We start from the raw sequence: 219,552 nt of genomic DNA, 5'->3' as shown, positions 1-219,552 counted from the left end.
GCTGCAGTGAATGTTGTGGTACATGTCTCTATTTGAATTATGGTTTTCTCAGGGTATATGCCCAGTAGTGGGATTGCTGGGTCATATGGTAGTTCTATTTTTAGTTTTTTAAGGAACCTCCATACTGTTTTCCATAGTGGCTGTAGCAATTTACATTCCCCCCAACAGTGCAGGGGGGTTCCCTTTTCACCACACCCTTTCCAGCATTTATTGTTTCTACATTTTTTGATAATGGCCATTCTGACCGGCATGAGATGATACCTCATTGTAGTTTTGATTTGCATTTCTCTAATAATTAGTGATGTTGAGTATCTTTTCATGTGCCTCTTGGCCATCTGTATGTCTTCCTTGGTGAAATGTCTATTTAGGTCTTCCGCCCATTTTTTAACTGGATTGTTTGGGTTTTTTTGGATACTGAGCTCCATTAGCTGTTTGTATATTTTGGAGAATAATACTTTGTTTCATTTACAAATATTTTCTCCCATTCTTAGGGTTGTCTTTTTGTCTTGTTTATGGTTTCTTTTGCTGTGCAAAAGATTTTAAGTTTAATCAAGTCCCATTTGTTTATTTTTGTTTTTATTTCCGTTACCCTAGGAGGTGGGTCTAAAAAGATCTTGCTGTGGTTTATGTCAAAGAGTGTTTTTCCTATGTTTTCCTCTAAGAGTTTTATAGTGTCTGGACTTACATTTAAGTCTTTAATCCATTTGGAGTTTATTTTTGTGTATGGTGTTAGGTAGTAATTTCATTCTTTTACATGTAGCTCTACAGTTTTCCCAGCACTTATTGAAGAGGCTGTCTTTTCTCCATTGTATATTCTTGCCTCCTTTGTCATAAATTAGGTGCCCACATGTGCGTGGGTTTATCTCTGGGCTTTCTATCCTGTACCATTGATCTATATTTCTGTTTTTGTGCCAGTACCATACTGTCTTGATTACTGTAGCTTTGTGGTATAGTTTGAAGTTGGGGAACCTGATTCCTCCAGCTCCGTTTTTCTTTCGCAAGATTGCTTTGGCTATTCAGGGTCTTTTGTGTTTCCATACGAATTGTAAAATCTTTTGTTCTAATTCTGTGAAGAATGCCATTGGTAGTTTGATGGGGATTGCATTAAATCTGTAGATTGCTTTGGGTCGTATAGTCATTTTCACAATATTGACTCTTCCAATCCAAGAACATGGTATATTTCTCCATCTGTTTATGTCATCTTTGATTTCTTTCATCAGTGTTTTATACTTTTCTGAGTACAAATCTTTCACCTCCTTATGCAGGTTTATTCCTAGGTATTTCATTCTTTTTGTTGCAATGGTAAATGGGAGTGTTTCCTTAATTTCTCTTTCTGATTTTTCATTGTTGGGGTATAGGAATACCAGAGATTCTGTGCATTAATTTTGTATCCTGCAACCTTACCAAATTCATTGATTAGTTCTAGTAGTTTTCTGATGGCATCTTTAGGATTTTCTATGTATAGTATCATGTCATCTGCAAACAGTGACAGTTTTACTTCTTCTTTTCCAATTTGTATTCCTTTTATTTTTTTCTTCTCTGATTGCTGTGGCTAGGACTTCCAAAACTATGTTGAATTAGAGTGGCGAGAGTGGACATCCTTGTCTTGTTCCTGATCTTAGTGGAAATTCTTTCAGTTTTTCCCCATTGAGTATGATGCTTGCTGTGGGTTTGTCATATATGGCCTTTATTATGTTGAGGTAGGTTCCCTCTATGCCCATTTTCTGGAGAGTTTTTATCATAAATAGGTGTTGAATTTTGTCAAAAGCTTTTTCTGCATCTATTGAGATGATCATATGGTTTTTATTCCTTAATTTGTTAATGTGGTGTATCACATTGATTGATTTGCATATATTGAAGAATCCTTGCATCCCTGGGATAAATCCCACTTGATCATGGTGTATGATCCTTTTAATATGTTTTTGGATTCTGTTTGCTAGTATTTTGTTCAGGATTTTTGCATCTATGTTCATCAGTGATATTGGTCTATTAATTTTCTTTTTTTGTGATATCCTTTCCCAGTTTTGGTATCAGGGTGATGGTGGCTTTGTAGAATGAATTTGGGAGTGTTCCTCCCTCTGCAATTTTTTGGAAGAGTTTGAGAAGGATCGGTGTTAGCTCTTTTCTAAATGTTTGAGAAGTCCATCTCGTCCTGGACTTTTGTTTGTTGGAAGATTTTTAATTACAGTTTCAATTTCATTACTTGTGATAGGTCTGTTTATATTTTCTAATTCTTCCTGGTTCAGTCTTGGAAAATTGTACCTTTCCAAGAATTTGTCCATTTCTTCGTGGTTGTCCATTTTATTGGCATATAGTTGTTTGTAGTTGTCTCTTGTAATCCTTTGTATTTCTGCAGTGTCAGTTGTGATTTCTCCTTTTTCATTTCTAATTTTATTGATTTGCATCCTCTCCCTTTTTTTCTTGATGAGTCTGGCTAAGGATTTATCAATTTTGTTTATCTTCCCAAAGAACCAGCTTTTAGTTTTATTGATTTTGCTATTGTTTTCTCCATTTCTATTTCATTTATTTCTGCTCTGATCTTTATGATTTCTTTCCTTCTACTGACTTTGGGTTTTCTTTGTTCTTCTTTCTCTAGTTGTTTTAAGTGTAGGGGTCGGTTGTTTATTTGAGATTTTTCTTGTTTCTTTAGGTGAGACTGTATTGCTATAAACTTCCCTCTTAGAACTGCTTTTGCTGCATCCCATAGGTTTTGGGTCGTCGTGTTTTCATTGTCATTTGTTTCTATGTATTTTTAAATTTCTTCTTTGATTTCTTCAGTGATCTCTTGGTTATTTAGTAGCGCACTGTTTAGCCTCCATGTATTTGTGTTTTTTACAGTCTTTTTCCTGTAATTGAATTCCAATCTCATAGCATTGTGGTCAGAAAAGATGCTTGATTTCAATTTTCTTAAATTTTCCGAGGCTTGATTTGTGACCCAAGATGTGAGCTATCCTGGAGAATGTTCCATGAGCACTTGAGAAGAAAGTGTATTCTGCCACTTTTGGGTGGAATGTTCTATAAATACCAATTATATCTATCTGGTCTATTGTGTCATTTAAAGCTTGTGTTTCCTTATTTATTTTCTGTTTGGATAATCTGTCCATGGGTGTAAGTAGGGTGTTAAAATCCCTTACTATCATTGTGTTACTGTCGATTTTTCCTTTCATGGCTGTTAGCATTTGCCTTATGTATTGAGGTGCTCCTATGTTGGGTGCATAAACATTTTAATTGTTATATCTTCTTCTTGGATTGATCCTTTGATCATTATGGAGTGTCCCTCCTTATCTTTTGTAACAGTCTTTATTTTAAAGTCTATTTTATCTGATACAAGTATTGCTACTCCAGCTTTCTTTTGATTTCCATTTGCATGGAATATCTTTTTCCATCCCTTCACTTTCAGTCTGTATGTGTCCCTAGGTCTGAAATGGGTCTCTTGCAGACAGCATATATATGGGTCTTGTTTTTGTATCCATTCAGCCAGTCTGTGTCTTTTGGTGGGGGCATTTAATCCATTTATATTCAAGGTTATTATCAATATGTATGTTCCTATTACCATTTTCTTAATTGTTTTGGGTTTGTTTTTGTGGGTCTTTTTTTTCTCTTGTGTTTCCCACTTAGAAAAGTTTCTTTAGCATTTGTTGTAAAGCTGGTTTGGTGGTGCTGAATTCTCTTCACTTTTGCTTGTCTGAAAAGCTTCTGACTTCTCCATCTAACCTGAATGAGATCCTTGCTGGGTAGAGTAATCTTGGTTGTAGGTTTTTCCCTTTCATCACTTTAAGTATTTCCTGCCACTCCCTTCTGGCCTGCAGAGTTTCCACTGAAAAATCAGCTGATAACCTTATGAGGATTCCTTTGTATGTTATTTTTTGTTTTTCCCTTGCTGCTTTTAATATTTGTTCTTTGAACTTAATTTTTGTTAGTCTGATTAATATGTGTCTTAGTGTGTTTTTCCTGGGGTTTATCCTGTATGGGACTCTCTATGCTTCCTGGCCTTGGGTGACTATTTCCTTTCCTGTGTTAGAGACGTTTTCAACAATAATCTCTTCAAATATTTTCTCAGACCCTTTCTTTTTCTCTTCTTCTTCTGGGACCCCTATAATTCGAATGATGGTGTGTTTATTGTTGTCCCAGAGGTCTCTGAGATTGTTTTCAATTCTTTTCATTCTTTTCTCTTTATTCTGCTCCTTGGCAGTTATTTCCGCCATTTTGTCTTCCAGCTCACTTATTTGTTCTTCTGCCTCAGTTATCCTGTTATTGATTCCTTCTAGTGTATTTTTCATTTCAGTTATTATGTTGTTCATCTGTGTTTGTTCTTTAGTTCTTCTTGGTCTTTGTTAAACATTTCTTGTATTTTCTCAATCTGTGCCTCCATTCTATTTCTGAGATTCTGGATCATCTTTACTATCATTACTCTGAATTCTTTTTCAGGTAGATTGCCTATTTCCTCTTCATTTATTTGGTCTTGTAGGTTTTTACCTTGCTCCTTCATCTATGACATATCTTTGCCGTCTTTTTTTTTTTTTTTATGAGTGGGATTGTGTTCCAGTCTTACTGGTTGTTTGGCCTGAGGTTTCCAACTCTGGGGTTTGTAGGCTATTGGGTAAAACTGGGTCTTGGTGCTGAGATGAGGAACTCCGTGAGACCTCACTCCGATGATTATTCCTTGTGGTCTTAGGTTCTCTGTTAGTCCAGTGGTTCGGACTCGGAGTTCCCACTGCAGGAGCTTTGGCCCGACCCTGGGCTCATGAACCAAGATCCTGCAAGCTGCCAGGAGTGGCAAACAAACAAACAAAAAATAACAATAACAAAGTAAAAAATAAAATTAGACTAGGAAACTAACATATGTTAGGAAGAATATAAAAATAAAAACATAGATGAACCAATAATCGGAAGGTACAACAGTACCACAATAGTAAAAAAGAGGAGGAGGGAAAAAAAAAAGGGGGGGGGAAGGCTTTGGCTATGGAGGGTGGGGCCTAAGCAAGGGTGGGGTTTGGGCAGTGGGTGGGGCCAATGCTCAGGACTCACAGGGCTGGAAAAGGCCCTGGGGGCTGTGGGGAGTGGGGCTTAGGCTCAAGAAACAGAAGGGGCCCAGGCGTGCCCCCCACCCCTGGTCTCAGAGGGCAGGGGACCTCACCTGGGAGCTCAGCATGCTTCCTGGGCTCGGTGGGCGGGGCAAACGCCCTCCTCTTGTCTCCTGCTCCTCTGGTCTGGGAGGGCCCCTCCTGCCTGCCTCTCCTGATCTCCCCGGCCTCAGGGGCGCCGATCCCGTCTGGCCTCCAGTTCTCCTCCCCCCTCAGTCCCCCTACGTCCTACTGGTTCACTTTGGGGTTCCTTCCGTCTCCTTGGGCATCAGAGTCCCTTACCAGTGGCCAGCAGGCGCCCTAGTTGTGGGGAGATGCTAACTCCACGTCTTTCCACACTGCCATCTTGACTCCGCCTCTTGGCACTGGTTTTAATATATGTAATCAAGATATAAAAACACAGCTGTATGTGAGTATGAATATATACATTAGGATAGGATAGTCTATCTTTCCCCTAATAAGGCCTAGAAACAATAACACTGAAGCAGTATTGAGCACACCCAGCTGCCACATCTTGGTTTCTAAGTACCATTCTGTAAAACAAAACAAACCCAGGACTCCATGGAGAAATAGAGACTCTAGGGCTGGGTCAGGGAAAGTACAATATATACCTGGACATCTTGTGATAGAAAGTAAGGAAGTGCTCATAAAATAACAGGGCATGTCAAAACCACACAGGAGCCAAGTTGACAATGCTCCCAATGGCTAAACCAGGGACAACTTGGGCAAAACAAATAATTATAGTATTTGCTTATAACCCACAGAATAAAATAATTAGCCATGAGCCCATTCTGATATAAAGAACTGAGTAGATAAGTGGAGAAGAGACAGAGTTTCTTTACAGCACACCAATTAATAAACATATAAGGAATAAGAGAAAGAAAAATTCAATATTAGGTAAGCATAACAGTAATCACTGTTGCAGGTGAGAATGGATGATGAAATTAATGGGCGAAAGTATGTTGAGAAACAGGATATTTGCTGCAGTCTCAGAGTACCTCCTCTCAGGATACTTACTAATTACAAGGACTAAAATAATTTTACAATGGAGAAACTTGTCAGACATCACCTCAACCGTGTTATCAAAGTAATAGCCCCCAGCTGACATGGTGTAGTCTGTGATAAGATGCACTTAGGAGGGCACATCACTTCTGTGGTCTTCATTTCCAAACTGAAAACTTCAATATAATCATGAAAAAACATCAACCATACCCAAGTTGAAGGTCATTCTATAAAATAAGTGGCCTAGGATCCTCAAAAAGTTTCAAGGTCTTGAAAGACAAAGAATAACTAAGGCACTGTCATAAAATTGGGGGAAACTAAGAAAACCTGACAATATAATAAATGCAATGTGGATTGGATCCTAAAACAGAAAAAAGTACATGAGTGGGAAAGCTGGTCAAATTAGAAAAAGGCCAGTTGATGAGTTAATAGTATCTTGATTTTTTTAAATTAAAGTATACTTGATTTACAATATCGTGTTAGTTTTGTAATAGCAGTGGGTCAGGCAAGAGCTATAGCAGCCCCGCTCAGCCATTGGTCAGTGCAGCAGTGGGCCCCTCCCCCAAGCAAGCGACTGTTAGCAACTGTCAACCACTGACCTGTTAGTGGTCCTGCTCAGCCATTGGTTGGTGCCACAGTGGGCCCTTCCCCCTCTTCTGTATAAAAGAAGCCCGAATTCGGACTGAGGGAAGATGGGTTTTTTTTGAGGCGCTAGTCTGCTATCTTCTCAGTCTGCTAGCTTTCCGATTAAAATCATTCCCTGTTCTAACAACTCCTCTCCCAATTTATTGGCCTGTCGGGCTGTGAGCAAAACGAAGTTGGGCTCAGTAACAGTTTCAGGTATACAGCACAGTGATTCAGTTTTATTTATATATAAATTTTCAAATTCTTTTCCCTTATAGTTTATTACAAAATATAACTCTTGCTTGACTGCTTTTCCTTTGTTTCTGCATTCCCTCCGTTCTCTAATAAGTAACTGTGCCTGCTCCTTGGGATTCTGGGAAGGCCTAGGAAACTAAAGCCTTTATTTCTACAAACAAGAAATGGGGTACACGGAGGGGCTTTTGTACCAGTTAAGGCCCCACAGGGTCCTGCTGGATTTCAACCTCAGCCAGTGTCTCTGCATCAGGCAGACAAACCTGGTTTGGTAACACCATTTTATACATGAGCAAACTGAAACTCTGAAAAATTAAACGATTAGCAAAAAGTCACACAGCCTTTCTAGAGCTCAGAAAAGTCAACAAAACACTCACAGAGTTGCGTGAGGCAAATCCCATAACCGCAGGGAGAAACAACTTTGCAGGAGAAGTCCACCAGACATATCCGTGATGACACACCGACCCACGTGTCTCCAGCGACCACTCCCACCCGGCACTCTCAGAAGGCCCCTCCCCCTCCACCGCCCGGGAAGCCTTACCAGGTAACGCAAAACGCTTCCGCCCCTCCAGAAATCCCCACCAACGTACTCTATGCGCCTGCGCAGCCTTCCCTCATCCGGCCCCCGCGGGCACAAAGCCACGCCCCCAGGGACGACGGCGCGCATGCATGTCTGTCACTCGCGGATGCCTTCACTCCTCCAGAGACCTAGTGCGCTGAGGCCCGGAAATTCCGCCCCCTAGGGGGCCAGGATCCCACTGCATTCTTGTCTCCTGGAGCACGGAGGTGAGACTGCGCATGCGCACACGAGGCTTCGCCCACTCCCAGGAGCCACCGCGGCGCGCGGGCGGTGTCGGGAGGCGGGCACCTCCGGTCGCTCAGGCATCTGAGGCGCTTCGGTTGCGTTCGTGGAAGCTCCTGCGTTCGTGGAAGCTCCTCCGTTCTTGGACCGTTTTCCTCTTGCTACACAGGCCGGCGGGGCGGTCTCAGGGTAGGGTCGCATGGGGAGGGGCGGCGGCGGCTCGGAACCGCTCCGGGGAGGGGTGGCCCGGGAGCTGGGCGCCGGGAGGACCAGGCGTCCGGGTCTGTGGGTTGGGAGGCCGCCCGAGTGGGAGAGTCGAAAGTAGTGCGGGTGTTATCAGTATGTTGGTGTTTATGAAAAAAACTGTGTGTGTGTGTGTGTGTGTGTGTATATGCATGCGTACGGAGAGTATTATTAAAGTCATTATCGTTATTTGTATTAACTTTTATAATTCCATCCCCGAGTAGGCGACTGAGGCATTATTGAAAAAGGCCCGTTACATACTTGGGAACCAGCACTGCTCGCTAAACAAAGCTGTATTTTGACAGTGAGATCTTTCTTGGAGTTCAAAAATGGGTGGAAGTAGGTTCGATATTCTGGTCTCTTTAAGTTTACTTTCTCCTCAGCTCAGCATTCCCAGTCTTGCGGGAGAGGGAAGGAAATGTCACGTCCTGGGACCCGCAGGAGTTCTTGGTTCTTAGGCCTGACCACCAAGTGAGGATCCTTGGCTTCCTGCAGGAAAGAATAAACAGTGAGCCAAAGAAAAGGGAACGTGAGATTATTCTGAGATTTACACACTGGGAAGGCAGAATGCTTACCATCTCGGAAAGTGAGAGCGGGCCCCAAGGCATGGGGTTGTTGTTTCTTATGGACTGAATAATTTTACATGCTGAGTGGGAGGAATAGTCTTGTTATTTTGGGGAAAAGTGGGGATTTCCCAGGAATTGGGTCACTGCCCACTTTTTGGCCTTTTATGGTCTGCCTTGGAACTGTCATGGCATTAGGGGGAGTGATTTTTCAGTAGTATAACGAAGGTATAATGGGCTAATGGTTAATGACAGGACTGTTGTGGAATCCGCCTTGGTTTCAGCCGGTTCCAGCTGGTTTTTATCTGTCCTAGCAGCTGCACCACTTATTCATTTATCTAGCGGCTGTGTCCTGCCCCTTTCCCTCCTGTCTCACCAGGATTCTGTGCTTCCTCTGAGAGAGACCCACCAACGTGGACATTAGAAGTAAGGTTTTGTTTTATCTCAGTTAACTGCAACATCATGTTTCTTAAGTTCTGGAAACATCTAGCCTCTCCTGTTATAAAACAAAATTCAACCTAGTAGGTTTTTTTTAAACATCTTTATCGGAGTATAATTGCTTTACAATGGTGTGTTAGTTTCTGCTTTATAACAAAGTGAATCAGTTATACATATACATATATCCCCATATCTCTTCCCTCTTGTGTCTCCCTCCCTCCCACCCGACCTAGTAAGTTTTAATTGGCTTTATTCAACAATTCATGAATCGGGCTGCATCCCATCAAACAACTAGAAGGGCACTCTAGGGAGTGGTATAAAATGGAAGACTTTTAAAGAAAGGAGGGTGGGGCAAGGAAGTCGTTAAAGAAAGAGAGAGAGAGAGAAAAACAGAAAGAAGAAAGAAGGATTGATTGATTAATTGTTTGTTTTGGGCCAAGATCTTTTGGTGGGGAAGGAAATGCAAATGTTTTACCATGCAGATTGCCTTTTCTGTCGGGGAGGAACCTGTGTGACATTACCTCATTGTTGATGACCAGAAAATTCCAAACTGGTTGATTAAGATTACGTTTTTGGGGGGACTTCCCTGGCAGTCCGCTGGTTAAGAATCCGCCTTCCAATGCAGGGGATGCGGGTTCAATCCCTGGTCAGGGAACTAAGATTCCACATGCTGCGGGGCAGTTAAGCCCGAGCGCCCGCATGCTGCAATGAAAGATCCCATGTGCCCCAACTAAGACCCGATGCAGCCAAAAAAAAAAAAAGAAAGATTACGTTTTTTTGGGAAAGACTGAAACTAATTAAGTTAGGTATTAGGTCTAGGTTTGGTATTTTGGGCTTTAGCACAAGTGACGCCATTTTGGGCCTGTGGTGTTTCTTTTTAACGGGCCTCGTGAAACTTGCTTGGGCAATAGAGGCTGACAGAGGGGCAAGGTCCAGGCCCTTTCATTCCAGCAGGAGATGAGACTCTAGGTGTCCTCTTTCTCAGTGTCCCTTTCCTCTACTTTAAATGTTCATTTTTAATTCAGTGAATTAGTCTGAATGTCTACTGTGACCAGTCTTCTTCTAAACACCTTTGGGGTCAAAAATATGTTTCCTGGAGACTCTTAGTCTTCTTGAAGTAGAAGTGAATTCCCAGTCGTCTTTGACCTTCTTCTCAGCCTTGGGATTGAGAGGAAGTAAGGTAGAAAATACTTTTGGTTGTTTCAGTCCTGGTAATGGCATAGCCTGCCTTTGGAAAATTTAGGGAATAGGAATGTGATTGGTGTCTTGAGCACGGAGGTCCACTTTTTCAGGATGAGGACATTTACTACGGCACTATAAAAGGTGAAGTGTGGGATCGTGGGATCCTGTTTGAGGTTGATAGCTTAAGCAGGAGACAGGCTTCATCTTACGGAAATACCTCATCAGCTTTGTGTAAATGAGGAGCAAGACAATAAGCCCCAAAGAAGATTGGTGAGCTAGCTCTGTTTCCTGGAGGAGGGCTCTGTGCAAGGTGGTTTCATGTGCTCTGAATTTCTATGTGGTACAAGCAGGTTTGATTCTTTCCCCTCTGAATGTTGATAGCAAGCCATTTTTATTTTGTAAAACAGATTTTTTTCTTCTCAAAGAAGAAACTCCTATTTCCTGTCTTTTAGGAAAAGAAGCAGTATTTTCTCTACATATGCTATTGAGTCATATTATTCATGAAGTTACTAAATTGTATTTAAAGAGAAAACTATAAAAATATTTCAACAGTCTTTTATATATATATATAAATATATATGTATATACATACATATACACACATACCATACAGAAAAAAATTTTTTTTACCATTTTATTCTTGTTTCTTTCTGCATTTTATTTTGATCACATGAAATATTTATGCCTAAGGCTTTTTTAACCAATACACCTTATCCCTTTCATTCCATGCTACTCTTACTCTCTTGATATTTTTGTATGTTATTGTTATAATCGAAATACAACTTACAAATAATAAAACACAGGTATTAACTGTGCAGTTTCACTATTGAGTATATCCCTGTAACCACCACTAAAATCAAGACAGATTTCCATCACTCTTGAAAGTTCCTTCATGCCTGTTTTCCTGCCCTCACTCTCAGAGGAAATCGCTTTCTTGTTTTTATGGCAATAGATTTGTTTGCCCCCTCCCTTTTTTTCTTTCTTTTAACTTCATATAAATGGAACCAAGCAGTGTGTATGTTTGTGTGTGTCTGGCTTCATTCATTCAGCGTATGTTTTTTGAGATTCCTTGATGATGTCTATTAGTTTAGTTTTTACTGAGTAGTATTCTGTTGTGTTAATATACTACAATCTGTTTATGTGTATTCCTGTTGATAAACATTTGGAATGTTTCTGGATTTGGGGGCTATTATGAATAAAACTATGAATATTCTTACACATGCCTTTAGAAAAACTTTTTATTCTTTTCTACTGGGATAATAAGTGCATCCATAGCACACTTTTAATTGTTATTTTTTAAAAAAGTGTTGTGTGGTTATTGTTGAGGGTTAGGAAATAAGTGTCATCTGTAATTATACAACTCAGAACCACTTTTCATATTTCATAAAAAATGAAAATATTTGATGTTTTTATATTCACAATTCTCTTTTACATTGTCTCTGTATGTGTAAGTTTGTGAACTGCTGTTCTTTACATAGATGCATAGATTTTTGATGACAAAGTGGTTTAACAATAATTTAATGGTTGCAAACTCAAAATTTACTAAAAACCATTGATTTATATACTTTAAAATGAGTTTTCTGGTTTTCACAGTATACCCCAGTGAGGCTATTAAAAATAAATAACATTTGGTAAAAGGTAAAAGTGTTAATATATTTCTGCTACCATGGGGGTACCTTGGTGTTCATCAAGTTAACACAACAGAAGAAAGCAGTTTATGTGTTGCAGCTAAACTTTGCTTATCACTGCGGTGCAGAGATCATTCCATGTTCAACAATAACGTTCAATGGCCTTATGTACTGTTGGTACAAACATGGTGCAGACAAGGTGTATCTGGAAAGGACAGACAGACACAGCACAGGGAAATCATAGTGGTTGAAATCACCATGAATCATAGTTGTGTTAGGATTCAGTGAAGTCTCAGGTTATTGGAAAGGGAAACTAGCCATGAGCTAGGCAACCTTAGTCCATCCCCTCACTCATTCCCCATAAGTAGCTAAGATGAAACCTGACTAATTGCACCTGTTGCAAGCCCTGATGGAGGCGGGCAGGGTGAAGTAATAACACATCTGCTGAAGATTTCAGAGGCAGGTTGTCTCTAACTTTTGTTGCTACATAACAAACGACCTAAAAGGCAGTAGCTAGAACAAGAACCATTTTGTTATTTCCCATGATTCTGTGGATGAGGAATTTGAACTCGGTAGGATGGGAATGATTTGTTTCTGTTCCCAGTAGTGCCTGCTGGGGCTGGAACACCTAAGATGGCCTCTTCATTCACATGTGTGATACTTAACCCCAGAATAGCTGGGATCCTTTGTCTCAGGCTCTATTTTTGCTGCCAGCTGGGTTCCTTGGCTTTATTCCATGTGGTCTCAGAACCTGTCCCTCTTCCCTTGGCCTTTTCAGATGGCCTTTCCAGTGTGATGACTGGACTTCTTGCCCTGGCCTTCCACGAGGGCAAAACAGAAGATGCCAAGTCTTCTTACACTTTTGGCCTGGAGCTGGCACAGTGTCACTTCCGTCATATTCTGTTGATTAAAGCCTCCAACCCAGATTCAAGGAAGAGGGACTGTATATCATTTTCGTAAAAAAGTCTATTATCCTGATATTCATCCTGAAGATCCACTAAAAGGAATCTACTTTAGGTTAAAGTAGAGTTGATCATGAGTGACTTCCAACAAAGTCAGGGTGTGCTCATGTGATGCATATGTAGGATTCTAGAAACAACTTGATAAGTATTGGATTCTTTTTATTCATCCTGTTTATCTTGAACTTTCTCCTTATCATTAAATGTTTTTCTACACCAAATTTTTAAGAAACAGGTAGTATTTCACAGTATTGCTTTAGCTAAGCTGCTGTTGAGACACAGAGTCCTGAATTAGTTCCTTGACATGCCTCCCAGCTTCCAATCCATTACCTGGGCTCTTTTAAGAAATTGTCATTTCAGGGATCAGAGACATTCAAAGATGTGGCCATTGGCTTCTCCAAGGAAGAATGGGGATTCCTGAATCCCGCACTGAGAGCTTTGTGCATAACTCTGGTGCTGGGGAATTATCAGAATTTGGTCTGGCTGGGAAGTACATCCAGCCCTTAATTCAGCATGTGATCATGGGTGCGTCTTCTGTTTCTATTGAGAATCTTTGGTGAGGCTCTGAATTTCCATGAATTGTGCAAATTGGAATGAGCAGCTTCCTTTATCCCATCTGCCAAATATTCTTCTAAACTTTTTTTGTTGTTTTATCAGGCCTCTATTCTGATTACAGTGTGGCCATGTCAAAATACTTGAGCAACCACAACGTGGCCACTTCTTTCTGCTTATTTTCACAGGCCTTTCTGTTTCTAAGTCTGATATAATTTCACTATTGGAGCATGGGAAATTGCCCTGGATAATAGGGAAGGAAGAGATAAGACTCCCATTGCCAGGGGGCTAAGAGGAGCCAAGTATGGGTAAGCCATGCATATCGTAGGCCATCTGGTTCTAGAGGGCATAGCACCTTTAAGATGTGAAAGATGCTCCCTTCAAATGTTTCAGACACATGTAGAAATTGAGGCTTCTCTAATTTGACTTCCTGTCGGGACACTGATCATCTGCTGTGATCACCCAGCATTTACATTGACTTGTATAAATGCCTGCAGCCTCAGACACACCTGTAGGTTTGTCTTTCCTCCTTATCTGTGGCAAGGTTCATTGAAATTCTTGATCCTGATTCTCACCAGCACATCCTTCTTTTTATATTTGGTCTTATATAAGGCTCTGTAGTTTTACAAAACACTATTCTTTGATACTGCTGTTTCTTTCTTGTAAAATGACCTATCTATTTGATTGTGTGAATGGATGTATTCGTTGAGCATTTATTCACTAACTTTTTTTTAAAGAAATTTATTTTATTGAAGTATAGTCGATTTACAAAGTTGTGTTAATTTCTGCTGTAGAGCAAAGTGATTCAGTGATATATATATATATTCTTTTTCATATTCCTTTTCATTATGGTTTATCCCAGGATATTGAATATGTTCCCTGTGCTATATGTAGGCTCTTGTAGTTTATCCATTCTCTATATAATAGTTTGCATCTGCTAATCCCAAACTCCCAATCCTTCCCTCCCCAACTCCCCATCAGCAACCACAAGTCTGTTCTCTATGTCTGTGAGTCTGTTTCTGTTTCATAGATAAGTTCATTTGTGTCATATTTTAGATTCCACATATAAGTGATATCATATGGTATTTATCTTTCTCTTTCTGACTTACTTCACTTAGTATGGTCATCTCTAGGTCCATCCATGTTGCTGCAAATGGCATTATTTCATTCTTTTTATGGCTAAGTAGTATTCCATTGTATATATGTACCACATCTTCTTTATCCATTCATCTGTTGATGGACATTTAGGTTGTTTCCATGTCTTGGCTTTTGTAAATAGCTAACTTTTTTTTTTTAAACTGGCCGTGTGTTTTCGGCCCCCAAGATCACCCTGCCTAATGATCCACTAGGCATAGTCACAGGACTTTGCATATAGTTGTATTCATGGCTGTGAAATTAGGGAATAGCCAATAAAAACACCCGCATTTCTGTTACCAGTTGCATATTTAGGGGTCCCCAGGATCACCTTCAGGTTTGATACTTCACTAGAAGGACTCACAGAACTTACTAAAAGCTTTTATACTCATGGTTACAGTTTATTAGAGTGAAAGGATACATATTAAAATCAGCCAAGGGAAGAGACCCATGAGGCAGAGTCCAAGAGGGTTCTAGATGCAGAGCTTCTATTTGTTCTCTGACAGTGCAGTTATGGACAGTGTAAACTTCTCCCAGCAATGATGTATAACAGTATTCTCAGAGTATGGCCAGCCAAGGAAGCCCTCCTAACCCTAGTTGTCCATTCTTTATTGGGGCTCTGTCACACAGTCATGGTGGGTTGCTTATGTGGCCCACCTCACTCTCTAGTCCCTCTGGAGATCACACTGATACTGTGATACAGATCCCCACCATAAGTCACATTGTTTGACTGTCTGGTGTGGTCTGTGTTCCCTACAGTAAATAGATACTTTTATCAGGCAGGACATTCCAAAGTGTCAGAGATTACCTCCCAGGAGCCGAGGGCAAAGGCTAGATCTCTCTTTGGGAAACATTAAATTCCTTACGACACTACAGCTAAGATTTATTTTAGCAAAATGATATAAAGCAAAATCAGCAAAGGGAAAAGGCTCATGGGGCAAAGTCTGGAGGAAACCGTGTGCAGGCTTCCAAGAGTCCTCTCCCAGTGGAGTCACACAGGATGTGCTTAATTCTTCTAGCCAAAATTGGTGACTAGTGTGAGATGTTTTCTCCTGGACAACATTAGAGACTCAGTGTCTAGGGATTTCACTGGAGGCTGGTCGCGAGGTACCCTCTGCGTAGTACATGCTAGAATTCCAGACTTTTGGAAGACGGCGTTCAGCATAAGCTACATTGTTTGCACAAATAATTTGGGCACAGTAAGCCACTTTTATTAGTTCTAAGAATGGCAGGAACCCTCCCAAAATCCAAGTTCCTAGAGACCAGTCAGGGCCCACCTTGCAAGCAGGCCTTTCTAAGGACAGCATTCTCAGGTCTGCCTATGCTAATTCTTTTCTGAGTTTGTTTAAAAGTTTAGAAATTTGGAATTATTTTACATTTGAATTGGTGGAGGGGGGATTAAGACTTGTTTCCATAAACCTTGTGCAAAGTAGGAACTATAATTAGAAGGATCAAAATTGATGTGTGGGAGTGAATTTAGTTTTAGTTTCAAAATTTGGTGATGTTTAAGTTGATAGAAAGTGAGGAAATGGAGCACATTTGTGATGTATTGAGGAATCACTGGGAGTGAAGTATAGCTTGAACTGTAAGTTGGAAATGTATAACTGGGTCTTAGTAGATGAAACTCAAGATCAGAGATGTATGTGTATAAATGCACATCTCTGATCTTCCGTTTCATCTACTAAAGGTCTTTGTTGTGGTGATAGAGCCTTAGGAGTGGAAGAAATGGATTCTCTATGGATAGCAGAGAAGGATTGATTAGTTGTAGAAGAGAAACGAGAAAGTCCTGTGTTATAGTTCCAAGGCCTGCTATGGGAAGAGATGAATTTAGACACCTAGCTCACCTGACACCAGATCTGCTGGCACCTTGATCTTGGACTTCCCAGACTCCAGAACTATGAGAAATAAATGTAAGCCACCCAGTAATGGTATTTTGTTTTAGTGAGTCCAGCTGACTAAGACATCTATCTACAAAAAACCTACAGCAGACATCATATTTATGGATGCTTTTCTTCTAAGATCAAGAAAAAGACAAGGAAGTCTGTTCTCACTGCTTGTATTAAACATTGTCCTGGAGGTTTTAACCAGTGCAATAAGGCAAGAAAAAGAAACAAAAGGCAGACTGGAAAGAAAGCAGTAAAACTGTATTTGTGGGTGACATGATTACATAGAAAGTCCTATGGATTATACAAAAAATTACTTTAAAAATAAATGTTGGGGCTTCCCAGGTGGCGCAGTGGTTGAGAATCTGCCTGCTAATGCAGGGGACACGGGTTCGAGCCCTGGTCTGGGAAGATTCCCACATGCCGCGGAGCAACTGGGCCCGTGAGCCACAACTACTGAGTCTGCACGTCTGGAGCCTGTGCCCCGCAACAGGAGGGGCCGCGATAGTGAAAGGCCCGTGCACCGCGATGAAGAGTGGCCCCCGCTTGCTGCAACTAGAGAAAGCCCTCTCACGAAATGAAGACCCAACACAGCCCCCCCAAAAGAATAAATAAATAAAGTAGCTATTTAAAAAATAATTAAAAAAATAAATGTTTGTCACGGTTGCAGAATATAAGATCAATATATAAAAACCAATTACATTTCTATATACTAGCATTAAAAATCAGAAATTGAAATTAAAATACTTATTAAAATAGCACCAAAAAATGAAATACTTAAAAGACCTGTACACTAAAGACTACAAAACACAGTTGAGAGAAATGTTGAAGAAATACAGAGATATGTTTATGCATTGGAAATGCCAATATTGTTAAAACATCAGTTCTCCCAGAATTCATTTGTAGATTCAACAACATCTCAATCAAAATCCCTGTAGCCTTTTTAATAGAAATCAACAATCTGATTCCACCATTCATATGGAAATGCAAAAGTTGAATAGTCAAAGCAGTTTTTAAGTGTTTTTTTTTAATTTATTTTTTGGCTGCCTTGGGTCTTCATTGCTGCGCGTGGGCTTTCTCTAGTTGCAGCAAGCAGGGGCTACTCTTTGTTGCGGTGCGCGGGCTTCTCATTTTGGTGGCTTTTCTTGTTGTGGCACACGGGCTTCAGTAGTTGGGGTGCGTGGTCTCAGTAATTGTGGCATGCAAGCTCTAGGGTCCACAGGCTTCAGTAGTTGTGGCACACAGGCTTAGTTGCTCTGCGGCATGTGGGATCTTCCCAGATCAGGGATCAAACCTGTGTCCCCTGCATTGGCAGGCAGATTCTTAACCACTGCACCACCAGGGTAGTCCCAAAGCAATTTTGAAAAAGAGTAAAGTTGGAGGGCTTACATTACCTGACTTCAGGACTCATAAAGCTACAGTCATCAAGAGAGTATTGGCATAAAGACAGAAAAAGGTTAATGGAACAAACTAGAGTCCAGAAATAAACCTGTACATATATGGTCAATTGATTTTTTTTGAAAAAGAAGCAAAGGCAATCCAGTGGAGAATGGAAAGTGTTTTATCAATTGATGCTGGAACAACTGGATATCTATATGCAAAAAAAAAACACAACCAACTTTGATCCATCTCTTGCAGCGTATACAAAAATTGACTCAAAAATATGATAGAGCTAAATGTAAAACCTAAAACTACAAAACTTTTAGGAGAAAATATTTGTGGCTTTAGGTTAGGCAAAGGTTTCTTTTGACATGACACCAAAAACACAATTCATAAAAGATAAAAATGATAAATGACCTCATCAAAAATTAAGAATTTCTACTCCTCAGAACATACTCCTAAGATGAGAAGATAACAGCCTAGAAAAAATTGGCATTTCACAAATGTAAAAAGGGATTTGATCTGGAATATATAAAGAGCACTCAAAGCTCAAAAGAAAGCAAACAAACCAACTTTAAATGGGCCACAGATTTGAACAGATATTTCATTAAAGATTAACTGATGGCAAATAAGTACATGAAAACATGTTCAATGTTAGTCATTAGGGAAATGCAGATTAAAACCACAGTGAGATACCACCACGCATATTAGCATACATAAAATAAAAGGAATGTCCATATACCAACATTATGATATGGAATAAATGTTGGAAAGGATTTTGTTTGTAGGCATGTCAAGGTATATGTTAATATAAAAATATACTTGGAAGGAATAATGTCAGTGTATTAGAAATATCTTTCACATAATTATACAAGATTATATATGCAATTGACTAATTTTATTATAGCCACTTAAACATTCTGTTGGTATAGTGAAGAACAGTTGTCACAGATCAAGAATAACTGAAACAGTAATAACATTGCTGTAATGACTTCATTCTGATCTTGTCATTTATCCTAAAACCTAACAAAAGTTGGAAATAGAGAATATTGCTTTCTCTCTGTTTAGAAATTTTCACAGAATATGTATGGTTGGAAGACTAAAGCAAAAAGAATAAAAATTATATTGATGTTGTTCACAATGTAACAGAGGAATTTAAGAAGCATATATTTGAAGGACTATTAACATAATTTCCTATAAAACAAAAACAAAATAATACATTTTAGAACTGCAAGCAGTTCTTTCAAGCTTCATGCTTAAAGATTTCAGAGATGCTTAAATACAAACTTTAAAAATAAAGCAAAACACTGATATTATGAAATTTTCCTGTTTATACTTGACTGAAAGAAACCTCAAAAGTAATGTTGTCGTTTGGATATAGAGGAAGACATAGTTAGAACTGGTCTTCTTGAGACATAGGTTACACTTGCTTAGCTAAAGTTTTGTTCAGTTCTCTTCCAAGGACAGCCTTTACAAACATTTGTATAAGTTATGTAAAAATTCAGAAATGTAGCTTTCTACTCATTTTTTTAAATTTCCATTTTAAAGAAGGCTGAGTAAAAGAAGACATTCCACATTTTCTAAAGAAAATGCATATGTTCAGGTGATTCTAAGTTGTTCTTATTTTTTTGTGGTTAATAATTATTTTTAAGTATCACATTCTGATTCTACCTATGTCATCATACCATTCTTCAATGCAAGGATCAAGTAATTTTTAAATATTTTCCTTTTAGTTAATCTGTGTAAACTGTGGAAGAATAATCAAACTTGGAAATAGATATGTTCTTCTAAATTCCTGAAAAATAATCTTCTAGTTTAAAAAATACTAATGAATATATTACTGGTTTAAAAATATTTCCATTTTAAAATATTTCCATTTTAAAGAAAAAACAAAGATGTATTAATATGCTAGTTCTTATGACTTTTTAAATTTAAATTCACAATTAACATGTAGAAAAGTACCTGGCTCTCACAGGTACTCAACATTTTTCTGTAATTTGGGAGGTTGAGGACATCTGCAAATCTTGGTTTCTGTTTATATATTGAAATTATGCAAGATTCAGAAAAGGAGCTGATGAATCTGCATGTTTTCAAACTTCGAAATTTGTATCATAGATATTTTCTATACATTTATAGTTTGGTAAATCTTTGCTCTTAACAACTGATAATATTACAGTTAAAAAAAAACACTTAAGTGGATTCCCTATAAAATCTGTCCTTTTCTAATATTCAGTCAACTCTGGAAAACTTAGTTTTTTCTTTATAGGAAGTGAAGTATATATAAATTTGAAATTTATTGGTATCAAAAATGTAAAGCATTCAACCTTATTTTTGAATACTCTTTATGTGTGTTATTACATCCTCGTTTTTAACAATACTGTAGCATACTTTTATGAAATTTATAAGTGCTTATATTTTCTTTTTAAAGAAAAGGCTTCAAGGTTAATAAAACCTACTTCTCTGTTTAAATTTCAATTAATTTTTTTTCTTAATTCTGTCTGTTGGTGAGTTATGTTCATTTTCTACCTTTTTGAGGTCTCTGGTTCACTTATTATTTACATTGTTTGTAGTTTTCTTATCTATAAATGCATTTAAAGTAGTAACTTTGAGTATAGATATGGTCACATCCCACGGGTTTTGTTTTATACTGCTCATTCACTTCATCGTGCTCTCATTGTTTCACTGAAGGAGAAAATATTAGGTAGTATGTAACATAAATATTTTGTTAATGTCTAATTTATTACATTTTTACCTGAGCTATAGCCCTATATGATTTGTTACAAACTTCTCCACACCTTCCTCAACTTGATAGTTAAATGTTTAACTGTTGTTTTTAAATGTGTGGTGTTTTATTCACTGTGTATTTTCTGATGCACAATAAATGACGCATGGGGATTTTTTAAAAACTTACATTCTTCAAATATGAATTTTCTGATTAAAAGAGACTTATGGCTAAAGAACTTCCCACATACCTGACATTCACAGGATTACTTTCTCTTTTGCTTTCTTTTATGTAAGTTAGAATTAGCTTAAACTAAAGGGTTTCCAAAATTTCTCTACTTTGATGGTTGCTAGCCAGCATGAATTTTCCAATTACTAATGATTGATAGGTAGTGTTGGGAAGCTTTGCTACATTATCATATTAATATGGTCTTTAATGTTGAATGTGATGGTGATGAATCTGCTGATGAATGTAACATGAATTGAACCAAAAAGCGTTTCCACATTTCACAAGGTTGTACATAATTACCTGATGTTCCTTGAGGGATGAGACCAGTGAAGTCTTTGCTTCACTTATTTATAGGGATTTTCCATAGCATGAATTCCTTAAAGTTGAGGAAGATGAGAGTGCCCGAAGGCCTTCCCACATTTCTTACATACATTAGGAATGAATTTTCTTATGTCGAGTAAGTTGTGAGCACTGACTAAAGGCTTTCCCACATTCCTTGCATTCATAAGGCTTCTCACCAGTGTGAATTATCTGGTGTTGTTTAAGCTGTGAGCCCTGCCTAAAGTCCTTCCCACATTCATTACATTTATAGGGTTTCTCACCAGTATGAATTCTTTGGTGGTGGTTAAGCTGTGAGCCCTGCCTAAAGGCTTTCCCACAAACCTTACATTTGTAAGGTTTCTTACCAGTATGGATCCTCTGATGTTGAGGAAGATATGAACGATGGCCAAAGGCCTTTCCACATTCATTACATTTATATGGCTTCTCACCAGTATGGATTCTTTGATGTTCATTAAGTTGTGTGATACCTCTAAAGGCCTTTCCACATTCCTTACAGACATAGGGCTTTTCTCCAGTATGAATTCTCTGATGTTTAATAATCAGTGATAAGTAACTGAAAGCTTTTCCACATTCAGTACATTGATAGGGTTTTTCACCAGTATGAGTTCTGTGATGCACGTTAAGTTGTGAGAGCCGAACAAAGGTTTTTCCACAATCCTTACATTCATGGGGTTTCTCACCAGTATGAATTCTCTGATGTCTGGTAAAGAGTGAAACAGAACCAAAGGCCTTTCCACATTCTGTACATTCATAGGGTCTTTCCCCACTATGAGTTCTCTGATGTTGAGGAAGATAGGAACGGCGATGGAAAGCCTTCCCACATTGCTGACATTGATAAGATTTCTCACCAGTATGAATTTTCTGATGACTAAGAAGACATTTCTTCTGCCAAAAACCTTTTCTACATTCATTACACACATAGGGTCTACTTCCAGGTGGAACGTTATGAAGCAGGTTATGGGATGTTTGCTGTCTCAAAGCAGGTATTTCTTCATGAGTGATTATGACTTGACTGGAACTTCCTTCCTCATTTCTGTGATATGTTTCAAATGTGCCTTCACATTCCCAGTCATCTTGGAAACTGGGGTTCTCAGGATCTTTGTTTATAAATTTTTCCATTTTCTCCCATTGGGATACCCAATCTGAAAAATAATGAAAAAGCAGAGATGCTTTAGTCCCTGGTGTCAGTTAGAGCTTCTTTAGTAGAAATAGTTTTAAACTGAAAATAATGCTTATGAAAAAGTAAGTGTTCTATACAGCTCCCAAATGTGACTAAGCAGTTCCTGGTCTCCAAAATCCCCAGAGTTCCTGCTTTAGCAGGAAGGATCCAGCCAATCAGCAATGCATGCCTGAAACATTGATGGGATACTAGGTGGGCTCTGACCTGGAAGAGCTGCCCCCATGGCTGCAAGGACCAGATACAACCTCATCAGAGTAGCACGCAGGATGAGGTTGGGTGCCCTTGGCCAAGGAGCAGTGCACAAGCCCAAACCGGGAGCAAGAACAAGAAAACAGCATATATTGAGAGAGAACATAAGTATGGCTTAAAATGCATCAAGAGATCAAGGAAGAAACAAAAATCTTAACTGCTGAAAGGAAAACAAACCAGCAAAGGACACTGACAAAGAACTAAATAGAAATTCTAGCAATTGAAAGTACAGTGACTGTAGTTAGTTTTGTCAACTGGCATTCAGTATCCATTCCCACCTCCTAGTTGGCCTTCCTCTACTTAGGCTGGGGAAGTAATTTTCCAGCTCCTGGCACTGAGGACTCTGAAGGGAACTAAGTTTCCACCCTTTAGGTGCACTTGTGTGAAATTCAGATGATAGAAGCAACATTTTCTGCTGCTTTGGCTATCAAAAGGTGGTTGCTGGCCTCTTCACTCCAGTTTCAAAGTACGTGTGGCAGCAGTGGTGGTGGTTTCATCGCCTTACTTTCTGATCCCAGGTCATAGCTAAGGCAGTGTGCACTTGAAGGTGGTGGTCCTAGTGGCAGCTCCTGCGTCTCTACATCTTGGCTGTGGCTGAGGTAGCACATCTTCCGAAGATTCAGTGTTGCCACGTTCTGGAAGGCATTTCTGGAGAGCCAGCTCCTGTAACCCTTCTAACAGTTTTTAAGCACCCATTTCCCATATTTTATATCTTTAAATACCTTCCTAATTTAAAAAAGACACACACATACAGTCTTAATACTGATCTTAAGAAATTAGGAAAAAAACCAGGATTTCAGGAGAAGATAAGCCAGAGCAACCCTTCCACTAAAAACACATTTAAAAAATAAAACTTACACCAAAAAATCTTTATCAAAGATCTGAAAAAAATAGCCCAGAATTACCAGGCAAAAATCTAAGGAAACTTGAGCTACCAACTCAAAGAGTACTGAAGCTGGTTTGCCCTGAGTATCAATCCTAATTTTAGTTGTCTTGGTCCATTTGGGCAGCTGTAACAAAATACCACAGACTGGGTAAGTTATAAACAACAGAAAATTTTTTCTCACAGTTCTGGAAGCTGGGAAGAATGAGCTCAAGTTGCTGGCACTCAGTGTCTAGGAAATAAATTCTTATGTTGAGCCACCATATTTTGGAGTCAAGCTAAGTTTGCAGCTTAGCTTGAGCCCTAGGACAAAAGTAAAGTCAGTTTAAGATCGCATGTGAAAGGAGCCTCATTTTCTCTGTAAACCTTTGAGAAAAGAGTTTAGAAGGAAAACCTCTGAAAGCCAAACAGGTGAGGTTTGTTTGGTTTTTTTTCCCCCCTACAATGGCTTACCCCTTCTTCACTCAGCTACTAGGCCGCTGTCTCTTCACCACCACCAGCTATTCCCTTGTTCCAACAATCGATCACACTTGGCTTAGAATTGCTAAACTTCCCACGTAGGAAAATGAGTGGGACCTGGTCATGCTATTGCTATCCAAATGCCCAATCCCTTGAGGGGACATGGATACAGCAAAGTAAAGAGAATGGCTTGAAAAATCAGGAAGGTGAAGTTTCAGAAGTAACTCAGACCTATTTCCAGCTTTACAAATCTCAAACTGTTGCTTCCAAAATGCAGTCAAACACTTTAGCACTTCCCTGGAGGGTGAAGATGGAGGAATCATGATGCTCAGGTGATAGTGAATTATGAGAGGACGGTCTTAACCAACAGCTGAGACTCCTGTCGTTCTCCAGTTTGTACACATCCCTCTGGGTGGCTATGTGTGGGAGGAGAGGGAGGGAATTAGCCACCCACACACACTCTGCTCAAGTGGAGTTGATGGCCACATCTTTGTGGCTATCCTGATAAGAAAAACTAACATTTTTAGACTTTGAGAGCTGAGTGACCACATGACCCTGAGGGGAGGGGCACATTTGCCTCGGAAAGGGAAAGAGGGCACTATAAAATATTTTTCTCAGATAGCCTTAATGTATTGAGTCCAATACTAGTTAAATAAATTACCTAACAACCATGGATTTACTCACTTAAACAAGTATTTGAATGTAATCTGCAAATTTCTTTCTGACAATGCAATTTCAATACAATTATTTTTTGAGAACACATACATCATTGTGAATGTTTAACATTACCACAGACATTTTCCCTTGTTCTGAAAAATTCTTCAAACATTTTTATTAACTGTAGAGTAATCCACCACATGAATGGACATGAGATTCACGTGTAAGTCTATGACTTGCCCAGTCATTCTTGATTGTAGGGCACTCCTTTTAGATAAGACCTTAAGGTCTTTCCCAGAATCTGCTTCTAGACCAGTGGTTCCAAATTTCTGAGAGGTGGTATACATATATTGAGTCTAAACAGGGTGAGACTGCTGGGGTTGGAAGGGCAGCTGCACCAGTATCCTTAACTTCTCCATGCCTCAGTTCTCTAGTCTTTAAATGGGATAGGTGACATTATGTACCTCAAAGTGTTGCTGTGAGGATTGAATTATGTGCTTACTATATTATAGTGCTTGCTACATAGTGATTAGCAAATATATATATGTGTATATATAAATCTGTATGTATGTATACACACACATCTATACCTACAGATCTTTCTCAGTTTACTATGGGGTTATGGCCTGATAACCCCATGGTAAGTTGAAAATATTCTAAATCGAAAATGCAATTAATACATCTAACCTACTGAACATCATAGCTTAGCCTCGCCTACCTTAAACGTGCTCAGACCACTTATATGAGCCTACAGTTGGGCAAAATCATCTAACACAAAGCCTATTTTATAATAAAGGGTTGAACATCTCAGGTAACTTATTGACCACTGTACTGAAAGTGAAAAATAGACTGGTTGTAAGTGTATCCGTTGTTTACCCTCAGAACTTCCTGGCTGCCTGGGAGCTGCAACTTGCTGCTGCCCAGCATCATGAGAGCATCATAGAGCATAGCACTAGACCAGGAAAGGGTCAAAATTAAAAATTCAAAGTAGAGTTTCTACTGAATGCATATCGCTTTCACACCATTGCTAAGTGAAAGAATCCTAAACTGAACCATCGTAAGTTGGGGACCATCTTTATATAGAGAGAGATATCTATATCGACATGTATCAGATCTATTTATCAATGGATATCAGTCTCTATCTTTCTCTAAACACACACAGACACTCTCTCTCTCTCTCTCTCTCTCTCCCTCCCTGAACTAACTCTAGTCAGGCTCCTCTAGGCCCCAGTCTTGGGCTCTGTCCTTCACCCATTTAGTCCAGTTTTAGGAAGAATTCCCCTAGGTCAGTTTATCAAGAACACCACCACCCGCCCCCATCCTTAACATCTCATCACTCTCGCCAGCCCTCAGCAAGAATCCTATTAAGTACTTTTAGCCAGATTCTCCCTCTTACCCTTGATGGTTCGTTTTAGTAACCGTATATCCAGTGACACCGCCCCCCTTCACTATAAATCCCCACTTGTTCTTGTATTTGGAATGGAGCCCAGTTATGGACAAAGGTCTCTCACCCTATGGCAATAATTCCTGAATAAAGTTTGCCTTGAGAAGCTTTCGATTCTGTCCGGCTCTGGTATTTTTTGACTATACTGGGGAAGGCTCAGATAACTTTGGGAATCCATACAACTATAGTCCTCTTCCTAAGAGAAAACGCAAAAAAAAAAAAAAAAAGGCAAAACTGCCCAAAACCTTAAGTGGTTTGTGGGGTCTACGAATCCCAGATTAAGAATCTTTAAGAAGGAAAAGACGCTGGGATCCATTTGTGGCTGGACACATTCCCTGCCGCCATGGTCTCTGAGAAACGTAGTCCAGAGGCAGGATAGCCAGAACTTGGTCATCCCATAACCACCCCCGAACCCCCTAAATACCTTCCCTGCCACCCAAAAAGAGCTCGGACCCGGCCCCGGGCGGAGCGGAACGTCGACCCGCTCTAACGCGGAAACAATCGCCCGGAAGCAAAACGCGCGAAGGCGCCGCAGACGAACCCGCTTCTAAACTCCAGGGAGCTTGGGCTCCTCAGCTGGAGAACACGGAGGCATCCGAGAGAGGCCCCACCGCAGTGCCTTCTGGGAAATGTAGTCCAGAGCCGGAGGGCCGGTCGCCCAAAGAATGCTGGGAAGACAAACCCGGACCGTGATTGGGCCCCGGCTGCAGTCGGCTTTTGGGAGTGCAATGCGGCGTGTCGCTCTGGTCAAGCTGGAGCCCGGTCTTCAATCTCCTCAACCTTGGCCTCGTCTGACCGCCCAGAACCGAATCTTCCTCCGTGAGTTCTGCCTGTGGGCCATGACCTGTCCTGCGTACTGCTCCGGGTATGAGCTGTGAGACAGCCTGTGTGTGACAGGGGAGGCTGTGGGTCTGTGACGTGAGACGGTTTGGCCCAAGACCGTGCCAGTGACTGAGGGTGGGGAGAGGCAGGTGAGTGGATACACCTGCCTCTGCGTGGGTGGCGGATAGGATTCTGCGACGTGGAGCGTGACCGTGCGAGGAGGGCTTTGTATGTGACGTGTCTTTCTGTGTGACCGCAGGTCTTAGAATGTGTGGCCTTGGTTATGTGTGAAAAGTTCTGACTCTCAACCTTCCTTCAGTCTATCAATGTGACCGGAGTTGTTCAGAAACTGTGTAGGTTTAAGATAATAACATGAATGTGGGTTTCTGTTTGGTTGCCTGTGGGATTGTGATAACTACTTCCAGGTTTGCTTTCCCCATTTACAACTAGGGTAATAACTCTAAATTTCTTATTACCCTGAAGTTCTGCAGCAAAGCACAAACAACATAAAACATGATAAAAACATGACTTTTACATTAAACTCAAAATTATTATAGAGAAAAATTCAAAATCAGCCTAAAATGTTAAAACATGAGGATGGGTTTCAAAACAATTTCTTATCAATAGTATGGTACGGTCTGTCTTGGCTCTGCCCCAAACACCACAGTTAGTCAGTTCCTTTTGCTGATTGGAATGTACCTGCAGAAATTCAGGAAGCCTTGGCCTGCAGAATTAGCGTTACCCATCCTGAAGCGCTCATCTAGAATATGCATGGCCTGGTCTGCCCACTCTCTGAGGAAGGACGCTTTCCCTCAGAAGGTCTCGAAGCTTGCCCAAGGCAGCAGTTTCTCCCTGAGCCAGACCCAGAACTCAGAGCTTCTATCCCTTAATATAGTTTTGTTTTCATCTGGCCTCATGGCTTCTGTGATGTCATGAAGCAAATGTCTGCTATCTCTGATATTGCTTTCTCTAAGGAGTTTACCACCTTGATTCCACCCATATGGGGCTGGAATAAATAGAGGAACATTTCCCTGTAGGCCTTGTATTTCATGGAAGGAAATTTTAGAGTCACAGAGATCTGACTGTAAATACCAACTCAACCACTCACATTCTACAAGTCACTTGTAGTTTGTGGTTTTCAGCAAGTCACTTTTCTACATCTGTCTTATTTTTTCTCCTACAAAGAAAATCTGACTGCAAGGTTATTTTGAGGAATTACGATTACTGATATTGAAAGTGATAAGTTAGCATAAAGAGGTTGAATCTCACACTTTAGTTGTTACTGCATCCCTTTTACATCTTCAGGTTTTTGAATTATGAGGATATACTGCTTATTCAAAATATTAAAGATTTTTAAGCAGAAATGAAATAGAACAATTGAGACGTACTAAACAATATTTAGAAGAAAATTATCTTGGGCTAAAAAAAAAGACATGAGATATTTAAGCATATCCTGCTAAGTTCCTGAATTCTAAGGATAGAAAGAAACTCTTGCCAAATGCTGGGATGGAAGCAGTTACTGTGGTAGGCAGAATTATGGCCCTCCAAAGATGTCTACGTCCTAATCCCAGGAACCTGTGGGTATGTTTTTACATGGCAAGAGGGAATTAAGTTGCAAATAGAATTAAGGCTGTTAATCAGATGACCTTAGGACAAGATTATCCTGGGTTGTCCAGATGAGCCCAATATAATCACAAGGGTCCTTAAAGTTGAAAAGGAGGCAGAAGAGTCAGTGTCAGAATGATGCAATGTGTGAAAGACTCAGCTGGCTACTGCTGGCTTTGAAGATGGAAAGGGGCCACACCAAGGAAGGTGGGTAGCCTCCAGAAGCTGAAAAGGCTAGGAAATAGATTCTCCCATAGAGCCTCTAGAAGAGAACACAGCCCTGTCAAGACCTTGATTTTGGCCCATTGAGACCTGTTTCAGACTCTGACCTCCAGACAGTAAATGTGTGTTGTTTTAAGCTGCTAAATTTTGATAATTTGTTACAGCAGCAACAGGAAATGAATACATCCCCATAAGCTAAGAGAAACAGACTAGCACTGGGTTCCTCTTCTAGAAGATCAGAAGCCAGAATTCAGTGAAGTGACATCTCTGGATAACTGAGAAAAAAACTATAATCCAAGAACATTCCACTAACCAAAAATATAATTTGTGAAGGTCCAAGAAACTCTTTTGGACATATAAGGATTCAGAGAATACCAACTATATAACATTTATTGAGATAAATATAAATACTCAATAAAATAGTCTAACCAGATTGCATTTGAAATAAATCTGTTACCTCAAGACGGGAAAACAGTAAAAGAAAAACAGTGGCCAGCAATGAATGTTACTCTGAATACTATATTTAAGTTTAAACGGAAATCATGAATGGGTCTGGCAGTAAGTAATATAAGCATCAAATACAGTAAGTCCCCTACATACGAACCTTCAAGTTGCAAACTTTCAAAGATGCAAACATGCATTTGCATATCCAGTCACGTAAGTTAGTTCATGTGTCTGGCGTACATTGTCATGTGTATGCATCCTCTCCAAGTGGTTGTGCTTTTGTGTACTTTACTATGCAGTACTGTGTAGAGTACAGTAGTACAGTATCTTTATTTTAAGCCCAAGATGTCTGGAAGCAAGCGTAAAAGCAGCGGTGATGAAACTGGTAAGAAGCGCCAGCTGTTGTACTGTACTACAATACTTTTCAAGGTACTGAACTGGAAGATTAAAACTGTCTTATTTTTGTGTTTGTTTTTTATGTATTATTTGTGTGAAAAGTATTATAAACCTATTAAAGTACGGTACTGTATAGCCGATTGTGTTAGTTGGGTACCTAGGCTAACTTTGTTGGACTTATGAACAAATTGGACTTACGAACATGCTCTCGGAATGGAACTCGTTCGTATGTAGGGGACTTACTGTAAATAAGAGTAAAACTAAAAGCTTTGGACTATGAGTTTTCATTAGGTTAGTAAAATGGAGGAAATGTTAAAGAACAGGCTGTGAAGGAAGGGAAAGAGAAAGCAAGGGTGGTCTCTTCTCAGAGGAGAGTAGCAAAGAAAACTAATGATGGGTTAGAAAGTATAATAGTGCTCTCATTCTGCCCAATAGTGATTAAGAATGGGGAGATAACCACTACCCTAAGCACAGTGGGAAGTTCCAATTTAGCAAGAGAAAAGGAACATAAGGAAAGGAAAAGACTAAGAAAACATAAATAGTACAAAGTAAAATGAAAGGAATAAGGTGGAGTTATTACACTAAATAAAAATGTGAATTTCCCTACAGAAAATTTGTATTTTGAGTTATTAAAAAATTAGCTATATTTTTTTTATAAGAAATAACTAAAATGACAGGGGTTGAAAATAAATGGATGGGCAAAAACATACCAAGTAAACAAGGATAAATCATTATTATTAGTGTTACACAGTGTGGAAATAAAATACCAAAAGGATTATACTAGGCCAAGGTTGGCAAACTTCTTATCTAGAGGGCCAGATAGGAAATAAATAGGCATTGTGGCCATAGTCCTTGTTGCAACCACTCAGCTCTACTGTTGTAGACAATATGTAAATAAGTGAACATGACTGTGTTCCAATAAAACTTTATTTATAAAACAGGCAGCAGGCCAGATTTGGTTTGTTGACCCCTACACTTGGCAGAGTAGGATATTGTTTAGTGATAAAAGTATGATTCTTAAATAGGGGTTAAGTTATATGTCTTTATAGGTCCAACAACATAAAGTAAAAAATCTCTGGATATTCAAGATTGTGGTTAAAAAATTCAATTTTAGGAAATTCTGATCCAGTATACCAAATTATATAAGAATGTGGAGAATTTTATCATTATAATCTACTGGCTTAAATAGAATCTTGTATCCAAAAAAGAATTTACATTATTTTTCAATGTTATGGAACATATACAAAAATCAATCCTGTACTTAGCCACAAAGAAAAATGTTAAATACAAAGAAATAGATACTTTCAGGCCACATTTACCAATCATAATAAAATAAAATTTGAAGTTACATCATTTAGGATGCTTTCAGCTGCAAGTTTGCAAAATATCCAACTAATAGTAACTTCAGCAATAAAGGTTTATTTTTCTTAGATAACAAGGCATCTAAGAGACAGTTCCAAATTGGCCTTGTAGCTCAGTGTTAGGGTGCTGGGTCAGCTTCTTTGAGGTCCTCTCTTTTCTGCTCTTGGTTCCAAGATGGCTGCAGCAGCTCCAGGCATCAAGTTCTCAGAGAAAAATGTTTAAAAGCAAGAAATGAAAGAGGAGGGAGTCTTCCTAATGTATCTGTCTCTTCTGAATAAGGAAGATCTTTCCCAGAAGGCCCTGTAGATCCCTAGAACATACTGGCCATACACTGGAACATCTGGGCCATCTTGAGCTGCAAAGCGGGCTGAAAATTAGCATGTGACATCTGCAGCTTGTAAGACAAGACACAGATGCTGCCAATAGGAATGGGAATTGGGTATGGCTGCTAGGTAGGCAACCAACCCCTTCTGTCTGTGATAAGTTATAAAAGATAATCTAAAACAACCTGGAAACTAAGAAACAGTCTCCTAAACTTAGTTTACTCTTGGATCAGAGAGAAATAAAAAATGAGATTATTGTAGGATAACCACTTCCTATTTCATCATTTTCTGTTTTTGTTTTCTGTTAATTTATTCATCATCAGGGTGTTTGGTATTCTCTTTTCTGGCTTCTTAAATAGTACATTTAGTATATTTGAGTACTATCTTTCAGGTTTTCATGTTTTGCATATACTTAAAGGCTGTAGAAGTTCCTCTGAGTAACTTCAGCCACATCACACATTTCTTGACATGTAAAAACTCTCGTTGTCATTCTGTTCATTACCACTGATGGTAACTGCATGACTTAGTTTCTTGTTAACCCAAGAGTAATTTAGCTGGTTTTTTTTTTTTTTTTCTTTTTAATTTCCAATAAAATTCACTTGGCTATTGTTAAAATTATTACACTGTGGTGAGAAAATGTGATTCTGGTGTTAGAGACAAAATTTTTTCCAACCTTTTTGTCTTTGACAATCATGGTCTAAAAAATTTGCATCCATATAATTTTTCTTCAATATGAATTTTATTACTCAGGATAAAGGACAACTCTGAATAAAGGAATTCTCACTTGCATTACATTCTTCAAGTCTTTCTCCAAGATATAAAGAGTAAGTTGTGATTAGTCTAAGCTAATGGACTCTTCCCATTATTTCCATTCATATGGTTGCTTGCTAACATAAATTCTCTGATGATTAATAAGGGATAAGTGCTGATGGAAGGTTTTTCTACATTTATTAAATTCACTTGTGTTTCTCTATTATGCATTCTCTGATGTTGAACGGTAGTTGAGTCATGATTTAAAGTCCTCCCACATTCCTTATATTCATAGGGCTTTTCCTCAGTATGAATTACCTGATGTTGAATCAGTTGTGAGCAATGGCTGAAGGCTTTCCCACATTCCTTACATTCATATGGTTTCTCACCTGTATGAATTCTATAATGTACAGTAAGATGTGAGACCCGTTTGAAAGCCCTACCACATACCTTACATTGGTAGGGTTTCTCTCCTGTGTGAATTCTCTGATGTTGCTTAAGTTGTGAGTTCACCCTAAAGGCCTTCCCACATGCCTTACATTCATAGGGTTTTTCACCAGTATGAATTCTCTGATGTCGAATAAGAGTTGAGCCTTGATTAAAGGCCTTCCCACATTCTTTACATTCATAGAGTTTCTTGCCAGTGTGAATAGTGTGATGTTGAATCAACTGAGAACGATGACTAAAGGTCTTCCCACATTCCTTGCATGCATAGGGTTTTTCACCAGTATGAATTCTATAATGTACTTTAAGATGTGAGATCCGATTGAAGGCCTTGCCACATTCCTTACACTGATAGGGTTTCTCACCAGTATGAATTCGTTGATGTTCAATCAACTGTGAGCTTCGACTAAAGGCCTTTGCACAATCCTTACATTCATAAGGTTTCTCACCAGTATGAACTCGCTGATGTTGTATGAAATTTGAACCAGAATTGAAGGCCTTTCCACATTCCTTACATTCATACGGTTTCTTGCCAGAATGAATATTCTCGTGTTGAATTAGTCGTGAGCCATATTTAAAGGCCTTCCCACATTCCTTACATTTGTAGGGTTTCTCATTAGTATGAATCCCTTGATGATTAATAAGGAAGTCCTCTTGCCAGAAGTCTTTTCTACATTCATTATATCCATAGGGTTTTTCTCCAATATGAATTTTCTGATAAAAAGTAAGAGATGCTTGCTGGTCAAAAGTGGACATTTCTTCATTATCGATTATCATTTGACTCAAATGTCCATCTGGATTTCCCTCTTGCCTGTCAAACTGACTTCTGCATTCCCAATCATCTTGGAAACTTGAGCACTCAAAACCATAACTTGTAAGGCTTTCCATTATCTGCCACCGGGGTGACTGTACTTCATAACTGTGCTGCTTTGGAGATAATACCTTAGTGTCATACCTGGACTCCAGTACTGAAAAAGAACAAAACAAGTATGTATTTGTTTTTTCCTTTTCCAGAAAAAGTAACTTCTATAGTAAAAACTGGAAAGTTCAGACTCAGGATAATATCTGTAAGCTCTTGAACGTGACTAAGAAATTAGAAAATGGAGTAGAACAGAGAAAGAGGAAATACCATAAATTGAGATGAATGATTATAAGAGTAGTTCTAAAATATTAGTGTGGATCAGAATCACCACTGAACCATGGTTTTAAAAAATGAATGTTTCTATGAAACCCTAGAAAAGACACATATGAGTAACAGAAAGCAAATCATTTGTTGCCAGGGGCTGGGGGGTATGAGTAATTGTGTGGGAAAGAGCATAAGGGAACTTTTCAGGGTGATAAATATGTTCTCTATCTTGTCTGTGGTGGTGGTCATGTAAGTGTATACATTTGTCAGTAGCCATTAAAATATTGTACTTAAGATGCATGCATTTAATTTAATATAAATTATACCTCAATAAAGTAGATTTTTAAAAATGATGGAGAGGGGTGACTGGATACTCCTCTGGCCAGAGGAACATGACAGTGCATCTGCTTGACAGGGGATGTGGTGGTATAGGAGGGCTATTTTCACATGTCCACTGGAAGGTGTAATAACACAGCTGTGGTCTTCTGCTGTGATGCTTTCTGTCTCTGAAGTTTAGCTGAACACCGTGGCTAGAGCTAATGTCAGCTGGACCAGTCTCTCCTGGACTTTTCCACTGCCTAAAAGTGACCTTGGAAAAAGGAGGGCCTTGTCCCTTGTTTAGAAGATTAGGCCCAAATTTAATGGGGGTGGCCTCTTTCAGAGCAATATTCTTTGCTGGTTATTCAAACTGCAAGGAAAGGCTGAATGGTGTATTTGATCTTGATTCTACCTGGTACCATGATTTCCGTACAGTGGCCCGTTTTACTGCAATCACAGAAATCAGTCCCATTTGGTTAATAAAGAATTGGTTGCAGCTTCATGCAAGGAACTATGGGGAAAAGTGAATGGGTGCTTTTGAATGTGTTCATAAGTTATAGACAGAAGGCCAAAGGGGACTTTATAGGGGCACGTATGCTTCCTGTGGTAGCATATCAGAGACCACTATTGGTTTTTTGGTGAAATTATTAAGCAAAAACTACTGGAATAAAAGATTACTTTGACAATGCAAGATGATGAAAAGTCTGTGAAAGAAGTATCAATTTTCTGGGAATGATGCTGCTGTCACCTCAAAAATTTGCACCACGAGAAGTTGTAAGAACAAAAAGAATGAAAAGAGCAAAAAGTAGAGGTATTGTGTGAAAAGAGCAAAAGTAGAGGTATTTTTTCAGACACCATGTTTGGTTGTTGAAGAGGGAAGCTCTCTTTACAGGTCTCTTTACTGTGCTCTAACAACTGTGCTAAGACAGATTCCAAACACATCCATTATAATGGCCACCTATGAACTGGTGGTCCATCTACTCAATGGTTAGCAACATCTGGCTGCCATCCTATAGAGAAGGGACCAAAAGATTGCAGTGGACCATGGAATATTAAAGCCAGCCTGGTGGACAGAAGAAAATTAGTTTGGGAATGTAACTATGCCCTAGTGGAAATCTGGTTTTAGGAATTAAAGTGATAACACATTACTTGGTCTTTTTGGCAATGTGAAAAAAACTGCTGCCTCTAAGGACATGCCATTAAAAGCACTCCTCTCTCCAAACTGCCATATTTTCTGTCACAGACATCAGACACAGTTGAGTTTTGCTGATTTATGGCGGTCAGAGTACAGTGTTTACTCCATGAGCACTTTGCACTCATCTGAATTAAGCCATCTCTAATCATATATTGTGCTATAACTATACAAAGATAGTACTAATTTTCTAATTTCTGGCTTCTGTTCTACTTCTTGTAAAGTTGCAAAATAGCAACAATAATAATGAGGTCCTCCGTATTATTTTTATATTTTCCTAATAGGATATGGTGCAGTTTTTAGAAGTTGATTATTTAGCATTAGTAATTACTGTTTTTAACAACCAATGAAATAATGTCTAAAAATCTTGTGTATAGTCTTAGCATTAAAATGTTTTGGAAACTCAAAGGATCCCAAATGGCCAAAACAATCTTGAAAAGGAAGAACGAAGTTGGAGACCTCTCTTACTTCCTGATTTCAAAGCATATAAAGAGCTACAGTAATCAAAACAGTGTGGTACTGGCATTAAGGAAAACATAAAGACCAGTGGAACAGAATAGAGAGTGCAGAAGTAAACCCATATACATATTGTCAAATGATCTTCAACAAGGATGCCAAGACCACACAATGAGGAAAGGACAGGCTCTTCAACAAATGGGGCTGAGGAAATTGGATATCCACATGCAAAAGAAAGAAGCAGGACCCTTACTTTATACCACATTTTAAAAAATAACTCAAAATGGATTAAAGACCTAAACCTAAGACCTAAAACTATAAACTAGAAGAAAACATAGGGGAAAAGCTTCATGACACTGTATCTGGCAATGGTTTCTTGGATATGGTACCAAAAGCACAGGCACCAAAAGCAAAAATAGACAAATGGGACTATATCAAACTTAAAAACTTCTCTGTGCATCAAAGGAAAAAAATCAACACAGTGAAAAGGCAACCTACAGAATGGGAGAAAATATCTGCAAACCATATAACTGGTAAGAGGTTAATAGACAATATAAAGAACTCCTAAAACTCAACAAAAAACACAAATAACCTGATTTTAAAATGGGCAAAGGACTTGAATAGACATTTCTCCAAAGACACATAGATGGCCAACAGGCATATGAAAAGATGCTCAACATCACTAATCATTTGAGAAATGCAAATCAAAACTATGAGATACTGCCTCACAGCCATTAGGATGGCCACTATTAAAAAAAAAAAAGTGTTGATAGGGTGTGGAGAAATTGGAGCCCTTGTGCACTGTTGGTGGGAATGGAAAATGGTGCCGTCACTATGGAAAATAGTATAGTGGCTCTTAAAAAAGTTAAAAACAGAATTACCATATGATCCAGAAATTCTGCTTTTGGGTATATATCCAGAAGAATTGAAAGCAGAATCTGAAAGAGATACCTGCACACCCATGTTCACTGCAACTTTATTCACAATAGCCAAGAGGTAGAAGCAACCCAAATGTCCATTGACAGATGAATGGATTAAAAAATTGTGGCATATACATACAGCCTTAAAATGGAAGGAAATCCTGTCACATGCTACATTATGGGTGGACCTTAAGGACATCAAGCCAAGTGAAAGAAACCAGACACAAAAGGCCACATATTGTATGATTTATGCGAAATATCCACAATAAGCAAATCCATAGAGACAGAAAGCAGATTAGTGGTTGCCAAGCACTGGGGGGAAGGGGGAATGAGGAATGACTGCTTAATGGGTATGGGTTTCCTTCTGGGGTATGTCTAGGAAAAACACACTTCTCAACACCATTCTACTCTCCATACTTCACTTCTGACACTTCTGGTCACCAAATGTGTGTGGGTTTTTCGCTTACACCAAGCAGCCCTCCATCTCTCTGGTAGATACTGATTGGGCAACCTACAAATTCAATTCTGACACTATCTTTCTGCAGATCTCACAGATTAAGGGCTCAGTCTCACAAGACTGCCCCTACCAGCGCCCCGCCCCCCATAAATGGAAGTTCCCACAACCCCCTCCATGGGTTTTAATCATTTGCTAGAATGGCTTGCAGAATTTAGGAAAACAGTTTACTTACTATATTACCAGTTTATTACAAAGGATGTAACTTACGACCAGCCAGATAGAAGAGATGCATCGAACAAGATGTGGGGAAAGGCTGTGGAGCTTCCATACCACATCTGGGCACACCACCCTCCCAGCACCTCCATGTGTTCGGCAAACTGGAAGCTCTCTGAACCCCATACTTCAGGGACTTTTATGGAAACCTCACTATGTGGGCATGATTGATCAAATCATTGGCCATCAGTGATTAACTCAACCTCCAGCACCCCCTTCCCTGGGGTTGGGGGTGGAGCTGAGAGTTCCAACCCTTTAATCACATAATTGGTTCCCCTCTCAACCAGCCCCCATCCTGAAGCTATCCAGGAGACCCAAGCCACCAGTCATCTAATTAGCATATAAGAAGACACTTATGACTTCGGAGATTCCAAGGGTTTTAAGACTTGTGTGCCAAAAAACAGGGATGAAGAACAAATATATATTTCTTATTATAAATCACAATATCACAGAGTGATAAAAATATTCTGAAACTAGATAATGGTGAATGTACTAAATGCCAATGAACTATACACTTTAATAAGTTGAATTTTGTTAGGTATATTTTACCATAACTTTAAAAAAATTAAAAAACATTTTCCATAAAAACTATAAATGACCACAACTGGCTCAAGAAATGCAACACTTGAATGTTAGATTCAGTATTCAGTATCAGGAGTTCAGTATTAGGAAACCTGTTCATATAATGCAGATTTTGTAGATGGAAAGAAAAAAAACTTAATAAAATATGAAAAGGTGGATCTTCTTTAACCTAAGAAAATATCCCTATCTCATTCCTATGGCTGATATTATGCTTAATGAAAGACACTAAAAATATTCCTATTAAGGTCAAGAACAAGATTAGTACGTAAAACCCCTCTTAACAGTGTTCTGCGGGTACTACATAATCAGCATCCTAATCAGGCAAGAGAAAAACTGCAAGGTATAAAAATGTAAAAACATTATCACCATTTGCAGATGATATAATCGAATACTTAGAAAGCTCAAGAGAGTTACATAAAAAACTGTCATAAACAATGAGAAAATTCAGTAAGTTGGGTTTGCTACAAAATTCATCTGAGGATGTGAATGGCTTCTGTCATATATAAAAAAATAACCAGTTGGAGTATAAAATGGATGAATGCCATATTAGTCTATATTATAGATTATGCCAGTAACAGCAATAAATATAAACTACCTAGGAATAAATGTAATAAGACACATACAAGATCTATATAAAGAAAATGTTAAAACCTTAATCAGGGATGGACATAAATGAAAGGAAAAGCCTGTCGTGTTCTTCAATAGAAGACTCCGCATAATAAAATCAGTTTTCTCCTAAATTAATCTATAAATTTACAGTGATCGCAGTAAGAAAAATTGCATGATTTTATTTTTTTTTGAAAGCAAATATTCTGATTCTAGGGTTTGGATAGAAAAGTAAATGAGACTAGCCAGGAAAACTCTGAAAAATAAGAATGAAGAGGGACTAATTCTACCAGATATTTAAAACATTTAAACTCTTAATAAATTAAAACCATAATGGTATAGACACATGGTTAGAGAGATGAATGGGCTAGAACAGAAAGTCCAAAAATAGATCCAAATACAGAGGTGATAAAGCAGACGACAAAGGTGGCTTTATACATTAGTGGTGAAGAGATAAATGCTGTTTCAATAAGTGGATAATAATCTGGAAAATAACATGAAATCACATCTTACACTGGGAAAAATTCCATATGGGTCATAAATTTCATCATAAATAAGCTAGAAAATTATCACAGGAGACTCATAACCTCAGAGGGTGAAGTTCTCTTTAAATATGACACAAATCCACATATCTAAGGAGTAAACAAATTGAGCACCTCAAACAAACAAACACATGCTGTCAAAACTCAAACGACAAAAGCAAAAAAATCTGTTCTGTGACATTTCAGGTGTGGTAGGCAGAATAATGGCCTCCCAGAGATGCCCATGTCCTAATTCTCGGAACCACAAATATGTTAGGTTACACGGCAGCACACAGCTTCTCTCCCCATGTTCACTCCACCCCTGATCTCACTCACTCCAAGGGGCCAACTACCACTTCAACGTGGATGAATCTACCGCATCAGTAACGCTTAGTTCTTAGCTTCCCATTTGAAATGCTCTCGAATGCTGCAGAACCTGTTTATGGACATGATTTTGGTCTCGTGTCACACTGTAACTTTGGGTCTAATCAGGGAAGATTTTGCCCCCCCACCCCCAGGGGACACTTGGCAATGTCTGGAGACATTTTTGGCTTCACAAGTAAAGGGAGGCCAGGGAAGCTGCTAAACATCCTGCAATGCATAGAATGACACCCCCTCCACCCTGGCCCCAACAAAGAATTATCCCACTCAAAATGTCAACACGCCCCCATGATGTCTAGCACTGCAATTAGAGAAAGCCCTCGCACAGAGACAAAGACCCAACACAGCCAAAAATAAATAAATAAATAAAATTAAAAAAAAAAAAAAAAATGTCAACACCACTGAGGTTGAGAAATCCCCCATCCAGAACAGGAGCACCCCAGGCAGAAGGGACAGCAAGGGAAGAAGCCTCGAAACAGGAATACGCTTGATGTTTCAAAGCCAGGATGCATATACTTGTATTGTCTGCTTTCGTGCTCCCATGGCAGAGCTGAGTACTTGCGACAGAGACCACAGAGCGGGCAAAGCCTGAAATACTTACTGTCTGGACCTTTAAACAAGACATTTGCCAACCTCTATGTGAATGCAACAGCAAAAAGGCTTGTGTGGCTGTAACCGAGTCAGCAACATGGAGGGTGGTAGGAAATGAAATCAGAGTGGAGGCTGCAGGGCAGATTCTGTAGAGCAACTTAGTCCAACACAAGTTTCTGTGATACTGAAAATGTTCTATTCTGCACTGTCCAGTAGGGCAGCCACTAGCTACACATGGCTACTCAGCATTGGCACTGTGGCTAGGGCAACTGTGAAATGGAATTCTACGTTTCATTTTAGTTAAAATTAAAATTTAAAGAGCGTGTGTGGCTAATGGCTACAGTACAGACACAGAGCCTTCTAGGCCATGGTATGGGTTTTGGGTTTTCTCGAGTGATGGGACGCTGTGGGCAGGTTTTGAGCAGAAATGTGATACACCCTCACTGAAGTTTTGAGACGGTCCGGCTGCTGTGTGGAGAATGCACTGTAGCGGACAACAGTGCAGGCAGAGGCACAGGGAGGAGGCTACTGCAGTAGTCCAAGCGGTGCTGGGGATGTGGGTGGTAGCAGTGTTGTTTGTTGGTGAGAAGTGGTTAAATTCTGGTTATATTTCAAGGCAGAGTGAACAGGATTTCCTGACAGACTGAATACATGTGTGAGACAGAAAAGTCAAGGGTGCTTCAGCAGTTTTTGACTTGAGCAATTAGAATAGAGTCCCCTGTTACTGAAGTGCAGAAGAAAGGGGGAGGAGTATATTTGTTAGGAAGGATCAAGGACTCCCTTTTGGACTTAAGCTCAAAGTGTCTGGTGAACATCCAAGTGGAGTTGATAAGAAGGCTGTAGGATGTAGGTATCTGGAGTTTTAAGGGAGAAGCTGAACGTGAAGGTAGTAATTTGTGTTGTCCAAAAGAACTTTCTCCAGTGATAGAAATATTCTGTATCTGCATTGTCCAATACTGTAGCCACAAGCCACAAAATAGCTACGGAACATTTGAAATGTGGCAAGTGCAACTGAGGTACTGAATTTTAAAGTGTATTTAATTGTAGGGAATTCCCTGGCAGTCCAGTACTTAGGACTCCATGCTTTCACTGCCAAGGGCCCAGGTTTGATCCCTGGTCCGGGAACTAAGATCCCACAAGCCACGCGCCATGCCCCCCCCCCCAAAAGTATTTAATTGTAATGAATTTAAATTTCAATGGCCACATGTGGCCAGTGGCTCCATATTAGACAGCACAGGTGTGAGTGGTATGTATAGCATGGTCATGGAGAAGGTCCTGGGGAATGGAAATAAACAGAAGAGGCCTAAGTCTAAGCCCTGGGGTGCTCCAGCTTTTACAGAAGATGAGAAGATCCACCAAAGGAGGTTGAGGATGGTTAATGAGGTAGGTGAGAACAAGAGGTAGTGATGACCCAGATACACATAAATGTTTCAGAAAGGAAGGAACAACCACTTTTGTCAAATGCTCCTTATAAGCTAAGGAAGATGATGACCGAAACCAGACCTCTGAGTTTGGCAACTTGGAAGGAAAATTTTCTAACTCAAAAGGCCTGCCTCCTCGCCAGCCAGCCGGACAGTTATCTGCAGTGGGTTCTCTCTCCCCACACATGCCTCACTCACCTGGGCACTGGCCTCCTGTCGCTACTTTCTCCACCATACAGGGCTCTCTGCCTTGTTCCAGGAAGGAGATCACATCAGGTTTGGAAATGGCAAAACCTGGATATGAGAAAAAAACATGCCACACAGTTACGGTGCGGGGCCCCAGAATTCAGACCCAGGGCCTGGTTATCGAGGAGGGGCAGTTGCAGGACGGGCCAGGGGAACATGTGAGTCACCTGAAGGCTGGGGAAGATGTAGCTTCAGGCCATAGAACTACCCTTTAACCAATCAAAAGACACCCCAGAATTGACAAGAAGGAACAGATGTGCCCAGGGGTAACCTCCAAACTGACCACATCACCTTACCCAGTGAGACCAGGTTGCTATAGATCTCCAACATCACATCTCTGTACAAATTCCTCTGAGCAGGCGCCAGCTGTTCCCATTCTTCTTGGGAGAAGACTACGGCCACATCCCTGAACAAGTCTGAACCCTGGAACAACAGGCAGGTATGTTATATGTGTATTTCAAGGAAATGTTTTTCGCTGGGATGAGAAGAGATGGAGGAGGTCTCTGCAAGAATGGGGTGTTCTGGTGAAAAAGAAGGCGGGGGCTGGAGGCCTTAGATGTGAACAAGTGACAGGAAAAGATGCGCACAGGTAAAAGAGAGGTTCAAATATTCTTGAACTTCCCTTTTTAATACAAACCAAAGCTCTTGTACTCAGTTCTGGGATGAAAATTAAAATCCAGCCAAATGGAGTTGCTCAGCTGTGACAGTAGAATCAAGCACACTGCCTATTCTGTCCTCGGTATGTGATAAATTCTCAATGGGAAACCTATCATTTGTACTTTTATGGACTAACAACAACAAAACCCAACAATTTTTGGTAGACTTTCCCCAAAATGTTTTATTAAAAAATATTTTCTATCTCAGAAAACACAACTTTCATTTAAGTCAAGAATTGCTTCAAGATGTAGGCTCATTATGTGAAAGCGTATCACAAACATTTTTCCTTATGAGAAAAATCTTCAATGAAGATTACTTTATTAGCTGTACAATTTTCTATCAAGTGAAATAACTGACTCAACCATTCTCTTCCTTTGGATGCAGAGGTCTCCAAGGTCAGATCTCTTAAGGCTGTTCCAAAACTATGACTATCGAGATTCTGAACAATTTATCCATCTATCTGATGGACAAATGGATAGATCTGTCTGAACGTCTATCCATCTATCTTTCAATCCTCAGCTCTGCACTTTGCTTGCTTTTAAGCTCAAGAAGCAGATGGAGAATGACCAAGATTCCAGTGCTCTGTTCAACCCCAAACTGGACCTTAATTCTGGCATCTTAATCTCTCCTAGATTCCCAGCTAAACTTCAGTTACACACCCAGTTGTCAATAGAGGAGATGTCACCCCCCCCACACTGAAATTGAGACCAACCAATACCAGCTTCCCTGCTTTTTTGTGTGTGATCCCTCATCAGTAGCCATCACCATTTCATCAAACCTCAGTTCCTATAAGGGATGCTCTCATTTTGTGTAAGGAAATGGATTTCTTCTCCCTCTGGCCTCCCAGCAAAATACCAAGCCAACAGAAGATGTGGAATGCTACATAGAATGAATCCGTGTGGGCATTGATCAGAGTAGATGGGGCCATGGGAGAGGGTACTAGCTGCCTGGTCTTTTTTTTTTTCTAATTTTTATTTTTTTTTATTTTTGGCTGTGTTGGGTCTTTGTTGCTGTGCGCGGGCTTTCTCTAGTTGTGGCGAGTGGGGGCTACTCTTCATTGTGGTGCGTGGGCTTCTCATTGCAGTGGCTTCTCTGGTTGAGGAGCACAGGCTCTAGGTACGTGGGCTTCAGTAGTCGTGGCACGTGTGCTCAGTAGTTGTGGCTAGCGGGCTCTAGAGTGCGGGCTCAGTAGTTGTGGCGCACGGGCTTAGCTGCTCCATGGCATGTGGGATCTTTCCAGAGACCAGGGCTCAAACCCGTTCCCCTGCATTGGCAGGCGGATTCTTAACCACTGCACCACCAGGGAAGCCCTGCCTGGTCTTTTTATTCCCTAAAATGGGAACCTCTGAGAACCAGATTCTTGGATGGAACCCAGGTGGGAAGCTTCAGGATAAGGAAAGCAAATATTTACATGATTTTAAAACTCACAAGGGACATGACTGTCAAAATTTCATGGGTTGATGGGTCCTCCTCCTGGTTTCTCTCTTGGGGAAGCGCAGAGTCCTGAGATGGCAGAGCTGAGGGAGGAAAGAGCAAACATGAGAGGCTAGGCTTGCTTCACAGCTCCCAGAATGCCACGGTGACAAATGCCCACCTCCTTTACTCCCCACCCCCCAAAATTAGACGGAGCTGGGACAAACTGTGGCCTTTACCCAGCTCCACCCTGTTACTGATGCAAATCTGAGGTGGGGATGCTCAGACCTGGTCCAGTGACTGAGGGTGGTGTCCCAAGGACAAGGAAGGCCGTCCTTAGGCCAGGGAGCAAAGCCTGCCTGATCTGCATCAGCCCAGCCCACAATGAAACCTTCCCAGAACCAAAGCTTTTAACTGTCTCATTCCCACAATGTAACACCTTTGGAAGTCTCCCTGGCTCTTACCCTAACTTCCTAACTAACAAAGAACCTTACAGCCATACGTAAGGCCGGGCAGACACCATTTTGTGGACCTTGCCTGAGTCAACAAATGTTTGCAGTGGGCAAATTAGATGGAGCAGGCCCCGTACTCCATTATCATCACATAAACGTGCCCCTGCACGGAGATATAACAGTGAGCAAAACCGTGTGCACAATATTTGCTGAAAAAACAGAACCAAAGATTAGTACCTAACAGTTCACAAGTAGGCAAGTGGTTGAATCATTTTTGGCACAGCCGTATGATGGATGCCAAGCAACTATCAAAAATCATGTGGAACAACATCAACTGACAAATATATTCACAACTGGACCTTTGTACAACAAGAGAACATTCAGCAAAAGAAGTCAAACCCACGCACCTACTGACACACAGGCTAACCCCCCCCCCCAAAAAAACCCCAAAACTGGAATGGAAAACCACCAAGTGTTAACAATGATGCCATTTAACCACTTCCTGAGTTCATCAGTAAAACCGCAGTATTTTATAAAAGAGCTTAGGACAGTGCCTGGCATGTTACAAATATTTAATTCTAAGTAATGTGTAAATGAAATAATGATAAATGTTCCTTAATATCATGTAGTAGGACTTTTTCCTTATGACCACTTCTTTTTTAAGCATTATTCGTATTATCTATAAATAGTCTATTACAGCGGTGGCCCGTGATTTACTCAGCCATTTCCCCACGGTTGGACAAATTTTCAACAAGATCCTCTAAATTGTCTCCAAGTTGCTCCTTCTAAACTAGTGGTTCCAAATCTTCTGGGGTCTTGCAACTCGGTGACAATCTCATGAAACAAGACTTCGCCCCAGATCTTTTAAAAAGCACGCGTAAGAATAAACGCAAAACATCCGTAAGTATTTTCTGGAGGTGGGGACCCCTCCAACAGACACACCCACCTAAGGGGTCCATGGACCCGGGCTATGAGCCCTGACGCCGACAGAGGGCGCAAGCAAGGCGCGCGCCGCGGGGGACGATGGGAAGTGTAGTCCAGAGCCAGGAAAGCCGCAGACCGACGATGAACCGAGACGTTCGCGTTCTTCCCAGGCCCGCGACCCTTCCGGCCGCTGCGCCCAGTCCTGCGTGGACTCCGGAGCGCTTGGCAAGCTCCGAAGCCCCTCACCTGCCGCCTCCTCGGGTCCAGTTGCCCCCGTGGTCGCGCCCCGCGCAGCCCCAGGTGCGCTTCCCCTCCGTACCGGCGGACTCGGGAGCCGGAAGACAGCGCAGACGCACAAAGCCCCTTGGCTGATGTGTCGCGATTGGGCCAGCGCCGCAGTCTCTTCTGGGAAACGTAGTCTCCAGGCCTAAAGGACGGAACCAAACCTCAAGGCCGCGTCTCGCGATGCTTCGGGTGGGCGGGGTGCTTGCGTGCGTGGGAGACCGTCGGGGTTACGGCAGAGCGTGTTGGGTTCCCTGAGTCGCAGGGTGAGGGTCGGTCCGTTGGGTCCGTTGTCTGCGTGTGACTGTCTCGCTGATTGCAGGTGAGTGTGTGTGAGTGTGACTGGGCGCGCCGTGTTCGGGTCTCACCCGGTCGTTGAGTGTGTGGCTGGGACCGTTAAACGCCAGGTACACGTTTGTGTGTGGCTGTGTAGAAGTGGTATATGACAGAATTTTTCTCGTCTATTGTTAAATCACCGTTGCCGTGGAACAGCTATTTTATTGAAAGATTTGGAGGGAGGAAAAAGCCCGAGAGTTCATTTGGTAACGAATTTTAAAACATTATGTCGAAATACTTGTAGATTATGAAGGAGAATGCAGAATCAGCAAAAATGTTTTAAAGGAGTTGTCAAGGAGTTTCCTGTTATGAGATGACATTTTTCGGCTAAGGCCTCTAGTGCTACAATTTGGTTTGTGAAACCATGAGAAGCTCTGAACTTCACCCATCCCGGGACAGCGTGTTCCAGTATGGTGGGAAGTCCAATGTCCTGGTTGCCGGTCAGGCCCTTTTATACCTGGTCTGTGAATGAGGAAAGCATCCCTATCCAAGGTGGTACATTTGTCCTTGACCCAGGCCCACAGTCCAGAGACCTTGTCTCTTGATTTCTCTTAGAACATGTACTCTTGTGTGTCACTTCTTGAAACATTTTTTTGAGATCTGTGCACATCCATGTTGCTGCATGTCTGAAGGATGTCTTTTTCTCTAAATTAATTTAGAAATGTAATTTAAACCCAGTAAGAATACCAGTACTGTTTTTCCATTGGAAATAGACAAGTTGATGCTAAAGTTCAAATGAAAAAATAAACATGCAAAAATAGCTAGGAATACTCTGAGAAAACAAAGCTAACCTGATCAGATATTAAAGCATTCTAAAAACTTCTATAATTATACCTGCTGTGTGGTATTGGCTCATGAATTGTCAGGTGGAAGAGACTAGAAAGTCCAGAAATATCAAATACAGAGGGAAATCTACTCTGTAGTAAAGGTAGCAAATCATTGGGATAAAAATGAACTTTTTAATAAATAACCTTGTGGAATAATTGGATAGTCAGTTGGAAAAAGATAAAATTGTATTTTATACAACTATTATAATAATTATAATATTTATAAAATATAATTATTATTGTATTATTGTATAACTATTATACAATTACTATACAATTTTATACATACCTCACATCATGCAAAAGAATAAACTCCAAATTGGTCAGAGTTCTAAATTAAACCATGCAAATAGCAGACATGTACAGAGGTGAATTCTATTATAACCTGGATATGTGGAAAGACTTTCTAATTTCGACTTAAAAATCCAGACTTAATAAAAGACTGCTGCACTTGGAACATAAAACTAAAGCACTTATGTAAGGCAAAATACACCACGAACAAAGGCAAAAGACAGATGGCAAAATCTTTACAACTTTATAAATCTCAAATAAGGAGCTAATATTCCTAATATATAAAGACAAAAAGCCAGAAAATGCAAGCAATCTCTGAACTCAACTTAGTAGATTGTTTTTCCTAATAGCTTTGGTGTAGTGATTTTGAAACTGTTTTGTGTGCATCATAGGATTGAGCAAATGAATAAATATATAGATTTGTTGGGAGCCAGTGTTTTACTGTGGGAAAAGAGAGATATAAATAAAGGATAATGGAAGGTAAGGAAGAACCCTGTGATGTTGGGTTGGTGTGAACTCATGATTAAAAGTGTGTCTGTGTACCTCACCCAGATCAGTGTTAACACCCATAGTGAGGGCATGCTGATATCATTACTTTTGTTAAGATGTGGTGGAAATGACAGTTTACCTCTATGGTCTTCCTCCCCAAAACGCATAACCCCAGTTTGATCACAGAACATCAGACAAATGCCAGTTCAGGGACATTAGACAAAATATCTGACCCAAACTCCTCAAAACTGTGAAGGTCATTGAAAACGAGGAAAGTCTGAGAAACGGTCACAACTAAAAGAAGCCTAAGGGGACACAACTACACTAAAAATAATGTATCCTGAATGAGATCCTGGAACAGAAAACGGACATCAGATAAAAACTAAGAAAAAATAAAGTGTGGACTTTAGTTAATAATAACGTATCAATGTTGGTTCATTGTTAAACAAAAAACAGACTAATGATAGGGGAAACTGGGTGCAGAGTGTGTGGGAACCCTCTGTACTATCTTTGCAGTTTTTCTGTAAATCAAAAACTTCTAAAATAAAGTTTATTTAAATTAATTAGTCTTACTATTACTTTAAGAAAAAGTATTTATGTGCTTATGTATTTTCTACTTTTCTATTTGGTGAATGGGCCTGGAAGCAATGATGCCTCAGTAGCAATAAGCAGACCTTGGTCTTTAAATACAATTCTCTAATAAAAGGAACCAAAGCTTCTTGGGGTAATGTCTGATTCCAGGACGATGGCAGGGAAAGTACAAGATGAGTATGGAATATCTTCTTGTGCCAAAAAGTAGGGAGATGCTCAAAAAATATCACAGAGGATTCCCTGCTCACAGCTGTGATGGTGTGATAGTACTAAACTAGGTAACATGTAGGAAACAAGTCTTTTCAGATATTGGACAACTGGTAGTGCAAGACTTTGATCCCCAAGAGAGGGAAGAATAAATGAGTTCCTATAGCTGCAATGGCTTTCTCCCTGGAGGCATATTCCAGACAATGCAGGAAGGAGGAACGCAAGCAGAGCACAACAGATTTGCTAAAGTGAGACAAACAACAGAACTTGGGGAAACTGAAGTAACTGGAATTTGCCGAGCAGAGTGTGGAAGAGGAAGGAAGAGGAAGGAGGGAGATACTCTGAGAAAGAGCTCCAGAAATATGCATAGGAGTCTCCCTGAGTTTTTGGCTGAAAACTAAGCTGCACATAGATCTGTTTAAAGTGAAATTCCAGAACATGCAAAACTGTAGGGACAGAAAGTAGATCAGTGGTTGCTTTGGTCCAGGGGTCCAGGGAAAGTCAGAAAAGGAATAGAAGGGGAATTTGGGGGATGATGGAAACCTTCCATATCTTTATTGAGGTGATGATTACATGGATGTATGTGTTTGTCAAAGCTCTTTGAAGTATATTCTTCAGGATTCAGCTTGAAGGGGGCTTCTGTGGGCAAAACCGGGACAATTTAAGCATCAATATAATTAGAGTAGCAGTATTACTCAAAATATTTCATATGTCCATACTAAAATAAATGATGAATGAATGAGATGAGAAAGAACTTACAGAATTCCAACTGGTAAATGTGGAAGGAATGATAGAGTTAGAAAATATCTTTCAACCATCATGGTAGTAATTGATTCAGGCAGAAATCTCATTGATTATAAATCTGTTGCTAAAGATTGATGGTGAACAGGATATCTTTGTAGTCTCAAATTATCTCCCCACAGATAACTTGCTACAAAAACAAAAATACTTTAGCGTGATCACAGTTAATCAAATGATTTGAATTTGCAACTGTCTTCTGGACTGTAGGTTCTCGAGGTGTGAAATTCAAACTTGCTGTGCTCAGTCACTTCTTGATTTAATATAGTAACCAGATCTTGTCTCTAAGATGTTGATGTTTGGTTTGTCATGAACTTTTTACATTGAGCTTTATTTTAAAAAATATTTCATTGATCTATCATGTTTTTTTATTTCTGGGGGTTTTTTTGGTGCCCCATTAAACGTTGTGCTTGAAGGAGTGCTTCACTCACCTCACTCTAGTTGTGGCCTTGGCTTAAGCATGTTTGGGGGTGGGGGGGTGAGGAAAGGAAGGATGGAAGAACAGATGTGCTGCGGCATCTAAACTCTACCCTATTCTCAGGATCCTGTCCCTTCTGTTCTTCGAGATAAGTTGTTTTCTTCTCACCTCTTTGTAAGACTCCTTGGCCTTTGAAAAGCTGCCTGATTCCAACAGTCCCAAACTAATCATTCTAAAAGCTGCGCTTTGTGCTTCACATATACTGACAGTGTAAAACAGATACTATTTTCCTTATTTTGACTATGAAGTAAATGGAGATGGACAAAGGTTAAATGACTTCCTAAAGGACACAGAGCTGGTGGAGTGGAGGAGTTGGTATTTCCACAAAACCAGACCTTAGTACCTGTGGGTGGAGGAGATGCTGCCTCTGCCTTCTGAGTGATGAGTGAGCCAGTGTGGTGGAACCTTGGAGAAAGCATCTTCAGAGACAGAAGACATTTGCTTCATGATGTCACAGAAGCCATGAGGCCTCTTGGAAACAGAACCAAAGAGACTGGAACCCTGGACTCTGGGCTGGGACCTGAGGGAGACAGAGCGTGAGGGTGCCCAGAGGAGAAAGTCACTGGGCCATTCAGGCTTGTGCTGATTATTCCAAGAAATAACCACAAAGGATAGGTTTCATATCAGGGCTTCTGGTCAGTCCTGTAGGGTAGGTCAGCTGGGATTCCTGTGGCTGTTAGTGTCAGGCAGCTGGATGACCCAACTGGGAACAAATTTGAATGGAACCACAAAGCCATAACAAGGCTGAAGGTGAGGAGCCCTAGGCACCCAAGGGGGGACAGGTTGTGGCCGGCCAGTATAACAGACCAGAGTCTTAACCTCTGTGGAGGTAAGACGGGGCGTTTGGTTTGGAATGTGATAGTTTGAAATGTCTGTTAGGTATATAAGTAGAAATATTGACCATGACTTCAGGAGAGATGTCTGGACTGAAATCTTAAATTGAGAAATATTTTTATCGGGTAGCTATTTTGTGTTCTGTTACATACTGAGGCATATCAGTTTTTCCCTTTCTATTATTTTGCTCAAAAGTTGTTTTCCTACTCCTAAGTTATAAATGTCCATCTTTATTTTTCTGTAGAACTTTATGGGAACATTTACAATGCATTTATTTCCATCTGTTTGGAATTTGTTATGCTGTAAAGTGTAATGAATCAAATGCTATCTGTAAAATCTGTACTTTGAAGATTTATTAAAGTTTTCTTCATGAGTAATTATCAACGATTAATTGTAAATATTACATGGTTATTTTAAAAGAATGACTAAAATTTTTCTTATAGTTCTCCTTCATCTTTTTCTTAATTTTAATACTCCTGTCATATTTTGGGTCATTTGGATTTATTTTTTATTCTCTGATGTGGTTTTTCATAGTTTTAATATATTTGATTTCTGTATTAGTTACCTATTGTTGTATAGCAAATTACCCCAGAACTTAATGGCTTAAACAACAGTCAACATTTATAATCTCCCACAGTGTCTGTGAGTCAGGAATTTGGGAGCAGCTTAGCTGGCTGTAGTCAAGATGTCATTTAGGGCTTCAGTCAACTAAAGGCTGAACTGGGACCAGAATATCTGCTTCCAGGTGTCTCACTCATGTGGCTGGTAAGTTGGTGCTGGCTTTGGGCAAAAGGCCCTAGTTCTGGGAATTGCCTGGCAGTCCAGTGGTTAGGACTCCACACTTTCACTGCCAAGGATGCAGGTTCAATCCCTTGTCAAAAAAAGGCCCCAGTTCTACTCCATGTGGGTCTCTCCATAGCGCTAAGTGTCTTTATGACATGGTGGCTAGATCACCCCTAGAATGAGTGATCCAGGAGCTGCAATGACTTTTATGACCAAGTGTTGATGAAAAAATTAACGGTTGATCTAAGAAAGAAATGGAAAATTTTATTCAAGCCAACCTGAGGATTATAACTGGGGAGACACTCTTTCAGAAAGGTCTGAGGACTGTTCCACCCGTTAGAGGTCAAAGCACAGTTATGTAATTTTTTTGAGACAAAAGGTTATATGTATTATACGTGTCATTTTATCAAATGACATTGACTGCTTACACAATCCAGATCTACACGTACAAAGCAAGTCATCAGTCATGGGTCATCATGCCCCTTATAAGATTGAGAAGGAAGGCTCTCTCCTAAGGAGTTGTGACCCTTTATGAGATAAGAAGGAAGGTTATCTCCTAAGGAGGTCTGGTTAATGCAGATGCACAATTCACAATAAAGGGGAGGGAGGAAACCCAAATGGGCAAAGAAAAATTTTTTTTTTAAATTTTTCTTGGCTTGCCATAAAACGTGAATTTTTATTTCATCGGAAGTCACACACCACCATACTTTGTTGGTCACGTAGACCAGTTCTGACTGAGTCAGTGGGCAGAGACTACACAAGGGTATGAATACCAGGAGGCAAGTATCATTGAGGGCCATTTGGGAGGCTGACTACCACAGTTTCTTTCAAGTGTTGATCTAAAAATGTACAACATGAGAGTTGTGAGTTTAAGTTTTATTCAGTCTTAACTGAAGTGGATAGCCCGAGAGACACTCAGTAGCTCTGAGTGAACTCAGAGCTCCCAAGAGGTGTAGAGGAGGAGCCCCGGTATATGTATGATTTTGAGGGGCTAGGATATACATGCAGTCAAGTATACATCCTGGTAAAAGATTACTGCTAATCACAAAGAACAGATATCTGACGTAAATGATTTCAGTGCTTTTCTATGTATGGGAAGATGCAAGAGTCTGGGGTCGTTGAAATGCTTCCTGAGATATGCATCTTAATTGTCTTAAGGGCCTGTTTTGCCAAAGCACCGAGTGTCTGCTACTGGTTTTTCATCCTCATTTCTCCTCGGGGTGCACTGTTGGTGGGTGACTGCAATGGGTTGAGACTTAACCCTTGTATAACTGGATGATGAGCAATACTCTGTTCCTTTTTTGTTCACACAAGAGTACATGAATGTCTAAATGCCTCTCCATTCTATCAGATCCACAGCTGCCTTGTCAACCACTTCCCAAGAGATCACCCTGTACACTCTCTTGTGCCAAAATACATGCATAGTAACTCTAGCTCTCCTCTTCTATAAACCCTCAGCTACATTCGTGGTTTTGCTATATTCTTTCTCTCCATGATGGGACCTGCCATTATCACATGAATGAAATCAGCTGTGGGGAGGCCATGTCTTGCAGGGAATGTTTCTGGAACAAGGAATGGAAGAAACAACAGAGTGGATTCTAACCCTATCTTAGCTACTCCCTCCCTGTATGACCATGACCATGGACACCTCCCATAACTTTTCTGACATACAATCTCTATAAAGAAGGAAACGAAACTGTGTGGGGTTTTTGGTTTGTATACTTTTGTTGTGTTTTTCTTTTTCATTAATAGCAGTTATTCAGAATTAACCCTGTGTTTTGCTGTTATTACTGACAACACTATATACGGTTCTCAGATTGCATCTCTCTCGCTGGTAGAAAATTCAAACATAGTTTCAGTATTTCAGCATTTTAATATTTTAAATATATATTTATTTGTAAAGAAAGTTTTATGGGTAATACAAATTTGAGTCCTCTAATTATTTGAGAAGGTCTTTAATTTCCCTCAAATTTTCAAGTATTTTACCTAGATCTCTTTTCACTTTTGGCTATTGTCTTCATAGCTTCTGTTGTTATCTTTACATGTAAGTCTATTCAGTCTATGATTATATGACCTTATTTCAGAGGACTGTGTTTGTGTTTAAACCAGACTTATGGAGTTGTGCAACTAAACCACCTGGCACCTCTGTCCACTTATACTAGAAACCTAGGTGGTATCCTTGACTCTTACCTCTCATTACCCTCTCTTCATCCAATCAGGTGCCAAAGCCTACTGAGTCTACCTTCTAGATAAATATAGTGGGTTTTTTTTTCCTAGTGAGTAGATTTTATTTGCTCAGTCCTATAGATTGAATGCCCCCCCCACCCCTGCCCAAATTCAAAAGTTGAAAGCCAGTCCTCAATATTATGGTATTTGGAGGTGGGGCCTTTGGGAGGTGATTAGGTAACGAGGGTGGAACCCTCATGAATGCGATTAGTGCCCTTAAAAAGGAGGCCCCTAAAGCTGCCTCACCCCTTCCATCATGTGAGGTTACTGTGAGAAGATGGCCGTCTATGAACCAGGAAGCTGGCCCTTACCACCTACGCAATGAGCCTCTTCCAGCTGGATGTTCATCTGTACCCTTTATCATACCCTTTTATAATAAATGGGTAAACGGTAAGTAAACTGTTTTCCTGAGTTCTGTGAGCCACTGTAGGAAATTAATCAAACTTGAGGAGGAGAGTCATGGAACCTCCAATTTATAGCTGATTGGTCAGAAACACAGGTGACAACTGGGGTTTGTGATTGGCAGTCTCATGGGACTGAACCCTTAATCTCTGGGGTTTGATGCTATCTCCAGGTAGATAGTGTCGGAATTAAGTTTCTAGGACACCCAGCTGGTGTTGCAGAATTGCTTGGTGTGTGTGTGAGGGGGGGGCACCCTCACACATCTGTTGTCAGAAGTGTAGTGAAGTGTTCTTTGTGAGAAGAGAGGAGACACACAGGAGTGTAGGTTTTCTTTTCAACAACCTAACAAAACATGTAAGATGTATTTAAAGCAGGGCTAAGAGGGAAATTTAGAGCACTAAATGCTTACATTAGAAATAAGGAAAGGTCTTAATTAATATTCTAAGTTCCTACATCAAGAAACTAGAAGGGCAAAAATAAACCCAAACCAAGCAGAAAGAAAGAAATAAAAGAAAGGTTTTTTTTGTAGATACACGATAAACTTTTCCTAAAACTTACATGGAAAGGCACAGGCTCTAAAATAGCTAAACAATCTTGACAAAGAATAGTGGAAGAACTCAACCCAATATCAGTGCTTAACTGTATTGCTACAGTAATCAATACACACATAGGTCAGTGGAACAGAATAGAGAAACCAGAAGTAAACCCTCACTGTACGCTGAACTTATTTTAACAATTTCATTGAAAATATAATTCACATACCATGAAGTTCACCTATTCAAAGTATACAGTTCAGTGGTATTTCAGTATATTCACAGGGTTATGTAACTATCACAATTAAATTTAAAACATTTTCATCACAAAAAAGAAACCCTCTATTAGTGCTCATTCTTCATCTCCTCCCATCAGCCCAAAGCAACCACTAATTTACTTTCTGTCTCTGAAATTTGCCTATTCTGGATATTTCACATAAATAGACTCATACAACATATAGTCTTTTGTGACTGGCTTCTTTCACATAGTGTGATGTTCAAGGTTCATCCATGTAGTGTGTGTATCAGTACTTCATTACTTTTATTACTTTCAATGGCTGAATAATATGGGCATTTGGGTTGTTTCCACTCTGGCTATTATAAATAGTGCTGCTATGAACAATTTGCGTACTAGTTTTTGCATGCATGTATGTTTTCATTTTTCTTAGGTATACACCTAGGACTGAAATTGCTGGTTCATATAGTAACTCTATATCTTTACCTTTTTAAGGAACTTCTGGAATGTTTTTCCAAGGCAGCTGCTTCATTTTAAATTCCCATTAACAATGTATGAGGGATTCAATTTCTCCACATCCTCACCAACACTTGTTATCTGACTTTTTGATTCTAGCTATCTTAATGGGTGTGAAGTGGTAAGTCATTTTGGTTTTGATTTGCATTTCCCCAAGGACTGATGATGCTGAGCATCTTTTTATGTGCTTTTGGACCTTTTGTTTATCTTCTTTGGAGAAATGTCTATTCAAATCCTTTGCCCATTTTTAAATTGTGTTAATTGTATTTTTATTAGTTACTTGTTAAGTATTCTTTACATATTCTGGATGCAAGTCCTTGTCAGAACTGAATTTTTGATAAAGCTGCAAAAGCAATTTAATGGAGGAAGAACAGCATTTTCAACAAATAACGCTGGAGCAATTAGACATCCATAGCCACATAAGAAAAAAGAGAGAACTTTGACCTCACACCTCTTACAAACCTTAAAATACAGACTTAAATTTGCTCCAGTACTAACCCATGAAAAAATAAATGTATCTTCATTGTGACAGTGAGGGAAAAATAAATGGTTCCTTCTGTCTCGGATTCCATATTCTATCTCTAATACTCAAGATTATGTACTTAGATTATTACATTAAATTTAGATATGCTAGGCAGACATCTGCTTGCTGATTATTGACTTGAAAATGATAAAAGTGTTTTTTATGCAAGTCACAGTAGATTTTGATACAAGCTTTGTAGAGGGTTCTGTCAACAGAAGGAGCTTAAAAGGTAATGGTTGAAAACGAAAAATGTTATCACCTATCTTCTTCAGGCTAAAGATGCCCAATTTCTTCATACATTTGTGAAATGTGGAAAAGGCTGCAAAAACCTGGACGTTTACTGATATATCTTAACTTGCATAATGTTTGCACGGTTTCAGAAAGCAAGAGGTAAGGTATCAGTCATAATTTCAACACTAAAACACAAAACCATCTAGTTTTTGTGGATTGTGTTCCTTTTACTTTTTTATACATAGGAACAGTTTTCCAATTTTGCAATCTTAGTGTAATTTTAACAGCTCTGTTCCTCCTCAAAACAAAACTTAACCTAAGAAATATTTCTACAGGTTGCTTCATCATCACACGATTATTTTTATGTTGTATAGTTTAAAACAGATGTAGTTATTTATTTACTTCTCTATTTTTAGCCATATTGTTTATATTCAACATTTTATTACTATGTACAATGTTTCAGTAGCTTTGTGACTATAACATTTGCATTTTTACATTTCCTCAATATAAAAATTACCAGCTTATTTAATGCTTTTTGTCATTGGTTACTTTGGTGAGACAAGTTACATTGAAGCTCTGCATCTTATAACGCAATTTCTAAAGAGGTGAGGCATGAATGTGGGTTAGGACTAGAGATGGGAGTTTATGAAGTATTTTCAGACATAGGTTGAATAGGAACCAGAGGGTGTTACCAAAGAACTAAGAACTGAAAGACTGATCTTTATACTCTGTTTTGCTTTTCTTTATAACGCGTATCAATTCCCAGTAGTATATTAGTACCTTTTTTTTTCCTATTAAATTTCTCCCATAATATAATGTCAGCTCCACGGGTGGGGATTTTTGCACGTTCACAGTTGCGTCCCCAGCATCTACAACAGTGCTTGGCACGCAGTAGGCGCTCAATAAGTGGCGAATGAAAGGATAGGGAGGACAGAAGAAACAGAAAAAGAGGAAAGAAAGAAATCCCGAGCACCTTATCTCTTAACTACGCCCGCATCCTCCCGGGATCCCCCCTCCGGCGGGCCCCAGCCCTCACACCCAGCCTCGCCAGCTACGTTTTTCCAGCACCGGGCCACGAGCCCCACCTGCTGCGCCCGGGCGCGGGCCCAACCACCGCGCATGCGCATCACAGCCGCGTCCGCTACTCCCGGCCGACGCGTGCACCGAGTCTGGAAGCCTCCGCGACGCGAGCAACCTGCACCTGCGCAGTTCGAGCCGGCCGATCAAGGTCCGGGCTGGATTCGGTGGCGGGGGCGGTGGGTCGGACGGCCTGAGAAGGCTGGGCGGATGCGAGTTCTGGGTCGCAAGGTCGGGGGGGTTAAGGAGCGTGGCAGAGACAACGCGAAAGGGACGAGGCAGGAAGCAGCTGTCGGCCCGGCGCCCGCGGCGAGCAGTCCCAGGATGCTCCGCGCCGCACCGCGCCTGGCCCCGGACTCCGTTTCCCAGCAGCCACTGCGGCTGGCGCCGACAGCCTGCCCGAGCGCTTTGGCCCCTTTGTGAGTCCGCCCGTCGGGCCCGAGATCGAGTCCACGCCCCGGCCGTGGGGCGCTCGCCTCCCCGCCTCCGCGAACGGTGCGGAACGAAGTGCCGACTGTCGGGGAGAAGGCGGTGAGGAGCCCGGGGTGGGTGCGCGCGCCTGGGCAGGCCTGCCGGGCGGGAGCGGGCGTGTGAGGGGGCCTGTGATGGTGGGAGCCTGGGTCCGGTGAGCGTGACGGTGTTTGAACAGAGTGAAACTGTGTGTGACAGTGTGTGAGGCTGTGTGGGACCGAGGGAGAATGTGTGACAGTGTTTGAGAATGTGACAGTGAAACCTGTGTGGACAGTGTGACTGTGTATGGGACCGTGTGTGACAGTGTCACTGTGTGTGTGACCTTGTGTATGGGGCGCTGTGCGACGGTGTGTGAACAGAATTTGAGAATGTGTGTGACAATTTCTGTAACAGTGAACGTGCAACTGTGTGTTCACGTGAGACTGCTTGAGATTGTGTGACCCTAGGAGTGTGTGACAGTATATGGCACCATGTGTCATCATGTCAGTGAGTGTGTGACTCACTGCGAGGGGTGGGCAAGCTACAGCTCGGGAGCATGTCCACAGGCTGCCAGGGGAGCTGCCAGCATGAGGGATTGTGTGGTTTGTGTGGTGGCTGGGAGGTTGTGTGGATGCTTTGGGAGGCCAGTGTGCTCCAGGATTTGGGAGACTGTTGTAGCGGGAAGACCGAGATTGAGATGAAGGGGAAGAGATGGAGTTTACGGAGAGGAGAGAGGGAGAGGGGAAGAGAGCTGGAGAGGAGGAGAAAGCCTTGGGCCTGGACAGCAGAAGACTGAGCTGCTGGACCTTAGTCCTCTCTGGCACAGAAGGTCTTTCCGTCCCTCTCCTAGTGAGGAATGGAAGAGAAAAAAGGACGGGGAGACCTACTGTGTGCTACTTATGAAAATAAATGATTTAATGATATTTATTGCACACAGAGGATGTCCAGGTACTGTGCTAAATGCTTGATGTGGATCATCTCATGACCCTCCCAAACGTTGGTGGAGAGTAGGTACCACTCTGCTGATGAGGAAATTGAGGTTTGGAATAGAGGCTGCAGAGCCAGTTGAGTGGTGGATCAGATGTTCGAGCATTCTGATCCAAAAACCTAGTTGTTCTTACCACTAAGTTATGCTGCTTCTGAGATAATTTCTTTACTCTCCAAGGCAGTGAAGTTTAGTGGAAAATAACTAATGTTTAAGGGGTTGCAGTGGCTGTTTCTGCGTATCCCTCCCCCCAACCCCTTCTGAGGAAATTTCTTAGAAAAGTTGAGAGTTTGGTTTTCAGGTGCATTTTGTTATAAGCCAGGACCAGAAGCAGGATGTCCTTTTTGGTCCAGTGTCCTCCAGACCACATGATCCCTCTGATGCCTACTCTGTGTAAAGATGCTTTCTCTGAGGCATTCACTTTGTAGTTTTTTCTCTCATCTTTGTAGAAAGGGTGGGGACACATTTCCTTTCAACGTCATCATCTGGTGGAAAGACTAACGAGTCAGACCTGGATTCCAGTTGGGCTCAATTACTTAATTACCATGAAGCATTGGATAATTTCACTGATGAATAGCCTTCATGTGTGAAGGGGGAAATTATCCTTATTTGGCAGTGCCATTCTGAAGGATAAATACTGTTATTTCTTATAAATATAAACGAGGTATCTTACGCACAGAAAGTTTATGTTGCATATTGAGATCTAAAGCACGTGGGAGATTTAAGTGGAGTATAATCTATAAAAATATTGAATCACTATGTTGAACACCTGAAACTAATACAACACTATAAATCAACTATACTTCAAAAAAATAAAGCACACAGGTGAAAGAATTATAAATTTAAATAGGAATGACCAATGCAGTGACACCTCGTATCTACTTCTGTGGTTGGGGAGAAGGGCACAGAGAAGGAAAGGAGAGTATCTAGGCTGGTGATGCTGGGAGCTGAGGGCAGGCCCAGCATTTCACGTTTTCTTTCTCCCTCTCCAGCTCTGTTTTCTCTGGACACTGCCCTTCTCCCACAGAGAAGCTGGAAGGAGGAGGACAGAAGGGCTGTCCTAAATTCTTAAAGCCATGTCCGAGGTAAGGAAGCTTTTCTTCTCTCTTCTCTGAAATGCCTTGTTTTTCAGATTTTATATGAACATTTTGCTTTTCTTCTGAAATTTCCCATTCTAAAATTCCATTCATTCAGTGACCTGGTCCTCATGTTCTCCAGTCTAGTAGGAGGAGGTCCCCCAAAGCCCACTGAGCTTCCTTTTTTTTTCTCAGCCAGAATTTTCATCTTCATTCAAGAAACAGTTTAGCATTTCCTGTGGGTTAGGTGTTCTGTTGGGAGGTCTCAAGAGGCAAAAATACACTCCATGGTGGAATCTGAAAGTCTTCCCTGTAGGGAAGTGAAGTGATTCACTGAGGTCAAGGTGGGTGTTCAGATGTGACCAACAGTTTAGAGCTTTTCCACAGACCTGGGTTTGAAAAGTAGACAAGGACTACTTGGGGAAGTCTTAGTTGTAGTATTGATACATGACAGGGTCGCTTGCTCAAGGTGATTTTGAGGAGTGGGATTTGTTGGGTCTTGAGTATTAAAGTGTGGGTCAGCTAGGGCAGGAGTGTTTTTCAGGCATTCTGCGGGCACTGAAGAGTAGGATTCCATGGGGGTATTGAGGTCCTGTTCTAGGGATATCCTGAGTTAGTAGCTGGTTACAACTAGAATATTCTAGATCATGCAGTAAAGATTTAATATAAAATAAAAAGAGTTAATATGGAAAAATAGCAGGGAATTTTTTGAAAAAGGAGAATAATAGGAGGGAGTATTGAATCTACATTAAAAAATGGTTGTATACATCTGTAATAACAAATCGTAAATAGTAAATAACAAAAATAGTAAGTAGTATAGAATGAGAGCCAGAAGAAATAAATGAAAAAATCAGCATATAATGTCCAGAAACAAATGCAAATATAAATAAGAATAGAAAATATTTATTCATTCACTGAACATATAGTTATTAAAGACTTACTGTATATTAAGTGCTGGCAATACTGTGGTGAAAAACATACTGTCTTCATGGAATTTAGTGTGTACTAGTTTGTTTATTACATAATAACGTAATGATGTTATTTTAAATCAGTGGAGAAGGGCTGGAGTATTCATTTAGAAAAAAATTTTCTTCCTCATACTTTGAGGTTAAATACATTTTGTAGGTTAAATATAAAAAATAAAACCATACAAACTGCTACATCTTTTTATTTTCTTATATCTTAAGAAGATGACTCAGAAGCAGAAATCACCTAGAGAAGCACTGTGATGACTGATGATAAAAGTGCTCTATGGTTGCACTGCCCAATACAGTAGCAGCTAGCCACATGTGGCTGTGGAGCACTTGTCTGTACTAGTGTGACTGAAGAACTGAATTTTTAAATGTTAATTGATTTAGATTTAAATAACCACATGTGGCTAGTAGCTAGTATATTAGACAGCAAAGATGTAGGTTCATAAAATGATAAAGCCAGGAAGAAAATTATGGGTGATCTTGTCTAAGACACTTGTTTTACAAATGAGGAAAAAGCCAAGGAAGGAAAGTGATGTATACACATCACTAGTTAGTGACTGTCAGATGTAGGAAGTTGTACTATATATTGAGGGTCAGTCACACAGATGATGGTGAGAGATTTAAAGAGGGTGGTAGAAAATAATGAAGGACTCTAGGGAGCAGTGTGCTCAGTGTGATGGAGCACATCATTTCACTCCTTTGCCCAGAAACTTTGTTCGCTTCCCATTTTACTTGGAATGAAATCCAGTTTCCTTACCTGGGCCTATAAGGTCCTACACGATCCAGCTTCTGGCTACCCCAGACCTCATTTTCTACAAGTCTTTACTGCTCTCTGTTCTAGTCACACTGGTCAACTTGCTGTTCCCCAAATGTTCCAAGCTACTTTCTATTTCTGAACCTTTGCATTTGCTCCTCCCTCTTCTGTAATTCTCCCCTAGATGATGACATGGCTGGCTCTCCCACTTTATGTATTGATAGATTTTTGTTCAAAAATCACCTCTTTGTTAAGGTTTACATTACTTTCTTTTTTTTTTTTTTAATAAATTTATTTATTTTTATTTATTTATTTTTGGCTGTGTTGGGTCTTCGTTGCTGCGCGCGGGCTTTCTCTAGTTGTGGCGAGCGGGGGCTACTCTTCATTGCGGTGCACGGGCTTCTCATTGCGGTGGCTTCTCTTGTTGCGGAGCACGGGCTCTAGGCGCGTGGGCTTCAGTAGTTGTAGCATGCAGGCTCAGTAGTTGTGGCGTGCGGGCTCTAGAGTGCAGGCTGAGTAGTTGTGGTACACAGGCTGAGTTGCTCCACGGCATGTGGGATCTCCCCGAACCAGGGCTCGAACCCATGTCCCATGCATTGGCAGGCGGATTCTTAACCACTGCGCCACCAGGGAAGCCCTACATTACTTTATCTTACTTACTTTATCTTACACAAACGCTTCTGTAACTTTCAGTTACCTTACCTTGTTTTTTGTCATAGTATGTAATAGTACATGACACTGCATGGACCATATGGGCTTTTTTTTTTTTAATTGGGGTATAGTTGCTTTACAATGTTGTGTTAGTTTCTCCGATACAGCAAAGTGAATCAGCTATATGTATACATATATCCCCTCTTTTTTGGATTTCCTTCCCATTTAGGTAGCCACAGAGCACTGAGTAGAGGTCCCTGTGCTATACAGCAGGTTCTCATTAGTTATCTATTTTATACATATTAGTGTATATATGTGTATGACCTTATGTTTAGCGTCTTTCTCCTCTGTTAGAATATTAACTCCACAAAGGGAGCGGCTATATTCTGTTCACCTTTGTATTCCCAACTCTTAGAACAAAATAGGTAGTAGGCATTAAGTAAATATTTGCCAAATTAATACATGAATCAACAAAGGAATGAATTTGTGAGACCAGGGCAGCAAGAGCCAGCAGGCAACCTCTTCTCTCCTGCCACTGAATTGGTAATGGAAGAAGGAGAAGGCAGAGGATATGTGTAGAACAGACAAAGCCCATCAGCCCAAATGCTCTTTCTGGGATGCCACCCCAGACCTCCTGAATCACAGTCTCTTGTGGTGCTCTAAAGATTATATTTAAAGTATGCCTCTTATAAACAGTATATAGTCTTTGTTTTTTTTTTTCCTCCCCTGTGCTCACAGCCAGGCACTCGGCCCACTGTGCCTCCCAATCCCGTATGCCTCCCATGATCCCTTGTGCCTCCCCCCAAAAAAGGTTGGCTGGTTTTTTAAAATCCAGTCTGATAATCTTGGTCTTTTTAAATAAGTGTTTAGTACATTTTCGTTTAATGTATTATTAATATATTTGTGTTTAAGTATACCATGCAATTTATTTTCTACTTATCCCATCTGTTCTTTCTTCATTTCTTTTTTGCCTTCTTTTGGATAAATCAGGTTTTTTCCTAGTTATCTTGTTAATTATACATTATTTTTATTATTCTTTTAGTGGCCACTCTAGGATATGTACCATTGCTTGTTATGTAATGATCTTCTTTCTTCTTTCTGTAATCTTCCTTCTATAATTGGTATTCTTGCCACTTTCTGAATAAGGTAAGTCCCCTATTATTAGTAGATATAATAATATCTTGGAACTAAACACACTATGGGGGACTTACCTTATTCAGTTTATAGTTAGTTTTGGGGCTCTTAATTTCTTCCTGTGTTTTGACGCTTCCATTTTCCTTTTATTTCCATTTCCTTCCATTTTCTTTCTATGTGAAGAACTTTTATTAGTATTTCTTTGACTACCAGTCAACACTTTACTCCAGCCTGAATTATTTTTTCATTAGGTCCTATTCTGACTGGGTCAAAATAGTGTAATTTAAACTGTTTTCTGATGTTAAGTAAGTTTGGGAAATCCTAGTCTCAATGGAGAGAAAAACTTTTAGGAATATATTTTGAGAAAATAATTAGAGACCTTTGTAGCATCATAGTGAGAAATTAAGATTCATATAACTCAAAATAAGCAAGGGGATAGTAAATAAGATATGGCATATTTACATCATGTAATATTATCCATCTAACAAGTGATATTATGAGAAAATGAATATGTATAGATAATCATAGACATGTCTGTATAAGGAAACATTTGAACAAATATATACTAACTGAATTTTGATTGCTTCTAGGTCGGGTGCCATGGTAGGTAGGTGCTGAGGGTTGAGGACTTCCAGTTTTTTACCTTAGAAAGGGAAAAAAATTCACTGAGGGTAGAAATACCAGACTTTTCTGTTTTTGTTCTTTCAAGCCATCACCGTATTTTATAAATTTTATTTATTTATTATTTTTTATTGACATTGATTTACAATGTTGTGTTAATTACTGCTGTACAGCAGAGTGATTATACATATATACATTCTTTTTTTATCTTCTTTTCCATTATGGTTTATCATAGGATATTGAATATAATTCTCTGTGCTATACAGTAAGACTTTGTTGTTTATCCATTCTATATACAAACGCTTACATTTGCTAACCCCAACCTCCATCCCTCCCCCAACTGCCTCCCCCTTGGCAACCCTCAGTCTGTTCTCTATGTCTGTGATTCTGTTTCTGTTTCATAGGTAGGTTCATTTGTGTCATATTTTAGATTCTACATATAAGTGATATCATATGGTATTTGTCTTTTTCTGAGTTACTTAGTATGATAATCTCTACTTGCATCCATGTTGCTGCAAATGGCATTATTTCATTCTTTTTTATGGCTGAGTAGTATTTCAGTGTATATATGTACCACATCTTTATCCATTCATCTGTCGATGGACATTTAGGTTGTTTCCATGTCTTGGCTATTGTGAATACTGCTGCTATGAACATAGGGGTGCATGTATCTTTTTGAATAATAGTTTTGTCCAGATATATGCCCAGTAGTGGGACTGCTGGATCATATGGTAATTCTATTTTTAGTTTTCTGAGGAACCTCCACACTGTTCTCCATAGTGGCTGCACCAACTTACATTCCCACCAACAGTGTAGGAGGGTTCCCTTTTCTCCACACCCTCTCCAGCATTTGTTTTGTAGACATTTTAATGATGGCCATTCTGACTGGTGTGAGGTGATACCTCATTGTAGTTTTGATTTGCATTTCTCTAATAATTAGCGATGTTAAGCATCTTTTCATGTGCCTATTAGCCATCTGTATTTCTTCTTTGGAGAAATGTCTAGGTCTTCTGCCCATTTTTCTGTTGGGTTGTTTGTTTTTTTGGGTTGTATGAGCTGTTTGTATAATTTGGAAATCAAGCCCTTATTGGTCACATCATTTGCAAATATTTTCTCCCATTCTGTAGGTTGTCTTTCCGTTTTGTTTATGGTTTCCTTTGCTGTGTAAAAGCATGTAGGTTTGATTAGATCCCATTTGTTTATTTTTGTTTTTATTTCTATTGCCATGGGACACTGACCTAAGAAAACATTGGTACAATTTATGTCAGAGATTGTTTTGCCTGTGTTCTCTTCTAAGAGTTTTATGGTGTCATGTCTTATGTTTAACTCTTTAAGCCATTTTGAGTTTATTTTTGTGTGTGATGGGAGGGTGTGTTCTAACTTCATTGATTTACATGCAGCTGTCCAGATTTCCCAACACCACTTGTTGAAGAGAATGTCTTTTTCCAATTGTATATTCTTGCCTCCTCTGACAAAGATTAATTGACCATAGGTGTGTGGGTTTATTTCTGGGCTCTCTTCCGTTCCATTCATCCATATGTCTGTTTTAGTGCCAGTACCACACTGTTTTGATTACTCTAGCGTTCTAATATTGTCTGAACTCTGGAAGGGTTATGCCTTCTACTTTGTTCTTTTTCTTCAGGATTGCTTTGGCAATTCTGGGTCTTTTATGGTTCCACATGAATTTTAGGGTTATTTTTTCTAGTTCTGTGAAAAATATCATGGGTAATTTGATAGGGATCACATTAAATCTGTAGATTGCTTTGGGTAGTATGACCATTTTAACAACATTAATTCTTCCAATCCAAAAGCATGGGATATCTTTCCATTTCTTTGAATCATGTCAGTTTCCTTTATCAGTGTTTTATAGTTCTCAGTGTATAAGTCTTTCATCTGCTTGGTGAGGTTTATTCCAAAGTAATTTATGTTTTGGGTTGCAATTTTAAAAGATTTTTTTCTTACATTCCCTTTCTCATATTTCACTGTTGGTGTAAAGAAATGCAACCGATTTCTGTATGTTACTGTTGTATCCTGCTACCTTGCCGAATTCGTTTATCTGTTCTAGTAGTTTATGTGTGGACTGTTTAGGGTTTTCTATATGTAGTATCATATCATCTGCATATGACAATTTTACCTCTTCCCTACCAATCTGGATATTTTTTTTTTAATTTTTTTAATTTATTTTTATTTTTGGCTGCACTGGGTCTTCGTTGCTGCGCGCAGGCTTTCTCTAGTTGCGGTGAGCGGTGGCTTCGTTGTGGTGCGCGGGCTTCTCATTGTGGGGAGCACAGGCTCCCCTCTCTTGTTGTGGAGCACAGGCTCTAGGCATGCGGGCTTCAGTATTTGTAGCACACAGGCTCAGTAGTCATGGCTGGCGGGCTCTAGAGTGCAGGCTCAGTAGTTGTGGCGCACAGGCTTAGCTGCTCTACGGCATGTGGGATCTTCCCGGACCAGGGCTCGAACCCACGTCCCCTGCATTGGCAGGCGGATTCTTAACCACTGGGCCACCAGGGAAGCCCTAATCTGGATATCTTTTATCTCTTTTTCTTATCTGATTGCTGCGGCTAGGACTTCCAATACTGTGTTGAATAGAAGAGGTGAGAGTGGGCATCCTTGTCTTGTTCCAGATTTTAGCAGGAATGCTTTCAGCTTTTCACTGTTGAGTATTATATTGGCTGTGGATTTGTCATAAATAGCTTTTATTATCTTGAGGTATGTTCCCTCTATACCCATTTTGGTAAGAGTTTTTATCATGAGTGGATGTTGAATTTGTCAATGCCTTTTCTGCATCTATTCAGAAGATCATGTGGGTTTTGGCTTTTCTAATTGTTCATGGTATTCCCTTATGGTTTTTTGTATTTCTATGGTGTCAGCTGTTATGTTTCCTTTTTCATTTCTTATTTTGTTTAATAAAATAAGTTCTCTTTTCCTCCTTGAAGAGCTTGGCAAGAGGTTTGTCAATGTTGTTTATCCTTTCAGAGAACCAGCTCTTAGTTTTATTGATTTTTTTCTGTTTTTTTAAATGTCTTTTATTTATTTCCTCTCTGATCTTTATTATTTCATTCCTTCTGCTGACTTTAGGTTTTGTTTGTTCTTCTTTTTCTAATTCTTTGTGGTAGGTTAGGTTGTTTGAGATTTTTCTTGTTTTTTGAGGAAAGCCTGTATTGCTATGAACTTCTAAGAACTGCTTTTGTTGCATTTCGTAGATTTTGTATGGTTGTGTTTTCATTGTCATTTGTCTCAAGGTATTTTTAAATCTCCTCTTTGATTTCCTCATTGACCCATTGGATTTTTAGTACCATGTTGTTTAGTCTCCATGTAATCATTTTTTTCTCATTTATTTTCTGTGGTTAATTTCTAGTTTCATGCCGTTGTGGTCAGAAAAGATGCTTGAGATAATTGCTATACTCTTAAATTTGTTGAGGCTTGTTTTATGCCCTGGTATGTGGTCAGTTCTAGAGAATTCCATGTGCACTTGAAAAGAATGTGTATTCTGGTTTTTGTTTTGTTTTGTTTTTTAATAAATTTATTTATTTATTTATTTATTTATTTTTGGCTGTGTTGGGTCTTCGTTTCTGTGCAAGGGCTTTCTCCAGTTGCGGCGAGCGGGGGCCACTCTTCATCGCGGTGCGCGGGCCTCTCATTGTCGCGGCCTCTCCCGTTGCGGAGCACAGGCTCCAGACGCGCAGGCTTAGTAGTTGTGGCTCACGGGCCTAGCCGCTCTGCGGCACGTGGGATCTTCCCAGACTGGGGTACGAACCCGTGTCCCCTGCATTGGCAGGCGGATTCCTAACCACTGCGCCACCAGGGAAGCCCTCTGGTTTTTTTGGATGTAACGTACTGAAAATATCAATTAAGCCTAACTGTTCTGTTGTATCATTTAGTATCTCTGTTGTCTTATTCTCTGTCTGGAAGATCTGTCCATTGATGTGAGCGGGGTGTTAAAATCTCCTATTATTATTGTAGTCTTGTTAATTTCTGCCTTTATTTCTTTTTCTTTTTTATAAATTTATTTATTTATTTATTTATTTATTTATTAGCTTCATTGTCTCTTCATTGCTGCACAAGGGCTTTCTCTAGTTGCGGCGAGTAGGAACAGGGGCTACTCTTTGTTGCTGTGCGTGGGCTTCTCATTTCTCATTGCAGTGGCTTCTCGTTGCGGAGCATGGGCTCTAGGCATGCAGGCTCAGTAGTTGTGGTGCATGGGCTCAGTAGTCATGGCTCTCAGGTTCTAGAGCACAGGCTCAGTAGTTGTGGTGCATGGGCTTAGTTGCTCCACGGCATGTGGGATCTTCCTGGACCAGGGCTCAAACCCATGTCCCCTGCATTGGCAGGTGGATTCTTAACCACTGCACCATCAGGGAAGTCCCTCTCCCTGTATTTCTGTTAGTATTTGTTTTACGTACATGGGTGTTCCTATATTAGGTGCATATATGTTGATGTAAAACCCTCTTGTATTGATCCTTTTTTCACTGTATAATATCCTCCTTTATCTTTCTTTACGGCTTTTGTCTGATATGAGTATTGCAACCCCACTTTCTTGTCATTTCCTTTTGCATGAAATATCTTTTTCCATCCCCTCACTTTCAATCTCTATGTGTCCTTTGCCCTAAAGTGGGTCTCTTGTAGGCAGCATATTGTAGGCTCTTGTTTTTTTATCCAATCTGCCACTCTGTGTCTTTTGATTGGAGGATTTAGTCCATTGACAGTTAAGGTAATTACTGATAGATATGTATTTATTGCCATCTTAAACCTTGTTTTCCTGTTGATTTTATATTTCTTCTTTGTCCCTTATTTTTCCTTTTGTGGTTTCATGATTTTCTTTGGTATTATACTTATGTTCTCTTCTTTTTGGTTTTTGTGACTCTATGTTTTTGACTTGTGGTTACCCTTTTTTTCAAGAATGTTAACCCCTTCCTATATCTACTTGCCTTAGACTGGTAGTCATATAGGCTGAAACACATTCATTCTAGGAAAGAAAAAGAATCTACACTTTTTTACTCTCCTCCCCCACATTTTATGATTTTGTTGTCCTGTTTTACATCTTGTTCATCCTTTTGCTGTTCATTGTGGTTACCATCATTTTCACACAGATTTTTGGATTTTTTTCTTTAGTCTGTGTCCTGGCTTATTTAAGTAATTTACTTTCCAATTGTGATTTTTTTTCCTTTCCTATAGATTCTTACTTCTTTTCTATTTAGAGAAGACCTTTCAATATTTCCTTTAGGATAGACTTAGTATTTTAGTTTTTGCATGTCTGAGAAATTCTTTATCTCTCTTTCTATTCTAAATGATAATCTTGCTAGGTAGAGTATCCTAGGTTGCATAATTTTCCCTTTCAGGACTTTGAATATATCTTGCCACTCCCTTCTGGCCTGCAGCGTTTCTGTAGAGAAATCACCTGATAGCCTTATGGGGGTTTCCTTGTAGTGAACTCTGTTTTCCTCTTGCTGCCTTTAGAATTCTCTCTTTAACTTTTGCTATTTTTATTGTAATAAGTCTTGGTGTAGGTCTGTTTCGGTTTATATTGTTTGGGACCCTCTGTGCTTCCTGTACCTGGATATGTGTTTCCTTCTTTAGGTTTGGGAATTTTTCAGACATAATTTTTTCAAATACATTTTCGATCCCCTTTTCTCTTTCTTCCCCTTCTAGAATCCCTATTATGTGTAGATTGGCATGGTTTATATTATCCCATAGGTCTCTTACATTGCTTTCATTTTTTTTCATTTGGCTTTCTGTCTGCTGTCCTTGTTGGGTGATTTCCATTATTCTGTGTTCCAGGTCACTTATTCATTCTTCTGCATTATTCATTCTGCTATTCATTGCCCTTAGCTTTCATCTCTGCAGATGAGTTTTCTAATTTTTCGTGGTTCCTCTTTATAGTTTCTAGTTCCCTTTTACAGTACTCTGCATTTCTGTTGATAGCTTTTCTTACTCCTCCAGTATTTTCATTATCTCCTTTTTGAAATCAGTGTCTATTAGAATGAAGAGGTCTGTTTCACTGTTTGTTCTTTCAGGGGAATGCTTTTGGTCTTTTAACTGGGAGTGGTTCCTCTGCTGTTTACCAACCAGTGTGGAAGGATTTCAATATTTGACAAGTCAGTTCAGCTGTTTAGGGCATCTGCATATCAGCTCAGCTTTAGAGTAGATTTTGCTCTGTGACATGCCAAACCTGTGTAGCATATACCAAATCAGACAGCAAGCCTTGATAAGTCTGAAGCAGATTTACCACATTAGGAAGAATGCCCATTTTCAATTTCTAGGGAGCAGACTAGGTCATCTTCCATGCTATAAAGATCCTTAATGTAACATACAGTGGTATTTGAGAGCTATGTTTTAACATTTAAAAAACTCTTGCTCATTAGATGTGCACAATTCGGTATGTTCCTCTAGTGAGAGTTGTAGGTATTTTTTGATGCACTTCATTATCACATTTGAAATGTTCACTCTTTAATTAGTAGTGCTTAAAATTACTATTATTTTGTCTTTTAGGTAGCATAAGTTACCAGCTGTCTTTGAAACTTAGTGATGTTGTCAGAGCTGTTATGTAATCTTTTGTTGTCCCTGATTGTTCTCCGTAATGGCATATATTGTTTAAGTTATATTTTTGCAAAATCACCATAAAACTTTACTGTTTTTATTATACTTGTATTTAATTTTCGAAAACCAGTTATAAGCATCAAATATATTTTAATATATACCTTATTGATATAGCTGGAACACTGACCATTCCATTGTAGAATTTGGGAAAATGCTGGTTTAGATCATGTACGTCCTGTAATCATGTACGTCCTGTAAGGCATAACTCATGTTTCTGCCTCCTCTTTGAAGCCTTTTTCACTGCCCCAGTCTATCCTTATTTTCCATATTGAGAAATGCTCTTCTAGCATTTAGTATGAATAACATTTTACACTTGATTGTTTACAGTGTTCTGTTATTGCCAATTTTCATGTGTATCTTTTCTCCATCAGTAGAGACTCTGAAATTGTATACTTTCCATGACAGAATATCAACACTAAGCACAGAGAAGTTGTCTAGCAATTACTTGACATGTGTTGCTCAGAACCCAAGATACTGACAGAAAATTTCACTACCTGTAGTATTTCTCTCCAGAAGTATAGACAATTTAACTTTTTAAACTATGCTCATGCGACGGTACGAACACTAGTTGAGCAAGAATATGTTTATGTCATTTCAGGATTTGGTGACATTTGGGGATGTGGCTGTAGATTTCTCTCAAGAGGAGTGGGAATGGCTGAACCCTGCTCAGAGGAATTTGTACAGGAAAGTGATGTTGCAGAACTATAGGAGCCTGGTATCACTGGGTAAGGAGGTCTCCCTGTAATTCAGAATCTGCACGTAGGGCTGCTTTCCAATGTAATGTTTGGGAAACCTCTGATAAAGTTCGCTAAATTTCTGATTTTTGTGCTCCCCCAAATAAATTTAGTTTTGTAGAATTGGCAGCTTCATTAGACTGTCCATGCAACTTCATCTTCCCCATTCTTCAGAATACTTCACCTCTTCCTCAGCTCCCTTCTATAGTGGCCTCACCTTCCTGATGACCAAGCAACTTGATCTGATTTATGGGCCTGGCTAATTCCCCTTTTATTTCTTGTAAGCAGGAGTTTCAGTTTCTAAGCCAGATGTGATCTCATTACTGGAGCAAGGAAAAGAGCCCTGGATGGTGAAGAAGGAGGGGACAAGAGGAGCATGCCCTGGTGAGTGAGAGAGAACTAGGGAGGCAGAGGCCATTGCAAGGAAAAGCTCAGCTATTCTGGAAAGTTCCAGCTCATAATTGATGTTTCCTGGGTAGCCTGAAAAGGCTCAAGGCCTGGGAAGAAACAATGAGGTGTGTCTAGCGTGAGTTCCCCAACCTAACTCTCCTCACACATTATGTGTGTATATTTTCTCTCACACTTAACTGTCTTCTCTGATAACCTTTTCTTATTCTCTGGATGCAGATGTCACAGTTATCTCCATGTCCTTGCTTTTTAGTTTTACACACGTTGCTCCATACTATGTTTAAAAATCAGACACAGCAGTGCATATTTTTTCCTTTTTGGTCACTCATTCCTTTTAGATTGAAGGATTCATTCATTTACTTATTCACTTAATCTTGATTCACTGAATTTCTACTTTCATAAAATCATTTTGCTCAATTTTTAGGATTACTCAGAGGTTTATAAACCATCAAAGAAAAAATAAAGCATTTCCAGTTGTATTTTCAAGTCTGGGTAACTGGAAAGTGATAGCATTTAATAGAAACAAGTCAGAAGAAAGAACAGGTTGGTACAGGAAAAGATGAATTTGGCTTGGGACAATAAGAGACTTATTTTTAAGAGATGGGGAGATTTCCAAGGGAAGATATGCAACGTATGATTGGAGGGAGATGGAGGCTAAGAAAAACAAGTCTGATTTAGAGATGTTAGTGTGAAGGAATGAGGTCATAGTCTTAGAGTTTGAGAGAAAAATCCCGGTACTGGGGCCTTTGTGAGGAAGTGGACCTTTGACAACTTTCTCAGTGTCTTCTCTGGTAAATAACCTCCCTATAGTTTCTTCCTTGGGTTAAATTATATAAATTTTAATTTTTCTAGTTAGTTACCCTTTTCATTTAGGTTACAGATTTATTTCTATGAACCTGAGCATAATAATCGCTTATAATTTTCTTTTATATCTAGTAATTTCCAATTTTAATTTATTTTACATAGCTGTTCTTTTTAAAAAAATTGTTTGCTACTCATTAATCAATTTTGTTTTTATTTACTTTTAAAATCCAGCTTTTGGACATATTTGTTAAATATAAAATATAGTGTCATCATTCTTCTCTTTTCTAATTCTCTATTTTCTGCTTTTCTCTTTACTAATTCTTTCCTTCTAATTTCCTTAGGTTTATTTTGTTTTCCATTTTGCTGAAAAAAACTTAAACTATTAATTTCATTTTCTCATTCACTAATGAAATTATTAGGAGTTTTAATTTTCCTCTGAATATAGCTTTAGGTGACTTCCATAGATTCTGATATGTAGTTGTTTTTCTTATTTCCATTTCCTAGACAACCTATTTTTTTTTTTTCAATTCCCTTTTACACAAGAGTTGTTTAAAAGAAAATTTTCTGGTTTTATTGTATCTTGATCAAATTGTTTTATCATATTTGATCAGGATAGTAATTAGTACTAATTCTACTCTCTAACAATTTGAGGATTTTATATGTCCTAATATAGCGTTAGTTTTTTTAACCGTTCCATAGGTTCCAAGGTATAGTCTCTATTTTCAGTGTAAAGAGCTTATTACATGAGTTTTACTTTTTTTATTATGTTACGAAAGTCTGTCTTTACTTAATCTTTCTTGATTCCATCTATAATTTTTTCTTTCTTATTTATTTTTGGCTGCATCGGGTCTCAGTTGTGGCACGTGGGATCTTTCGTTATTGCGCACAGGCTCTTCATTGTGGTGCTTGGGTTTCTCTCTAATTGTGGCATGCAGGCTCCAGAGCACACAGGCTCTCTAGTTGTGGCACGTGGGCTCCAGAGTGTGTGAGCTCAGTAGTTGTGGCATGCAGGCTCCAGACTGCATGGGCTCTGTAGTTGTGGCACACAGGCTTAGTTGTGGCACGCAGGCTCAGTAGCCCCGTGGCATGTGGGATCTTAGTTCCCCAACCAGGAACTAAGAAGGCGGATTCTTTACCACTGGACCACCAGGGAAGTCCCTATAATTTTTTTCTTAATAACTAATTATTTTCATACAGTAAATTGCATTCATATAAATTACACAATGTGATGAGTTCTGACAGTTGTATACGTCCATGAAACCATCACCACAATCAAGACATAAAACGTTTCCGTCACCCTGAAAGGTAGCTTGTACCTCTTTGCAGTTCATTCTTCTTCACTCCTGGCTCCAAACACTAATCTGATATTTGTCTTTTTAGATTACTTTGCATTTAAACTAAATGGAATCATACTGTTATGTGTGGCTTATTTTGTCATCAAAATTATTTTGAAAATCATAGTTTCATATATAAATAATTTACTCCTTTTGTTTCTGAGTAGCAGTCTATTGTATAGATGTTCCACACTTTTTCCATTCACCTGTTGATGCACATTTGGGTTGTTTGCAGTTTTGGGCTATATGTAGTGGTCACATACAGGACTTTGTGTGGACATACGTTTTCATTTCTCTTAGGTTAATATCTAAAAGTGGAAAAACTGAGTCACATGACAGGAATATGTTTAACTTTTTAAGAAACTGCCAGATAGTTTTCCAAAGAGATTGTATCATTTTCATTCCCACCAGCACTGTAGAAGAGTTCCAGTTGCTCTACATCCTCACCATATCTTGGTGAGGTGTTTTTCTTTTTTTAAATAATTTTATTGAAGTATAGTTGATTTACAATGTTGTGTTAATTTTTGCTGTGCAGCAAAGTGATTCAGTTACATATATATAGTCTTTTCCATTATGGTTTATCACAGGATATTGAATATAGTTTCCTGTGCTACACAGTAGGACCTTGTTATTTATCCATCCTATATATTGATATAATAGTTTGCATCTGCTAATCCCAAAATCCCAATCCTTCTCTCCCCCACCTCTCCTCCCCCTTGGCAAACACAAGTCTGTTCTCTAGATGAGTCTGTTTCTGTTTTGCAAATATATTCTCATTTGTATTGTATTTTAGATTCCACATATAAGTGATACCATATGGTATTTGTCTTTCTCTTTCTGACTTACTTGGCTTAGTATGATGATCTCTAGGTCCATCCATGTGCTGCAGATGGCATTATTTCATTCTTTTTTATAGATGAGTAATATTCCATTGTGTGTGTATGTACGTATATATGTGTGTGTGTGTGTGTATGTATATGTATATATATATACACACACACATATGTACCACATCTCCTTTATGCATTCATCTGTTGATGGACATTTAGGTTGTTTCCATGTCTTGGCTATTGTACATAGTGCTGCTGTGAACATAGTGGTGCATGTATCTTTTTGAATTATAGTTATGTCTGGATATATGCCCGGGAGTGGGATTTCTGGATCATATGGCAAGTCTAGTGTTTTGAGGAACCTCCATACTGTTTTCCATAGAGGCTGCATCAATTTACATTCCCACCAACAATGTAGGAGGGTTCCCTTTTTGGTGAGCTATTTTTAGTTTTATCCATTCTAATGACTGTGTTATGGTATCTCGTAGTTTTAGTATGCATTTATCTGATGACTAATAATGTTGAGGATCTTTTCATGTGCTTATTGGCCATTCATATATATATTGTGAAGTATTTGTTCAAATCTTTTGCCCATGTTTTATTAGGTTGTTTTATTATTATTGTAAAAGTTCTTAATACTGGCATACTTCATTTTATTGTGCTTCACTTTATTGTACTTCGCAGATATTGCACTTTTTACAAATTGAAGTTTTGTGGTGACCCTGCGTTGTCAGATGATGGTTAGTATTTTTTAGCAATAAAGTGCTTTTTAATTAAGGTATGTAAATTGATTTTTTTTTAAGACTTAATGCTATTGCACACTTAATAGACTGCAGTATAGTGTAAACGTAACTCTTATATGCACTGGGAAACCAAAAAATTCGTGTGACTTGCTTTATTGCAACATTCATTTTATTGGGGTGGTCTCGAACTGAACCCATGATACCTCTGAGGTATGCCTGTATAGTCCTGATACAAATTCTTTGTCATTTATGTGTATTGAGATGAGAGATACGTACCAATTGTGACTTGTATTTTTATTTTCCTACTACTGTCTTTTGAACATCCAAAGTTTTCAATATTTGTGAAATCCAAATTATTGCCTTGGTTTGTCCTTTTTGTGTCATATCTAAGAAAGTCTTGCTACCCGCAGGTCACAGACATTTTCTTGCGTTTTCGCCTACGAATTTTATCATTTTGGCTTTATACGTTCCATTGAGCTAATTTTTGTGTCTTGTGTGAGGTAAAGGTTGAAGCTCTTTTTTTTTTTTTTTTTTCCCAATTTGGATATACAGTTTCTCCAGTACCCTTTCTTTTAAAGACTTTCCCTTCCCCATTATATTGTCTTGTTGGCACCTTCATTGAAAATCATTTGACTGTATATGCATGCATTAAGTTCTAAACTCTGTCCTTTCACCAGTACCACAGTCTTGATTACTGTAGCTTTATAGTAAACTTTGATATCAGTTCAATTTGTAAAATCACTTTGACTATTTTAATAGATCATTTGCATTTCCATATAAATTCTAGGATGAAGTTGAGAATTTCTACCCAAAAATCCTGCTGGGGTTTTGTTTGGGATTGTGTTGAATCCATGTATCAGTTTGGAGAGAACTGACATCCTAATATTTTTTTCAATTCCTGAGTATTGTTTATTTAGCCATTTTTTACAGTCTTAATTTCTCTTAGCAGTGTTTTGTCATATCCAGTGTAGTGGTCTTATATTTATAAGTATTATATTTATATATCTATATATATAAAAATATACTTATATACTTATATCTAAATTTTTTTTCCTGAGAGTCTTTCGTTTTTTTTGGTGCTCTTACATTAAAAAGACCATTTTCCGTTTGCTGCTAGTATGTAAAAATGTAAATTGATTTTTTAAATTTATTTTTTTATTGAAGTATAGTTCATTTACATTGTTGTTAGAGTTTTACATCTTTTGACCTTGCTGGATTGATTTAGCAGTTGTTCTAGTAGTTGTTTTATAGGTTCCTGAGGATTTTCTGCATGAACAGTCATTTTTTCTGCAAATACAGTTTTATTTCTTCCTTTCTGATCTTTATGTGCCTTCTTTTTCTTGACTTATTGTAATAGCTAGGACCTCCTGTAAAATGTTGAATAGAATTGGTAAGAGCATATATACTTGCATTGTTATAAGGGGAAATGTATTCACTCTCACTGTTAAGTTGATGTTTGTTTGTTAGTTACAGATTTTTCATAGATGCCCTTTATCAGCTTGAGGAATTTCCTTTCTGTTCCTGGTTTGCTGAGAATTTTTATAATGAACAGGTGTTGAATTTAGTAAAATACTTTTATATCTATTGAAATGATATGATTTTCCTTTTTTTTAATCTGTTAATGTGGTGAATTACATTGATTTTCATATATTAAACCAACCTTGCATTTGTGGGGCAAACTCCACTTGGTTATGATTATGCTTTCATATTTTCCTGGATTTTATTTGCAATAACATTATATAGGTTTTACATTTATGTTCATGTGCTACATTGCTTTTGTAAATCATAATAGGAATTTTGGTTTTACTATAAATAAGGTGAGAAACCATTGGAAAGTCTTGAACAGAGTAATAGGTGATTTGATTTGGGAATGAAAAGGGTAAGGCAAATTAAGGCCAATGGCAGGTTAATAAAACGAAGAAATTTGATACAAAATTACTTCTATATGAAGGCATCTTAGCTTGAGTATCAATTGAAACTTACATTTGGTTGGAACATATCACATAGAAAATGATACTCAGGAAGACCGTTTTCAGGCTGCAAAAGTTTAACCATAGAGTTTTATGTACAGCCTATGGCAATTAATGGTACTAGGAGTTTTTTTAGCCACACTGACATGAAATTGGTTTTTTAAAGGTAATGAACTTAACTTGAATGCAGGATAACGAGCAGCAAGAGAGGAAGGGTGTTTGCAGACTGTTATATTAATATATATTTAAAAGGATTATTATGATTTTGATAGTTACCTTAATAGTTATGCATGATACTTATTTTCTTAATAAATTTTCCTTCATTCTCATTCTCTATAATCTCATTATTAGACTGCATTTAACAGCTGTTAAATCCTTGAACTTCTTATGTAGTTCATTCACCAATTTGTGCTTTAGAAGTTCTTCTTTTTCTAATGCATAAATACAAAAGACATTTGTTTTCTTGGTATCTTTTAGATTGGGAGTATGCATTTAAAAACAATGAATTTTCATCAAAGCAAGTTATTTATGAGGAATCATCCAAAGTAAGGACAATGGGAAGAAGCCATCTTAGTTATAACCTTGACTGCTCCAGTTTGAGAGAAGACTCTAAAAATGAGGACTGGTTTAAGAACCACTTGGGAAGTCAGGAGATACATTCTAGTCAATTGATCATCACTCATAAAGAAATCCTGACTAAAGATCAAAGTAATGAATATACTAAATCTTGGCAAACTTTCCATCAGGATGCAATCTTTGACATAAAGCAGAGTTTTCCCACCAAAGAAAGAATACATAAGCATGAGCCAAGAAAGAGAAGCTACCGGAAAAAATCTGTTGAAATGAAACGTAAGAAAGTCTATGTAGAAAAGAAACTTTTGAAATGTAATGAATGTGAGAAGGTTTTCAACCAGAGCTCATCTCTTACTCTTCATCAGAGAATTCACACTGGAGAGAAACCGTATGCATGTGTTGAATGTGGGAAAACCTTCAGCCAGAGTGCAAACCTAGCTCAACATAAGAGAATACATACTGGAGAGAAACCCTATGAATGTAAAGAATGTAGGAAAGCCTTCAGCCAGAATGCCCATCTTGCTCAACATCAGAGAGTTCATACCGGAGAGAAACCTTATCAGTGTAAAGAATGTAAAAAAGCCTTCAGCCAGATTGCACACCTGACTCAACATCAGAGGGTTCATACTGGGGAAAGACCTTTTGAATGTATTGAATGTGGAAAAGCCTTTAGTAATGGCTCATTTCTTGCTCAGCATCAGAGAATTCACACAGGAGAGAAGCCTTATGTATGTAACGTGTGTGGGAAAGCCTTTAGCCATCGGGGATACCTAATTGTACATCAGAGAATTCATACTGGAGAGAGACCCTATGAATGTAAGGAATGTAGGAAAACCTTCAGCCAGTATGCACACCTGGCTCAACATCAGAGAGTTCATACTGGAGAGAAACCTTATGAGTGTAAAGTATGTAGGAAAGCCTTCAGCCAGATTGCATACCTTGATCAACATCAGAGGGTTCATACTGGAGAGAAACCCTATGAATGTATCGAATGTGGGAAGGCCTTTAGCAATAGTTCGTCACTTGCACAACATCAGAGAAGTCATACCGGAGAGAAACCTTACATGTGTAAGGAATGCAGGAAAACATTTAGCCAGAATGCAGGCCTTGCTCAACATCAGCGAATTCACACTGGAGAGAAACCTTACGAATGTAACATTTGTGGGAAAGCCTTTAGCTATAGTGGATCTCTTACTCTACATCAAAGAATTCATACTGGGGAAAGACCCTATGAATGTAAAGATTGCAGGAAATCTTTCAGGCAGCGAGCACACCTTGCTCATCATGAGAGAATTCATACGATGGAGTCATTCTTGACTCTTTCCTCTTCCTCACCCTCCGTGTCCAGTCAGTTGCCAAGACCTGTAGGTTCTATCTCCTAAATATGCCTTGAATCTGACTAATTAATTTCCATTCTGTCATCTTTGTCCAGTACACTACAATCTATTTGACATGGACTATGGAAATAACTTTCTAATTGATCTCCCTGTGTTTACCATTTCCTGCTAGTAGTGCATATTGCAGTCAAACTTGTGTTTAAAAAGTTTAATCATATCACTTCTTCATTAAAACCCTTCATTGGCATCCCATAGGTCTTAGGGCAAGGCACACATTACTCAAAATAGCCTAAAAGACCCCCAACACCCAATACCTTGTTCCAGTCTACATTTCAGAGTCCCATCTCATGTCAATATCCATCTCATTCTTTGGCTACTTATCAACATTAAGAATTTATAGTGCAGCATCAAATAGATCTGGGTTCCAATTCTTACTCTTCCATTTTCTAGCTCTCTAGTTTTGGAGAAACATTTTGTCCCTTTAAGCTTCAGTCTTTTTATTTATATTATGGAAATAATAATGGTACTACCTCAAGTTAATGGGAGGATTAAATGAGATAATGCATGTGAACTGCTCAGCAGAGTGCCTAGCATACAGTAATCAGTAAACACTAATGTAAAATAAAAAAGTACTATGATAAAAAGAAGATCATCTCAGCAATGATTATCTGCAAAATAAAGCAACCCAAAAGACTAAAGGTTTTTGATTAGGAACAGCAGTCATTGTTCTAAAGGTGGGTGATAGTATCCAGCACAGCAGAGTTAATGTTGGAGTCCATGATGACAGAGTAAGATGGGGGCTTCTGTTTCAACATGAATACACAGAGATATGATTTTGTTGATAAGAAAAACTAACTTCATTATATAGTCAACAGTTTTAAGAAGCCAGGTGTTAAAAATCACTTGTAATAAGTAAAATTTACTGAGATGTATTCATCATTTGCATTTAAACAAAGGCAATATAGTTTTTAAAAGAGAGAAAACTTTAAAAGATCAATAACCAAAGAAGAATAGAAAGTAAAATTTAAGTTTAACTCACCTCTCCTAATTCCAGGTAGATGAATTGTATTAAACCCATGTCGTTTAAATAGAAAAGTTGTTAAGCTTCTAAGCTGTAACTCCAAAACTAGAGGGAAAAGAAACCAAAACTATAGGTCAAAACTCATCAACATGGATATGCATCAAGTTTCAAATGAATATGAATACCTTTAGATGGGCATGTGTTTTCCAGTTCTCCACAGTTCAAACCACTACCTGTTCCCTTACATCTGACTTGTTTTACACTTTATATTACTTCCTGAATCCTGAAGGCTTTGAGTATGCAATCAATGCAGTAACCAGTTCTCTTGTGAACATAAGTACAAAGAAAATGACCAAAGTTTAATGGAGGATTAAAAGAATAGACATTTTATCCTTCTGTAGGGGAAGACTCAGTATTCTACAGATGTTAGTAGGCCCCAAATTAATCTATAGATTTGTCAGTAGGCCCCAAATTAATCTATAGATTCTTTGTACCTGACAAAATAAGACTTTTCTAAGGCTTGAAACATTGTGTTTGTCAACATACACACATACACATTGACAACATACACACATAAAGGAAATATATAATAAAGGTGATATTTCATGTCAGTGGCTTAACAGTATTGGTAAATGAGATTCTGCTCAAAAAAATTATTTCTGTACAAAACAATCGCCTCATTCTTTTATCCAGATGCAAAACAGAGTCATTAGAGGACACCGTAACATGCTTTATAATCATGGAGAACAATCTTCTTAAATACGACATGAGAGCCAGAAGCCACACACACAAAGATTCTAGGTGTGACTATATAAGAACTTTAATAAGCTTTTATATAGTCAAAGATAGTACAAACGAAAGGTTTTTAAACATTAGAATTGGAAAAAATCATTAATATGTTTAACCTATGAAGTTCGTATCCTTAACATAAAAGTGCTCCTACAAGTCATTTAGAAAAATGACACCTCCTCCCCTCATGGGCAAAAGGGTATAAAGGCAACAGGTGACTGATGAAAGTGGTAAGTACTGAATCTCACAAGGATCAGAACACAAGTTAAACAAATGAACTACCATCTTTCAATATCAGATTGATAAAATTTGCATTGCAAAAGCATAGGAGAGGAGGTACTTCTGTGTACTGATGTAAGGGTGTATGAATTTGTACAGTATTTCTGAAAGGTAACTTGTCAGCATCAAAATTTTCATTGGGAAAATCAAGGTTTTCTTTTGCAGTTAAAACACAAGTTTATCTTTCCTCCATATCCTATTAAACAGATAAAACAATTTAAAAGGTATCAAAAAAGAGCAGATGTCATCAGTGGATGAAAGAATCAAATTTTATAAAAGACAAAAGGGAAAAGAGTGCTTATTCATGAAATGTTGCAGAAGAAGCTGTTACCTGAAATGTTGGCATGACAGGGATTTCAGTAATGGGAGTCAGTCTGTCCAAAGGGTCCCTAGAGAAGTTCATGCTTTGAGTTGGCTTGTGTAGAGGCTGGGTAATAAGGAGACACGATGACAAGACAGTTAATGATTTTTTATGTGAAAGTTATGTTAGTACCCCTGCCAACAGCTTTCCCACTCTACCCTCTCTTCTATAAGTAAATTGAAATGGATCCTTCCTTCACACCATTCACAAAAATTAGTTCCAGTTAAATAAAATCCTGAATGTTAAAGTAAATAGTAAAGTATTAGAAGAAAGTATAGTACCATATGCTTATGACTTTGCTGTTGGACACATCTTCCTAAATTAGACAAAAATGAAAGCCATAATGAAATTCATTATATCAACAGAATGCTTTTAAAAAGACAAAGATAAGAAACAGAATGGGAAAAAATTGTAATATAATACAAAGGGAAAGATGTAAGAGTACCTGTAAATAGGTAAAGGACGACCAAGCAAGAATAAAAATGAACAAAGGATTAAGAATGCGCAAGTCAGAAGAAATACACATGGACCATAAATATGAGTCCCTGCTTAACCTTGCTAGTATTGAGAGATGCAAATTTACATAATCTACAATAATAAAAAAAACTTGGTAGTTGTGTAGAGAAATAAATACTCTCATCAGTGCTAATTTGCAGGCACTGAAGTTTTAAAAATGCTCACTATAACCCCTTTGGAGGGCAGCACAGTACACGAAACTGGGAACAATCTAAATTTCCATCAATAGAGGCATGACTAGAAATACTAGCACCAGTTTAAAAGAATGGACTGGTAATATTGGTATGGATTTGACTAAAAGACACTGATTGAAAATGGAAAATTTTCAGAATAATAGAGTATTATATATTTAAAATATATTTCTAATACATTTATATAAGTATGCAAATACTTAGAAAAAGTCCTGAACAGACACATCCAACTGATAAAGTGTTTCTTTGGGGGAGGGAACTAGAATTGGACATTCTGGTCAAGAGGGTAGATTTACCATGATCTGTAATGTTTGAAGTTTTAAATAAGAATGTTAAAATTTAAAAAACTTAAACTATGAAAAAATTCAACAAACTCACGGAGAACTAGAGCAGCTAGAGTGAGAGTTGGCAACCTAAGTTGAAACCTTTTTTGGAATTTGGAGAATTTCTCATCAACTCACCAGCGCTTCCCATGCAGGCAGAGATCCCAGTAAACCTTTTCATTCAGGGAAACATCTACAATGAGAATAACCAAAGAACCTCCTGCTATCTACCTAAGATAATCAAACCGTATCATTCTTAAATGTGAACAGACAGCTAAGGATCATCACAGATGAAGAAAAGTATCAGCATAAGGACCAAGAGAGAGACTAAACCAGAGTAGGGAAAGTTATATAATGAGAAGAAAACTAAAAATTTATGTTAGTCTGATATTTGAATAGATGTTGCACTTTTAAAGCAAATATGGGAAGCTACCAAAAAGAATAAGAACTCCTAAGGATGAAAAAACATTATTGCTGTAATAATAGAAGGTTTGAAAGAAAATTGTGGAAACTCTTCAAGTTCATAAATTGAAAAGTTAAATGAGAAACAAAAGAGACTTGGAAGTTTAGAAGGTCCAACATCTAATTAATATGAGTTCCAGAAAAAAAATTAATAGAGAAAATATAATTGGAATGTATCAAATAAATGATTAAGAATCTTTCTAAACTGAAGAAAATTATGAACACTCAGCTAGGAATAGCTCACTCAACGTTGGGCGGGCTGAAGTGGCAAAAAGCACAATTACAATAGAAAAAAATGACACCCAGAAATACGCTTGTGAAATTTCATAATACTAAAGATGAGGCATCCTAAAAGCTTTAAAAAATGGAAATTTCTCCTGATAAAGAATAATGATCAAGGGCTTCCCTGGTGGTGCAGTGGTTGAGAGTCTGCCTGCCAATGCAGGGGACACGGGTTCGAGCCCTGGTCTGGGAGGATCCCACATGCCGCGGAGCAACTAGGCCCGTGCGCCACAACTACTGAGCCTGCGCGTCTGGAGCCTGTGCTCCGCGGCAGGAGAGGCCGCGATGGTGAGAGGCCCGCGCACCGCGATGAAGAGTGGCCCCCACTTGCCACAACTAGAGAGAGCCCTCGCACAGAAACGAAGACACAACACAGCCAAAAATAAATACATAAATAAAATAAATTAAAAAAAAAAAAAAAAAAAAAAAAAGAATAATGATCAAGATAGTATTAGCCTTCCCTCTGATGAGCAATATTAGATTATAGAATACAGAACAGCACCTTCCAACTTATGAGTTAAAACTGCTTTGAATCTAGAACTTTATACCCAAACAGTAATTAAACATGAGGCCAAGTACTGATATTTTGTATTACCAGTTTACTTCAGTTTACTCCCACTGTCTTTTAATAGGGTATTGAATGATTAGCTTCAGCAAAATTTGGATGGAAAAGGAAAAAAACAGGAAAGGCTTTAAACAGTGGATCTAACCTAGTAAAGTGGTGTTGAGGATGAACAGGATGATCACCCTGCAAGAATCAGACCAAATTACTGGTAGGTTAGATATCCAGGGAGTCAGTGAAGAGGAACTTAAGGAAGAATGAAAGGGGTGGGTTACATTAAATAGAATTAATACAAAGTTTGAGGATTTTAGTAATATGGTGAAGACAAAAGTTCGTCAGAAGGAAAGAAAATTACTGGCTCTGGAAAAAAAAAAAAAGAAGCCATATCAGATATTATGGTCCTAATATAAAGCAAGCCCCCATAAAATGTGACATGACTTTGGAAAATAACTAGAATATGAAAAAAGAAATCCATATGACTGATACAAGGAATAGATTCCTTTAAGTGGGTACTGGGATCATAACATTGGACTTGCAGAGCAGAAAATGTAATCGTCACACGTTGCTTGGCTCTGACTCTTCAGAGAATAATATTTACGTGGTGATAACGATCTAATGCTATTTTATTTCCAACTTTAAAATAGACAAATCACTGAAGTCTCTGTGTATATATATCTGTCTACATATCTAATATCTACTTAATAATGTAAAGGCAAAATATAGCTGATATAGACTGGATGGTGGGAGGTTGACAGGGAAATAAGCTTGAAGCAAGGATAAGGGGAAATATGCTCATTGTATATAGAGGGGATTCAGGAGATGTCTAAAGTCGATAGAATAAGAAATGTAGGTTAGCTGTATTTCAAGTTAAAACACATCAGAGGAGCTAATATAACTCACTTAGTGGGATGAAGTAAATCCTTACCTTTCATAAGAAAGGCTCAGTGTATAAAGTTGATAAATTTACAAATAAAATTACAACAACTGTAATCAGGATTATGACAGAAACCCAATTCAAATCAGCTTAGGAAAAAGGTATTTATTAGTTCCTATAACTCAAAGATGTAGAGCATGTATGTTACAGTCTCAAGTAGGCTGCATGTAAGTGCTCAGACTCATCAGAGATTAGTAGCTCACAGCTCTGTGTTCAGTTGTTTCATTCTCTGGCAGGTTCTGTCTCTTGGTAGGAAGAAAATGGCATCTGATGATATTATACTTAAAAAATTCTTAGAGCTTTTAATCTCAAAAGCAAGGTGATCTTCTCTTTCTGAGCCTCCATGTCAATCCCTGGGAGGAAAATATAATTTGTTCCAGTTTATGCTATGTGCCCACTCTGGACCAATCACCAGATCCAGGGTAGGGGGTACTCTGGCCAAGCTGGGTCAGGTTCGCATGCCAGGGGAATTGGATCATTGGATGGCCAGTTAACAAAATTCCCATGGGATGGGGGTAGGGTGGAGGGCACTTGAGAATCAGTTCCCATAAAGAAAACAACAGACCTGAACTGACAGGTTCAGGTGCCCTGATACAAGGGCATCACTGATTCACTAAGTGTGTAGATATACCTATCTTTTGCTGCAGAAATACTGTGTGTAATTACAGGGAGCTCCCTCAGCCCCTGTAGCAAGGGTAAGTTAAATTTCCAGGGGTCAACTGGACTCAGTAACACAGTTGCTAGTAATTAAGCTATCTTGCCAGACTCCTGAGATGGCTGCACGTTGGACAAGGTAACTCTAACAGCAAAAGACTAGGGCTTGGGTGACAAGTGGCTGAGCCTCACCTGCACCATTCATGCCAGGAGACATCAGGGGAGCTCCCTTTAAAGACCTCCAAAGAAGGCTTTCTGCACAGAGGATGTCAGAGACAGCCAACAAAAAGTGAAGCTGTTTACAGAAAGGATAGCAGATCTGCTCTACAAAGGGGATTGCCTTCCAGTTTAGAAAAACTCCATTTTCCCCCTCCCTTTTCATGGTCTCTATGGAAGAGTAGCAGACTGGTGCATTCCCATAAGGAGGCAAATTCAAATGTATGTATGAGGAGCTTTTAAAAATACTAACTTTGAATTTAAAATGGTGGGACCAAGATATCTCTATCCATTTCTCCTTTCTGAAACCAAGTGAAAGCAACAAGAAGAATAAGAAACAGAAGGAAACTCCATCTTCGATGAAGTAAAGAAACATCTATAATTCTGAGTCTCAAAATCCACAAGGAAATCCTGCTAAATGTGGTGAGAATCCTGGGAGAGGAAACTGATGATGCATTGATGAGCACAAAATACCTCCAAAGCAGTGGCATATCTGGAAGGGCAAAAGAAAAGGCACCTCAACTGAAGCCACAGTATTACTCTGAAAAGTCTGGCTTTAGAAGTCTCCATAAATTCTGTTTACAATTGCAAAAGAGTGGCAGGGGTGAGGAGCTGGAGTGTTCAAGGAGGAAACACATGGGTTTTGAAGAGGTGATTTATCATCTGACACAGGAGAGGGAAGCTGCGAATGATGTGCAGGACTGCAAGGTAAATGCTAAATCCTTGCTACTCAACATGTGGGGCATGGATGAGCAGCATCAGCCTCACCTCGTAATTTCTTAGGATTCCAGAATCTTGGGCCTTAATCCAGAGCTAGTAATTCAGAATCTGCATCTTACAAGATGCCCAGGTGATCTGAATACACAGTCATAAATGAGAATCACTAGGCTAAAACAAATTTCCTACTAGTCTAGAACACAGGCCTTTGATCAACAGCCAGATCAGGAAGAGCTCTACTCATTCAAAAATGTAGTCTAGTCTTTCAGAGACCCTATGGACTGATAGTAGACTCAGATTTAGAAATTCCTCTTACTAAAATTGAACAAAGTGAGGGAAAAAAAACAATATACTAGCATCGTTGAAAGAGGAAAGTGATACCACCTTATATCACACACTATGAAAAGTAGAATACAGAATTAACAGAGCCACATTAAAAGAACATGCCAATATCTTTGGCACTGTCTGCCCTCTGGAAAAGTGGCATAATGGAGAAAAAGCAGGCAGAAGAAATTCTGAAAAACTTTACTAATATATCTCAAGATGGGAAAGATGTAGGCAGCACTGGACAAAGGTACATAACATTCCTCTAAGTAACCTTCATTCTAGATAAATACTAGTTTGAATAGGAAAGGCAAGTTGGCAGTATCTATCAAAATATGCCTATCTCTTGATGCAGCAATTTAATTCTCCAAAAATATTGGTAAAAAATTGCAAAAGCATATATGAAAGACTGTTAATTGCAACCCTGTTTTTAAAAATAAATCCTAGTTCCACAGTGAGGCCTACCCTAACTAAATGCTTATTTGAGATCTGCACTGCTGGTGAAGATGGAATTATAGAGAATTGTTTACCCTCCCATCTGAAACAATAAAACACTGGACAAAACATGAAACCTTGGCATTCAAGACATTGGAATAACAGGCAATGAAACAGAGATCCCTGAAAAATGGGAAACAAATGAGATGAGTACTATGATTTCCCCAGATAACTGCATGGAAACTTTCCAGGCTGTGGCCTCCCAAAGTTGAGGAAATTAAGCTAAAAGTCACGGAGACTGAGGTGACTGGAGTTCACAGGATGAACTGCCTGAAAGCTCTTAGAGGAAAAAACCCTAGACATCTGCAGAATTTTTAGCTGAATTTTACCTGAATACTCATCAGAACATGCATGTGAAGAAATTACCTGAAGCTGGGGGAAAAAACTGATAGAACTACAAAAATAAATAGACAAATCCAAATCTTTAAAGACTGTTACAAGAAACAAAGAAGGACACTACATAATGATCAAGGGATCAATCCAAGAAGATATAACAATTGTAAATACATATGTACCCAACATAGGAGCACCTCAATATATAAGGCAAGTATTAACAGATATAAAAAGAGAAATCCACAGTAATACAATAATAGTAGGGGACTTTTAACACTCCACTTACATCAATGGATATAAATAACACACACTTAAATAACACAGTAGAGCAAATGGACTTAATTGATACCTATAGAGCAGCAGTCCCCAACCTTTTTGGCACCAGGGACTGGTTTCATGGAAGACAATTTTTCCACGGACTGGGGTTGGCAAGACAGATGGTTTCGGGATGATTCAAGCACATTTCATTTGTTGTGCACTTTACTTCTATTATTATTACATTGTAATATATAATGAAATAATTATACAACTCACCATAATGCTGACAGGAGGCGGAGTTCAGGTGGTAATGCGACCGATGGGGAGTGGCTGTAAATACAGATGAAGCTTCGCTCGCTCACCTGCCGCTCACCTCCTGCCACGTGGCCTGGTTCCTAACAGGCCACGGACCGGTTGGGGATCCCTGCTATAGAGCATACTATCCAAAAGCAGCGGAATACACATTCTTTTCAAGTGCACATGGAACATTCTCCAGGATAGATCACATGCTAGGTGGCAAAACAAGCCTCAGTAAATTTAAGAAAATTGAAATCATATCTTTTCTGACCACAATGCTATAAGGCTAGAAGTCAACTACGAGAAAAACTGCAAAAAACAGACACGTGTAGGCTGAATAAAATGCTGCTGAACAACAAATGGATCACTGAAGAAATCAAAGAGGAAATCAAAAAATACCTAGAGATGAAAACATGACAATCCCAAACCTATGGGACACCACAAAAGCAGTTCTAAGAGGGAAGTCTACAGTGATATAATCTTGACTCAGAAAACAAGGAAGAGCTCAAATAAACAACCTAACCTTACATGTAAAGGAACTAGAGAAAGAAGAACAAACAAAACCTAAAGTTAGTAGAAGGAAAAAAATCATAAAGATTCAGAGCAGAAACAAATGAAAGAGACTAAAAAAATAGAAAAGATCAATGGAACTAAAAGCTGGTTCTTTGAAGAGATAAATAAAATTGATAAACCTTTAGCCAGATTCATCAAAAAAAAAAGGGAGAGGGCCCATTGCAATAAAATCAGAAATGAAAAAGGAGAAGTTACAACCGAAAACAGAAATAAAAAGGATCATAAGAGACTACTATGAGCAATTATAGGCCAATAAAATGGACAACCTAGAAGAAATGGACAAATTCTTACAAAGGTACAATCACCCAAGACTGAGCCAGGAAGAAATAGAAAATATGAACAGACCAATTACTAGTACTGAAATTGAATCAGTAATTTAAAAACTCCCAACAAACAAAAGTCCAGGACAAGACGGCTTCACAGGTGAATTCTACCAAACATTTAGAGAAGTTAACAACTATCCTTCTGAAATGATTCCAAAAAACTGCAGAGGAAGGAACACTTCCAAACTCATTCTGTGCAGCCACCATCACCCTGATACCAAAATCTGACAGAGAATTCCCTGGTGGTCCAGTGGTTAGGACTCCGTGCTTCCACTGCAGGGGGGCCCAGGATCAATCCATGGTCAGGGAGCTAAGACCCCACAAGCCATGTGGCGTGGCCAAAAACAAAAAAACAAACAAAAAACTCAGACAAAGATATCACAAAAAAAAGAACAATTACAGGTCAATATCACTGGTGAACATAGATGCAAAAATCCTCAACAAAATACTAGCAAACCAAATAATACATTAAAAGGATCACACAACCAATATCAAGTGGGATTTATCCCAGGGAGGCAAGGATTTTTCAATATCTACAAATCAATGTGATGATACACCACATTAAAAAACCAGAAAATGAAAACCATATGATCATTTCCAAAGATGCAGAAAAAGCTTTTGATAATATTCAACATCCATTTATAAAAACTCTCCAGAAAGTGGGCATAGAGGGAACATACCTCAACATAATGAAGACCATATATGATAAAGCTAACATCATAATCAATGGTTGAAAAGCTGAATGCATTCTCTCTAGGAACAAGACAAGGATGCTCACTCTCGCCACTTTTATTCAACATACTTTTGGAAGTCCTAGCCACAGCAATCCGAGAAGAAAAACAAGAAAAGAAATCCAAATTGGAAAAGAAGAAGTACAACTGTCACTGTTTGCAGATGACATGATACTATACATAGAAAATCATAAAGGCACTACCAGAATACTAGAGTTCATCAATAAATTCAGTAAAGTTGCAGGATATAAAATTAATATACAGAAATCTGTTGAATTTCTATACACTAACTACAAAATATCAGAAAGAAAAATTAAGGAAACAATTCCATTTACCACTGCATTAAAAAGAATAAAATTCTGAGGAATAAACCTATCCAAGAGGGCAAAAGACCTGTATAAGACTGATAAAAGAAACTGAAGACAATACAAACAGATGGAAAGATATGCAGTGTTCTGGGATTGGAAGAATCAATATTGTTAGAATGACCATACTACTGAAGGCAATCTACAGATTCACTGCAATTCCTATCAAATTACCAATGGCATTTTTCACAGAACTAGAATAAAAAAACTTTTAATTTGTAAGGAAACACAAAAGACTCCTAGTAGCAAAAGCAATCTTAAGAAAGAATGGAGCTGGAGGAATCACACTCCCTGACTTCAGACTATAATACAAAGCAACAGTAATCAAAACCAGTACAGTACTGGCACAAAAACAGATCAATGGAACAGGACAGAAAGCCCAGAAATAAACCCACACACTTATGGTCAATTAATCTACGACAAAGGAGGCAAGAATATAAAATGGAGGGCTTCCCTGGTGGCACAGTGGTTAAGAATCCGCCTGCCAATGCAGGGGACATGGGTTCAAGCCCTGGTCCGGGAAGATCCCACATGCTGCGGAGCAACTAAGCCCGTGCGCCACAACTACTGAGCCTACACTCTAGAGCCCACGAGCCACAACTACTGAGCCCACGTGCCACAACTACTGAAGCCTGCGTGCCTAGAGCCCTGCTCCGCAACAAGACAAGCCACCACAGTGAGAAGCCTGTGTACTACAACAAAGAGTAGGCCCCGCTCGTCACGACTAGAGAAAACCCGTGCGTAGCAACAAAGACCCAAAAAATAAATAAAATAAATTAAAAAAAAAAAAAGAATATAAAATGGAGAAAAGACAGTATCTTCAATAATAAGTGCTGGGAAAACTGGACAGCTACATGTAAAAGAATGAAATTAGAACATCTATAACACCATATACAAAAATCAACTCAAAATGGATTAAATACCTAAATGTAAGACTGGATACTATAAAGCTCCTAGAGGAAAACATAAGCAGAACGCTCTTTGACATAAACTGTAGCAATATTTTTTTGGATCCTTCTCCTAAAGTAACGGAAATAAAAGCAAAAATAAACAAACGGGACCTAATTAAGCTTAAAAGTTTCTGAACAGCAAAAGAAACCATGAACAAAACAAAAGACAACCTAGGGAATGGGAGAAAATATTTGCAAATGATGCAACCACAAGGGATTAATTTCCAAAATATACAAACAGCTCATACAGCTCAGAATCAAAAAACAAACAACCCAATCAATAAAAAAGACAGAAGACCTAAACAGACATTTCTCCAAAAAAGACATACGGATAGCCAACAGGCACATGAAAAGATGCTTCACATTGCTAATCAGTAGAGAAATGCAAATCAAAACTACAATGAGGTATCACCTCACACCAGTCAGAATGGCCATCATCAAAAAGTCCACAAATAATAAATGCTGGAGAGGGTGTGGGAAAAAGGGAACCCTCCTACACTGTTGGTGGGAATGTAAATTGGTACAGCCACTATGGAGAACAGTAAGGAGGTTCCTTAAAAAACTAAACATAGAGTTATCATATGATCCTGCAATCCAACTCCTGGGCATATATCCAGAGAAAACTATAATTTGAAATGATACATGCACCACAATGTTCACTGCAGCACTATTTACAATAGCTAAGACATGGAAACAACCTAAATGTCCATCAACAGATGAATGGATAAAAAAGATGTGGTATATATGTACAATGGAATACTACTCGGCCATAAAAAAAAGAATAAAATAATACCATTTGCAGCAACATGGATGGACCCAGAGATTATCATATTAAGTGAAGTCAGACAGAGAAAGACAAATATCATATGATATCACTTATATGTGGAATCTAAAAAAAATGATACAAATGAACTTATTTACAAAACAGCAATAGACTTACAGATACAGAAAACAAACTATGGTTACAAAAGGGGAAAGGTGGAGGGAGGGAATAAATTAGGAGTTTGGGATTAAGAGATACACACTATTATATATAAAATAGATAAACAACAATGACCTACTGTATAGCACAGAGAATTATATTCAATATCTTGTAATAACCTATAATGGAAAAGAATCTGAAAAACATATATATATAAAACTAAATCACTCCGCTGTACATCTGAAACTAACACAACATTGTAAATCAACTATACTTCAATTTAAAAAAAGAAATAGACAAATCCACAATTATAATAGATTTTGACATGCATCTCCCAAAGAACAAGTTGACTGAAATTCAGTAAGGGCACTGAAGACTTGAACAACACTATCAGCCAACTTGACCTAATTGACATTTAAAAAACACTCCACCCAAGAACAGTAGAATATGCATTCTTTTTAAATGCACCCAGAACATTTACCAAGATAGACAATATTCCAGGCCTTAAAACACATCTCAATAAATTTAAAAGGATTCAATTCATACAAAATGTTTTCTAATAACTAGAATGGATTAAGTTAGAAATCAATAATAGAAAGATAATTGGAAAATCCCCCAAATATTTGGATCTAAATAGCACAATTTTTAGTAACCCATGGGTTAAAAGAGAAATCAAAAGGCAAAACAGAAAGTATTTTTAATTGAATGAAACTTATAACAGCATATCAAAATATGTGGAATGCAGCTAACACATTACTTAAAAGGAAACATAATATTACTGTCTAAGTTGTAAAATAAAACTCTCAAATCAATGACTTCAATTTCCACCTTAACAAATTAGAAAATGAAGAGCAATGAAACCCAAAGTTACCATAAGAATGGAAATAAAGAAATCAGTAGGAAACAGAAAAGACAAAAGCAGGTCAATAAAACCAATAAATCTTCACTCAGACAATATGAAAAAAAAGAGATAACATACAAGTTACCAATATCTGGAATGGCAGAGATGACATCACTACAGTTATTAAACGGATAAGGGAATATTGGGAACTTTATGTAAATAAATTTAACCACTTAGATAAAATGGAAAAATTTTCTAGAAAGAACAAAACTGCCAACCTTACTCAAGAATAAATAGATAATTCTTCAACTTATTCCTGGTTTATCCTTTGTCAGGTGCTTTTTATAAAGGAATAAATGTTTGACTTCTTGATATATCTGCCACAATTAGTAACAGACCCAGTTTCCCACAGCAAATTTTATAACCTTCATGAAATAAACACAAAGTTAAACTCACCTTTTGGGATCTTAAATAATGAAGCAGGCAAGGTAGATGAGCTTTCGTCTGTCAACAAAAAGAAGATCATTAACTTTAAATTCATAGTCAAGAAATGTCAAAAGCAGAATTAATGACCATGGAACATAAACTGAAAAACTGGTATCTTGCAAACGAATTTGAGGAAATATAGGATTGGTTAATTAACAAAATAGGATTGAGTGTACAGTCTACCTTGGCTTTTTCCAAATAGCTCCTTGTTCTCTTCTAAATGACTCAAAGTTCATTCCATTTTTCGGCAACGTGGCAGGAGTACTGGGAATCAAACATACTGGGGCAGAAAGAAATGACCGAGGCAAACTCAGCACAAGGTCATCAAGCAGATGCCCACAGGATGTAGGTTCTGTGTCATGTGGTGCCAGCGGTGGAGGAAAAGGTGGGCTTGCTCCTCGAGGTGGCGGGGCCCGAGGGGGGTGGCCCGAGATGCAGCCAGAGCAGTGGAGGGGTCTGCACTTTAAGAAGTTAAATTACATGTCAAGTTCTTGACTTTAAAATCAGGTGGGAAATTGGGGTCTTTCTCATTTCTAACCTGTTACATCTGCCTGAATTGCCTGAATTTCTGCATATGTATCTGAGAAAGAAGAAACTGCTGAAGAAAAACCCACACGTTTGAAGATTAAATTACTTGATGCTTATTAGCCAATTTCTGAATTCTTATGTATTTCCAGGAGTATGTGACATATCAGAAAATGGCACAGAAAGTATCACATAATGGTTCTTTCCCATCATGATTTAAATCCCAGCATTTTCAGTTACTTCCGTGATTCCTCTGTACTCATTACAGTTGACCCCGAATCACTTGGGTCTGAACTGCATGGGTCCACTTATTCAATAGTAAATTTAATTCTGTATCTATTAAAAAAGTGGAATTTGTAATTTAAACCTTCCAAATATTTTCAGATACCATGCTGTTATTGCCAGTTTAGTTCTGTATGAACAGGGAATATACTTTATATAACTAAATTTTTAAAATTTATTAAGATTTGTTTTACAGTCTCTCTTGGTGAAATGTTCCATGTGTACTTGGAAAGAAAGTGTATTCTACTCTTGTGGAGTGGAATATTTTATAAATGTCAACTCATTAATTTGGTTGATCATGTTGTTCAGTTCTATATTCTTACAGATTTTCTACTTGTTCTATCAATGACTGAGAGAGAAGTGGTGAAGTTTCTAATGATTATTGTAGACTATTTACACTTTCTTTTTTCCTTTGTGAAATTTGCACCTCTGTAGTTTGATGCATATACGTTTAGGATTGTTATGTTTACCTGGAAAACTTATTGTTACGTAGTGTTTGTCTTCTTCCCTGATTATATTCCTTACTCTGAAGTCTACTTCATCTGATATTAAAAGTGAATTCAGCTTCCTTTTTACCAATGCTTGCATGATCTCTCTCCCCCCACTACTTAACTTTTACCTATGCCTTTAAAGTGACTTTCTGCTAGACAGCATATAGCTGTGTCCTGCTTTTTCATTCAATCTTATAATCTTTTAACTGATGTGTTTTGACCATTTATATTTGATGCAAATTTTTATATATTTGGATTAAAACCCATCCATCCTCTTAACTATTTTCTAATTGTTCGGCCTATTCTTTGGTTTTTGTTCTCTTTCTGCCTTCTATTGGGTTAACTGAGGATTTTTAATTATTCCATTTTATTCTATTAACTGCTTACATCTCTTTAAAATGTTTTAGAGGTTACTGTAAGGTTACAATATGTCTTTAATTAACCAGAATATATCTCAAGTAATGTAACATTAACAAGTAAAGATATTACACAATGTATTTCTTAATTTCTCCCTCACATCCTTTGTGCTTCTGTCATCTATTTACACTGATATGTGCTATAGCATACTGTTTTAGACAGCTTTTAGGTATTTAGATGTTAAAAAAAAAAAACTATCTTACCTTCATTTATTCCATTTCCAGATCTCTTTCTTTGTGCATCTTCTGTTTAAAGAACTTCATTTAACAGTTCTTTTAGAGTAGGGTCTTCTGGCAATGTATTTTCTGTTTTTTCCTTCTCTGAGAAAGTCTTCATTTCTCTATCCATTCTGAAAGACATTTTCATGAAAAATTTCATAAAGACAGTTTTTTCCCCCTTTGTTCCTATGTAACGTCTTTTTAAAAAAAATCTTTCCCTGTACTCTTTGAGCTTTATAGATTTTTGTTCTGGTGTCATTATCCATTGTTTATTCAAATATTTCTTCTCACCCAATTTCTCTATTCCTTCCAGGAATCCAATTCTGCATGTGTTGGACCAACAGATCTTTTCCCACAGCTCTTGGACGATCTGTTCTTTTCTGTCACCCCTGCCCTCCTCTGTGTTTCAGTTTGGCTATTCTTATTGACTTACCTTCAAGTTCACTTATTCTTTCCTTGGCTATGTCAAGTATACCTATGAGCCTGTTGAAGGTATTGTTCCCATCTTTTTACTGTGTTCATTTCAGTATTTCCGTTTGATTCTCATAGTTCCATCTCTGATCAAATGACCCATCTGATTTGCCTGTTGTACACTCTTTTCATTAGAGCCTTTAACATATTATTTAAAATTCTGTGTGAGGTAGTCTGGGTCTAGTTCTTGACTGCTTTTTCTTTTGGTGGGTGGTGATTTTTCTTGTCTTGTAAATGTTTATTTTTTGACCCAAACCCAGGTATCTTGTGTAGGACAGTAGAAACAGAGGTAAACAGATTTAAGCCCTAGAAACGGTCATGTCATTTCTTCTGTTATGCCTTTCATGTAGGAGGTTTTCATTAATATAGTTAAAAATTGGACTAGGTTTAAGGTTGCTCCTTGCTGTGGTTACCCTAAGTTCATCACAGCCTTCAAAATTCACTAGTGATTCCTTAGAGTGAGGGCATGTTTTCCATGGGTTAATCTCAATGTCTGGGTGACCTTCAAATTTCAGTGTTCTCTTTAGATTATGCCTTAGAGACAGGCCAGCTAAACTAAGATATTTTCATTCATTCATTCAATATCATTGAGTGCTTACCGCTTCCTATGTGCCAGTCACTGTACTAAATGCTGGAACTTGTAACTCCCCTAATACTCCACAACCCTCTGCCTTTAGTTTATACCTCTGTACTTTCTCTCGCCTTCAATAGCCTCCCAACTTTTGTGTGCCTAGTAAATATCTATTCTCCCTTTAATACTATCGCTGTCTCCAAAAGTGATCCATCACCATGGAGTTCATCATCCTCTATACTACCTATGTACCTTATATGCTTCCATATTTAAATATCCTGTATTCCCTAAACTGTAAATGCCTGCAGATAAGAACAGTGTCTTATTAGTACATATTAGGTTTGTGACCATTGATTTGGAACCAACCTCTATGGCAGATTGACAGAGGACTTAACAAAGTAGAGGGGTGTGTATATAGAAGGATAGGGAGAAAAGACATGCCCCTCCATGAGCCTTCTCTATGCTGTTTGCTCATCCATTTGCTTGAAGTGTTGATTTTTTATGCTCATCTTGCAGACTGATATGACAAGTTTAAATGGAAAATTGTTCTATTATCCTACATGCATGCTCCCTTCACAAATCCAGTTGTTGTCTTCTCAGCTGTGGTCAAAGTTAGAGGGACCTAATCCATGTGGTCAAACATTTCACAAAGTTGTCTTAGATATAGGTGCTTTCAAAAGTAACTTTTGCAATAGAAAATCGCACACAGAAGAGTCCAACTGTATATAACCCAATTCCAAAAAAGAATTCTGATTTTATTTCTTACACATTTTGCACAAACTGGAAAGAAGCACTGAAAACTATTATATATATGGTGAACAGCTGACATGAAAGAACCTGGCACATAAATGCAGGGTTTTTCCCAAGTATTAGTCAGTTTAGGTTGCCATAACAAAATACCATAGACTGGGTGATGTAAACAAAATTTATTTCTCACAGTTTTGGAGGCTGAAAGTCTGAGATCAGGATGCCACAAGGTTGGATACTGGTGAGGGCTAGTTTCTCGGCTTGCAGATAGCCACCTTCTTGCTGTGTCCTCACATGGCAGAGGTCTCTGGTGTTTCTTCTTTAAAAACACTAATCCTATTATGAGGGCCCCACCCTCATGACCTCATCTAACCCTTATTATCTCCCAAAGGCCTCAATTCCAAATACAATCACATTGGGGGTTAGGGTTTTAACAAATGAAATTTTGGGAGGACACATTCAGTCCATGACATCCCATTCTCCACCAATCACTTGTTGCACACCAGTGTTTTCACATGAAAATACCAATGTTTATTCATATAAATATAAATTCATTTTCAAACAAAACAGTAACAAATGATTTCTTCTTGTTCTGCAGCTCCTCATTCTTCAGTACATCCTGGTTTTTTTTTCCCCCCATTAGCTTGTCCCAGGCTTGTTAGATTTTTCACACCATTAAGATCATATATCTTCACATCCATAGAGACAGTATGGTAATGACTCTATTGCTCCACACAATTATGAGTGCTATCTTTACTCAATCTTCTTTATTCTCAACCAGAAGTTTCTGTCAGCTGAAAATCGCACCCTGGTTTGTGAGGAAATCCCTTCTGTGTGATACTTCTGGTTCTAAGGGACAAACTCAAACTCTTTCTTCACATGACCTTAAATCAGGCTCACAGCTCCATCCAGAAAAATGGATTTACAATTCACCTTGTTGTACATAACCAATGAAATAGCTTTAAAATTACATTGGAAATAAAGTACCAGTTATTTTTATCAAATGAAGAATGCTCTTCATTAAAAATGACTGATCCAATCATCTGAGCTTGCTATTTTGAAACAAAGAACTATGATAAAGTCACTGCCTCAGTTGATTTCAAATCCTCAGGTCAAAATCACCAATGACTTTTGCTCTTTGGCTTTCAAAGTGGGACACATCATCAAACTGTCTCATTTTTACACAATTTATGTTATAGACAAATGCATTTTCCCATGCCTCTGACTCTGCTACTTTGCTAGCCTCCCTCTTAGCTTTTACATATTTAAAACAATCTTAAGCCTTTTCCTCAGAATGTGTATTCTGATGTCGAATCAAGGATGAGCTCCGACTATATGCCTTCCCACATTTACTACACTCATAGGGTTTCTCTGAAGAATGACTTCTCTGATGCCGAATAAGATCTGAGCCACTGCTAAATGCCTTCCCACATTCATTACATTCATAGGGTTTCTCTCCAGTATGACTTCTTTCATGTAGAATAAGGGATGTGCGTTGGCTAAAGGCCTTCCCACACGTTTTGCATGTATATGGTTTCTCTCCAGTGTGAATTCTTTCATGTTGGGCTAGGTGTGCACTCTGACTGAAGGCCTTCCCACACCGATCACATTCATAGGGTCTATCTTCAGTATGAATTCTCTTATGTCGAGTAAGAGATATTCGGTGACTGAATGCTTTCCCACATTCCTCACACTGATAGGGTTTTTCTCCAGTATGGATTCTCTGATGTTCAATAAGAAATGATTGGCGGCCAAAAACTTTACTACATTTATTGCATTTGAAAGGTTTCTCTTCAGAATGAATGTTTTGATGTATTTTAAGGTTGGCAGTTCCAGAAAACATCTTCCCACATTCCTTACATTCAAACAGTTTCTTTTTCTTTGTATGAACTTTCTGATGTTGAATAAGGGACGAATGCCGGTTGCAGACCTTCTCACATTTATTACATCTGTATAGTTTCTCTCTATTATGAATTCTTAGATGTAGAGTAAGGGTTGAAAGCCGCGTGAAGATCTTCTCACATTTATTACATTTGTAGGGTTTCTTTGAAGCGTGAATTCTCTGATGAAGCATAATGGATGAAATCCTATTAAAGGATTTCCCACATTTTCTGCATTTATAAGGATTCTCTATACGGTGACTTCTCTGCTGTAAACTCTGACTTAAGGCCTTCTCACTTTCATGAGTCTTCTCTCCAGTATGAATTCTTTTATGTATAACAAGGACTGATTTCTTACCGAAGCCTCTCCCACATTTATTGCATTTATGTATTTTCTTTCCATTGTGAATTTTCTTATGAAGTAAAAAAGATGACATTCGAATGAAGGCTTTCTCACATTTTCTGCAATGGTAGACATTTTGGACAAGGTGGATTTTCTGATGCATAGTGAGAGATTGGCATTGACTCAAGGCCTTCCCACAGTCAAAGATTTCCTTTTCATCATGACTTTTCCCATGTAAAATAAGGGTTGTTCTTTGAATGAAGCTTTCCCCACATTTATCACATTCATAGCTTTTCCTTCCATTGTGAATTTTTTGATGAAGAATAAGGGATGAGATCTGTCTGAAAGCTTTTCTACAATTACTGCATTCATAAGGCTTCTCTCCAGTATGAGAGTTCTGATGAAGTTTAAGAGATAAGCTTTGACTAAAGAATTTCCCACAGTCGTTACATTTTAGAGATTTCTTCTTTGAATGCACTTTCTTGGGTTTTATTAGGACTGAATTTTTCTTGCAGCCTCTCTTTCCTGTGGGAACTTTTTGTGGTGCAGAAACTGGTTTCTGATAGATGCTTTGCCCAGATTTGTTGCACTGATATGGAGATAACTTCTTGGTCTCACATTTAGACCCTAAGTCTGAAAGACATCAAGAAATTCAATTTGTTTTCCTGTGCTAGAAAAATAAAGCTATTTGCAATCATTATCATAATAACGATGATAATCAGCATAACTTTTTAGTGTCTTATTATGGTTTTAACACAGTAAGGGCTTTATAGAAACATTTAATAACTGAAATTCAGGGAAGCACAATTGGAAATGAATAAATAAACATTTTATTTAGAGAATAAATGTATACCATATACCACATTAAACTCCATAAATTGTTCAGTAGATGAATGTAGTTTTATTATAGGAAATGTCCAGAAAAGGCAGAAGGTAAAATACAGACAGAAGGTAAATTACTGGTTGACTGTGGCTGAAGGTGGGAATGGGGATTATCTGTAAATGGGCATGAGGGATCTTACTGAGGTGACAAAACTGTTCTAAAACTGGTTTATGGCGATGGTGGCACAACTTGGTAAATTTAGCAAAAACTACCGAATTATACACTTAATATGGATGAATTTTACAGTATGTGGCTCAATAAAGTTGTAAATTTTTAAAATGTATTCTTAAAATCGAATCTTAAAAAAAACCAAACTTGACTTCTGGTTTCTGGCTCCTCATGTAAAAGTCTGGAAGTCACCATTTTGTCCTACAACTCTTCTTAAATCCATTATAGAGGGGAGGGCACAGGGCGAACCACTTCCTCCAAGACTGGAGAGACAAACTGAAGCTTACTGGAGCAGAGACTCACAAGCACAACCACCACGGGAACCTGTGCTGGGGCAGGAAAACCTGAACTATAATTAATGAATTGTTGGAGACAATTCAATTCTCAACAACTCTGAGAGTTAAAAACTCCAGGGGTACCTAGTCAAAGCAGCCCACACAATATGGCGAGATTTATCTTTACGAGTTTGATCAGATTCTCACCTTAAATATAGGAGAAAAATTCTCTTGAGCTGCCTCCAGGGGGTGAGGAAAAGGAATCATTTTGAAATATGCCAGATCAGTCTGTTCCTCTTAACAAGGCCTGCCCTCAGGGGACACTAGGTAGGTAACCAGAGCCTACCAGGCTGAGGTATTATCAGAGCTTAATTGACCTGGGGAAGGAAAATATCCAACTCCACCTGGCTCTAGCCAGCTTGTCCCACCTAATGTGGGAGGGAAAAACAGAATCACTTGTGATGTTCACAATCCAGAGAAGTCTCACTAAAAGACTGAAAACCTAATCATAAGACTAAAGACTTCTCCCCTCCCCCACCTCACCATCACATCACTAAAGGCCTATTTAGAGCAGTTCCTTTTAAATGGTATATCATGGCTGGCTATCAAGAAATAATTAGAAGACATACCAAAAGGCAAAAAACACAACTTGAAGAGACAAAGCAAGCATCAAAACCAGATTCAAATATGGCAGGGATGTTTGACTTATCAGGTCAGAAATTTTAAACAAGTATGTTTAATATGCTAAGGGCTCTAGTGGATAAAGTATACAGCATATTAGAAGAGATGGGCAATGTAAGCAGAAAGATGGAAATCCTAAGGAAGAACCAAAATGAAATGTTAAGAGATCAAAAACACTGTAGCAGAAATGAAGAATGTCTTTGATGGGCTTTTTGGTAGAACTGACACAGCTGAGGGAAGATTCTGCGAGTTAAAGAATTTATCAATAAAATCCTCAAAACCTGGAAAGCAAAGAGAAGACTGAAACAACAGAACAAAATATCCAAAGACTGGAACAATTACAAAAGAAATAACATATCTGTAATAGAAATACCAGAGGAGAAGAAAGAGAAAAAAGAACAATGACTGAAAACTTCCCCAAATTAATGTCAGACACTAAATTACATATCTAAGCTGTTCAAAGAACACAAAACAGGATAAATGTTAGGAAACCTATACCTAGGCATACCATTTTTAAACTGCAGAGTATCAAAGAAAAATTCCTGAAAGAAGCCAGAGGGAAAAAAGATCCCACCTACAGAGGAACAAAGATTAGATTTACATTCAACCTCTCAGAAACCATGCAAGCAAGAAGAGAGTGGCATGAAATATTTAAATTGCTGAGGAAAAACCCCACCAATCTAGTAGTCTGTACCTTGTGAAAATTTCCTGCAAAAGTGAAAGAGAAAGACTTTCTCATATAAACAAATATTGTGAGAACTTGTTGCCAGTACACGTGCCTTGCAAGAAATGTTAAAGAGGTCCTTTGGAGAGAAGGAAAATAATGTAAGTCAGAAACTCAGATCTACATAGAGAAAGGAAGAGCACTGAAGAAGGAATAAATGAAGGCAAAAAAAACCCCTTTTATTATTTTTGATTAGTCTAACAGATAACAGTTTATTCAAAATAATGATAGCAACAATGTATTTGATTACATATCCTTATGTATTTATCTTATGTGTGTGTGTATACTAATGTATACTTATACATAAGTGAAGTAAATGACAACAATGATAGACGGGATGGGAGGAAGGAGTTAGCATTATTTTAAGGTACTCATGCTATCCACAAAGTGGTACAGTGTTATTTAGAAGTGGACATGGATTAACTGTAAATGTGTATTGTAAGCTCTAAGGCAACCACTAAAAAGAGTTTAAAAAGTAAAAAAAAAAAGTATAAAAAAAGAAAGTATGCTAAGGATAGAAAATGGAATCATATGAAATGTTCATTTAAAATCACAAAAGGCAGAAAAGAGTGGAAGACAAAAACAGAACAAAAAATAAAGGTAACAAATAGAATACAGTAACAAAATGGTAGATATAAATTCAACTACATCAATAATCACTTTAAATGTCAATGGTCTAAATGCATCAATTAAAAGAGATTTTTCAGAGTGCATAAAAAACATGACCCACCTGTATGCTGTCTATAAGAAACCCACTTTAGATATGGAGACACATATGGATTAAGAGTAAATGAATGGAGAAAAGTAGACCATGCTGACACTAATCAAAAGACAACAGGAGTAGCTATATTAATTCTAGACAGAGCAGGCTTAAAAACATGGAAAGTTATCATGGATAAAGAGGGGTATTACATAATGATAAAGGGGTCAATTCTTCAGGAAGACATAATAATTCTTAACATGTATGTACCTAACAACAGAGCATCAAACTACATGAGACAAAAACTGATAGAACCACAAGGAGAAATAGATGAATCCACTATCAGAGTTGGAGACTTCAACACCCTCCTCTCATAAATGGACATATCCAGCAGGCAGAAAATCAGTAAGGACATAATGGAACTCAACCACACCATCATTCAACTGGATATAATTGACACCTATAGAGTATTTCATCCAACAGCAGAATTAACATTATTCTCAAGCTCACATGGAACATGCACCAAGACAGACCATATTCTGGGCCATAAAACACACCTTAACAAGTTTAAAAGAATAGAAATCATACAGTGTCTGCTCTCAAACCACAATGGAATTAAATTGGAAATCACTAACAAAAAGATGACTCAAAAATCCCCAAATACGTGGAGATTATAGAACACACTTCTAAATAACACATGGATCAAAGAAGAAATCTCAAGAGAAATTTTAAAATACTTTGAACTAAATGAAAATGGAAACACAACTTATCAAAATGTGTGGGATGCACGGAAAGTAGTGCTTAGAGGGAAACTTATAGCACTGGATGCATATAATAGAAAAGAACAAAAACCTAAAGTCAAAAATCTAAGTTTCCCCCTTAGGAAACTAGAAAAAGAGCAAATTAAATCCAAAGTAAGCTGAAAAAAAAGAATTAGAGCAAATCATTGAAAATGAAAACAGGAAATCAATAGAGAAATACAATGAAATAAAAAGATGGTTCTTTGAAAACCAGTAAAATTGTTAAGTCTCTAGCTAGACTAACGAAGAAAGAGAGAAGACACAAATTAATATCAGAAATCAAAGAGGGGACATCACTACATATTTCATGGAAATTAAAAGTATAATAAAAGAAAACTGAACAATTCTATACCCACAAATCTGATAATCTAGATGAAATTGATCAATTCCTTAAAAGACATAATTTGCCAAAACTCACACAAGAAAAAGATGATGTGAACAGGCATATATCTATTTAAAAAACTGAATCAGTAATTAATAAACTTCAAAAACAGAAAGTACCAGGCCCATTATGTGTTCACTAGTGAATCCTACCAAACATTTAAGAAAGAAATCATTCTGATTCTCCATAATCTCTTTCAGAGGACAGAAGCAGAGGCAATACTTACTAACTCATTGTATAAGCCCATCATTACCTTAACGCCAAGACCAGAGACATCACAACAAAGTAAAACTACAGACCAATATCCCTGGATAAATACTGATGCAAAAATCCTAAACAAAATACTAGCAAACCAGATTCAACAGCACATTAAAAGGATCATACACATGAGCCAGTGGGATTTATACCTGGAATGCAAGGATAGTTCAATATGGGAAAATAAATGTAGTCTATCACATTAACAAATTAAAGGACAAAAACCACATGATCATCTCAAGTGATGCAGAAAAAGCTTTTGACAAAATTTAACATGATAAAAACACTCAAAAAAATAGGAATAGAAGGAACTACCTCAATTCCACACCAAAAACTGTTTGAACCAATCAATGAATTCAGTAAAGTGGCAGGATACAAAATCGACACCCGAAAATCAGTTGTGTTTCTATACACTAACCATGACCACTCCGTAAAGGAAACTGAGAAAACAATCCTATTTATTATAGCATCAAAAAGGATAAAATATTTAGGAACAAGTTTAACTAAAGAGATGAAAGACTTGTACACTGAAAGCTACAAACATTGCTAAAAGAAATCAAAAGATACAAATAAATGGAAAGACATCCTGTGCTTGTGGATTGGAAGACTTAATATTGTAAAACTGTCCATACCAAAGTTATCTACAGATTCAATGCAATCCCTATCAAAATCTCAATAACATTTTTTGCAGAAATAGAAAAAAGTCCTAAAATTCATATGGAATCTCAAGGGACCCTGAACAGCCAAAACAATCTTGCAAGAGAGGAATGAAGTAGGAGGGCTCAGACTTCCTGATAATTAAGATGGTGTGGTACATAAGGATAGATATGTAGACCAATGGAAGAGAATAGAGAGCCCAGAAATAAACTCTTGCAAATCTGGTCAAATGATTTTCAACAAGGGTGCCAAGACCATACAATGGGGAAAGAACAGTTTCTTCCACAAATGGTGTTGGGAAAACTGGGTATCTACATGCAAAAGAATGAACTTGGACCCCTACCATACACCATATACAAAAATTAACTCAAAATAGATTAAAGACCTAAGTGTAAGACCTAAAACTATTAAACTCCTAGAAGAAAACATAGGGGAAAAGCTTCAGGACATTGGATTTGGCAATGATTTCTTAGATATGGCATCAAAAGCACATGCTACAAAATGAAAAAACAGACAAATGAGACTACATCAAACTTACTTTTGCATGTCAAAGAAAACAACAGGGAAAAGGCAACCTATGGATATTGTAAATCATATATCTGATAAGGGATTAACATGCAAAATATATAAAGAACTCCTACAACTTAAAAACAAAGGACAAATAACCCTGTTAAAAAATGGGCAAAGGACTTGAACAGACATTTCTCCAAGACAGACAAATGGCCAATAAACACATAAAAAGATCCTCAACATCACTAATCATTAGGGAAGTGCAAATTGAACCCACAATATCACCTCACACCATAAGGATAGCCACTATCAAAAAAAACCAGAGGACTTCCCTGGTAGTCCAGTGGTTAAGACACCATGCTCCCAGTGCAGGGGGGCCCGATTCAATCCCTGGTCAGGGAACTAGATCCCACATGCCTTAACTAAGAGCCTGCATGCTGCAACTGAAGAACCCACATGCTGCAACTAAAAAGAACCCACATGCCACAAATAAGACCCGCGTGCTGCTACGAAGATCCCACAAACGGCAACGAAGATCCCGTGTGCCACAACTAAGACCTGGCGCAGCCAAATAAATAAATAAATAAATGTTTAAAAAAAAAAAAAAGGAGGGATTAACCAAGATGGCGGAGTAGAAGGACGTGCTCTCACTCCCTCTTGCGAGAGCACCAGAATCACAACTGGCTGCTGGACAATCATCGACAGGAAGACACTGGACTTCACCAAGGAGGATACCCCACGTCCAAGGACAGAGGAGAAGCCACAGTGAGACGGTAGGAGGGGCGCAATCAGAGTAAAATCAAATCCCATAACTGCTGGGTGGGTGACTCACAGACTGGCGAGCACTTATACCACAGAAGTCCACCCACTGGAGTGAACGTTCTGAGCCCCACGTCAGGCTTCCCAACCTGGGGGTCCGGCAACGGGAGGAGGAATTCATAGAGAATCAGACTTTGAAGGCTAGTGGGAATTGATTGCAGGACTTCGACAGGACTGGGGGAAACAGAGACCCCACTCTTGGAGGGCACACACAAAATAGTTTGTGCATCGGGACCCAGGGGAAGGAGCAGTGACCCTGGGGGAGACTGAACCAGACATAACTGCTGGTGTTGGGGGGTCTCCTGCAGAGGCGGGGGCTGGCTCTGTTTCACCGTGGGGACAAGGACACTGGCAGCGGAGGTTCTGGGAAGTACTCCTTGGCGTGAGCCCTCCCAGAGTCTGCCATTAGCCCCACCAAAGAGCCCGGGTAGGCTCCAGTGTTGGGTTGCCTCAGGCAAAACAACCAACAGGGAGGGAACCCAGCCCCACCCATCAACAGTCAAGTGGATTAAAGTTTTACGGAGCTCTGACCGCCACAGCAACAGTCAGCTCTACCCACCTCCAGAGCCTCCCATCAAGCCTCTTAGATAGCCTCAACCACCAGAGGGCAGACAGCAGAAGCAAGAAAAACTACAGTCCTGCAGCCTGTGGAACAGAAACCACATTTACAGAAAGAAAGACAAGATGAAAAGGCAGAGGGCTATATACCAGATGAAGGAACAAGAAAAAACCCCAGAAAAACAACTAAATGAAGTGGAGATAGGCAACCTTCCAGAAAAAGAGTTCAGAATAATGATAGTGAAGATGATCCAGGACCTTGGAATAAGAATGGAGGCAAAGATTGAGAAGATGCAAGAAATGATTAACAAAGACCTAGAAGAATTAAAGAACAAACAAACAGAAATGACCAATACAATAACTGAAATGAAAACTACACTAGAAGGAATCAATAGTAGAATAACTGAGGCAGAAGAACGGATAAGTGACCTGGAAGACAGAATGGTGGAATTCACTGCTGCGGAACAGACTAAAGAAAAAAAAATGAAAAGAAATGAAGACAGCCTAAGAGACCTCTGGGACAACATTAAACGCAACAACATTCGCATTATAGGGGTCCCAGAAGGAGAAGAGAGAGATAAAGGACCAGAGAAAATATTTGAAGAGGTTATAGTCGAAAACTTCCCTAACATGGGAAAGGAAATAGCCACCCAAGTCCAGGAAGCGCAGAGAGTCCCATACAGGATAAACCCAAGGAGAAGCACGCCAAGACACATAATAATCAAAGTGGCAAAAATTAAAGACAAAGAAAAATTATTGAAAGCAGCAAGGGAAAAACGACAAATAACATACAAGGGAACTCCCATAAGGTTAACAGCTGATTTCTCAGCAGAAACTCTACAAGCCAGAAGGGAGTGGCATGATATACTTAAAGTGATGAAAGGGAAGAACCTACAACCAAGATTACTCTACCCAGCAAGGATCTCATTTAGATTTGATGGAGAAATCAAAAGCTTTACAGACAAGCAAAAGCTAAGAGAATTCAGCACCACCAAACCAGCTCTACAACAAATGTTAAAGGAACTTCTCTAAGTGGGAAACACAAGAGAAGAAAAGGACCTACAAAAACAAACCCAAAACAATTAAGAAAATGGTCATAGGAACATACATATCGATAATTACCTTAAATGTGAATGGATTAAATGCTCCAGCCAAAAGACACAGGCTTGCTGAATGGATACAAAAACAAGACCCATATATATGTTGTCTACAAGAGACCCACTTTAGACCTAGGGACACATACAGACTGAAAGTGAGGGGATAGAAAAAGATATTCCATGCAAATGGAAATCAAAAGAAAGCTGGAGTAGCTATACTCATATCAGATAAAATAGACTTTAAAATAAAGAATGTTACAAGAGACAAGGAAGGACACTACATAATGATCAAGGGATCAATCCAAGAAGAAGATATAACAATTATAAATATATACGCACCCAACACAGGAGCATCTCATTACATAAGGCAACTGCTAACAGCTATAAAAGAGGAAATTGACAGTAACACAATAATAGTGGGGGACTTTAACACCTCACTTACACCAATGGACAGATCATCCAAAATGAAAATAAATAAGGAAACAGAAGCTTTAAATGACACAATAGACCAGATAGATTTAATTGATATTTATAGGACATTCCATCCAAAAACAGCAGATTACACGTTCTTCTCAAGTGCGCACGGAACATTCTCCAGGATAGATCACATCTTGGGTCACAAATCAAGCCTCAGTAAATTTAAGAAAATTGAAATCATATCAAGCATCTTTTCTGACCACAACGCTATGAGATTAGAAATGAATTACAGGGGAAAAAACGTAAAAAACACAAACACATGGAGGCTAAACAATACGTTACTAAATAACCAAGAGATCACTGAAGAAATCAAAGAGGAAATCAAAAAATACCTAGAGACAAATGACAATGAAAACACGACAACCCAAAACCTATGGGATGCAGCAAAAGCAGTTCTAAGAGGGAAGTTTATAGCTATACAAGCCTACCTAAAGAAACAAGAAAAATCTCAAGTAAACAATCTAACCTTACACCTAAAGAAACTAGAGAAAGAAGAACAAACAAAACCCAAAGTTAGCAGAAGGAAAGAAATCATAAAGATCAGAGCAGAAATAAATGAAATAGAAACAAAGAAAACAATAGCAAAGATCAATAAAACTAAAAGCTGGTTCTTTGAGAAGATAAACAAAATTGATAAGCCATTAGCCAGACTCATCAAGAAAAAGAGGGAGAGGACTCAAATCAATAAAATCAGAAATGAAAAAGGAGAAGTTACAACAGACACCGCAGAAATACAAAGCATCCTAAGAGACTACTACAAGCAACTTTATGCCAATAAAATGGACAACCTGGAAGAAATGGACAAATTCTTAGAAAGGTATAACCTTCCAAGACTGAACCAGGAAGAAGCAGAAAATATGAACAGACCAATCACAAGTAATGAAATTGAAACTGTGATTAAAAATCTTCCAAAAAATAAAAGTCCAGGACCAGATGGCTTCACAGGTGAATTCTATCAAACATTTAGAGAAGAGCTAACACCTATCCTTCTCAAACTCTTCCAAAAAATTGCAGAGGAAGGAACACTCCCAAACTCATTCTATGAGGCCACCATCACCCTGATACCAAAACCAGACAAAGACACTACAAAAAAAGAAAATTACAGACCAATATCACTGATGAATATAGATGCAAAAATCCTCAACAAAATACTAGCAAACAGAATCCAACAACACATTAAAAGGATCATACACCACGATCAAGTGGGATTTATCCCAGGGATGCAAGGATTCTTCAATATACGCAAATCAATCAATGTGATACACCATATCAACAAATTGAAGAATAAAAACCATATGATCATCTCAATAGATACAGAAAAAGCTTTTGACAAAATTCAACACCCATTTATGATAAAAACTCTCCAGAAAGTGGGGACAGAGGGAACCTACCTCAACATAGTAAAGGCCATATATGACAAACCCACAGCAAACATCATTCTCAACGGTGAAAAACTGAAAGCATTTCCTCTAAGATCAGGAACGAGACAAGGATGTCCACTGTCACCACTATTATTCAACATAGTTTTGGAAGTCCTAGCCACGGCAATCAGAGAAGAAAAAGAAATAAAAGGAATACAAATTGGAAAAGAAAAAGTAAAACTGTCACTGTTTGCAGATGACATGATACTATACATAGAGAATCCTAAAACTGCCACCAGAAAACTGCTAGAGCTAATTAATGAATATGGTAAAGTTGCAGGATACAAAATTAATGCACAGAAATCTCTGGCATTCCTATACACTAATGATGAAAAATCTGAAAGAGAAATTATGGAAACACTCCCATTTACCATTGCAACAAAAAGAATAAAATACCTAGGAATAAACCTACCTAGGGAGACAAAAGACCTGTATGCAGAAAACTATAAGACACAGATGAAAGAAATTAAAGATGATACCAACAGATGGAGAGATATACCATGTTCTTGGATTGGAAGAATCAACATTGTGAAAATGACTATACTACCCAAAGCAATCTACAGATTCAATGCAATCCCTATCAAATTACCAATGGCATTTTTTACAGAGCTAGAACAAATCATCTTAAAATTTGTATGGAGACACAAAAGACCCCGAATAGCCAAAGCAATCTTGAGGGGAAAAAACGGAGCTGGAGGAATCAGACTCCCTGACTTCAGACTATACTACAAAGCTACAGTAATCAAGACAATATGGTACTGGCACAAAAACAGAAACATAGATCAATGGAACAAGATAGAAAGCCCAGAGATAAACCCACGCACCTATGGTCAACTAATCTATGACAAAGGAGGCAAAGATATACAATGGAGAAAAGACAGTCTCTTCAATAAGTGGTGCTGGGAAAACTGGACAGCTACATGTAAAAGAATAAAATTAGAATACTCCCTAACACCATACACAAAAACAAACTCAAAATGGATTAGAGACCTAAATGTGAGACTGGACACTATAAAACTCTTAGAGGAAAACATAGGAAGAACACTCTTTGACATAAATCACAGCAAGATCTTTTTTGATCCACCTCCTAGAGTAATGGAAATCAAAACAAAAATAAACAAATGGGACCTAATGAAACTTCAAAGCTTTTGCACAGCAAAGGAAACCATAAACAAGACGAAAAGACAACCCTCAGAATGGGAGAAAATATTTGCAAACCAATCAACGGACAAAGGATTAATCTCCAAAATATATAAACAGCTCATTCAGCTCAATATTAAAGAAACAAACATCCCAATCCAAAAATGGGCAGAAGACCTAAATAGACATTTCTCCAAAGAAGACATACAGACGGCCACAAAGCACATGAAAAGATGCTCAACATCACTAATTATTAGAGAAATGCAAATCAAAACTACAATGAGGTATCACCTCACACCAGTTAGAATGGGCATCATCAGAAAATCTACAAACAACAAATGCTGGAGAGGGTGTGGAGAAAACGGAACCCTCTTGCACTGTTGGTGGGAATGTAAATTGATACAGCCACTATGAAGAACAATATGGAGGTTCCTTAAAAAACTAAAAATAGAATTACCATATGACCCAGCAATCCCACTACTGGGCATATACCCAGAGAAAACCATAATTCAAAAAGACACATGCACCCGAATGTTCATTGCAGCACTATTTACAATAGCCAGGTCATGGAAGCAACCTAAATGCCCATCCACAGACGAATGGATAAAGAAGTTGTGGTACATATATACAATGGAATATTACTCAGCCATAAAAAGGAACGAAATTGAGTCATTTGTTGAGACGTGAATGGATCTAGAGACTGTCATACAGAGTGAAGTAAGTCAGAAAGAGAAAAACAAATATCGTATATTAACGCATGTATGTGGAACCTAGAAAAATGGTACAGATGAGCCGGTTTGCAGGGCAGAAGTTGAGACACAGATGTAGAGAACAGACATATGGACACCAAGGGGGGAAAACTGCGGTGGGGTGGGGATGGTGGTGTGCTGAATTGGGCGATTGGGATTGACATGTATACACTGATGTGTATAAAATTGATGACTAATAAGAACCTGCAGTATAAACAAACAAACAAAACAACTAATACTAAACTTTCATTGGGTTATTTGTATGGAAATATGTTAATATAAATGTTTCAGACATTACATGAAATTTCTAAAAATCTTTAAAAAAAATAAATAAATAACAAGTGCTAGTGAGGATGAGCAGAAGTTGGAATCCTTGTGTACTATTGGTGGAAATGAAAAATCGTGCAGCCACTGTGGAAAATGGTATGGAGGTTACTCAGAAAATTAAAAACATAACTACCATATGATCCAGCAATCCTACCTCTGGGTACATACCCAAAGGAATTGAAATCAGGATCTTGAAGAGATATCTGTACTCCCATGTTCATTGCAGCATGATTCACAATAGCTAAGAGGGGAAGCAACCCAAATGTCTATTGACAGATGAATGGATAAAGAAAATGTGGTATATACATACAATGGAATATTATATAGCCTTAAAAAAGAAGAAAATCCTGTCACATACTACAACATGGATGAAACCCTGATGACATTATGCTAAGCAGAAAAAAGCCAGTCACAAAAAGTCAAATACTGCATGATTCCATTCATATGAAGTATCCATAGTAGTCAAAATCATACCAAGGGCTGAATGGAGAGGTGGGAAGAACTAGTATTTAGTGGGTACAGAGTTTCAGTACTGCAAATTAAAGTTCTAGATAACTCTTGGTCAACAATGTGAATATACTTAACAGAACATTTAAAAATGGTTAAGATGGTAAATTTAATGTTATGTGCTTTTTACCACAAAAAATAAACTCATAAATCTGTAAAAACAAAACAAAAAAAAAACCACAAAAAAATTTTAAAGACCCATAACTTGACCAACCAAAGAGGAATCTATGAGAAAAGGGAATGAGTTCTTGAAAAGCAGTCAAAATAAACAGTTATGGAAAAGATTTTTAATTTTTTTTTTTAAGGATTGAAGAAAATGATGCAAGTTTGATCATTTGAAATGCTATCATTAGAGAAATCAGAACACACTTTCTCTGAAGGGAAATATGAAAGCCGAGGCAGGGGACTGGATAGGTGGGGATGAGGCTATTAAAAGCTGAGCTTCTGGAACCGGAAGCTGGGGTTCAAACTCCAACTCTGCTGCCACTTCCTAGCTGGGTGACCCTGGGCAAGTCACCGAACCTCTCTGGCCCTCAGTTTCCTCATCTATAAAATAGGAATAATAATACTACCTACCTTATAGGGTTGTTGGGAGGAACCTGTACTTAAAAGAGTACCTAATAAGGAGCTTGTTAAATGTTGGTTATTCTCCCTCTTGGGGCTCATACTGAAGAGACTTGTGTTTTCTGCACAAGCCTGGGGCCTCTGAGGTGGAGAAAGTGTCTCTCAGCTATTATCTTAAAGATGCTGCCCTCTCATGATGGAGGGCACCCTTACAGAGAATGCCAGCTTCTAAGCCTTGGTTCTCTGTCACTCACCCAAGCCTCCGCGTCTTTTCACTGGCTCCACCATCCAGGGTGCTTTCCCTTTTTCCAATAAGGTGATCACATTTGGCCTCCGAAAGGAAAGTCCTGCACACAGGAAAAACACTGGAACTGAGCATGATGTGGGCACCACAGCTGTTAGAGCCAAGCTTTGTGTCAACAAAAATGGGGTTTATTAGTGCAAGAGGAGCACAGAGGATGTAAAGGATAGGCGGAGAAGAAGAAGGATGAAAGTTCAGTCATAGCCAGCAGAGTTATACATTTCTAACTCTACAAAGCCAACTATTTTCATGAAAAGTTGGACCAGAAACTCCTGAGGCTGGTTATTCAGCTACTGCCTTTCTGCTCCCAAGCCCACCGTTCTCTGATCTGCTGTAACCACACTTCTGTGCCAGTTGCTCCGTGTCAGCATCCACCAATAGGGGTACTGGTGGTTTCAATTTATGCTTTTCTTTTTTTCCCTGCACTTCCAGAACTAGCCTCATCTTGCACCCTCAGGAGGATAAACCAGGCAGTGCACCCCTCTCCTTCAGAAGGCTGAGTCCCTTCCTCAAAGTCCTAAAAACCCTAAACTCTTCCCTCTGTCCTTCCAGCCCTAGGATGGTGGCTGTGTCCTGCAGTTACCATCTGTGTCTAATATTCACCTTTTAATAGTACCTGTTAAGTCAATACTTTAAATTTTTTCTCTTAAAAACAACCCAGGTGTCCTCAAAAGGTTACATATATAGTTACCATATGACCAGCATATACCACTCCTAGGTATATACCCAAGAGAAATGAAAATATGCATCCACACAAAAATTTGTATGTGAACATTCATAGCAGCAGATTCATAACAGCCATACAGTGGATGAACAAGCCAAATGCCCACCAACTGGTGAATGGATAAACAAAATGTGGAATATTATTTCGCCATAAAAAGGAATGAGGTATTGATACACGCTACCATGTAGATGAACATCAAAAATATTACCTTAAGTGAATGAAGCCAGACACAAAGGACAACATATTTGATTTCATGTTTATGGAATGCCAAGAATAGGCAAATTCATAGAGACAGAAAGTGGATTAGTGTTTGCCTAATCTGGGGGGATTAGTGGGCAGAGGGAAATAAAAAGTGACTGATGATGGGTATAGGCTTTCCTTTGGGGATAATGAAAATGTTCGAAAATTGACTAGGGTAATGGATGCACAACTCTGTAAATACATTAAAATAATCACTGAATTGCATACTGCATATGGGTGAATTGTATAATATGTAAATTATACCTAAATAAAGCCATTAAAACAACAACAAAAAAAAACTGGAGTGGCTTCTGTTTTCTTGACTAGACTGATTGATTCATGTCCCACGATGGGCCAGCTGTGGATTATGGGAGCAGGAGAGCCTTACCGAGAGAAACCAGGTTCTGGTAGTTTTCCAACATGACATCTTCATACAGATCCTTCTGAATGGGGCTCAGCCGTTCCCACTCCTCCTGGGAGAAGTAGATGGCCAAATCCCCAAATGTGACTGGTGCCTGAAAGGGAAAATCACATGTCCTTTCACTGTGGGCTTGTGCTTCCACATGGCTGTAGAAAACGTTGGACTTCCAAACATGGGAGATACATGGTGCCAGGATTCTATTAAGGAAATATTTGCGGTTCTGAGATCAAAAGGGGCAGGTGTATTAAATAAAACACAATGCAACATGATAAAGATTTTGTTGCATAAAAAGCATGTCAACTTGGATTTACGGGGCACTGACAAAGACAAGGCATTTTTCTAAGTACTCTGCATGTACTGGCTCATGTTAGCCAGTGACTGGGGACCACAGCAACGTTACAGATGAGGAAACTGAGGCCCAGAGACGTGAGGTGACTTACAGAAGATCTAATAGCTTGTAAATGAAGGAGCTGGGGTTCAATTTGGGCAGTCTGGCTTCTGATTCATGTCCCTAACCACATGTGACTGCGTTATACATGGCAAAAGTTTATTTGCAGATGTAATCAAGGTTACTAATCAGTTGACCTTAAAATAGGGAGAGCAGCCTGGATTATCCAGGTGGACCCCATGTCATCACAGGAGCCCCTAAGAGCGAAGAATTTTCTCCAGCTGGTGGAAGAGGAGAGCAGAAAGGGAAGTCTGGGAGATGTGAAGGATGAATGGGATGTGACCTGTTGTTGCTGGTTTGAAGATGGGATGAAGGGAGCCACATGAAAAGCAGGAGGGGGAACTAATTTTGCCAATAACCGATGAGTTCAGAAGAGGACCCTGAGCTTCAGATGAGACCACAGCTGCTGACACCTTGATTTCACCCTTGTGAGACCCAAAGCAGAGGATCCAGCTAAGCCAAGCTGTGTCTGAACTCCAACCCACAAACTGTGTGATAATAAATGTGTGCTGTTTTGAATGGCCAAGTTTGTGGCAATAGGGAATGAATACACATAACTTAGAGGGCAAAAGTGTCTATTATGAGAAACTGCACTGAAGAGGCTTATTGTAGAAAATCACTTGATCATCTAAAGTCTTGAAACATGCTTATTTCAGGAGGCTGACTCACTGGCCTGGCTCCAACTAACTCAACCTGAACACAGGGTTATGAGGAGTCTCTTAGAGAGATGTCCTCCTTGTAAAAATGGGGTGTACATGTAAAAACAAAGCAACATCAAGAGATTAACTCTGGAGCACAGCATCCAATCCTCCTCTGCCCCAGCAGGTCCCACCTGGGCACTCATGTGCACCTCGAGATATCATGGTGGCTCTGGTCTTCTCTCTGGGGAGAGTATTCCTCCCAGCACAGGCAGAGACCCTGGAGATGCTGAATGAATAGGTGAACGGTCATGTGCACACTGAGAAAAAAGGAGAGGGGGCCGCTGAGTGGCTACCTGGGTCACTGGAGCCCTTCTCACGCTCCCACGCCCGGTGGTGGTGATGGAAGGAAACCAGGGACTATGTCTTGGTTGGGTCTCTGTGGGGTAGGATGTTCCCATGGAAGGAAAGCAAATGGTTTCTTACAAGATGGAACTTTCCCAAAGGACGAGGAACCACTACTTACCTTGGACTTGGACTTCCCGCGTGCAGCAGGCATCCTTTCCTCCCCCTTGAGGGTTTCAATTTGGAGAGGGGCAGAGTGCTGAGAAGGCGGGGCTGGGAGAGAAGAGAAGTCATGAGTCGACTGGGCCTTCTGGGTGGTCCCAGGGTCTCTAGGATAAGAATCCCCTGGCCCCACACCCTGATCACACACACGTGCACAGACATGCACATTGCGGGAGGTCAGAACATCTTCTGAAGCATTCCTGCCCCTTCTCAGGATCAGGGAGGGACCACAGCCAACACTATCTGTTCTTAAGATCGCAGGAGGCTCCAGATCAGGAGGCAAATGAGACAGGCAGACACCTGTTCTTCCATTTGACAAGGAATTGTGGAGTGCTCACCAGGTGCCAGGCACTGTCCCCGGTGCTGGGGAGAGAGCAGAGTTAGAGCAGAGAGGTACCGGCTCCCAAGTACCTTACATTCCAGCAGGGAAGACAAGTCCATATAGAACACAGTGTTTAAAAAAAAAAAAAAAAAAAAAAAAAAGAACACAGTGTTAGCTGAGATCACTGCTCTGCATGGAAGAAAGGACCCGAGCAGGGGATGGAGTGACGGGGTGGCAGGGAAAGGCCTCTCAGAGGAGGCAACATTGAGCCGAGGTGTGAATGCAGCGTGAGCCACCTGGGCGCTGGGAGAAGGGCATTCTGGGTAGAGGTACAGCAGGTGCAAGGGCCCTGCGGCAGGCACATGCTTGGCACGTGGAGGGAAGTGAGAAGGCGGGTGAGCTGAAGCAGAGTGAGCGAGCCGGGCGGTGGTGGACTCGGTGTCTGAGGTCAGGAGGGGCCGGATCACGAAGGGGTGAGCAGCAGCTTGGAATTCATCCTAAGCGTGAAAAGGCATCATGGGGGGCTGGTGGCTGAGCAGAGGAATGATGTGGCTGACCTAACGTTTCACACAGTTTTTCTCGGCGGCTATGCGGCCAATGAACTGGGTGTGTGTGGTGGGGGAGGGGCGAGGGGGACGCAACAGCTGGGGAAGGGACTCATTAGACAGCTATGCAGAACTCTAGAAGGGTAATCTCAATGGTGTGCATCAGTGGGAGAGGAAGAGGTGAGACGTCAAGTATCACCTCCACAGGAGGCCCTCTATCACCCTGAGTCACTCTATACCTGTGCTGCCCAACACATGCCAGCAGCCACTTGAGACATGGAGTTCTGGAAATAAGAAACTGTTTAATTTTGTTTCAATTTGTTTATTATTAAAATCCTAATAAATGATAAATAATAAAATCACTGAAGTAAAATTTATTATTAATCTAAAATTAAGAATTGATCCTTAATTCAGTTACTGGAAAACTTTTAAGTATGTTTGGAACAACTTGGGTGTGTGAATCTACTTTTCCAATGGTAAATTTTATGAAATTTAAATACAGATCAATTAAGTGTCTGGACTGAGGTGCACCATACATGTAGAAGACACACCTGACTTTTAAGACTCAGTTAAAAAAGAAAAAAAGAATGTAAAAAAATCTCACTGGTAATTGTTTATATTGATTACGAACTAAAATGGTAATATTTCAGATATACTGTATTGAGTTAAACAAAATGTATTATTAAAATTAACTTTAATAATTAATTTGTTTACTTTTTTCAATATGGCTTCTGGAAAATTTTAAATTCTGCCTGCATTATGTTTCTACAGGACAGCACTGCTTCATACTGTAGAGTCTACGCCATTCTACTGCTCCATTTTCTGAGCAGTACCCCCGGCTTCCTGAAAATGGCTTGTTTACATCTCCCCCATGTGACTTGGGCTCCATGAGAGCAGACACCTTAACTGTTTTGTTCACTCTCTCCTCCCGTGTCTGAGACCATGCCCTGTGCAGAGCGGTGCTCAGTAAAAATTACTGACTGACTTAGTAACCAGTCCAGAATGCTTCCTGGCATGCTGAAAGTGGGGTGGAGTGCAACCATTTTATGTTGAAACCACAGCACAGAGAACAGTTCTGACAGCAGTCATTCCAAGCCCTCTTGTCTTTGGAAAAGGGCAGGGTCTAAAAAAGACCAAAATGGGGACTTCGCAGATATGATGAAATGAAGGATGCTGAGGTGGGGAGATGATCCTGGATTATCCAGGTGGGCTCAATGTGGTCACAAGGCCCTTACGAGAGGGAGGCAGGAGGTCAGAGACAGAGAAGATGATAGAAGCAGAGTCAGAGAGAAAAAGGTCTGGATACACTGTGCCACCAGTTTTGAAGATGCAGGAAGGGAATGCAGGTGGCATCTAGAAGCTGTAAAGGGCAAGGTCACACATTCTCCCCAGAGCCTCCAGAAGGAACATGGCCCTGCCTAGACCATTTCAGACATCTGACCTTCAGAACTGTAGTAGAATGAACGTGTGTTGTTGTAAGCCACTAAGTTGGTGGTAATCTGTCACCAAAGCAATGGGAAACAAATACAGTGACCCTTCCATTTGTTCCTTCCCATTCATGTGCCCTATAAGTGGGCTTTTCTTCTCTTCTGTCAATGACCTGGTGCTTAAAAAAAATGCATAATTCAGAGGAATCTCAGGGATGCGCTAAGGCCAGATGAAAAGGGCTGGTTGGAGATCACTGAGGTTAGCCTATGAGGTCACTCCAACAGGGCAGAAAGGAGCTGTGGGACACCAGCCCTGCCTAACTCAGACTCACAGGTCCAGAAGGAGCTTGGAGCCCTGCCCTGTCTTCACCTGGGTTACAGGAAAGGGCTGGGTGGCCTGGTGTGTGTTAAACGCCTCACTCTGAAGTTGGACCACCTGGGCTTGACGACTATTTTTATTGGCTGTGTTACCTTGGGCAAATTACTTAGCCTCTCTGTGCCAGTTTCCTCCCCTGTTAAACGGGGACAACACAGAACTACTTCTGGAGTTGTTGTGAGGATTAGGTAAGAGTCTACATGTAATATCTGGCCTTATTTTCCCTCCCATGAGCTATGAATTCAGGTCTTACAATTCTCCCCTTCCTCACACTGGCCTCCTTGCCAATCCCTGAACGAGCTGCCACAGTCCTGCCTCAGGACCCCGCCTGCAATGCTCTTTCCCCTGTCTCAGTTCCTCATTCCCTTCAATCTTTGTTCTAACCTCACCTTCTCTGTGAGGCTCACCCTAACCATTCTATTTATTACTGCAACCTACCTCCGACCCTCCCATCCATCACCCCCCACCTCGCCCTTTCCCAGCTCTGACTTCTCTTTTCTCCACAGTTCTCCTCGCTAACGCACTATGCGATTTGCTTCTGGTGCTTACAGTCTGTCCCAGCCACGTGAGCATAAGCCCCATGTGCCCCGGACCAGGACCTGGCACGTGGAAGGGGCTGGCTAACTATTCGCTACCTGAATGACTAAATTGGCCCAGTAGTAAATACTTCCTTTACCATCACTTCTTCAAAGAGCCCTCCCTGGCCCCCTTAGCTGGGGTAGGGGCCTCTTGGACATGCAGTAGGTGCCACTTCATTACGTGAGAAACTAATTCTATTGTTACTACATCCGTCTTTGCCTTCACCTCCTGTTCTCCACTGCACGCCGTGAGTTGACCAACATTCCTGTGTGTAGCTGTGTGACCTTGGGCAAGACACTGAACCTTACTGGGTCTTTACCTTGATCCTTTATGTCTGCGAAAGGAAGGTGAAGGGCTGCTGCTGTGAGGAGCAGACAAGACAGTTATCATGGTAGCTGTATTTATCATTATTGTTGTTATCAGTGTGGCATGTGGCCAGTGCTGTGGGCTGTGAGTCTTCTGTTCTGAACAGTCTACTGTCCCTCTGTTCACATGCTCTGGGGAAGCCCTCAGGTGTGTGCATGTTAAATGTGCTCAACCCCTGGTGACAACGATGCCTCCCAGTTAATAATAAGTATGAGATAATAAGGACTTACTGTATAGCACAGGGAACTCCACTCAATACTCTGTAATGACCTATATGGGAAAAGAATCTGAAAAAGAGTGGATACATGTATACGTATAACTGATTCACTTTGCTGTACACCTGAAACTATCACAACATTGTAAATCAACTATCCCCCAATAAAAATTTAAAAATTAAAAAAAATAGTAAGTATGAGACTGAGAGCTGTACTGGATATTTATATGCATTATATGATTTCACCTTTAGAGCAAACTGACCACATGGGTTCCAGTTTCCATCTTGAGGATGAAAGAGGGAAGAAGACCTGCCCAATATCTCAGAGCTTTAAGTGATGAAGCCTGGGTTTAAGCCCCATCCACATGCAGCACAGTCTGCCCTCCTGGAGCAGGATAAGGGTCTACACGGCAAATACTCCCACTGTCTTCTCTGGCAGGGTTCGGGAGGTGTCAATGTGGCACCACAGTTACGAGGTATTCACCTTTGTTATATCAGAGTGCCACAGCACTTGGGGAGCTTTGGAGCAGACCCCATTAAGGTTGAGGAGTTGTTGCTCAGTGACAAACCGAGTGGCCTGGCCTTCAATTCTCTGTGCTGAGCAAGGCTTCCCTTGTGTAGAAAATGGTGACAAAGAATCCTGGATGCCTGAATTCTCTCTGTATTCAACCTTGGGACAGTGATGTGCTGGGTAATTTGCAGTGTCTGCCTATTTCCATGGTGTACATACTCCCACCAGGGCCCACTGTAATATAGCAAACTGATGTCACTGAACATGGAACTGGGGAGAGGTGTGCACAGCGGGTTCACGTGAGGCGGGGCAAGCCAGCTCCAGCACTTCACTGACACGTGGCCTCTGAGAACTTTTGACTAATGTCCCTGCACAGTAGAAGAGGGTTAATGGCTAGCTCTGTGGCCTGAGAACACCCCAATGCAGCTGCCCCATAACATAAAACTCTTGAAATCTTCTGTTTTGTTCTGAAACATCCATATAACTTTTGCATCCTACATCATGATAAATCTGAGTCTGTGTTAATATAAAATCATGTTTTAAATCCTTTACCAGAGTCTTCCCTTCTGATTCCTCAAGTAAAATGGATTGCTCCAGGAAGTGGCAACGCATCCATCCTCTGGTTTCTCATGGCGGTTTGCCCTTGGCGCGCACCCCAAGGTGAAGGAGCACGATTCTTGTCCACAAAATAATTTTCTCCAAGGAACTCAGCACTGCTGGGGAGAAAAGAACAGCAGTTTGATATTAGATAATCCTGGATTCAAAGCTTGCTTCTGCCAATTATTGGCTGTGGGAGAGCTACACAAAGCCTGTTTGCTCACCTGTGCAATGGGGTAAACAAAACCTGCTTCACCCTTAGCTGTTAAAAGTTTACATGAGATATCTTCAGCAACAGGCACACGGTTATTTCTTGCCTTCCTTTTCCTTTTTAATTCAGTATATACCACGCATCACGAAGGAAGCCTGACACTAAGGGGGCTGAAGTAAGAATTCTCACACAGTGTTGGTTGGAGAGAAATTAACAATATCTTTAAGACTGAAGGTGCACATACCCTTTAACCCAGTAACCTCATTTCTGGTATTTGTCTTCAGACGTCCCCGTATGTGTGTAAAATGGCAGGGTCTGTAGGAAGAGGCAGTACAGTCCTACAGTGAAGGGCATCCATCTGGAGCCCGGCTGTCTGGGTTCAGCTTCCAACTCTGCCACCCCCTACCTGTGTGACCTCAGACATGCTCCCTGTCTTCTTTGGGCCTGAGCTTCCTCAACAGTCAAATGAGGCAAATAACAATGATGACTCCACAGGGCTGTTGTGAAAATTAAATGAATGAAAACATGTAACACACTTAGAGCAGTGCCAGTGCTAAACAAATGTTAGTTTTTTTATTATCATTATGTTACTGAGTCCAATCTCATAGTGCTCGTCCTACGACAGGCCAGTAAATCGAGAGACGAGTTGTTGGGGCAAGGACCAGTGACTTTATTTGGAAAGCCAGCAGACGGAGATGATGATGACTCACGTCCCAAAGAATCATCTTTCCTGAGTTAGAATTCAAGATTTTTTTATACTAAAAGGGAGGGAAAAAAGTCAAACATTTCAGAGGGGATGTGTTAATTTCTTCCTTCCTGCAGTCATTCACAGGTGGGTTTGGTCAGGATGTTTCCTATGGGCTAAACAAAGGTATTTTAGCTTAATGCTCATTACCTGGGAGGCAGGGTTTCCCAGAGAACCCCATTATGTGTAATACAAGCTTATAGCTAACAGCCCTTTAGTGATTAACTTATAATAGAATACAAAGGTTCTGGGACTTCCCTGGCAGTCCAGTGGTTAGGACTCTGCACTTCCACTGCGAGGGGCACAGGTTCGACCCCTGGTCGGGGGAACTAAGATCCCACATGCCTCGCAGTGCAGCCAAAAAAAAAAAAAAAAAAAAAGAATACAAAGGTTCTTCCCTATTACAATTACTACTCCTATCAAGAGATTGGAAACAACTGCCCACCAATAAGAAAATCAGCGAATGTTACACGCACATATGGGATACCGTGTAGTCCTTAAAAGGAACAAGGCAGCACTACCTCAGAGGTTCTTTATTGGGGGTAATTTTGCCCCCGGGGGACACTTGCAATGTCTGGGACATCTGTGGTTGTCCCAACTTGGGGGTGGGGGGTGCTCCTGGGATCTAATGGGTGGAGGCCAGGGATACTTCTAAACATTCTATAATGCACAGGACAGCACCCAGAGCAAAGGACAATCTGGCCCAAAATGTCAACTGTGCTGAGGTTGAGAAATCTGCTTTACATGTACTGTGTGAAATGATCTCCAAGATATGGTGTAATGAGGAGAATAAAGGTATAGAGAAAATGCTTAGAAAAAACAAAATACAGGATACGAATACATGAGTTTAAAAAGGAACAGACAAGTTCTGGAAGGGAAATAAAGAAGTTCGTAGCAGTGATTGTCCCTGAAGAAGGGAACTGGGTCACTAGGCTTGGAAACTCAAAACTCACTTTTCCCTATCTACGCTTTGGCGTTCTGTATCATATATGTAATTACCTTTTCAAAACACCATCACCACCACAAATAAAGAGGCTGGATCCCACACCACCTCAGGGCAGCGCTGTAAACCTGGCCTCTCTTCCGAGCCCCAGACCTTAGGGTGGGAAGGGGCTTTGCAATTTAGCACAAAGCTAAATTCCTGCTCCTAAGGTAAGGATGGCTAGAACCTGGATGAGAACAAGCTTAAAGAGTTACTGGAGGGACTCCCCTGGTGGCACAATGGTTAGGAATCCGCCTGCCAGTGCAGAGGACACGGGTTCGAGCCCTGGTCCGGGAGGATCCCACATGCCGTGGAGCAACGGGGCCCGTGCGCCACAACTGCTGAGCCTGCGCTCTAGAGCCCGCTGCTACAGCTGCTGAGGTCCTCACGTCTGGAGCCCGGTGCTCCGCAACAGGAGAGGCCACAGCGATGAGGGGCCCGTGCACCACAATGAAGAGTGGCCCCTGATCGCCGCAGCTAGAGAAAGCCCGCATGCAGCAACGAAGACCCAATGCAGCCAAAAAATAATAATACTAATAAATAAATTAAAATAAAAAGAGTTACTGGACAGTGGCCATGCCTCCCCTCGGGGCACAGCACCCCTGTGATCCTGGGGGCCTGTGCTGGGTGTTGAGTTGGGGGTGGGTCCTGACATACCTGAAAGCCAGCCATTAATGCACCCACACATTGCTTCCATTCAGCCAGAGTTTGTTTTTGCTATACCACCTATCTAGTATTTTAAGATCACCTCTATCCTGAACCTGCCAGCCCCAGAGGCCGGGGATATAGAAAGGTACTTTCTCCAAAGACCCAAGCCCAGCTATAGCAGAAAACATAGGCTTTGCATCTGAATGTCAGGTCTGCCCTTTCTCTGCTGGCACGGGAACAGATCTGATTTCCTCACTTGTAGGATGGGGCTAGGAATGTCCCTATTGCAGGGAAGTGCAGCTGTCGGGACTGCCTTTGATAAGATATTGAAAGCACTCAGAATTAATTTCTTTCATTCTGAGAAGCCCCAGAGGAGCCCACAAGCTCTCACAGCTGTAGCTCTCAACCCTGTTTGTACACAGGAATCTCTTGGGAGCTTTTTAATAAATACTGATAGCTGGGCCCCATGCCAGAAGCATTAAGTCAGAATCTCTGGGGATGGAGTCCAGGCATGTCTTATTTTTATCTTTTAAGATTTCTAAATTATATGCAAGGCCATAGTTTAGAACTACTGCCCCAGTCTCCAAGACTCAGTCGTGGGCTGGAGATCTGACCTCTCCCTGTTAAGAGTCCAGACCTCAGCACGGGGGAGAAGAAAAGTCTTTGATAAGCTCAAAGCCAAACCCTTACAGATTCCCTGATCAAAGGATTCCAAGGAGTCACTGATGGTGGCCATTCTTGGCTTTGGAGTTGACTGAGATGCCCATGGGAAGCCTGGGTGTCGACACTGAAAACAGCACCCACTGTCACCCTGTAATCCCTTCACCCTGCTTTCCTTTTCAAAATAATTACTGCCACCTGTTATAAATTTAAGTTCATCTCTCTACTAAATGCAAGCTCCAATGAGTAGAAACCTAGTCCATCCTGACTAGCAAGGTGCTTGGCCCATGGCAGGCATCTGACTGCTGAATGAATGAGTGCCTCTCAGAGCCTACCCAGGTTGCAGGCCTTGGACACCCTTTTTTCTCATCTCAGAAACATTATCCCTTTATCACCTCTCTCATCCAACCCCCTTGCTCTCCTCCCCACCCTCACGCCCTGAAAATGTTCATGGTGTGCCCTCATCATGGTCCTGTACACCAGTGGTTCTCAACTGGGGTGATTTTGTTCTCCAGGGGATACCAGGCTGTGTCTGGAGACACTTCTGCTTGTTAAAATCGGGGCAGCAGGGGTATGCTACTGGCATCTGGGGGGTAGAGAACAGGAATAATTCTAAACATCCGACAATATATAGGACAGCTCTCCCCCGTCTCTCAATTATCTGCCCCAAAGCATCCAAAGTGCCAAGGCTGGGGCTTCCCTGGTGGCGCAGTGGTTAAGAATCCACCTGCCAATGCAGGCGACACGGGTTCGAGCCCTGATCCGGGAAGGTCCCACACGCCGCGGAGCAACTAAGCCCGTGCACCACAACTACTGAGCCTGCGCTCTAGAGCCCGCGAGCCACAACTACTGAAGCCCGTGAGCCACAACTACTGAAAGCCCGCGCACCTAGAGCCCGTGCTCCGCAACAAGAAGCCACTGCAATGAGAAAAGCCCGCGCACCGCAACAAACAGAAGCCCCAGCTCGCCGCAACTAGAGAAAGTCCACGCACAGCAACGAAGACCCAACGCAGCCCAAAATAATTAATAAATAAATAATAAATAAATTTATTAAAAAAAAAAGTGCCAAGGCTGAGAAACCCTGGTCTAGACACGGAGATGTCTCCAGATCGCTGTGTTATCAGGAGATACTCCTCCTCAGTCCCTGCCACTGGGTCTTGACCAGTGGGCTTCTCAGAATGAAAGAAATTAACTCTGAGTGCTTGGGTCTTGACCCCACAGGCTCCCTAGGGCTATCTCCATCTAGGAAGACCCTCTGTTCGTGCCCTCCTAGGACCCCGACTAGAAAATTCTGAACCTAAGCTCAATTTAGCCTTTAGGATTACTTTATCTCTTAACCTGCAACTTTTTCTCTGAGGCTCCACTTCTTGCTTTTCTTCCTGTGGATTTTATTCTCTGGGTGTGGAATCCTTGGGGTTATTAGGTTACTAATAAAGCAATTAGCATTTATTCGTTGCTTACTTGTGTCAGGCACTGTTCTACTTAACGCTCACCACAGGCCTAAGATTGGTACTATTATTATCCCCATTTTGCAGGGGAAACTGAGGGTCAGCAATTTAAGTGACCTCTCCCAAAGTCACACAACAACTGAGTGATGGAACCAGAAGTCCCAGAGTCCCCCAAGCTACACCGGTTAGGAAGCAGACACACAACCATACGCAGCCTCAGGTCCCAGAGACCAGGGCAGACACTGCCCTCCCTTCAAATGCACGAACGCAATAACAGACAACAAGGCGCAGCTGGGCTACTGGGGCACCGCTTCGCAGCTGGAAGAGGTCAGATCCCCAGCTCTGAGGAGGACTGCTCAATCTCAAGTTCAGAGATGCAAATTTCTCCAGCGTTCACCACCGCGCTCCTACCTCTGCACGGGGACAACGAAAAACGACCACCAGCACTCCAACAAACACCCAGCACCTACACAGGGCTTGGGGGGTGCCAAGCTCGGTACGGGGTATTTCACTACGTTACCCCATTTATATAACTTTCCCAAAACTGACGCCGGTGTTATCCTGTTTCACCGAAAAGGAAAGCCTCCCACAACCGCACACATACTTCCTTGCCAGGCGCCTGTACGCCCGTAAAGCCGCTCAGAATCCTCCTCACAGGGGTCCTCCTTCCACGCTTACAGGGAGAGAGACACCTCGACAGCGCAGTCGCACACCGCCACACACTCACAACCGCAAAGCCACTGCAGCTCAGTCATACAGCCACCCGGTCAAACCACGCAGCCACTCCAGACGGCGAAAAACGGCCACCTACATCAGTCGGTCACACACACACACACACACACACACACACACACACGAACGCGCTTCAACAACACAAATTCTCACAGCCACACTCACATACCCACTCCCGGCCCCCCTCCCACAGGCGCAGTCACCTCTTCCTCACATAAACACCACAGACCTTGCGGTGAAATACGAACATGGTCCTGAGGCACGTCCCCGTCACCACACGGCTGGCTCCGCCACAGACACACGCAGAAACGCCACAACCCGCTCTCCTCTCACAACACAGCGACGCCACCACACGCTTCAAACACAGTCCCTCACCTCACACTCCGTCACCACACAACCAGACAAAACCCCACAGGCGGTCACGGGCGGAAAATTCCAGGCAGCCGTGGGCGCACACCCACAGCCACACTCACCCTGTCCTCCAGGGTCGCGTCCCGGCGGCGCCCACACCGGCAGCTGCGCAGGCACAGCGCGCTCCCCGCGCTCCCGGCGCCTGCGCACTCCCCTCCGCGGCCCTCGGTCGGCACTGGCTGGCCCCGCCCCTTCACGCTCGAGACACGTCGGCGAGCCGCGGCCCCGCCCCCAGGCGTCCACGAGAGCGCGAGGCCCCGCCCCTAAATAAAGCCACGCGGTGCGCAGGCGCTTACTCACCTCTCCCGGGACCTTCCCACAGGCACAGACCTGAGGCCCCGGCCCCCCCACACGTCGGCGTACGCAGGCGCGCTCGCGCACTCGGAGCCGCTCTTGGGGGTCATCGCCGCTCGCTTGCCCGCCCGAGGCCCCGCCCCTGCACCAGCCCTCGGAACACGCTGCGCCGCGCGCACGCGCAAGGGCCGCCTAGCGCTTCCCAGGGCCTCACTTGTTGCTGTCCTTATAAAATCACGTAGATGTTTTCAGGTGCTGAGGCCCTTCCTTGATCCCTTCAACCACACCCAGCCTCCCCAGCATCCACACCTACACGTTCCCGTCCGGGGGCTTCTAGCCCCAACACCCTCCCCTTTGCCCCTGGAGCTCAGGGGGGGTTTGGAGCCAGGCTCACCCGCGGACGGTAACGCACGCGCTCGCGCGTGCGCACTGCGAGCTCAGGCTGCACTTCCCAGAAGCCTCCGGGACGTGGCGCCGTTCAGGACGGCCACGCCCGGATCGTGAGGTTGAGGGATCCCGGCCCGCGCTGGCTCCGATCTGTCCGACCCGGACACGAATGGACCCAGGAGAGGGGCGAAGGGATGTTGCTCCAGGCCAGGGGTGGGATATCGCTTGCGCCTTCTCTGAACGAACAGCCCCAGAGTCCTTTGCGCGGCGCCTTTCCAGGCCCCAGACTACATCTCCCAGGAGCCCCTGCGGCCCGTTTCCGCCTCGTGTAGTGACGCGGCTGCGCGTCGGCCGGGCGGGGACGCGAGCGACCTCCTGTGGCGGTGTGTGAGGTGACCGCGAGTCTGTGAGAGAAGACGGGAGGTGTGAGCCCGCCCCTGAGGTCTGGGCGTGCGGGTCCCGGGTGGTCGTTGTGCATTTATGTGTGTGAGGCCCAGGTTGTGTTAGTGTGTGTATGTGTGAGGATGAACCTTTGTGAACGCGTGTGACCGGATTTTTGTGGTTGTGTACCCTTGTGTTTTGCGTGTGTGAGAAACCCAGTTTTTGTGGTTGTGTACGTGTGTGTGTAAATTCATTTTGAATGTGTGTGCTCGTGCACCTCGATGTGTCATGTATGGCTGTTTTTGCGCAATGCAGAGCTGAGCAGTTGCCACAGAAATTGGCCCGCAAAGCTTAAAATACCGACTCTGTAGATCCCATTTTTTGTGGTTGCGTAGTTGTCTGTGGACCCGCAGATAGTGAATGTGTGTAGAAGCTACCATTTCTGGAAGTGTGCGTTTGTACAAGTATGCGTGTGACCCACTTTTTGTGATTGTGTATGGGAAACCAGTGTGTCTGTGTGTGTGTGTGTGTGTGTGTAGTGATCCAATTTTGCGTTTTTAGAGGTGTGTGTGTATGTATAATTCTGATTTCAATTCCGGTGTGTGGATTTTTTTCCCCCCACCATCAAGCAATTTTCTGAAAGCAGCTGGGAGTCCCAACAATTCAACTCAACTCTGACACTGTCTAGCTGGTGATAGAGGCAGATTCCCATAGGTTAATTAAAGGCTGGGTCCCCAAGATGCCCCCATCCCCCACAGGTGCCAGTCACAAGTCCAGGTATCACCTGTGCTCTGACTGACCCTCTATAGATCGGAGGTTCCAATGACTGCCGCCCCCCCTCCTTGGGTTTGATTAGTTTGCTAGAGCAGCTCACAGAACTCAGAGAAGTGTTCACTTACTTTACTTACTAGATCACCCACCAATTTTTATAAAAGGATATAACTCGGGAATGGAAAGATGGGAGAGATACATAGGGCAAGATATGTGTGGGAAGGGGCACGGGGCTTCCACGCTTACCACTCTTCCAGTGTGTCCATGTGTTCGCCAACCTGGAAGCTCTCTGAACTCCATCCTTTTGAGTTTTTGTGGAGGCTTCATTACTTAGGCATGATTGCTTAAATCATTGGCCGTTAGTGATTGAACTCAGTCTCTAGCCCCTCTTCCCTCCCTGGAGGTCTAGGGGTGGAACTGAAAGTTCTAACTGCTGAGTAATTGGGTTGGTTCCCGTGGCAACCAACCCCCTACTAGTCATTCATTAACATAACAAAAGACACCTTGATCTGGCTCCTCACAAAGGAAATTCCAAGAGTTTGGGGAGCTCTGTGCCAGGAACTGGTGATGAACGTGATTTCTTATTATAAATCAGAATATCAGGGTATGTGTAGGGGGAACCCAGGGCTTGTGGTTGTGTGTATGACCCTGTAAGTGTGTGAGTTTCTGGGAGCAGGTATCAAGAGTGAATGTGTGAAGAACTAGTTTTGGTGTCCCAATTCTGTGACTAGGTAGTGATAATCAAAATAGCAGCTAACCGTACTATTATTAGGACTTTTACTATTTCTACCACCACCACTACTACTAGCAGTTAGCACTTCAGTGATTGCTGTCCCTGGTCAAAAGTATATTGTCAACTGAAAAAACCTAAAAGTTGAGAACTATGGTTTATTTGGCAGACTGATATGGCAAGCAGCATTTTTCATTCACAATGGCATATTGATTATTTTGAAGGAAAGTTACATAAGAAATAGCTGGTGAAAGAGGGATGCTTTGACCCACCTCTGTTTCCCTGAAAGCAGGAAATCTCCTGTGTGAAAGGCGCTTTTCCTGTACCAGAAGGTAGCAAGACATCCTTATCACCAGAGATGGAATTTAGGGCCAAGAGACCTGTATAAACAAAACTTACTACTTCTTTAATTTACCAGCCAAACCTAATTCTGTTTAGATTCTTCACTAACTGAACACCCAAAACCTAAAATTCTTTGTCCTGTCATTTCCTCACAAATTTATTGTTTCTTTGTCTAAAAAGTATAAACGCTGCCTGCTTTGGCCACTTCTTAGGTCTCATTTCTTTGAATTAAAGTTAGTTTCTTTTTCTCCTGTTACTCTGTCTTGAGTCAATTGTATTATTAGTCCAGCCACAAGAACTCAAGAGGGGGAGGGGAGAAATTTCCCTCCCCTCCCCCCCCCACAGTCTCCAGAGTCATGGAGGTCACTGTCAAATAAATGACCCTTACAGTAAACAAGCAAATAGAAATACAGTACAACATTCATAAAATATAACACACCGTGATATAAGAATATTCTGATCATTCGTCCACCACATCACAAAAGATGGGTTGAGACAGAGTTTTGTGCAATTTAGATAATGGGTTTTGTATCACATGATTTAAACTAGAAGAAGAGTACAGATCCACATTTATATCTCTAGGGATATTCAAAGTTAGAACCTTCCTTTGGAGCTCCTGAAATTATGCATCACAGGAGTGTGGAGCAGTTGATTGGGAAAGACACGCCCTACATAGATGTCATGATTAGAGGAGTCCCCACTGGGTTTCCAATGTAAACACCAAACCCATATTTCCTCTGAACTGGAAGTGATGATTTGTAACTGAGCTGCTTTCCACGTGGGCAACTCAATGTTGGGCACTACACTAGGGGGCCACAGAGATTTATTACTTAGCTAAGGAAGACAAAGTGTTCTCTGGAGCAATACCAAGGAAATTATCTAATATACAAACATGCCACTTTGAACAGTGTTTTCTGATATGCTCACGTTGAATCAAGTTTTAATCTGTCCCACAAACAGAGTACAACCAGAGACGTGATCCAAACTGACCTTGCATTATTAGCTCACCTTGGCCTTGGAATTGAAGAATGACTTGGGTAAGAGTTGAATGGGGAGGGGAGGTTTAGAAACATGGTTATTTCTCATTCTTTACTTGTCCTTGACTAGATTTATTTCCTGTCTATGGCGATTGATCCCAGTTGATGATAGACTTGTTCCCTTCTTGCTGACGTTGATCCAAACTTTTCATTTTAAAAAATCTGCTGTTTTCCTAACATGCTTTTGAGATGCAATTGTTTCTATATTGTTCACCTTATGGTTGTAACAGATCGTTTTTGTACTAATTTTAAATGTCAAAACTAATCTCTGCTTTTTCAAGTTAAGCTTTATAATTGTGGACCTTAAAGTTGAATAGAAAATTAATCTTCAATAAACAAAATTGTAAAGGAAAAAAAAATCTGCTGTTTTCCTGATTCCGTTTTATTGCCTATCTCTGTGTTCTCCTGTAGCTCACGGAGCTTCTTTAAGACGATGACTTTGAATTCTCCAGCAGGCTGTTGGTAGATCTCCATTTCTCTGGGATCGGTCACTAGGGCTTATTTCCTTCATTCGATGATGTCCTGTTTCCCTGATTCCTCATGATCTTTGTAGCCTTGCGCTGATGTCTGCACTTTGAGAAGCAGTCGCCTCTTCCAGTCTTTATGGACTGGCTTCAGGAGGGAAGGACCTCCAGCAGACAGCCCGGCTGGAGATTCTGGGGGTCCCTCCCGGAGGGGATGTTTAGGATTGTGTGTCTTCCCTCTATGCCACAGTGATCTCGGGTGGCCTCAGCCTGCAGCAGCTTCAAGCAGGATTTCGGTTCCCGGCCAGAGGCTGAAGTCAGGCCATGGCAGAGAGAGCACGGAATCCTAGCCACTAGACCAGTGGCCAGTGACAGGCCCTGGCCCATATGGCTTTGGAGAAAATGAATTTCCACACAGAAACGGAAAGTAGTGAAGCAAGTAAAGTGTTTCTTAGGAGGAAAAAGAGTACATGTGAATAGGCACACACGGGTGGGCTCACAGAGAGAGTCGCGCCCTTGTGGTAGTTTGAATCACTTATATGGGGAATTTCTTCCGAGTTTCCTCTGGCCAGTCATCTTGCTTTGCCTGGTTCTGAGTCCGTACTTGGTTTACCTCAGGGTCCTCCCATGTGTGCATGTGCATCTCTCAGCCAAGGTGGAGTCTTGCGAAGAGCCCTCTGGGTAGGCTGACATCACTCCCTTTTTGACCTCGAAGGAGCCTTTCTGTGCATGTGTAGTCGGGAAGGTCTCCTTGACCTCGAGAATGAGAAACATGTGGTGTCTTATCTGGGCAGGGCTCAGCTCCTCGTCCTCTTCATCTTGGAGGATCTGCCCACAGGGTACAGAGTCCAGCTGCGCAGCCTGGGGCCCATCTACCTCCTGCCTCAACAGGGCTGTGTCAGGTGTGGAGCGCTGCCAGCCTTTCCCCAGGGCACTGCCCCAAAGTGCTGGGGCGATGGGTACCCGCTTCACCTCTTTCCCTCCTCCTGGCGGACCAGCCTCAGGACCGGGTGTCTCCCTCGGTTCTGCAGGGTCAAGCCAGTCCGTGAGGTCTGTGCCATCCGTGGGGGCGCCCAGGTGGTCCTTGAGACCCTCGAGCGGGTTGCTGCCATCCTTACCCCATTTCTTTGATCTTCGCTGCCCCCAGGCCACAGCCACGTGGGTTTCCTCACATTCCGTGTGTGAGGAGACAGAAGCAGGTCTGTCGGAGCAGCGGGTCTCAAAGGCTGGAGAAGCCAGCCCCTCACTTTGCTTTCTCTTTCCCCACTGGGTGAGAAGGGCTGGGGGTAGGGGGCTCAGCACTGAGATGCGGCAGCTTTGGAAGCGGTGATGCGGGCAGGGTGAGGCTGTTCTCGTCCTGTCCGACGTGGCTGAGCTTGGATTCCGTGGTCCATGTGGCGACTGGAACTACTCTCCTGGCTTCCGGAGCCCTCACATTATTATCATCCGGGGACAGGGCCTCCTGTCTCACCATCTTGCTGACGTCACTCCCACACTGTCCTTTATGCTGTAGCAGAAGCTAGTTGAAGCACCCCCGTTACGTCAGCCCTTATTCAGCCCTTATTCTTGCCACCCATCCAACTGGTCTCCTGTAGACATTTTTTTTTTAATAAATTTATTTATTTTAGGCTGCGTTGGGTCTTCGTTGCTGTGCGCGGGCTTTCTCTAGTTGCGGCGAGTAGGAACGGGGTGGGGGGCTGCTCTTCGTTGTGGTGTGCGGGCTTCTCATTGCGGTGGCTTCTCATTGTAGAGCGTGGGCTCTAGGGGCGCAGGCTTCAGTAGTTGTGGCACGCGGGCTCAGTAGTTGTGGCTCGTGGGCTCTAGGGTGCAGGCTCAGTAGTTGTGGCGCTCGGGCTTCTCACTGCGGTGGCTTATCTTGTTGCGGAGCACAGGCTCTAGGCACGCAGGGTTCAGTAGTTGTGGCACGCGGGCTTAGCTGCTCCACGGTGTGTGGGATCTTCCCGGACCAGGGCTTGATGTCCAGCCAGGGAAGCCCCTGTAGACGTTTTTTATTTTTCCCTTCTCTTTCTTGCTTAACTGCACTCTGATAGTGACTGCCCTCTAGCTAAAGTTGTACTATGTACCTGATGTTTACTCCTCCAAGACAGTACTCCCTAGCACTCCTTTCCTTTGTGAGCATTCTTCATTCCAGAAAGAACGTCATGGAACGATAACTTCGAGGACCACCAGAACCCGTTCCGGAACCACCTGACGCCAGCCTTAATAATCCCAGTGTCTCCAGGAGGAAAGAAGAATGCAAGACTACATCAGCCCCGATCCTCATCTACAGCCCTGTTTTCCACCCTGAAACTATAAGGCCCCTTCCTATTGCCCAGGAATCAAGGCACAGTTTTGAGGGCGTTAGCCTGCTGCGGCCCCCTTTGCCTGGCAAAGTAATAAAGCTACTCTTTTCTCCTCCTCCAGGTTCTGTCTCTGTGTTTCTATTCGGCACCAGTGAACAGAGGCCGGGTTTTTGGTGACATTTACAACCCTGATGAAACCATCTGAGGTCATTGTCTCCACTGCTTTTTGCATTAGTGGCACTTTTCAAAAGGCACCTAATTCCACAGTCCTGAGAGTTACTGTTCCCCCTGTAACCATCACATTCCAGAGATACTGCACATGACAGGTCAGCCCTTTCCACCTGTATCCCAACACAGTAGTGAAAGCCTTAGCAGGGGGCTTGCCTGGCGGTCCGGTGGTTAGGACTCCGCGCTTCCACTGCAGGGGGCACGGGTTCGATCCCTGGTCAGGGAAGTAAGATCCTGCATGCCGCGTGGTGCGCCAAAAAACACAAACAAACAAAAAAACCCTTAGGATTTGCCCTGGGATGATATGCCAGGGTCTGTCTGTATGTTCCCCTCTGCTAGTATTGGGGTCCTCATTGTTGTCTGGCTGGTAAGTGATCAATTCCAGAATCCCATCCTCACAGTTTAATTTATTCCTAGGATGGCTTCTGGGGTTAAGTTTTTTGAGTTGGGTTTCCTAGAAACAGAGCTTGAAATGGGTGCTTTTGTATAAATGATTCAATGAATGAGTGTGCTCTGAAAAGGCGTGAGGCCAGCACAACACGGCGGGGGTGAGTGGTGGGTCTTGGGGAAGAAGCCAAACACAGATGTGGTTTGTTCTCGTCCCCCAGAGAGCTTGACAACAAAGCACACCACGAATCTGCTCCTTTCCTAGCGCAAGGTGTTAGTCGTTAGTATTTATCTCTGCAAGTCACTTGCTGGGTGCCGTTTGTTTTTCGGGAAGCCTAATCTTCCAGGAAAGATGTCTCTCGTTTTGCTCAAAGCAATGTTGCAGATAAGGGGGCACCTGCAAGCCCTCAGCAGGCTCCCTCACAGCGGCTAAGTGCGTCGGTGCGGTGATCTGAACAAGGCATCCCCTACCGAAACGTACACACTAAATTCTGAGTAGTTATTAATTATGAGATGCCAAAGATACAGAGGGAAAATATGATTGGGGAATGGCTACAGAAGAAGAGGTAAGTATATTAATATATGTAATGTTCTGTGGCGGACTTTCATATACTCACAAATATGGGAAAGTATTAACTTTTATTTTTTAACAGGTTAGAATTCATATGAGGTTTAAAATATTGTTTTCTTTCTTATTCTGTGTGTTTGAAATATTATATAACTTTTTGAAGCTGGCATGGCTTACAGTTAATAAGGAACATGATTCTTTTGTGTGTGTGCATGTATGTGTGTTCCATTAAAACTTTATTTATGGCACTGAAACTTAAATTTTATTATGACTTCCACTTATTATGAAATAGTATTCTTAGAACATGGTTATTTTCAATGAAGCATATAATTGAGTTGTAGGATTAAAATTTGCTTCCTATGAGCGTGCTCGAACACAAGAACATCAGGAAATTCAGCATTTACATCTGATCCAGGAATATAAGGCCATTATTCCCATGGGAATAGGTCTTGAGCGAGCCCAGCCATCTTCTCCTGGTAAATTTTATCAAAGGCTTCACTCTGGGCCACTGTAAAGTGACTTTTCCAGTCCCCAATGATTCCTGTCAAATATACAAAAAAATAAGTCCAGATCAGGTTTATAAATAAGGTCTCAAGACTTCACCTGAGCGTCTTCTGTGTCTGTCGCCACTGCCAATCTGTCACGAACACTGAACTGGAAATTGCAGGCAACATAACTGAGTGGTTAAAATTTTCTTGTCCAGAGTCCGACGGCCACTGGTTTGGTAGTATATTTGAGTCTCCAGTTTGCAATCTGTTTATATTGTGAGGCTTGAATAATCACAAAAGGCAACCACAACAGTAATAACACCTAACCTACATGAAGTAATTTCTCATATGCCAGGCATTGTGTTAGGATATTACACGTGTACCTCATTTAACCAGCAACACATTTCTTTAGGACAGTGGAGGTTCTTTTCTCCCACGCTGCTCTTACCCTGGGTCATGTAGGTAGATATGGTGTACTTGTGATTGATTGCTACTCCCAAATCATGCCTTCTCTTTCCTTTCCTTTTATTTTATTTTTTATTTTTAGACGTGGACCATTTTTTAAAAGTCTTTATTGAATTTGTTACAATATTGCTTCTGTTTTATGTTTTGGTTTTTTGGCCACGAGGCATGTGGGTGGGATCTTAGATCCCCAGCCAGGGATCGACCCCGCACCCCCTGCATTGGAAGGTGAAGTCTTACCCACTGGACCGCCAGGGAAGTCCCTTTCCTTTTATTTTTAACTCTCCACCCTTGAATATCACCGCAAACAGCACTACCCAGTGTTTTGTACCTTGCAGTTTTTTCTACCTAGAATGCTCTTCCCTTGGGTAACCGAGCAAACAGTCACATGTCACCTTTTCCTTGAGGTCTCCCCAGCCCCCTTCTTGTAAACTTCAGGTTGAAAATGGAAACTACCCACTACATGCCGTCAACACCCTCATTCCTTCTGTGTAGTGAACATCTTTGGTCTTTAGTATAGGGTCTCAACGGAAGGTTTGGCCTGGAGCTAAGTCACATGTCTTTCCCCTCATTTTTCTTTTCCCAGGGTTTCTATTTGCCAGCTCCTTTTGGTGGAATAGATATTCCCATTGTCAATACTTGTAAAGGGAGGGTCACTCCATGGGGCAAGGGACCACACCAGTGCTGTGAGCGGGAACTCTCTAACCAGAAAATGTGAGGGTGCTCTACACAACGACCAACACCGAGGACATGAGTGGGGCCAGGTAGATACATCATTCATAGGCAGTGCTTCATCTTCACAAGTTTTCTTTATGACCTTATAAATATCCCAAATCATTCCTTAAACTCTCCAAGTCAGGCGCCACTTTTGTGATTTTATAGACTCAAATATTTTCCTCACCCCATATCTTAGTGTATCCACAGAAGCAGGGGAATTCTCTGTCCATTTCTTCCAGGTCTTAAAATTGGAAATGCTCAAGCATAAAAAAAGAATGAAATTCTGCCACTTGCAACAACATGGATGGACTTGGAGGTATTATGCTCAGTGAAATAAGTCAGACAGAGAAAGACAAACACTATATTTTATCACTTATGTGTGGAATCTAAAAAATAATACAAATGAATGGATATAACAAAACAGAAACAGACTCACAGATATAGAGAACTAGTGGTTACCAGTGGGGTGAGGAAAGGGGGGAGGGGCAAGATAAGAGTAGGGGATTAAGAGGTACAAACTACCATGTATAAAATAAATAAGCAACAAGGATATATTGTACAGCACAGGGAATGTAGCCATTGTTTTGTAATAATGTTAAATGCAGTATAATCTATAAAAATACTGAATCACTATGCTGCACCTGCAACTAATCACCTGCAACTAATATAATACTGTAAATCAAATATACTTCAGTTTTAAAAAATGCTCTCTTACCTTTTCTCATGAAACCTTTGATTTGATCCATAAAGATATCAGGTGATAGGGAACAATTGCTCATTTTATTATCTTTCATGGTCTTGAAGGATACATTCTTGAGGACTGCATTCAGTTCTTCTGGGCTTAGCTTCTTGCCCAAGAAGTGGCTGAGTGTCTCTACACTGGCTTGTATGTCCTAGGATGAGAACCACAGAGAGTGGAAAGAAAATGACAAGCGGGAAAAAGAGAGCAAACAGAGACAGCAGAAAGTGATGACCAGGAGGAGACAGAAAATAAGCCAAAGCAAGAAGAGGATGAGCTCATCATGCTCGTCTGGAAATGTGCAGTCCAAGTAAGGGACAGAGGAGTGTTTATAAGAGACAGTCTATTTATTTTTTATTTTTTATTTTACTTTTAAAAATTTATTTATTTATTTATTTATTTATTTATTTATTTTTGGCTGCATTAGGTCTTCGTTGCTGCGTGCAGGCTTCTCATTGCAGTGGCTTCTCTTTGTTGTGGAGAACGGGCTCTAGGCGCATGGGCTTCAGTAGTTGTGGCTCAGGGAAGTCCTGAGACAGTCTATTTAAATTTACCTTGGCCACGGGCTTCCCTGGTGGCGCAGTGGTTAAGAATCCGCCTGCCAATGCAGGGGACCCGGTTCGAGCCCTGGTCCCGGAAGATCCCACGTGCCGCGGAGCAATTCAGCCCGTGAGCCACAGCTACTGAGCCTGCGCTCTAGAGCCCATGAGCCACGACTACTGAGCCCATGTGCCGCAGGTACTGAAGCCCGCGTGCCTAGAGCCCGTGCTCCACAACAGGAGAAGCCACTGCAGTGAGACGCACATGCACCGCAATGCAGAGTAGCCCCTACTCACCGCAACTAGAGAAAGCCCACGCGCAGCAACGAAGACCCAACGCAGCCAAAAATAAATTAATTAAAAAAAAATTTACGTCGGCCACTTTCTCTGGAGGTCAGCGAATGCTTCCTATGAATACTGACATATTCAATTCCTATCAGTCAGTCTGGGAATATGTAAATACTTTTGCCTCTATCCTGACCCTGCCAAGCCCCATCTGCCTTCCATACCCACCGGACACTGCCCCTGGGTTCCCAGATTGCTTCAGATTTTTGCCATGAAATCGTTGATAGCCCTCAGTATGTGCTAAACTTACTAAACAAAATATGTTGCTAAACTCTTCGTCAGTGCCTGCATTAAATGTTGTAAAAAGAAATAAATGAGAAAATTGAAGAAAGAATGTGTACAACCTAAGGAGGCCAAAGAAGAAATGACCCTACTTGATTTCCTCCCAGGGATAAGATCCGATTGAAAGGGTAGAATAGAAATATTAAAGAATGGATGAGTGAGAGAGTGGCATGGACTTATATATACGACCAAATGTAAAATAGATAGCTAGTGGGAAGCAGCCGCATAGCACAGGCAGATCAGCTTGTTGCTTTGTGACCACCTAGAGGGGTGGGATAGGGAGGGTGGGAGGGAGACGCAAGAGGGAGGAGATATGGGGATATATGTATATGAATAGCTGATTCACTTTGTTATACAGCAGAAACTAACACACCATTGTAAAGCAATTATACTCTAATAAAGATGTTAAAAAATAAATTAATTAAATTAAAAAAAAAGAATGGATGGAAGATAGACAGCCATGAGATGGAGCTAGAGAGAATGGTTACCTGTTGCAGCTCCTCGTACGATATCACCAGGAAATTCTCTTTTCCTTTCATCTGCAGCCAGTTGTGAACATGGTCAAACCACAATCCATAGAGCACTGCAAGAGAAGCGGGGAGAGAAGTACCTGGTTCACTCTTGTGGACCCCACCGCCCCGGGAATGCTGCCTGCTTGATGCACACCCTATGTGTTTAATGAGCAAGTGAGCAAAGTGGGGGGAATCCTTGTCCTTTCTTCTTCATTGACATGAGGAATAGAATTTCTGCCTTTACTGCCTGGATGGCCACCAGGTGGGTGCCATATACAATGCAGTATATAAGATGGGCATCTGTTTAAAATGGATAACCAACAAGGACCTAGTATAGCACAGAGAATGCTGCTCAATATTATGTAACAACCTAAATGGAAAAAGAATTTGAAAAAGAATAGATACATGTATATGTATTACTGAATCACTTTCCTGTATACCGGAAACTATCACAACATTGTTAATCAACTGTACTCCAACATAAAATAAAAAGTTAAAAAAAATAATGTGTCACATCTACCTGTGATGAGATTTCTGAACTGTAAAGAGAATTCAGTTAGCAAATGAAAGAGCTAAATTTAAACTCCTTCTAATTTGGAGTCCGTGTCTTTGTTCTTTCTGCTATGAATACAGTTTCTTTCCCCTATACCAGAAACACATGTCTTTTGTATGTCCTTCACCCATTCCAAACCTTTGGAACAGCACATTGTGTGGAAATTTTTTTTTTTTTCCTTTCACAATGTGCATTTGAGGAGTCGTAGGTCAAGGGATCCTGTCACTTAGACATTGTTGAATAAGGCATTAGACACATGCAAACCTGTGTCTCTTCCCCTGAGATTTTTGGTCTTCATATCAAGAGTAAACTTTCCGGAGGAAAAAAAAAAGAGGAAACTTTCTGTCTCTCCTTGTATAACTGCACAATACTATATAAGTTCCCCAATTCAGGAATGGTCAGCTCTCTTTCATATCATGTGAACCAAAATAGCAGAAACCTATGCTGAGACAAAGAAAATGAAAAAATTTTTGTCATATTCTTTTCCATTGTGGTTTTTTACAAAATATTAAATATAATTCCCTGTGCTATACAGTAGGACCTTGTTGTTTATTTATTTTATACGTAGTAGTTGTATCTGCTAATCCCAAACTCCTAATTTATCCCCCCAACTTTCCTCTTTGGTAACCGTAAGTTTGTTTTCTATGTCTGTGAGTCTATTTTTGTTTTGTAAATAAGTTCATTTGTGTCATATTTTAGATTCTACATATAAGTGATATCATATGGTATTTGTCTTTCTCTGTCTGGCTTACTTCACTTAGTATGATCATCTCTAGGTCCACCCATGTTGCTGCAAATGGCATTATTTCATTCTTTTTTATGGTTGAGTAGTATTTCATCGTGTGTGTGTGTGTGTGTGTGTATCACATCTTTTTTTTTGTTCAGAAAATGAAAATTTCAAGCAGAAAAGTGCAGAGATGTAAGATCTTCTGTTTAATCCCATGGTTCCAGCTATTCCTTCAGGAATATAGCTTGTTGAATTCTTATGTTGGATTCACTGAGACGTGCTTGAATTATTTATCCTGTTTAATTATAATTGCTTGGACTTCCCTGGTGGTCCAGTGGCTAAGACTCCACGCTCCCAGTGGAGGGGACCTGGGTTCCATCCCTGGTCAGGGAGCTAGATCCCACATGCCGCAACTAAGAGTTCCAGTGCCGCAAATAAAAAGAACCCGCATGCGGCAACTAAGACCCGGCGCAGCCAAATAAATAAATAAATAAATATTTAATTACAATTGCTTGATCTGTTTTTTATGTTTAAGGTTGTTTGCAACTAAGGGTTTGGTATAATTAAATAGGAGAGATAGTTGTGTTTGACATAATTAGATGATAAACTCCAAGAAGTTAAAAGACCAAAAGGCAAGATTTTTTTCTACCTTGCAATAAAGACACCTAATTCTTTCTCTTACAAGCGTGGAGCAGGTTTCAGCACAGTCTCAATTATTACACTCCCAAATCCAATAGGGAAACTGAAGCTTCTAGAAGTTAGGTCCTCCTTCTGCTGAAAAAACAGCTAGTAAAATGTTGAACATTCACTGTCTGAACACGGACACTGGGAACTCTTTTTTTTTTTTTTTTTTTGGCCGTGCAGCTTGTGGGATCTTAGTTCCCCGACCAAGGATCGAACCCATACGCCCTGCAGTGGAAGCACAGAGTCCTAACCACTGGACCACCAGGGAAGTCCCCACTGGAAACTCTTTTTTTTTAAATATAATTTATTTATTTATTTTGGCTGCATTGGGTCTCCGTTGCTGCGTGCGGGCTCTCTCTAGTTGCAGCGAGCAGGAGCCACTCTTTGTTGGGGTGCGTGGGCTTCTCATTGGGGTGGCTTCTCCTGTTGTGGAGCACGGGCTCTAGGCGCACAGGCCCCAGTAGTTGTGGCTCGCGGGCTCTAGAGTGCAGGCTCGTAGTTGTGGCACACAGGCCTAGCTGCTCCGCGGCACGTGGGATCTTCCGGACCAGGGCTCGAACCCGTGTCCCCTGCATTGGCAGGCGGATTCTTAACCACTGTGCCACCAGGGAAGCCCCCTGGAAACTCTTAAAGGAGAGCATTTCATCCAGGAACAGCCAAGATTATGGCCAGGAGGAGCATGTGTGTGATAGGAAAAATTGTAACAATTGTTAAAAATATGTTTCCTCTGTGGCTCTACAAGGGGCTCAAATAGGATTCCAGAGCATTGGACAAGCTGACACAACTAAAACAGGTGTTTACATTTTTTTGGCATTATAGCCCTTTAAAAATATCTTTTATGGAAATCCAGATCCAAAATTTTAGAGTTTTCTTCAGAAATAGTATTTTTTTATTATTTTTTTTAAATTTAATTTATTTATTTATTTATTTTTGGCTGTGTTGGGTCTTCGTTTCTGTGCGAGGGCTTTCTCTAGTTGCGGCGAGCGGGGGCCACTCTTCATCCCGGTGCGCGGGCCTCTCACTATCGTGGCCTCTCTTGTTGCGGAACACAGGCTCCAGACGCGCAGGCTCAGTAGTTGTGGCTCACGGGCCCAGTTGCTCCGCGGCATGTGGGATCTTCCCAGACCAGGGCTCGAACCCGTGTCCCCTGCATTAGCAGACAGATTCTCAACCACTGCGCCACCAGGGAAGCCCAGAAATAATATATTTTTTTAATCAAAATATTGCATAAGTTAAATTCCAAGCTCTTGGGAATTCCCTGGCGGTCCAGTGGTTAGGCCTCCACACTTTCACTGCTGAGAGCGTGGGGTCGATCCCTGGTCGGGGAACTAAGATCCCACAAGCTATGTGGAGCAGCCAAAAAAAAAAAAACCAAGCTCTTTAATACAATATTTAAGGTTGTCTCTGATGGTGACCAGGCAGATATTAGTTGCTTCTTTTTTTATATATATGTATCTTTATTAGAGTATAATTGCTTTACAATGTTGCATTATAGTTTCTGATATACAACAAATTGAATCAGCTATATGTATACATACATCCCCATAACCCTTCCCTCTTGGCCTCCCTCCCACCCTTCCTATCCCACCCCTCTAGGTGGTCACAAAGCATCAAGCTGATCTCCCTGTGCTATGTGGCTGCTTCCCACTAGCTATCTATTTTACATTTGGTAGTGTATATATGTCAATCGTACTCTCTCACTTCATCCCAGCTTCCCCTTCCCCCCGCTGTGTCCTCAGGTCCGTTCTCTATGTCAGCATCTTTATTCCTGCCCTGCCACTAGGTTCATCAGTACGGTTTTTTTAGATTCCGTATATGTGCGTTAGCATACGGTATTTGTTTTTCTCTTTCTGACTTACTTCACTCTGTATGACAGACTCTAGGTCCATCCACCTCATTTAGTTGCTTCTTTCTTATCACACCCAACTCTCCAAATTTTACCAAACTCTTCTCTCCTCATGCCCTTTCCTGTACTTGTCCTCCGTCGTTGTTCATTGGTAGCCTACGCTACAAACTTTTCTCCACATCTCAATTTTTAGAATAGTTAGCAGTGGATTCTAGAGGTCACTCTGTAATAGAATAGCAACATTCCATCTTTTTTTTTTTTTTAAGTTGAGTAGCATTTCATTATATATTTGGTGGCAACTTTATTTTTTGCTATTACAAATAAGGATCATTTGAATAGTCTAGTAAATCTATCTTCTCCTTCTTCCCGCCACAACTTTTTTTTTTTTGGTATTTTTGCTAGTGTATTTTTTTCCACTGGAGAAAGGGGAGTTAAACATGAAAGTGTAAATGCTAGAATGCTAGAATTTGCAAGATGACCCTACATGGGTTAGTACTGTTATCCATGCCACCAGCAATACATGAGCGTGTTGGTCTACCCAGAGTCTCACCGCCACAGCGTGAGTCAAATGTTTTGAATGCTAGCTGTACTAGAGCAGAATGATGGCCACACAAAGGTGTCCACAGCCTGATCCCCAAGTCTCTGAATACGTTACTTTTCATGACAAAATGCACTTTGAAGATGCAATTAAATTCAGGATCTTCAAAGGGAGAGATTATCTTGGATTATCGAGGTAGAAACAACGTAATCACAGGTCCTTATATGAGAGCGGAAGGAGTGTCAGAATCAGAGAAGGAGATGTGATGACAGCAGGGTGTGGAAGGATGTGGTCCACGTGCCAAGAAACGTGGGCAGCCTCTAAAAGCTGGAAAAGGCAAGAAGTGAATTCTCTCCTTGAGCCTCAAGAACAGAATGTAGCCACGCCCACACATTAATTTTAGCCCATACGGCATATTTTGGATTTCTGAACTCCAGAATGTAAGCTACTTTTTTGTTTTATTTATTTATTTTATTTTAGGCCACGTCAGGCGGCTTGTGGGATCCTAGTTCCCTGACCGGGGATTGAACCCGGGCCCTCAGCAGTGAAAGTCCTAACCACTGGACCGCCAGGGAATTCCCAATTTTTTGTTGTTTTAATGCATTAAATTTGTGGTAATTTGTTACAGCAATGAGAGGAAAGGCATACACTTTCCACTACGACAGATGAGAAACTGTGTATCATTGTAGTTTGAATTCATACTTCTCTTATTTTGAGTGTGGTGAATTATCTTTTTATATGTTTATCATATTTAGAAAAAATTGGGGGGAACACAAAGCACATTGGCTAAGATTTCTGTTGCTAACAGGAGGGACTACAGATTTAGCGACATCTAGGTTTCGATTACAATGTGGTTGTTTAAATCATGGGACAGTAAGACCTGGGGATGAGACGCAGAAACTTTCCCATTCCACCTGGAGTCCACATTTTGAGTCAAACTCACCATTTCCTTGAAGGAACCATTCCGAATATTCTTCAAATGATTCCGGCTCTCTGATAATCTTTACCATTTTCCAGAAATGATAACTGGAAGTAATAACATCTCTGGGGTTTCTCATTATATAAATACACTTAAATTAAAAAAAGAGAGAAAATGAGAATAAATGTATCCATTTCCCTTGCTCCAGGCTTTTCACAAATGGAGAAAATGCCAATGCCCATTAAAGCGTTTGGCTACAATTTAGTCTTTAATTCATTTATTTAACAAAATATATTTAGAACCCACAATGTGCCAGACATTTAGTTAGATTCTATAGAAGGACAGTGTATAAGATATGGATTGTTTCTGCCCTTAAGAACCTTATGATACATGGAATGATGGTCTTTAAAGTTTTGAGAGGCAGATGATGTTATTACATTTTGAAGAAGTCTGAGTTTTAGTGGGACTCTGCCCTATTCATTGCTATTCCTGGAATTTCATGTTCCAGGCCTCACTATCTTTTCCTAGGAATTTCTACGATATCAGTATTTCCCAGGTACTAATCAGACAGATGTGAATGGCCAACTGTAACTAAGGGTTCGTTTATAAAATTCAAAACGATGGCATGAATAAACTCATGCTGCTGTAGATGGTGAAACCTCAAGAGGAAACAAACTTTCAGGGTTCTCAAAACAAACTTCTAAAAAAAAAAAGGAACTAGTTTTATGTCAGTAAACCTGGGCTAGGACATGCTGGATCAAGTGTTTTATCAGGTCATTTCCAATTCTGATCATTGCTTTACTCCACTGCAGTCATAATCTGAGCTGGGTATCACTTATATGTGGAATCTAAAATATGACACAAATGAACTTATTTACAGAACAGAAACAGACCCACAGACATAGAAAACAAATTTACGGTTACCAAAGAGGAAGGCAAGGAGGGATAAATTAGGGGTATGGGATTAGCAAAGACAAACTACTATATATAAAATAGATAAACAACAATAAGCGGATTCTTAATCTACTTATTATATTTCTTAAAATAGATATTATTCATTGAGTATGCATTAGGCTCTGATCTAAGCTAGGCTGTCAGTAAAAAATGTGGTCGCTACAGAAACTAACAAATTTTGTCTGTTATTGGTCTTTTTTCAAATGATCTATACATTCCTTTCGGATGTGGCTTGAGGTCATCTTAATCATCACATTCCTCCCAGTCCTTAGCACAGATGAATAAATCCTGCTGGTTTAAGCACACAAAAATGGAGCTTCAACGACATTGCACTATTTGTTCACAGACAAAATCTGGAGAACTGAGGTTCAAACCAGAATTTTCTCGCGTAAAGTCATAATCATTTTACAGAGTGTGGTCTTGGGCTATTTTTTTATTTTTTTGGTTTGTTTTCCTGTTTCATGTATTCTTTCATTCATTCAATATTTTCTTTCTCATTTTATTTTACTTAGGTATAATGGACATACAACATTATATTCGTTTCAGGTGTAAAGCATAATGATTCCAAATGATGACCACAATAAGTCTAGTTAACACTGGTCACCAGACATAGTTACAGAATTATTTTTTTCTGGTGATGAGAATGCTTAAGATTTACTCTTTCAGCAACTTTCAAATATGCAGCGTAGCATTATTAACTATTGTCACCAGGCTGTACATCACATCCCCATAATTTATTTATTTTATAACTAGAAGGTTGTACCTTTTGACCTCCTTTACCCATTTTGCCCACCACCCACCCTGGCAACTACCCACCCACCTCTGGCAACTACCAATCTGTTCTCTGTATCTATGAGCTTTTTTTTTTTTTAATTTTGGATTCCACATATAAATGAGATCAAGTGGTATTTATCTTTCTCTATCTGACTTATTTCACTAAGCATGAATGCCCTCAAGGTCTATCCATGTTGTCACAAATGGCTTGATTTCATTCTTTTTCATGGCTGAGTAATACCCCATTGTGCAGTTGACCCTTGAACAACGAACTTTTCCCCACACTTAGTTAATTTAAAAAGCAATAAAATGGGGCTTCCCTGGTGGTGCAGTGGTTGAGAATCCGCCTGTCAATGCAGGGGACACGGGTTTGATCCCTGGTCCGGGAAGATCCCACGTGCCGCAGAGCAACTAAGCCTGTGTGCCACAACTACTGAGCTTGCGCTCTAGAGCCCATGAGCCACAACTACTGAGCCCGCGTGTCACAACTACTGAAGCCCATGCTCCTACAGCCCATGCTCCTAGAGCCCATGCTCAGCAACAAGAGAAGCCACCACAGTGAGAAGCCCGCGCACAGCAACGAAGAGTAGCCTCTGCTCACCGCAACTAGAGAACGCCCGTGCACAGCAACGAAGACCCAACGCAGCCAAAAATAAATAAATAAAATACATTTATTAAAAAATAAAAAATAGGGCTTCCCTGGTGGCGCAGTGGTTGAGAATCTGCCTGCTAATGCGGGGGACACGGGTTCGAGCCCTGGTCTGGGAAGATCCCACATGCCGCGGAGCAACTGGGCCTGTGAGCCACAACTACTGAGCCTGCGCGTCTGGAGCCTGTGCTCCGCAACAAGAGAGGCCACGATAGTGAGAGGCCCGGGAACCGCGATGAAGAGTGGCCCCCGCTTGCCGCAACTAGAGAAAGCCCTTGCACAGAAACGAAGACCCAACACAGCCAAAAATAAATAAATTAATTAATTAATTAAAATATTTTTAAAAAAATAAAAATAAAAAGCAATAAAATGAAAATACAGTACTATATTTATTGAAAAAAATCTTTGTATAAATGAAACTCACAGTTCAAATTCATGTTCAAAGGTCAACTGTATGTATGTATGTAAATATACATTTATATATATATATATCTCACATCTTCTTTATCCATTCATCCATCAATAGATACTTATGTTGCTTCCATATCTTGGTAATCGTAAATAAGGCTGCACTGAACATGGGGGTGCATCTATCTTTTCAAATTAGTGTTTTCGTTTTCTTTAGATAGATACCCAGAAGTGGAATTGCTGGATCAAATGGTAGTTCTATTTTTAATTTTTTGAGGAACCTCCATGCTGTTTTCCATACTGGTTGCACCAATTTACATGCCCACCATCCAATATTTTCTTAAATCTCTATATTGTTTTAAGCATTCTGGTAGGTTGGTGTAAAATGGTAAAAAAAAAAAAAGTTACAAAATAAACCTGGTCTTCATAATCATGGTGATCACAGTAAGATAAATATACCTGACAATAAACAAGCAAACAAATAGAAACATAGCACAATATTAATATTATGAAAGACACTGTGATGTTAGAATATTTTGATCATACTTCCACTACCATGTCACATACGATTGTTTGAGGGAGTTTCATACATTTTTTCTTTCTTCCGTTTATGTATTTATTCATTTTTGGTTACACTGCAAAGTGATTCATATATATATATATACATATATATATATATATATATGTATATATATATATACTTTTTCAGATTCTTTGCCATTATAGGTTATTACAAGATATTGAGTATAGTTCCCTGTGCTATACAGTAGGGCCTTGTTGTTTATCTATTTTACATACAGTCGTGTGTATCTGTTAATCCCAAATTCCTCATTCATCCTCCCCTTTCCCCTTTGGTAACCACAAGTTTGTTTTCTATGTCTGAGAGTGTATTTCTGTTTTGTAAATAAGTTCAGTTTCACACAGTTTTGATAATACCTTCGGTGTCACGTTTTAAACTATAATCTAAGATGAGTGAAGATGCACGTTTACAGCACAGGGTCACTCAATGTTAGGGTCCTCCTTTAGAGGTCCTGAGATTATGCCTCAGAAGTCTGTGGATCTATTAAGTGGGAAAGACATGCCCTAAATGATTTCACGATTAGAAAAACCCAGTGGGATTTCAAACATGTGTGCCAATCCTACATTTCTTCTGAAATATAGATGCTGATTTACAGTTGAGACACCTCCCATATGGTCATATCAATGTTGGGTACCTAGGGGTTGGGGGTGCAGCCAGGATTTATTTAATTAAGGACCGAGTATTCTCTGGAGCAGCACCAGGGAGATTGTCTGGTACGTGCCACAGTAGCTTGGAACAAGCTTTTCTAATATGCTCACTTCACTGAATCACATTTTTTAAATTTTATTTTTTTAATTGAAGTATAGTTAATTTACAATGCTGTGTTACTTTCAACTGTATAGCAAAGTGATTCAGTTATACATACACGTATATCTATTTTTTTCAGCTTCTTTTCCCTTATAGGTTATTACAAAATATTGAGTATCGTTCCCTGTGCTATACTTGTTGTTTACTTATTTTATATATAGTAGTGGGTAACTGTTAATCCCAAACTCCTAATTTATCTCCCCCACCCCCACCCCTTTGGTAACCATAAGTTGGTTTTCTATGTCTGTGAGTCTATTTCTGTTTTGTAAGTAAGTTCATTTCATTTGTGTCATTTTTAAGATTCTACATATAAGTGATATCATATGACGTCTGTCTTTGTCTGACTTAACTTCACTTAGGATGATCATCTCTAGGTCCATCCATGTTGCTGCAAATGGCATGATTTCATTCTTCTTTTTTTTTTTTGGCTGAGTAATATTCCATTGTATATATGTATCACATCTTCTTTATCCATTCACCTGTCGATGGACCTGAGTGACATTTTAACTCTGTCCCTAAAACACAGGCCTTCAGGATAACCAAAGAAGTGACCCAAACTGACCTTGCATCATTAACTCACCTTGGCCTTGGAATTGAAGAATGACCTGGGGAACAACTGAATGAGGAGATGGGAGACGTAGAATCCGTGGGTCTTTCTGATCCTTTATACGTTGAAGCCCAGCTTTAGTTTCTAACCACATCGAAGGCTCACTGCTGACAACGGATTGGACCCAGGCAGGATCCGCCTTGTTGCAGATCAGGTTGACGATCTCTGTCATCCACAAGGTTCCTGCACAAGGAAAAAGAGAGTGTTACCCACTTCAGCCTGACGATTAACTGCACCACCACATCTTACAGACACTGTGTTATTTCAGCCATGAAGCCCCTGCCCATAACTCCAACGGACGCTTTCATTTCTCACCTTACTGTTTCCCTTTCTTAAAAAAATATTTATTGACAGAGCTTATTTTAAATTTTTCATTATTTTGAAAAGGAGTTAACTATAATAAAATTACTACAGCTCAGAAAATAAAGTTTTAATTTTTGTATGCAGAATTTCTCAAAACGTAGAATGCAAAATAGTTTCTATGGGAATAATCTAGGAATCTTATATTATGTATCTATATATCATCTTACTGTTTCCCTTAAATGCATCTCACTGATTCTTGATTCTTTTTTATTTTTGAGCAGAGTTAGCTCTTTATTGTATTTTTGTTTTTATTAACAAAAGACAACAGATTGATCATAAGGGGATCAGTTCTTTATAGATACGCATTTTTTTTGTTATTTTGCAAATGGTTTAAATCAGGGCTCAGCAGCCTTTTCCTATATTGGAGTATAGTTGATTTACAATGTTGTGTTAGTTTCAGGTGTACAGCAAAGTGAATCAGTTATACATACACATATATCCACTTTTTTTTTTAGGTTCTTTCCCCATATAGGCCATTAGAGTATTGAGTAGAGTTCCCTGTGCTATACATTAGGTCCTTATTAGTTATCTATTTTATATATAGTATCATATATATGTCAATAGGTAAGCATTTTAAAGCTTCAAGCAGTAGATGTCCAAATTTGGGCTAACTGTTAAATCTTTGAGGGAGAAGACAAAGTAAAAGATTACTTTTTATCCATTTGGAGGTATTGGAGTAATTTTTTTAAAAATCAGAAGAATGAAGCAGCATCTAGCAGCTGAGTGGGAAAGAAGGCTCCCAGTTGCTAAGGAGTGTAAGAGAAGACCTTGCCATCATTTCCCCTTTCCCTGTGCTCACCATACTCTTTTTGGCAACCACTAAGCTCACCAAAAAGAGAAGCTCCCTTTTCACTGCTCTCCAGGCTACTGGGTGTTGAGGTCACTCACGCTCCAGGCTCACCCTGAAAGTCATGCTTGCTCTTCCCCATATGTCCCCCACCGGCCTTCCCCCACCTCCAATATTATCTGTCTCCTTCCACTTGATAGAATTGTGAGTCTTCATTCTTCAAAGACTCTGCTAATGAGAAGCTGCTATATAGCACAGGGAACTCTACTCAATGGTCTGTGGTGACCTAAATGGGAAAGAAATCCAAAAAAGAGGGGATATATGTATACGCATAGCTGATTGACTTTGCTGTACCGCAGAAACTGACACAACATTGTAAAGCAACTATACTCCAATAAAAATTAATTTAAAAAAAAAGAAAGAAAGACTCTGTTCCTTGGGCTCCCCTGAGACCATCTCCACCTTTTCCCTACTACTCTTTTTTTAAGTTTTTAAAAACATTTTTAATAGTGGTAAAATACACATCACTTACAATCTATTGTCTTAATCAATTGTATGTGATCCGTTCCGTAATGTCAAGTGCATTCCCATGGTCGTTAAGTGCATTCAAATCTCCAGCACTCTTTTCATTTTGCAAAACTGAAACTCTGTCCCCATGAAGCAACAGTTTGCCATTCCTCCCCCTCCCCCGGCCCCTGGCAATGACCATTCTACTTTCTGTCTCTATGACTTGAACGACTCTAGGTACTTTATATAGGTGGAATCCTACAGTATTTGTCCTTTTGTGTCTGGCTCGTTTCACTTTGCATACTCTCCTCAGGGTTCATCCATGTTGTGGCACGTGTCAGAATGTCCTTCTTTTGAGGGCTGAATCATATTCCATGGTATGTGTAGACCACTTATCATCTCTCTATTAGTCCATTAATGGACATTTAGGTAAATTCCATCTTTTGGCTATTGTGACTCATGCTGCTATGAACCAAAGTGCACAAATATCTCTTTTTAGTTCCTGCTTTCAATTCTTCTGGGTATAGATCCAGAAGTGGCTGGGGCCCATTTACTCTGCTTTCTACTGCTCAATCTCCTGTGCCCCCTCCTCATCAAATGTACAACATTGGACGCCCCCCACCCCAAGAACGATTTATTCCATCCCATACATATAGCTTGACTCACATAGGTACCAGTCGGCAAGGCAGAGGGAAAAAATTAAGACAGAAACCTTTGACAGACATCCAAAACTCCACTAAAAGAGGGACTTCCCTGGTGGCGCAGTGGTTAAGAATCTGCCTTCCAATGCAGGGGACATGGGTTCGATCCCTGGTCAGGGAACTAGATCCCACATGCATGCCACAACTAAGGAGCCCGTGAGCCGCAACTAAGGAGCCCATCTGCCGCAACTAAGACCCGGCGCAACCAAAATAAATAAATAAAATTTAAAAAATAAAATTTAAAAAATGATTGAGTCTTTAAAAAACAAACAAAACTCCACTTAAAGAGTGAGCTCTTCCATCTTCCAAGCTGGGGACGCTCCACCGGAGCAGGGCCCATAGACAATGCTAGTACAGAAAAGTAGACACCCAGACTCTCAGTGAAGCAGACATTATTTCCGACTTGACAATAGCCAAATGCTAATTTTTCCCTACTCAAATGAAGCGAGGGCTCCCCATGTGACTGGACAGCTAGAAACACCACCTAAGAGAGAGTTTTCTGGGCAGTTTCAAAAGACGAAGCATGTGTCTTGCTCTGATAGAAGAAAGACCTACAGAGGGAAAGACTCAGCCATCTGTAACCATCTGCTTTCTGCTTCTGAATGAGCCGATAGGACTTACTTCCCACAACTAACGCCACCCTCTTGCAGCCAAGAGGGTGCAAATTCGTCTTGTCCCAAATATTGTTAGGCAACAGACTGATTGTACCGTTGACCACCCTGCACAAACGCACTTTCTTAGTATTTATGTACATTTTCCAGTGATATTCCCTCATCTCTCATTTCCACTGGTCCAAACTGTAATGTCTCCACACCCTAAAAATTCTCGTGTCCAGCCCCAAAATGTCAGTAGTGCAGTATTTCAGAAACGCTGCCTAATCCAAACAATTACCAAATCACTTTGAACCCACAACCTAAATATTGCTTGGTTCCCATTTCCTCTGTCACATCCAAGTCCTAATCAAAGCCGTCAACTGCCTAACCAACTCAGGCAGCCTTTTCCGATCTGATATTGATCTCTGTTCTCTACTTATCCAGTGCTCTTAAAATTCCTTTAATGTAGAGAGGCCCCTCGTGATCTTTAAACATATGCTCCTTTCACTTTGCCATTTAAATGCTTTCCATGGATTTACATAGCTTTTGGATCATTTCCAAATTCCTTAGCATGATTTTTAGGTTCCATATTAATTTCCCATTTAAAACACATCCTGGAGATTATCATACTAAGTGAAATAAGTCAGACAGAGAAAGACAAATATCATATGGGGAATCTAAAAAAAAAATGATATAGATCAACTTATTTACAAAACAGAAACAGACTCACAGACTTAGAGAACAAACTTATGGTTACCGGGGGGAAGGGTTGGTGGGGGGGATAGATTGGGATTTGGGGATTGACATGTACACACTACTATATTTAAAATGGATAACCAGCAAGGACCTGCTGTATAGCACAGGGAACTCTGCTCAATATTCTGTAATAACCTAAATGGGAAAAGAATTTGAAAAAGAATAGATACATGTCTATGTATAACTGAATCACTTTGCTGTACACCTGAAACTAACACAACATTGTTAATCAGCTATACTCCAATATAAAATAAAAATTTAAAAAAAAACACATGTATCATCCATATGATACAACTCAGGGAATATAGCCCATATTTTACAATAACTATAAATGGAGTATAACCTTTAAAAATTGTGAATCACTATATTGCACACCTGTAACTTATATAATATTGTACAGCAACTATACTTCAATAAAAACACACATCCAGCCTCACCTCCTGCTCCTGCCCTGTTCCCACTCTCCACGATGATTTTTCAGGTTCTGGAATATCCCTCAGTGTCTTTCAAATCTGGACCATTCCATATGCAACCCGCCCTGCTCTGCTCTCTCTTCACCTCTGACAAAGACTCTCTCCTTGGCCAAATTTAGTGAGGCTCTTCGAGACCTCTTCTCTATGAGGCTACAACCTTGACCCTCTGTGCCCCATCCTTGCTGAGCCAAGTTTTAACAAGAATCCCGCAAAGTCAGTTACTGAGAATCCTCCCACACTTGATACTTGGTCAAGGTTCCCATCCCTTACCCTTGACTTCTAAGTCCTTTTCCCGTCTTCAGCACAGATTCTATTAGGCTAGTTTAGCAAAAATCTCCCTACCCTTGATGTCTAATCAGGTTCTTCTTAGTAATTTTCCCTGATGTCTAATCAAACCCTCTTAGTAATTTTCCATCCACTGACCCCCTCACTCTGCTTGTCCCCAGCTCACTGCTGTATTAGGAGTTGAACTCAGTCTCTTTTCCATACACACTGTCTTGAATAAAAGCTTTCTTGCCATTTTAACAAGTGTCAGAATAATTTTTCTTTCACAGCTAACAACCTCACATTTGCTCTTGACTTCTCAGGATAGATGTTTCTCTTTCTTCCCAGAAATTCTTCAGTAACCTCTCCCCTTTCACCACCCCACACAATTCCCTAAATCTGCCTCAGTGTTCCCTCATGTAAGTCTCTCTCTATACCTCTACAATGCCCTGGCAGTCACATCCTTTTGAATTATAATTCCTGTATGAATCCCTCTCTCTGAGTATAATCTCCTTTGAGACACCACACTAGTCACCAAAGTCACCAATGCAGGTAACCCCCTCAATTTCTGATCCCACCTTCTTACCTGACTTTGGGTAAGAAAGTATAATGACATCTTCATCCCTCACCACAAATTCATCTCTCAAAGAGCTCAAGTTTTCAATAATGAATCTGTGGAAAGGAATCTCCTCAATCCACAAATAATCTCCAGCCATCTTGAAAAACAAAAACAAAAACAAAAACAAAAACAAAACAAAACAAAAAAACCCAGCCTTCCAAGCCTGGTCTGGTTGCTCTGGTCTTAGCAATCTTAGATTCCTGATTCTGAACCAGGTCCTGTTATAAAGGGCAGAGAGACAGACAGAGCTATCCAATTTGCCTGCATGACAGCTATAAAAATGGGGAGTGTCACGGTCAGCCTGAGTGATCATTAGCTGACTCAGAATACTTCTGAGGTTTCAGCCGTTGAATCCACAGGAGAAGGTTGGTAAACAAGAGCAGATCCAAGAAATGTGAATGACTTTTTCATGGAAGGAAAACAAAATTTTCAGGGAAAGTAAACCTGATGCTCTTTTTCTGCTGTATCATTATTCTCATTCTCTGGACACTTTTTTCCCAGGTTACATAGCTAATAATCGACTACATGGAAAAACACCTCCCATTAAAATGGTGTATCAACAGCCCATAAAAATGGCCACTCTACTAATAGAAGTAGGTTAGCTTCATATAATATTTGGTCTGGAAAAAAACATGTAAGCCATGTTAACACATGACTTGCAGTATTTCTAAATGTCCACGAATTGGTGAAATTGGTAGAATTTTTAACATCCAACTAACATGACATGAGCTGATATTTATTTACTTGCACATTTTTTTTTCCTGTCAAGAGTGTCTATGTTTGTGAACACTGAGATTCAGATGGGTCAGCTAAGTCTCCATAAGCCCAAATGACTTTGCCAGTTGCATATACAATAGCTTTCATCCTCTGTATACCAGAAGGACTTAAAATTTTGGAGGGGCTAATAACTCCAGAAAATGAATTTTGTGTCCTTTTTAAAATTTCTCTATGTTTTAAGAATTATTTTGTGTTTGTGTGAATATTTAACATTGACATATACAGAGTAAAAAGTCTATATAGATAGGAAAAATAAACCTTTTTTAAAATAATTAATTAATTAATTAATTTATGGATGTGTTGGGTCTTCGTTTCTGTGTGAGGGCTTTCTCTAGTTGTGGCAATCGGGGCCCACTCTTCATCGCGGTGCGCGGGCCTCTCACTATCGCGGCCTCTCTTGTTGTGGAGCACAGGCTCCAGATGCACAGGCTCAGTAATTGTGGCTCACGGGCCCAGCTGCTCCGCGGCATGTGGGATCTTCCCAGACCAGGGCTCGAACCCGTGTCCCCTGCATTGGCAGGCAGATTCTCAACCACTGCGCCACCAGGGAAGCCCCAACCTTCACTTTTGTAATTACATATTTATTTATTGAGGGTGTGTTACGCCTGCAGCATATAGTTTGAAATCTGTGAGGCTCTTGTAGGCAGCATATAGATGGGTCTTATTTTTGTATCCATTCAGCCATTTTATGCCTTTTGATTGGAGAAATTAGTCCCTTTACATTTACAGTAATTATTGGTAGGTACGGACTTATTATTGCCATTTTATTCATTGTTTTCTAGCTGTTTTATAATTCCTTCATTGCTTTCTCCTTCTCTTGCTCTCTTCCTTTGTGATTTGATTATTTTATTTAGTGAAATGCTTAGATTCCTTTCTCTTTATCTTGTGTGTATCTACTGTAGGTTTTTGCCTGTTGGTTACCATGAGGCTCACATAAAGCATCTTATGACACAGTCTACTTTAAGCTGATAACTCACCTTCCAAAGCATACTAATGTAATGGAAAGTGGGGTCCAGCTTCTCGCTGCTCAAAAGCGAATAAAGAGGCAAAATTGGTAGAAAAGAAAGTTTGCTTTATTTTGGATGCTGGCAACTGGGGGAGGAGGGGGGCCTTCTGTCCAAAGGCCGACTCCCCCCCACCCCACTGACAATCCAGTGGGCATGAGCTTTTATAGACGGAGGGAGGGGGCTACATGCAGAAGCAGCGTAGTCAGCTCTGACAGTCATCTTGAACTTGGTCATCAGTGGTCTGACCAGTGTCATCTGGATCGTTTTGAGTACATTTAGTCTTCAGTTCCAGGGTTGGTTTGTTTCCATTTCCTTGAGGCCAATTCTCAGAATTGTGGCAGCTTATGTCATGGCTACAGTCTGGTCATCATGTAGTTAACTTCTTCCACCTGGTGGAGTTTTCAGTAACTATACGACAGCTCACAGGATATGGCTCAGAATATTATCTATAGGCCTTGAGAAGGAACTAAAGGTCCTTGACTCTGCTTAATGACTAAACTATTATTATTTAGTCTTGTTGGACAGTTTTCCTTTGTTTCTGCATTTTCTCATTTCTCTGATTAAACTTATTCTTTGGATAAAGTTTTTCCACAGACAAAAGGCAGGCTAAGGACATGGGGGGGCAAGGACCATAGGATCCTGCTCTGTTTCACTAAAACTCTACATTTTACTCTTCTCCTCCACATTTTATGTTTTTGATGTCACAATTTACATCTTTTAACCTTGTGTATTGGGACTTCCCTGGTGGCGCAGTGATTAAGAATCCACCTGCCAATGCAGGGGACATGGGTTCGAGCCCTGGGCTGGAAAGATCCCACATGCCATGGAGCAACTAAGCCCATGCGCCATAACTACTGAGCCTGCGCTCTAGAGCCCACAAGCCACAACTACTGAAGCCCGTGTGCCACAACTACTGAAGCCCGTGTGCCTAGAGCCCATGCTCCACAACAAGAGAAGCCACCGCAATGAGAAGCCTGTGCACCGCAACGAAGAGTAGCCCCCGCTCGCCGCAACTAGAGAAAGCCCGTGTGCAGCAACAAAGACCCAACGCGCCAAAAATAAATAAAAAACAAAACAAACAAAAAACCTTGTGTATTCATCAACTAATTGTAGTCATAGTGATTTTTAATACTTTTGTCTTTTAACCATCATGCTAGATTTATATGTGACTTATCTGTCACAATTATTACATTAGAGTTTTCTGAATTTATCTATATATTCTGAATTTATCTGTACATTTACCTTTATCAGTGAGATTTATAACTTCATATGCTTTCCTGTTACTAATTAGCATCTTTCATTTAAGCTTGAAGAAGTCTCTTTAACATTTTTTAAGTCCAGTCTAGTGGTGATGAATTCCATCAGCTATTGCTTGCCTGGAAAACTCTTTACCAACTTTGCTGGGTGAAGCAGTCTTGGTTAGATGTGTTTTCCTTTCAGCACTTTGAATATATCCTGCCACTCCCTTCTGGACTGCAAAGTTTCCGCTGAAAATTCTGCTGATAGCCATATGGGGGTTCCTTTGTAGGTAACACTTGTTTTTCTCTTGCTGCTTTTAAGAGCGCACATTGCTCCGGATTCTCTTGCCAGAGAAGCAGGGATGGGAAGGGACCAGGTGGAGATCGGGCAGCAAGCCAGTGGTGGAGGGGAGATCCCAGCCAGGGCTTCTGGTTTCCTAGGTGCACAGAGGGACCCACTCAGGAGGCGTCAAGAACCTCAGAGAGGCCCCCAGCAGCGTATGAATGTTCTGACTTCTCTGTATCCTCACCAACAGTTATTTTTATCTGACTTTCTTATTCTAGCCATCCTAGAGGGATGTGAAGCAGTATCACATTGTGTGTTTTTTAATTGAAGTATAGTTGATTTACAATATTATATTAGTTTCAGGTGTACAGCATAGTGATTCACTGTTTTATATTTAAGCTAATATCTTGTTAGTTCATTTCTACTTGTCCCATCTGTTCTTTCTGATTCATTCCCCCACCCCTCACCATTCCATTCATCTCTGCTATGGGCTCAATAGTAATACCTGTTTCTTTTTATTTTTTAAAATAAAAATAGGCTAACCCATCTCTATCTAGGCTTAGCCCCTGACTCTTGACCAGAATATATTAAAACAGTGAGAAGTTCCCCAACCACGGCAAGGCCAGCCGTTGCTTTCCTCTCACTCCCGGTGGCCATGCATCCATTTATTTAGTCATTTCGGTTGTTGAACTAGAGATCTTACCATCCTGCTGCAGACTTTCCTGTACTTGGACAATGAACCAGTATTTCTCTACATATGGACGACAAACATTGACCAGAGGCTGTGCTTTTTGCCCTCTGGCTTACCCAGTATCTCTTTCTCTGAGCTTTTCTTCCAGCCACTTTCTGTGTCACACCAAATCCCAAGACACATTTTGAGCTTTGCTTACTGTGCTAAAAATCACGGGACATTATTACAATTCCAAAATCTCTGCAAAATATGTTTACGTAACAGCAAAGGGCACAGGGAGATTGAAAAGAATCAGGAATAGTGGATATGCTTGGAATTCCCAATAAGAAAGAGGTTTCTCTCTCTCTCTCTCTGGTAACTTATGTTACCAAAGGGGAAAAGTGGGGGGAGGGATAAATTAGGATTTGAGGATTGACATATACACACTACTATATATAAAATAGATAACCAATAAGGACCTACTGTATAGCACAGGGAACTATACTCAATATTTTATAATAACCTATAAGGGAAAAGAATCTGAAAAAGAATGTATATATAAAAGAATATGTATATGTAACTGAATCACTTTGCTGTACACCTGAAACTGAATATATATATGTAACTGAATCACTTTGCTGTATACCTGAAACTAACACAACATTGTAAATCAACTCTACTTCAATTAAAAAAAATAGAAGTACCTATGACTTGCCAAATTCTTTCTATTGCCCTCAACCAGGAAAAAGGATTGTGAGGTCTTTAATCTATGTATTACAAGCAATTATTTCAGAGCATGTTGTATATTTGAGGGCTTAGTTTTTGTTTTCTGGGTCTTGAGAGCAAGGAAGAAGCTATATTCATCCAGGTGTTACAGAAACACTGGGGAGTTTGCCCCCAGACTGATCTATATTAAAACAATTGTTAGACCTATACTTGCTGAAAGAACTTGGAGTAAATATTTAAGCTCCCTGAACAAAAACGTTCCTGGGTGTTCCATGACAGCAAAACCAACTGGAAAGAGATTACAAGGGCTTTAAAAACACACATGTGACCTCCTTGGCACACAAAAATCAATGCTCCAAAATTGGATCTTTGATTGTAATTTTATTTCTCCATTAACTATATGAACCCTATTTTTTTTTTTTTTTTTTTTTTTTGGCCGAGTTGCGTGGCATGCGGGATCTTAGTTCCCTGACCAGGGATGGAAGCTGCGCCCCCTGCAGTGGAAGCGAGGAGTCTTAACCGCTGGACCACCAGGGAAGTCCTCTTTGAGCTCTTTATAGAACTGAAACCCCCAACAAATGGAAGATGTTAGCATTCTTCATTCCAGAGAAGACCACGTGAGGCCAGATGAAAGGAGTACAAGCCCTGCACACACCCTAATCCTTACCAGCAGCCCCACCCTTGAACCATGGCTATAAAGCTCCTCACCAAATTCTCCTGAGTTGGGACACACAGTTTTGAGGGGCACAAGCCTGCTGCGTCCCCCTTTGCCTGGCAAAGCAATAAAGCTATTCTTTTCTATTTCACCCAAAACTCTGTCTCCGAGATTCGATTTGGCACCAGTGCGCAGAGGCCAAGTTTTCGGCATCCACTACGGTGACTCACCTGCCTACACTCTTTGTACCCACAGTATGGCTTATGCCGAACACCTGCTTTCCTTCTGGGAGTCTGGGATTTGGGTAGGTGCTAGGCAGAGGGAGCCTTTGTGGCCAGCCCCCAGTAAAAACCCTTTGGCCCTAAGTCTCTAACGAGCTTCCCTGGTGGACACCTCACAGGTGTTGACGAAAAGATTAATCAATAGTTGATCTAAGAAAGAAATGGAATTTATTTATTTATTTTTTTTTGGCCGTGCCGCATGGCTAGTGGGATCTTAGTTCCCGGACCAGGGATTGAACCGGGCCCTTGGCGGTGGGAGTGCCGAGTCCTAACCACTGGACCACCAGGGCATTCCCAGAAGTGGAAAATTTTATTCGAGCCAACCTGAGGGTTATAACCCAGGAGACAGTCTTTCAGAAAGCTCTGAAGACTGTTCCACCCATTAGAGGTCAAAGCACAGTTATATAAGTTGTTGAGACAAAGGGTTATAGTCAGATGACGTATTGACAGTGTACACAATCCAGATCTACACGTACACGTACAAACTGAGTGGTGGTCTAAGCAGATAGGGTAGGGGGTGTCCAGAGAAAGGGAACCAGGCATGGCTCTCTTGACACAGAGAAGCCATTTTTGGCCTGAGCCACCCTGTGATCTGAGCTTTCCCGCAGTGCTTATCCTTGAACAGGTCTCACTAATTAATGATCTTGAGGGAACAGAAGAATGCAGGAACAAAGAACTGTTATCAGGCAAGTGAAGTGACAACAGCAAAGATAATAAATCAGTTGTAAAGACTCCCAGTTCTGTTTCGACATTAGCCTGAAGCACATCCTTTAGCTGTTTTGCGGAATTTAAACCCTCCTCAACGGCCCAACCGCCAGATGAACTGGATGATGTTGACCTTTTCTGACCCTCTTGACTTCAATCAACTAACACGTGGACTCAACCTTGGCCCCAATTCTATGGTGAATTCTCCTCCCTTAGCTTAGAACTTCCGCAATTTTGCTGTTTGGGGAAAATCCCTGGTGTTCTCCTTCCTTGCTGCAAGTAATACATCCTTCTTAATCCCGATCTTTGGCTTGGTCGTGTCTTTTGGTTCGATGCCCACCAAGAGGGGCATCCAGTTTTTGGGTAACAGTGGGTCATGGGTCATTGTCGTCCCTGACAAGATTAAGAAAGAAGTGTATCTCCTGAGGAGGTCTGGTTACGGCAGGTGCACAATACACATTAAAGGGGAGGGAAGAGGCTCAAACAGGCAGAGAAAATTCTTACATTTCAATTTTCTTGTCTTGACGTAAAATATGAATTGGATTTCATCACAGGTGTTGTCATAGCTCATCACTGGAGGAATTCAGTGTGATCAGCGTAGGGCCTTCCCGGGTGGTCCAGTGGCTAAGACTCCGCGCTCCCAATACAGGGGGTCCGGGTTCGATTCCTGGTCAGGGAACTAGATCCCACATGCATGCCGCAAAGAAGATCCTACATGCTGCAACTAAGACCCGGTCTGGGGAATAAAGACGCAGACGTAGAGAATGGACTTGAGGATACGGGGAGGGGGAAGGGTAAGGTGGGACGAAGTGAGAGAGTGGCATGGACATATATACACTACCAAATGTAAAACCGATAGCTAGTGGGAAGCAGCCACACAGCACAGGGGTGGGATAGGGAGGGTGGGAGGGAGACGCAAGAGGGAGGGGATATGGGGATATATGTATACATATAGCTGATTTGCTTTGTTATAAAGCAGAAACTAACACAACAATGTAAAGCAATTATACTCCAATAAAGATGTTAAAAAAAAAAAAAAAGACCCGGTCCAGCCAAATAAATTAAAAAAAAAAAATTTATTTATTTAAGTGTGATCAGTGTGACTCACAAGGAGAGGACTTGGAAGCTTGGGCCTGGTTTTCTGCAGACCCCACCCCATGTGCCTTTACCTTTGCTGATATTGTCGTGTATCCTTGGCTGCAATGAACCATAGCTAGGAGTACGAATCTACGCTGAGTCCTGTGAGGCTTCCTAGGGAATCATCCAACCCGGGGGTGGGCTTGGAGGCCCCCAACACACCCACATTCAGCCCTTTCTGCCTCCTCATCCTGCCAAGTCAGCCCCACATCTGTTGCCCCCCAGGCTGGGTTTGCCTTGATGCACCCTCCATCCCAGTACTTGCCACCGGTATCCAGGTGTATGGATATACTTTTTCAAGCTCATCTAGATTCCATGCATACTTTTTATATTTCCTTCCAGTATTTTACATCTTTTTTTTGAAACAACTAGCTATGTGATTTTGCCTGAATAACTATTATGGGATTCAGTTTCTTTATCTGGCAAATTAGGGGATTGGTCTAGTCTTATCCATGGTCCCTCTCAGGCCTCAAATTCAAAAATATTGTGTGACCGCGTGTCAATTTTTAGAGCCTATATATAAGAGATGGAAAACTCAAATGTTTAGAGGTGTTAGACATACAGGATCAATGAGTGAAGTGTGGTAACTATGGCTGACAGTGCACAAGGCAACAAAAGACCATCCAAAGCTGTGTGACCAAGACAACCTACCATGTGGGAGAAAATATTTGCAAATGATGCAACTGACAGGGCTTAAACTCCAAAATATACAAACAGCTCATACAACTCAATAACAAAAAAAACCCCAAACAACCCAATAAAAAAATGGGCAGAAGACCTAAATAGACATTTCTCCAAAGAAGACATACAGATGGCCAACAGGCACAAGAAAAGATGCTCAACATCACTAATCATTAGAGAAATGCAAATCAAAACCACAATGAGGTACCACCTCACACCAGTCAGAGTGGCCATCATCAAAAAGTCTACAAATAATAAATGCTGGAGAGGGTGTGGAGAAAAGGGAACCCTCTTACACTGTTGGTGGGAATGTAAATTAGTGCAGCCACTATGGAAAACAGTATGGAGGCTCCACACAAAAGTAAAAATAGAACCACCATATGATCCAGCAATCCCATTCCTGGGCATATATCTAGAGAAAACCATAATCCGAAAGGATACTTGCACCCCAGTGTTCAATTGCAGCACTATTTACAACAGCCAAGACATGGAAGCAACCTAAATGTCCATTGATAGATGAATGGATAAAGAAGATGTTGTACATATATACAATGGAATATTACTCAGCCATAAAAAGGAATGAAATAATGCCATTTGCAGCAACATGGATGGACCTGGAGATGGTCATACTAAGTGAAGTAAGTCAGACAGAGAAAGACAAATATCACATGATATCACTTACATGTGGAATCTAAAATACAACACAAATCAACATACTTACAAAAAAGAAACAGACTTGGAGAGAACAGACTGGTGGTTGCCAAGGGGAGGGAGGTGGGGGGAAGCATTGGGAATTTGGGATTAGCAGAGGCAAACTAGTTTATATAGGATGGATAAACAACAAGGTCCTACTATATAGCACAGGGAGCTAGATTCAATATCCTGTGATAAACCATAATGGAAAAGAATTTGAAAAAGAATACATATATATATGTATATAACTGAGTCACTTTGATATACAGCAGAAATTAACACAACATTATAAATCAACTTTACTTCAAAAAATTAGAAAAAAAAAAAAGCTGTGTGACCTTGGGGAGGGCGCTCAGCTTCTCTGTGCCTGTCTCCTCATATGCAAAATGAGGATGACAGCAGAATCCACTTCAAAGGCTTGGTGCAGAAACCCAATGAAGTCATTTGCATACTGCATTTAGCAAAACATCTAGCAGGAGACTAGAGCTTGACAAAAGTTAGCCAGTACTATTATTAATGATTTTAAAATTGAAATAATAAGAAACTACCCTTTAAGTTTCAGGGACAATGACATGGGAATAATGCAGGTAAAGCATGAGCACGTAAGAGACACTTAATAAAAAGTCACTGTATGAGTCAAGGTTCTCCAGAGAAACAGAACCAATAGGAGATATATCGATACAGATATATACTGTATATTTATTATGAAAAATTGTCTTATAATAATTGGTTCATGATTGGCAGAGAAGTCCCACAATCGGGGAGAACCAGGAACGCCAGTGGTTCCAGTCTAAGGGCAAGAGAAGACCAATGTCCCAGCTCAACAGTCAGGCAGAGAGAGAGAGAGAATTCGCCCTCCCTCCACCTTTCTGTTCTGGCTTGGGTGACCCCTACCCACATTGGTGAGGACCATCTGCTTCACTCAGTCTACCGATTCAGACACTAACTCTTCCAGAAACATCCTCACAGACACACCCAGAAATAAACATCTGGGCACCCTGTGAGCCAGTCAGGTTGGCACATAAAATTAACCATCACCGTCCCCCAAAAAGAAGGTGAGGGAAGATTTATTTTGAAAATACCGTAAGACCATACTATAAGACATCACAAAGTGGTGAGCCACCGGCTATAGCCAGCCTCCACGTGTGTTTGGCCAATATAGTGTTTGCAAAAAAATTTTGATTAGTTCCCATCTCTGAAAATGGAGATGCTTTCCACACGCATTGGAATTTCTTGGCGGGGGGTGGGGGATCACAATTTAAGAGAATTTATTCTAGGTCTGCATTCCACGTGGCGACGCTTTGCTGGAGATTTGGGATGGCTTCGCAGTATGCAACAATCCCCATCGCCCCTGCGTCTCACACCCAGACAGTTTCCCTCACTTGCCCCATTCGCCTGGCTCCCCCAAGGGAGCCGAGATTGAGATGCCCGGTAGAAGGAGCACCCCGAGTCCCGCGGAGCAATTGCGGGGTGAGGCCACCAGGTGGCACCACGGCTGCGTGCTGTTCAACCACCAGGTGGCGCGCGAGTCATTCCCACGGGCCAGAGGCTCTCAGAAGAGCATCTCACACCTACCAGAGGCCCTACTATGTACCAGCAGCCTCACGTGTTTCTTAAATCAATCCTCACACGTGCACAGAGGGAGTCATGCTTCCTACGTGGCAGCAGAGGCTCAGGGACAGAGGCTGTGACTCAGTGTCTCCATTTATAAGACAGGCGTTGCAGCAAGGATTCCATGAGATGGTGTGTCAAGTTGTTGGCAGAATTTCTGCTGCGTAGTCAGGGTCTTTCCAGCTCCGGGGTGGAACCCTGACTTTCAGCTGGTCCGAGGGCAGCCTGATCAAGGCTACACTTCTCGGCCTCCCTTGCAGCCGGTGTTCTGGGCCATGGGACGTGGCATAAGTGGTGTACCCTCCTCACCGGCCTTCACCTCATCTCTCCTCCTTTACATTTCCCTGAGCTTCTTCCCAGAAATCGTCCCTGGGGTACCCCCTGCCCCGCCTCCCCTCCCCCAGCTTGGGTGAAGGAAGTACTTACTTGCTCATGATCTCCTGGGAGCCTGTACTTTCCTCCTCATAGCACTTTTCACATTCTTATGGTTACCTATTCATTTGTCTTCCCGACCCCTGCCAACACCACCCCATCCCAAAGGTGTCTGCGAGGTGCAGCTGACAGCCTCGTGGCAGGGCAGGCACTCTTGAGTGGCAGGAACGAATGAGGAGGTACTTTTGGACTAAAATGCCAGGCTCTCAACCTGGGCTGCACCTCCTGGGGAGCTTTTTTTTTTTTTTGGCCCCAGCTTCATTGAGCTATAACAGACATATAACACTGTGTAAGTTTAAGATATAAAATGTGTTGATTTGATACATTTATATACTGCAATATGATTACCACCATAGCATTAGCTAACGCCTCCATCCTATGACATAATTACCATTTCTTTAAAAAAAACCATCCCACCACCACCTGGAGCCAACTGAAGCCCAGTGTCTGCGACGGGGCCCCGCCATGGTGATTCCAAGAGGCAAGAGATTAAGTAAATGCTATAGGTTGCTGTGAAGCTTTGCCACTACGAAGGACCAGACCTTGCCATAATTTAGCGGTTACCAGGTTTCTATGACCCTTAAAGTACTGAGTAAGAATCTTAACTTTCTCATGTGTCTGTAAGGAGCCTAGCGCTCCTTAACTGACCCTTCAAGTGGTCAGAATATAAGCAGCTTTTGGAAGGAAAAAGCTCTTTGCAGGAAAGAGCTCTCTTCAGAAGGCATCCCTTTGTCTTGTCACTAATCTTAAACCAGCTGCCCCCATGCTCTACTTACCTCCGGCCCTAACACACCTTTCAGATCTTTTGATCACACAATACCTTGCCTAACCTGTTGGTTTTTCCGTAGATCAAAGATGTAGAAATGAAGAATAAGTAATTAACTGATGACCAGATCTATTCCCTAGCTTCCCCTTCAGTAATCTCTCAAACAAACTGTGGACAAGATAGCATCTAGAGAAAAATCACAAGAAGTCAACAAGCCTGCACACAGTGGGGGATGGTGACGCCTCTGACGCCCCATCGCAGTGATTAACCGACATGACGTCCCTGTTTCCCTTTAAAAGCTTTCATGACGGAGCAGAATCTTCAGAGGTGGTTTCTGGGGGGCGCTGCGTCCACCATCTCCCCAGACTGCTGGCATCCTGATAAAAGGCAGCTTCCCATTCCACCAACATTTGTGAGTATTGATTCGGTAAGCGGCGAGCAGGAGTGATTCGATAACAAGAAGCCACAAAGAAAAGTCTTGGCGTGCTCCCCTCTTCCCGCCACCCCCGGTACAGGATGACCGTATCAGCCGGGTTTCCTAATCATCCTAATTTTATCCCTTCTCCACATCATTTTCAAACTCGAGCACATCAGAACCACCGGAAGGCCAGTTAAAACACGGAGTGCTGGCCACACTCCCTGTGTTTCTGGCTCCGTGGGTCTGGAGGGGGCCCCAAGGAATTTGCGTTTCTAACAATCTCCCAGAAGGTGCAAGTGTTGCTGGTCAGGGGACCCGCAATTTGAGAACCATTAGTCTGAGTACTTCTTCTTTTTTTTTTTTTTTTTTTTAGCCCGTGCTACACGGCTTGCAGGATCTTAGATCCCCGACCAGGGATGGAACCCTCGCCCTCGGCATTGAAAGCGCTGAGTCCTAACCACTGGACCGCCAGGGAATTCCCAGCCTGAGGACTTTTTAGATTTTAATTTTCATGAAATAGTAATGAGCTCGTACTCAGGCTGCCTCTCATCCACGTGAGGTAGATGCATCTGAGACTTCCCCTGCCCTGGGGGGTGGGCACCATGATACAGGCGTGGAAAGGCATTGGGAAGGCAGGTGAGGCGGGCCCTGTACCGCCACCAGACTCCCCCAAGGCTCAGAGGATCCCTTGGAGGTGCGTGGGCTGTCCTGGTCTTGCTCAGAGTCAAAAAGAAAGAGGGGGGCCTTTCCTAGGGGCACAGAGGACCGAGGAATCCAGAAAAGGGTTACGTGTTCCAATTCTGACACCAATTACAACGTGTGTTTTTTTCACACACCACCAAGCAATTCTCTGACACCAGCTGGGGGTCCAGCAATTCAACTCAATTCTGACAATATCTACCCAGAGACAGCATCAGATCCCACAGGTTAAGGGCTCAGTCCCACAAGACTGCCCTGTCCCCTCCAAGTCAGACACCAAACACACATCCAGGTTGTCACCTGTGCTTCTGACCCACTGGCTATGGATTTGAGGCTCCAACGACCCCCTCCTTGGGCTCAATTAACTGGTGAGAGTGGCTCACAGAACTCAGAGAAACATCTTACTTACCAGATGACCAGTTTTGTATTTGTTTGTTTTTATTTTTGGACGCACCACATGGCATACAGGATCTTAGTTCCCCGACCAGGGATTGAACCTGGGCCCCCTGCAGTGGAAGCATGGAGTCCTAACCACTTGACCACCAAGGAATTCCCACCACATGACCAGTTTATGATAAAAGAATGTAACTCAGGAATAGCCAGATGGACCAGATGCATAGGGCAAGGTGTGAAGAAAGGGCTTGGGGCTTCCATGCCCTCTGCGGTGCTCCGCTCTCCCAAATCTCCATGTGTCCACCCACCTGGAAGCTCTCAGAACCCCATCCTCCTTGGCTTTTATAAAGGCTTCATCACCTCGGCACACTTGATAAAATCACTGACCGTGGACAATCGCCAGTCGCCAGGCTGGCGCCCCTGGCAACCAGCCCAGAGTCCTTACGTGCTTGCCAAAAGCCATCTCACTAACATATCAAAAGCACGTTTATCAACTCTCATTACTTATGAAATTTCAAGGGTTTTAGGAGCTCTATGCCCTAAGAATGGGAACAAAGACCAAATATGTTTCTTATTATAAACCACCCTTGGATATTGCTATGAAATCGCTATAATATCAGAGGTGGCAAAACGTGTGGCTAAGGGCAGATCTTTTGACATTAAGGAGATGTGCTGGGTCTAGTTACTTGCTCTGTGTCCCTGTTCAAGTGAGGCAGCCTGCTTCAGGCTTGACTTTCTTCTTGGTGAAATGGGGATTTTTGAGAGGAACTACATTCATAGGATTGCAGTGAAGGTTGAGTAATAGAAGCGTTTTATAACGCTTTGGCACACGATGAGTATTTGATACGTGGTAGCTGGCATGAGCTGATACGAATTCTATCAAACCTGTAATGTCTATCATTTTTCGGAAGCGATTTTGTGCCAGCCATTTTGCACTTATTATCATTAAAAAATAATTCTAAAACAATCATCAGTGATTACTGAACTCTTGTGAGAAAGCATTCTTAAGAGCTGTGGGTGTGGTAGCCTAGTGTTTAACTCTCGTAACACGTCTCAGGAGAAGATGCCGTCCACCATTTTAACACGAGGACCTGAAACCCTGGCCACCAGCCCCATTGCTGGGTAGCTACAGAGCCAAGATTCAGACCCAGGTCAGGATGCAGAGTGCAAACTCCTAAACAGGATGCCTTCTATCAGCCCAGAGGAGGGAACGGGCGAGGCTCAGAACCCGCACCCCCTTCAAATTTGCTCCTTCTCCTCCCAGGGGGAGCTATGACGTCACATGCGAGCTAGGAGGGGCTGTTACCACGGAGACTGGGAATCCCAGTGGGAAACCCGGGTAGGGTATCCGGGGATCTCACTCACCTCCCCGGGCACTTCTACGGAGCCCGCAGTTCTGGCCCCGGGAGCGCCTCGCGTGCGCAAATTTGGCTGTGCCCCAACGCGACCTGCGACCCCACGCAGTACCAGGAGGTTTGCGGACCCCCGGACTCCACTAACCGAGAATGCGCGCGGGGCCAACGCAGTGCGCACGCGCACCCTTGACCTGTCCTTCAAAGCCGGTGACGTGGCGCTCCGCCAATCAGAATCCTTCTTCCAATCTGGCCCCGCCTCATTCTTCTGGCTTCCGGCGTCTCGCTGTCTCCAAGGCAACCTTCCGACTGCGGGCCTGGGGAAGAGCAGCCCGGAGACTTCTGGGTATTGTAGTCTCAAAGGGGCAGAGAAACGGCAGGAGCACTAGTTTGTAAAAAGGAGACTGTGATAACAATGGCTGTATTCAAGGATGACTTCGTGGCTAGAGAACGCTTGTAAATGGTTCTCAAACTGTTATTTTCTGGGGAAAAATAGCACCCGGATCCGGAAGTGGCCGCCGAGCAATCGGGCCGCCGATGGGAGTGAGAAATGTCCCTGACCCAGCGTTCCCGTTTTCTATCCCTGGCCCTGCTTGCCAGGTCCTTCCTGCCAGGTGGCCTGGCCCGTTCGCTGGCCTCGGGGTCAGTTGTGGGGGGCTCGACCATCACTTGTGGAAGTTCCTGAGCCTATCGCGGTAACCACGGTAACACAGCACGCTCGCTCCCCGCCCCTTGCGCGGTGACGTCACGCGCCGGGCCCTGTGATAAAGAATTGAGCTCGTGCGCCTGGGGAGGGCGGTGATGGGGCGAGTCCTGGGAGGAGCCCGGTGGGGGCGGGGCCGCTTGTGAGCTGTCTGCCTGGGGTCGGGGAAGCTTTATTATTGAAATAATCACTAATAAATGATCATGCCTGCTTTCTAGTAAGTGCTAAGAGACTTCGCTGGATTTACTCGCTCGTTTTTGTTTATTTTTTTTTTTTTTTTGCTCCCAATTTGGTTGGAAAACCAGACTTTCCATTTCAGGCCTGTCTCCATGACAAATGGGCCACTAGTGAGTCTCAGGAGCACGCCCGCCTCCCCCTGCCCATCCTGGACCTTCATTTATTCATCCAGCGGGTCGTTATTAAATGCCCGATAAGTGCCCGTTGCCATGGAGACAGCAGGGAACAAACAGGGGGATGGACGTTTTGAGCGAGGAGACACAGAAAGTGAACCCATGTTTCTCAGCCTCCGCGTTATTGACATTTCGGTCTGGGGGCGTCCTGTGCACTGTAGCGTGTAAAGCAGCACACCTGGCCTCGCTATACGCTCAGATTGCTGGATCAGAGTTTTTGCTCCCCACTTAAGGACAAACTGGAAATTGTAGGTCCATATACCCAAACTAAAAACAAAGCAAAACCAACCTCTGGTCCTATATCAAAGCATTGGCAAATGTGTGTACAATTACAGATTTTAAAGTATTTTTCATTGCCCCTTTTAACCAACTTTTTGATGAACCAAACGACTGGTCCTGATCGTGATGATTAGAGGTCTTATACGCTCTTAATATCCCCACTTTATAGATAGTAAAACGCGGCATTGAGAAACAGTAACTTCCCCAGAATGGCAATCCAGTAAGGGGTGGAGCTGGGATCTGGACTCAAGTCTTCTATATCCTCCACTTACAAAGCAGGCAGCATAAAAGAATCTCCTTATAGGGTTGCTGCCAGAATTACGTGATAGATAGGACTCTTCGCACACCTGCCACCCCACATGCAAAGTCTCAGTGGAAGAACCAGGCACTCAGCCATTTCAACAAGTGTACATTTTATTACAGAAACAGCAGGGAAGAGTTGATAAAGGCTGAAGAGGAGTTGTGGGGGAGGCCCCTGCAGATGCTCACTCAGCTACACTCTGGGCCCATCTTCTCAGAGACACCTTCCTGCCGTGCCTCTGGGCAGATAGGCGCTATTCCTCAACGGACCCAACTCATTACCCTCCAAATCGGCAGTCCAGGGAACAGGGAGTTTTCGCGGGAGGTGAGACTGACTACCTGGGAGATGGAGGACTCATGAAGGTTGAGCCGAGATGGAGCAGGGCCACTAGAAAGCACGGCAGGGATCGTTTCTAAGGAAGGCAAGAAAGGAGGGAAATGTGTTTGTGCATTGATTTATATCCTAGACCACTCTCCTTGCTCACTGGGCTCTGCTCACCCTGCCCCTCCAACCCACCGAGCTAACCCACTACCTGGAACATGCTTCCCTAGATCTCAGCCGGCTGGCTCCTCCCCAACACTCAGTGCAAATATCTTCTCCTCAGAGAGGGGTTCTTCTGACTACCCAGTGGAACAAAGCTGCCCCCTCCAGTTCCTCTCTATCACAGCACCTTCTAGGAAACTCAGGTGATTGCTAGTTTATCCCCTGCACTCCCACTAGAGGGAGCTCCGCTGCTGCAGCCCTGCTGCACCCCCAGCCTGTCACACTGGGGCCATGTAGAGTTGGTGCAGGGTGTGAATATATAAGGCTTGCTCTGGGCACTGGAGTCCCAGGGAGAGAGCAAGCGTCTTCTTGCTCCCAGAGGGGCTCACAGTCTGCTGCATTGGTCTGAAACCTACAGCCTGAGGGTGACTCCAGCCTCCACCCCTTTTTATAGTTTTAAAAAATTGAGGTAAAATCCACATGACATAAAATTCACCGTTTAACCATTTTAATGAATCCAGAATCCATCATAGAGCAGCTACTCAATAAAAATGTATTGACTGAATTTCTCAATAAGTTCAGCATGGAATTATCATATGACACAGACTTTCTACTCCTAGGTGTGTGTACCCCAAAGAACTAGAAACAGGTGCTCAAACAAAAATTTGTACACAGATGTTCATAGCAGCACTAGTAACAATAGTCAAAAGGTGGAAACAACTCAAATGTCCTTCAACTGAAGAATGGATAAACAAAATGTGGCATATCCATGCAAAGGAATACTATGCAGCCATGGAAAAGAATGAAGTGTTGTTACATGCTACAACCTGGATGGACTTTGAAAACATTATGTTATGTGAATGAAGCCAGACACAAAAGGCCACACAGTATATGATTCCACTCATATGAAATGTCCAGAATAGCTAAAGCCATAGAGAGAGAGAGAGAGAGAGAGATGATTAGTGGTTGCCAGGGGCTAGAAGGAGAGACTGTTTATGGGTACAGAGGTTCCTTTGGGGATGATGAAAAATTTTTGGAGCTAGATAATGGTGAGTGTTGCACAACATTGTGAATGTCCTAAATGTCACTAATGGTAAGTTTTATTTTCTATTTTTATTTTTTTCAAAAAATTCTTTGAATTTTATTTGATATGCGTACAGTCAAAATTCTCAACAAGGCAACTAAACCATGAGCAAGAGAAAACAAGAACAACTGCCAGCAAAATCATATCAGCAACGACTTTAGATACTACAGTTATTCGTAGAATACGAAAGAGTTAGGCTTAATATTTTAAATATATTCTTTTTTTTTTTTTTTGGTAAGTTTTATAGGGACTTCCCTAGTGGTGCAGTGGTTAAGAATCCGCCTGCCAATGCAGGGGACACGGGTTCGAGCCCTGGTCCGGGAAGATCCCACACGCCACGGAGCAACTAAGCCCGTGCACCACAAATAATGAGCCTGCGTGCTGCAACTAATGAAGCCTGTGTGCCTGTGCTCTGCAACAAGAGAAGCCACCGCAATGAGAAGCCTGTGCACCGCAATGAAAAGTAGCCCCCGCTCACCGCAACTAGAGAAAGCCCGTGCGCAGCAACAAAGACCCAATGCAGTCAAAAATAAATAAATTAATTAAATAAATAAATAAATAATTTTTTAAAAAGTAAAGCATATTATAAATAGATGGAGCAGAGGGGGAGTTTTAGGGCAGTGAAACTAGTCTGTATGATATGGTGATGGAGGAATGACATTAGGTGTTTGTCAAAATCTATAGAATTGTACGGTAGCATGAACCCTGATGTAAACTATAGACTTTAGTTAAGAATAATGCAACGATATTCATTCATCAGTTGTAAGAAATGTACCACACTAATGTAAGATCTGAATAAGAGGGGAAACTCTGTGTGTCCAAGATTCAGTGTCTGGTGAGAGCCCCTTCCTTGCTTGCAAATGGCCATCTTCTCGCTGTGTCCTACCTGGCAGAGAGCAGAGAGCGAGAACCACCTCTCCTGTCTCTTCTTGTAAGGGCACTAATCTCATTCGTGAGGGCTCCACCAGCACAACCTCATCACCTCCCAAAGGTCCCACCTCCAAACACCATCCCACTGGGGACCAGGATTTCAATATCCAAATTTGGGCAGGACAAAAATATTCAGTTTGTAACACACACGAATGTTCATAGCAACACTCTTTCCAGGAGCCAAAAGGTGGAAACAACCCAAATGTCCACTGATGGATTAATGGATAAATTAAATGGGGTCTATCTATACACTGGTTATACCAACTCTAAACCAAGATGAAATACCCACAGAGGCTAAACATGGATGAACCTTGAAAACATTATGCTAAGTGAAAGCAGCCAGACACAAAAGACCACCCATTACATGATTGCATTTATGTGAAACACCCAGAACACCTAAACCCACAGGGACAGAAAGCAGATTAGTGGTTGCCAGGGGCTGAGGGCAGGGGAGGAAGGGAAATGATTGCTTAATGAGAATGGGGTCTCCTTTGGGGGGATGAAAATGTTTTGGAACTAGGTACAGGTGGTGGTGGCAAGACATGGTGAATGTGCTAAATTCCAGTGAATTGTACACTTTAAAAGGGTGAATTTTATCTTAATTTTTAAAAATTTCAGTGTGGAAAAATTCATTAAAATCTCTAAAAATAACAAGAAAATAGCAGCCTATATGACCCAAAAAAAGTACAAGCACAGTGGACTGTACATATTAAAACTAACTATATTTAGAAATTAAACCAAAGAAGATGTGGTACATATATATACAATGGAATACTACTTAGCCATGAAAAAGAATGAAATAATGCCATTTGCAGCAACATGGATGGACTTGGAGATACTTGGTCATACTGAGTGAAGTAAGTCAGACAGAGAAAGACAAGTATATGATATCGCTCATCTGTGGAATCCAAAAAATGTTACAAATGAATTATTTACAAAATAGAAATAGAGTCACAGATGTAGAAAACAAATTTATGGTTCCCAGGGGGTTGGGAGGGAAGGGGTAAATTGGGAAATTGGGACTGACTACTATACATAAAATAGACAACTAATAAGGACCTACTGTATAGCACAGGGAACTCTACTCAATACTCTGTAATGATCTCTATGGGAAAAGAATCTAAAAAAGAGTGGATATATGTATACGTACAACAGATTCACTTTGCTGTACACCTGAAACTATCACAACATTGTAAATCAACTCTACTCCACTAAAAATTTTTAAGAAAAGAAGGAAATTAAAACATCAGCAGCAGTCCCCCGGCTCTGTATAGGGAAATTAATAAAGATAGTTCAAACCTTCCATGAAGTTCTTGGAGCAACCCCAGAGGTCCCTCATGGTGCAAGGGGTGAGCGTTCTGTCCCTGCCACCCAGGCTATTACTCCCACGTGGTGGGGGAGGCGGGTGCTCACAGCCCCACGTGCTGTGACCTGCTCTGATCTGGGCAGTCTGGCTTCCTGCTCCCAACTTCTAGGAAATCTGGAGATGCTTGAAATTTACTTAACATTGACAACCCATTTCCTGGGCACTGGCTGGCTCTCCGGTCACTTTCTTCTCTCCTATCCTGGGTAGAAGGCCCACTGGACTCTCTTATGCCCCACTGAACAGATAAGGGGGCAAGGAGTTTAAGAGATTTGCCCAGAAGGGACTCGCAACGTGTGAAGGGAAAGAGTCAGACTGTGAAATCAGAAAAGTATGGGATCAGACTTCAGCTCCCCTGCCTCCTGCCTCTGTGAACTTGGACAAATCATTTCTCCTTTTTGGTCCGCGGTTTCCTGAGAAGCAAAACGGGAGACATCGTAGCGACAGCTAATACTTTTGACAGCACTGACCATATACCAGATGCCCTACTAAGTGCCTTTGCATCTAGGAACTCCTACTACTCTGTGAGTTAGGAACCATTATTGGCCCCATTTTATAGATGAAGAAACCAAGACCCAGAAAGTGTAAGGTCAACACATAATCATGTAAATAGTCATTGGCAGGATTGGGATTTGCAGCCAAGTATCTGAATGTGCAGCGCATGCTCTAAACCAGCCGTGTCCAAGAGAACTTTCTGTAACAAAGGGAACGTCCCATATCTGTGGTGCCCAATAGGGCAGCCACCTCTGGTTACTGAGCACTTGAGGCTACTGCAACTGAGGAAAGATGGTTTTTAGTTTTATTTCATTTTAACTCATTTAAATTTAAATATCTCCACCTGATCGTGGCTACCATAGTCGACAGTATTGCCCTAAACCATCTCAGTAAGTTGCCTCTCAGCCCCACCTCTGCCTGGTAGGGTTGCTGTGAGCCTGAAGAGAAAACCAGGGACTTCCCTGGCGGCCCAGTGGTTAGGACTCTGCCCTTTCACTGCAGGGGGCGTGGGTTCGATCCCTGGTCGGGGAACTAAGATCACGCAAGCCGTGCGGTGCAGCCAAAAATAAAAGAGTGGGCTTTACGTATGTGAATTATAGTTCAATAAAGCTATTTTTAAAAAAAGAGAGAGAGAGAGAACCATATGTCAGGCATCCTCTAGGCACCAAGTAGTCTAGTTGTTGGGGATGCAGTGTCTCTAACCCTAAGGAGTTTATAGTTTAGCATAGGAAGACAAACAATAATATTAGTAAAAATAATAATAATAATAATAATGATGATACTGCTTCAGGTACTGGTCATTGCTGCAAAGAAAGTAATTAAAAGAAAATCATGTGGTAGAGAGTGATAGGTTTGGGATGCTGTGTTAGCTAGAGTTGTCAGGAAAGACCTCACCAAGGTGGTGCCATTGGAGTTTAGATCTGAATTGGTAGCGATCTGGGCAAGTGTAGCTTGGATATGCCTTGTGCAAAGCCTCTGAGACAGAAAGGAGTGGGGAGGATTTGAAGGACAGACAGACATGGAAGCCGTGATCATCCATCACCCCCCAAAGTCTCTTCTGCAGGATGCTACGTCCATATGATGCATCTTAAAAAAGTTTGCACATATCAAACCAGAAAGGGCAAGATTCCTTATAGTATCACTTGTTTCTGCAAAACCACAAATCAAGTAAATCAAGTACCGAAAACTAGGACAAGGTGTCCTAAACATTTACTTTTGTTTCCTTATAGCAGTTTACTTAACTTCTAATAGAAATGACTTCTGATACAAAAGGTGGGGTTGATTGCCCCAAACCGCATCCCTGTGATTCCCTAGGGATGACACCAGGAAAAAGTGGGGGCGGAGTTCTCCAAATGTGCCAGAGGCACGCTCAGTCTCCCAGGCCCACGTTTAGGAAGATGTGTCAGTGGTGGATGGGAAGATCCAGGGTGGAAGACGGCCAGCTCTCCTGCCAGCTGAGGACGGTGGGCGTCTAGTTTCTGCACATCCTTGATCTGTGAGGTACTGAAGGGACCCCGTAGACCACGTCCCGGGAACAAGCGTTCCATATCCTCCCCGTAACTTCTCTTGAGAACGTGGGGGTCAGCCCTTGGGATTATCTCCAGCTGACCCTCCGGCCACGATGAGTCACCTCCTTCCCGGAATTCTAACATCTCACTGTCCCTCAAATCTCTCCTTTGCTCCGCATTCCTATGTCCCTGCCCTGACTGGGGTTACCGCCACAATTCCCCTGGTCCCATTTCCCCTCCTCTTACCCCTTCTTCTGGTGCCTCCCCTGGTTGCAGGGTTCTCTCCCCACCTACCCTCTCGACTATTTGGGGCTCACAAACCCCGTTGCAGATGATGGCCAAGTCTGGCATCCACTCCAGACCCCTAAACCTAGCTATCCGTGGACTCCGGATGTCTCCCTGGACATCCGTTCTACAGACCTTCTCACTGGCCACTGAAAATGAGCACTTCCGTCCCTCCTTCAGACTTGCCCTTCATCTCCAGTTTCCCTTTGGGCGGAACGCCCAGAGCCACTGGTTTGCTTTTCTTTATCACCATCTGCAACACATAGGCCCTCGCGACACCTGCTCTTTCTACTTTTTGAATGCTGCTCAGACTTTTTTCTTCATCCACTGCCTAATTCAGGGTATGGTCATAACATGTTGGGACGTCCTGGGTCACTGAAGTGGCCTCCCCGGTGGTGCAAGCCTCCAGGGACATCTGTCCCCACAGCAACCGCTAGGCTGATTTTTCTTTTTTAAATAAATGTATTCATGTATTTGTTTTTATTTTTTTGGCTGTGTTGGGTCTTCGTTGCTGCACGCAGGCTTTCTCCAGTTGCAGCGAGCGGGGGCTACTCTTCGTTGCAGTGCGCGGGCCTCTCATTGTCGTGGCCTCTCGTTGCAGAGCACCGGCTCAGAAGTTGTGGCACGTGGGCTCAGTAGTTGTGGCGCAGGGGCTTAGCTGCTCCGCGTGGCATGTAAGATCTTCCCGGACCAGGGCTTGAACCCGTGTCCCCTGCATTGGCAGGCGGATTCTTAACCACTGCGCCACCAGGGAAGTCCCACAATAACATTTAAATATACCATTCTAGTAAAAGAAAAAAATGGCAGGTCATGTGAATTACCAAATGAAGGATCAAATTCAGTCCCACACTAACAGCAGAAAGATTTATTTTTTTAAAACAGATACTCATTCCTTGAAACATCTGTTAGCAAAACATTTCCCCATTTGAAGAACTGGTTGTTTTACTTTATTTTTTCATTTTATTTTTTATTGAAGTATAGTTGACTTACAATATTACATTAGTTTCAGATGTTCAAAATGGTAATTCGACACTTTTATAGAATATACTACATACTTTGTTATAAACTATTAACTGTATTCCCTGTGCTGTATATTACATCCTTGTAACTTAGTTTATACCTGCTAGTTTGTACCAATTAAATCCCTTAATCTATCTTGCCCCTCCCTCTTTCTCCACACTGGTATCAATAGTTTGTTCTGATTCTGTGAGACTGTTTTGTTATATTGTCCCTTTTTTACTTTTTAGACTCCATTGGTTATTTTATTTTATTATTATTATTATTATTATTGGCCATGGCATGCAGCATGTGGGTCTTAGTTCCCCGACCAGGGACCAAACCTGTGTCCCTTGCATTGGGAGCGTGGTGTCTTAACCACTGGGCCACCAGGGAAGCCCTGGTTATTGTATTTTATTTTATTTTTTAATTTAATTTTTTGGACATTTTAAATTATTTTTAATACAATTTTTAAAGGTTACACTCCATTTACAGTTATTACAAAATATTGGCTATATTCAGCACTATTCACAATAGCCAACACATGGAAACAACCTAAATGTCCATCAACAGATGAATGGATAAAGAAGATGTGATACATATATACAATGGAATACTACTCAGCCATAAAATAGAACAAAATAATGCCATTTGCCGCTACATGGATGGACCTAGAGATTGTCATACTGAGTGAAGTAAGACAGAAAGAGAAAGACAAATACCATATGATATCACTTATATGTGGAATCTAAAATAAGACACAAATGAACACATCTATGAAATGGAAACAGACTCACAGACATAGAGATCAGACTTCTGGTTTGCTAAGGGGGAAGGAGGTGGGGGAGGGATGGATTAAGAGTTTGGGATTAACAGATGCAAACTATTATCTATAGGATGGATAAACAACAAGGTCTTACTGTACAGCACAGGGAACTATATTCAATATCCTGTGACAAACCATAATGAAAGATTATGAAAAAGAATGTATGACTGAATCACTGTGCTGTCCAGCAGAAATTAACACAACATGGTAAATAAACTATACTTCAATAAAAAAAAAAAGCAACCATAGGCAACAATATTGAGATTCTAACCAGCAAAGAGGTACACTTCAAAATGATGGCCTTCTATTTGTGCCTCTGGAGGCAAAAAGTACAACATCCAGTTTGGCAAGAATGTAGGAAAATGATGACCCTGCTCTCTGCTGGCTGCATTGTAAAGCGTTAGTTTCCCGGCAGGTATTGTTATCTGGTAACATATACTAAATGTTGTGTGAATGTGCATGTGTCTTGACCCAACAATTTACAATTATCGAAATCAGAGAAATGTTCCAAACTTGCTAAGAAGAGTTAATTGTCACTTATTTATTGTTACATTAAATTAATGACAATGGCTAAATATACCCTATCTTAAACAAAAAATAAATATATATATATATAGGCTATATTCCCAGTGTTGTACACTACATCCTTGCAGCCTAATTTACACCCAAAAGTTTGTACCTCCTACTCCCCCACCCATATATTGCCCATCCCTGCCCTCTCCCGACTGGTCACCACTAGTTTGTTCTCTATATCTGTGAGTCTGCTTCTTTTTTGTTATACTAGTTTGTTGTATTTTTTAGATTCCACATATAAGCTATATCATATATTTGTCTTTCTCTGTCTGACTTACTTCACTCAGTATGACAATCTCTAGGTCCATCCATGTTGCTACAAATGGCATTATTTCATTCTTTTTATGGCTGAGTAATATTCCATTGTATATACATACCACATCTTCTTTATCCATTCATCTGTTGATGGACATGGGTTGCATCCATGCCTTGGCTATTGTAAATAATGTTGCTATGAACATTGGGGTGCATGTATATTTCCGAATTAGTGTTTTTGGGTTTTTGGGTTCACTTGGGTGACAAGTTCTTCTCATCTCACAGAAGAGTTCAACAATCAACCGTAGTTAATATGAGGATCCAGGGAGGTCAGTTGTTTTCCCAAGGTCTCCGAGTTAGCTCGGAGAATAGAAAGTTGAATAGAAAGCCAAACCTTTCTGAAACCCACTTCTATCTGTCCTGATTTCTAAGTATTCTCTTTAGACATTCCCACTTGGGACTTACCCCAGAGAGCCCTCTTGACCTCAGCATCCTCAAGTCACAGACTTGCTCTCAAAACTGTGCCAGGAGATGAAATGTCTCTATTTATATGGAGCTGAGGGAAATTCCAGGGGTCCCTGACTGTTACCCAGTAAGCAGAGTGATTGGGTTAATGTTGTGGAACGAACCATTTTGGATAATCCAGGTGGATTCAATTTTCCATGGAAACTTCACCGGGAAAAACCATGATTTATTAAAGAGGCTTCCATATTGGTTTTGTGGTAGACGTCTTTATTGTACTTTATTTATTCTAGACTTTTTTGGGGGGTGTGGGAAATGGATTGGTATTCCTGGTTTAGTGAATTTTTTTCTCATTTGCCTGAAGTGTTCCAGGGAGAAAGAGAATAGAGATCTGATAGTTGGTGGGTTACCTAACTATTTTTTCTCATGTAAATAAGGCTTAAAAGACTTTTTTCTAGGACTTCCCTTGTGGCACAATGGTTAAGAATCCTCCTGCCAAGGCAGGGGACAGGGGTTCGAGCCCTGGTCCGGGAAGATCCCACATGCTGCGGAGCAACTAAGCCCATGAGCCACAACGACGGAGCCTGCGCTCTAGAGCCCACGAGCCACAATTACTGAGCCCGCGTGCCACAACTACTGAAGCCTGCGTGCCTAGAGCCTGTGCTCCGCAACAAGATAAGCCACCGCAATGAGAAGCCCTCGCACCGCAATGAAGAGCAGCCCCCGCTCGCCGCAATGAGAGGAAGCCCACATGCAGCAACAAAGACCCAATGCAGCCAAAATAAATAAATAAAATTAATAAAAAGTTTTAAAAAGACTTTTTTTTCTAATGTCAGCTGATGAGCTCAGCTATAAGAACCTATTTCTGAGTAGGCATTTAGAAAACCAGAGGTTGTACACCAGTAGGGAAAAAGAATGATGCCTATCAATTTAGGAAGCCTTCCATTCTCTAAACACCTAAGGAAGTAATATCTGAACAAGTATAGAGGGAACCTATTTCAACAGAATAAAGGCCACATAGACAAGAACACAGCTATTATCTACTCCACGTAGAAGTCTTGGAGGAGGAAATACACAGAACACTCTTTGACAGAAAAGTGTTTGTTTATTTGAAATTTAAATTTCACTGGTTATCCTGTATTTAGTCTGGCCACCCTACATGGAGCATCCTATTTTACAATGAAATCATGCCTAACAGGAAGACAATCAACAGCAGCCTCAGTTTCATGATGAAGTACTGAAAACCAATGAAACATGACTTCATTGGAAGAAGAAGAACACAAAGCAAAAGCTTATCAGAAAAGCATAGACTACACTAAAGTAGAAAACAAAATCCAAAGGGAACTATAAGTTATCACTCAAGGATCCTCCTAATTCACGTGAATGGAACCCCCTTAGGTTCCAGTATAATCCTCAATTCTTCAAATGTCATCCTTTCTTGATATTACATAAGTAACAAATTATCCTGAATTTCCTTCTTGGATCAGAAGGGACTGGCAACTGAGGGCAGGAACTGGGGCGAGTCATTTGGAATGTATTTTCTGGTGGCGTTTGAAAGTCCCCAGCTGACAGAAGGCACTGTGACACTCGGGACACACGTAGGGTTTGATCCCAGAGTGGGTGCGTCGGTGAACATTGAGGTTCCCTCTGTGGCTGAAGGCTTTGTCACAGTGCTCACATTGGAAAGGCTTCTCCTTGGTGTGGGTCCTCTTGTGAGCACGCAGCGTGGAGTCATGGGTGAACTTCTTGGGGCAGAGATCACAGCAGTATGGCTTCTTGCCTGTGTGGATCCGCTCGTGAGCTCGCAGGTCCGAAGACTGCATGAACCCTTTGGCACACGTGTTGCACAGAAAAGGTCTCTCTCCTGTGTGTGTCCTCTGGTGAAGGGTAAGCTGAGATGGATAAGGAAATCTCTTCTTGCATTCCCTACATTCATAGGGTGCCCATGCCTGGGCTTCTTTTCCCTCAGGAAGAATGTTGGGTCCCACCGTGCTAGGTGAACCAGTGGAAGGGGACCCATGTTGTCCTGAGAATTCTCCTTTGTCCAAAGATGTGGCTTCTTCTTGAGGTACTTCTTGGAAACTGGGACTGTTGGCCCGTTTCCTTTTGAAACCTCTTAGACCCCTCAGAGAACCTTTTCTGTATCCACCGTTAGTAGAAATTTCTCCCTCTGGAACACAAGAGGAAAACGTTCAGCATCCACATTTGAAATATGAATTCCTTCTTGGGGATTCTTCCCGCCCTCTGCCCTCTCAAATTGTTCTGAAAAAAGAGATTCAGCACACAGCATTTAACAAGGAGCATTTTCCGTGGTGCCAACCTCATTGAAACCCAGCGCTGATGTGGCAGAGAACTTCCCATCAACTAAACTACCTAAGAGTCTAGATTATGACACACTCTAGAAAGGGGATGATGGAGAAGGTTGGTTTGGAGAACCAACTCCCCGCCCCCGCCCAAGGGATGGTAATGCTGGGTACCCAGCCCCAAGCCACCATAGGAAGGGAGTCACTAACTCCTCTGAATTCAAATTTCCAGACTCACCAGGACTTTTCAGATGTTCAGGCTCTTGAGATTGATGGGTTCTTGTCTCTTCTGTGTCTTCCATCGGGTCTTTCTCCAAGTTCTCCTTGGGTGTCAGACCCTCCATTTCACCTGTTTCAGGAAAGGTCTCTGGCAGGAGACCTTTCTGGTCCTGACAAGGAGCAACCAAGCAGAGTCAATAACCCATCTACCTTAGTCCATGGAAAGCTCTGTTTCCTCTTTCCCCATCCCTGTCATATCATGATCTAAGACTCCAACTTTCCTAATATCAGTTTGGGGGATATGCCCTGACTTCTTCTGGGCCACCCCATCACCCCAGTTGATAATCATTTCCTGATTCCTAAGTCTGTCCTTGATCTCTACTGGCCACATCTTGCAATCAAGTCCGGATACCACAGTTGGCACTCTGAATTCTCAATGCATACATCTCTCTGTGTCATCCCAACACTCCCTGCCCCTGACTCTGGAAGCAAAGGACCCTGGGTACATTCTCCCAAGTTCATCACTTTTTCCTACTTCGTTTGAATTCGTCCTTCTGATGGTGGTTACGCAGTGCATGGTAAGATGATGAGCAGCGTCCTGGTCTCAACCCACTAGAAATCAATAGCATCCCCTCCCCCACACCCAACCCCATTTGGACAAATCAGCTGTCTCCAGACATTCTCCAGTGTCCTCTAGGAGGAAAAATGAGTCGAATTGGGAACCACTCCTTCAACTCCAGGGGTTGACCATATTCTGAACTATGAAGTGCCTCTGAGAAAAGCAACCATGTAGAAATCAGCTGTCAGTGCATTTACCCGTGGCAAACTGACCTAGCACCATTCCACTGAGGCAGGATTCCTTTCTCCCCCACTCTTAAAACTACACGTATTCGTGGCAAAGGGACAAAGATGGATGAGTCTCCATTCTCACACAAGCTGGAAAATGTCTAGGAACTGAAGGCATCCATGAAAATCCCTGAAGCCAATGGGTCCATTCCTGTCCTTTGCCAAAACTCCCAATTACTCTAGCAGCAATGTCCACCTGAACCTCTTCTAAGTTCTCCCAGACTCTCTCCAGAGACCAGGGCATCACACACTCACCTGCCCCCTTGACAGGTCCTTGGCTCCTGCCAGAATATGCAGCTCTCGTCTTTTCTGCTGGCCGTTCTCTGGAGGTATCTCACTCACAGGGTATCGGGGCTCCCTGCATTGGTCTCTCTCATCGTTCATGTCACTGGCCTCGGATTCAACCATCTCAACTTCTGAGCTTCGCACAAGAAATTCCTGTCCTTGTATGCGGACTATGGTCTGTGAGGGAAAAAACTCAATCGAGATCAGTCTCCTATATGACCTGGAAAGCAGCTCTCAAGGCATCCAATGGCATCGTACCGTACAAGCGCACTTTTTTTTGTTTAAAAGATCTACATCCCTCAAGTTGAGACAGCCAAAAATAACTCTCAACGATGCCCAAAGAAACCTCTCAGCCATTTGAAAATCAGTGATTTAGAGTCAACCACTCAGGTCCTATCTTGTTCAACCCCCAGCTTGCAGGTCCCATCCCACCTCTCCCTTTCCCATACCAATCCCAAGGTTCCTACTCACACACTTCTTGGGTTTCTGCTTATTTCTTAGCATGTCCTCCAAGGCTTTGCAACTCTGCACCCCCGTTTCCTTGACTAAGACCTGGCACTCCAGCGGCATGCAGATCATAAACTGCTCCAGCACCAGCTTGTCTATCATCTGCTCCTTGGTGTGAACATCTGGCCTCAACCACAGATGGCAGAGCTCACGGAGTCTCCTCAGATCCTGGACGGGGTCGGATTCCTCCGAGCTGCTAAATGTTCTGAAGTGAACGTGCCACGTTTCCTGGTCACAGTCTGGCTTTTCCACAAGTGTATCTTGGTGTGGCACAGACACTGGTGACTCTGATCCAGGGCCGTCGGGCAGTTTTCCTCGACCCCGGAAAAATGTCTGGTCCTCAGCCATGCTGACGGAGGACTTTTCCAATAGGACTCTGAGACTCTACACTTGTAGAGCTGGTGCCAATTGAACTCTATGGAAAGGGATCTCCTCTGCTTCTTCTCAGCAATAGAGTCACTGTTCAGAAGACTGGGGTAAAAAAAAAGAAAGAAAAAGAAAAGAAAAGGAAAGGAAAAGAATGAACCAGATGAGTTTCATTTTATTCCACCCTTCCCTCTCCCACACATCCCATATCCAAATACTGGACAGCGCTACCCCACTGGTTCAATATTTCATACCGCAGACAATAATCCATTCTATTATAATTCTGACAACCACCTTTATAGGAAAACAAAAAAATGTCTGGTCAAAATATCCATAGCGCCACGGTTCAGAAACCCTAGCTGAAAAAATGAACCACAGCACACCACACCAACGTGTGTGGAAACATTCTTCTCATCTCACAGAAGAGTTCAACAATCAACCATAGTTAATGTGGGGTTTGAGGGAGATCTGCTGCTTTCCCAAGGTCTCCGAGCTAATGCAAGGTGAATAGAAAGCCAAACCTTGCTGAAACCCACCTCCATCTCTCCTGATTTCTAAGCATTCTCTTTAGACATTCCCACATGTCACTTACCTCTTGGAGCCCTCTTGCCTTCAGCCTCCTCAAATCCGGGACTGGCTCTCAAAGTGTGTCTGGAGCTGAAGTGTCTCTATTTATATAAGAGCCAGGGGAAATTCCAGGGGTCCCGTCCTATAACCTCATCATCCCAGTGATTGGATAAAGGTCTTGGATGGAACCATTTTAGATAATCTGGGTAGATTCAATTTCCCATGGAAACTCCACCAGGAGAAACCATGATTTGTTAAAGAGGACTCCATGTAGGTTTTTTGGTAGATTTTCTTTATCGTATTTTATTTATGTTAGACTTTATGGTTTGCATTTTGGGGAGAAACAGATTGGTTTTCCTGATCTAGTGAATTTACTCTCATTGCCTGGAGAGTTCGAGGGAGTTAGAGAATTGAGATCTGATGGTTATAACCAAATTGGGTTACCTAATCTTTTTTTTCTCACGAAATAAGTTGTAAAAGACTTTTGTTTAAAAGCAGCCGATGAGCTAAAGTGTGCAAAGAACCTATTTCTTTTTTTGAATTTTAAAATTTTATTTTATTTTTTTTATTTATTATTATTTTTAAAGTTATTTAATTTGTTTATTTATTTATTTTTGGCTATGTTGGGTCTTTGTTGCTGCGCCCGGGCTTTCTCTAGTTGTGGCGAGGGGGGGCTACTCTTCGTTATGGTGTGCGGGCTCTAGGTGCGCGGGCTTCAGTAGTTGTGGCTCGCGGGCTCTAGAGCGCAGGCTCAGTAGTTGTGGCGCACGGGCTTAGTTGCTCCGCGGCATGTGTGATCTTCCCAGACCAGGGCTCGAACCCGTGTCCCCTGCATTGGCAGGCGGATTCTTAACCACAGCGCCACTAGGGAAGCCCTATTTTATTTATATTTTTATACAGCAGGTTCTTATTTGTTATCTATTTTATACATATTAGTGGATATATGTCAATCCCAATCTCCCAATTCATCCCACCACCACCCCCCCACCACTTTCCCCCCTTGGTGTCCATACGTTTGTTCTCTACATCTGTGTCTCTATTTCTGCCCTGCAAACTGATTCATCTATACCATTTTTCTAGGTTCCACACATATGCGTTAATATACGATATTTGTTTTTCACTTTCTGACTTACTTCACTCCGTTTGACAGTCTTCAGATCCATCCAAGGAGAAGAACCTACTTCTGAGTAGGCATTTAGAAAGCCAGAGGTTGTACACCAATGGGGAAAAAGAATGACATCCTATCCAAATAGGAAGACTTTATCTCAACAAGTATAGAGGGAACATATCTTAACATAATAAAGGCCAGGTAGACAAAACCACAGCTATCATCTACTCAATGTAAAAAAGACTTAGAAGAGGAAACACACAGAACACTCTGACAAAAATGTGTTTGTTTATTTGAAATTTAAATTTCACTGGTTTTTCTATATTTTATCTGGCTGCCATGCCAGGAGCATCCTATTTTACAATGAAATCATGCCTAACAGGAAGACAATCAGGAGCAGCTTAAGTTTCATGATGAAGTACTGAAATCCAATAAGACATGCATTGTTGAAAGAAGAACACAAAGCAAAAACTTTATTTTAAAAAGCATAGGCTTGGGACTTCCCTGGTGGTGCAGTGGTTAAGAATCCGCCTGCCAATGCAGGGGATATGTGTTCGAGCCCTGGTCCGGGAAGATCCCACATGCCGCGGAGCAACTAAGCCCTTGTGCCACAACTACTGAGCCTGTGCTCTAGAGCCCACGAGCCACAACTACTGAGCCCGCGTGCCACAACTACTGAAGCCCGTGCACTTAGAGCCCGTGCTCCACAACAAGAGAAGCCACCGCAAGGAGAAGCCCCCACACCGCAACAAAGAGTAGCCCCCGCTCGCCAACTAGAGAAAGCCGGCGCGCGGCAACAAAGACCCAACGCAGCCAAAAAAAAAAAAGAGAGAGAGAGAGAGAGCTCAAATAATGAGGTTTACACCAGTTACATACAAGGATCCTGCATATCTCAAAGACCCTAAAGTTTGTAATATCAAAAACAGGGAGTATGTGCTCGCTTCGGCAGCACATATACTAAAACTGGAACGATACAGAGAAGATTAGCATGGCCCCTGCGCAAGGATGACACGCAAATTCGTGAAGCGTTCCATATTTTTCACCTAGAGGGGTGGGATAGGGAGGGTGGGAGGGAGGGAGACGCAAGAGGGAAGAGATATGGGGATATATGTATATGTATAGCTGATTCACTTTGTTATACAGCAGAAACTAACACACCATTGTAAAGCAATTATACTCCAATAAAGATGTTTAAAAAAAAAAAAACAGGGAGTAAATCTATAAAGTTATCAGCAGTAAATTTATTTTACGGTTGAAAAAAAATTTTCGAAACCAGCAACAGGCAGGTGGAGTACAGTGCTGGGGATGGAGGGCAGGGCAGTCTAACTCCCTGTTCACTCACCAATGGCCTTCCACAGGTCTAGGATCCCGAGGGCTATCTTCTCCTTCTGGCCTCCATCAGTCCCAGGGCGGGGGGGTGGGGGGGTGGGGGGGGGGCACGACCAGGTGGTCGTTAAAGGCAGGGAGAACACACAGAATCCAGCAGACCCAGAGCACTGCTCGTCGGACGGGGCACCTCCACCGAATCCGGGGGAACAGGCTACGTGCTGACCATCCCTACTTGCCAGGGAGAGGACTGCGGCTTTGACAAGTAGACGCTTGCTCAACGTTACCCCACCACTAGGTGGCAGAACTGGGGTTTGAGCCCAACTGCGTCTGGATCCAAACCTCACATCCTCTCTGCTCTGCCACACCGTTGCGTCACTGGAATGTTGGCATGTGACTGATTTAACTGTCACGAAGCAGCACATCCCAAGTATACAGCAAGTACCCAATGAAGATGCGCTTGGGGGAACGGGGAGAGAGGAGGATCTTCCCAGGAATTGCTGTAGTTTATCTAATCCTCACAGCATCCTCATGCAGCAGGGGGACATCGTTATACCCATTGTCACAGATGAGGAAACTCTGGCGTTGAGAGGTGAAGGCGGCACACCAAGCCAGGGGCAGAGCCGGGACTTGAAGCCAGCGCTCTGGCTCCAGGATCCATGCAGCCCATCACTCCGCTAGACTAACCCTCAAGACAGGTCAGGAAATAAAGCCCGTGGCCTTGAGGGAATGTGAGTTTAGGGTTGTTACAGGGTTGCCAATGCACTGCTCACAGGCACGAGCCAGGGATGGAGCGCTCAGAGCAGCCTCGCTCACCGGAACCCAGGAGATAGCCAGCACTGTTGAGGGTCCAGCCTCCTCGCCCCTGGACAGAGATGGAGAGAGAGGACTCACAGACAGAAAAGGGCAGCTGGCATCCCACAGGTCTGGGAAGACGTGGGTCAGTCAGCACGCCGCTTAACCACTAGTCTGTGAAGTGGGTTCTCTTAATCCACATTTCACCAATGTGGAGATTGAAGACTTCCTAAGACCAGCAACTGGGAATGAAAAGAAAGCTTTAAAAACCACTGCTGTAAGTCCTTGACGTGTGTAGTGTATTGTCACAAATCTCTATCTCTCTCTCTCTCTCTCACATACACACACACACACACACACACACCCAGGATCAAATCCAGGCTGCATCACTGGATGGCTGCAGGTAAGGTGCTGAGTTCCTTTGATAATTATAACAGCTAACATTTACTGTGGGTTTTACTACATGCCACCGTCGGTTCCAAGGAGGACTGGCTACCTAATCTAGGGGGCCCAGCGCAAAATGAAAATATGAGGCCCCTCGATGAACACGATTAAGGATTTCAAGATGACAGCAGGGCATCATCATGTGGGGCCCCTCCTGGCATGGGGTCCTGTGTGGCTCTGCAGGCTGCTTGCCCATGAAGCCGGCTCTGGGTCTAGTCCTTGACATATTTACTCACCTAATCCTCCCAACAACCCTGGCAGGTAACAATTATTACTAGCCTTGTTTAACAGAAGAAGAAACCGAGGCTCAGAAAGGTTGGGCTAATTGCCTGAATGAACACGATTCATGGCAGAGCTACAATTCAGACCCAGGCAGATATGAGACTCTTAACAATTATGTGTCCTGAATATTTAAGCCTTGGTTTTCTTTTTTTCTTTTTTTTAGCATAATAGGAATAACGTACATTTATTGAGTAATTATTATGTACCTATACTCCACAGGATTGTGGCCTAGGAAACACATCCATTCACTTCGCAGTTTTGTCTGTCTAGATCATGATGTACACTTGTTAATTCCTGTCTTGCTGATAAGCCTTGGTTTTCCATTCTGTCAAAGGGAAGTAACACGATAAAGTCTACATTCGAATTTGCCGGATAGAACTGGCCAGTGCATGTTCAGGGTTTAGCACTGGTCCTGGGGCCAAGAAAGCACCCCACACCCATTAGCCCATGTCAAAATCCCCTGAACATCCCATCAGATGGAGATCATTATCCCCTAGTTATATAGAAAGAGAGAAACTCAAAGAAACTTAAGTGGCTTACCCCCAGCCACCATGGAGCATAGCTGGTACCCCAACGTGCGGCAGCCACACTGACTACCTGCTGAAGGTCATTCTAAGAGCCTGCCACCCCTGCTCCCCGCAGAGGATCATCAACAGAGAGACATAATAGGCAACGTTCCAGAAGTCATACAGCTAGAAAGTGACAGAACGGGACTTCCAACTCAGCCCGGTCTCCACGGCCCAGGCTCCGAATCAGGGGGTCTCAAAATGTGGTCTCAGGACCACCAGCACCAGTATTGCCTGGGAACTGGTTAGAAATGCAGACTCAACCAACCACAAACTCTGGGGATGGCACTCGGTGCCTTGTACATTACATGCCCTCCAGGGGATTATCCTGCTTGTTACAGCCTTGAAAATTTACAGTGACAGGAAGCTCTACCTTGGAAGGCATCTTTGGGCATCTCTGGGCAAACACTAATCATTATGAAGTTTTTGCTTTGGATAAGCTGAGCCCTCACCCCCTGTATTCCACCCGTGTTCTGCTCTACCCTCCTGGGACCGAGGAGGTGAAATCAGCTCCGCATCTTTCTTCTCATATTTTTTTTATTTTTATTTTTTGGTCGTGCCCCGTGGCATGTGGGATCTTAGTTCCCCAACCAGGGATCAAACCTGTCCCCCTGCATTGGAAGCTCAGAGTCTTAACCACTGGACCGCCAGGGAATTCCCTCTTCTCATATTTTCACAACTTGTTCCCTGGCCCCAGCTCAGCCAGGAAAATTAGAACTCTCTTCCTAGGAGGGCAGTGACAGGGGATGCTACAGGTGTGCAGGAGCACAGGAAGGTCTCAGCCGGTGGACAGGAGCAGAGGCTGGCGTCTCCGCCAGGCTGAGCACGATGACAAGAAGGACAGACAGAGCCATCTGAGGGCCGGTGGGATGGGCGCTTAGGGCTGCAGAGCACTGCAGAGAAAGGGTAGTGAGTTTGCTTACTTATTTTGTAGCTTTACCGAGGTATAATTGATAAGTAAAAAATTACAGACATTTAAAGTGTACCTCTTTGTAAGTTTGGACATATGCGTTCACCTGTGATGCCATCAAGGTAATAGACACATCCACCACCTTCAAAAATCTCCGTGGGTATTTTTTTAGTTTTTTGTTTATTTTGTCACATGAGATCTATCCCCTTAATGTATTTTTTCCTTCCGGTTTTACTGAGAAATAATTGACATGTAACACTGTATAAGATTAAGGTGTAACTGTCACTGTTTGCAGATGACACGATACTATACATAGAGAATCCTAAAGATGCCACCAGAAAACTACTAGAGCTAATCAATGAATCTGGTGAAGTTGCAGGATACAAAATTAATGCACAGAAATCTCTTGCATTCTTATACACTAATGATGAAAAACCTGGAAGAGAAATCAAGGAAACACTCCCATTTACCACTGCAACAAAAAGAATAAAATACCTAGGAATAAACCTACCTAGGGAGACAAAAGACCTGTATGCAGAAAACTATAAGACACAGATGAAAGAAATTAAAGATGATACCAACAGATGAAGAGATATACCATGTTCTTGGATTGGAAGAATCAATACTGTGAAAATGACTAAAGCAATCTACAGATTTACCCAACGCAATCTACAGATTCAATGCAATCCCTATCAAATTACCAATGACATTTTTTACGGAACTAGAACAAAAAATCTTAAAATTTGTATGGAGACACAAAAGACTCCGAATAGCCAGAGCAGTCTTGAGGGAAAAAAACGGAGCTGGAGGAATCAGACTCCCTGACTTCAGACTATACTACAAAGCTACAGTAATCAAGACAATATGGTACTGGCACAAAAACAGAAACATAGATCAATGGAACAAGATAGAAAGCCCAGAGATAAACCCACGCACCTATGGTCAACTAATCTATGACAAAGGAGGCAAGGATATACAATGGAGAAAAGACAGTCTCTTCAATAAGTGGTGCTGGGAAAACTAGACAGCTACATGTAAAAGAATGAAATTAGAATACTCCTTAACACCATACACAAAAATAAACTCAAAATGGATTAGAGACCTAAATGTAAGACCAGACACTATAAAACTCTTAGAGGAAAACATAGGAAGAACACTCTTTGACATAAATCACAGCAAGATCTTTTTTGATCCACCTCCTAGAGTAATGGAAATAAAAACTAAAATAAACAAATGGGACCTAATGAAACTTCAAAGCTTTTGCACAGCAAAGGAAACCATAAACAAGACAAAAAGACAACCCTCAGAATGGGAGAAAATATTTGCAAATCAATCAACAGACAAAGGATTAATCTCCAAAATATATAAACAGCTCATGCAGCTCAATATTAAAAAAACAAACAACCCCATCCAAAAATGAGCAGAAGACCTAAATAGACATTTCTCCAAAGAAGACATACAGATGGCCAAGAAGCACATGAAAAGATGCTCAACATCACTAATTATTAGAGAAATGCAAATCAAAACTACAATGAGGTATCACCTCACACCAGTTAGAATGGGCATCATCAGAAAATCTACAAACAACAAATGCTGGAGAGGGTGTGGAGAAAAGGGAACCCTCTTGCACTGTTGGTGGGAATGTAAATTGATACAGCCACTATGGAGAACAGTATGGAGGTTCCTTAAAAAACTAAAAATAGAATTACCATATGATCCAGCAATCCCACTACTGGGCATATACCCTAGAAAACCATAATTCAAAAAGACACATGCACCCCAATGTTCACTGCAGTACTATTTACAATAGCCAGGTCATGGAAGCAACCTAAATGCCCATCGACAGACGAATGGATAAAGAAGATGTGGTACATATATACAATGAAATATTACTCAGCCATAAAAAGGAACGAAATTGGGTCATTTGTTGAGACGTGGATGGATCTAGAGACTGTCATACAGAGTGAAGTAAGTCAGAAGGAGAAAAACAAATATCGTATATTAACGCATATACGTGGAACCTAGAAAAATGGTACAGATGAACCGGTTTGCAGGGCAGAAATTGAGACACAGATGTAGAAAACAAACGTATGGACACCAAGGGGGGGAAGCGGCGGGGGGTGGGGGTGGTGGTGTGATGAATTGGGCGATTGGGATTGACATGTATACACTGATGTGTATAAAATTGATGACTAATAAGGACCTGCTGTATAAAAAAATAAATAAAATAAAATTCAAAAGTTAAAAAAAAATTTTTTTTAAAAGAAGAATACAAGGGGAAGGGGAAGAGGAACAGCTAAAACGAACACTTTTCAGGTATGGGACTCAGGTGGGATGGAGTAGGCAGAGGATGGCTGCTTTTGTTATAAACCTTGCAGTATATTTGACTTGTAAAACTATGTATGATTTTTCTGAGTGATTACTTTGATAAAAAATAAGTTTAAAAAAAAAAGATTAAGGTGTACAACCTGAAACTAACACAACATTGTAAATCAACTATACTCCAATAAAATTTTAAAAAGAAAAAAAGAAAAAGAAGTAGAACATTACCCACACCACAGAATTTCCTTTCCAACCACTGTTACTATTCCCTTCAGGGTTAAACTGATTTTGAACCTTGTAAATTAGCTTAGCTTGTTTTTGAACTTCATACAAATGTAATACTACTGTTAACACACACACACACACACACAGATTAAGGTGTACAGCGGGGCTTGACATAGGTATATATTGTGAAATTATTACAATAAGTTTAGTGAACATCCATCACCTCATGTAGTTGCAAAAAAAATTTTTCCCTGTGATGAGAACTTTTAAGATTTATTCTCTCAGCAACTTTCAAACACATAATACGGTGGTATTGGTAACGACTGTCACCATGCTCTACTTTACATCCCCGGTACTTATATATCTTGTAACTAACTTAAGGTTTGTACCTTTTGACCAACTTCATCCAGTTCCTCCATGCCCCCACCAACCCCGGCCTTTGGTAACCACCAATCCAATCTCTTTTTCTATGGGTTTGTGTGTTTGTTTTGTGTTTTTTTAAGATGCCACATAAAAGTGAGATCGTACAGGGACTTCCCTGGTGGCGCAGTGGTTGAGAATCTGCCTGCCAATGCAGGGGAGCCGGGTTCGAGCCCTGGTCTGGGAAGATCCTACATGCTGCGGAGCAACTAAGCCCGTGCGCCACAACTACTGAGCCTGGGTGACTTCAGGCAGGAGGTCCTAGATGGAATGTGAAGCCGAGGGTACTTCTCAGTGCAGCTCAGACTAGGGCAATGAGTCAGACTTCCACGGCATGTTAGATGTGCTAGAACGGTGTACGTGAACCTGTGGGAGTGCTGGGGAAATCAAGCTGTCCCAAGAAAGAGTGCAGTGTGTTGCCCTACACTCGGCATACACAGAGTGGCTCCGAAGGGTTACGGGCCTGGATGTTGCTTAGCAGGCCCAGGGGGGCCTGGGGGTACTCAGTGTTCTTGCAGGGAATAGGGTGCCCACGCGAGGCTCCTAGGTGTCCTAAAAGCATACTGGCGTTAAAAACATGCAGAGCAGCGGCTATGGCCTCATGGAAACTGCTGCACGCCTCCACTTCTGCTCGGCAATTCAGGGCCTTACCTTGAGGCAAGAGCTCATGCTGAATGTCCCATTAGCGACACAGGGCTTCTCACTGCGGTGGCTTCTCTTGTTGCTGAGCACGGGCTCTAGGCGTGCGGGCTTCAGCGGTTGTGACACGAGGGCTCAGTAGTTGTGGCTCGCGGGCTCTAGAGCACAGGCTCAGTAGTTGTGGCGCACAGGCTTAGCTGCTCCGCGGTATGTGTGATCTTCGCGGACCAGGGCTCAAACCCGTGTGCCCTGCATTGGCAGGCGGATTCTTAACCACTGCGCCACCCGGGAAGTTCCTTATCAGGGTTTGGATGCCAGTTTCTTTTATAGAACAGAGAGGGGGAGGAGGTGAGGAAGTAAAGTAAAAAGGCCAGAAGGTTTGTAAATATCCCCTGGAATGGCCAGCCTCGGGGAGGGGATGTGTTAATTTCTTGTTTCTTGCAGCCATCCACAGGTGAAACAGGGTCGGGATGTCTCCCTGAACAAAGGCACTTTGGTTTAATCTTCAGGCAGAGGGGCAGTGTGCCCCGAGGCAGGCCATTATATATAGACAGTATCCTTTTACTGAACAAAGGCAACAGGAAGCAAAGGTTAAAGCAAAAGAAACAGATCCAACACGTAGTCAGATTTGGCTCTTCCCTGTAACACTCCCACCCCCACGGAAGGACGTTTCTGCACCCCCATGGGTCCAGAGACAGACAGACAGAGAGACAGACAGATGGCTGTCTCATTCTAAACGGAAGACCCTGGCGGGGGTTAGAGTGAGAGTGAGAAACAGAGGACCACAATGACCCTTGTGGGCGCCTCACCCCGGTGTGGCTACTTCTCTCTCTTCCGGGCAGCCTTCATTTCTGGAGAGGGAGGGGGCGGGGGGAGTCCCAATGGGGAGAAAGTGACAAGAAGGTGCAAAAGGCATTGCTGGGAAAGAGGAGGGAGGAGGAACGGATGGAGAGGACAGACTGTGCTGAAGCCTAGAGGTGGTTACCTAGAGACTGACGGACCGGACGAGAGTCCGAGGAAAGGGCTCAGGAGACCCGGCTTCTCCGGTTGACCAGTTCGTGAAAAGTAAATGTAGCGCGTCCGAACCTCATGCAAAAAAAAAAAAAAAAACAAGGAAAAACCCAGATGAAGTGGGAGAAATGTCGCTTTCCTCACATTTCTGTGACTGAGCTGAATGTCTGTGTTTTGTTTTGTTTTAAATTTATTTATCTTTGGCTGCGTTGGGTCTTCTTTTCTGCACTTTCTCTAGTTGCGGTGAGCGGGGGCCACTCTTCGTTGCAGTGGGAGGGCTTCTCGTTGCGGTGGTTTCTCTTGTTGCAGAGCACGGGCTCTAGGTGCACGGGCTTCAATAGTTGTGGCATGTGGGCTCAGTAGTTGTGGCTCGCGGGCTCTAGAGCGCAGGCTTAGTAGTTGTGGCGCACGGACTTAGTTGCTCCGCGGCATGTGGCATCTTCCCGGACCAGGGATCGAACCCTTGTCCCCTGCATTGGCAGGCGGATTCTTAACCACTGCGCCACCAGGGAAGTCCCTGAAGTAATTTTAGATGTACAGAAAAGTTGTCCAGATAATTTCCAAATACTCAGAATCTCTTCATGTTTACGTTTTACCACATTTGATTTCCCTGGACACCCCTCTGCCTCTCTCCTCTCCATACAGGTGCATAGAGATATTCTGAACTGTGAGAGTAAGACGCAAACATGATGCCCCTTCACCTCTAAATTCTTCCGTTTTTTCCTAAAAACAAGGACGGTCTCTTATAACCACAGTAAAATTGTCAAAATTGCAAAATTAACATTGATACCGTGCTGATATCAAAGCTACAGACCTTACTGAAATTTCACCAGTTGTCATAGTAATTCCATTTATAGCAAAAAAACAAAAAGCAAACAAACCCCACCTCCACACCATACCTCTCTAGTCCCCTAAACTGGAAGCCTTCCTCTACCTTCCTTGTCTTTCTTGACCTTGACATGGTCCTTGACATTTTGGGGTGCACCAGTGACTTGTTTTGTGGGACGATTTTCAATGTGGGTTTGTCTGGTATCATCCCATGATTAGATTCTGGGTATGCACGTTTGGCAGGAAACCCACAGAGATTATTGTTGTGTTGTTATAGGAATTATCTCCTTCTGGGCACATCCTATCGTGGGAGCCTGGGAGGTCAATTCATCCGCTCCAGGTGATGCTAACTTTAATTGCCTAGCTAGGATGGTGCCCATCAGGTGTCTCCACTGCAAAGTTCCTTTTGTCCCTTTGTAATTATTAAGTGCCTTGTGGGAAGATAGTTGGTGAGTATGTAAGTGTGCTTCCTTGCTCTCTCGCTCTCTTTATTTTTTTTTAAATTTTATTGGAGTATAGTTGATTTACAATGTTGTGTTAGTTTCAGGTGTACAGCAAAGTGATCCTGTTATACGTATACATCTATTCATTCTTTTCCAGATTCCTTTCTCATATAGGTTATCACAAAATTCCTTGCTCTTTTGAGAGAGTTTTTGGAAGCATATCTCTCTACATACATGGCTATGAATATGGATATGCATATACATGTATCTCTCTTCCTTAAAAAGCCCAAAGCCCTAGGAGCTGTTATATCACCCTGTCACCATGAGGGGGGAGCCAAACCTAGGACGATCCTCCCCAAACTCAAGGAAACCCAGAGTTTCCTTGTGTTCCTTTGTTATTGTTGTGTGTGTGTGTGTGTGTTAAGAACACTGGCATTATATGCGGAATTTTAAAAATGTTACAAATGAATCTATTTACAAAACAGAAATAGAGACATAGATGTAGAAAACAAACTAATGTTTATGGGGGTGGGGGAAGAGGGTGAGGATAAATTGGAAGATTGAGATTGACATATACACACTACTATATATAAAATAGATAACTAATAAGGACCTACTGTAGAGCACAGGGAACTCTACTCAATACTCTGTAATGACCTGTATAGGAAAAGAATCTAAAAAAGAGTGGATAGGGCTTCCCTGGTGGCGCAGTGGTTGAGAATCTGCCTGCTAATTCAGGGGACGCGGGTTCGAGCCCTGGTCTGGGAAGATCCCACATGCCGCGGAGCAACTAAGCCCGTGAGCCACAACTACTGAGCCTGCGCGTCTGGAGCCTGTGCTCCGCAACAAGAGAGGCCGCGATAGTGAGAGGCCCGCGCACCGTGATGAAGAGTGGTCCCCGCTTGCCGCAACTGGAGAAAGCCCTCGCACAGAAACGAAGACCCAAAACAGCCAAAAAAAAATTAATTAATTAATTTAAAAAAAAAGAGTGGATATATGTAAATGTATAACTGATTCACTTTGCTGAACAGCAGAAACTAACAATTGTAAATCAACTATGATCAATTAATTTTTATTAATTAAAATAATTAATTAAAAAAAAACACTTCTCATGAGATCTTCCCTCTTGAAGAATCTTGAGGTGCCCAGTCCGTGGTTCTGCAGATCTCTGGAACATATTCGTCTAGCATAACTGAGTACCTTTCCTGGCCACAATAGCGTGAAACGAGAAATCAGCAACAGAGGAAGATTGGAAAGTTCACAAACACGTGGAAATTAAACAGCATATTCCTAAGAACCATGGGCCATGGGATCAAAGAAGAGATGGAGAGGAAAGTCAGGAAATACCCTGAGTTAGGCTAGATGACAGATTTTTGTAACTTGACCTGAAGGCTTCCTGAGAGATTATACCTCCCACCCCCACTGTTACACCTAAATTTTCATGGGGCCGGCGGGGGGGCTTTTAACGGCAAGGTATCAACAGCGACTGGTCCTCAATGCGCTCATCCAAAGGGTGGAAGAATATGCCACCCCAAAATATGCCATATTCGCATCTTGATTACTCTGAGCAGGGGGCACCTGACATGAACAGCAAATGCAGGGAGAGACTTCCTCCCCCGCCCCCCTCCCTCCACAAACACATTCTACCTCTGCTGGGAACACTCACTAACATCCAAAGGGACTGATTATCCACTGCATTTATTTACTATCTAGTAGTTGAAGAAATGAGGTGGGAGGATTTAGCCTGCTCCCAACAAATAATATATTTAAGCGTCTACATTAGGATGAAGGTTGTAAATTGAAAGGCAGAGCAGAAACTTGGAAGCAGAAGAAACTGGCTTTTCTGTCTGCTGTCTCCTCCTATAGAATCCTGAGAAAAAAATAGGGACGTAGAGATGGGGTGGATAGAGATAGGTAGGTAGGTAGGTGGATAATTGATAGATGATAGACAGATAATTGATAGTTGCTATATACCTGAAAGATAGAGATGATGGATAGATGATAGATTGATAGATAGATATTGATAGACGATACATAGCTGAGAGAGATGATAAATGATAGATAGGTATAAATGAAAGATAATTGAAAGCTACACAGCTAAACAATAATACAAGACCTTAATTAAAACTGCTTTACAGACTTTTGTGAAGATTGAATGACTTAATGTTTACAGCATTTAGAACAGCGCCTGCTACTTAGGGAGTACTCAAAAATAGGAGATATGGCTAGGTAGCTACACAGCTAGATATCTGCATGGATGGATGGATGGAAGGAAAAAAACAGACAAAAAGAGAGAGAAAAAGACACAGAGGGTCAGAGAGAATATCTGCACCTAAGATTCATGCTGCTTCTCAGAGTCAAGGGAACAGAACAAATATTTCCAGAGCAATGCTAAGTGAATGATAAAAGGATAGCTTCTGTATTGGACTTCTACTCTATGCCACGCACTGTGCTAACATCTTTATTTAGGCTATCTCGTTTAATCTGAAAATAGCCCCATAAAATGGGTACTATTATGATCTCATTTTACAGAGGGGAAGTGCAGGTTCTAGAGTTGGAATAATGTCACTCTCTCAGGGGTCAGAGACGAGATTCAGCCACAGCTCAGTTGCTCTTTGGCCAGCACTCCCAGCCAGTACATTGGGCTGCATCTTGGGTTCCACCGTCAGTCACATGAGGCAGGCAATGAGCATCTCAGTACATCAATATCCCTATGAATTTCTGATTAATTCTTTACTCGCAAATCCTAGAAGAAAGGTAACTCAGTCAAAAGTTATACATATTCTGAGGTTCTTTTTGTTTTTAATTTATTTATTTAATTTATTTATTTTTGGCTGCGTTGGTTCTTCATTGCTACGTGTGGGCTTTCTCTAGTTGTGGCGAGTGGGGGCTACTCTTCGTTGCGGTGCACAGGCTTCTCATTGCGGTGGCTTCTCTCGTTGCAGAGCACGGGCTCCAGGCGCGTGGGCTTCAGTAGTTGAGGCACGAGGGCTCAGTAGTTGTGGCTCGCGGGCTCTAGAGCACAGGCTCAGTAGTTGTGGCACACGGGCTTAATTGCTCCGCGGCATGTGGCATCTTCCTGGACCAGGGTTCGAACCTGTGTCCCCTGCATTGGAAGGTGGATTCTTAACCACTACACCATGAGGGAAGCCCAGAGGTTCTTAATATATGTTTACAAACTGTCTTTCAACAATAGGGTGCCAGTTTGCAGTTCCACCAGCACTACAGACAGGTACCCATTGCACCTGGGAAGTTTACAATTTTGAGGGAAGGTTAGTGAGAGGGGTTGGGAAGGACCCAAGCATTGTTGGTGCAGAAGAAAGACCTAATTGAATTACTGAACCAGAAGGGAGAGAATTCTTAGATTTTTAAAAGAGGGATGGGTTGGTGAGGCTGCAAATCACGATATCAGAAGGGTCAAGATATCCAAGAGGTGGCAGGATAGGAACCCATGGTCAGGAAGAGAAATTTCAGGCTTGACCCTCCTAAGAACATTTCTGTGTGAAGCTGGTGAATCAGAATGGAGTGGAGCCAAGGAGGCGTAAGAATGTTGAGGACGGCACGTGGAAAGCATCGCTGGTGCCGATGGTGCGTTCACGCCGGGGACTCAAGTGGAGTGATGTGGCGAGGAGTGTGCTGATTCATGCTGGAGCTTGCAGAGGTGGGAGAGCTTCCTGGAGTTCGGAAGATGACAACAGCCATGATGGGGAGTCAATGGAATAGTATGGCTTAGCCTTTAAAAGGCGAGTGGGCAACAAGATGTGGCCATTTTTTATTTTAATTTTTTAATTAAAGTATAGTTGATTTACAATGTGTTCATTTCTGCTGTACAGCAAAGTGATTCATATATATATATATATATGTATCAATTCTTCTGAATATTCTTTTCCATTATGGTTTATCACAGGATTTTTTTTTGGGGGGGGATATTTATTTATTTGTGCCGGGTCTTAGTTGCGGCAGGCAGGCTCCTTAGTCGTGGCACGCGAACTCTTAGTTGCGGCATGCATGTGGGATCTAGTTCCCTGAGCAGGGATCGAACCTGGGCCCCCTGTATTGGGGCACGGAGTCTTATCCACTGCGCCACCAGGGAAGTTCCCCTATCACAGGATTTTGAATATAGTTCCCTGTGCTATGCAGCAGGATCTTGTTGTTTATCCATGCTGTATATAAAAGCTTACATCTGCTGACCCCAACCTCCCACTCCATCCCTCCTCAGCTCCTCCCCCTTGGCAACCACCAGTCTGTTCTCTATGTCCATGATTCTGTTTCTACTTCATACATAGATTCATCTGTGTCATATTTTAGATTCCACATATAAGTGATATCGTATGGTATTTGTCTTTCTCTTTCTAACCTCACTTAGTTTGATAGTGTCTAGTTGCATCCATGTTGCTGCAAGTGGCATCATTTCATTCTTCTTTACTGCTGAATAATATTCCATTTTGTGTGTGTGTGTTTGTGTGTGTGTGTATGTGTACGTATACACATCTTCTTTATCCATTCATCTGTTGATGGACATTTAGGTTGTTTCCATGGCTTGGCTATTGTGAATAGTGCTGCTATGAACATAAGGGTGCTTGTATCTTTTTTAATTATAGCTTTGTCTGGATATATGCCCAGGAGTAGGATTTCTGGATCATATGGTAATTCTATTTTTAGTTTTCTGAGGAACCTCCATGCTCTTTTCCACAGCAGCTGCACCTACATACATTCCCACCAACAGCGTAGGAGGGTTCCCTTTTCTTCACACCATTTCCGGCATTTATTATTTGTAGACTTTTTGATACTGGCCATTCTGACTCGTGTGAGGTGATACCTCATTGCAGTTTTGTTTTGCATTACTCTTAATAATTAGCGATGTTGAGCCTTTTTATGTGCCTATTTACCATCTGTATTTCTTCTTTGGAGAAATGTTTATTTAGGTCTTCTGACCATTTTTTGATTGGGTGGTTTGTTCTTTTGTTGTGAAAAGTTTTAAAAGAGAGAAGAACACAAGGCAACCCCTCGATGTTGAGTCAGAGGGAGCATGGGAAATGGTACAGAGATGGTTGTGTGGGAGATGGCTCCTTCATGGTAGTGGCTGAATCTCTCCAGCTTTGGCCTCGCTTGTAGGTGCACAGATACTATTACTGGAATGGAAAGGGGGGTAGAATCTTGAGAAGCGTGGGAAAGGAGAGACCATTCTGCTATTGGCTCTGCCGGGAATGCTCCTGCCAGATATGGCACAAGTGACTCTGTTCCTTCCGAGTCTGCAAAACTGTACAGTGAAAAAAAAAATTTTTTTCTAAATAGTAAAATAAAATGAGCTAAAAGATCATAATAAAAAGATGGGGCCAGACCTTGTCATGAGCACGGCAGGCTGTGTACTTCTTGTTAACAGCTCTATTTACCATGATGGTTTGAGGAGGGCTGTTAAATGTTTTGATGGGAAAGGGGGTTTCTCTCTAAACAGACACATGAATGATTTCGAATTTTACCTCCTTTGAGTTAGGCAGGTTCTAAAAACCCCTGCCCACGTGATGTGTGGTCCAGCCACTTGGCATTTGTAAAAATCTGCTCAGATTTAAAGTTTTAGACCCGCATTTGTCTTTTCAGTCTTATCAGAGCATTCCCCTCACATACACACAATGAAGCAACAAACAGGAGGTCCTTGTGCAGTTTGAAAACCATTTGCATGAAAGCTTTATTTCTCTTTCCTGCCTGAGAAAGGAGGTAAAGAGACATTTCCTGGGCGTCAGGAGACAGGCATCCTTCTTTCCCGTGGCTCAGCTGCGAGCAAGCACCTCTGTCCATTGTGCTGAATATTCCTGAATCTCCCTCAATCAGTTCCTCCTCATCTTGGACCAAAATCAAGGGATTACAATCAACCCTCTAAAGGACATGGGTGTGTTATTGTTGGGGTTGGGGATCTGGATTAGGATTAAGACCCCCCTCCCTCTCCTGCCCGTAAATAACCCAGAGGTCAGTGTCGTCCCAACGCCCCCCACTTCCCCACTCCTGTTTTCACCACTTCACGCCCCAAAAGGAAGGGATTTGGGGAGTCAAGCTTCAGTCGTTGCCCTGACTCAAGAGAGGGGCAGTGAGGAGGCATCCCTGCATCTCACTGGCCGACTGTGGGATTGTGGTAGATTCTCTGCGGGTCTGTGGACCTCCATCTCCTCACTGGTGACCCGGGGAACCCACTGTATCTTGGATTTTTTCCTACGTTTATGGACCCTCTTAAAATCTGTTGTGTCATTTTGTGAGTGGGGTGGGGGTGGTGCTATAGATCTGATTATCTTTCCTTCTTTCATTCTCCCTGCTGTCACCGCCCGGAATGTTTCGAAGAGAGAAGGTCATGCTTCTGCGATATAGTTCATTGCCTCCAGCTTCGGGTAGTATTCAGTAAAGTCATAATCATTGATTAAAAAAAAAAATCTCGTACAAATAGATACCAGTGCTGGGTTGATGATTTATTGGGCTTCTTTACGACAGACCAGCAGGATGCAGAGCTTGCTGGATTAGGGCTGGATGAACCGGGGCTGTGTGGTTGGTGGGGTGCGATGCCGAAGCAGGGCTGCTGCTTAAAACGGGTTCATGCCGCACCAGACGGTCAACCTCCACACCTGGCTGCTCTGTCTGCCAGACGGAATAAACCTGGTCCCCACAACCACCTAGCTGTGTTCGGCTTAACCTCTGACTTGGCAGGAGTGGTGAACCAACCCCTCTCCAAACTGTTAGCCCGACACAGTTTCATTTGCAAGGAGTTACAGGAAACTCGGGTTGTTTTTGTTTTTTTAACACTCCAGCATGATTTTATAAGGCTGCACAGCTGAATTCGCACCCCGTTTCCGGGTTTTGGACAACTTTTCCTGAACAGTGTGCGTGCAGCTCCTCCTCCCCCGCTCCCAGGGGGGACGTTCGAACAGCCTCGCGAGGCACAGGGCTACTACACAAGTGCTCCTGTGTGCGGCGGAGCACGGGAGTTTGTCGGGGTGGGGTGGCGGCCAGGGCGTGAGTCCACCGCGGATGCTGCTGACACGCTACAGCATCTGGAGTCCTGCCAGCTGGTCCTGCCTGCGCCCGCCTGCACCCCCAGCAGCGGGGCACAGGCTTCCTCCCGCCGCGCAGAGGGTCTTTCTGTTCCACTTCAGCCTCCCAGCCTCTCCTTCCCACCCCGACCCCGGCCACTGTGTGAGCCTTGGAGGAAGGCACGGCCCATCACCAGGTGTGGGAGCCAAGGTGGGACCAGCGCTCCCCGGCAGGCAGACAGGGGGTGGGGGTGGGTGCCTGCGTGGAAACAGGCGAAGCTCCGGCTGTCAGAGCGCTTCATCTTCCCAGCTGTCTCTAATAAAGGGTGTTTTCTCCCCCTCCAACCCCTACCATGCCCGAGGCTCGTCCAGCACTGTAATCCCCAGTGACACAAAGGTGGAGGGGGTGGGACATCTCGAGGGACCGTCGACACTGGTGGATGCAGTGTGTTGGGGGGGGAGGTCCCCAGAGGGAGGTCAGGGATGGAGGCTTAACAAGCCCAAGCCACGGTTGTGCTGGCGGCAGAGGCTGGGGCCCCTGAGCGACGGTAGGAGCTGGACTAAGTATTATTGCTGGGTGACGAGCAGGCATCAGGACGCCGGGGCCAGACACCCAGCTCAGATCCGTGACTGCAGCCCAACCACGCACCCTTTCGATACCTTGGGCCCCTCCTCTGCGTGATGGGGGTAACCACAGTGCTTGCCTCCTTGGGTTATGACGATTAAAAGACCTGATGGCTTTAAGTGCTTGAAAGAGGGGCTGGCACATGGCACGCTATTGTCAGACCCAGTCTTCGGGCCCCAGCGCCGCGGCCTGACACCTCCACTCTCCCCCCTTGTGAGGTCCTGCGGCAGATGACGTGGCCTCTGGAAGCCGGCTTCCTCTGCTACAGAGGTGGCAACGTGGACCTCTAGTGGAAGGAGAGCCCGGCCACTGAAGGTGCCCTCAGTGCTCACTGCTTCTGCTGGCCCAGCAGTGCAAGCGTTTGCAGTCATTCTCTCATTTAGTTTCCAGAATGGGCCCCTTCTCAGGGGCCAGAGATCACGGAGCCTGGGAGCTGTTAAGGCCAAGACTCCAACCCAAGCCGCTGGGTGCTGGGCTGAGTCTGGCCTGTGTTTTTAGCCCCATTTCACAAGGTGGGTGCTGAGATCTGAGGGTTTGCCCGAGGCACCCTGGCAGTTACCTGCAGGCCACCTGGCACCCAAATCCCCTCTAGCTGTTACGGGTCTCGGAGGGTGGCGCCCGGCTCTGGGTGTAAATGCCGGACAGTCCAGCTACTTGCTTTCCCAGACTCCCCTGCAGCCTCCCAGGTATGACCGGTGGCCTGGGTTTCACTGGACCAGGAGCTGGCAGAGCAAAGCCTATGGCAGTGACCATGGACGATTCGGCCGGCAGAACCCCAGCCAGGCTCGGGCGCTGGACACACAGGAGCCCAGGGCAACACGGAACTGGGAGGGCGGGTGGACGTCAGCAGGGGGCGTGGTCAGGCCAGAGCTCTCCTTCCAGGACACCCAAACAAGGCAGCTGCCTTTCCTCCCCCGAGAGGAGGGACCAGGGTCTGGACCCCAAGCTGCATTGAGGACCCTGAGGAGGGGGCTGGCCAAGGGCTGCCCCCAACAGTGAGCTTGCCCCAGGCCCCCACCTCCTCCCCCGGGGCTCCCAGGTTGGCGGCCACCAGGGTCCTGTGACCACTCCCAGCAGGCGACCAGATGGTTTCCTCTTTGGAAAACGGGCCACCAGAGAGACCTACTGACACTGATATTTGAGGGTCCCCCAATGAAAGGGGGTGACCTGCCCTTAGGAAGGGATGTGCGTGCCATTGTTGTTATTTACAGATGTGAACACCAAGGCTCAGAGGGGAAGGTGACCTGAGATCATGGAGCCTGGAAGCTGTTAAGGCCAAGACTCCAACCCAAGCCGTTGGGTGCTGGGCTGAGTCCGGCCTGTGTGAGGTGGAAGCAGGGAGCCCTGCTCCTGGGGCGGTGAGTGGGCTCCATAAAGTGGCATGTGCCTGCATTTCGCCCACAGTGCAGACCTCCGCGAGAACTCATCTCTGTCACCTCTCACGGGGTTCATCTCAACTCTAGGCTCAAGGACAAGGAACCAGCCCCCTGGGCCCAGGCTCCCAGGGCCCTGCCAGCTGGGAGGGTCTGAGGTGGGGCCCACAATGCCCCTCCCATCCTGGGCAGCTTGGGGAGGGCGGCCCCCAGGACAGAACGCAGGGCACTTGGGGTCTGCACAACTTATCAGTGGCTTTATTACTCTCCAGATGCTGGTGAACTGTCGTCTCCGACGCGCTTCCCACGGGCAGGCATCTCTGTCCATCCCATGCCTTCTGACTCGCAGAGAGACAAGCCAGACCGGGGAGCCCACTGCCAGAACCCAGGTCTGTCCTGTCGGAGCCGTCCCCGACTCCGTCCTGGGGGGTGTCTCCTGGGGACAAGACCCAGTCCCCTTCCTCCAGCCTCCTCTAGACCAGGGGCCCCGCCTGCTGCTCCTGCCCTGCGCTCCACTTCTGGGCTCCTGGCCAGCCCTGCCCCCCACCCGGGAAAGGGAAGGACTGCGAAGTCTCCTTCTACAGGCGGGAGAGACTGCGAGGACGAGGACGGCGTGAGATCCGAACAGGAAAGTGAGGTTTGGAACCTAAAGTGAGACTTGGGAAGGAACAGAGAGCTCTAGAGCACCAGGAGGTTCGGACAAAGGAGGGGCCGGTGGAGGAGAGAGACGGGGCAGAGGAGCCGGTGAGGGACGGGAGGGGTTGCACGGCGGGGCGGGGGCTACCCCAGCGGCCAGGGCGGGAAGGGACCCCCGCCTTCGGGGCCCGGCGCCGCCGCCCCACTCGCGCCCGCCGCGCGCCCGTGGATGCGCTGGTGGCGCAGCACGTGCTCGCGGCGCCCGAAGCCCTTGCCGCACTCCCAGCAAGCGAACGGCCGCGCGCCCGAGTGCGTCTTGCGGTGGCGCACCAGGTGCTCGCGCCAGTAGAAGGTCTTGCCGCACTCGCAGCAGGCGTGTGGCTTCTCGCGCGCAGGCAGCGGGCGCAGGGCCGGACCCGGGCCGCCGGGGTGCGTGCCGCGGTGGCGCCGCAGGTGCTCCTTGCGCCGGAAGGCCTTGCCGCACTCGGGGCAGGCGTGCGGCTTCTCGCCCGAGTGGCTCTGCCGATGGCGCAGCAGGTGCGCCGGCTTCAGCGAGGCCTTGCCGCACTCGGGGCAGGACGCGGAGCCCGGGGCCGCCAGGAAGGCGGGCAGGCCGGGCGCCGGTAGGGGCGGTGGCGCTGGCTGGGGGCTGCCCGGCTCCTGCTTGTAAGGGCGCGCGGCCTGGGCGTCCCCCGTCGCCAGTTCCTCAGCCCCGGGGGCCGCGTCTCCTGCAGGCAAAGGCGCAGAGTCAGGGCGGGCGCAGGGCACAGCCAGGCAAGGGCAGGCCGCGAGGGCGGCCCCGTGTCCTGGCTAGAGGGGTGGTCCCGCGGCAGGCGGGGAACGCTTAACGCCAGGGAGCCCTCCGGGAGGGAAGAGCGTTGTCCGCCAGCTTCTGATTCACCCCTGGGTCCCCGTACCGCACAGGGCCTGGTGCAGAGTAAGTGCCCAATAAACGAATGGATGGGTGGATGGACGGGAGGAGGAAATCGATAGGTAGGTAAGTGATAAATGAGAGTGCGTAGACGGACGTTGGAGTGGATGGATTGGGTGATGGATGGACGCGTGGGTGCACGGGTGGGTAAGTGGGGATGGATAAGTCGAGTGAGTGGATGAACCACACATTTCCTTTCCTCAGGTTTCCAAACTGCTCTATGGAATTCCAAGGAGGTAAGCAACCTTTAAGTGTCACACTAGGACGGGTGTGATAAAAACCTGTCAGTCTCTCCCTCTGTGCCGGGCACGTTGGTGTGCCGTGCACGTTGGTGTGCCGTCTCATTCCACCCCCACTGTGGTCCCCGTTGAGGGACACGAGGGCACTGCCTCGGGTCCCCAGTCACCGTCCCAGAGTTGCTCCCTCTCCGACCCACCCTCCTCTGGAGGTCCACAGGCACCCCCCCCCCGCGACCCAGGCTCTACAGGTCCTGATGGTGTCATCAGAAGGGCCCCCATCCTGCCACCTCTACACGTAGCCTGAGAGATGATCCCCAGCTCCTCCATCCTCTCCAGCCACAGCCCTGGCACAAGGTGAGCGCCACCCTCCCCCACCGGGTCTCCAGGCGCCTGAGTCCACGCCAGCTACCAGAGGCACCTTTCTGCCTCTGGTGGGCATCCTCGGGTTTTGCCTCCCGGGTCTATTCCCCGCTTTGACGAGATTCAATCTGATTCCCCTTCCTCACCCTAATGCCTGTGGTCGGGGTGGAGCCAGCACCTTCCCCAGCTCCCGGCCCGGGCATCGGCGCCAGGCTGGCCAATGCGACGAGAGTCCTGCACAGCGCCTGGGTCGGGAGGAGCGTGACTGCAGGAGGTCTCGCCCCGCGAAGAACCGGGGCTCAAAGGCTCTGGGGCCAGGCTGCCGGGGTGCAACCCTGGCTTGGCCGGCACCCGAACCTGGGTGAGTTATTTCACTTCTCTGTGCCTGGGTTCCTGCAGCTACAAAAGGTAGCAGATGACGCCGGGTATCTCAAGGGCGGGCGCAAGATTTTGGCGAGCTGGCAGGACCACGCCTGGCGCATCACTGGCGCTCGCTGTCCTGTCTGACCCCCCCACTCGCCGTGCCCTCCAGGGCAGGGCGTGTCTGATTCAGCTGCCGCCCTGGTGCCAGCACGGGGCCTGGTTCACAGCAGGGATGTTCACTGGACAAATAAAGGACGGACAGGAGAGGGTCCCCCGGGGCTGGGAGCGCTGTGGGGAAGGGGTGAGCTGCTCACCTGAGGGCGTCACCCCACCATCTTCCTTTCCCACGCCGACCCTGGAGCCTTCTGCCGCATCCCGAGGTGCCCTCATTGCTGGTCCCTGAAACCAGAGATACCACAACCCCAGCTGAGCAACCGGAGCCACAGCCTCTACTTCTCTCCCTCTCAGTCCTACCGCTCGCTCTGGGGGAAGCCGGCTGCCAAGCTGGAGGATGCTCGGCCACCCCACGGAGAGGCCCACGTGGCGACAACGGAGGCCTCCAGCTGACCACTGCGTGAGGGAGCCGCCTCAGAATCAGATCCTCCAGCCCTGGGCCAGCCTCCAGGTGAGGACAGCCCCAGCCGGGTCTTAACTGCAACCTCGTGAGAGACCTTGAGCCAGCACTGCCCCAAACTCCTGACCCACAGAAGCTGCCTGAGATGATAAATGTTTACTGTTCTGAGCCACTAAGTTTGAGGCGATTTGTTACACAGCAGATAACTGATGCACCTGCTTTGAATTTTAGCTTTTTAATGCCTTTTGCAAACTCCTCGACAAAATGCAGAAGGAAAACAGAGAAGCTACTTTTAACTCAGCAAAAAATGAAGTTGAGAACAGAACTTTTCCCAGCTCAACCGGTGGGCAGCTCCGAGCAGCATGGCACCAGCCAGAAGACCAGTGGTTTAAAAAGAAGTTTCACACTCCTTCTGGTTCCTTTACACTCTTTCTCATTATTCCTCGAGCCCATGCCTCCAGGAAAAGACCAGAATTCTCCTGGTGCTGATGAGGAAGAGCTGTCGGGTTACACGCACCCAACCCCCCTTCTCACATTTCACTTGTTTCAACGCTTTTGGACCCAAGCAGCTGTTAGGCTGAAGACCAGCGATGCCGACAATTCTACCAGCTGGTGAGCAGATGGCAGGAAGTTTCCAGGGCCTTTTATGAAAGCTCATCGTTAGGGATCCCTAAGTGCCCACCTTATCTGGTGGTGGCGGGAGAATCCGCACGGTCACCTTGCTACTTCAGCAGACTAGTGTGGCTCAGGGCGTTACAGCAACGCAGGTGCTGCCCCGTCACTCGCGTCTGCTGTGGCCTGGTCGCTGCCACGCGGTCAGCCCCCACCTCTGCCCGGGGCCCCGCCTGCACCTCCAAGCCCAGGCTACAGCAAATGGCCGATGGTGTCCTGGGCGTGCCAGGCGCTCAGAGCCCCACGCTCTGCACGCGCTCTTCCCTCTGCCTGGAGCCCCGTTCCCACCCCTGTGCCCGGCCTGCCCTCCTACACACCCTGCAGGCCCTGGCCAAGCGCCAGCTCTGCCACGTCCCGCAGGTTCAAGGGCGCCCCCATCCTGGTACCCTCCACACTGCACTCCCAGCAGCTTCATCGAAGCGTGACACACATACAGTGAATGCACATGGTTCACGGCACACGACCCGAGGAGTTCCACATGCGTATGTGCTCATAAAGCCCCAGAACACACACGTGGCCCCGCAAGCTTCCCTGTGCACATCCGTAACCTCCCCCCTTCCCTCCAGCAGGGCAACCACTGATGTGCTTCCCGGCACGATACAGTGGTCTGTCTTCTAGGACTTTATGTTCATAGAGCCATACAGTAAATCGGTACTTCTTCGGGGGGGGGTGTCTAGTTTCTTTCACTCAACATCATTGAGGAGAAGGGCCTACAGTTGTCTTTCCTTGGTTTTGGTACCAGGAAAACGCTGGCCCTGTAGAACGAGCTGGGATGTTCCTTCCTCTTCAGATGTTGGGAAGAGTTGGTGTGGAGTTATTTTCCCCGCGAAAGGCCTGGTTGACCTCCCAGTGGAGCTGCCTCGGCTCGCACGCTCCAGGAGGGCAGGGACTGGCCTGTCCCACTTCTGTGCTGACCCTGGCGCCAATCTTTTTATAAATAGCAACTTTATCGCGACGTGACTCATATGCCAGAGAATTCACCCACTTAAATTGCAACTCCACGGTTTTTGGTACGTTCCGTTGTGCAACCATTACCACAATGGATTCGAGAATATTTTCATCACCCCCAGCCCCCGTACCCTGTCCCTATCAGCAGTCACTCCCCACTTCCTCCCTGCCAGCCTCCGGGAACCACTAATCTGCTCCCCGCCTCTATGGACCTGCCTCTTCTGCGAATCTCACGGCAACGGAATCATGCAACCAAAGTCCTTGTGACCGGCTTCTTTCATGTTCTCCTCGTGTTTTTGATGTTCGCCCACAGTGTAGCGCGTCAGGGCCTCACTCCTCTATGGCTGATTGGTGTCCTGCTGCGTGGACAGGCCGCGTTCTGTAGATCCACTCACCAGACGGTGGATGTGAGGGTTGTTTTCACTTTTTGGCTGTTATGAGTGACACTGACTTGCTACCACTCAGGTTGTATCGCATGCGAGGTACATGTGGACATGTTTTCACTTCTCTGGGTTCACACACAGGAGTGGGGCTGCTGGCCCACGTGGCCGCTCCACGTTCAACCCGAGGAACTGCCACACTGCTCCCCACCGCGGCTGCACCCTTTTACATGCCCACCACCTCAGAGGGTCCCGACCCCCGGAGCCTCTCACCGCAGCCCACAATGGACACTGAGCGAATGCACGGACAGCGGGATGGAGGTGTCCAGCCATCTGCCTTTGCTCCAATGGCTCAGGACATGTTCCTTGAGGAAGAGGGTCAAGACGAGGGCGTGCTGAGGTGTGGGGCGGGGCTGGCACGGGGCCACCTGGGTCCTGGGCGCCTCCAGCCACAGACCTGCTTGGGGGGCCCGAGCGAGTTACTTCCCACGTGGGGGTCAGTTGTGGGGGGAGGTGGGCAGCACATGGTGTCACCTGGAGCCCCCGCTCAGACTGGTGGACGCCGAGCTCCCAGCTCCCTGGCCTCAGTGGGGCCCGGTAACCCCAGGTGACGCCTGCCGGTGTGCAGGCAGGGTGGGAGCAGGACGCGGGCCGGCTCGCCCCGGAGTGGAGCCTGGGAAGCTGCACTGCCCGGCCACCCTGCGATTCCCAGGCACACAAGCCTGGGAACTTTATACTGCTCGGGGCGGGGGGGCCCTGCAGGTGGCCTGCGGGCTCTCTGGTCCCGGGTCACAGGCACAGGATGCTGGACTGTGCCAAGGCTGAGCCCCATCCCCAGGAAGATGCTGGGCCAGGTGTTGGCACCCAGCAGGGGACAGAGGCAGGGATCCCGGGCCACAGCACATGGGTTCTGTCCCTCTCACTCCCACAAATGGCTGTGTGACCTTAGGCAAGTCACTCGACTTCTCTGAGCCTCATACCTTCATGTCTGAAATGGAGAGGATGATAGCCTCCAGCGCCCACCCCTCAGGACCGCATGGGGACACACAGGCCGTGCTGATAGTGCGATCTGGGGGAGGTCTGGCCCTGCTGTATCGGCTTGACCCCCCAGACGGACCTGAGATTAAGGTCAGCCTCCCCGATTGGGAGGCCATGTCTACAGAGACTGGGGAGCCTCCCTGGTTGGCAATACTCATGCTGTCCACGTGACCCGGGGCGAGGAAGCTCCGTGAGGGTCTCCCTGCCCCATCCGCCTGCTCCCTCGGCCGATTTTAATCTGTGTCCTTTCACTGAGATGACCAGCAGCTTTCCTCAAGCTCTGAGTACTTCCCATGAACGACTGAACCCGGGGGTGGTCCTGGGACCCCCAAACTCTGCACACGCGAATCACCTGGTACCTGACAGTGCCCAGGCTTTTCCCTGAAAGGGCCAGAGGGCAAAGGTTTTCGGCTCTGCGGGCCCTCTGGTCCCTGCCGCGACCGCTCAGCTCTGCCCTGGGGAGAAAGAGGCCACAGGCGACACATGAGTGGACGGCGAGGCCGTGCCCCCATGAGGCTGTGTCACACCACAGCCCGAGGCTGGCAGATCTGGCCCTCAGGCTGCAGTCCGCTGACCCCTGGGGTGCAGCCAAGGGCTGACCTTACCGAGAGAGGTCTGGCCTTTGCCCTCACCTGCTGGGAGGGGACCGCTGAGCCCTCACGCAGCACGTCCTGCCTGCCAGGGGCCTTGGGCTGTGCTGGCCACTCCAACAGCATAACTCACGTGGAGGCTCTGGGCCACACCACACCCGCTCAGCCTTTCGCGGGGGCTGGAGCCCCAACACCTCCAGGCGCGGAGGCGCGGGGAGCACCCTGGCTGGCGATGCTCCCTGTGTCTTGCACATGTTGTCGCCAAGAGTTGGCACCGCCGACGAATCCCCTGGGAGGAACCCTCCTGGACCCTGCCCTGCTGCCCCCTCCTCGGCTGATTTAATCTGTGTCCTTCCGCTGTGACCAGCCACAGCCGTGCGCAGGACACCGAGTCCTTCCACTGAGCTGTCAGACCTGAGGGTGGTCCCGGGGACCCCGAACTTGCACTGAGCATCAGGAGGGTGGGCTTGCGTACAGTCCCTCTAAACGCCCTCGCTGGCCTGACTTCCCCCCCCGCCTCGACCACACCCTGGACCTCAGGGTCCCATGGAGCCTGTAGTGTGTCTCAGTGTGGAGCTGAGGACCCCCGGCCCTGGGGAGGGCAGACGGCAGGCCCGGGGTGGGGGGACGCGGCGGCGCAGGCCCCTCCCGCCAGCCGCCCCCGCTCACCCAGAGCTCCTCCAGCAGGGCCACAGCCTCCTCCCCGCTCTGGGGCCGCCGGCTGCACACCCAGGCCTGGAGGTCGGCGGGCAGCGCGCTCAGGAACTGCTCCAGCACCAGTAGCTCCAGCATCTGCTCCTTGGTGTGCACCTCGGGCCGCAGCCAGTCCCGGCACAAGGCGCGCAGCAGGCCCAGCGCCTCGCGGGGGCCCGGGGCGTCGCCCAGGTGGAAGTGGCGGAAGCGGTGCCACGGCGAGTCCAGGGTCAGGCCCTCGGCGGCCCGGCACTCCTGCTTCACAGGCTGGGCGGCCGGGGCCTCCATGGGGCCGGCGAAACGGCAGCGCCTGTCGGGGGGGAAGGGCAGCGGTGAGAGCCCAACTCCGTCCATCCCCCGGAAGCCCCCGCCTCTGCCGTGGGCACGGGGTCGCAAAGCACGCTCCGTGCGTGTGCGCCGCGGACGCCCACCCAGGAGCGGCGGCAGCGCCGCGCTCGCCGGCCTCGTGTGGCCTCCCTGCCCTCACCCTCCCCGCGCACGGAGAACTTAGAACGGATCCACGGATCCCGGCACGTAGCACATGCTCGGGAAAATGTGAGTTGTCATCACCACCATCGATGCCTGGTTACGTCCCAACCCGCGTCCCCGAGGCAGACACCCTAGGATGCTTGCTCCAAAGCCCCCCCAGTCTCTTCCTTACTAGCCAGTGTGGACAGAACTATGTCCGTCCGTACCCCCCGCCAGGTTCATATGTGGAAGCTCTAACCCCAAATGTATTTGGAGATGGGGCTTTTAGGAGGAAATGAAGACTAAATGAGGTCATCAGACCGGGCTCCTACAGGACTGATGTCCTTGTAGGAAGAGATCTCCCCTGAGTGTGAGGACACAGCAGGAAGCAGCCGTCTGCAAGCCGGGAAGAGGCCCTCACCAGACACCGACTCTGGCTGCACCTGATCCCGGACACCCAACCTCCAGAACTGCGAGGAATAAATGTCTGTTGTTGAAGCCGCCTGGTCTGTGGTGTTGTCACGGCCGCCCAGCAGGCCACGACGCTCAGGGGCCCCCAATCATGTCTGGGTACTGGGAAACGCGAGAGACTGCAAGAGGCCCCCCTTATCCGTTCTCCCCGTTCTCCTTTTGTAAGACCTGCGCCCCGGCGCCCCCAGGAAGCCGTGTGCCCTCCACTTCCTCTTCCCCTTCCCGAAGGAGGAAACAGACGTGCAGTGGCTTCAGTCGTGAGGGTGACGCAAAGCAGTGGCTCTCGACCACGGGTGATGTTACCCCGGAGAGGCATCTAGAAAGGTCTCGCTGGATGGGGGTGGGGGAGCGGCGCTGCTGGCATCCGGTGGGTGGAGGCTGGGGATGCTAAGGACTCTACAGTGCACAGGACGGCCCCCAGCAGAGAAGGACCCAGCCCCTAAGAAACCCCGGCCTGGAACTGTGGTCCTCGAATGGCCTGGGGACCCCCGGGATCCCCAAGATCCTTCCGGGGGTACCTCGAGGTCAGAACTATTTTCCTAACACAGGTTACCAGCCTCTTTCGCTGCCATTCTCTCCTGAGTGTATGCTGGGGCCTTCCAGAGGCCACAGGCTGAGAGCAGAGGCACATGGGAGAACCCAGCTGTTCAAGTCAGACACTGAGATGTGCAGAAAAATGATGCCATGTTTCCAGCTTTTCATTTGGGGAAACATGGTTATTTTTCATTTAAAAAGTGTTATTTTAAAAAAATAAATAAATAAAATAAAATAAATAAAAAGTCATTTGCTGGGGGGGATAAATTGGGAGATTGGGACTGACATATACACACTACTATATATAGAATAGATAACTAATAAGAACCTACTGTATAGCACAGGGAACTCTACTCAATACTCTGTAATGACCTATATGGGACTAGAATCTGAAAAAGAGTGGCTACATGTGTATGTATAATGGACTCACCTTGTCATACACCTGAAACTAACACAACATTGTAAATCAACTATACGCCAATAAAAAAAATTACGGAAAAAAAGTGTTATTTATCTTAACATATGGAAAGTTGATTACTGCAGTTTCTAAATGCATTAATATTTTGAAATTTTCTCAGCCTTAGTTTCTAACATGACACATACCAATAAATGTAATTCCTGTAAGCAAAAGTGCTTTGCGGGGGGGGGGGGGTCTTCAAAAAAATTTTAAAGTATAAAGGGGTCCTGAGTTTAAAACCTTCAAGAGCCACTGGCCTGCAGCCTGGGTTTTGCTTTGTTTTGTGTTTTCTTGTTTGTTTGTTTTTGCCCACACTGTGTGGTATGTGGGATCTTAGTTCCCCAACCAGGGATCGAACCTGCACCCCCTGCATTGGAAGGGCGGAGTCCTAACCACTGGACCACCGGGGAAGTCCCTGCAGCCTGTTTGTTTAAGTCAAGTTTTACTGGCACACAGCCATGCCCGTCTGCCACACACTGATGATCTTCTCAGACTCAAGGCTGGCCCGACCTCAGGGCCTTTGTACTGCCATTCTCTACCTCCATCTTTGCTCAGCTGGCTCCTTCTCACCTCTGAGGCCTAGATGCCATCCTTCCCTCCTTGGACAGCCTCCCTGAATCACCTACACACCCTCCCCTGCAGTTACTGTCATGTCACCGTATTAATTTCATCTCAGCGTTTAATAAGATCTGGTCTTACCATATCTGGGCGCTGAGTTCCCTTGCTAGAATTTAAGCGTTGCAAGGGCAAGAGGCTACATATACAGAGCCCGGCATGCTGGCTGGCACTGAAAGAAAATTTATAGGATGACCGGTCCTGTGTGATTAGCATTATTGCCCCCATTTTGCAGATGGAGAACGTGAAGGCCTTGCCCAAAATCACCCAGCTAATAAGTGGCAGGGGCTGAACTCACACTGGCATCTGTCTGGCCCTGGAGCCGGTCACAGCATCACCTCCACCCACCCATCCTTCCATTTAAGGACTGACTAGCCCAGCAGCGGCAGGAAAGACTTCCCAGAAGACCTGGGCCAGAGCCCAGTCTCAAAAGAGGCAGAGAAGCCTGCTCGGTTGTGAGAAAGATCCCTCTGGGACAGGAGTGGAGTCTGACCTGAGTGAGTGAGGCCCTGGGAATCACGCTGAAGGGCCTTGTGACCTCAGGGAGGACCACAGGGACCCACGCTCCCAGCCGTCCAAGGTTAGCCCCTGAGGCAGGACCAGACGGACTCTTCCCTGGGTCCCAGGGTCACGGAGCTCAGGGGCTGCTCCTGATAAAGCACATACTGACTGATAAATAAGGTCACTCCATGCAGCCACTATGGAAAACAGTATGGAGGTTCCTCAAAAAATTAAAAATAGAACTACTGGGGACTTCCCTGGTGGCGCAGCGGTTAAGAATCCGCCTGCCAATGCAGGGGACACGGGTTCGATCCCTGGTCCAGGAAGATCCCACGTGCCACGGAGCAACTAAGCCTGTGCGCCACAACTACAGAGCCTGCACTCTAGAGCCCGCGAGCCACAACTACCGAGCCCGTGCGCCTCAACTACTGAAGCCCACGCGCCTAGAGCCCGTGCTCTGCAACAAGAGAAGCCCGCGCACCCCAACAGAGAGTAGTCCCTGCTCGCAGCAACTAGAGAAAGCCCGCACGCAGCAACGAAGACCCGACGCAAGCCAAAAAAAAAAAGAATAAATAAAGTAATTAATTAAAAAAAAATTGGTTTAAAAACACAATAGAACTACCATTTGATCCAGCAATTCTACTTCTGGATATGTATTCAAAGAAAACAAAAATACTACTTTGAAAAAATACATGCACCCCGATGTTCATAACAGCATTATTTACAATAATAGCCAAGACATGGAAGCGACCTAAGTGTCATTGATGGATAAATGGACAGAGACGATGCAAAATATGTATATGTGTGTGTGTGTGTATATATATATATATATATAAAGTGGAATATACAAATATAAATACATATATAAATAAATATAATGGAATATTATTCAGCCATAAAAAAGAATGAAATCCTACTATTTGTGAAAACATGGATGGACCTCGAGGGTTTTATGATAAGAGAAATAAATCAGATAGAGAAAGGCAAATGTATAATTTCCCTTACATGTGCAATCCAAAAAAAAACAAAAATAAAGCAAACTCATAGATACACTGAACAGATTGGTGGTTCCCAGAAGCAGGGGTGGGGGCGTTGGTAGGCAAAATGGGTGAAAAGAATCAAAACTTACAAACTCCCAGTTACAAAAGAACTAATTCCTGGGGATGTAAAGTACCGCTTGGCCACTATAGTTAATAATACTCTGTTGTGTATTTGAAAGTTGGGCTTCCCTGGTGGCGCAGTGGTTAAGAATCCGCCTGCCAATGCAGGCGACATGGGTTCGAGCCCTGGCCCGGGAAGATCCCACATGCCGCGGAGCAACTAAGCCTGTGAGCCACAACTACTGAGCTCGCGTGCCGCAACTAATGAAGCCCACGCTCCTAGAGCCCATGCTCCACAACGAGAAGCCACCGCAATGAGAAGCCCGCATACCTCAATGAAGAGCAGCCCCCGCTCGCCGCAACTAGAGAAAGCCCACGTGTGCCAACGAAGACCCAACACAGGCAAAAATAAATAAATAAAATAATTTTTTTTAAAGCATTAAAAAATATATATCTCAAAAAAAAAGAAAGTTGCTGAGAGAACAACTCTTAAAAGTTCTCATCATGAGAAAAAAAAATTCTATTAACTCTGTATGGCGATGGATATTAACTAGACTTATTATGGTTATCGTTTTGCAATATATACATATATCAAACCGTTATGTTGTATACTTGAAACGAATGTATGTCAATTATAGCTTGACAAAAAATAAGAAGAAACAAAGCAAAATACATCCACACACACACAGAAGGTCCCTCTGCTGTGAAAAGCAACTCCTCTTATTCAGTGAGGGCCAGTGGCTCCAGCGGCTGCCACAGTGCTCTGTGCTGCCTCCATGAAAGCAACTGTAACATGCCTTTGTGTGTCCCTGTAGCATCATCCAGCCCCACCAGGCACCCTGGAGGCCTCAGGAGACCGCCACGAGGCCTGTGTCTTACTCTGCCCCACCCGTCCCTCCCAACAGCCCTGCGACTTGGGGAGATGAGCCCCACTGTAAAGGAGAGAAATGGACACGCAGAGAGTGACAGAGAGGCAGGATTCGAATCCAGAGCCCACGCCTGCTGCATTAACTTAATGGTTAAGAGGCAGGGCTCTGGAAGAACAGACTGGTGGTTGCCAAGGGGGTGGGGGAGGGATGGAGTGGGAGTTTGGGATTAGCAGTTGCACACTATTATCTATAGGATGGATAAACAACAAGGTCCTACTGTAGCGCACAGGGACTATATTCAATATCCTGTGATAAACCATCATGGAAAACAGTATAAAAAAGAATGTATATATGTGTACAACTGAATCACTTTGCTGTAGAGCAGAAATTAACACAACATTGTAAATCAACTAAACTGCAATAAGTTTTAAAAAATGCAAAAAAAAAAAAGGAAAAAATAAAGAGACACAGCTTCTGGAGCTTGCCTCCCTGGCTTCCGCTTTTAATTCAGCCATTTACCGGTGGTGAGACCTTGGGCCCTCTCTGGACTTAAATTCCCCACCTGTAGTACAGATCTAAGAGTAACTCCTTCCCCACAGGGGTTGCTAGGAGCATGAATTAGAAGAGGCCCCCATCCCACACAGAGTCAGCGTTCAGTGAAGACCTGCTGGCCCACCCCTGGGCTTCCCACCCTAGACATTTAGCGCTGGGCAACTCCGTGTGGCAGCCATCCTATGCAACCTACAGTGTCTAGCAGCATCTCTGGCCTCCTTCCACAGTATGCCAGCAGTATCTCCCCAACTGTGACAATCAAAAATGTCTCCAGAGAGTGCCTCGAGGTGGGAGGGGGGCAGGCACAGTTGTCCCTGGTGGAGAACCACCGGTCCACTGAACAAATATTTACTCAGAGCAAAGGGCCCTGGAGCAAATCCCAGCCCTGCCATCTCCCAGCTAGTCGTCCCAGGACAAGGTATAGAACCTTTTACACACTGAATCTCCCTTCCTGGGCTGTAAAATGGGGAGAGAAGTCATACTTACCCAAGAGTAGCAGTAAGAATTCAAGATGTAAGGAAAACAAAGATGCTGAGAACAGCACCCAGCTGTGCTAAGCAAGCCTTCAACCAGAGTTAACCTTTACTGTTACTGTTACTTGGTGAGGTGCTAGGGATATAGCTTTGATCAGAAGCACACACATTAAATTCAAGTATAAGCAAGAATAGGGGTTAAAATAGCAAATAAAAGAGGGTGATGGGGGCTGACGGGGAGGAGGGCAGCCTCACACGCTAACAAGAGCAAACACAGCTTTGAAGCACTGCACGCCCACGAAATTAGTCCCTTGCAACAAGCTAGTGGGGGGGAGGGCACCCGAAAGAAAGAAAGAAAGAAAAAAAGGAAAAGGACAATTCAGCTCATCCTCGGGAATCTCACAACTCCACAAAAGTGAGACCCAACTTGTAAAGACATGCACGATGTGAACCACCTGCACCCCACCCACGTCTGGACCACGACCCTCCCCCAGAGCCCCTTCCAGCAAACCTCTCCGACCCGGTCCGTCCGGCGCCCCCGCACTGCTCGGCAGGGCCCAGCCCACCCGCTGCTGGAGTCCCCTCCCCCTCCCCCCACTTCCCGACCCTCCCCCACTACCCCCCCTCAGTTTCCAACTCTCCCCCCCGTTCTCCGCCTCCGGGACCCACAACCCCCTCCCACTTCCCGACCCTCCCCCTCCCGTTCACGCTCCCCTCCCCTCCCCCTTCTTCTCGGGCCCCCTTTTTATTCCCTCCCCCAACCCTCCCGTTCCTCCCTCCTCCGGCCTCCAGCCCCCCTCTCCCCAAAGCTCGTCCAACCGCCCCCCTCTCCAATCCCTCCCTCCTTGCCCCCCTCGCTCACCTCACTCTCCCGGGCGAGGCCCCCCAAGCCCCCTCTCCACCTCGCACATGCGCACAGAGCTCACCAGGACTCCATGCCCCGGCAGGCTTTGCGCCAAACTCATCCGTCCCCCTCCCCCCAACACTCCCAGAAACCCAGTGGTCCTTTCCCCCCACTACTCCGCCGGCTTCACCCAGAACTGCATCTCCCACGAAGCATCGCGGCAAAGGCGGATTTCCATTGGCTCTCGCCGTGGCGACCCACTCACGCCCGTCCCCGAATGGCTCCGCCAGAGCAGGAACTACATTTCCCAAGATGCATCGAAGCGCTGCCAGCGGCCTATGGGTCCTCGCAAACATGGCCTCTCAGAGCGTCAGGGTTTGGACTACATTTCCCAGAATGCACGTGTAAGTCTTCCCATTGGCCCGCGCGCGGGCGGGCCCCGGGCATGCGCAGACGTGCCGAAGGTGGGAGCCGGTGGGCGAAGGGAGAAGGAGGAGCCATGGCGGCGTTGCCGTGGAAACCGGAGGAGGCTGGAGGCTCCTGGCCCTCAGGAAATGGGGCCCCTGTACCCTAGGAGCGGGCGGCCCGAGCCAGAGTTCTACGCCAATCAGGGCCTGCGGGGTGCGTCTCCTTGACAACGGGTCGCGTTTCACCCCACCCCCACCCGGGCAGAAGCAGTGATGTCCGAGGTTGATGCGCGATCCGAACGTAAGCCGGCTGCCGGCCTCAGGGGAGCGTGGTCCGGGGGCCGACCCAGGCGCCCTGCTCTTTTCTGTGAGCCCGGCACGCGGTTTCTGGCCTCAGTTTACCCCGGACGCCCCGGAGTTACTCTTAGTTTGAGTCGGGGAGGGAACTGCCTGAAAGTCCT

General features: G+C 42.6%; 6 protein-coding genes, 1 long non-coding RNA gene, 1 other non-coding gene and 1 pseudogene across 22 annotated transcripts; 3 read left to right on the top strand and 6 right to left on the bottom strand.

The window, feature by feature from the left end:
- Window positions 1-20,979: 20,979 nt before the first annotated feature.
- Window positions 20,980-45,118, bottom strand: ZNF582 (zinc finger protein 582). 2 transcript variants are annotated; one of them, XM_061173486.1, is made up of 5 exons: window positions 44,817-45,118; window positions 43,434-43,522; window positions 41,645-41,771; window positions 41,301-41,396; window positions 20,980-22,160 (listed from the first exon to the last, which is right to left on the bottom strand). In XM_061173486.1, the coding sequence occupies exons 1-5, from the start codon at window positions 44,827-44,829 to the stop codon at window positions 21,109-21,111; spliced, it is 1,377 nt and encodes a 458-aa protein (XP_061029469.1). In that variant the 5' UTR covers window positions 44,830-45,118; the 3' UTR covers window positions 20,980-21,108. The 2 variants fall into 2 exon arrangements, with proteins under 2 accessions (XP_061029469.1, XP_061029468.1); XM_061173485.1 differs by lacking the exon at window positions 20,980-22,160 and adding an exon at window positions 31,854-33,226.
- On the top strand, window positions 33,777-34,694 carry LOC133078864 (solute carrier family 25 member 36-like; annotated as a pseudogene).
- A 197-nt stretch (window positions 45,119-45,315) lies between the features above and the next one.
- Window positions 45,316-79,080, top strand: ZNF583 (zinc finger protein 583). 8 transcript variants are annotated; one of them, XM_061173479.1, is made up of 5 exons: window positions 56,722-56,948; window positions 58,881-58,973; window positions 70,297-70,423; window positions 70,718-70,816; window positions 76,999-79,080. In XM_061173479.1, exons 2-5 carry the CDS (start codon window positions 58,965-58,967, stop codon window positions 78,474-78,476), a joined length of 1,713 nt encoding a protein of 570 aa, XP_061029462.1. In that variant the 5' UTR covers window positions 56,722-56,948; window positions 58,881-58,964; the 3' UTR covers window positions 78,477-79,080. The 8 variants fall into 8 exon arrangements, with proteins under 8 accessions (XP_061029467.1, XP_061029462.1, XP_061029460.1 ...); XM_061173477.1 differs by having other exon boundaries at window positions 56,722-56,984; XM_061173478.1 differs by having other exon boundaries at window positions 56,722-56,998.
- A 426-nt stretch (window positions 79,081-79,506) lies between these two features.
- LOC133078448 (uncharacterized) lies at window positions 79,507-87,480 on the bottom strand. Its single transcript, XR_009697872.1, has 3 exons — window positions 87,425-87,480; window positions 80,852-80,947; window positions 79,507-79,557 (listed from the first exon to the last, which is right to left on the bottom strand). It is a non-coding gene; the product is annotated as an uncharacterized LOC133078448 (long non-coding RNA).
- A 9,012-nt stretch (window positions 87,481-96,492) lies between these two features.
- Window positions 96,493-128,493, bottom strand: ZNF667 (zinc finger protein 667). Of its 7 annotated transcripts, XM_061173471.1 has the most exons (7): window positions 126,451-126,542; window positions 120,507-120,667; window positions 119,460-119,516; window positions 115,574-115,665; window positions 113,929-114,055; window positions 112,530-112,622; window positions 96,493-99,214 (listed from the first exon to the last, which is right to left on the bottom strand). In XM_061173471.1, the coding sequence occupies exons 4-7, from the start codon at window positions 115,604-115,606 to the stop codon at window positions 97,635-97,637; spliced, it is 1,833 nt and encodes a 610-aa protein (XP_061029454.1). In that variant the 5' UTR covers window positions 115,607-115,665; window positions 119,460-119,516; window positions 120,507-120,667; window positions 126,451-126,542; the 3' UTR covers window positions 96,493-97,634. The 7 variants fall into 7 exon arrangements, with proteins under 7 accessions (XP_061029454.1, XP_061029458.1, XP_061029455.1 ...); XM_061173475.1 differs by lacking the exons at window positions 119,460-119,516; window positions 126,451-126,542 and adding an exon at window positions 128,468-128,493 and having other exon boundaries at window positions 120,507-120,670; XM_061173472.1 differs by lacking the exons at window positions 119,460-119,516; window positions 126,451-126,542 and adding an exon at window positions 126,689-127,033 and having other exon boundaries at window positions 120,507-120,670.
- A 6,067-nt stretch (window positions 128,494-134,560) lies between these two features.
- LOC133078446 (sulfotransferase 2A1-like) lies at window positions 134,561-168,136 on the bottom strand. The gene is given in 7 exon segments (XM_061173497.1): window positions 134,561-134,821; window positions 136,663-136,840; window positions 138,341-138,435; window positions 143,656-143,782; window positions 148,384-148,443; window positions 148,445-148,593; window positions 168,014-168,136. Coding segments are annotated over 6 exon segments (711 nt in total). The 5' UTR covers window positions 148,583-148,593; window positions 168,014-168,136; the 3' UTR covers window positions 134,561-134,708.
- Window positions 168,137-180,476: 12,340 nt separating this feature from the next.
- Window positions 180,477-183,461, bottom strand: LOC133078442 (zinc finger and SCAN domain-containing protein 5B-like). Its single transcript, XM_061173492.1, has 4 exons — window positions 183,078-183,461; window positions 182,577-182,783; window positions 181,495-181,645; window positions 180,477-181,123 (listed from the first exon to the last, which is right to left on the bottom strand). Exons 1-4 carry the CDS (start codon window positions 183,459-183,461, stop codon window positions 180,477-180,479), a joined length of 1,389 nt encoding a protein of 462 aa, XP_061029475.1.
- Window positions 183,462-186,087: 2,626 nt separating this feature from the next.
- Window positions 186,088-186,194, top strand: LOC133079223 (U6 spliceosomal RNA). The gene has a single exon (XR_009698102.1). It is a non-coding gene; the product is annotated as a U6 spliceosomal RNA (small nuclear RNA).
- Window positions 186,195-204,453: 18,259 nt separating this feature from the next.
- On the bottom strand, window positions 204,454-218,803 carry ZNF444 (zinc finger protein 444). Its single transcript, XM_061173496.1, has 4 exons — window positions 218,703-218,803; window positions 211,777-212,110; window positions 207,220-207,304; window positions 204,454-205,740 (listed from the first exon to the last, which is right to left on the bottom strand). The coding sequence occupies exons 2-4, from the start codon at window positions 212,086-212,088 to the stop codon at window positions 205,157-205,159; spliced, it is 981 nt and encodes a 326-aa protein (XP_061029479.1). The 5' UTR covers window positions 212,089-212,110; window positions 218,703-218,803; the 3' UTR covers window positions 204,454-205,156.
- Between the last annotated feature and the right edge of the window lie 749 nt (window positions 218,804-219,552).

Source organism: Eubalaena glacialis, chromosome 18 (assembly GCF_028564815.1).
Source record: "Eubalaena glacialis isolate mEubGla1 chromosome 18, mEubGla1.1.hap2.+ XY, whole genome shotgun sequence".
NCBI lineage: Eukaryota > Metazoa > Chordata > Mammalia > Artiodactyla > Balaenidae > Eubalaena > Eubalaena glacialis.
Note: the sequence above shows the minus strand (reverse complement) of the source record. Positions and strands in the feature narration are given on the sequence as shown.

Bases quoted from the DNA above. Each gene is read 5' to 3' on its own strand.
- ZNF582 (XM_061173485.1), bottom strand. The intron at 41,772-43,433 runs GTGAGTTTTAAA...CTGTTGTTCCAG, and splicing joins TTTTGACAGTCATGTCCCTT to GGTTCAGACTTGTTCAGGGA. The intron at 33,227-41,300 runs GTGAGTGAGGCA...GTTCTTTTTCAG, and splicing joins GACAGGAGGCCAGTGCCCAG to TACTGGAGTCCAGGTATGAC.
- ZNF583 (XM_061173479.1), top strand. The intron at 70,424-70,717 runs GTAAGGAGGTCT...ATTTCTTGTAAG, and splicing joins TAGGAGCCTGGTATCACTGG to CAGGAGTTTCAGTTTCTAAG. The intron at 70,817-76,998 runs GTGAGTGAGAGA...GGTATCTTTTAG, and splicing joins GACAAGAGGAGCATGCCCTG to ATTGGGAGTATGCATTTAAA.
- ZNF667 (XM_061173475.1), bottom strand. From the start codon at position 115,606: ATGCCTGCTGCACGCGGGAAGTCCAAGTCCAAG. The intron at 114,056-115,573 runs GTAAGTAGTGGT...TTTCCCTTTCAG, and splicing joins GCGGGAAGTCCAAGTCCAAG to GCACCAGTCACATTTGGGGA. The intron at 112,623-113,928 runs GTAAGGCTCTCC...TCCTGTGTGCAG, and splicing joins CCAGAACCTGGTTTCTCTCG to GACTTTCCTTTCGGAGGCCA.
- LOC133078442 (XM_061173492.1), bottom strand. From the start codon at position 183,461: ATGGCTGAGGACCAGACATTTTTCCGGGGTCGAGGAAAACTGCCCGAC. The intron at 182,784-183,077 runs GTGAGTAGGAAC...TTTCCCTCACAG, and splicing joins AGCAGAAACCCAAGAAGTGT to ACCATAGTCCGCATACAAGG. The intron at 181,646-182,576 runs GTGAGTGTGTGA...GCTCCTTGTCAG, and splicing joins AGGACCTGTCAAGGGGGCAG to GACCAGAAAGGTCTCCTGCC.
- ZNF444 (XM_061173496.1), bottom strand. From the start codon at position 212,088: ATGGAGGCCCCGGCCGCCCAGCCTGTGAAGCAGGAGTGCCGGGCCGCC. The intron at 207,305-211,776 runs GTGAGCGGGGGC...CTCTGGTTTCAG, and splicing joins CCCTGCTGGAGGAGCTCTGG to GGACCAGCAATGAGGGCACC. The intron at 205,741-207,219 runs GTGAGCAGCTCA...CTTTGCCTGCAG, and splicing joins TGGTGGGGTGACGCCCTCAG to GAGACGCGGCCCCCGGGGCT.